Genomic DNA, 288358 nt, shown 5'->3' on the forward strand with positions numbered 1-288358 from the left:
AGATCCCACATGCTGCAGAGCAGCTAAGCTCATGCGCCACAAATACTGAGCCTGTGCTCTAGAACCCATGAGCCACAACTACTGAGCCCATATACCACAACTACTGAGCCTGTGCTCTAGAGCCCACGAGCCACAATTACTGAGTCCACGCGCCTAGAGCCTGTGCTCCACAACAAGAGAAGCCACCGCAGTGAGAATCCTGTGCGCAATGAAGAGTAGCCCCCGCTCACCACAACTAGAGAGAAACCCGTGCACAGCAACGAAGACCCAATGCAGCCAAAAATAAATAAAATTTAAAAAAAGAATCCTTAAAAAAAAGACCAATCTCTGTATTTTGTAGGTAGGGAAATGAGCCCTGATCTGGAATAGGGCTAAAGTGCTTTGCTTTGTTTAATTCTGCCTACTTGAATAAATGCTTTTGAACCTCAGCATAGAAAGTTGTATGCTGGAATATACAAATTCATGCAAAGCACTGGGAGGGAAACAGTACACTTTCTCCATCTGCTCTGATCCCAGAAAGGTGGCTCTTAGGTTCACTAGTCTTGACATCCGTGCTTGAGCAACCTGCCTTGAACAACGACAAAATTTTGAAAATATAGGGCACTGTCTTAGCAAAGTGTCATCTAGCCTAAGGATCCTGGGATGACTTTGGGCTGGTTTGTTTCTGGACCAAACAGGGATTGCTCAGTCAGGGAAGCCAGCCAATGGGGCAGTCGGTGAACATATCTGAAAGGCCCCTGCAGGCATTCTAGAAAGATCTGTGTGGACAAAGGATATCACCTGCCATTTTAGTAAACAAAGGATGTTGCTCCCATAAAGCCATCAGCCACTGTAGCCGCCCCTGACAGTGTGCCCTGAGGGGATTCAAGATGGAGAAAAACAGGATACTGGCCCTAAAATAGTTAAGGTGCATAGCAAAGGAATGATTTCAATGAGCCCAAACTCTTGCATCTTCCCATACATAGAAAAACACTAAAATCATTTAACTTGAGATGTCTGTTTTTGTGATTAGCAGTAATCTTTTGATGTTGGACTACATGTTTTGTTTGTTTCTTTGTTTTTCAACAAAAACTCCTATATACCCTGGCTCCTCCCTTACCTCTTTGGAACAGTCCCTCAGAGCCATCTGAGTGTCTGACTCCTGGACTTAGGTCCTCAGTAAGTCCACAGAGTGAAATACAATTCTCAGCTTTTAGGTTGTGCATTTTTTTTCAGTTATCTGCTTAACTAACCTTGCTTAGCTCATGATAATTTTGGCTAAGTGCTTATCAGTGGCAGTGCTTGTAGCCTAACTGGGGCTGTATTTTTGCTGTAACGTGTCCCAGTGCACAGCAAGAGGTTGTGAGGTTTTGGAACCAGGTCCCCAGGTGGACTGGCGTTTTACACGGCTTCTGCTCTGCTCGATTAACTTCGTGCTCCTCCGTGTTATAGCTGCCCTTCCTAACCCTCTGGGGAAGCCAGCAGATGCTTGTTTGAACTGGATTATAGATTACACAGATTCCTTAGGTTAAGGTTCTTAGTCGGACTGGTAGTTAACATTTATTTTTGTATCCCCAAGATTTAGCACAGGGTCTGGCTCAAAAATGTTTGAATGAATAAATGAATGGACAAAAGGATGACTACCACTCCCTGGGATGGTGAAATCCCAAAGGCGGGTCAGTCTGGCAAGCTTGATGCCTTTCCTGTTCCTTGCAGATGAGAAGCACCAGCCAGAGATCCTTAATTCTTCACTCAGAGCACAAGGACCTTTACAGATTTTCTTTCCTGTGCTTTATCCTTTTTAAATGCAAACTGCGACACCGGGTTTCACAGAGGCAGAGGATTCTTACTCTGAATCACTCTATTATATTTGAGCCCTACCTTGGCACTACTTCCTGGCCACACTGGACTCTCCCATTCCCAGATGGGCCCTGGGGTTTAGTTCCCATCAAAGACCTCCCAGGAAAGTCTGATATCTTCATCCCCAGTCTGGGCACTCTTAGCCAGGCTTAGCTGACAAAGGCACCTCAGTTCTCCCTTTCCTAACCAAAGTTTCTGGTTGACAATCCCCACTCCTCACCTCAGCCCCAGGGGAAATCATTCTGTACTGAGTTATGCTAATATATTAATCAGATAAGACTCCTGTTTTGTATATCCAGGAGACTTTCATTTTTTGATTTTTAAAGGGGCTTTGCATATCCCTGCTCTGATTTATTGGTTTTTATTTTATTTCTCCTCACGGTTTGCCTCACTGTCTACTTGATGGGGCCCCCAAAACAGCATGTGAGGGTGACCTTCCTTTTGAGTGCTCAGTACTATTGACTGTTCATGGGCACAGCCTAGGCTACAAGGTCAGCACCCTTAGTGAGTCACCTCTCTTTTAAAAATTGCATTTTTTCCCCAGCTTTATTGAGATGTAATTGACATACAACATTGTGTAAGTTTAAAGTGTACAGTGTGATGATTTAATACACGTACATACTGTGAAATGATTACTACAATAAGATTAATTAGTACCTCCATCAACTCACATAATTACCATTTTGTGGTGGTGGTGTTTGTGGTAAGAACAGTTAAGATGTAGTCTCCTAGCACCTTTTGAGTATATAATACAGTATTGTTAACTATAGTACCTTGCTCTACATTAGATCCCCAGAACTTATTCATCTTCTAACTGGACGTTTGCACACTTTGACCAACATCTCCACCCCCAAGTCCCTGGCAACTACCATTCTACTCTGTTTCTATGAGTTCAGATTTTTAGATTCCACATATAAGTGAGAACACACAGTATTTGCCTCTCTCTGACTTATTTCACTAAGCATAATACCCTCTAAGTGCATCCATGTTGTTGCAAATTTCAAAATTTCATCTTTTTATGGGAAAATTGGTTTTTAAAAAAATTTTATATTGGAGTAGAGTTGATTTACAATGTTGTGTTAGTTTCAGGTGTACAGCAAAGTGATTCGATTATACATATACATCTATTATTTTTCAGATTCTTTTCCCAAAAGGTTATTTCAGAATATCGAATATCGAATAGCATCCCCTGTGCTATACAGTAGGTCCTTGTTGACTATTTTATATACAGTAGTGTGTATATGTTGATCCCAAACTCCTAATTTATCCCTCCCCCACCGCCTTTCCCTTTTGGTAACCATAAGTTTGTTTTCTATGTCTGTGAGTCTGTTTCTGTTTTGTAAATGATTTGTATCATTTTTTTAGATTCCACATATAGGTGATATCATATGATATTTGTCTTTTTCTGTCTGATTTACTTCATTTAGTATGATCATCTCTAGGTCCACCCATGTTGCTGCAAATGACATTATTTAATTCTTCTTATGGCTGAGTAGTATTCCATTGTATATATGTACCACATCTTCTTTTTCTGTTTGTCTGCTGATGGGCAATTAGGTTGCTTCCATATCTTGCCTGTTGTAAATAATACTGCTATGAACATTGGGGTGCATGTATCTTTTTAATTAGCGTTTTCATTTTCTTCTGATATATACCCAGGTGTGGAATTGTTAGATCATATGGTAGTTCTATTTTTAGTTTTTTAAGGAACCTCCATACTGTTTTCCTCAGTGGCTGCACCAATTTACATTCCCATCAACTGTCTACAAAAGTTCTCTTTTCTCCACACCCTCTCCAACGTTTGTTATTTGTGGTCTTTTTGATGACAGCCATTCTGACAAGTGTGATATGTTATCTCACTGTGGTTTCAATTTGTATTTCTCGGATGATTGGTGACAATGAGTATCTTTTCATGTCCCTGTTGGCCATCTAAATATCTTCTGCCCATTTTTTAATTGGGTTGTTTGGCTTTTTGATATTGAGTTGTATAAGCTGTTTACATATTTTGGATGTTAACCCCTTATTGGTCATATCATTTGCAAATATTATCTCCCATTCAAGTAGGTTTTCTTTTTGTTTTGTCAGTGGTTTCCTTTGTTGTGCAAAAACTTTTAAGTTTAATTAGGTTCCATTTGTTTAGTTTTGCTTTTGTTTCCTTTGCCTTAGGGTACTGATCCAAAAAAAAAAATGTTACTACAATTTATGTTAAAGAGTATTCTGCTTATGTTTTCCTTTAGGAGTTTTATAGTATCAGTCTTACATTTAGGTCTTTAATCCATTTTGAGTTTATTTTTGTATATGGTGTGAGAAAATATTCTAATTTATTCTTTTACATGTAGCTGTCCAGTTTCCCAGCACAACTTATTGAAAATACTGTCTTTTCTCCATTGTATATTCTTGCTTCCTTTGTCATAGATTAATTAACCATAAATATGTGGGTTTATTTCTGAGCGCTCTATTCTCTTTCATTTATCTATGTGTCTGTTTTTGTGCCAGTACCATACAGTTTTGATTACTGTAGCTTTGTAAGATAGTCTGAGGTCAGGGAGCTTGTTACCGCCAGCTCTGTTCTTTCTCAAGATTGTTTTGGCTACTCAGGGTTTTTTTTGTTTCCATGCAATTTTTTAAACTATTTGTTCTAGTTCTGTGATAAATGCCATTGGTATTTTGATAGGGATTGCATTGAATCTGTAGATTGACTTGAGTAGTATGGTTATTTTAACCATATTAATTCTTCCAGTCCATGAACACAGTATATTTTTGCATCTGTTTGTGTTGCCTCCAATTTCTTTCATCAGTGTCTTATAGTTTTCTGAGTACAGGTTTTTTACCTCCTTAGGTTAGCTCATTTCATTCTTAAAATAATTCTGTGAGGAGGTAGTAAAATTAGTCCCCTGGGCTCTGTTGCTCCCTGTATTCATTTGCTAGGGGTTTTGGAGGCTGGAAGTCTGAGATCAAAGTATTGTCAGGGTTGGCTCCTTCTAAGGGTTGTGAGGAAAACATCTGTTCCAAGCCTCTCTCGTTGCCTGGGCTTCTCCCTGTGTCTCTTCACATTGTCTTCCCTTTATTTGAATCTGCCTCTGTGTCCAAATTTCCCTTTTGATAATGACTCCAGTCATACTGGATACGGGCCCACCCTATTGACCTCATTTTAACTTGATTACCTCTTTGAAGACCCTATCTCCAAATAAGTTCACATTTTGAGGTACTGAGGGTTATGGCTTCATCACAAGTATTGCGGGGTGGGGCGTGGAGGGACACAGTTCAACCCATAACAATCCCCAAATTACTGAACTGTAGGTTTCCTAACAAAGATACACGGAAGCTGGTGCTGGCCACCTCAGTGAGGTAGAGGCAGGAGACAGCCTATGCTATGCATGAGTCACTCACAGTTCATAAACCCACTCACTAGGGTCACTCTCCAGGAGTGAAGCATTCTACCTGATTCACTTGCTAAAAACAAAACAACAGGGCCCAAATGGAGCCACTTGTGCTGAACCCACGTCACCAAAATAAAACTTAGTACCTACCTAATTGCAGTTTCAGCCTCTCCCAGGAATGTAATTTTAAACCAGTCAATCTGGAATTTCCTGGTCAGCAGTAGTGTGGTAATCCCCTCAATAGACCCCTTCCATCCCCCAAAGAAGGATGTGGTAATCACTCTTTCTTCTGCCTGCCCCCCTCTGTCTATAAAATCCTTCCATTTTGTATGATCCTCGGAGCTCCTTTCTAATCCCTGGATGTAATGCTGCCCCATTCATGAATCGCTGGATAAAACCAATTGGGTCCTTAAATTTACTCAGTGAATTTGTTTTTTAACACACCAAAAAGTCAAATATTTTGATTTTTTGAAGAGGTACCAAAAGATCTAGATTGAATTAGACTTTGATTCCAGGATCAGCCACCTCTTTAACTCTGAGTGACCCTAGAAATTCCTGTAAGTTCGTTTCAAGAATAAACAAGGCCTGGGCCAGCCACTAAAGCAACCACTGAGAAACGGAACAGAAAGGAGAGAAAGGATATATTAGGAGGGATGTGAAACCAAGGAGAAGGAAGTGGAGTGTTGAGGAAAGAGGAAAGAAAAAGGAGGTCAGAGAACTGCAAACTGCTTTCAGTCACCTGAGATTTAAATTGCACCTCCTGGCTGGAGATCAAAGTAACATATGTAAATATGTTTTCAAAGATTAAAAGTGTTATGCAATTGTAAAGTGTTATTTTCTAAGGCAGAAATACCACGACATTTTACCCTTTGGAAACTGGTTTTCTGACAGACTGCTACCTCGTCTTTTCTTCACTTAATTTTTTTTTTTGCTGTACCCGGGCCTCTCACTGTTGTGGCCTCTCCCGTTGTGGAGCACAGGCTCCGGACACTCAGGCTCAGCAGCCATGGCTCACGGGCCCAGCCGCTCCGCGGCATGTGGGATCCTCCCAGACCGGGGCACAAACCCGTGTCCCCTGCATCGGCAGGCGGACTCTCAACCACTGCACCACCAGGGAAGCCCATCCTTCACTTAATTTTTTAGCCACAAATAAAACATTGTAACTCTTCTGTAAGTCACCAGCATCCATCGTCATCGCTTTGAGGAGGTTTGTGTTATAATCAGCAAACATGAAAAACTTCCAAGGCACATTAACCTCCTCCGTGCTAACCTAACTGGGAGTGGCAAGTTAAAACACTTCCCTTCCTCCTGAGGTCCCAGCAAACTCTTATTGTAGAAGGCAAGAGAGTTGGAATAAATGTCCCTGACTCTCAACTTTCATATTTTGCTCCTGGTTTTGCCTAAGATCCTGTGAATAGAAATTCAGCTGTGTTCCAGAGCCTTCCAACCACTGATTCTCAAAACTACCCAAGGCCAACCTGACGGGCCTCAAACAGACCCAAGAAAGCGACTCTTTCCTTTAGTCCTTTCGGCCAAACTACTTACAAGTCCATACACTCTAGTTTTTAGGTACATCTAGGAGCTAGTCTCTAGTAGCTTGATAAGTGAATTATTAAAAGATAATCTAATTTAGAATTCATAAACCAAAATCAATGAGATACTAGTTCTTATCGAGGATTTCTAATTTCTAATTTAGTATCCCACCAAGAAGTCTGGCTTCCAGGGAAAGCTCTGATGGAGCCTCGCCCACACCTGACTGTCTCTAGACCAGTGCTTTGTCATTAGTTTACAGTTAGTATTGCCATATTTGGGTCAAGGTCTTCAATTGCTGCCATTCTTGCTTTAATTATAATTTACTGTTAACTTAGCTTCATCATTATCAAGTTAGTTGCAATTTGGTTAGCCTTAAAGCAACTAGTGTCGCATATTTGCTTCAACTGTATTTTTTGGCCTCTAATTTTCCAGTAATTATACCTAAAGACAATTATGCATTGCAATTTGAATATGAATCATGTATGCCCTAGTTGCTAAAGCACATTGACACTTAACTCCCCCCAAATATACTTTACAATGGCCCCTCAATAGTATCCCTGAGTTATTTTTCCACTGGGACGTGAGAAAGGATGGGGTTGATTGGCTGTGGGCTATTTTGCCCAGCTTAAAGTGGGCTCAAGGAGGAAAAGAAAAGGTTGAAAACCACTGTCTTACACTTGAGGAATAAACAACTGAATATACAGCACATCTTGCAAATAGCTTATAAGTGGCATGTGCAAACTCGTTCCCCTTGATAGATGCCTGGGAAATGAATGTCCACACTTACCTTCTTTCACCCCCTACTCAGCTGCAGGCTTGCTGTGCTTGTAGCAGGAAGCAATGGAGTCTGACGGATCAGGCGGCAGAGCAGCAGTAATGAATGGGAGGGGGTGGGGCTGTTCCGAGCAAAGGTTTCAGGGCAACTGTAAATATGAGAGGCAGGGGCACAAACAACACTGAGCTCTGCAAACAGTGGCCGAAGCTCGCAGCCAGAGGTTTCTGTTCAGGGCTGTGATAACTGCTGGTTGTACATTAGTAAATGGCAGTGACCATGAAAGCCCAAAGAGACTTTGGAAGACTGGGCATTCACACATTCAGGAATCCCTCTAAGCTGGGCCTGGGCTGACCTCAGGCACAACCATGGTCTCACACGCTCCCTTTCCTGTGGATCCCACTGAATTTCATTTGTGTCTCTTTTGTAACACTGTGTTCTGTCTTGCTTTATAGTGGTTTATGAAGGTCTAATTCCCTTGCAGACTTCATTTCTTTGGGGGTAGGACCGGGTTTCACCTGTCTTCAGGGGACAGCTTGACAGAATGCCAGCAGTGGAGTTGGGGGATCAGCCTTCTGTTAGAATTTTCTCTATCCTAAGTACTGAAAACCCAACTCAAGCTTTCACCAAAAACAAACAACAAACAAACAAACAAAACCCCAAATGAAGAAAAGTATTGATACACAGAGGTATTAATAGTTTACATTATGACTTAATCCAGAGACTCTAAGACTTTCAGATCTCTCTCTCTCATAAACAGATAGAAGGATGGATGGAGAGCTAGACATGGAGAGATAGAGATATATCTCTCAATGTCTCTCTTTTTTCACACACACACTCAATTCTGCTTCTTTCTGTATTGCCCTCATCTTCTCCTACAAATGAGCTTCCTCCATACAAGTGGTGGCGTTGCTTGTAAATAGTTTATCTCATTTCTGCTTAGCAACCCAGAGTGGGGAAGGACTTCTCTTTCTCTGATCAGCATATACAAGTCCAAGGAAGTCTCTGATTGGCCAGATCTGAGTTGCAAGCTTACCCCAGGGAGGGGAGAAGGGTTTTGTGATGGACAGTCCCACCAGAATCTCCTGGTAAAGTGGAGAGAGAAAATTCCCCAGAGGAAAGGGTATTTGTAAATTCTGTTACCAAAAATAAGGATTTGGGGGGTGCGGGTGGGAAGGAAGCGGAAGTTGGGCCCACAAAATAGGAACTGTCCATTTCAATGGATGGGATGCCATAGGTAAGGGGACAGGGCCTTGTACTGAAATAGACATTAAACTGAGCCATCCATTTCCTCCTTCTTTGGGCAGTTCCCAGTCCCTCTGTTCTTGGAGCCTCCTACTTCCTTCCTTAAATATCCTTGTCCCAGCCGCACCTAAAGTCACTTCTGGGACTGTTGGGGAACGGCAGCCGAAGGGAGCTGAAAGGACCCTCCCCTGCTTGACTCTCTCCAGGAGCAGGAGAGAAAATGCTTTTGATCTGGAACAGAAGGAAGGTTCACAGGGAAATAAGAAAGCTGTAGTAGAAAAGAAAGGAAAGCTAGCACTGTGAGGCCATAAGGCCTATTCTCTCGAGTGCCTGAGGAGTTAGGAGCTGGGTCACAGCAAATCCCATTAGAATTAGTGGCAGGGTTCAGAGAGGTGCCATTCAACTGACACGCAGGGTTACTGTTCTCTTTCCCCTCCTCTCTTCCCTCCTGCTTTTTCTCTTCGCTGTTTCCGCGTTATCAGAGACCTCCAGGCAATGTTCCTTCCCTTGACAGAGGCTCAGCAGGGGGAATGCTGCAGTCCAGAGCTGAGGTGTTGAAGCAGGAAGCAGAGAGTGATTTAACTTGGGCTCTGATGGACCTGGGGGTGTAGGCATAACTGGTTTCAGTCCAGTAACCTGCTCCATGAGGCTTTTCTTGGAGTCAGTGGCCCAGAAGACATCTGCAGAGGAGGATGGTTGACAAACCAGGCTCCTGAGCCCGTAGCAAGTGTGGCCCTGGCAATGGATTCAGTGCCAGTGGGAACCAGGATCAGGGGCACGAGGACGACTGCACCTGCACAAGGATTTGCGCTGAGTCCTTGTTTGTTTTTTGGTTTTGTCATTGAAATCATATTCCAGTAAGACTGGAGGTGCAGAGAGAAGGAAGTAATATGTGGTTTCCATAGTTCTTGGCCACAGCTGGGAGGCCAATTGGCACAAGAGTTTGGGTACAGGAGAAATTCAGTGATGGGAGTTTAAGAACCACCTGCAGGGCAGTTGTGATGCACAGGAAAGAGAATGGGATGTGGCGTCAGCAGATCTGAAGTTAAAGCCTGACTCAACTGCTCATTCACTATGTGGTCTTGGACAGGTTCCTCTGCTCCTCTGTGCCTCAGTTTCCTCATCAGAAAGAGTCAAGACAATAATACTTCACAGGGTCATTGTCAGCAAGAAAAGAGCAAATACTGTAACGTGGCATTCCATTTTTGGGTGTCAATTACCTTCCCCAGGAAGCTGTAGGGTGTAATTGTTAAGAGCTCAGACTCTGGAATTTGACAGAACTGAGTTCAAATCCCCGTTTAAAATTACAAATAGATATTTATGTATGAAATGATGAGATGTCTGGGATTTGCTTCAAAATAGTGCAGGAAGGGGAGAGTCAGTGGGGATGTTGTGGAATGAGACTGGCCATGAGTTAACAATGGCTGAAACTGGGTGATGGATATATGGGGTTTATTATACCAATCTGCGTACATTGTATATACGGGCAGTCCTCACTTTGCATGGTTCTGATATGCATGGATTGCAGTTACCATGGTTTAGTTAAATAGTACCAGTCTCCCCGCAACACAGCTCAAATTTCAGTGACCACAGGATATTAACTGTGAGTAATTGCATAAAGTACACACTTTAGTGCACAAACTACTGCATAAAAAGCAGGTGCCCATTATCATCAGCCTTCTGTCACAACACTTCTTTCAAAGTCTGTCTTTGGTTATTGGTCACTGCCCATCTGCTGTTAGGTTAACACACAGACACAAAGCATGTGCTGAGTTGCCTCCTTGTCTCCTAGTGATAAACCTATGTGACATTTTACAAAAATGGATAATCAAAAAGAGAGATTTGACCAACAGAAATGAAAATGGACCAAAGAAATGAACAGTGATGACACTGAAAATGAAATTAGAGCTTATCTACAGGTGAACTTGTAGATAAATAGCCGACTGTGGGGAGGTCGACATTGCCGCCATTCAAGGCTGTGGACACAGCCAGAGGAGTCAGTGAAGGCAAACTCAGGGAAAACAGTGGTTGTGACGAAAAGATGATGATATTCCAGAGGAAGTGACACCTGGAAAAACCTTCACATTGAAGGTACTCTTGGAGGTGCTTCACAACATGGAAAGCTCAAAGGACGAAGTGTTAGAAGCTGATCTACACTTAGAAAGAGCATGACAATTCACCAAGGCATAGAAAATATGCTTACTCATCGTGTGACGTGAAGGCAAGCACTGTTCAAACTACTCTTGATACATTTCTTACAAAGAAATAAACATTTTCCTTTTCAAAGTGTCTAATGTTTTAAATTACAGTGTACTAAATAAATATTAGCTTTACTCTTTTTTTCATCTCCCTATGTATTTACAACTGACAGTAAGGGAAATTTTAATGTTCTGACAAAAATGTTTGAAGGTCACAAACGAATTGTAATTTTTTCGTTGTTTATTAAGATTGCTTTGCGTGGTTTCAGCTTACACAACCATTTTCACAATCCTGCGCTACTGTGGAAGGTTTCCATTTTGACATTTTCAATACTGAATATTTTTTTTTCTAATCCCCATTCAACCACTTTCTTATGAAAATTATTTAATCTTCCCGTGTCTCAATTTCCTCACCTGTCAAATGGGGATAACAGTAGCATTCATTTTGCTAATTGTTGTGAAGATTTAACAAGTTAATGCCTGTCAAGTACTCAGCAGAGTGACATAAATAAAAGATTCAGTGAACAGTGGCTGCTATTATATTTACAGATCTGGACCAGAGGGAGATAGAAGACACTGAAAGGTCACAGAGTATCAATGTGTTATAATAATCATCGTCTACCATTAGATGCCTCACAGCAATTCCTGTTTTCATACTTCCTTAAAATGCTGCCTTCTGCTACACGGAGGTATTTCAGCACACTTTTTCTTAAGGAGCCTCCAAATCTGGATAAAGACACAGTGATGTAGCTCAGTGTTTCTCCACTTCTTTTTTTTTTTTCACTATTACCACACCCCTCCTGCCCCACGGGAGCCTTTTTAGACATCTTTTCCCTAATCTACACCCTCATGAAATATTAATAGCATAGCTATACTGTATATTCATGTGTTCATGTACTATATGTAGATTTGTGCTTTACATAGAAAAGGAATAAAGTCCTACCCCAACCAATATTTTGCCCTCTCGGGAGGATATCATTGCTATTGAGAATGATAGCATGATAGCATGATGTAGATGAAAATGTAACAGACATGTTGATTGCCTATTCAATGTCCTTATTGCCATCTTCATCTTCCTACGACTACCCCATCCATCCATCCCCAACCCACTGCTTTCCCCTTTCCAAGGGAACCCTAATATTTTATTTATTTATGTCTGTATGTATGTATGTTAATCCACTGTCATGCATGTGGTCATGTACTTCATTAAGCCAATTAGGTAATCCCATTCTCTTTGCTAGTGATTTCACTAGTGATTGGTTAGGAATGGGTGTGTGATACAATTCTGGGCAACGAGATGTGAGGGCAAATCCGCCAGGTGGCTTTGGGGAAAGGTTTCTTCATGACAAAAAATAGACACACCAGAAGAGATGGTCTAACTTTTTCCCTTGGATGTTGGCAGGTTTAGATGAGTTACTTAAACTCTGACAGCTAGCTATGTTTTGTCCATCAGATGAACTAGCTTAAGAACCCAACTGACATGCTGAAGATACAGAATGAATGGAAATAACCAAGGTTTTTTTTTTTTTTTTTTTTTTTTGCGGTATGTGGGCCTCTCACCGTTGCGGCCTCCCCCGTTGCGGAGCACAGGCTCCGGACGCGCAGGCTCCGGACGCGCAGGCCCAGCGGCCATGGCCCACGGGCCCAGCCGCTCCGCGGCACATGGGATCCTCCCAGACCGGGGCACGAACCCGTATCCCCCGCATCGGCAGGCGGACTCCCAACCACTTGCGCCACCAGGGAGGCCCAAACCAAGGTTTTTGATGACATGGAGTTGCTGAAGTAATCAATCCTGGAGCTACCCTACCTTGAGACTTCTTGTTATATGAGATAATACTTTTTCTTTTTGCTTTGGCTTGCTGAGTCACTGTTTTCAGATACTTGTAGCCAAAAAGATCCCAGGTGATGTTGGGGGGAAAAAAGAGTTATGACAACAAAATAATTTTGAACAAATGTATTACTAAAAAGTCAAGGTATCCACATATATTGAGGATCATTGCATTTGGAGACAAGATTGGAAACGCATTCCTGAATAACCTTATCCACGTTCATAGCTCCAGCCCCAGACCCCTGAAGTATCTGAGTTTGAACCCTATTCATCCATTGATCACATGGATGGGCTTGGTAGATTACTCGTTTGAGTGTCAGTTTCCTTTTTAGTAAAACTGAGACAAGAATACCTGTACTGGATTGTGAGAATCAAAAGAAATAATACCAACGAAGTGTTTAGAACAGGTCTGGCATATATATTTAATATAAAATAATATATAATAAAATTTACATGTAATATATATATTTAATAAAAGGTAACTCTTATTATTATCATTTCCTTTACGCCAATGGCTTCCAACACAACCTCTCCATCTCTGTCTGGTCCCAAATTTTCTCCAGATATTCTCACTTGGATATCTCAATGTTACTATAAATCTAACTAATTTCCTGCCTCCTTCCTCTAAACCACACTTCCCTTCCTGTGCTCTGGATCCAACATTCTTAGCCTAGAATGCATTTCTACTTCAGCATCCTTAAAAAAATGTATCTGTGTGGACCCAGCTCCTTGATCCCTCAGGCATTATAAACGGTCTTCTCTAGTCTCCCAAAGCACTTTGTGTCTCTCATGTCGTTTTTCATTATGAGTAGATTATAAACCTGTCTTCCCCAACTGTAAGCTTCTTGCAGACTGAGGCTATAATAGGGAGATGGCATAGCATCCTTTCTGCCATTCCCTGCCAGTACCCTGATTTTTACTCAAGTATTTACTCTCTGGTCTATTAGATTTGGGAAAAGACAACCCCTATCTTCCAGCTAAAGAGGTAGGTTTTTATTGCCTAGATGTAATCCCATTCTGCCTGTCAAGGCAATTAGCTTAGGCCTGGGTTTCTAAACCAGTCAATGCCTGATATTTCTTTCCACAAGGGGATTGGTTTTGAAAGGAGCATGTGACCTAGTCTGACCAGTGGAAAATCAGGTGAACTTTGCTAGGTCATTCTGGGAAAGCAGGGTCTATGCTTTTAAAAGTGAAACTTCATAAAAGCTTTCCTCTCTTTTGTAAATCCTGGTATCTAGAAGAGCCATTTATCACAATGTGGGAAGCCAACCCGAAGAGGAGGCCCATGCACAGAGGGGAGATGACCTGGGAGCCACCCAGTTAATTCATCCCTGAAGCCTGCCCTATCTCTCAACTTCCATTTACATGAGCCAAAAATATTATTTATTAAATTGAAGTAACTTGTAGTAGGAAGAGTCCTAATGGATACAGGGACTCTATCTTCAACTTTGTAACCACTGTATATCTGTCACATGGCAGGCATTCAATAAATGCTTGTGGGTTGGATGAGCCCATGATTCTAATATGGTTCCCCGCTGGCTCTCTGGATCTTGCCTGCAGAGCAATTTTCTCCACACAAATCCCCATCAGCTCCCCTCCTCATCTGAACTTTTGGTAGGAGTAGGTTGTTTTCTAAAACTGAAACAAAGCATCCTAAAGTGACAGGAATGTTCATGTCTATCCAGTCCAGCTCTCTCTTGGAAATTCCTGGATGAACACAGGCAAATCTAAACTCACTGACCCTCCTTTTTCTAGACTTTGGACTTCGACCTTTAGATGGCAATTGTGGTTATCATTTCAACATACTTTCATGAAGTTTTAAACTTATTACTTCCTGGGGATAACACTGGAATCACATAATTTAATCAATAAGCGATCTACAAGTCACATTTTAGGGTGTATTATTGTTATTAAGTATTCAATCACCAAATATTTGAGATGCAAAGTCCCATGGAATGATATAATTTCTAAGAAGTTTTCTGTTGTTTATTTTCTTCATTTCTGGATGTAGATTATTAAGACCTGTATTGTCAGTGAGTAGTATTTCTTGGTTTGAATATCTTATCCTGTGTCTAATTTCCTCCTGCCCCCATCATTTATTGTTTTAAATGGTACTCCCCTATCTTAGGGACAGCAAATGGGCCAGAGATCGGCCGTGATCCTAAAGCAGACATCCATAAGCTGCCCAGGACCTAGGAGATGGTCTTACATGAGAGTATCATCCAACCACATTGCTTTATACTGTGCTTGGCTAACTAGGTAAATCATCTCTCAGAGATTCTGAACGTGAACCACAGATAGAGAGGGACACATAAAGAGGAATGAAAAAATTAAGCTCAACCACATTAAAATTAAGTACTTCTGTTCATCAGAAGACCAGATAGGGCTTTCCTGGTGGCGCAGTGGTTGAGAGTCCACCTGCCGATGCAGGGGACACGGGTTCGTGCCCCGGTCTGGGAACATCCCACATGCCGCGGAGTGGCTGGGCCCGTGAGCCATGGCTGCTGAGCCTGCGTGTCCGGAGCCTGTGCTCCGCAACAGGAGAGGCCACAACAGTGAGAGGCCCGCATACAGCAAAAAAGACCAGATAGACAGTGAAAAGATAAGCCATAAAGTGGGAGAAAATATTTGCAACATTATGTAAGTGACCGTTACATAAAAGAGTTCCTAAAAATTAACATGAAAGAGATACACAACCCAATAGCTCTATCCAAAAATTTTGAATAGGCACCAAAGGGAAAGTCCAAATGGCCAATAAACAATATGAAAAGGTATTTAGCCTCAGTAGTCATTGGGAAATGTGAATGAAGCCCCAACAAGACACCATTATACAACCACCAGATTGGCAAAATTAAAATATCTGAAAATAACATAGACAAGGGTATGAAACAAGGGGAACACAAATACACTGCAGGAGGGAGTATAATTGCTACAACTACTCTGAGAGAGTTTGGCATTACTGAGTACCTTATGACTCATCAACTGCACGCCTAAGAACGTACCCCAGAGAAATCTGTCCGTAGTGCACCAAGAAACATGTAAAAGAATGTTCAGAACATAATAGGAAAAAAAGCAGAAACAACCTAAATAGCTATACATGATAGAATGGATAAATAAATTATGGCATATTCTTACAATGAAAGACTATTGGGCAATGAAAATGAATGAGCAATAGCAATATGCAATAACATGTTTGAGCCAAGCTGGCAGTAAAAGAGTATGGAAGAGATATGGCCGTTGCCCTTCATGGCTGATGGCTTTGCCTTCTGGGAGCTTCTTCTTTATCTGTTTCCTCTCTCACAGCGTCTGAAGTGAGCTTTGGATTAAGCCCTCTTTGGAGCTATGCAGATTTCACAGCCAGCTTCCTGCTGGTGCAAATGTTGGGGTCCAAGGGTTGTTTTTTGCCTTAAACACCTGGAGACTTTTTTTTTTTTTTTAAATGCTTGTAGTTTCTTTGAGAATGTAATTGCCTTGAAACTTGAGAAGGCTTCAGTCAGTTCCATGAGCCAGTCACCACTCCCAAGTTCTTCTCCGAACATAGGTCTTTAAGTTGCTTTACTTCTTTGCTTTCTTGATCAACCAGTGATTTTCTCTCTCATTTTAATGATGGCTACCTTGAGTCCACCTGAAATGACACTTAGTCCCTTTTTTAAAAAATTAATTAATTTATTATTTTTGGCTGTGTTGGGTTTTTGTTGCTGTGCGCGGGCTTTCCCTAGGTGCGGCGAGCAGGGGATACTCTTCGTTGCGGTGTGAGGGCTTTTCATTGCAGTGGCTTCTCTTGCTGCGAAGCACAGGCTCTAGGCATGTGGGCTTCAGTAGCTGTGGCATGCGGGCTCAGTAGTTGTGGCTTGGGGACCCTAGAGTGCTGGCTCAGTAGTTGTGGCGCATGGGCTTAGTTGCTCTGTGGCATGTGGGATCTTCCCAGGCTAGGGTTCGAACCCGTGTCCCCTGCATTGGCCGGCAGATTCTTAACCACTGCGCCACTAGGGAAGTCCCAGATCCTTAGTCCCTTAGTCTCATCTTTGGAACAGGCCTGGCTCTTGGTTTGGCTGAGAAGTTTTAATGACCCTTTGAAAAATGCTTTGAACAACCACAATTTTAGCTCTTCTTGTTTGGGGTAAAGAAGAAATTGACTTGTCTGACTCTGTAAAAATCCACGATTCTGGACATACTCTGCAATCTGGTCACTTCTTGCCTGAACTTGTTGTAATATCTTACTAAAAAGCGGGAAGGAGCAGCTAGTACACACTGACAATGGAGTTTTATGCAATTACTTCCTTTAGAATTAGGGGCTTAGTAGGCAAGTGGTCTGTCCTTCAAATTATCACAGATGATGATCTTGTCAAATGTTTTTCCCTCAGCATAACAAGACACTGGCTTTCCAGTAAAAAAAACATCAATTTCTTATCTCTCCAGTAAAAAACAATGACACGTATTTTGAGTTTTTGTAACGGCAATACCATACTTTTGGAAACAATTTCTATATTAGTTAGGGTAAGGTTATAGACGGATAAAAAAGAGGCCCATCAATAATCCCACACCTTTAAGAAGACAGAAATTTATTTCTTTCTCAGGTAACAGTCCAGGGTGGCTCTGTTCTGCCTGATCACTCAGGGATCCAACTTCCTTCGCTCAGGGTTCCAGTCTCATCTTGTTAAGCCACTTCTCCAATCCCTAGGCCTTGATGTTATCTGCATAATCAAGGTTCAGTCAGTGCCTTGCCAGGGTCTCAGTGTGTGGGAAGGGGGAAGAGACTGGGGAGGAGACACATCCAGGTGTTAAGTGTAGGCCTGGAAGTGGACCCACTCACATTCCTTTGGAGGAAATTTATTTAGCCTGTTGGCCATATCTAACTTCAAGGAAGGCTGGGAGATGTGACAAGGATAAAAGAAAGAACAGATTTGGGTGGGCCATTCGAGTTATATTACCCCCAAATCTTCAATCTCAAGTCTTCAGTTTACTTGGCAGCTCTGGAAATAGATTGAGACTCAGGTTGTTGGCCATAAAGTCAGAGCTACGTAGAAGACCAAAAATACCAGAAGTTCCCCTTTCATGTATATTATCTATGAAAAAGCCACATAATTTCACAAGCATCTGGCTGAAACAGTGGAACATTGTGATCTTAACAATTTCTAGCAGGCCAGACACAGTAAAAGGAAATTTATTGTGCAGGTCTCAGTATTAATTTCACATCTATAAAAATTCACAGCTATGTTCTTCAATAAAAAAGGTGATGAAGAAGAAGAGAAAGAAAGAAAGGAAGGAAGGAAGGAAGAAAGAAAGAAAGAAAGAAAGAAAGAAAGAAAGAAAGAAAGAAAGAAAGAAAGAAAGAAAGAAAAACCCAGCTCTCTGGGCTTGGACCTAGGTTGCGGTGTCATGGCGAAACACACCAAGAAGGTTGGAATCGTGGGCAAATATGGGACATGTTATGGTGTCTCCCTGAGGAAAATGGTGAAGAAAATTGAAATCAGCCAGCACGCCAAGTACACTTGCTCCTTCTGTGGCAAGACCAAGATGAACAGACAAGCTGTGGGCATTTGGCACTGTGGTTCCTGCACGAAAATGGTAGCTGGTGGTTTGTGGACCTACAACACCACTTCTGCCATCACAGTAAAGTCTGCCATCAGAAGACTGAAGGGGCAGACGGCCCTTGGCAGCATGGCCGCCGGCGCTGCAGCCGCCTTGGCCTTTTTGAGTCAGGAGAGCCGAGCCCGGGCCGGGGGGGTCGGCGGTCTGCGAGTCCCTGCCCCGGTCACTATGGACAGTTTTTTCTTCGGCTGTGAGCTCTCAGGCCACACCCGCTCTTTCACCTTCAAGGTAGAGGAAGAGGATGATGCGGAGCACGTGCTGGCTTTGACCATGCTCTGCCTCACCGAGGGGGCCACAGATGAGTGTAATGTGATAGAAGTTGTGGCCCGGAATCATGACCACCAGGAGATCGCAGTCCCTGTGGCCAACCTCAAGTTGTCCTGCCAACCCATGCTCAGTTTGGATGACTTCCAGCTCCAACCACCTGTAACCTTCCGCCTGAAGTCAGGTTCTGGCCCTGTGCGGATCACTGGACGGCACCAGATTGTTACTATAAGCAATGATGTTTCTGAGGAGGAGAGCGAAGAAGAGGGCAGTGAGGAGGAGGAAGCTGAGTTGTGCCCCATCCTGCCTGCCAAGAAGCAGGGGGGCAGGTTCTAGCCCTCCCTGGTCAGCTAGCTGCCTGCCACATGCACCATGCACCAGGAGTGGGAGGAACTCTGAAGTTCCATCCTGACCCTCTCTCCCCACTTGCCTATGAGGTTGGAGGTCAGCATCTGAAGCTCAGGACTACACATTTTTAACATTTTTTACATTTTTGGATAAAGGTTGAAATAAAGTGGTGTGGAGTTTTTTCTGAAAAAAAAAAAAAAGAAGACTGAAGGAACTGAAGGACCAGTAGAAGCACCACCATTTGATACATTGCTAGCCTATAATAAATGGGTTAACTTATGTAGCAAAATTACTTTGGTTTGTTGTTAATTCTATTAGTTAGACATTCTTATTTGCATTGCATTAACTTGCTTTCTAAAAAAGGACTTGGATATTAAAATTCTTTTAATTTTTGTTGGAAAAAAAAAAGAAAGAAAAATCCATGCCTTTACGCCATGCCTGGCATAAAGTAGGCACTTAAATGTCAGTTCCCATGCCTTGTGAGTTCCCTTTCAGAGTATTAATTTGTCTCCAGGGGCTGTCCTGGCTTACCTAAGAAAAGGCAATGCGATCCAGGATAGTGGAGGGAGTTGATGCACCCCAGAGAGCCCAGAGACTCAGAGAACAAAGGCAGCAGCACCAAAGTAGCACCTGGGGTTGCCCCCTGGGGAGTGGTACCCTGAACACCATGAGGCAGTGGCGGCCAATAGAACACACGAACAGCCACTTCTCACTCATCAAGGCCTGTCCTGGCTGGCAAGCCTCTTCTCACCTCTCTCCTCTCTAGCCTCATTGACTATCTGCTCCAATCCCATTTTGTTAAGCCACTCTCTCTGCTTGTAGTGGAAAGGCAACACAGCCTGTAAGGGTTGCAGCAGCTGGGGGCAAAGGCAGGGTGTACGTTGTCCAGGGGGAGTTCACCCACTGGGCTGTGTGCACCTGCTGCCTGACTGGCGAGAACAGTGTGATCTCCCAGTGGCCACTAGGGTTCTTGTTTGCTCCGTTTAGGCAAGTTGGAAAGTGCAGGAATGTGATGTCATAGATTTTCCTAAGTTTCAGCAGGATAATTAAACAGATGCTTCTATATCTAGATATTTGAGTAAAGTCCTGCCTGGGTTGCCTCGGCCAAAGTTCACTCATGTTGACTCTAAAGCTCTATGTTGGACTATGTCCACTGTCAGGAGGTGGCTGGCCACACAGAAAGGAGGGAAAAGGACAGGACAGGAAAGACATCACTATCGCAGTGGTTAAGAATCCGCCTGCCAATGCAGGGGACATGGGTTCGAGCCCTGGTCCAGGAAGATTCCACATGCCGCAGAGCAACTAAGCCCGTGTGCCACAACTACTGAGCCTGTGCTCTAGAGCCCATGAGCCACAACTACTGAGCCCACGTGCTGCAACTACTGAAGCCCGTGTGCCTAGAGCCCGTGCTCCACAATGAGAGAAGCCACCGCAGTGAGAAGCCCGCACACCGCAATGAAAGTATAGTCCCCGCTCGCCGCAACTAGAGAAAGCCCACGAGCAGCAACAAAGACCCAACACAGCCAAAAATTAATTAATTAATTAAAAAAAAAGACATCGCCATCTAAGAAATTCCCATGAGAGAATAAGCACTACGATTATTATTCTGAGCTCTGTAAAACAAATACAACACACACACACCATGAATTGACACATCAGCTATTTGCAAACCGTTGTGCTAGTTATGAGAAGGAAAGTGGGAGGAAGGCCTTTGCTTTACAGTCCTTCAGGTGGACAAGGAAGACAGACGGGGAAGACAGAATGGTCCTAAAAGAAACATTATTCGTGAAATAAAACATAGCATAGTCAGTATGTCAGAATAAAGAGACAGTGAAAGAAATGTGTTTGTTTAATGAGTCACTTATTCAGTCATTCACTCCACAAATATTTACTCAATACCAACTCTGTGCCATCCATTGCAATAGGGACTAGAGACACAAAAACAAATAGGACACAGAGACCCTGCCCACACAGCTAGAAGCAGGAGGCAGGAAGTCAAGTAAATGAAAGCACAGATATGTCATCAGAGCTTTTGTAGACACGGGTACAAGGGTCAGGTTGATTCTAACCATCTGTGGAGTCTGTGGGCAGAGGTCAAGAGGAGGCTTTCGAGAAGGGGTGGCCAGGGTGTCAGCTGTGACAGGTGAGGATGCAGCAGCACGTAGAGAGCAGGCTCAGGGGGTGTGGTGCCAGGGCAGTTGCTATAATGTTAGAAAGCCAAGCTCCCAAAGCAACTTTTTGTTTGGCCATTGACACCTGGGATGCAACAACGATATCAGAAAGGTGCATGTTCCAGGGGAGAATGTGATGTTGGGGAACTATTGAACCTTATGAATGAGTTGGACTCCTGCTGGGAGCCCCTTGCCCTCATCAGGGCAGCTGGTTATCATACTGCTGACACCTAACTACTGGCACAGGAGCCACCCTGATGAAGCAAAGAGTCAGCTGTCCCACTAAGCCTCCTTTCAGGAAATGTTACCCTAAAATTGCCACTCTGGAGCAAACACAAAGGAGCTGGAGGTCCCCATGGTTGAGACTCTGGAGGTAGACAAAACTAAGCTGGAAGCCAGGCTCCTTTTTTTTTTTTTTTTTTTTTTTTTTTTGGCCACACCACCTCATGGCTTGTGGGACCTTAGTTCCCCGACCAGGGATCGAACCCATGCCCCCTGCAGTGGAAGCACGGAGCCCTAACCACTGGACCACCAGGGAATTCCTAGAAGCCTGGCTCCTTATTTAACAGATGGACAAAACACTTGTATTAGTAAGAACTTATTAGCTGTAATAGACACTCAAGCTAGGATAAGTGAAAAAGGTCAATTTAACATAAAGATATAGGGCTGTCTGTCTCTTAACACCAGAGGAAGGAAGGCATCCAGGTCTCAGGGAAGACCAGGACTGGTAGGTGGCTGCCCACCAGGAACCATTCCTGTCTCTGCTTCTCTCTAGGCAACTGTTTCTCTGTCTGTCTGTCTGTCTCTCCCCTTCTCTGTCTCAGCATAGCTGAATATGGCCACCCACAGTGTCCTTGCTTCCATCTTACAGGTCCTACCCTAGGGAAACCCCGTGTTTCTCTTTGGACACAGTTCCAGATGCCTGGGGGAGAGCTCTGACTCAGCTGAGGCCAGGAGTGCAGGGTTCATGCTGAACAGATATCTGCCGGGAACTAGCTCTGTGGGCAAGGGGCAAGTGTTCTTGTGAGTTGGGCAGGCACCCCAAAGGAGGTCAACCATAGTTCTTCAGGGACTCTAGACCCTGAAGATAATAGTCACGCCTTACCTGATCATCAAACAGATTTGATGAGTTAATATATGTAAAGCAATTACCATACAGCATGTCCTTAGTAAATGGAGGTGATTATAATTATTATGAGTCAATAAAGAGAGAATGTGATCTATTTTTAGGAAAACCCAATCCAGGAGGCTGGCATGCAGCCTTCTTTCCTCCACCAAAGACGTTCACATTAACATAAAGACGCAGGGCAAGGCCCCTCTTCCTTTGCCTCAGCCCCATCCCTCTCATCTCTCATCTCACAGTTACAACCTAAAGCTCCCATTCCCACTTGCCTCCAAGCTTTCTTTGCTATTACGAACCAATCATTTGCTCTTGGGGCCCTTGCCACCCCCGCAGGTAATGGCTGTTCTTAAGAGTGTTAAGTTTATATGGTGAGTATGTGTCTTTCTTCTTTATTAAACTTTAGACCTGTGGGCTGAGAGACCACATCTGAGTACCCAGGACATTGCCATGCATCTAGTGTTCACTTGATAGTATTTGTTGATTCATCGTGTTTTCACGTCAAGGGCAATCTATCCATTTATAGACCCATAAAATGAATCTCAAGAACTCATTTAATTCAGGCCACCGTCTTTAGGCAGGGTAAGGTTTAAATGTCGTGTGTTTTATTTCCACTTCCCTGTAGGCCTACAGGCACAGAACCTGGGATTTGGAAGGCGCCTGGTAGGTCTAGGTCAGGCACCTGTGCAGGGCAGGATTCCTGCCCTGAGACATGGGCATCTGGTCTCCACTTGTTACCATCCTAGAAATCTCACTCCAGCTTTATCTTTTACAGTTTAGGGAGTTCTTCTTTGTATGAAGAATCTCAAATCTACCTCTGTGTCAATTCCATTAAATGTTCCTAATTTGTTCCTAAACAAAAAAACAAAACATGAAGGGAATAACCACTATATTGTAACCCTTCCCTTTAAAGACCAGAAGTAATGCCTCTGAGACAGGACTGGGACCTGGGACCTGGGACTCTTTGCTACAGTGCTGCAGTGCTTGCACCTGGACAAAAGTCTCCTTGAGCTACAAAATACAAAGAAACTATAAGGGACTAAAAATAACTGATGTGCATGCACAGTTGGGGTTAAATTCTGGCCAAAAGATACAAAAAAACCAAAAAGACCAACTTCCACTTCTGAAGAGCCAGGAGCAAAAACAGGGGGTCGGGAGCAAAAGCAGGGTACTGCTCATGCCCCCTGCATATAACACCACAAAGGGGTGGGCAAACCTAAGCCGCCCCTCCGGCCCGACCCCTGGACACACCCCTACCCTCACCCCCATGTAAGGAACCAGCTTGTCCCACCTTGGGGAGCAAGCTAGCAAGGGAACCTGTTACTTGTTCTCACTCACCCCTGCTGCAGCAGGGACCTCAGTAAAACCTTGCCTGAATTTCTTGTTCGGCCTCTGATCAAATTTCTATTAAGGAGGCCAAGAACCCTGGGTAGTAACACTTCTTCCCCATGGCAGACTTCCTCGCACACAGAATGAGGGCCCGGTTCACTCTCTCGTGTCCCCTCTGAGCCTCATCTCTTCCACCCAAGTGTCCTTAAGTCCTTCTCCATAAGAAATGGTTTACAGACACTTTGTCAACCCTTTGGCACCTTGATATATTGTGTTTCTCTTTGTTTTCCTTTCTTAGGGTTCAGAACCCAGCTCATAACACTCACTGTGGTCTGATTGCTGAGGGGAGTGGGATTGGGACCTTTGTTCTCTATCTAGCTACTGTGATTTTTTTTAATAGTGTGTAATTTTGAGCTAGCTTTTCTTTCGGTTGGAGAACCATCATAATTTTGGCTCATATTAGTTTTAAAATCATCATACATTTTTTCAAAAAATGGGAATTACTTTTTAAAAAATAAATGTAATATACATCATCATGGAAAATTCAGGGAAACAAAAAAACAAAACATGAAGGGAATAATCACTATAATGTAACCCTTCCCTTTAAAGATAACTATTGTTTACATTTTGGTATATACTCTTCTAGACATCATTTTCTATGTATAACACATACACACACTTAGTTTTACAAAAGTGAGATTAGGGCTTCCCTGGTGGCGCAGTGGTTGAGAGTCCGCCTGCCGATGCAGGGGACACGGGTTTGTGCCCCGGTCCAGGAAGATCCCACATGCCGCGGAGCGGCTAGGCCCGTGAGCCATGGCCGCTGAGCCTGTGCATCCGGAGTCTGTGCTCCGCAATGGGAGAGGCCACAACAGTGAGAGGCCTGCGTACCGCAAAAAAAAAAAAAAAAAAAAGTGAGATTAAACTTCTGTGGCAGATTAAAGTCGGCTGCTAATTCTTTGCTACTCTTCTCATTGAAAGGTGGCATCTATTTCCTCTCCCCTGCTTCTGGGCTGGGCCTGTGACTGGTTTTAACCAATAGTATGTAGTGGAAGTAACACAGGGTAACTTCCAAGGCTGGGCCTAAGGAGATCTTGGCTTCGGCCTTCATCTCTTGGAAGACTCTTCTTGGAGGCCAACCACGATATGTGGAAGCATAACAGCCCCCTGGAGAACTGAAGCCGGTGTCTGAGAACACACAGAGCTCCCTCCCAGCTGGCAGCTGGTATCAATGATCAACTGTGCAAATGAGGTTCTTTTGGACCTCCCAGTTATCCCAGAGTCCCAGTCAGGACCAAAATAATCCACAGGATCATAAAAAGTCATGAGTTGTCATTTGAAACCACTAAGTTTTGGGGTAGTTTGTTACAACAGCAATAGATAGCTGAAAAAAATGACACATAATCACAGCAAATGGTAATACAGTGTTTTCTATGTGCTGGGCATAGTTATAAATTCTTCATACATATTAACTTACAGATCCTCACAATAACCTTATGAAGTAAGTACTATGAGTATATATTGTTGTCCCCATTTCACAGATGAGGAAACTGAGACACAGGGGAATAAGAAACTTGCTCAGGGCCACACAGTGAGTGATGGTTCTGGGATTTGAATCCATACAGTCCATCAGGTTCCAGAGTCTGTGCTCTAAACCACCACATCCCGCTTCCTCTCATTTAAGATACATGAACAACTTTCAAGGTCAATAAATATCAATCTACAAAGTCATAATTAAGGGCCACATGTTGAAATCTGTTGAAACATTGAGTCAATTATCCAAAGTATTAGCAATCTCTTCTAGTTTTGAAATTCTCTTCATTGGATATATAGCGTGTTAAAGTCGTCAAGCTGTTGATAAAATTTGAATAGAACAGAGTTCAGGAGTGAACCCCCTTGAACCCACCTGAGATGTCCATCCAGAGGGCCATCATTTAGCAATACTCTTTAAGTACAGATTGTTCAACAAACTGGAATCTGTCCAGGGTTCTATTATCTTAGCCACTGGTTCCCGAGCACAGGCTGGGAGATAAGCCACATAGAAATTGTATAGGCACTTGTTAAAATACAGATTCTTAGGCTTTGCCCCAGACCTTCCAGTAATAGAATCTCTGAAAATGGGGCCCAGGAATCTGCATTCTAATGCCCTCTATATCATTCTGATGACAGCTAGGTTTGGGAACCATTGATTTAATCTCCATTTCTCCTCATCCATATCGATAGCTCTGTCAAATCCCATACCAAATTTCATGTACACTAAGTCTGTGGGAATTTTCTGGTAGTCCTTTGAGAGGTGTCCTGGCTCTGCTGTTAACCAGATATATGATTTCATCTCTGGGCTGTTTTTATCTATCAAGTGAGGAGATTGGATTAATTTTCACAGTGGATGCTGTGGTGTGCCCACACATACCTTCTTCAAGACTGAGTCACTCATTCCCTCAACTGTTGGGGTGGCTGATAGTTCACAGGTGACCCAAGACCATATCTCCCCCAGAAGCATAGCCTGTATGCAGTGACTAGTTATGAGGAAGCATGAAGACGCAGCCCCCTAGCCTCAAGGTGAGCCAGTCCTGAAGAACCCTCCCATAGGGTTGACCTGAGACCTTTGCTACATCTGCATCACAGTTCAATTCATCCCTCTGCCATTTCTACTCCCTTCAGTCACCCATAGGCGTGGCTGCCAAGGGCACTCAGTAAACTTCCTGCCCACAATTTCCATCTCGGTCAGCTTCCTAAGGAACTGATTACCACAGTGACCTTCCGCCCCTGATTTGGATTGAAGTGACAGCACAGACTCTCAAGACCTTTTCAAACCTCCTGGGCTCTCCGTTCAGCTCAAGAAAAGCATTCTCCTTGTCATCCGCCTCCCATTCATTCTTCATTCATGGAACAAACTTTTACTGTACCCCTACTACGTGCCAGGCCCTGAGCTCAGCCTGGGTATTCAGAGACTTTCCTGGATCTCCAGTAGTGGAAGGAGAGAAAGCACTTAGGAGCTGAATGGCTCCGCTGTCTCTCTGTCAATACTGTGCTATTTCCCATGCTATAGGACTAGCCCATCTTCTTGCTCTGAACCTGACTCAATAGGCCTTTTTTCTGGCCCTGATCGTGGTTGGCAAGGCCCTTCTTTGTAGGGGATTTAACCCTCCTGACGTCATTCTCATGAGTTTGTGTCTCCCTTTGAATTCCCCTCTTAGCTTCTGAGTTTCTCCTCCCAGCTCTAGTAGCCAGGCTGGGCAAGGACCAACATAAATGTTTCATTCATTCAGGATACTAATGTCTATTTTATGTTTACTGGGCTTGCAGTGGAAAATGTAGGGGAAACAATCTTAAGCCCTTCCAGAAGGGCTGCGGCAGAAGTAAGGGATTAGATTTCAAATGTTCATCCAATAATCCATCGAGGACTGACATTCCTCAGGCAGAACTGGAATAAGTCAGCTACATTTGCGGCTGCCACCCCTCTCTTGTCAACTCCAGCCCCTGAGGGCACTCTTCAGCTCCATCCCCACTCCTCTTCATGGATTTGCAGCCTCCCTGCCTTCTGGTTCTGCATACTTCCTACTCTCTTTGCTGTCAAACATTTTCATTTTTTACTTGCCTGCGACTGAGTCATAAGACATCTTTTCCAGGGATCACCATATTTTATGCTTTTTCTTGTATCATATTGCAACATAAAAAGTTTTGTCCAATGGACATTAAGAAAACAGAGAGCTCTTTTCAGCTCTGCAATCACATCATGCCCAAGGGCTCTTCACTGAAGAGATATAATAATCTAGCACAAGAGCAGAAAGGACCCAAGCCCAACACTCTCATTGTATAGATGAGGAAACCAAGAAACAGTGAAGTCAAGCAGCTTTCCAAAGGTCATACAGCAGTAATTGCCAGAACAGGAAAAATGGCACCTTCATTCAGTGAGGAAGGAGTCCATGAATGGTACACTTTAGGAAGGGCTCTGCCTGTCAGAGGTGCTAATTTCTGCATACTACCTAACAGTATTACTCTGATTGATTGTTTATAGAAGTAGACGTATCCTTATTAGTCAGGCCTCTTTTACCCGCTACTACTCCACCAGGGGTCAAGACCAAGCCCTCGTTGCCCTTTTTAACTAGATCATGAGCAGAATAATCCAGGTTCCAGTCCACCTGGTTCCAGAACTTACAAGTTGTCTGACCTTAAAAACACCATTTAACTGCTGTATCTGTGGTTCTCTAGCCTAGCCTTGCTCCCACAGCTGTGGGGCAAGGAAAAGCACACAGGATCTCTGAGGGAGAGAGAGCCCTTTATACCATGAGTTGTTCTCCCTCCTTCCTGTGCATTGGGATCCTCTATGGAGCTTGAGATTGGAGGAGGGGGTATGGTGGTGGAGCAGGGATGGGGGGAGGGTGGGACCTGATGTCTGGGAAGCTTTTATGTTTTTTTTGGAGTAAAATTGCTTTACAATGTTGTGTTAGTTTCTGCTGTACAGTGAAGTGAATCAGCTCTATGTCTACCTATATCCCCTCTCTCTCGGACCTCCCTCCCATCCCCCTCCATCCCACCCATCTAGGTCGTCACAGAGCACGGAGCTGAGCTCCCTGTGCTATACAGCAGGTTCCCACCATCTGTTTTACACATGGTAGTGTATTTATGTCAAACCTAATCTCCCAATTCGTCCCACCCTCCCCTTCCCCCCCGTGTCCACAGGTCCATTCTCTACATCTATGTCTCTATTCCTGCCCTACAATTAGGTTCACCTGTACCATTTTTCTAGATTCCACATATATGAATTAATATATGATATTTGGTTTTCTCTTTCTGGCTTACTTCACTCTGTATGACAGACTCTAGGTCCATCCACATCTCTACAAATGACCCAATTTCATTCCTTTTTATGACTAATATTCCATTGTATATATGTACAACATCTTCTTTATCCATTCACTTATCATTGGACATTTAGGTTGTTCCCATGTCCTGGCTATTGTAAATAGTGCTGCAGTGAACACTGGAGTACATGTGTCCTTTTGAATTATGGTTTTCTCAGGGTATGTGCCCAGTAGTGGGATTGCTGGGCCATATGGTAGCTCTATTTTTAGTTTTTTAAGGAACCTCCATACTGTTCTCCATAGTGGCTGTATTAATTTGCATTCCCACCAACAGTGCAAGAGGGTTCCCTTTTCTCCACACCCTCTCCAGCATTTACTGTTTGTAGATTTTTTGATGATGGTCACTCTGACCAGTGTGAGGTGATACCTCATTATAATTTTGATTTGCATTTCTCTAATAATTAGTGATGTTGAGCATCTTTTCATGTGCCCCTTGGCCATCTGTATGTCTTCTTTTTATTTAAGCTCCATAGGTGATTTTGATGCACAGTCAAGTGAGGAAACCACTGACAAAGTATAAAAGACAAATAGGAGAGGAGAAATAAATTACACTGTTAGCTAAAAAGAAGTCTTAGAATTATCTGCACATTTTAAACTCTGTTTAGAGTTGGTAACTAACTGCCTTTTTCAGGGCACTCAAAACGCTAATCTCAGGTTCCTTTCCTTCTAGAAAAGATGTATATTACTTCAGTGACATTTCTCTTACCTTGCAGTCTACACACACACCATGAATCACCTCCACCTGTCTCTGTGCTGAAGTCAGATTCTAAGTCATGTCTTCTATGCTTTGACCACTGAGTAATCACTCTGGCCCCAGTCTGTTCTTTCAGGTCCAGGAAAACAATCTGATTAGGCTCTGGAAAATGGACTCACAGTAGCCCAAATCTCCACAGGGTGCTCTATAAACCCGACTGCTAATGTACTGCTTGGGACTATCTGTCAGAGTCCTAGCTCTCCTTTTTAAATAATTGAGTGGCCTTGAGCAAATTGCTCAATCTCTAGGTCTCCGAGATGATTATTATTACCTGCTCATCACGCTTTACAAGGTAGCACTTCCCTCCTTATAGCAGTTCTCTTCGGAGTACCAGTGCAGTGTAATCAGAAACTTGCTGCAGTGGCCTTAACATTAAAGAAAATGGGTAGGAATGAGAAGCATAAATTTGAAGAGCATTTCATTCAGCCCCTAAGACACCAAGGTAGACACTGTTACTTCTGTCTGCCCAGCACCTCCTTCCCCTCTTCTGGGGACAGAGCCTCCTTCCTTGGGGGAACCGCTTCTTTCTCCCTCCATACGGTTCCAGGCCGCTGATCCAAGTGCCCTGGACTGTTCCTCTGGGGCCACAGGGGTGGACATGTGACCCCAGCTTAACTGTAACAACAGCCCACTCATCCGGCCACAGCAATTGGTCTGAGGATTCATCTAAGGATCAACTCCCTCCCTCCCCCCAAAAAATCAGGGATTTTTCTAAATGAAGCTGGTGGGGAAACTCTTCTTTCTGGTCAAGTTGCTACATAACTGTGACACCAGAGCTGCCACATAAGGATGGGAGGATGAGGCCACCATCCAGAGGTGAGGCTGTGAGAGACAGACATGGAAACAAGGAAAGAGAGTATGTTTTATGGTGTTAAGTTTCCTCCGATTAACTCTTTTTTAAAAAAATTATTTATTTATTTATTATCTTTGGCTGCGTTGGGTCTTCGTTGCTGCATGCGGGCTTTCTCTAGTTGCAGCGAGTGGGCTTCTCATTGCAGTGGCTTCTCTTGTTGTGCAGCACGGGTTCTAGGCGTGCGGGCTTCAGTAGTTGTGGCTCATGGACTCTAGAGCGCAGGCTCGGTAGCTGTGGCGCACGGGCTTAGTTGCTGCACGGCATGTGGGATCTTCCTGGACCAGGGCTCGAACCCGTGTCCCCTGCATTGGCAGGGGGATTCTTAGCCACTGCGCCACCAGGGAAGTCCCCCTCTGATTAATTCTTAATCCAAAGAATTCTTTGGATTCTTTGAGCTACCCCAAGATTTCCACCCCCCAAAGCCTCAAAGCCTCTTTTTCACTTAAGCCAGTTTTAGAATTTCTGTCACTTGCAACCCAGAGTCTTGATGAACAGAAATACTCTGACAGCTTTCCTCTCTACCATACACTTTTTGAAACTTCAAAAATGCGAGGCTCTGTGTATCAGTGAGCTGAGTGTGTTCTTGTCTTTCCTAGATCAGTGTTGGAAGGTTCTGGTGTAATATTTCCCAGCACCCCCTTCTCTGAGAGAAGTTGGCCAAAAGTGAAGTTGCATGTGGGTGCTGGCGGTGAAACAGCAGCCGTCACGCTCTGAAAGCCACTGTTGGCTGGAGCTGGTGAGGGACACACCGAGAGGCAGCCAGGCTCATGTGTGTCCCTGCTCTTCCCCGCTCCTCTGTGACTGCCGGCCCTGCTGACCAACAGTGACGCCCCCATACACCATGAGATGCTTTGCTGCAAACTCACAGAGGCAGTAGCTACAAAGAGCCACGTCCTTCCAAAGATTCCACCCCAGCCCCTTGGTGGCCCCAGTCCAGCAGCCAGACCTGCCTTGCTCTTTCTTGTAAGCTCTGCTTTGTTCACCCACACCATGGCTGGTAAATGACTTTTCAGTGATCCTTCAAGATCTTTCAGTTCTTTACTTGCCCAGCTCCTCCCACAATTGTGTATGATCTAATTCTTATAGTATTAATAAATTCCTTATTCCGTAAGACTCATAGTGGTTCTGCTTCCATAACTTAACCCTAAGACAAATGTCATTGGGCGGACCCTAAGGAGCTCCCTGCTTCCTTTCTTTGCTTCAAGCTCACACCCAGTCCTCCTGTCTCCATGGTGCTGCTCCCCTCTGGTTGCTCATCTTTCCACACCTCCATGTGTTCATGGGAAGATCTGATCCTGTTCCTGCTCATCTTACCATTGTGTTATTTGCTGTCTCAAGCCACTCTTGCCTGTGGCCTCTGCCTGCTTCACTTTTACACTATTTCCTACTCTCCAGTCCAATCACAAGACTGTCTGGCAGGTGGCCTGGAGATTTAACACAGACTGGCATCCAGCTAAGGCGAAAGCCAGGACGTCCTGCCCAGAGCCTCCCACTCCTGATTTCCAGTTAGGAAATGTCATTAGAGAAGGAAATAAATACCTTCAATGAGAACTTAATGGGCACTCCGTGTTGCCCACAGATGCCAAAAAAATATTTTTAGAAATGAATTAACGGGCTTCCCTGGTGGCAGAGTGGTTGAGAGTCTGCCTGCCGATGCAGGGGACACGAGTTCTTGCACCGGTCCGGGAAGATCCCACATGCCGCAGAGCGGCTGGGCCCGTGAGCCATGGCCGCTGAGCCTGCGCGTCCGGAGCCTGTGCTCCACAACGGGAGAGGCCACAACAGTGAGAGGCCAGCGTACCGCAAAAAAAAAAAAATAATAATAAATAACATAGCAGAAACTATTTGATGTGAAAATTATCAGGGAATATTTAAAAAATCAACATGGTATGCTGTTGGTCCATCGAACGCTCCATGAACAGCCCTGAAATTTCCACTGGGATGGGTTCAAGGTCTCTGCCAGTTCTGTGATAATGGCTCAAAGGCCAGAGCTATTAACCCCAGCCCGGCCACTGCTCAATATGCGACCTTGGTTGAGTCAGCTGGTCTATATGGATTAATGAAGCAGACAGAGAAAGATTTAAAAATCATGGTATCTCAGGCTTGGAAGCAACATGCGGAGTTATCCCTAATTCAGGCAGCTGACCCTTGCTTATCTCCATCCAACCCCTCTGCCTTTGCTTGACCCCTCCCTCAACTGGGGCCCTGTGGCCATGCACCACTGTCTCATCACTGCAGGCAAAGGCTGGGGATGGTGACTTAGGCCTCTGTTGGGACTCTGTCCAAGAGTTGGGACAACTGTCTAACAGTGGAATTTTCTCCATACTTATTTAGGCACCTTAAATTTTTAAAAGAACACTCCTGCCCAGTTTGACATGAGACATGGACAGCAGGAGAGGACTGAGAGAACTGGGAACATGCAAGAGGAAGAAGAATGTATTACAAACAAGAATCAAGCAAGTAGCTGCTGGTACTGGGCATCTAGTACTTCCTATATACTTTATATCTGTGTTGACATTTAATCCTCACAACAACTCTATGAGGTAGTTGTGTTTTCTCCAATTTACAAATGAAGGAATTGAGACCCAGTGATCTCCAGCAATGTGCCTTGAATTGCACAACTGGTAAGTGGCAGATTTGGGATGCCAGACACTTTGGGGTGACCCCGACCTCTGTTCTTTTTCCATGTATAATCCTATACCTCTCTACCCATCTCTCAGTCATGCTTGATTACGGGGCTTTTCCAGGTTTCTGGTCAGAAGGAAATTGGAAACCAACACATCATATCATTATATCATCTATCATCCCATATCATATGTCATGTCATGTCCTATCATATCACATCCATGGTTGGTTGGGTAAATTTATGATTAAACAATGCAGTTTCCTTTCAGCCACAGAGATTTAGTGTTTCTCACCTCTTCCTTTTGTCGTCTACATACATTCCCCAGGTGTATAACTCCTCTGGTTATTTGGACTGGGTGGATTCTGCCAGGCCAATGAAATCAAGGTCAGGTGACCTGATGAGGTAAACCAGGTGAGCAGTGGCCTTTACTTGACGTTGTTTTGACAAGGTTTATTTGGTTGTCCTACACATCACACCTGTCCTACATCTGTCCTCAGAGCCTCCTGGAGCGCCATGGGCAGCCAGCAGAGCCCTGACTACAGCCTAGATTAGAAAATGACTTGCCCTAGTCAGTTTGTGGCAAAGCTGATCCCAGAGGCCAAGTTCCCCGACTCTTGTTGCATGTTTAAATGCTTCTTTCATGTATATATAGGATGAATCTTTACCCATGCCTAATGCTGATTTCCAGAGCAGGGTTGAGGGCTTTAGCCACCCCCTCTTCACCTCCACCAGCACCCCATGGCCACACACATTCACCTCCTTCTTTCTTTTTTTTTTTTTTTTTTTGCGGTATGCGGGCCTCTCACTGTTGTGGCCTCCCCCGCTGCGGAGCACAGGCTCCGGACGCGCAGGCTCCGGACGCGCAGGCTCAGCGGCCATGGCTCACGGGCCCAGCCGCCCCGCGGCATATGGGATCCTCCCAGACCGGGGCACGAACCCGTATCCCCTGCATCGGCAGGCGGACTCCCAACCACTTGCGCCACCAGGGAGGCCCAAACCTCCTTCTTTCTTATGAATAGCTGATGTTTTCCCAGTTCAGATGACGTCCTATGCAAACATGGCAAGCGGGTTCTCAAGCCCACTTTCATCAGTCAAGGTTCCTGGGTGGAAACTCTGGAGGCGCTAGCACATGCGCCTGTCTCTTCCAGGAGCCACCATTCTGTTGCTTTGTAGATTCTGCCCTTCTTCCTACCAGAGCCATGTTTAAACATCGTTTTCCACTCCAGGATGACCAGGTTGTTATGGTGACTTTGTTTTTCATAGACACAGTGCACCTGGCTGGTTTTCCCAAGTTTCTGACCAGAGGTAGCAACAGTGGGTCAAGGTGTGACCCAGATGACTTTTCAGCTATACAGATTTTAGAAGCAAAAGTGGCCATGAAATTCTATTATCTAGAGACCTGTCTTCATCCTACAGAGAATGAAAAGTTAACTGAGATTTGCTAAGGCCAATTCTTTGCTTCTTTTATGCAGAAGGGATGCGGAAGTAATGGCCACTTCGCCCCAGAACCCAGCAAATGGGCTGCGCTCACTCCAGCAGGGAAATTTCACCAAAGTGAGAACACCTGAGGGACAACACCGGCCCACCCACCACGACCAAATAAACTCTCCAGCCGTAGGCTGGCTTGGGCTCCCCTCTCCCAGGGGTTGTTGATTACTCAGGTTTTACAATCCTCAAGCCCTGTGCCAAGCAGCTTTTGTGGTTTAGGTCAATGTGCTTCTGGGAATAAATGCCCTTATTATTCCTAGTTCACACTATTTGCCTTGCTCTTACACCACTGTGACATAATACCCTTTGTGCAGCTGTACAATAACAGTCCTTTCAGGATCCTCTAAGAGCTTTCTAATTAGGACCACAACCACACGACAGACAGAGAAACTGAAGACCAGAGACAGGGATGACAAAGCTTCGCCTTGGTCACAAAGGAGTCCAGCCCAGTTCTGACTCCTACTCAGAGGCTGTAGGGTCAGGGCTAGGCCACTAGTTTAGGAAGGGCACCTCTGCAACATTGGCTGCAGAATTATTAGGCTGCCTGAGTGCTGGGTCCTTTGTAGTAGGGTCACCTAAGCAGTTGAGTTACTGAGTTGAGGACCAGAAATATCCAGCATTAGTTATGCAATAGCTCTTGAGTTTACAGTTAGTTCTCAGTGGCTAGGCTCCTAGGACCAGTAACTCTATTAAGGCTAGGTCATTAGAAACTGAATTCTGCATTAAGTAATTCAACTCAAATGACTGCCTACTATGTGCCAGGCACCATGCTGGACAGCAGGCATACAAAGATGAACTCCCAATCCTCCCGTTGGATGTTCACAGTTTTAGATAGAAGGCGAAATAGCTATGTAAGCAGGGAGATACACATAAGCAGAGAGTAGACCTGAAGGCTAGGGTAGCATCCAACTCTGTGGGGCTTTCAGGGAAAGCTTCTTGGAGAGGAGGACTTTCAACCCGGGTAAATCTACAGAGATGGACTGAGCTTGCTAAGCAGAACCATGGGGGAGAAGAAGCATCGCACACTGAATGCCAAGTGCCACAAGGGTCCAGAGGTGTGAGATGCACTGGGGTTCAGGAAACAATGAGAATGTCAACACGTCTAAAGCGGCAGCCATGGTTATCTCACTGTTCTCTCTTGTTTTTATAGCCACAACGCTATCCCTTTTTACTCTCAATATCTTATTTTGGATGTTAAAAAGACTGAACACTGGGTAGTTTTGTCTTTGCGTATTGCTTTAACCCTCCACTTCTCCTTAGGGCATTGCGGATGTCTCTGACTAGGGAAAGATCACATATTGGGGAATGTCCAAAAGAAAAGCAGAAAGATGAATATTTCACTGCATTATAAGGACGTGAAGGCAGCTCAGGGAACCTTGGACAGGAACTCAGCTGTCCTTTTTTATTGTTTGTACGTGTAGCAAAAAACATGGTCTTGGATGACTCCCAAGGTTACCTGTCACAGGTCCAGCCATCCAAAGGGAGTCTGTGGTCCAAAGCTCGTGGGGTAGAAGTATAAAGGAAAGCAGATGGGGTGTGGGAGGTGAGGGGAAAACATGAGCTGGCCGGCCATCTAACAGGTGACCCACAGAGGCGTGAAAGCATCAGCGTGGAGCTCTACGAGTCTGATTTGCGCCTGGCTCTGGAGTCAGGCTGGATTGGAGTGGTGAGAATCCAAGGCCACCTCTGCCTTCCTCTCCTTGTCTTTGTCTTCCTTGGCATCTTAACGTTGCCCACTCCACCTCCCACAGGGTCTTTCAGGCAGCTCTTTACACATGAGCTCAGTCTATGAGAAGGACAATGGAGTGGACTGCTCAAGTCTCACCTCAGTGTGACTGACACCTCAGCACCTTGGCACTGTGGACAAACATGGATCAAGCTGACACACTTGACAACCACCAACCAAAGCTTCCAGAGAGCAGGGACTCTACCTGCTGCAGTGCTTTGCATATAACAGGTGCTCAATCAGTCCTTGGAAAAGAAAGGCAGGGAGAGAGAAAGGGAAGGAGGGAGGAAGGTGCCCCAGAAGAAAGCTGGCTGGCAACAGTGAAACCCAAATCACCCAAAGCAACAACATATTCCAAATTCTAATCAAGAGAAGGCTGGTGCTGGAGGAAAGTGAAGGTGACTCTAAAGAAAAAGACAGATGATGGGAATTCCCCGGCAGTCCAGTGGTTAGGATTCTGGGCTTTCACTGCCGGGGTCCTGGGTTCAATCCCTGGGGAACTAAGATCCTATAAGCTGCGTGGCTGGAAAAAACATAACAAAACAAAAACCGGATGAACAGGCCTTCTTTTTTTTTTTTTTTTTTTTACTTTCTTGCAAGTCTAGGCTCTGGTTCCCTCCCTACTGCCTCAGACCTCAGATCAGAATGTGAGCTGCACTTCAGGCCCCCCACAATGGCAGTGGTGTGTGCTCCTGCCTTGGCACTGCTTGCAGCTCAGAAATAGTAGAAAGCCTTCCCTATATCTCTTGCCTACGAGGTGAACACTGAGTCAGTAGGCAGACCAGTTGGGACTGCTCCATGCAGGGATGTGAACCAGGGCTGGGGGCTGGAGAACAGTCACGAGGGGTGGGACGGCGGAGGGAGCCATTTTTCTCATCAGCAGGACATGGTCACATTAGCCACTACATGTCCACCTTAATGCTGACTCCGAGGGCCAGGCAGGCTAACTGCTCCACACAAGACTGAACATGATACAGGTCATGGAGGAACCCTGGGCTTGGCTGGAGAATCAGAACATGGAGGGATGGACAAGGGTTTCAGTGATGGAAAAGAGCTTTCAGGTGGTGGGAAAATATGAACAAAGTCATAATGTTGAGAGTGTGCAAACCAAGCTCGTGGGATGCCCAAGAAGCTAGTTTTATTACAGGCTGGGATATACACAGAGATGGGGTGAGAGGTGAGGCCTGGCTGCCACGCTGGAGTCTCACTGTGGAGGGTTTTAAATGATATACTGAAGAATTCAGGCTGTATAGGGAACCCAATGGGAATAAAGATTTTGGACCAGATGAGTGAACTGGGAAGCAGTGGGAATAAGGATTACTCAGAGGAGGCAGACACCAGCAGCAGGAAAAACAGGAAGTGAAAGTGATATTCCAGGAAGATATAATGAGGTTGTGAACTAGGGTGATGGCAGTGCCAACAGGAGGGACGCAGCACCGTGAAGGACAGTCCCCCGTCCTCCAGAGTAGGCCAGCTCTTCTCCCTGCCTAGACACGTATCCCACACACACACACACACACACACACACACTTAGGAGGTGAGAGAAAACATAACCTCTTCACCACCCCCCTCCTCTCAGCTGTCAATTTTTGTCCCTTTAAGTCCTCAAACCTGGGACATCATCTTTAAGGCAGAGATGATCTGAAACATCACTGTTTTATGAAGCTGACGTTTCTTTCCCCAGTGTTCTCTGGGCCACCAGGCCACGCTGGCCACTCCACCACTGACATGGAAGGCAACAAACGTTTGCTGGGCCCGCCAGTAGTCGGCTTTGTGCATGTATTATTACCTTTAATCTTCACAACTCTTCAACAGGCAGGTATTAGCCCCATTTCACAGACGAAGAAGCCAAGGCTCGCAGAGATGTTATGAGAGTAAACAGAGAGTCAGAGCACAGCCGGGGGGCTGACGTGGGGTGTGGGACAGTGGACAGAGGTGTTTGTTCCCATTAACAGGACATGGTAATTTTAGCCACCATGTGTCCACATTCATGCCAACCCCAAGGGTCAGGCAGCAGAACATACACGAGACTGGATTTGATACTGGTCACAGAGGGAGACGGAGCACCATGTCTGGTTGAAGGAATCAGGGCCAGGGTTTCTGCTGGGTCTGGAGGGGCAGATGGGTTTTTCAATGTGGTGTAGCTGGGGTCAGGGGAGACTGCATTCTGTTTAAAGCTATTTCCCTATGACCAAGGCTTTGGGGAGCTTTCTATCCCCTCAAACACAGAATTGAAGCAGGAGGTTAAGACTGCCGTGAGGGGTTTAGCTGGGATGTAAGGAAAGGTTTAGTGAACTGGGAAGATGGTTAGATACCAAAGGAGCAGACTCTCAGGCTGAGAGAGCTTTTCCAAAGCCCACACAGGAACCAGCAGCGACTCTGATCTGGATGGTCCTGTCTAAACACATTCCTCTCCACTTTCACTGGAGAAAATGATCAACTACCAAGGAAGCTAAGGCCCCCCTGGCATAATCAAGGCCAGGGTGGGTTTCCCACAGCCTGTGCAAAAACAAGCAGTGGCATGGCCGTGAACCCAGGGAACTTGTCTATGACTGTATTCCCAGTTCCTGGTACCCTGTATGTGTTCAATCAACATTTGGTGAAGAATAAAAGATCACCTGTTTCCAAAATTGTTTGTGTCCTAGTTGGCTGTGCCTTTTGCACAGATCTGATAAATCTGAGCTCACAAACGCCTGCTCAGACAAATGGACAAATGCTGACTGAGCTCCAGTGCCCTGTGATGTCAGCTGAGTTACCTTGGTGCTTAGGATGAAGGAAAAGTGCTTTCCATCAGCTAACCTGGTCAGCATGCAGCGGAGAGAGGCAGTGCTTGGGGCAGACGCGTGGGCCCCCTCCTGCACCAAGGGCCCTCAAGGAGATTCCAGACGTGCTCACTCCCTGAGAGAGACAACTCCAGGCCGGGCTAATACTCTCCTGAGCACCCCGGGGGACACTGTAACCACTAAGTAGGATAGATATGATTTTGCTTAAGTGATTCTGTGATTACAGTCATTTCTCCCTAATGCCCTGATACCTTGAAACGTGACATTGAGGGGTTCGTGTCCTCCAACGGCCTGGCCAGAAGCAGTAGTTTCTGCAACAGGAGACAATATTTAATTCTGAGTGTAAGCTCCTATCTCCTCAAGGCTAAATACTGACTTCACACTTTAGGAGTGTTATCTTTTTTTCCAAATGCTCTTTTGTTCCTCTCTGGCTTCCAAGTAGTAGGTACCCAACTGTCTCTGCTTATGTCAAAAAGAGGCTCTCTGAGGAGGAAAGGACACTGCATTCAAAGTGCTGGAAAAGGAGAAAATGCCACATGACGGCCAGTTTTCTAATTACCTAAGAGCCTGTCCTGTTACATATAAGCGGGGTGCTACTAGAATTTCAGAAATGGCATCTTTTGTGCTCTGTCAACAGCTTTTATAAAGCCCTCTCCACATTCTCTAAAAATAGGTCTTTTCTGTCAAATGAGACTGAAAGTTGCTTGAGGGGTCTCCCTGTCAGTTTCCTTTTGCATTTCTCACCCCAGTTCAGGGCCCGGCATTGTCAGAAAAGCCCCTCTCTCCAACTTGCACTTCTACAGTAGGCTTTTCATCTGCTTCTGCTGTCAAGTGGGAGAAGGGGCTGGGGGGATTTCAGAACTAACCCGCCTAATCACAGGACCGGCTGCCTTTGCTGGCAGTGGGGGTGGGAGGGGAAAGCAAGGATGGGGGACACAAGTGTTAACAAGTCACCATCACTTTGCTCATCTCCTAAGTGTGAAATGACACATAAACAGAAAGCATCTTTAGCCTCACTGCTTCCAATGGGGGAGCTGGGGGTGGGAGTGGTAGAAATTGAGGCAGCCCGGCCTACTTTCATCTTCCATGATTTTAGGAAACAGGAAAAGCAAACATTGGTATCTTCTCATAATTCCTCAGTCTAACTCAGTTCTATTTTACTTGTCACAGTCTTCTATTTTAAATCTTTCTTTAAAATACATATAAGCCACAAATAAGCTTCATCAAAATCCACAAACGAAATCTCCCGAGAAAACCAAAAGGTAAAGAGTATTTCTTCTCTGCTTACAATCTGAATTTTGAGGGTACTGGGTAGATGTTCATCTTCCTGATTGTTCTGATTCATTTGGTATTATCTCACATTTATAATTTTATTAAGAGAAAATTATCTGGAAACAGCAATAAAAACATTTTTAGTCTCAGCTTGCCAGCTAAGTATCACTAGACAAAAGCTAGACCCGTAGTCATGATCTATGAAGAAGACAATCCCCAAACTCATTTCACCAAGTCTCAATCTTTAACTAGACCTAAATAATAAGCAAAGAACACAATTACTGCACAACAAACTGGACTGTGCAGGAGAGGACTGCTCTGGGAGAGATTGGCAAGTAAGCAGGAGGATAAGGGAAAAGATATAGACTGAAAAAATGTTTTGTAACTGTAGTAGATTTGAAATAAGTAAATTTACATTTAGCATTCTTCATTATACTGTGAAAATCAATGACTCCAGATCTTGGTATGTCATTTAAGAAAAAAAACAGGACTTACTCTGTTTAAATCTGTTACAATTAAACATCAAATTGCTCATAGAATGAGTAGACTGGGAGATACCATAGGATAGTGGACTAATGCCAGTTAAGCCAATAAAATACACAGCCCATGGAAAGGTCTTTGTGTTCTTGGGCAAGAAATGGAAAGGAAGACCACAACCTCCTGGAGTGCTGTTGGCAGGAAATCTAAGCCAATTCACCAGACTTTTGGACTTCTCAGTACTCCCATCATACTTTTTTTTTTTTTGCGGTACATGGGCCTCTCACTGTTGTGGCCTCTCCCGTTGCGGAGCACAGGCTCCGGACACGCAGGCTCAGCAGCCATGGCTCACGGGCCCAGCCGCTCCGCGGCATGTGGGATCTTCCCGGACCAGAGCACGAACCCGCGTCCCCTGCATCGGCAGGCGGACTCTCAACCACTGTGCCACCAGGGAAGCCCCCATCATACTTTTAATGTTGGTGACTGATAAAACCTAAATCCAAGGGCACATTATAGAGAGAACAGGGCTAGGTGGCTGAGCAACACATTATTGTATTATCTGAAGCAAAGCAAACACACGAACCCCCGATGCCTTCCTTGTCATCCACACTCTTCCATGTGAAAGCTTTGGTGCATCAAATAATTCCAATGTAGACACCTTATCTAGAAACCTACTTAAGGACTATCTAGGTCCTAAGGTAGGAGTGAATCTCATTTCTTCACTTATTACTCTTGCACTGTCCAGTTCTATAGGCAGTAGCCACATGAGGCTATTTAAGTTTAACTGAATTAAAAGTAATAAACGATTCAGTTACTCTAGGCTTACTTTAGATACTCAACAGCTCTATGTGGCTAGTGGCTATATTGGATAGTACAGACTTAGAACATTTCCATCATCTCAGAAAGTTCTGTAGACAGCTCTGCATATACTCTGTATACCAGATGGCAGGGTCATCTTATTCTCAGTATACTGCTGGCATATATAGGCACAAAAAGATCAAGTGACCTATCCAAGGATCCATGGCAAGTGAGTCTTATAAATAGAACTTAAACTGACATCTCTGGGACCCTAGACTGAAGATCTTGTTTGGCTGGTTTGTTCTTCTCTGAACCATATTTCAATGTGAAAAGTGACTGACAGCCTTCAGTTGCAAATTACCTGCTACCTTGGTGGGTCTGAGCCGGAAAGCCACATCACAAGATGTCTTAGTTTAAGTTGGACTACAATAGTACTTTAGTTTCTAAATAGTCAATATACTATGGCCATCACCACTGAAGGCAATCAGTACTTTTGGAAAGTATTTCCATAATTTTCTTTGTACATTTTTCTTTAAATATTTTAATTAAATAGGATTTCAGCACTGCAGTAGACAGAAATTCCATTTTGTTTAGGTCAACATTAAGCTATTTTGTTCTTAATCAATGTGCCCAAAATGAATACGAGGGAAGACAGCTTAAATGTGTGTTGACTAGCAGAGAAAAGGTAACTTTTATTTTGAATAAATAAAATGCTAAGGTTAAGAACTGATCTATGGACTTCCCTGGTCATGCGATGGTTAAGAATCCACCTGCCAATGCAGGGGACATGGGTTTGATCCCTGGTCTGGGAAGATCCCAAATGCCGCGGAGCAACTAAGCCCGTGCGCCACAACTACTGAGCCTGTGCTCTAGAGCATGCGAGCTACAACTACTGAGCCCACATGCTGCCGCTACTGAAGCCTGCATGCTCTAGGGCCCATGCTCCGCAACAAGAGAAGCCACCACAAAGAGAAGCCCACGCACCACAACGAAGGGTAGCCCCCGCTCGCCGCAACTAGAGAAAGCCTGAGCACAGCAACAAAGACCCAACACAGCCAAAACAAAACAAACAAACAAACAAACAAAAACTTATTAAAAAAAGAATCAATCTAACACTGTGAAAAATAATACTAGGGAGGATAATAATAACGGTAATAATAACAGCAAACACTCATGTATATCTGGCTTACTATGTGCGAGGCACATTCTAAGTGCTTTATATATATTAATTCTGTATTAACTTGCTTAATCCTCACACCTAACCCATGAAGCACTATTATGCTTCCTGATTTGGAGAATAAGGAAACTGAGGTATAGAGAGATTAAGTAGCTCATCCAAGGCCACAAAGTTAGGTAGAGTTAGGGTTTGGAACTGGACAGAGTGGCTCCAAAACCTCCAAACCTCGGGCTTTTAGCCACCAGGTTATACTGCAAAGTCACTAAACACTGGGAAAAATCAGTGCTGTCTTCTTAAATCAATCGGCCAGTGCCCTTATTACTCATATTTCTAAAATCAGGGAACATGTTCACTTCATAATCAGTATGTTTATCTTTCTTTTCTGCATCTTTCCTTGAGTATTCTTTTCCTTTTCATTCATGAAAGGAAAAATGTTGAGTGTACTGTTGAGTGTACTGTTGAAATTATAAACACAGTTTCCCCCCACCTCAAATAAATGTTTAACAGTTGATGCCAAAAATGCAGTAGATATTATATCAAAAATAAAATCAGTGTCCTAACTCCAGATCTAATGGACATCCTGAAATAAAATAGCCTTTTTTGCTTCAGAGTTACTTTTCACTCCAAACTATTTGGATTTGTTTTTATTTTAATAATTCCTTTCCAATTTGTACCAGGGGCTCTATAGTATACCAAATCAATCAGTTTATAACTACAGCTATCAAAAGTCTATCTTTTAAGAACATAAAATACGGGAAGGTCTCAAAGTGAACTGCGGGAATTGGTGGTTTACAAAATTTGCTTCTTTTCAGACAATTCTGCCTTGAAACAGCACCAGAGACCTAAAATTAACATTGTAAAATTTCATTCTGAAAATAGCCACTTTAAAAGAAAAAAGATTTTTTCAATTTAAGAAAGAACCTTTTTTTTTTTGTCTTTAGTCTTTCAGATAACAAAAGTCTAGACTGGAGTCAAGAGGTCCTATCTAATCCAGTTACTTTACAGACAAAGAAACTTCCGTCTACAGAGATGATGAGACTTGCCCAGGTCACAGGGCTAACTCTTCGGAGCCTGCAGTGGAACCTAGGCTTTCCGGTCAGCTCTTTCCACACGTGGTAGAAGGGCAAGAGGTCCTGCACACGCCCCCCCCCACTACTCTCTAGCAATTCTTCCTAAGGCTTATGTTCTCAGATGCTGTCATGCCTGTGCACATCATGCACTGCGTACATCTGGGCATCAACCACAGTGGACACTGTAGATTTACACACGTTTTATGACAATGCCCTGGCCACTGGGAGAAGAAGTGCTGTGCTGGGACAATAGCTCATGAATCCAAGAGATCTTAGCGGGACACGAGTTGCCTGCCAATCACTTTCACCCCTAGAGGCCACATTACACACACACAAAAATCCCCCAAACTCATTTTTTTCCATTTAAACTCTATCCCTCCTTTGAGCCAATGTCGACTTTAAAGAGAAAAAGGCAAAACGAGCAAAGCAACTGAGAGATTTATTTTAAAAGAAAACTTCCAGGGAATGTGCCCTGCGCTTCACATTGGGAGCTACTTCCAGCCCAAGTGCCCACATCATCAGTGTCTGCAATCCTGTGATCCCCGATGTCTAGAAATCATGATCCTGAAGCACTGAACGATCCCAAATCAAGAAAGGACAGTTAAATTACATGTAGTATACTGTGTTAAGAAAAGAAAGTGTATTATTATTATTTTTTATAATGGTTTTCAACCAGTATTGACACAGAAAAAAAAGGGGGTTTTCTGGCTAATGAGAAAACTTCTATTCCCTGAGCATCCCAACTTACTGAGGGTGTATTATTATAAAGAGACTGCTGTTTCTAGACAATCAAGTTTAGCATTACCTAACTTGCCAAGAAGAATCTAAACCAATCAAAGGAAAAGATCTGCCCTCCTAACATTAAATGTGATTTGTTTCATTCTTAGAAACAATAAAAAAAGTCTGTATTACATAAAATCACACATATATTAGAAAAAACAAATTATTAATTTCCAATCTTTCTATGTAATTGTTAGCTGCTCTTTGGGTCAATTAAATACTAAAACAATAAATTAAGATTGCTTTAGCAGAGAACAGTTGAAATAATATGGCAGGATGTTTCCATTCTGCTACACTGCATGCTCTCATAATCCACAACACTGGATGTTTCAGGGGACACTTTCAAGTCCAACTACGGGAGCACTCAGTTTCTACTACCCTGGGTAAACCCGGCACATACTGGTCAGAACTTCCAAATGTGCAGCTCAGAATTAGAGGTCTATGTCAGGCAGCAAGTGATATATTTTGGTAGGAAAGCAGTCAAATTTACTAATTCAATGATCCCAATATGTGACTTTTCCTGAAAGAAAAAGAGAAGGCTCAGCAAAAATAAAAGTAATAATAGCAAAACAATGAAAATGCTAAATAGGAGATGAAGGACTTGGTTTAAGAAGAAATAAGGGGAAAAAATCTTTCTGGTTAGGAACCCCATGATTTCTCCAAGTAAATTTTTAAGAAAAGAAATTTTTTTTCAGAATGTTCTATCACAGAAACCAATGAATAAACGGACTCCATATTCTAACTTTTGTACCTTTATCCATATGAAAAAGCAAACTATTTTCGCTAATTTGCTCAGTCCCTGGAAAGTCTGTAGTGCCTCTGTTGCACGGCTAAAACCGCGTGTAGGCATTTCGCTGCTGCTGCTGTTGTAACGGCTGCTGGACTTGCTGCTGCTGCAGGCGAATCTGCTGCGAATAAGGGTCTTCCAGGGATTTTACAAATATGGTGGTTCTGGGACCAGTCTTCCATACGATGCCGTTGGCATCTTTCACAGAAGACTCCACTGTAATGTTGTGTGTGCCAAGGATAGCAAAGTTCAACAGGAATTGAGTACTGAAGTAATCATTATGAGGCTCAACCCTCTGCTCCATCTCATTGGTCATACTGTCAATGGGTATCTGGAATGAAAAAAATCGTTATATAACAAGAGCTAACGTTTACTGAGTGCATGCTGTGAGCCAGGACCTGTTTTAAGTGCTATTTAAATCCTTGCAAACAACCAAAAGGTTGTTTACTAATATTATCCTTGCTTCATGAATGAGGAAGCTGAGGTGGGGAGGTTAAGTAACTTCTCCAAGGTCATACAGCTAATGAGTGGTGACGCTGGCATCTGAACCAGGCAGGCTAACTCCAGAGCCTGCACTCTTAATATCAGGTGACACTGCCTCCTCACTAGAAGGAGCTTGAGTAGAAGGAGCTTTCTCAACCCCTTCCGATGCTGGCCTTTCTGCCTGGTGAAGCAGTTCAGAACATGCCACCCTAAATACGCTGCTGTGGCATAGCAATTATTTTGAGCTAAGGGCACTTGAAAAACAACAGATACAGAAAGGGCTCTCTGACCTGCCCCTTTTTACCTAAAACATAAATCAAATTTTCCATGAGAAAGGAAACCTCCCTGCACCAAAAAAGAGAAGACTATCACCAGAGACTGGGAATCTATGTTGAGATGGATCTGTACAAACCAACCTAAGAAAATAACCCGTATCTTTGACTAGTCTCCCCCAATGCCCCAACAGATCTCCTAGTCTTTTTACTTACTGTCCCTAGCTCCAAACCCTCTGTCTTGCTGTTTTGTCAGGAATTTATCATCCGTGTGTCTAAAAGGTATCTAAGCATTCTGTTCTGGTCACTTCTTCGGGTCTTCATCCTCCTGTGAAGACTCCCATATATATGTAAAATTCTAATAAAACTGGCATGCTTTTCTCTTGTTAATCTGCCTTAAGGTCAGTTCAATCTTAGGCCTAGCTGGAGAGCCTAAGAGGGTAAAAGAGAAATTTCTCCTCCCCTCTCCTTGTTCACCCAACCCCAACTCTAATTCCCATCTTTCTTTAACCTGTGAAGAGATATTCTAAAGAAACTGGATGCAACCACCTGTTTCAGTGAGTTTAAAATCTGAAAGACTGAAAAAGAACATAATGCTATGCAAATATATGGTTTTTCCCCTCCTACCTACTCTGATTTTATATTACTTAAGTAATGTAGTGATTCTTCCCTCCTTTAACAAATTAACTTTAGAACTTGCATGTTGCTTACTTTAAAATCAGTGTCTTGTTCAGATGGGCAGTACAACTTATTATGAAACACAGATTTAGGAATTCATCTATGTATTTAGCTAGATAGTCATACCTCTGTCCTTCAAAGAACAGAGTAACACCTGCAGGTGTATCTCTTCTTGTACCCAAGATGAAGTATGTCAAGAGAGACACTTATTCTAAGAAGGCATATAGAGGTAATCAGAATGAATATTTGATTAGATTGCTCTATGTTTATGTGTGTATTTCTATTGTGTAATGAATTACATAAATGTGCCCTGAAGCTTCGTGTCTCAATAAGCAGTTATCATGAGGTCAGTTTTCCAGAGACACTGATCTGTAATATTAATGAAATGAAGTCACCACAAATTCAAGATCTTAAAATTATTTATAAGTCCTTTTTTGTTTGCACATTCAACTTTTGTAGGATTTTTATTTCCCTAAAGAATATGCACACCAAACAAGAACTGCCTTAAAAGGACCAGAAATAGGCCTAGTAGGCAACCTGATCACTCTGAATGCATGATGCATTTTAAGTTGCAAACTCACTGCAAGTAACATTACAAAGCAATCATGTACTACCTGGCTTATTATGTCAGCTTCTTGACTTTAACCAGTGCCTCTTGAGAGGTAAGTCAACAATGAGAAGACCAGTAGTACTTCTCATCTTGAATGTTTTTTTTTAAAACAGTAGAAATCACTACTGTGATTTCTAGAACAAAGAGAATCATGGTTACTGTTCTTTCAAACTCAAAATGAAAAGAGCTGCAGACAGGGATAAGTTGACTATGTAAGTTCTCCTTATGATCTTCTGTGACAACAGAGATCATTGAAACATAAGAGAGTTGTACTAAATACAGTAAATGATTTTTTTCATTATTCACCAAATATCTACTGAGTGGCTACATAAGGTGCCATGCTTTGTGCCCTCGAAGTCAAAAGAGAGGGAGAGAATGAAGGCTGAGCCTTCTCAGAGTGGGTACAGAGCCCCGGAGAGAGAGAGAAAGTTACCAAAGTAAGGAAAGTAGTGATGGCTTAAACCAGACCTTCCCTTGGCCTTTTAGCCTAAAACCACCAAAGAGAATAAAATGCTCTCATTTTATATCTTTACTGATACCCCTTTCCTTGCTCTGGACCTCAGTTCAAGGATGCCCACAAATAAACCCAGACATAACCAATTTGGACATTTAAACAACTCTGTTCATACAACTGTGCACTTGTTCACTTGTTCCATTTACTGTGAATAAACCACCAAGGAACTAGAAAGAGATGTCCAAAGAAAGGAACATTCTACATTTGGAACGTTAGTGTTTCATGGGCACAGATTCAGAATCTTAGTTTTGGCTAACAAAGCAAGCATGATTTTGGTTAACCTACCTCATGATTTCTCAAAGTAACAAATTTCTAGGGTTAAACCCTTAATGAAAGATTTTACTTCATCTGATCACTGTATGTCAATACAGTATACTTTTTTGGAACATGCTAAAATTTACTTAAAACACAGGAAAAATAAATAGATGTGTTCTTTGGGGGTTAGGGAGAAGTTATTCCCCACTCCTGATGCTTCCCTCCATGTGGAAGGACCTTTCATTAGATGAATAGTACTGGTCTCTAGGGGAGAAGGTGCATCCTACTGATTGGTAAGTTGTGGGGTGGGGACTGGGCCTGGGGAGCTAAGCACCTTCTCTCTCCCTTCTTCTTTGGGCTTCAAGGTACTGCTCCTCCCAGTTTTATAGGGGCAGGCTCTTGTGTGTACTGGTGGAGGAGGCTGGTGGGAAAATTCAATTCAGAGCCACAAGGCTAGGCAGTCCTTGTTGCCAGGCACCTGAGCTAGGTTTCTCCCCAGCTCTAACAGTAGTGACCCTCATATTTTGATCTCTGCCTGCCTGGATGCTTTGTCTATCAACTGGTTCGGGCAGGGAAAAGAGAAGTATTGTTTATCAGCCCCCTTACACCCCAATACGTACTTTTAACTTATGTCCATCTGATCCCTTGGGAGGTATAACTACAATCTGCTTAACCATGAGAAACACTGGAAAACTTCCATCAATGAGTTGATAAAACCTGCATCACAACTCTGCCTCTTTTCTAAATTACCTTGTAGTCTTGTCCGGATTTACTCTGCAGTGTGGAAGAAACATTCAGACAGACAGACTGAATTTTGCGGAAGAGTCCTGGTTTAGATCCGTGCTGGACCACCCCCTCTACCTTCAGCGCCAGTTGCTGGTTATTCTGGACAGCAATGGGTTCAGCAGGGTTCCGGGGGGATGGTGACAGGGCAAGCTGGAAAGCCAACATTAAAATAAATGCTAACAACCAAAGGCAAACTTCCTTCCAACAAACATGTCTGTGCTAATCATTGACTATAGAGGTACACACACAGGCACACATACATACACACAGATACACACACACACAGACACACACACACCCACAATGACCTGACTGTGCTGGGACAACCAGACAGATGTACCTTTAAAGTCAAGGGTTCCTTATCCCTAATGCCTCCTTTTCAATACCACTGTTTTTTTTTTTTTTTTTTTTTAACCCCTAACCCCAGTTCTGTTTGAGGGGAACAGAGGATTAGAGAATAGCAAGGGCACTGTTCTCCCAGTTTCTGAGGTGGGGCATTTCTTTGACAATGAACCAACTCTAGTATGGAAATGCACTATATAAATTTTCATGTCCAGCTGCTGTCTCTATGGTCTTAGGTAATTTTAAATAAACTAAATTCAAATGTAAATGAATCTAGAATTCTAGGATTACATACGCTATCAAGTCAGCATGGTATAAAAGTCAATTTCCGCAAATAAACCAAATGACATTTTTAACCTCTCAGCTTTTCTTTAAAAACATATTAAGAATCCTAAATACCCTTTAATTAAAGAAAGCTCAAATCTTGCTTAAATAAAAATACGGAAGAAATTGGGTCTTTCTGATAATGTTGTTGAGCCACTGAACCCTGAAGACATCTTACCTTAGGACTTCTCATCTATATAATCAATTTTCCTTGTTATTCAGGTCATTTTGAAACAGAATGCTCTATTATTTGTAATCAAAAACATTCAAATAGATGCAAAAGTGCACTGAAGACATTTACTGATGGGGATAATCCAGGGAATCTCTTACAAATGACAATTTCCCCCCTTTCCCAACAATTTCATTCTTTGAATCAAAATAGCTTTTGAATTTTGAGTGGCTTAAATATTTTAAAATAGTGACTCTACTCATTGCCCAGCTCCTCAAAATTTGTTATTTGTAGACAAAAGTGCTTTGGAGATAGGGCTGGTGATGTTTTACTGGACCTGATTCCTTCTAAGTTGGGTTTAAATAGTTTGATCAGACATGGACTCAGCTCAAGATCCTTGTGGGCTACTACGATGAACAGCACTCAACTCATTCTTGAAGACAGGGACAGAGCTCGAGGTACCCAAATGCCTGTCCCATTGCATTTGGCACTATGAGGAAAGAAAGGAGAGGAGAGGGTTTAACTCCCAAATCACTTGTTGAAGGGAGGAAAGGCTTACAACTGAAGAGTAGGAGTTCTGTCTAAACCAAAGGTAAGATCCTGAAGCAGAGCTATGCCCCCTATAATCTTCAGAAGAAGGTATTAAACTATATTAAACCTGATTGTTCTTCCTGTATTACCTTGATGCTGGTAGACTGCAGTTTCTGGAAAAAATATCTCTGAAATGAAAGAGGAACTTTCAGCAAGGAAATGATGGCATTGCAGAGGCATGCTGTATGCTGGGGAAAAAAGAGAAAAATCAAATGAAAATAAATTTCCAAATTTCATCAACAAAAATAGTTACTTTCAGGAAGAAGTGTAAAAACTACAAACGCTCATAAAATTACTACAAAAGTACACACCAATCAGGTTAGGAGACATAACACTCAGGAACTGCATACATTTATCAAATCACTCATGTCAAGGACAATTACAGATTTTTACTTTATTCTGAAATATATTCAATAAAAAATGACAGAGAAAACCCACATTCTTCAAGACCAAGCAATGTGCAAAGTTTGCGTTTCTATAGAGCTTAGAGCTACTAGACATATACAGTTATTTTAGATACTAAAATATAAAGTAACTATCACGTGACAAAATATGATAAAAAGCATGTATACGGTAAAAAATCAGAGCAAAATATTGACATCTGAGGCTCGAGTCCAAATCCCCGTGGAACCTTGGCTTGGAACTGCCTCATTCTTCATCCCATCTCTACCAGGTGGCCTCCCTGTCCATGTGGCCATGAGTCTCCAGGGAGAGAGCAACGGTGGAAACTTACTGGAATTCAGATTACAGATTACCATATAGTCCAACTTTATAGATCACTGAAACTTAAATAAAACACCTTCTTTCTAAAATCTATTTCACAAATTTAACTGAGTTTTGAAAATCCCAGCTTAACTGCAGAGGAATAGAACTACTCTAACGAATCTTTCGAGTCTTAGTGAAAGGGGTCATAGAACCAAAATTTAAGAATTCAAAGATTTTATTTATTTATTTATTTTATTTTAACTACTTTCTTGAGGTACCACTGACATGCAAAAACCTGGACATATTTAATGCATACTACTTAATCAGTTTGGAGATAAGTATACACCTGTGATACCATCAAATATATTTTAAAGATCACCCAGTCTAACCCTCAATTTTGCTGATGACACAGGTCACCCAGACAGCTAATGGAACAAGCTGGGACTGGAACCTAGGTCACCTGACTAGGTCACTCAGTGATTTTGTTTTATTTCACCAATGATTTGCAAACTTAATAGAAAAAAAAAATTACAGTACTGGAACACCTGTAACTTTGGGTGACCCAGAACCATTCCTGCTTGGTCTACCATCCCCTCCTCAGTCTACTCCTCTCTCAGTGGCCCCCAAAATACCATAGGCTGAAAACTATTCCACTATACAATGCTGTCTGTCCTTTTAAGTTCCTGCTTCCAAGCAGGGTATCACCTAGTGCCTCTGCTATAAACATTTTTAAAAAGTAGGGCATTAAGGCTAAAAGCCAGAAGAATCCATTCCTCATTGGTTTCAGATTACTGAACATTCTGTGCCTGACAGACTCCTAATATAAATGCCAGGTCTATTACTTGAGATAACCACAACACAGATTTAGAGACACTGGGTCTACTCAGGTTTAACTGCTAAAACAGCACTATTCATCTTCTCGCAACAAGGGATCTGAGATGCGTTTGCCCGGACATCCTACTTGTGGTGGAACCTTTGATGCCACAACAGTATTTAAGGAGAGAAACATCTTTAAAGGATGGACTTAGAGGACCACAAGTGACCTCAGGCTGTTCCCAGGCAAAAAGGTACCATTTTCCCTTTTAAAAGAATAGATGCAGATTTTGCAATTCCCCACTGGGAAAGCAGGACTGCCTCTGAGACCACTAGCCCCTTGGGCACACTTCAACACATATGTTAGTTGCAGATTACTATCAAAGTACCAGTCTGGAGATGTGAAATCACATATCATGATTAGTAAATCGGTAAGAGGACTATCCCATCATGAATACTCCCTTCATTGCCAAACCGAACACTTTTCAGCCTTTGTATTTTTTGACACTTCTGTGGCACCTGATATAATGCTTTTTCCATGAAATTCCACTTAACGGCCCCTGCCCTCACTTCTGATTCTTCCCTTCTCCATCTTCTTTCCTAAGATTCTCTTCCTTTGTATGTTCCTTCAGTGTTGATGCTCTCCTTAGTCCTTTTGTCTTCTCAGTCCATTTGTTCTTCACAGGCAGTTTTCTTCACTCCCAGGACTTTAAGAATCTATATGCTCATGACACCTCAACTTTACATGCATCCCAGCCTGTCTCCTTCTGACACCAAACCTGTTATCTAACTGCCAATGTTTAACATGTTTAAAAATGAAACCACCTTCTTCCACTATCCCTCTGTATTCTGTCTCAGTCAAGGATCAACCATTTGTGTACCTGGTCACCTAAGCTGGAAACCCAGAGGTTATGTCTCCATCCTCTCACATCTAATTTAAAGAAAACAAAAAACAAACAAAAAACCAAAACCAAGCCTTGAAAATATTACACCTGAATAATCTTTCTTATGTATCTGTTCTTCTCATTCTTGCTCCCACTTTATCAATTTGGCCCCTACCTTGGATTACTGCAGAAGTCTTGTAACCACTCTTCTTTTCTTTAATTTCATGCCTTCCAGGCCATTATCTGTTCTGTTTCTACATAATAGTGTACAGTCTTAGCTTAACCACTTCTCTCCCACACCCATTTAAAATTCCTAAAGAGTGCCCCTATTGTCTATGGGATAAAGTCCAAACTCCTTAAGACTGTGTTAAAAGACTTTTGTCATCTGGTCTCCACCGACCTCTCTAGTCCCGAGCCTGCACATTATGCTGCAGCAATAACACACTGTTCCCAGGAGACATCATGCTATTTCATGCTCCGCTTTTTTTTTTTTTTAATAAATTTATTTATTTATTTATGGCTGCGTTGGATCTTCATGGCTGCTTTGGATCTTCGTTGCTGCACGTGGGCTTTCTCTAGTTGTGGCGAGCGGGGGCTACTCTTTGTTGCGGTACGCGGGCTTCTCATTGAAGTGGCTTCTCTTGTTGCAGAGCACTGGCTCTAGGTTTGCAGGCTTCAGTAGTTGTGGAACATAGGCTCAGTATTTGTAGCTCACGGGCTCTAGAGCACAGGCCCAGTAGCTGTGGCGCAGGGGCTTAGTTGCTCTGCAGCACGTGGGATCTTCCTGGACCAGGGCTCGAACCCATGTCCCCTGCTTTGGCAGGTGGATTCTTAACCACTGTGCCACCAGGGAAGTCCTCATGCCTCTGCTTTTGAACATGTTCTCTGCCTGAAGTTCTCTACACTTCCTTATCTGCCTGAAAAACTCATATGCAAATACCTTTTCTCTCTGATGTGCACCCTCACCCCATTTCCCCTATCCTTTGACATGAATTACTTTCTCTTTTGTGCTACAACTCTACTTTGTGCAGACCTCTATTACTGCACATATATTGTATGGTATTTGTTTACAAAATCTTTCTTATCAGACTATGGACAACTTGAGGGAAGAGCCTCTTTGTCATTTTTCTATTCACAGGATTCAATAAATACTTGTTAAACTGAATTTTGGGTTCAGAAAGTATCAAATCTATAAAATACAATTTGGAAAGGGGGAAAAGGGAATCAACATTTATTAACCACTCCTTATATGCCAGGCCAGGCACTGTGCCAGGCATTAGGCATTATTCCATTTAAACTTCACAAAAACCCTATGAGGTAGATATTTTTCCATATCATAGAAAAGTGTATTAGAAATTTGTCTAAAATCATGCCTGCTGAGTGGCAGAGGTAGAATTTGACCCTCTGTATTGCGTACCTACTGGGCAGAAAATTCCCATTCTTTCCATTAGATGCAGTGGATTGAACTCTATCAAACTCAAGGTACTATCTGGCATCTATTTAATTTCCTAGGGTGGAGCTTAGAGGAAATACATGTAAATAATTTAATCAATGTCTCACATAAATATGTCTACTTCCTACAAAGATAATCTTTACAATCTTCCTTAGCAACCAATCTCAGTATCAAATAGCTACCTGTGTCATTTCAATTCAGCAAATATGTATTGACAATCTTACGTGGAAAGCAGTGTGCAAAGGAAATTATCTAACCTTAAAATCTAATTTAACTCTTTAATGACACATCCTGTCAATTTCTTCTAGAACACCTGATAAATGGTGAGTTCAGAATGAGAACAGCAGGAGGCAGAAGAGAGCTACAGGAAATACCAGTATCCAATGTGTAGGCAGGGCAAGAGAAACTCTCCAGGGTGTAAAGTTCAAAGACAGTGCTATGGACTGAATGTGCTGTTGTCTCTAAATTCACATGTTGAAGCCCTAACTCCCAATGTGTTGATATTTGGAGGAGGGTCTTTGGGAGGTCATTAAGTTTAGATGAGGACATGAGGGTGCGGCCCCTGTGATGGGATCAGTGCCCTTATAAGAAGAGAAGGAGAGAAGAGAGCCCCTCTCTCTCCAACATGTGAGAACACAGGAAGAAAGCAGCAGCTGGCAAGCCAGCGAGAGACCCCACACCACAAAACAAATTGGTTGGCACCCTGAGTCTGGACTTCCCAGCCTCTAGAATTGTAAGAAATGTCTGTTGTTTAAGCCACTATGTCTATTTTGTTATAGGAACCTGAGCTCAGTACAACACTGGAGAATGGCCAGACAGAGAGGAGGAAATCTGGGTGAGAGTGTCAGTCTGTCCTGTGACTGGGAAGTCAGGGGATAAACAGCAGGTGTTCAACAGTGCCAAAGGTAGCAGATTCAGTAGGCTAAGTGGATATGAGTATTAAAGGACAGCAGTAGCATCACCTGGCAGGAACTGATTTACTGATGGTCAGAAAATAAGCCCAGTTCTTTCTATTTTAATTGGCCAATAGTTTTCAACCCTGGTGGCATGACAGAATCACCTGGGAGCTTTTAAAAATACCTAATGTCTGGGCCTCGCAGAGATTCAAAGATAACTGGTCTGGGTGGGGCCTGGATATTGATTTTTTTTTTTTAATTTTTTTTATTTTGCGGTACGCGGGCGTCTCACTGTTGTGGCCTCTCCCGTTGCGGAGCACAGGCTCCAGGCGCGAAGGCTCAGCGGCCATGGCTCACGGGCCCAGCCGCTCCGCGGCATGTGGGATATTCCCAGACTGGGGCACAAACCCATGTCCCCTGCATCGACAGGCGGACTCTCAACCACTGCGCCACCAGGGAAGCCCTTGATTTTTTTTTAAAATAGCTTCCAAAGTGATTCTAATGTGTAGCCAAGGTTGAGAACAATTGCAACTTTAGTTAAATTGTTAAAAAAGGAAAAATAAAAGTTTTATCTGCGTTCTGGTAGAGCAGATTTGACATGTTAGTGTGACTATGTAGCAGCTACAGATGTGCTAAGTGCTTTCATGGATTATCTTATTTCATCCTCACAACAATACTATGATGTAGGTACTGTACTAACCCTGTTACAAAACAGGCACAGAGGGGGGCTTCCTTGGTGGCACAGTGGTTGACAGTCCGCCTGCTGATGCAGGGGACGTGGGTTCGTGCCCGGGTCCGGGAGGATCCCACATGCCGCGGAGCGGCTGGGCCCGTGGGCCATGGTCGCTGAGCCTGTGCTCCGCAATGGGAGAGGCCACAACAGTGAGAGGCCCCTGTACCGCAAAAGAAAACAAACAAACAAACAAACAAAAACAGGCACAGAGGAAACTGTCACAGAGAGGTTAATGTGTTGAAGTCACACACAGTAAGTGCCAGAGACAGATAAAAACTCACTTCCACATAATAAAACTCAATAAAACAAATGTGACTTGCCATATAAGAAACAGGGGTATATTTCCGATTGAGTGATTCCACCTCCTCCAAGACATGATTATATACAGACATCATTCTTCTCTCATATTCACTATCAGCATGGGCTGCTCCTGTAGATCCATATTCCTGGAAACTGAAGTCAAAAAATAATATCAATCAATCAACCAAAATAGTAACTAATTTTTTTTTTTTTTTGCGGTACGCGGGCCTCTCACTGTTGTGGCCTCTCCCGTTGCGGAGCACAGGCTCCAGACGTGCAGGCTCAGCGGCCATGGCTCATGGGCCTAGCTGCTCCGTGGCAGGTGGGATCTTCCCGGACCGGGGCACGAACCCGTGTCCTCTGCATCAGCAGGCGGACTCTCAACCACTGAGCCACCAGGGGAGCCCAATAGTAACTAATTTAATGTCAAAATGTGTCAGGTACTTTCCACACACTCTCATTTAATCTTTGAAATAATGAAGTAGGCACTGTTACTTCCATTTCACAGATGAGAAAACTGAGGCTCAGAGATGTTAAGTAATTCGCCTTCAGTCACACAACTAGTAAGCGACAAACTAGAATTCAAATCCAGACCGGACTTCAAATTATACAAGTGTTAATCACTTTGGTTGTTAGCTAGTATAAAAATGTTTAATTAAACCTTGTCCCTGCCATGAGGTGCAAGAGACATAAGGCATTTGAAAAGGTAAACTATCAATAAAGTCAGCAGACAAGTGCCAAATAACCAGTAAAGATATGCAAGTAATCAGAATATAGAGGGAGCTGAGGAATGCCACAGAAGAGATCGGTCTTGGAAAAATCACTACGCAAGTAGCATGGATAAGATTTGAAGAGATGGAAAGTTCGGAGGGCATTCATAACTGGAGAAATGGCATGAATCTAAAGAAAGCAGGTGAAATGCACAAGAATGTTCAGCAGAGAAGTAGCATATAGAGCATGCTGGAAAAAGTTTTACCTAGATTTCTTTTCTTTCTACTGCCTCAAACCCAAAGACATTTCTGAAAGTATTTCTAAATGGGAAAAGGTGGCAAACTCCTGCATTCTAACTAAACTTCAAGAGGGCTATTTGAAAATGCAATATAGGTAACTTAACTATGTTGGGTGAACACTTCTTATTATTCCCTTATTATCCTTTTAACGCCTACTATGTGCAAGGTACTTCAGCTGGGTACTTTACATAGGTTTTCATTTAACCATTACAACCACTCTAAGAGACAGGCATTATTACTTACCTATAGTTTATGCATATGTGGTTCAGGGAGATGAAAGAACATGTCTATATTCATACGTACTCCTAGCTGTATGTACATGTGTATCTGCCTGGCTCCAAAGCTTTGTTCCCTACTCTGTACTATATTTTAAGTTCTACTAAAACAAGAACTGAACCTCATTTAGTGATAGACTTTGAGGAAAACTATACCACACAATAAAGCATAAAGATTTAAGTCTCTGACAAAGTGACCTGCTAATAAAAGGGTATAAAATCAGAATATACTGTTCCACCCTCTACAAAAGGAGTATTCCTTTATTTATTTTTAATAAACTTTATTGAGATATAAGTTACAAAATCGTAAAAATGCACCCTTCCTAGTCAATCCCTACTTGTGGCCCCCAGCAACCAGATTAGCTTTCTATCACTGTAAATAAGATGTTTCCTAATACTGGATATAAGCAATCATACTATATATAATATTTTGTGTCTGGTTTCCTTTATAGCACAACATTTTTGAGTCATTAATGTGTTTTGCATATTTCAACAGGTCATCCATTTATATTGCTGAGTAATATTCCACTGTATGAACATACTACAATTTATCTACCCACTCACCTGTTGACACATTTGGCTCTTTCCAGTTTTTGTTGTTACAAATAAAGCTGCTAAGAAAATCTGTGTACAGGTCTCTGTGGAAATATGTTTTCATTTCTCTTAAGTAAGTAGAAATAGAACTGGTGGTCATATGGTAACTGCCACACAGTGTTCCAAAGTGGCTGAATCATTTTGCAGTCCCCAAAATGTATGAATTCAAGCCCTTCCACATCTAATATTTGGTATTAAAGGGCTTTTTAACTTTAGCTATTCTAGTGGGCGTTAGTTGTATCTCACTGTGATTTTAATTTGTATTTTTCTGATACCTAATGATGTTAAGCATCTTTTCATGTGCTTATTGGAATTAACATATCTTCTTCGTTGAAGTGTCTGTTCAAATCTCTTGTCAATTCTTAAAAATTGGGTTATCTTGAGTTGAATGGTTTTCTTAATATTCTGATAGAATATGTTTGAGAATATTTCACCCTGCAACCAATCTTTTCATTTTCTTAATGGCATCTTTCAAAGAGCAGAAGTTTAAATTTTTAAATCCAATTAAACAAATTCTTCTGTACAGTACTGCTGTTTGTGTCCTGAAAAAATCCTTGCTGATCTCAAGGTCATGAAGATTTTCTCCCAAGTAGCATTCTAGAAAGTTTAGAATTTTATCTTTTACAGTTTGATCTGTGATTCACTTGGAATTAATTTTTATGTATGGTGTGAGGTAAGGTCAAGATTCTTTCCCCCCATACAGTGTGTTCCAGCACAATCTGTTGAAAAAACAGATTGTTATCTTTGTCAAAAATCAAGTAATACTCCTATGTAACTATTTTGGTCTCTCCATTCTACCCTCAAGCCCATATCACATTGTCTTAATTACTGGAGCTTTATACTAAGTCTTGAAATCCTTAGCAAGTCCTCGACTTTAGTTTTTCCTTTATATTACAATATGGTGAATTACACTGATTGTTTTTCTAATATCAAACCTAGAATTTCCAGAATAAACCTTACTTGGTTTTAATGTATTATCCTTTAGAGTTTTGTTAGGTTCAATTTGTACATGTTTTGTTAAAGATTTTTAAGTCTATGTAGAATATTTGAATTTTTCCTGTTCACCTCAACTATCACATTTATTGGCAAAAAGTTATTTATTCCTTTAATATGCTTTTAATATCTATGGGATTTATGATGGTACTCTTATTTCATTTCTAATATTGGTAATTTATGTTCTCTTATTTCCTTGTTCAGAATAGCTAGTTTTATCAACTTTATTGATCTTTTCAAAGAGCCAGCTTTTGGTTTCATTGACTTTCTCTACTGTTTATTTATAATTCACTGATTAGCATTCTCATCTTTACTATTTCTTTCCTTCTAATTACTTTGAGTTTAATTTGCTCTTTTTCTTGCTTTAATATGATAGAAACTAATGTTATTACTTTTAAACCTTCTTTTGTGTGTGTATGTATGCATTTAAAGTTATAAATTTCCCTCTAAGAGCTCTGTTTTAACTGCATCACACAAGTTTTGATATGTCGTGTTCTCATTTTCATTCAGTCTAACTTACTTTCTAATTTCCCTTGTGATTTTTTGACCAATTGGAATGTTTAGAAGTCTTGTTTAATTCCTAAACATTTAGGGATTTTCCAGAGATGATTTTCTAATTTAATTCTATCAGATAACATATTCTATGTAGTTTCAATGCTTTTACATTTACTAAGAATTGTTTTGTAGCCCAGCATATGGTTTACTTTGGTAAATTTTCCAAATGCACTTGGAAAGAATGTGTATGCTGCTGTTGGTAGGGCACACAGGTCAATTAGGTCAAGTTGGCTGGTAGTGTTATTCAAGTCCTCTATATCCTAAGAAATCTTCTGCAAGTTGTTCTAGTAATTATTCAGAGGGGAGTGTTAGAAACTCCAACCATAATTTGTGGATTTATTTCTCCTTTCAGTTGTCAGTTTTTGCTTTGTATATTTGGAGGATCTGTCACTAAGTATTTAAATGTTTAGGATTATGTCTTCTTGGGCTCCCCTGGTGGCGCAGTGGTTGAGAATCCGCCTGCTGCAGGGGACACGGGTTCGTGCCCCAGTCTGGGAAGATCCCACGTGCTGCAGAGCGGCTAGGCCCGTGAGCCATGGCCGCTGAGCCTGTGTGTCCGGAGCCTGTGCTCCGCAATGGGAGAGGCCACAACAGTGAGAGGCCCGTGTACCGCAAAAAAAAAAAAAAAAAAAGAATTATGTCTTCTTGATGAATTGATCCCCTATTATGGTAAAATGTAGCTCTTTATCAAGTCTTTGTCCTGAAGTCCACTTTGTATGATACTGTCATGCCAGTTTTTAGGGCTCCTTTTCCATCCTTTTGTTTACTTTTAATATATTTGTATCTTTGTATTTAAAGTAGGTTCACACAAATGGTCACCGTATCTTTGATAAAGAAGGCAGGAATATACAATGGAGAAAAGACAGCCTATTCAGTAAGTGGTGCTGGGAAAACTGGACAGCTACATATAAAAGACTGAAATTAGAACACTTCCTAACACCATACACAAAAATAAACTCAAAATGGATTAAAGACCTAAACATAAGGCCAGACACTATAAAACTCTTAGAGGAAAACATAGGCAGAACACTCTATGACATAAATCACAGCAAGATCCTTTTTGACCCACCCCCTAGAGTAATCCTTTTTGACCCACCCCCTAGAGTAAAAACAAAAAAAACCCAAATGAGACCTAATGAAACTTAAAAGCTTTTGCACAGCAAAGGAAACCATAAACAAGACAAAAAAGACAACCCTCAGAATGGGAGAAAATATTTGCAAATGAAGCAACTGACAAAGGATTATCTCCAAAATATACAAGCAGCTCCCACAGCTCAATATCAAAAAAACAAACAACCCAATCCAAAAATGGGCGGAAGACCTAAATAGACAATTCTCCAAAGAAGATACACAGATTGCCAATAAACACATGAAAGGATGTTCAACATCACTAATCATTAGAGAAATGCAAATCAAAACCACAAGGAGGACTACTGGGCATATACCCAGAGAAAACCAGAATTCAAAAAGACACATGCACCCCAATGTTCACTGCAGCACTATTTACAATAGCCAGGTCATGGAAGCAACCTAAACACCCATCGACAGATGAATGGATAATGAAGTTGTGGTACATATATACAATGGAATATTACTCACCCATAAAAATGAACGAAATTGAGTCATTTGTTAAGACATGGATGGATCTAGAGACTGTCATACAAAGTGAAGTAAGTCAGAAAGAGAAAAACAAATATCGTATATTAACACATGTATGTGGAACCTAGAAAAATGGTACAGCTGAACCGGTTTGAAGGGCAGAAGTTGAGACATAGATGTAGAGAACAAACGTATGGACACCAAGGGGGGAAAACCCCGGGGGGTGGGGATGGTGATGTGTTGAATTGGGCAATTGGGGTTGACATGTATACATTGATGTGTAGAAAATTGATGACTAATAAGAATCTGCTGTATAAGTAAAAATAATAATAAAAAAAGCAGATGATTAATACTTAAAAAAAAAAACCACAAGGAGGTATCACCGCACACCAGTCAGAATGGCCATCATCAAAAAATCTACAAACGATAAATGCTGGAGAGGGTAGGGAGAAAAGGGAACCCTCTTGCACTGTTGGTGGGAATGTAAATTGATAGAGCCACTATGGAGAACAACATGGAGGTTCCTAAAAAACTAAAAATAGAACTACCATATGACCCAGCAATCCCACTACTGGGCATATACCCTGAGAAAACCATAATTCAAAAAGAGACATGTACTACAATGTTCATTGCAGCACTATTTACAATAGCCAGGACCTGGAAGCAACCTAAATGTCCATTGACAGATGAATGGACAAAGAAGATGTGGCACATATATACAATGGAATATTACTCAGCCATAAAAAGAAACGAAATTGAGTTATTTGTAGTGAGGTGGATGGACCTAGAGGCTGTCATACAGAGTGAAATAAGTCAGAAAGAGAAAAACAAATACCGTATGCTAACACATATATATGGAATCTAAAAAAAAATGGTTCTGATGAACCTAGGGACAGGACAGGAATAAAGACGCAGACAAAGAGAATGGACTTGAGGACACAGGGAGGGGGAAGGGTAAGCTGGGAGGAGGTAAGAGAGTAGCATTGACATATATACACTACCAAATATAAAACAGATAGCTAGTGGGAAGCAGCAGTATAGTAGGGAGATCAGCTCAGTGCTTTGTGACCACCTGGAGGGGTGGGATAGGGAGGGTGGGAGGGAGACACAAGAGGAAGGTGATATGGGGATATATGTATACATATGGCTGATTCACTTTTTTTTTTTTTTTTTTTTGCGGTATGTGGGCCTCTCACTGTTGTGGCCTCTCCCGTTGCGGAGCACAGGCTCCGGATGCGCAGGCCCAGCGGCCATGGCTCACGGGCCCAGCCGCTCCGCGGCATATGGGATCCTCCCAGACCGGGGCACGAACCCGTATCCCCTGCATCGGCAGGCGGACTCTTAACCACTGCGCCACCAGGGAGGCCCTGATTCACTTTTTTAAACAGCAGAAACTAACACAACATTGTAAAGCAATTATACTCCAATAAATACGTTAAAAAAATAAAAAAATAAGCAGCCCAAAAAACCTCATAATAAACCTATGAATTAAGATGAGATATAAATAAATAAATAAATAATAAAGTGGGTTACTTGTGGTAAGCTTATAGTTGGGTTTTGCTTTTTTAGCTGTATGATAATCTCTTTACTTAGAGTAAGACTATCTACATTTATTGTAATAACTTATGACTGGGTATAAATCTACCATTTTGTGATTTGTTTTCTACTTTTTTCATCTGTTCACTGTTTTTTTTTCCCTTCTCTTCCCCTGCCTTCTTTTGGATTAACTGAGGTTTTTTTTTTAAAGTATTCCATTTTACCTCCTCTATTGGCCTATTTATTTTCTAGTGGTTGCTCTAGAGTTTATTCATCCTCCATTACCACAACTTATCTTCAAATAATATATACTTGATGTAAAATGTAAGAATCTTACTACTGTATTAATTCCAACCCCCACCCCCGTCATTTGTCTCACGTCACACATTTTACTTCTACGTGTAATAAACTCCCAAATGCATTGTTATTTTTTTCTAAATGGGCAATATTTTTTTAAAAAAGTAAAAAATGAGGAAAGTCTTTTTTATTTACTCACATATTTACCATTCCTAGTGTTCTTCTTTGTAGATCTGAATTTACATCTCAAATAATTTTTCTTCAGCCTGAAGAACTTCCTTTAACATTTCTTATAGTACAGGTCTAGGTCTGCTGGTAACAAATTTTCTCAGATTTTGTTTGAAAATGTTTTTATTTAGTCTTAATTATTCAAGGGTATTTTTACTGAATATAGAATACTAGGTTAACTTTGTTTTTTCTTTCAGGACTTTAAAGATGTTGCTTCACCTGTCTTCTGGTTTGCATTATTTCTGGTAAGAATTAGTAAAAAATTCTTATTTTTATTCCCTTCTACATAGTCTTTTTTCTTTGACTGCTTTATATTTTTCTTTATTACTGGTTTTCAGCAATTTGATTATAATGTGTGCCTTGTGATTTTCTTTATGTTTATGCCACTCTGGGTTCGTTAAGCTTCTTGGATTTGTGGGTTTATATTTTTAATTAAACATGAACATTTTTCAGCCACTTAAAATATTTTTCTGTCCCTTGTTCCCCTCCTTCTAAGATTTCCAGTTACATGCATAGTAGTAGAAATGACACTGTCTCACTGGCAATTTTAACTTTGTTCACTTTTTCAGTCTTTTTTCTTTCACTGGCCAATTCGGATAATTTCTATTGCTATGTCTTTAAGTTCACTAATCTTTTCTTTCGCTGTATTTAACCTATTGTTAAACCCAACCTAATCAACCTTGAATTCTATGCTCATCAAAACTATCTTTCAAAAATAAAGGCAAAATCAAGATATTTCATTTTTATGCTCTAGAAGTTCCATTTTCTTTTTACACCTTTAAATTTGTTCATTATCTTCTACCTTTAAAATTTTGAAAATACTAATAGTACTAAAATACTATTTTAAAGTCCAAGTCTGTTAAGTCCATCATCTGTCATTTGTGAGTCTTTTGTCTAATTGGCTGAATTTTCTCTTGGTTATTTGTCACATCTTCCAGCTTCTTCTCATGACCAGTAATTTTTGATTGGATGCTAAAATTGTGGACCTTATACATTTGAGTTTTTGGATTTTGTTGTCTTCAAAGAATGTTAAGATTTTGTTTTGGTGGACAGCCATTACTTGTCATAATCCTGACTCTTTGAAGGATTACTTAAGCTTCGTTAGGACAGGTCTAGACTAGTCTTCACTTTAGGGCTAGTTTAGCTTGATTACTAAGGTGGTGTGACCCTTCTTGTGTCTCTTCTGAATGCCTTGAGTGTTCAATTAGGTTTCTACAGTTTGGCCGGTTGGAACTCAAACATTTCTCAGCTCTGCATAAGCTCTGGGAACAGTTCAGTTTACAGCTTCCTGGTAATTATTCCCTCCCTAGTAGCTGTTTTTTGCCTGGCCTTGTGGGATTTCACCTTATATATGTACAGCTTAGCATTCAGCTAAAGATTCATAGCAGTCTTCCTCTGGAAAGCTTCCTCCACCCCTGTACTTGGCCTGCAAATTGTAGCTTCCTCTGTTCTCTGAACCGTGATATCTATCTCTTCAACTAAGCAAGACCACCATGTTTTACTTTGGTTACTCCTCCCTGAAAGGCAATCTAAAAAGTGCCTCCAGGCAGAGGAAAGCAAGGACTAGTGTAAAGTTTACCTTATTTATGTCCCTTCCCTGAGGGATTACATTCCTGGTCTCCCTGTTGTCCAATGTCTGAAAACAGCTAAACTTATATTTAAACTTGCATATTTTATCCAGGTTTCTAGTTGTTTACAATAGAAGGAAAAGTCCCATACTTGAATGGCTTCATGACCAGAAGCCATTCCATTATATTTTAGGCAGTAAAAATAAAGGTTAAGTGCAAAGCTAGAATAGAAAAATGTAAAGGACAAGCATCTCAAAATATTTTTTCTTAATAATCCTAAAAAGTTGGTATGAGCTAGATAATAATATTTATAATTATAAACATAAATCCCAACATATCCCACACTTACTGATACTGGCTCAAGCACAATGTTAGCTGCTAGAGATACGAAGTTGGATAAGACAAGGTCTCTTCTCCCCAAAAACCTTCTAGGCTATGAAAGGTATACACAGATTTTTGTAAAAACTATAGTGAATTTTATCAATGTCATGCTTCACTCTCTTGAGGCTCTTTTTAGCAGCAGGTCCTTCTTTATATGAAAGGCACAAAATATATAGTATCAAGAAGAGAAGTTTCAGAAGGAATCTACTCTTTGCAGTTGTACACCAGTACGACTGAAACCCAGAGAGCTCTCCTTCAAGGTACAATCTTTCTTTTCCAATTTTTCATTGCTAGGAAGGGCAAAGGCTAGGGGAGTGGGTTTAGGGGATAAAACGGGATGGAGAAGAGTGAAGAAAGGTGGTAGGAAGTGGAGAGGGTGACAGTGAGAGTAGGATTTGAGAGCTGGCTAGATAACTCCCTTCACTCCATCTCTGCTGACAATGTGTTAAAAAAATCAATCAAGAAAAATACTAATTTCTCTTATGTCAACCAACAGTACAATGACATTTGTGTGCTATGAGGTAAAATGAGTATGGCATAATCAGAAATGGCGTGAGCCTGGAAGTATCAATTAACTGGTAAAGACTGTGAAAAATATGGAGGTTAGAGAACATTTTGAAATTTAAAAGGGAGAAGCTTAAAAAATCAAAACAAAACAAAAACACTGGAAGTCTAAGGGGAAAATGAATATAGTTCAAAGAAGGATAAATGGAAAAATAAGTAAAAATTAGTATGTCATCGAAATATTAAAATGAATCAGATGAGTTAAAAAAAAAGTAGCTAAGTGGCCTAGTCTGAGAGTAGATAGCACTTTAAAACAGAAGGAAAGGATTTTGGTACTGCCTTGGGAAAAAATGGTGAGTCAATGCTTTAGGATAGAGAAATTTAAAATGCTCTGTTGATTACGTTCTCTTTGAGGAAGCTGATCTTGGAATCACACGCCTTACTAGATTGGAAATATATTATACAGTTGAAAATGCATGTTCTAAAACAGAATACTATAGTGGGAAAAAATAATGGACCATTCTTCAATAAAAATATTTTGAACAATTAATCAGTTAATTAGAGAATGGAGAAGAATTTTAATAAAGCAAAAAGGAATATCTTTTTGTTTGGGAAAACAAAGAATTAAAATTTCAAGTTCAAGCTTAATTATACTATTAACTCAATTTTTTACACCAAAATTTAGTTATAATATACCAGAAGAAAGTGTTCAAATTCAAAGAACTTCTTCCTAATTATTTAGAAAACAGGACACAGGAGGTAAGTAAACAATGGAGACAGAAAATCTAGGATTGTCATTAGCTATATGACCTTAGGCAAATGCTAGAGAAGTTCTTCCTCTTTGTTTCTTCCTCTATAAAACCTCTTCCAAAACAATGTTGTGATGATTAGGTAAGATAACATATTTGAAAGTGTTCTGTAATATAAACTATTTAAATACCTTGCTGATTCTGGATCCAAAATCAGGGCTTCTATTGCGTGAGATATCAGTAAACAGCTCTGCTGCTGTCTGCATTATGTTAAGGTTATACATTATACATGATAATAGAGAAATGTACTATAGACTTTATATTATTTGAATATTAAATAAGGCAAGATGAAAATCATATTCTTAGTGAAGGTAACCACATGTTATTGACTCAAATAGTCTGTGGCTCTATTTTTTTCTTTTTAAGGGATATATGTTGTCTGTGATAGTTCCAGGAAGAGTACTTCAGAGGTTAATGTTGGAAGGAGGAACCAAGCAACAGGCTCTGTGATTCAATCACAGAAACTTTTTTATCTTGGATATAGGGGTTTCACTGATGAAAGTTTAAAACAACCACCACACTAAGGGTCTGTAGAGTGATTACCCTGGAGGTTCCTAGGCTGGGGCTCAAGGGATCTGTTAACTCTCCTGAAATGGTATGCAAATTTTGGGGGATATGTGCATATATGCATTTTTTTAGGGGAGAGGGTCCATAGCATTCATCAGGTTTTCAATCACTAAACCAAAATGCCAGGAATTACTGATTTATAGGTCTTGCAACTTAAAAGCAATTTATCTCTTTCCTCCTTTCAAAAAGGATCTGAAGCTGCTAATAAGAAAATACGGAGAACTTAAAGGGGGCTTAGGGAACATAAGTGATGACTGAAACGACTGAATATATCATTAATAAAGGTGATGGGAACTAGGGTTGTTAGCTGTGAATAAAAGATAGGTGAAGCAAGACAGAAAATGGTTCTCTGGTGGAAAAATATTTTGTGTTGTCCATTGTAGCTCAAGCGAGCACAAAGTATTCAACACTGCTTGGACCTGGGTTTTGGATGCTCTTCCCAGAGGTAGAAAAAGACCACCACTGAGTCACCACTTTTTAAAAAGCCTGGTTGAAGTAAAAAAGTTAAATTATACTGCTCATACTAGGTTTCAAAAGAGAAATTATTATTTATGGTAAATCTGTAGGCTTATCTAATGTATATGAATATTTTAGTTAAGCATATCTGAAATATTTATTCTACATTTAAAAGAATACTTCCAAAGAATAAGAAATATCGGGCAAGTTTAGGATACAGTTCTACATTCCTCAAAGTTGCGGAATCAGCATCAAAAGATGCCTGATAAAGATCCCCATATCGGGAAGCAAGGCTTCGGAATTCTTCCATGGACAGTTTCATCTATAAAGAAGGAAAAATATAAATTATGCTAAATAAACAAATATGCTTTTGTGTCGTATAAACAACACAAAAGTCAAAACATAAGAAAACAATCCTCAAACAAAAAAAAAATGAAAAAATATTTCAACTCTTTTTCATTTTCAATTCATTCATTTTTATAAACCCTATTAAAGAAAATTAACAAAGATGGCAAATGAAACTACAAATGTGTACAAGATTATAATTTACACATAATGTACAGAAACAAAAAACACTGCATTTTTAGCTTCTTCAAAGTTTCACTAAAATAAATAATATAGTTATAAACATCTCAAAGTTTCTTTAAAATGTATGTCCTTTTTCTTTATATAAATATGTAGCAACTAGTGAGATATCATCAATCACTCTGTCATTTTAATAAGACTTCAGCCTGTTTTCCGCAAGACAGATGAGTTTAGAAGTATTTGATGTTGCCTCTGAGTCAAACCGCTGATTTTTAAGTTTCAGAATTTTTCATCTCACAACTAACCTCAAAAACCTCTAAAGTGTAAATAAAAACTGCACTGAAAATAAAGTTAAGACATACCTGATTGGAGATGCGACCGCACCGCTGGAGGTCATTCCCTAAGGTCATGGCAATTGTTGTGGCAATTGCAGGTGGCGGGCTTGTCTTGAGGCTACTACAAGTACAGATAAGTTGAGAGAAGGCTTGGAGAAGGTCAATCCTGAGCTTTACAAATTCACACTGAAAACTTAAAGGATTCAGTGGTGTACTGGCAGCCTGGGGAATAAAAACAAGCTATATTTAATACAAGGTAAGCAAAAAAGGAAGATGCTGAAGGACAAAGTATCTGTCAGAGTCTGCAAAAGAGCAGCAGTTCCAATGATGATGGATAAACACCTACATTATTAGGGGAGGATGTAATATTAGAAAGAAAAACTTATTGTCATTAGCATCAACTCTGAAAAACTATGTTCCATCAACACTCAGGTTCCTTACTTCCTACATTTGCAAAGACCCCACAAGACTTGGGTTAACTAGACCGTCATTTGTAAGATATCATATGAGGGATGCTTCACAGACATTACTATTCCCCCCAAATTCCCTTACCACCTTCCTACCTTCCTAACCTGAAATTCGCATGCTGGAATCATTAAACAGAATTTTTAAAAGTTAGGAGGGGGAGAAAAGAAAGGTGAGGGCAGGAGAAATATACTGTTAGACCGTCACTGTTAAAAAAGCATGGTGCTGGCAGAGGTGAGGCAAGAGCCAGCCAGACCATGTGGGGCCTTCAGACCAGAGGCAAGGTTCCGGATTATATATATATATATATATATTTTTTTTTGCAGTACATGGGCCTCTCACTGCTGTGGCCTCTCCCGTTGCGGAGCACAGGCTCCTGACGCGCAGGCTCAGCGGCCATGGCTCACGGGCCTAGCCGCTCCGCGGCATGTGGTATCTTCCCAGACCAGGGCACGAACCCGTATCCCCTGCATCGGCAGGCGGACTCTCAACCACTGTGCCACCAGGGAAGCCCCCCGGATTATATTTTAAATGCAGTAAAAAGGCAGTTTCAACAACAATAACAAGAACAAACAAACAAAAAAGCATTTTGCCTCATGGCTGCTTTCTTCCATAACTAGCCCAGATTAATTTTAAAAAGAATGTCTCATTAGACACTTGAGAATGCACAGAGAGGCCACCAAGGAATAGGTTATAACACACAAGTAAGTTTCAGTGAGAATGGAGCCGTGTCAGGGATAAGTCTTGAATAGCAAAAAGTAGCATTAGCTAGGTAAAGGGAGCAAAGAATATAAGTCAAGCCAGCGTGGGCAGAGAACTAAGACAACATTTAACTATTTATCAACTGTCCTAGTGGAGAACCTAGCATGGTGCTTTCAACAAAAGGCGTACTAAAAATATGCTAACTTAACAATAAATGGAGGCGTAATGAAATTAACTTTCTTCCCTGACATGACTCGCTTAAAACATGCTGATGCCGTTCTTAGATAGTATTTCACACTATCCTTTTAGCAGGAGACCCTGGTGTGTGACTTGAGGTTCTAGAATTAAGTTACAATATTATCCATCTGACCAAGTATTGACCTTAGTGTAGTTCCCTCTAGTTTTAAGTGTCAAATGATAGTTTTATTATTTGGTGGAATTCATATTTTACTCTAGGAAATAGTTCGCCACTTCCTGTATCCTTTATAAGAACATACACTCGCTCTAGTATCCCTCTCAAATTGCTAAGTTACACCGATATAAAATTATATAAGCTAGAGGTAATAACTGTAATCAATATATTGAATTCTGTGGTTTTCAAACTTTTGGGATGTTTTGTTCTAATCATGAAACAGCACAGATTAGGGATATTAAAGAGACTATTTCAATTGTTTTTAATTTCGTGGAGATTTGATTTGCTCTTATAGGAAGATAAATTCCTCCTTCCTCTGCCCCTTAAGCTGCTACTTGCTATTTTTTATTTACTGCTTGTCAATAACTTTAGAAGGGTCAGGGATACAAGTGGGTATATATGATATATATACAGTTATATACAGTGTAGACCATCTTACCAGACAAAAAAGCATTTGCAATATTGTCCTAACATGCATTATAAAACTGAAAGCAAAGCAAGATGTAGTTATAATGAAAAAGATTTACTGCTACTCTGAATTTATTTCTGACTAACAAGAAATATTTGATGATATAAGATGGTAACTTTGAAAGTGACTGTGCATCTTAAATCATGTTATACTGAAGGAAAACAATGTTAGATATAGTATGCATGTTCAAAAAGAACACAGAAAAGATAAACTTGTGATAAAGGTCAATCAAAGACTTTAAAAAGTAATATCGTCCATGAGAGACAGAAAACATATAAAAATAAAATTTAGACTATAGTGCTATGAACAATGCCAATGAGAAATAAAAGGGATATTATTTACTCTTCTTTACATGGGGGCTAAAGCTTAAAACAGAAGTGGGTTCTAAGGTCAGCAGGTAAAGCAAAAATTGTATATAGTCAAAATTATCCCTGAAAATTCCTCAAGAAGGAACTACTTCCAGTAAATTTAACATAGGTGAAGGAGCAGCAAACTCAGAGCCCCGGGGTACAAGCTAATTGAGAAGAACTGTCCCCACTATTTAAACTGCTATTTTGTGTCCCCATTATTTAAATAGCTATTTTCCCTCATTCTTGTTCTTTCTTTCTTGATTTTTTTAAAAGTCTAAACATACAGAGGTAAATCTGTGTTAAACACACATATAATGCTACTTCACTGAATTTCTAACTTGTGGTACATATTCTATTTTCTATATGGAGCAGCTAAAAAAAACCAATGTGGCTGAAAGGAAAGCTACTTAATAAACTCAGTTAAAAATACTTATATATATTGTGGTAAAGAACATGTGACAACCAAGAGTGAACCACAGTGCAAACAATGGACTTTAAGCCCCTAGTAACCACCACCCTACTTTCTGTTTTTATGAATCTGACCACTTTCATTTAAGTGGAATCATATAATATTTGTCTTCTTGTAACTGGATTATTTCACTTAATACAAGCTCAGTTTTTGAAAGAATAAGCCAAGCTTAAAGCAATAGTAGACTAAATTGTTTAAAACCAGATCTCCTGCTAAGAACAAATGGAAAACTGAGTAAAATATTATGAACATCTATCTAAAAGCACTGAAGAGCTACTAAGGCAACAAGGAGCCACAATCATGGAAAGATGGGCAATCCAAGAAGATAAGACTGACATCTGGTGATATTTGCTAATTTGAAAGCTGCTCCTAGGAGTCTGAGAAGCTGAGCAGAGCTTTCAGCAGTCTCATAAGACTAAGAGGGCTGTGGAAAACACTTCAGGCTTTTGGCTGTAACTTCAAAGGGCTACACCCTAGGAGTGAGGAGAACCAAAAATATACTGGCTCTTCCAAGGACTGAAGCTTAGCTCTGAATCAGTTCAATCCTTGGCTGGATTAGGGTAACCTGCCCTTAGCCTAACTGTCTGCCAAAAGCAAGGATGACATAATCATTGTAATTTTTCACACACACTGTCCAAAACTAACTAAAAAAATAACTGAGTATACAACAAAGACAAAATTCCTCAAACCAAAAGGGGGAAAAAAGGTCAAAGACACAAACCACAACAGATCCAGATAACAGACTATCATATGTGAATTTCAAGATAACTACAATCAATATGTTAAAGAACTTAAGTGACAAGATAGAGAGTCCTGGAGAAGAACTACAGAATATAAAATAACCAAATGGAGGGGCTTCCCTGGTGGTGCAGTGGTTGAGGGTACGCCTGCCGGTGCAGGGGACGCGGGTTCGTGCCCCGGTCCGGGAGGATCCCACATGCCATGGAGCGGCTGGGCCCGTGGGCCATGGCCGCTGGGCCTGAGTGTCCAGAGCCTGTGCTCTGCGGCGGAAGAGGCCACAGCAGTGAGAGGCCCGCGTACCGCAAAAAAACAAAAAACAAAAAACAAAAAAAACAAATGGAAATTCTGGAACTGGAAAAACACAATAAATGAAATTAAGAACTTAATGAATGAGTTTGACATGCTGATTAGACACAACGTAAGTGAGAATTATGGAAATGGAAGATAGGTCAGAAGAAAATATTTAGAGTTAAGTATGGAGAGATAAAAAGGTGGAAAATGAAGAAGAGAACATAAAAGATATATGAGTCATGGTAAAAAGAATTAACATGGGTGCACTATGTCCCAAATGAGGAAGAAAGGGACAGAAGCATTGGCTGAAGAGATAAAGGCCAAATGTTCCATAACTGATCAAAGTCATCAAGCCTTATATCCCAGAAGTATTATGAACCCCAAAAGGCATTTATACTGATAGTAGTATAAACTGGAAACCACCATAGGCAACTTTTGGTAGTGTTTATTAGAGCCGAACTTAGTATATCCTATAACACAGCACTACCATCCAGAAGATATGCACACCTATATCAAAAGATGTGCATAAGAAAGTTCATAGTCAAATTATTCTAAATAGCCCCAACCTGGAAATAACTCAAATGTTTCTCAAAAATAAAATGGATAAACAGATTGTTACAACAGTTATCCAAAAGAATATCACAATGAAATGAAAATGAACAAACTACTGCAATATGCAACAAAAAGCATGAATATATCACACGAATATAAAGCTGAGCAAAGAAGCTAAAATCAAAAGCACAATACTGCATGATTCCTTAAATAATAATGAAAAACAAGGCAAGACTAATCTACAGTTTTAGAAATCAAAAGTGACTTCTACAGAGAAAGGTAAAGGTAGTGACTTGAAGGGAAAACATTTCTTAAAGTGATAAAAAGCTACAAATCAGAAGATAATATTTGCAACTCATATAACCTACAAAAGATTGGTATCTAGAACATCCAAAATAAAAAGGCAACCTAATGAATGGGAGAAAATATTTGAAAATCATGTATCTAGTAAGGGGCTAATATCTAAAATACATTAAAAAACTCATATAAGGGGCTTCCCTCATGGCGCAGTGGTTGAGAGTCCACCTGCCGATGCAGGGGACACGGGTTCGTGTCCTGGTCCGGGAAGATGCCACATGCCGCGGAGCGGCTAGGCCCGTGAGCCATGGCCGCTGAGCCTTCCCATCCGGAGCCTGTGCTCTGCAACGGGAGAGGCCACAACGGTGAGAGGCCCACGTACCGCAAAAAAAAAAAAAAAAAAAAAACACCTCATACAAGTCAATAATAAAACAACAACAACAAATAATCCAATTAAAAAATGGGCAGAGATCTGAATAGGAATTTTTCCAAAGACATACAGATGGCCTATAGGCTCAACATCACTAATCATCAGGGAAATGCAAATCAAAACCACAAGCACAAAATTCAACTCACACCTGTTATAATGGCTATTATCAAAAAAACAAGAAATAACAAGTGTTGGCAAGGATGTGGAAAAAAGGGAATCCTGGTGCACTGCTGGTAGAAATGTAAATTGGTGCAGCCACTATGGAAAACAGTATGGAAGTCCCTCAAAAATTAAAAACAGAACTACCATATGGTTCTGCAATTCCACTTCTGGGTATTTATCTGAAGAAAACAATAATACTAACTCAAGAAGATACCTGCACCTCCATATTCACTGCAGCACTATTTACAATAGCCAAGATATGGAAACAATCTAAATGTCCACTGATACATAAATAAAGAAAATGTGGTATATATATATACACAAAATGGAGTACTATTCAGCCATAGAAAAGAACAAAATCTTGCCATCTGTAACAACACAAATGGATCTAGACGGTATTATGGTAAGTGAAATAAGTCAGACAGAGAAAGACAATTACTGAATGATCTCACTTATATGTGGAATCTAAAAACAAAAACAAAACCCAAGCTCATAGATACAGAGAACAGCCAGATGGTTGCCAGAGGTGGGGGTAGGGAAGTGCATGAAATGGGTGAATGGGGTCAAAAAGTACAGTTATAAAATAAATGAGTTATGGGGATGTAATGCACAGCATGATGACTATATTGTGAGGGAGAGACAAAGATAGCAGAGTAGAAGGACCCTGAGCTCATCTCCCACAGGCACATCAAAATTACAACTATTTACAGAGCAAATATCAATGAAAGTGACCCGAAGACTAGCAGAAAAGAACTTCTACAGCTAGAGATGTAAAGAAGGAACCACAGAGAGATGGGTAGGAGGGATGGAAATATGGTATAGTCAAGATCCATATCCCAGGTTGGTGACCAACAAATGGGAGGCTAATTACAAACTGCAGAGGTTCTCCTCAAAAAGCAAGGGCTTTGAGTCCCAGCCGGGACTGGGCTTCCCAGCCGGGAGCCCCTAGAATGCTTGGCTTTGAAGGCCAGCAGGGTTTATTTTGGGGGGAGTCAGAGGGCTGTGGGAAATAGAGACTCCACTCTTAAAAGGCACACACAAAAGAAATCATAGAAGGAAAAGATCAGAGCAGAAATAAATGAAATAGAGACTAAAAAAACAATGGAAAAGATCAATGAAACTAATGGCTGGTTCTCTGAAAATATAAACAAAATTGACAAACCTTTCACCAGACTCATCAAGAAAAAAAGAGGGCCTCCCTGGTGGCGCAGTGGTTGAGAGTCCGCCTGCCGATGCAGGGGATGCGGGTTCGTGCCCTGGTCTGGGAGGATCCCGTATGCCGCGGAGCGGCTGGGCCCGTGAGCCGTGGCCGCTGGGCCTGCGCGTCCAGGGCCTGTGCTCCGCAGCGGGAGAGGCCACAACAGTGAGAGGCCCGCATGCCGCAAAAAGAAAAAAAAAAAAAAAAAAAAAAAAAAGAAAAAAAGAAAGGCCCAAATCAATAAAATAAGAAATGAAAAAGAAGTTACAACCCACACCATAGAAATATAAAGGATCATACGAGATTCCTATGAACAATTATACAACAATAAAAGGGACAACCTAGAAGAAATTGACAAATTCCTAGAAATGTACGATTGCCCAAGACTGAATCAGGAAGAAATAGAAAATAAGAACAGACCTATTACCAGTAATGCAACTGAATGAGTAATTTAAAAAACTGCCAACAAACAAAAGTCCAGCACCAGATAACTTCACAGGTGAATTTTACCAAACATTTTGAAAAGAATTAACACCTATCCTTCTCAAATTATTCCAAACGGCAGAGGAAGGAATGCTTCTGAACTCATTCTATGAGGCTGGCACCACCTGATACCAGAACCAGACAAAGATACCACAAAAAAAGAAAATTACAGGCCAATACCACTGATGAACACAGATGCAAAAATCCTCAATAAAATATTAGCAAACTGAATCCAACAATACATTAAGAGGATCATACACCATGATCAGGTGAGGTTTATGCCAGGGACACAAGAATGGTTCAAAAATCAATGTTATACACCATATTAACAAACTGAAGAATAAAAACCATATGATCATCTCAACAGATCCAGAAAAGGCTTTTTGACATAATTCAACATCCATTTATGATAAAAACTCTCCACAAAGTGGGTACAGAGGGAATATACCTAAGCATAATAAAAGTCATATATGACAAGCCCACAGCTTGTTCTCCACTCAATGGTGGAAAGCTGAAAGCATTTCCTCTAAGATGAGGAACAAGACAAGGATGCCCACTCTCACCACTTTTATCCAATATAGTATTAGAAGTCCTAGCCACAGCAATCAGGCAAGAAAAAGAAATAAAAGGAATCCAAATTGGAGAGGAAGAAGTAAAAATGTCCCTGTTTGCAGATGATACAATATTATATATAGAAAATCCTAAAGACACTACCAAAAAACTACAGGAACTCATCAATGAATTCAATAAAGTTGCAGAATACAAGATTAATACACAGAAATCTGTTCTGTTTCTATACACTAGAAAACAAACTATCAGAAAAAGAAATTAAGAAAACAATACCATTTATAATCACATCAAGAAGAATTTAAAATACCTGGGAATAAATCTAAGGAGGGAAAAGACCTGTACTCAGAAAACTGTAAGACATTAATAAAGGAAACTGAAGATGACACCAAAAACTGCAAAGATATGCTATGCTCATAGCTTGGAAGAATTAATATTGTTAAAATGCCTATACTACCCAAGGCAATCTACAAATTCAATGCAATCCCTATCAAAATATCAAATGGCAGTTTTCACAGAACTAGAACACATAATTCTAAAATTCATATGGAAACCTTACAGGACCCCAAATAGCCAAAACAATCTTGAGAAAGAAGAACAAAGGTGGACGTAACACACTCCCTGATTTAAAACTCTACTACAAAACTACAGTGATCAAAACAGTATGGTTTTGGCACAAAAACAGACACATAGATGAATGGAACAGAATAGGGAGCCTTGAAATAAACCCACATGTATATGGTCAATTAATTAATCTACAACAAAGGGGGCAATAATACACAATGAGGAAAAGACAGCATCTTCAATAAATAGTGTTAGAAAAACTGGACTGCTACATGCAAAAGAATCAAATTGGACTCCTTTTCCACATTACATACAAAAATAAACTCGAAATGGGTTAAAGACTTAAATGTAAGACCTGAAACCGTAAAATTTCTAGAAGAAAACATAGGAAGTACACTCTTTGACAGAATACTGTCTTATTGAGCTAAGTATCCTCTGTCTTACCTAGCAATATTTTTTTGGCTATGCCTCCTCAGGCAAGGGAGACAAAAGCAAAAATAAACAAATGGGACTACATCAAACTAAAAAAGCTTTTGCACAGCAAAGGAAACTATCAACAAAACAAAAAGGCTGCCTACTGAGTGGGATATTTGGAAACAATATACCTAACAAGGGGTTAATATACAAAATTTACAGAGAACTCAAACAACTCAACATTAAAAAAAAGCAAAAAATCCAATTAAAAATGGGCAGAGGACCTAAACAGACATTTTTCCAAGGAAGACATACAGTCAAAAGGCACACGAAAAGATGCTTATCCAGGGAAATGCAAATCAAAACCACAATGAGATATCACCTCACACCTGTCAGAATGGCTACCATCAAAAAGACCACGAGTAACAAGTGTTGGAGAGGATGTGGAGAAAAGGGAAACTTGTGCACTTCTGGTGGGAATATAAATTGGTGCAGCCACTATGGAAAACAGTATGAAAGTTCCTCAAAAAATTAAAAACAGAACTACCACAGGATCCAACAATTCCACTTCTGGGTTTTTACCCAAAGAAAATAAAAACACTAATTAAAAAAGACATATGCATCCCTATGTTCACTGCAGTATTATTTACAACAGCCAAGATACAGAAGGCACCTAAGTCCCCATCAAGAGACAAATGGATAAAGGAGATGTGGCGCATATACATATATATATACACACACACAATGGAATATTAGCCATAAAAAAGAATGAAATCTTGCCATTTGTGACAACACTGATGGACCTAGAGGATATTAGGCTAAGTGAAATAAGTCAGACAGATGAAGACAAATAATGTATGATTTAACTTATATGTGGAATCTAAAAAACAAAACAAATGAACAAACATAACTAAACAGAAAGAGAGTCACAGATAGAAGAGGTGATTGCCAGAGGGGAAGAGGGTGGGGAGAGGAAACTGCTAAGGGAGATTAAGAGGTACAAATTATCAGTTACAAAATAAATGAGCCACAGGTATGTAATGTACCATATGGGGAATATAGCCAATAATTATGTAACATCTTTGTATGGTGACAGACAACAACTAGACTTAACATAGTATCATTTTGAAATATACACAAATACTGAATCAGTATGCTGTGCATTAGGAACTGAATTTCATAGGTCATTAAATGTAAATAAACAAATGAACAAACAAATTCATAGAAGAATAGATCAAATTTGTGGCTACCAGAGGTGGAAGGCTGGGTGGGGGTTGGGAGGGAGAACTGAATGAAGGTAGTCAAACGGTACAGAATTCCAGTTATAAGTAAGTCCTAAGGATATAACAATATAAGGATATAAATACAACACAATAAAGATAACTAACACTGCTGTATGATATATATGAAAGTCGTTAAGAGAGCAAAATCCTGAGTTCTCACCACAAGAAAAAAAGTTGTTTTTTCTATCTCTTTAATGTTGTATTTATATGAGATGATGGATGTTCACTAACCCCATTATGGTAATCATTTCATGACGTATGTACACATTATGTTGTACACCTTAAATTTGTACAGTGCTGTATGTCAATTATATCTCAGTAAAACTGGAAGAAAAAATAAATTTTAAAAATACTATATTGAATATTTGAAAGTTGCTAAAAGAGTAGATCTTAAAAGTCCTCTTCACAAGAAAAAAAAATTTTCTAACTATGTGTGTATGTGACAGATGTTAACTGTCACCATACTTACTGTAGTGATTTCACAATATATACAAATATCGAGTCGTGTTGCACATCTGAAACTAATATGTTATATATCAATCATACCTCAAATATATAGATATATAAAGTTTAATTGTATTAGTAATTTGGGAAACTCCAATCATAACTTCCAGAACATACCAAGTGAGGGGGAAAATGTAGAGTAACAGGAACTCTTATACACTACTGGAAGGATTGTAAATTTGTAAAACCACTATGGAAAAACTCCTGGTATTAGCTAGTCAATTGAAGATGTATATACCTTATGCAATTCCACTCCAAGGTAGTATTTTAGATCAGTATCTCTTAATAAGGGTAGGAGTATCCTCAGCATTTCTGGAGATTAAGCATCTCCAGCCACTGACCATTAGGCCAACAGCAGTCCCTCCAACCCCTCTATCACTGGGACAAACAGAAACATCCTCACACATTTCTAAATTGGAGCAGGGGGCAAATACATAGTTCTGACTGAGTACTGCCTTAGAGAAGGGTTTTCAATCTCAGTATACTAGTGACATTTTGGACCAAATAATTCTTTGTTGAGAGGAGTTGTCCTGTGCATTGCTGGATGTTCAGCAGCATCTTTGGTCTTTACCCACTAAATGCCACTAACACCTTGGCGAGTTGTGATAACCATAAATGTCTCCAGACATTGCCAAATGGAGCTAGAATCATCCCCAGTTGAGAATCAGTATCCCAGAGAAACCTTTACATAGGTGCATCAAAATATGTCCAAGAATGTTCACAGCAGTAATGTTTTAATAACAAAAAACTGGAAAAATCAAAATTTCCATCAACATTAGAACGGGAAAATAAATGGACGTATAATCATATAATACATGGGTACACAGCAGTGAAACTGACCTAAAGCTTTATGCAACAAGATGGATGAATCTTAGGAATATAATTTAGATAACCAAAGCAAGTCAAAGAAAAATACATGATTCCTTTTTATATAAAATTCAAAAACAAGCAACATAAAACAATACCTTAAGAGTTAAAGAAAAGCATCTTAAAATTGTAAAGAAAGGTAAGGGAATGGTACATACAAGGTTCAGGATGGGGACTTCCCTGGTGGCGCAATGGTTAGTGGTTAAGAGTCCGCCTGCCAATGCAGGGCACACGGGTTCCAGCCCTGGTCCGGGAAGATCCCACATGTTGCAGAGCAACTAAGCCTGTGCACCACAACTACTGAGCCCGCGTGCCACAACTACTGAGCCCACGCGCCTAGAGTCTGTGCTCTACAACAAGAGAAGCCATGGCAATGAGAAGGCCGCACACCGCAATGGAGACCAACACAGCCAAAAATAAATAAATAAACAAACAAACTTATAAAAAAGAAGATTCAGGATGGTGGTTCCCTTTGTGAGGCAGGAACTGGTATACAAACATGGAGGGGCACACATGAATTTTAAAGGAAATGGTAATGTCCCATTTCCTAAACTGAGTGTTAGGTATACTTGGATATTTGATATTTTTATATACCTCACATAATATATATATGTAGATATCATACTTATTCAATATTTAATAAAATAAAAAATAAATCTAAAACCCACCATTGTAGGCAGATTGCTAAAATCGTTCCTCTAACTCATGCCGCCACTTCCACCCCCACCCCAGTCTCCACACCTTATATAATCTCCCTTAAAGTGTGGGTAGAACCTGTAACTTGCTTCTGTCTAATGGAATATGACAAAGGTAATAGATTTTGAGGATGTAATTTAGGTCCCTAATGAGCTGACTTTATATTAATCAAAAGGGAGATTATTCTGGGTAGATCTCGCCTCATCAGGTGAGTCCATTAAAAGAGGGTCTTGAAGGTAAGAGATTCTCCTGTGGGCCCTGAAGCTTCCACAAGTCTTACAGCTATGAGGAAATAAATCCTGCCAAAAACTACACGAATTTAGAAGAGGACCCTGAGCCCAGGCCTCAGACAAGACTGGCCCTGGCTGACACCTTGATTGCAACTTTGTGACAACATGAGCAGAGGACCCAGTTAAGTCATGCCTGGACTTCTGACTCATAGAAACTGTAAAATAATAAATGGGTGTTGTTTTAAGCCACTAAATTTGTGGTAATTTGTTACACAGCATGGAAAACTAATACAAACACTTCTTACAATTTTTATTTCTAAGAAGCAAGATAACTATCATTAATCACTGCACTGGGAAATTAGGCACCCAACATCACCATAGCGGCCCCACAAGCACAGAATTTTTAACTTCTCTTTAGTTTGGTTGAAGAAGGTAAAAAGTATAATCCTCATAGCTGACAACCTCAAATTGGAACATTCATGTGTCAGAGAGTAAAAGGGCAATGCTCAAATCATCTTCGTTAAAAAGACAGAAAGCTACCGTCAAATCCATACTTGTCAAATGAACAGATTTTCTAAAAACCTTAAAACAAAACAAAACCCTGATAGTATAGTACAATCAGAAATGTGAGAAGTTCCAAATGATTGTATGGATCATACTGCCTTCCCCTTCAGACTATTCTCAAGTGGAGAATCATTTCCTGATTTCTTTTTATCCTCAAAGCAGTGTCTGGCACATAGCAAGTGCTTACAGTGTTGAATAAAGGAACTCCATTTCAAAAGATGATTTGAGGCCCAATAACCTGCCCTTGCCCGTGTTAATGGCAAAACAGAGACTAAGACAAGGGCCTTCTGTCAAATGGGTACTTTCTTCCTACATCAGAATTCAGTCCTTAATTACTGCCAAGTCTCGTTAAACACACATACCACTCAAATCATTAAAAGACTATTAAATATTCAATGGGATTTTTCATAATATTAATTCTATCTGCCTCACTGTTTTGTGAGCCTGTTTCACAGTTCTTACCATTTACTGTACTGCATGATTAACAGTTTTCTGTTCCACATCAACTAGAAAATGAAATTACCCTAATGACTGGAGGCCATAACTGTACTTTTTCATTTCCTGAGGTATTTATTAGCCTGATATAGGCAACAACAATCTTTTCCTAGGATAATCAAGAGGAGAGAATCACAGCAGTCAATGCTACCCCTTAAAATGGAGGGCAGCCATTCCTATATTCCTGTTTTAAAACGGCAGTTAATCAATAAATCATTCTTCAAAAGATATGTACCCACAGTAATCTGAATAGTCTGTCTCTTTTGTGACATCTGTTTATTCTTTGTTCTACTTTGAAACATTTCTCTTTGCATGGCCCACCATTAAAAATATTTTAGATTATGTGATAAATATAAAACAGGTAGCAAAAGTTTTATGGCCCTATCTAAATATATACATTTTTTAAAGTTATGTGACAATACTTTAAACATGTTTAGTGCTGATTACATAAACTCTTTACTCTTAAGGGGAAAAAGTCCAATGCCCATTTTAGGGAACAGATTCTTAGGAATATAACTAGTTTCAAGGAAACGTTAAGGATCTGCTCTCTCTGCCACACCCTTTCTTTCTTGGCAAAAAAAAAAAAGGAAATAGCTGGCTGACTGTTAATTTGGAATAGGAGGATATCACAGTGGGATAAAAGGTTCAGACAATAGCATCCCTCATAATTTCTTCTTTATTTACAAAGCAAGAAACTCTAGTTTCTTAGTGAGTAGTTGCCAGGTATGAGATGAGGTGGAGGGTTTATGTTTGACGGTAGCAGTGACCCAGGCTGGGGTCTTACTAACAGGAGTCTGGAAAGGGAGGATCCTATCTCCACTTTATCCTTCCTGCATGGATTCAGCAATCCTCTTCACATATGTACCTGATACTTGATAAAAACAAAATGATAAACGTTCACCAATCTATGAATGTTAAAAAGTGGGGGAGGGGATAATGATCTACTTCCATGTCCTATTTATTACTTTAATACTGCCAAATACATATATATCAGCAGGTTTTTCAAGGTTAAAAGAGGATAAGCCCAAAAAGAAAAGGGAGCCCATTGTCACACAAGTCATCATCACCAAAGGAGAATTAAGAGGACTTACCGTTAAGGAAGCAATCCCTTTGTGGTAGAATTTTAAAGACTCAGCAATGCAAGAAAGTGCTGAACTATAATTCTCCTCTTGCAACCCAGTGAGACACTGTTCTGCATGTGAGAACTCTTTCAAACTATTCAGCCAGAAGTAGAAATGTTCTGAGGCAACCTGAGTCAGCAAACTCTGATAAAGCTCTCTGGCCATGTCGTGATTACCCTAAGAAAAAAAAAAGGGGGGGAGGATAATGAGGTTCTTACACTTGAATTAGTTGAAGTAGCAGCTAAAAGAGAAACCCAAACCTTGGATAAGTTTTAACAATCACTCCTCACATTATAACTCTGTGAGACTCAGTCTAAGTATTTCTTCAGAGAAAACATGCTGAGCTGCTTTTATGTAACATAATGACTGAAGTTCTTTACCAAAACAGTTCCAAAGAGAAAATGAATGGAAGTAACTATAACCCATGTCTAGAATTTTAGTTCAAAATATAGAAAGTATAAATACTTATTGTATGTCATTTTGTATGACCTATTTAGTGGGGTGGGGAGAACTCCAGTTAAGTTCCATCAAGCGATTACCAAGAGGAGCACTGCGCCCTCTGGAAATGACTGAGGGAAGCATAGCTGTGGGAGGATGTGAATGTCTTTTAATGCCTGGGGGCGAGGGATGCTCACTGTCTTGCAGTGCTTGGATGCTTGGGACAGTTGGGTTTAATAAAGAAATATCCTGTCAATAGTGCTTCTTCTCCCATTTGAGAAACACTGTAAAATGTGAACATGTGCTTCAATCACCTAGAATAATGCTTCTCAAATTTTGTTCTCTGGACTTATCCCCAAAGAATTTCTATACTATCCAAACTCTATATTTCCTCTCAAACAAAATTAATAAAAATCGTTAGGATTTCCATATGGTTGAGAGGGAACAGAATACTGAAACTTTCCCATTTCCACATAAGAATGATAAAGTTGGAGAGGGAAAGGGAGGAACGACATGGTGTACTGAAAGGGGAGAATATCAACGTGGGTGGGAGGGAGCACAGGACAAAATGAAAGTGCTGCTAACAACCTACAGCCAGAAAGAGCTCATATTTTTGGAATTCCCACCGAACTTCCCCATAACAACATATATACCATTCTCTGTGTATATGTTAAAAATTAGGTCCTTTCCTTCATCATCTTTTAATCCCATGACTAAAAAGTACTTCTACCTTCATCTTTAGTTTTGACTAGGAGTAACAATCACACAACCTAAGGTTCGTAATCTGCCATTTTCACCAACCCAGTTCACACAGAAGGATAATACGTACCATTCGGGATGCCTGTCTGGCAATTCGGTATACAGTCCATCCATTGGAGACGCTTTCAAGCTGCTGCTTAATTACTGCCTTTACTTCAGCAGACAGTGCTTTCTGACTGGCTACAAAAATCACAGTGGCCAAGCTCACCTAACATCAAGCAAGAAGTAAGAAAGTCAAGAAAATCATTAACTCTCTGCAATGTCAAAGATAACTTTACCCAAAAGGGTGAAAAACTAATTAGAGCCTATCAAAAAAGAACAAAATTTGTCTTCCTTTGACATTTATAAAATTTCCACTTTATTCCTTTGCTCAGAGCATTGCGTATAATAGCAAATAATTAGAAACAATGCCCATAAATATGGATAAACTATGATATAATCACACAATGAAATACTATAGAGCAGTGAAGTGGATAAACTAGAAATACACTTATCAGTATAGACGATTCACACAAAACAGGCAAAAATAGGCAAAATGCAAAAGATTACATGCAGTATGAGAACACAAAGTTAAAAATATGCCAAAAATATTGCATATCACTTAGGATATATACTAAGGTAGTAAATACATAACAACATGCATGGGAATGACAAGAACCAAATTCAGGAGAGTGGTTACCTATCCTGATAGGAAGGAAGATGACACTATCAGAGAGATACACAGCGGGGTACAAGTCAAGTGTACTAGTAACACTTTTTTCTTAACCTAGGTGATGGATGCAAAAGCTTTCATCATATTATTCCTTATGTGTTTTTGAATATTATGTTTCATAATTTAAAGCTGCTTTAAAGTAGTACTAAGAAAAAAGCAATAAAAAACATTAATTGAAAATGCTGCTTCAATGAAAACTAAACTTGGCTAACTGCTTCTCAGTATTCCAAAGCTGATACATACAAGGATCCATACATACTGTGATAACTGCCTGATTCCCATGACCACTGCCACTTAGTCATCTGGGTAACCATTCCTGATAGCAAATGATGAAATGGGGGCAATCTTTTACACAATGCCCCCTGCAGGATTAAACATAAAATGGGCTTGAGTAAGTAATTTCACTAAGTTTTTTTCCCAAGCCATAAAGTCAGATGACCACAAACAATATGGAGTGGCTACTTTAAAGCTTACATATAAGTTATGCATACTTAGAATGTAGTCTACTCTCAGCCCAGGAGAACTTTCAACTAAACATTATTGTACAGCTTCCACACCTTCTGTTTTTTTCTAAGCATGTACCTTTCCCAGCCCCAGGACTGTACTGAAACCTAAACTGGATCCTAAACAGCTAAAGAGGTCCTGGATTGGCAAAGAGGAATTGGGTTAATTTATGGTCATTGATATCACTAGGTTTTTAACTTACATTTTTGGAAGTACAATACACGGTTTGGTTCATTATTTATTTGCTTTGTATAAAAAAGGAAAAATCTTCAATTTCATTTTGTCCTTTGTAATAAAACAAAAATATCAGATTGAAGGCTTTGGCTACACTAAGCTGATTTGACAGGGCTTAGGAAGAAAGCAGTTTTACACATGAACTAAATAGGGCTTTGTATACCAAAAGAGGAAATGGTAAAAAGCTCCAGGTCCCAACCCTATTTTGACTTCAGCATGCTCTTGGTCTTAGCTAATTACTTTAACCTGTGGAATTCTGAAAGTAATTCCCACTAGACCAGATCCTATTTGTCCACAGCAGGTTCAAAAAGTGGCTCCTTACCAGAAGTTCTTGTTGCTTGTCTGTGGCTGATCGTCCAATCACCTTGTAGAGCTCCATGAGGTCACCGAGCATTCCATCGCCCAGCACAGGCAGCTGCATGGCAATGGCGGCCAGGCAGTGGCACATCAGGATCTGGGAAGCGTCCTGAGCACTGTGCAACTGAGTCAACAAGGTCTCAACTACAGACTGGCTGAGATGGGGCCTACTCTTGGCCAACTTCACCATACAATTCAGAGCGATCTGCATATTGAATAGAACACGGACCAGTTACATTCTGAAGGTTCATATGAAGTGAAGCTTTAAAGAAAGTAACTCTCTACAAGTTACTAGGAAAAAATCAAAGAAAAGGGTTTTTTGTAGGCATGACATTTTTCTTCATAAGAAACACATGACATTGAATCCCATATTAAGATCTGCAAGTGTGCCATGTTTAAAACTAAAATAATAAGACAGGATGGTACATTAAACACTCATTTTAATCTAAGACTATTCAGTCTAAGACTTGAGATGAACATCATAAGGAATAATGCTGAAAAGGCCAAATAAATGCCAAACTGAAATGTCATATTACTGCACTTTCATTACTTTTCAAGAACTGCTTCAAAAGTGTGGTTTGTAAACTTACCCATAACGGCATCTCCTAGGATGCTAATTAAAATATAGATTCTTGGGCCCTATCCATCCCAAACTTAATGAATTAACCTTTTTTTTTCTCTGGTGTTTGGGTTACTGAAAGTTTGCAGTTTAAAAAAGGTGCCCTAGGTGACTTCAGCACACTGAAGTGGGGAGGAGGCTTCTAATTTTCTCTTATTTCTCAACAGAAATCTAAATATCAGTTGGTCTCAGAGCTTCTATTCAGGCCAGTTAATCACATCCCTAATATCCCAGCCATCAAAACTAGAAACCCAGAAGTCCTCTAACTAATATAGCCAACAGGTTGCTAAACCTAGTCATTTCTACTTTTGTCAAGTCTCTAATACCCATCTATTTAGCTCCCTTTTATTCTCTCTACTACAACATAAATGTCTCCCTAATTCCAATCTCTTGAAAAGATGGGCCCATTAATCCATCCTTCAAGCTACAACCATGTAGCTTTCAGTGTGTTAGGAAGAATCATCATGTCTTTAGGGTCTGACAGACCCAGAGTTTAAGGTCAGCTTGCCCTTGACTGACTAAGTGTGTGTGAACAAGTTATTTTATCTCTGAGGCTTAATTTCCTCATGACTATAAGAGGAATACAAATTTCACTAGTTAGGGTTATTGTAAACAGTGAAAGATGTATATACAAGCCTTCAACAAAGTTTGGTATATAACAGACATATTTAAATAACAATAATAGCTACAACAAAAGTTAGAGCATGGTCACTACTTCAAAATTTTAAGATCTCATTACCTACAGAATCAAGCCAAAGTTCCTCAGCCTGACATTTGATATCCCCTATGATCGAGCAACAGTCTTTCTAATCTCCCTTTACATCAACCAGCCACAGTGGGCTACTTATCATTCTTCCAACATAACAGGTACATTTCTGCTTTCCTGTCTTTCATAACAGTGGTCCTTCAGGTTCAAATGATCCTTCCTCAATACTGAAATTCTACCCTGTCTTTCAAGGCTTATTCATATGACATCTACTTGTTCAAGTCTTCCCTAATATCCTTAGTTGAAATTAATCACTCCCCACTCTGTCCTCTCAATTAGAATTGCACTTTTGTTTAGACTACCAGAGAACTTGCGACATTCTGCTTGGTATTACAACCCCTTATATAAATATCAGTATCCTCTTATGGAGAGCTCCTCTAACAAAGGAACTTTTCTTGACCATCCATGTATGTCCCACTGTTCTGAGTCCAGTGTTTTATTGACACCTATGATTGGTGGGAAAGGTTTGGGGTTGCTTTCTTTCTTTCTTTTTAAACTTAAAATAAATGTATTGTGGTTCCAAAGGGATTCTGTGGACTTGCCAATCACATGTTGCCTACTTCCTTCACCACCCCTTGATTATCAGCTTTTATTTAATGGTACTAGTATCTTTACTGTACATCATTATGACCACATCATACCTTTTCTTAACATGCTAAAATAAGTCATGACTTCCCTCAAGCCATACCTTAGACAAGTTATAGTTCTTACATTCTCCAATGTCTACTTAATGGCCTTTTACTTCTATTAATTCTACTTTTCTTAATTATTTTGTACCACCAAAAATTATATTTTATGTTTCAATCCAATAATAGTCTCATTAAAAAAATTTTTAACTATCTCTAAGATGATTCTATAATTAAGTGAAAGTGAAAAGCCCTTAAAACTAGGGCTTCTATATGCTAGAAATTAATACACACTTACGCATTTATGAGTTTGACTGCAGTAATTTCATCAGTTCTTTGTGAACTTATCAGTGTTACCTTAGATTATAAACTTCCAAAAGTGCAGGAGCTCTATTTAACTCTACATTACCTAGGACCATCATATGTATCTATTACAATTTAATAAATACTTTCAACTGATGGCAAAATAGGCCAAAGCTCAAATTTTTACCTCGCCTATATTTTGGAATAACAACAGTCAAAATGCTAGTTTTGAAAGTGAAGATCAAGGGCCAATATTTGTTTAAGCCAGGAGCTGACAAACTCTTGCACTTGGGCCAAATCCTGCCTGTTTTTGTAAATAAAATTTTACTGGAACACAGCCACACCATCACCCTTCCTTTTTTTTTTTTTTTTTAAAAAAAAAAAAACACCACATTGTCCATGGCTACTTTTTTTCTACAATAGTAGAACTGAGCAGTTGTGACAAAGAGTGCACTGTCTGCAAAACTTAAAATATTTACTATCTGAACCTTTACAAAGAGATTGCCAATCCACACTTTAGGCAATGAAGACAGGCATTATATTAAAATAACTAATGTTTTCACCTTTAAAGTGGCTTGAGCACCTGGGCTATCATCTTCACTACAAAGTACCAGAAGGGATTCCAGGCCAAAGACAGCATCTTGTTCCAGTGCCAAAAGGTCTATAGGAAAAACACTAATTTTTTTTAGCGGTCAAGTAGAGAAGATTAAATGCACACACACACACACACACACACTTAGAAGAAGAAAACATTAAGGAGTCTATAGGAAATACTTCAATGCATAAAGCTAACCTTCCTGAAAAAGTACATGTGGCATTACTTCTAAAATGCAAAGGCTATCTTTAGACTTGTATATTTCCACTACTTTATTGAAGATTATAAAAATATATACATTGTATCAAGCCGAAAAGCTTCTGCACAGGGAAGAAAACCATTAACAAAATGAAAAGGCAAGCTGCTGAATGGGAGAAAATATTTGCAAATCATATATCTGATAAGAGGTTGTTAATATTTAAAATATATTAAGAACTCATACAACTCAACAGCACAATAACTCAATCTGACTAAAAAATGGGCAGAGAATCTGAATAGACTTCTTTCCAAAGATGACATACAGATAGGCAACAGGTACAGGAAAAGATGCTCAACATCACTAATTATTAGGGAAATGCAAATCAAAATTACAATGAGGGATCACCTCACACCTTTTAAAATAAAAAAGATAGGAAATAACAAGTGTTGGCAAGGATGTAAAGAAAAGAAAACACTTGTGCACTGTTGGTGGGAATATAAATTGGTGCAGCCGCAACAGAAAACAGTATGAAGGTTCCTCAAAAAATTAAAAATAGAACTATTATATGATCCAGCAATTCCACTTTTGAGTATGCATCTGAAGACAAAAACATTAACTCAAAAAGATATGTGTACTCCCATGTTTACTGCAGCATTATTTACACTAGCCAAGATATAGAAACAACCTAAATGTCCACTGATGTATGAATAAAGAAAATGTGGTATGTATGTATGTATGTATATATATATATATATATATATATATATATACACATACACACACACACACACACACGATGGAATATTATTTAGCCACTTTTTATAAAAGAAGGAAATCCTGTCATTTGTGACCATGGATGGACCTTGAGGGCATTGTGCTAAGTGAAATGAATTAGACACGGAAAACCAAATACTGCATGATCTCACTTAAATGTGGAATCTAGAACAAACAAACAAACACCAAGCTCACAGATACAGAGAACAGACTGGTGGTTGCCAGAGGTGGGGGGTAGGAGGTTGGGGGTGGGCAAAATGGGTGAAGGGGGTGGAAAGGTACAAACTTCCAGTTATAAAATGAGTAAGTTATGGGAATGTAATGTAAACCATGGTGACTATAGTCAATAATACTGTACTGCATATTTGAAAGTTGTCAGGAGAGTAGATCCTAAAAGTTCTCATCACAAGAAAAAAAACTTTACAATGACAATGTATGGTGATGAATGTTAACTACATTTATTGTGGTGATCATTTCACAATATATACAAATATTGAATCATTAGGTTGTACACTTGAAACTAATATTTTTTTTAAAATACACACACATACATTAAACCAAGATCTAAAGCCACAAAGGTATAAATAAAGCCTAACTGAAACAGTGTCACCAGCTTAGCTAAGGAAAAAACTAGCAAACCATGTAGCATGTGTCAATCTTCCAAACAAGACATAAATTATGCAGGTCCATTTTCACCTAGGATGCAACTTTCTCACGCAAGCGGAACTACTTTTAGGAAATAATCAAGATCCCACTTAATCTTATAAATGTTTTAAGTCAGGTCATAAAGAAATGAACCCTTTAGATGTCTCATGTAATAGCAGTACTATACCATCTTTTCACTACCTTTGGGCTAAAATTTCTCTAAAGTTTCTAGAAAGTTCTGAATAAATTACTTAACCACATTTAGGTTAATGTATGTCAGCTTTGGGACTTCCCTGGTGACACAGTGGTTAAGAATCCGCCTGCCAATGCAGGGACACAGGTTTGAGCCCTGGTCCGAGAAGACCCTACATGCCACGGAACAACTAAGCCTGTGTGCCACAACTACTGAGCCTGTGCTCAGAGCCCATGAGCCACAACTACTGAGCTCGCATGCCACAACTACTGAAGCCTGCATGCCTAGAGCCCGTGCTCCACAACAAGAGAAGCCACTGCAATGAAAAGCTCGAGCACCACAACGACGAGTAGCCCCCACTTGCTTCAACTACAGAAGGCCTGCACACAGCAATGAAGACCCAACCCAGCCAAAAATAAATGAATGAATGAATGAATAAATAAATGAATATGTCAGCTTTGAGGACATACAGCAATTTGCTGTGTTAAATGGTCGAAAATACTTATTACTATGGAAAAATAAAACAAGATTAGTTATTCAAATCAGAATCAACATACAACTTAAAGAAATGTCTCCTGAGTTAGTGTAGGGGCTTGGCAAACAATGTCTAGTGAAGGTCAGATTGCTAGGAAAACAAAGGCACTAGTAACAAGCAATGCTGAAGCCTGGTGGGGATAAGAGGGACTGCTGATCCTTAACAAAGATCAAAAACAAGCACTGAAACAGATGAAACATCCAAAATGCACTTCCTATTTCTGAACACCAGCATGAACTTCTCTAAGTGTTTAGGTCAAAAGACGTTAGGAATACAATAAAATATATGCATTATTTTCTATGCACGTCCTTCTTGATTGTGCAAATCATTTAATGCTATAGATACCTAGAGATAAACTCCATGAAAATTTAATTTGCATTGCTCTGTTAATTCATTTGCCCCTAGGTGAAACTGTTTGTTATTTAAGCCACTCGATAACTTCATATGTTTTTTTTTTCCCTAAATTTTCTAGGTGTTTTTTTTTACAGGTGAACAAACTGATACCACTGGATAGTTATAAGCACAGGTAAGCAATGGGAGGAAATGGGCAATGTTCCATAAAACCTTTCAATTCCGCAATCCCAATTCTAAAGTCATTTTTTTTAAAAATAAATTTATTTATTTTATTTATTTATTTTTGGCCACGTTGGGTCTTCGCTGCTGCTCGCGGCCTCTCTCTAATTGTGGTGAGCGGGGGCTACTCTTTGTTGCGGTGTGCAGGCTTCTCATTGTGGTGGCTTCTCTTGTTGAGGAGCACGGGCTCTAGGCACGTGGGCTCAGTAGTTGTGGCTTGCGGGCTCTAGAGCACAGGCTCGGTAGTTGTGGCGCATGGCTTAGTTGCTCCGCGGCACGTGGGATCTTCCCGGACCAGGGCTTGAACCCATGTCCCCTGCATTGGCAGGCGGATTCTCAACCACTGCGCCACCAGGGAAGCCCCCTCATTTTTTTTTCCCCCAAAGGATTAAGCAGTCTTGAGAAAATCTGCCCTAAGAACATTCAGGAGGAGGCAACCAATAGATAAAAGCACACAGGCTAAAAATAATAAGGGATTAAAAAACCAAATACACACAGGATTCTGGTCAAGCTCCAATCTAAAAGTTTATACGTAATATCAGTCTTGATCAAACTTACCTTTTTCTTGACAAGAGACGGTAATATTAGTTAGGACTCTCATTCCATGAGCTGCAATGCCCCTGTTATTATGGTAACAGCACTCTTGGGCTAATTTGACTAAATCAGAGGATCTAGGGGAAGAACCCACATTTCCTAAACAAGAAGAGAAAAGTAGTACAGATTTAATTCATTTATAGAGTTCAAAAGCAGTTCATTTTATAGGTTCATTTTTATCATTTTCAAGAGAAAATCTCTAACAATAAATTTCAACAAAATTTTCTAACTCTACCCCATGATCAATATACATCACCATTTCTTTTTCTCCTGTCAAGGTACCTAGAATAAGTATATGCTAACAGTTTTGTAATGATTAAAATCTAAAATCAATATACTTTCCCACAAAAATATTAATAAAAACTGACTAAAGAATACAGCAAAAGCCAAAACAACTATAGATTGTATCTTGGGCATTCAAATAGTCTCTCATTAAAATGGAGTCATTACAAGGCTTCTTGTCAAATAAAACCTTACACTCAAGAGAGGAGAGAAACAAAAGTTTTAAGTTTGCTGTTCCCACTTCAATTGCCTCTCCCGTTGCAGAGCACAGGCTCCGGACGCGCAGACTCAGCGGCTGTGGCTCACGGGCCCAGCCGCTCCGCAGCATGTGGGATCTTCCCGAACCAGGGCACGAACCGGTGTCCCCTGCATCGGCAGGTGGACTCTCAACCACTGTGCCACCAGGGAAGTCCCCACTTCAATTGCTGGCACATAGTTATACTGCAAAAGGTTTCTATAAGAATTTATTATTTTAGAGCTAGAAAGGACATGGGGATCATCTGATTCAACAACTATTTTTACAGAAGAAACTGAAGCCTAAAGATTTTAAACATTTTGCCATGGAGGTCATAAAACCTGTTAGTTATGCACTGGCCTTGTGCTTTACATGTTAAGTTCTATCCTACAGTTGCAGTAACTTTTAAAAGTCACACCTGAAATTCTGTAACATAAGGTTTATGTTGTGAATGTTTTTATTTATAGTAGAGAAGCTCTCAGTTATAAATGAGTGAGCTTCAGGAAGAATCAGGAGATTAAAGCTCATTCAACTTCTCAGCGGGGTCTCTCATTCCTGTCTTCCTTTCCCCTGCTGATTTTTCCATGGTTCCTATCAACTGCAATCTTTTACACCAAGGGCGATCATATTTTGTGAGGTTTGAAAAGGACACTATTATAAATAACAACAGGCATAAACCAAGACTATCTCAGGCAGTGTGGGACATATGGTCATCTTACTGATTTCCAGCTTGACATAAAAGTACTAGCTTAGGGCTTCCCTGGTGGCGCAGTGGTTGAGAGTCCGCCTGCCGACGCAGGGGACACGGGTTCGTGCCCCGGTCTGGGAAGATCCCACATGCCGCGGAGCGGCTGGGCCCGTGAGCCATGGCCGCTGGGCCTGTGCGTCCGGAGCCTGTGCTCCGCAACGGGAGAGGCCACAACAGTGAGAGGCCCACATAACGCCAAAAAAAAAAAAAAAAGTACTAGCTTAGGTAAAACCTCAGTGCTTTTTAAATAGGCAAAACATTTGAAAGATGAACCTATGAGTTCTCTTTACAAAACCATGGAAATTGTAATTTTCTCCATTCTTTTTCTTGCCCATGTGATATGGACAATGCAGACTCATCTATAAATTTACAAACATGTTTTGGAACTTACTTTTTTCCTTTTTTTCCTCATCAAGATATTAAAGAAAACTTGGGGAAAAAACCAGAAAAACCCAAAGAAAAAAACAAAAATCATCCCCAAACCCACAAACCAGCATGACCTTATTACTAACTTTCGGGAATACTTTAAAAAATCTTTTTCCCCCATGCACACCAATACAATTTAAAAATTCATATATAATCAGGATAAGTAGATACTTCTAATTTCTACCTTTAAAATATAATATTTGTGAGCATTTTTCTATGTCAATTGTTTTTGGAATAAAATTATTATTTTCAATTTTTTTACTTAGAAACAATTTACTAAGATAAATTCACAGGGTTCAAAAGGTTCAACCAATAGCAGAAAAAGGTAGAAAGTTAGTAAGAGAAAAGTCTTCCTCATCCACCTAATGTTATATTTCTTGTGCATCATTCCAAGAGTATAAAACAACAAAAAACTTTAGCCTTAAGTCTGTTATGTAAGCAAGCTCCTCACAGGGCATTAACAAACGCATTTTGGAGTTATATCATATTAAACAGGTAACTAGGAAAGCATTACTGAACTGGGGTAAAGTTTTATTTTAATCATTTTCCAGAAGGATAACATATGCCTAAAAGGAAGCACATGACATTTGCTTTTAAAATTCACCACCGCTTGGCCTTTGAAATACACTTACATCCAAAGGGCATTTTAAGTCAGAGACATACAAAAGCAAACCAGCTATTTTAAGCACCCTCAAAAATATTGTTTCATCCACATATAATGCAAAAAAAGGGCAAATCGAGAAAAACTATAGCCTTGAGTTAAGATCAAAGATGCAAGATTTTATTACCTTAGGAATTAGTTAAGAAATCATTTTCAAAGAAATTCCTAACATATAACCATATGAAATTGAAACCTTTCCTGATTTAAAGCTTTACAGAGGAAATGACTTGAAATATCAACATGAATAAAGTATTAGCATGTTATTATATAATATTATTATATATTATATATTATTATATTAATATATATATATATATATAATCTCCTTTCTTCTCTTTACCTGAAGCTATGCTGAAGTAATGTTTGACGGCGATGGTCCCTGACAGCGTGGAAAGAACAGACAACATCCCAAGTTTCAAGCTGTCATAAGGAGTCTGGAGGGCACATTCACAGAGTGCCTGAAATGCAGAAGAGAAAGGAATACAGAAGTTAAAACATCAGTATACCTTAAAATTGTCTACTCGTTTTAAATTTTCTAGCTTTTTAGAAAAATTGTATCTTTTTTTCCATGATAAAAAACTTCAAACTGCCACAGCCAAGAGGAACCTTAGGAGACACATTAGCTAAATATAATGTTGTATCCTACATGGGATCTGGAACAAAAAAAAGAGACTGGGTAAAAACTAAAGAAATCAGAACAGAGTATGAGCTTTGGTTAATAATAATAATGTACCAATATAGGTTCACTGAGTGTAACAAATATACCATACTCATGTAAAATATCAATAATTGGGGAAACTGGATGTGGGTATGTGGGAGTCCTCTGTACTACAGTCTCCAATTTTCTGTAGATCTATACCTCTTCTAAAAAATAAAGTTTATTTAAAAAAAAAGTCATCATGAATGACGTTTTATTAAGATCACTATGAATTATGCCCTATTTAGTCCTCACAAGCAGAAGCTCCAATATATTTTGCTTACCTGACAGATATTAGTTCATATGTATATATGTGTGTGTGTGTGTGTGTGTGTGTGTATATATATATATATATATATATATGTATTTTTTTTTTTATAGTAGAGAGTGTAGCATTCTATCTAGCTAGTAAGTGAGTGAGCTATCTATCTATCCTCCTCCATTTCAGGTCATTTACTCTACTCTTGACTAAGGTAATCTGAAGTATTACCAAAATCAAGATGCTAGTTTTTTTTCACTGTAGTTAACCTTGAATATGTGTTCCTAGTACAGTGAGTCTTGGCTCATCCTCTATAGTTACTCTTAGGACTCTATAACATTATTGCATGTAATGTAAATGGTCAAATAACTGTCCTGTTAAATTAAACCAACTCCCATTCTCTCATAAAGACAAAGTTTCAGAAAATGAGCAAAATTGAAAGACATGGGGAACAATTAAAAATAAAATTTCAGGGACTTCCCTGGTGGTCCAGTGGTTAAGACTTTGCACTTCCACTGCAGGGGGCATGGGACTGATCCCTGGTTGGGGAACTAAGATCCGCAGGCCGTACGGTGTGGCCAAAAAAATAAGAAATTTAAAAAAAAAGAAAGAAAACAGTCTTCAATAAAATAAAATAAAATTTCGGAAAGGGTTAAATAGTAAATTTAATATGACCCCAATAAAAATATCAACAGAATCTTGGGGGGAGGGGAGAACTTAGATAACCTGTTTACAAATCAGAAAATATGCAGAAAATTCTGACAAAGTATAAGGACAAACAAAACAAGCCTTACCAAATATTAAAATGTAATCTATAGGAATAAAATGTTTTTCCTACTTGTGGACAGAAATAAAAAGAGAACTGGTCCCAGAAATAGATTCAAATACACACAGAATTTAATATATGATAATGGCATTTCAAATCAGAGACTATTCAATACACAGTTCAAGGGCAACTGGCCAGTCATCTGGATAAAATAAAACTTGATTCTTGTTTCCTTTTTATGGCAAATAAAAAACAAAACTGTAAAAAGTACTAAGATTTAACATGGGAAAAGAAAAAGTGAAAAGATAAGTGCCAAAACTGGGGAAAAAAATTTATATCATGTAAGATCAACAAAGGCCCAATAATCTTAATATATAAAAAGTTCTTAGTAATAAATAGGCAAGCAGCCCAAAAGAAAAATCAGTTCACAGAATTTATATAAATGCTTTTAAAATATAAGATGTTAAACCTCACTCATAATTTGAAAAATTTAAATTAAAATGAGTTGCTTTCACCAATCTGATTGGCCAAGAAAAAGTTTAATAATACATAACACTGAAAACAGAGTGGGGGAAATAGGCACTCACACACTGCTGATAGAAAGCTAAAAGGGTATAAATCTCATTGATGGGTAATTGGCAATAAATATAAAAAATTTATATATATATATATCACTGAGCCCCCAAATTCTTCTTTTAGAAATTTATGTTCACAAAGGCAACTTTTTTTAACAAACTCATCAATGGAGCAATGTAAATGGCAACAACAAAAATACTGCAAACTCTAACGTCCATCAGTGGGGGACTGGGAATAAAGAGAGAGTACCACACAGCTGGTAAAAGAATGAAGTAGATTTATGTGCTAATATGAGATGTTCCCCAAGATGCATTCTTTTTTTAAAAATTTATTGTATTTTTGGCTGCGTTGGGTCTTCACTGCTGTGTGCAGGCTCTTCTCTAGTTGCGGTGAGCGGGGGCCACTCTTCATTGCAGTGCGCGGGCTTCTCATTGTGGCAGCTTCTCTTGCTGTGGAGCATGGGCCCTAGGCGCATGAGCCTCAGCAGCTGTGGCACTCGGGTTCAGTAGTTGTGGCTCGCGGGCTCTAGAGCACAGGCTCAGCAGTTGTGGCGCAGGGGCCTAGTTGCTCTGTGGCATGTGGGATCCTCCGAGACCAGGGCTCAAACCTGTGTCCCCTGCAATGGCAGGTGGGATCTTAACCACTGCGCCACCAGGGAAGCCCCCCCAAGATGCACTCTTACGTGACAAAAAGTTCTTAACATGAATAGAGTATATTTGCATTTGTACAGAAAAAAGATGGGACATACACATGCTTGCGTGTGGATGAAAAAATTCAGGAAGGATACCTAAGAAACTAGTAATAGTGATCACCTCTACAGAGAACTGAGGGAAGAGATGGAAGACACTTATATTTTGCTCACTGCACACCTATGAACTCTGTTTAATTTTTATCACGTGCATGTATACTTTTTCAATTGAAAGAAAAACTTAGTTAATAACAAAAATAGCAGCAGCAGCAAACATTACTGTGGAAGGCATGGAAATGGACTTGAAACACAAATTAGGTTTTTAGTAATGGAAGGGAAGACAGTCTATGTGATACAAACAAGAACTGGGGCAATAAGGCCAGAATATGAAGTGTTTATTTGCGGTAAGAGGAGATATATCCAAACGGGATGAAGGTTAAGAGAGAGAAATATTGAGTAGGGAAGATTAGGCCAGATTATAGAGGGCCTTGAATGTTAGGCAGAGTAATTTAAACAGGATGAGAAAGGAAAAAGGAAGCCACTGGAGAGGAATAACGTCATCTAACGTGTTGGGAAGATTATTCTGGCAATGGTAAACAGAACAAGTTAACAAAGAAAGTTGAGAGGTAAGGAGCCATCCTGTAGCTTATGGCAGTAATCCGGGAAGGTGGTGATTGGTGATGGCCTGAACTAGAACTTGGTGGCAGGAATGGAGAGGTAGAGGATAAATATGAGAGACATTTTGAAGGAGACTGTATATGAGGGAATGAACAAGAAGGATTCAATTATTATTATAAAATTTCAAAACTGATGACCAGAGAATGTTGGTTCCATTTACAAAGACTGAGAATTTATGTGGATAAACTCATTTTTGAGTAAGAACAGAAAACAGGAAGAGATATGAAGTCCAAGAGGAAATATCCACCAGGCATTTGGAATCTGAGATGTCGCAGATTTTTAACTGGAACACTCTCATTAGAATTCTGGCTTTGACGCTCACCATCGCTGTGATCTGAGCCAATTACTGAAATCTTTGAGTCTCAACTTCTTTGTCTGTAAAATGGGGGTAAAGTTTTATACAGAATTTATACACCTCTGGAAAAACATATAAAAAATTAGACACTGGTTACCACTGGGCAAAGGAGCTGAGTGGATGGCAGAAAAGTGGGAAATACTTTAATATATAGCCTTTTGAAGCATTTGAATTTTGACACATGAATATATTGGCAAAGAAAGGAAGTGAAGTTTAAAATAAAAGGTGGGCGGTGACATCTATTGTCTGTAAGATTAAACAGCTACTGAGAGTCAAAGCACTTCACAACCTCTGCAAGCTACTATGCTGGAGAGCAACTGAGCTCAGGTAAGAGGACTAGATTGTTAGAGGACGCATGTGCTTATATTAAGGGAAGCCCTCAGAGTTGCAGAGAAGAAATGGAAGAAAGAGCTTAGACTGAATTCAACTCAAAGATTCAACTCTGGGGCTTCCCTGGTGGCGCAGTGGTTGAAAGTCCGCCTGCCGATGCAGGGGACACGGGTTCGTGCCCCAGTCTGGGAAGATCCCACATGCCGCGGAGCGGCTGGGCCCGTGAGCCATGGCCGCTGAGCCTGCGCGTCCGGAGCCTGTGCTCCACAACGGGAGAGGCCACAACAGTGAGAGGCCCGCGTACCGCAAAAAAAAAAAAAAAAAAAAAAAAAAAAAGATTCAACTCTGAGGAAAAGGGGGAGTGAAGAAACCAGAGAAGGTGCAGTTCAGAGAGTGGGAAGAGTAAGTGAGGACAGTTAAGGACCAAAGAAGGGGGAGGCTGACAGTGTCCCATGTATCAAAAGGAAAGATTTAAAGGCAGAAAAAGGCTCTGAATTTAGCATTAAGAAGAACACTGGTGATCTTTTAAGTAACTAAGCAAAGTAATAAGGAAACAGACCTATAAGCAAGTGTGTTAAAGAAAGAGTAGAGAATGAAGATATAAAAGCAGATATAGATGCTATTTTTGAAGTTCAAAAGAAAGCTTTTTTACAAAAGAAAAAAAAAGTCATTGCCATTAGGTAATATTACAGTTTTAATTTATTTATTTAAATACGTAGGCTACTTCCATTTATCCACTTTTTACTGCCTACATTGTTCTGCCTTGTAACTGTTGGTTTGTACTTGGGAATAAAATTATTAACCAAATAGCCCCATAGGTTATGTCCTGTATTTACACATATTCAAAATTATGTCTTATAAAGTGCTCTATGTATAACAGATATTTAACTTTTTGGAATAATCAAGAAGGTTGAGACATGTTACATAAGATGATATTAATAATTTTAAAGAAGAAAAGATTTACCATTTAAATAATTGAACAAAGAGTTAGAAAATCTATAAAATTATCTACAGTGTTATCTTCTCATTTCTGTCATTTTGCACAGTATTGGATACCTAAAATGCTCCCTGTAATTACATACTGGTTTAAAGGTCCATTAATTCAATGTACTAAGCTTAACAGAGCACATCAAAGTTCCCCAGAAATAGCACATCAGTCATATTTCAACGATGAAATATGGTTCAAGTTTCTGTTTCAAGGATGTTACCTATTACAAAATTGTTCTTACCACGACCATTTTTCAAATGAACAAAAAGGAAAAATCTAACTCTTCAAATGGAGCCCCCTTTCTCACACACCACCACTGTCACTGTCACTGACTATTTGGTCTGAATTTCTCTCTCCAGGCTGGTTTAACTCACTGCTCAACTGAGGCTCTGTCCTGAATTACTGTTTTCTGGGTCAGCTCCTAAATGGGGGCTTCTCCTCTACTCTAGAATGGGACTGGCCACTAGGGATGTGTTCCAGAAAAGCATGGCAAAAAGTTGATAATCTTCAAAATAAAGAAAAATGTCATGTTAAAAGTACTCTGTGAAGGGGATTAAGAGGTACAAACTTTCAGTCATATAATAAGTCATGGCATGTGATGTACAGCATAAGAAACATGGTCAATAATACTGTAGAAACTCTGTATGAGGACAAATGGTTACTAGATTTATTGTGGTGATCATTTCATAATGTATTTAAATATTGAATCACTATGTTATATACCTGAAACTAATATAATATTGTATGTCAACCATATTTCAATTAAAAAAAATAAACAAAAGTACTCTGCCAGAGACACAATACCTCTAAATTTTGTCTCCATTGTACTAACTACAAAAAGAAAAAAGATTATTAAAAGAGCTAATTCTCATGTTTAACTTGTCATTCCTCCTAGGATCAGGTAAGATACAATCAGAAATCTTAGGAGAGATCGAGACAAAAATAAAATTATGCCTTTGAGAATACCCAGAACAAATAATCTTTTGCTGTGTAATAGACAGGTTGCATAAATCAACCTCTTCAGATAAGACAATAACACCAGAATAGTGTAAACTATTAATACTGATCAACACAAATGGATATTATAGCAAGACATATAAAAAAATCCAAAGAGAAATACAAACAGATGAAAAAATATTTTTGTTCCTATGAAATTATTTTTGACTACCTTAACAATAATACATATACTTGGGCCTTGATTTAGGCCCTTCCTTCCTTCAGGTTTTTAAGACATTTGGAATGAAAGTATTTGCTTTAAACCTGGAATATCTGATTACAGGTGGGAATTATAATACCTACCAACACACCCGTAAAAACAGCAATAGAATGCACACAATTTGCACCTGAAATACCAAAACTCAAAAATCAATCAGCAGTGATAAGACTGGCTGAGAGGAAGAAAGGAAGGAAAGAATGAAGAAAGAAAAGAAGGAAGGAGGAAAACCTTGAAGAAAAATAATTACTCTTGGTGACTGAGAGTAAAATTTAAATTTGAAAGCAACAAGCTATTACCTTGTAAAGGTTAAATCATTAGAACTCTTTTCTTCTGCTCTATTTCAATATTTTCAAAAATACACCCAGGCTTTGAAAAAATGATTATTTGACCACATCCATTTAATTAAAATCAATATGCTCAGATTTCAGGCGCAGTGGGAAAAAATTCTTTGTGGGAGAGACAAATATTTAATAACATGTATTTTCAATTAAAAAGAACTAAAGAAAAAAGCCACAAGAAAGATAAAGATAAATCAGAACAAAAAACTTCAGGGAAGATGTGGTATATTGAAGAAATACTCATAAGCTGTGAAATCAACAAAACAGTTAACACTTAAGTTACCATTAATGTGTTTGTGAAGTTCAATGCAAATATTATTAAAAAAATTTCATACGATAACTGCGTAGTATAAAAAAAAACCTGGTAATTAAATTTCAGATTATTTTAACAACATACAGGGGGAGGAGGGAATGAAGGGGAGTAGAAAAGAGGAGAATTTAAGCCTGCTAAAATTTGCAATATTCCAACCACCATACTTTTCATTCTTAATAGAGATACACAAGTTCTTATATTAATATATTAAATATAGAGGTAGGTAAAGTAAGAATAATGTTTAATTACCATGCTAAAATCTTTTTAGTTCACTAGAGAATAAAGGAACAGTGAAAACTTGATCAAAATAACAAAGTAATGAAACAAAGGAAACAAAAAAGGACACATTGTAAACAGTCTAAAATAAGACTGTTTATAAAAGAAGTACAAGAACTCAGTTACATCAATAAATGTAAATAAGTTACACTACTAAAAAAGACTCAGATTAAGTCTAAAGAGGTAAATCTAATTATATGCTATTTATAAGAATCAAACCTAAATGACAGAGAAAGGTTGAGGATAACAAAATTGGCAAAGACCTGATAGATATGTGGAAAGAAAAATAAACAAGAGGCAATATTAATATTACATAAAGAACTTGCGGCCAAAACAGCTTTAAATAAGAGAGGATTCTTTTACATTAATAAAACTTCTATCTGTGGAACAAGATAGCATTAAGATTTTTAAATTAAAATGGTTACATATAAATTGGCATGAGAAGCTAATGAATATCAAAACTTCACAGATGAAAAAGAGAAACTAATTTAAGATATAGTATACTTGAGTAGTATCAATAAGATTTCATATAGTTTTATACTGAAATATATATTAACACATAATATATATATTATATATTTATCTGTATTACTTAATATGTTACATTATATAGAAAATATACCGTCTTTTCAAATTCTACGAACTGTTTACAAAAAATTATCCTACACTGCACCACAAAGAAACCTTAAAATTAGGAATTAATAACAAAAGGTTAGCAACAACAAAAATTCCATCTACAAATATAAAAAGCTTATCACGTCAAAAACAGAAACTTCCAGTTATAAGAAAAATAAGTACTAGGGATCTAATGCACAACATGATGACTGTAGTTAACACTGCTGTATGATATATAGGAAAATTGTTACAGTAAATCTTAAGAGTTCTCATCATAAGCAAAAAAAATTTTTTCTTGTTTTTCTTTTTATCTATATGAGATGATGGATGCTAACTAAACTTAGTGTGTTAATCATTTCATAATATTTGTAAGTCAAACCATTATGCTTAAACTTATGTATGTGATGTATGTCAGTTACATCTTAATAAATGGGATAAAAGAAGAATAAGAAAAAAGGGGATAAAAACATTATTTAAACTAATTCCATGGTCAAAGAGGAAATCAAAACTGCTCTCATGGAAACTAAAAGAACAAAATCATTTACAATACAGTCACCCCTCAGTATCCGCAGGGGTTCCAGGACCCCCCACTCCCTGCTGTGGATACCAAAATCTACAGATGCTCAAGATGTAGTATTTGCATATAAATTGCATACGCCCATCCTCACACATACTTTAAATCATCTCTAGATTACTTCTAATACCTAACACAATGTAAATGCTATGTAAATAATTGCTGGCAGGTGGCAAATTCAAGTTTTGCTTTTGGGGACTTCCTGGGATTTTTTTTGGAATACTTTTTTGAGTCATTGGTGGTTGGTTGAATCAGCAGATGTGATGCAAAGGGATGATTCTGCAACCAAAAACAATGAAACACCTAGGAATATCTCACAGAATATGAGCAAAATTTGTATGCTGAAAACTAAAAACCACTGATGAGAAATTGAGGAAGATTTAAATAAATGGAGAGATATGCCATGTTCATAGATTAGAAAACTCAATACTATTAAGATGTCAATTCTTTCCAAATTGATCTATAGATGCAAATACCAATCAAAATCCTAGCAGACTTTTTTGTAGAAACTGACAAATTGGTTTGAAATTTTGTATGGAAAGGCAAAGGACCTAGAACATCCAAAATAAAGAAATACAAAGGTAGAGGACTCACACTACCTGATGCCAAGACTTACAGAATTCCAAGCTACAGAAATCAAAATTGTGTGCTATTGGCTTAAGAACAGATACACGGACCAAAGGAACAGAACAGAATCCAGAAATAGACCTATAGAGATAAGGTCAACTCATTTTCAACAAAGATGCTAAGGTAATTCACAGAGAAAGGATAGTCTTTTTAACAAATGGTGCTGGAACACCTGGCTATCCAAACACACCTCCATTCTTACCTTGCACCATATACAATAGTCAACTCAAAATGGATTACATAGAGCTAAATATAGGGCCTCCCTGGTGGCGCAAGTGGTTGAGAGTCCGCCTGCCGATGCAGGGGATACGGGTTCGTGCCCCGGTCTGGGAGGATCCCATATGCCGCGGAGCGGCTGGGCCCGTGAGCCATGGCCGCTGAGCCTGCGCGTCCGGAGCCTGCGCGTCCGGAGCCTGTGCTCCGCAACGGGGGAGGCCACAACAGTGAGAGGCCCGCATACCGCAAAAAAAAAAAAATAAATAAATAAATATAAAAACTATAAAACTTCTAGAAGAAAATATATGAGAAAATCTTTGAGACTTTGGGTTAGGTAAAGACTTCCTAGATAAAAAACAAAAATATAACCCCAAAAGGAAAAAAAAATTGATAAACTATATTTCATCAAAACAAAAAAACTTCTGTTCTTCAAAAGATACTGTATTCAAGGCACATACTGGCAGAAAATATCTGCAAAATACACATCTGATAAAAGTATTTGTATCTGGAATATATAAGGAGCTCAGTAACAAGAAGAAAACCTAAAAAAAAAAAAAGGCAGCATAAAAGATTAGAGCAGGCATTTCACTAAAGAAGAGATCTGGATGACAAGCCTATAAGATGCTCAACATCATTTGTCATTAGGGAAATGCAAATTAAAACCACAATGGGATACCACTACACAACTATTCAAAAGGCTAAAATTACAAAACCATACAATAAAAAGTGCTAGCAAGGATAAAGAACAACTCATACATTGCCGGTGAGTATGTAAAATGGTACAGCCATTATAGAAAACAGTTTGGCAGTTTCTTACAAAGTTAAACATACATTTACCACACAATCCAACAATTCTACTCCTAGGTATTTACCCAAGAAATGTCCTACAAAGATCCGTACAATAAAAGCTTTATTTATAATAGCAAAAAAAAAAACAAACCCAAAAAACTGGAAACAATTCAAATGTCCATGAAGCTGTCAACGGATAAATAAACTATGGTCCATATACTGGGATATTACTCAGCAGTAAAACGGAACAAACGACTGCTTCATGTAACAACATGGATGAATTATGCTAAGCATTATGTTAAGCAAAAGAACGCATACCCAAAAGGCTACATATTGTATGATTCCATTTATATTTTGGAAAGGCAAAATTATAGGGATAGAAATCAGTTCAGTACTAGTCAGGGGTTGGGGGAAAGACTGACTAGAGGGGCCTGAAGAAACTCTGGAGTGATTTGAAAATGTTCTATATCATAATTGTGGTGGTAGTTACACAACTGTATACATCTGTCAAAATTTGAACTGCATATCTAGAACTGTGTACCTAGAAAAGTTTCTGTAAATAAATTATACCACAAAATCTGACTCAAAAAGTGCATTTCAAGTTAATGGCAATGGGAACACTGAAAGTTGCAATTTATGGAATGTGGCCAACCTGCACTAAGAGAAAAATTAATAGCCTTAAGTGCTTTCATTATTATTTTATTTATTTATTTTTTTAAAGAAGATGTTGGGGGTAGGAGTTTATTAATTAATTTATTTTTGCTGTGTTGCATCTTCATTTCTGTGCGAGGGCTTTCTCTAGCTGTGGCAAGCGGGGGCCACTCTTCATCGCGGTGCGAGGGCCTCTCACTATTGCGGCCTCTCTTGTTGCGGAGCACAGGCTCCAGACGCGCAGACTCAGTAGTTGTGGCTCACGGGCCTAGTTGCTACGCGCCATGTGGGATCATCCCAGACCAGGGCTCGAACCCGTGTCCCCTGCATTAGCAGGCAGATTCTCAACCACTGCGCCACCAGGGAAGCCCTGCTTTCATTATTAAACAGAAGAATAAAAATAAATGTACCAACCACTTGAAAGGCACAAGAAAGCCATGCTTCTGGCAAGAAAAGGGGAATATAAACACAAACACAATAGTAAGAATAAAATAAAGATAAAATTTTAAACACAGAGATACTAAAAATTATAAAGGTTCTTTATACTGATACTAATGAATCTGCAAAATAAATTAAATGGAAAACAAATTATCAAAACTGATTCAAGAGGTAGAAAACTTTGATAGGACAATAACCATGTAAGTAATTGGAAATATTCTGAAAACTCTATTCCTGGAAGAAGTTCCAGGTTCAGATGGACTTATGGCACTTTTAAAGCTATACCCTCAGAAGACAGAAAATTCTTATGTCATAGCTCTTAACCATTTCAGAGCATGGAAAGGGCAACTATTTACATTGCATTTACATTTTATTTATAACTACTTACATAATATTTACATTGTATTAGGTATTGTAAGTAATCTAAAGATGATTTAAAGTATATAGGAGGATATACATACGTTATATGCAAAAACTATACCATTTTATACAAGGAACTTGAGCATCTGAGGATTTTGGTACTCAGCAGGGGGTACTGTAACCAACGCCCCAAAGATGTCAAGGGACAACTGTATAGCAATTAAAGGAAAAAAACATGCAACCACATGAATGAGTCTCATCAGTATAATGTTGAGCAAAAGAAGTAAAAACAAACAAAACTAAACAATATTTTTAGGGAGGCATATATATAGGTGGTAAAACTATAAAGAGCAAAGAAATGATTATCACAAAGGTCAAAACAGTGGTTTCCATTGGGTGGGTATTAAGGCTTTGATCAGGGAGAACCATCTGAGAGAAGGAAGCAGGGTTCTGTGATTTTGCAGTGTTCTCTTTCTAGCTGGATGGTGGTTACATGAGTTTTGATTTACAATTATTATTTAAACTATTAAATATACATTGTACATACTTTTTTGTATGTGTGATTTATCTCAAAATAAGGTAAGAAATGAGATAGAATAATAAAATGCTCTCACTTGGTTTGGTTCCCTAAAGTGACTGAGCACATTCTCTTCTTGGATAATATGTTTAGTAGAAAAAAACACCAGAGGACAGAGCTCTCTTAATTCTTAATTAAGTCCTCTTAAGAAGCTCTCTTAAGCATATTAAGTCTCTCTGAACCCTAATTTGCTCATCTATTAAGTGCAAATACTAATTACTGTCCTTATGTCTTGGGATATTTGTGACTATCAATCATAATATACCAAAACATGTTTAGAAAATTGCAAACAAACAAACACAGCAGCTCAGTTTTCATAATCTGAAATTCAAAGGTTTTTGTTACACTGTAGATATGATCATACCAAGAGATAATAAAATCCATGAAAGTAAGATTTATTTCTGACAATTTTCCATTTCACTTTAAACAGCACTTTTTTTTTTTTTTTTTTTTTTTTTTTTGCGGTACGCAGGCCTCTCACCGCTGTGGCCTCTCCCGTTGCGGAGCACAGGCTCCGGACGCACAGGCTCCGGACGCACAGGCTCAGCGGCCATGGCTCACGGGCCCAGCCGCTCCACAGCATGTGGGATCCTCCCAGACCGGGGCACGAACCCGCGTCCCCTGCACTGGCAGGCGGACTCCCAACCACTGCGCCACCAGGGAAGCCCCCTAAACAGCATTTTTTAAAAAGTGGTGCATCTGTCATCAGTAATGGGTAAACAAATAGGGTTCCACTTTAAGAAAAAATATAAAACATTAATTTAACCTAGGAAATGCTATAAAAGATGTCACATTAAAAGTCTAGAGACTGAGATCTGTTCTTGTATTTACAAAAGAAAACTTAAGAATGTCTTTTCCGGGCCTCCCTGGTGGCGCAAGTGGTTAAGAGTCCGCCTGCCGATGCAGGGGATACGGGTTCGTGCCCCGGTCTGGGAGGATCCCATATGCCGCGGAGCGGCTGGGCCCGTGAGCCATGGCCGCTGGGCCTGCGCATCCGGAGCCTGTGCTCCGCAACGGGAGAGGCCACAACAGTGAGAGGCCCACATACCGCAAAAAGGAAAAAAAAAAAAAAAAAAAAAAAAAAAAAAAAAAAAAAAAAAAGAATGTCTTTTCCTCTGTGTGAAAAGGAGAAATACAGTTCGCTAAGTTACCCATTCAGTACCTTTCTCTAATAAATACAGTCAGCACCAAAACTGTTCTCCCTAAATTGAGTAAAGGAAACAAGAATAAAATAAACAATTTAACTGGGCTTCTCAATTAGCCTTGGTGCTGCTATGGGACAATTAAAAAGAAACTGAGAGGCAAGTCTAATTCACTAAAACAAACCTAAACATTAAAGGATGCAACTTTTTCAATAACTAAGTAATATCTTTGAATGGTGACACAGCATAACTAGACTTATCATGGTGATCATTTTGAAATGTATAGAAAAAGATTACTATGTTGTATAACAGGAACTAACAGTGTTGTAGCTCAGTTATACTTCAAAAGCAAGCACACAAACAAACAAACATACAAACAAACTCATAGAAAAAGAGATCAGATTTGTGGTTACCAGAGGCACGGGGTAGTTGGATGAAAGCAGGCAAAAGGCACAAACTTCCAGTTATACGATAAATAAGTACCAGGAATGTAATGTATAGCATGATAAATATAATTAACACTGTTGTTAGGTTATGTATGAAAGTTGTTAAGAAAGTAAATCCTAAGAGTTCTTATCACACAAAAAAATATCTTTAAAATTCTTTAATTTTGTATCTGTGAGATGATGGATGTTCACTAAACTTATTGTGTAATAATTTCATGATGTACGTCAAATCATTACACTGTATACCTAAAACTTATATAATGCTCCGTCAATTTTATCTCAATAAAACTGGAAAAAAAAGAAAGGGAAAAAAAGAAAGAAGTTTTATATATTTACTTTGCCACTTCTAACTTCTGCCACCAATATCAACAATGCTCTTAGAAATTTTTTAGATTGAAACACTTAGAAAAAGACAAAGATAATATTGGGTTGGCCAAAAAGTGTCTTCCACTTGTAAGTAAAACTAAAAGACACCTTTTTCATTTCCACCAAAAACTTTACTGAACAACATATTCACCCTTTTGTGCCACTACCTTCTGTCATTTTTTAGGCAACTTCATAATTCCATCTTCCCAAAACTTTTTATCTTTTTGAGCAAAGAACTGTTCCAGGTGCCTTTTACAGTCTTCCAGGGAATTGAAATTTTTTCTATTAAGAGAATTTTGTAAAGACCAAAATAAATGGAAATCCGAAGGTGCACTGTCTGGTGAATACAGCGGATGAATCAGAACTTCCCAGCCAAGCTGTAATAGTTTTTGCCTGGTCATCAAAGAAACATTCTGTCTTGCATTATCCTGATGAAAGATTAGTCTACTGACTAATTCTAGACACTTTTCGTCAAGTGCTACTTTCAGTTGGTCTAACTGGGATAGTACTTGTTGCAATTAATCCTTTGGTCTTCCGGAAGGTGCTCATAATAGAGGACTCCCTTCCAATCCCACCATATACACATCACCTTCACTGGATGAAGACCGGCCTTTGGTGTGGTTGGCGGTGGTTCATTTCACTTGCCCCATGATCTCTTCCGTTCCACATTATTGTACAGTATCCACTTTTCATCACCTGTCACAATTTTTTTTTTTTTTCGGTACGCGGGCCTCTCACTGTTGTGGCCTCTACCGTTGCGGAGCACAGGCTCCGGACACGCAGGCTCAGCGGCCATGGCTCACGGGCCCAGCCACTCCGCGGCATGTGGGATCTTCCCGGACCGGGGCACGAACCCATGTCCCCTGCATCGGCAGGCAGACTCTCAACCACTGCGCCACCAGGGAAGCCCTGTGTTTTGTTTTTTTTTTTAACATCTTTATTGTAGTGTAATTGCTTTACAATGTTGTGTTAGTTTCTGCTGTATAACAAAGTGAAATCAGCTATACGTATACACAACTTGTTTTAATAACGCAATGTTTTTGTTACGTTTAAGTAGAGAATCGCATGTGGAAATATAACTTATGTGGAACCCAAACATCAAAGCGATTAACATAACCAAGCTGGTGTAAATGATTTTCAATGCTTGATTGGATATTTTGAGTATGTCAGCTATCTTCTGTGGGGTATAATGTTGATTGTTCTCAATTAATGTCTCGATTTGATGGCTATCAACTTCAACTGGGGTATTCAACCATGAAGCAACATCCAGCGAGAAATCTCCAGCACAAAACCTCACAAACCACTTTTGACACATTCAGTTAGTGACAGCACCTTCTCCATACACTGCACAAATCTTTTTTTGCGTTTTTACCTTTCTTGAAATAATAAAGCATAATAGGTCAAAAATGTTGCTTTTTTCTTCCGTCTTCAATATTAAAATGGCTACACAAAAATTCACCAATTTTGATAAGTCTTGTATTAAAAGTATGCTGATATGACAGCTGTCACATACAATCTAACAAAATTGTTTCAAATGAAGTTAAAGACAACTAAGTGCCACTAGAGCGATCTTACAGAAAAAACCAAACATTTTGGCCAACACAATATAAAAATGTAAAGCAAAACAATATGCTCTATTATAATGCTATATTATTTTTCTATATAAAATATTAATGTTCAAAGTTCTGCATACCTGAATGTTTTCCCTACTCCAAGTATGTGGTGTTTTACTGGCAAGTAATTTCAGATCTTGAATAGCAAGTCTCTTTACTGCTTTCCTGGGGTCATTCTTCAAATACTGCAATAGAAGCTGAATCTACAAAGGAAATAAGTAACTCCATGAATGATACTGTCACTGAAATTATCATTAGGGATGCAGTGTAAGTTAGTGAAACTTACATTTGAGACAGGGCTCATTTCGAATTACAGCCCTGTCATTTATTTGCTATGTGCCCATGTTTGGGCCTCTTTCTCCTCTTGTATAGAAATATACTATCATTTAACTTGCAAGGTTCCAGCACAAGACCTGGCCTCAAACACTCAATTCTTCCCTTTTTTTTCCCCGCCAACTCCATGCTCTGCCATGTACCCCCACCTCCCCCTCATTTCTCTCAAGGCTCCTAAGAATCAGCACTATGAACAGAGGAAAAAAGCAAGCAAAAGGAAATGAAACCTTCTCTGATCTTTATCAGAGAAAGGGATCTTAATGTTATCAAAACTTATGGGTTACTTATTTTTTAGTGTATACTTAATATGCAAGTTTATTGAAAAGGCAGTTAAAGAAAATTGACATTACCTGCTTAGGCGTATCAACCAAAGATGAAGCTGCAAGCAGAGTAAAGGTGTGCAAAGAAACAATCACCATTTTGTTGGAAGGATAGGATGTGACTAGCTGTTGTAATAGCTCACGAGCACTGGACGCCAATATTGCATCATGGTGCATGTGCTGCAGGATAGGGATCAACTTCAGCTTCAAGTCTACTGGCGTGGCTAGACCTAGATACAGAAAGAATGCTTAGAATCTCTGATCATCATCCTGGATAATAGTTCACAGTTAAAAGGTCTGATTCAATTAGCAAAATGACCATTTAAAAACAAATAGTGGGCTTCCCTGGTGGCGCAGTGGTTGAGAGTCCCCCTGCCGATGCAGGGGACACAGGTTCGTGCCCCGGTCTGGGTAGATCCCACATGCCGTGGAGCGGCTGGCCCCGTGAGCCATGGTCACTGAGGCTGCGCGTCCGGAGCCTGTGCTCCGCAACGGGAGAGGCCACAACAGTGAGAGGCCCGCATACCACAAAATAAATAAATAAATAAATAAAACAAGTAGTATACTAGTATTATGGTTATAACATTAAAGCTAATTATATACTAGAGCTAATCAACAAGTTCAATAGGTTTTTTTCAAAAGTATGTATCCTAACATTAAGTTGTGGGTGCTTATTAAACTACATGCTGATAGTAGAAAATGCCCTTAAAAGGCACAGTAGAAAGCAGTCATATTTGCTGCCTGTTTCTTCCCAAAGGATACTAAAAGATATACACATACATGTATACATATACACATGTATATATACAAACTCAGTGGTGAATATTTGATTATATTTACAATTTTAATTATTTCCTTCAATTTTAAGTCATGATCAGGATGTGAACAGACTGTGTATGGAGCAGTTTTGAAACTCTCTGAACTTTTGTAGCAATGCCTTTCTTTACAGCATACAAAGCTGGAACTCCATGAGGATTAATTCCAAAGCATCTTTTCCTGTCAACATTGGAGCTACATAGACAAAAAAGTCTTTTCTTCTACAGCATGGCTTTGAGGTGACAGTGAACAAAAAACTGTCAATCATAAAGTACTACACATATGTCAAAAGCTAATTTATCTCTGCTGATCACTGGTTTTGCCACTGTGAAGTAACTGTTAGTGGAATAAGTAAATATCATTTCAACATCCAACAATGGCTTACATCAACTAAGTCCCTTACTATTTGGCCTCTCTTTGAGTTTAGCCAAAGCAGAGAGTCCCAGGAGATGGGAGGGAGAAGAATGAGGTCAGAGCATTTACTCCCTGGTTTTCTCTCTGCAGGATCGTATCAGGCTTATGTTATTATTGTTTTGATCCTTAAGGTACTGAATGCATTTGAATGACCAGTCTATCTTTGAAACTCTTTCTCAATAGCTTCTGCTTTTTCACACTCCTCCTGGTTTTTGTCCTTTCTCAATCTCTTTGTATTCTCCTCTTTATCCACACTTTAATTTCTGGTATTCCTTGGGCTTGGTAATATATTATCCTCTTACCCTATGTACTTTCCCTGAGTGAGCTTATATAAACCCATGGCTTCTATTACCAGCTATATGCTTTTAAAGACTGCCTCCCCCTCGCCTCCCTGCTCCCTGAACTTCAGATATGTATATCCCATTACCTCTGGTCATCTCCAATGGGATGTCTCAGATGTATTTTATACTTAATACAGCCCAAAGAGAACTTCTGATCTTTGCTACGAAATTGCCCCTCCAACTTTTCCCATTTCAGGATATGACAACTCCATCATTACAGCTCCTCAGAACTTGGAGTCTTTCTTGATTCCCTTATTTCTCTCACACCCACATCCAAATTTATCAACAAATCTTGTTGGTTACAATCTTCAAAATATAACCCAAATCTGACTGTCTTTCCACCTTCATTGCTATCACATTGGTCCATTTCCACCACCATCTCTTGACTAGACCATTGCAAAAGTGTCCTAAGTATTGTCTCTACTTAGGCCTTTCCCCATGGCAGACTCCTGTCGCATATCTCCCCCTTCTCCTCTGCAAGTCTATTCTCAATCCAGCAGTCAGAGGGACTCTTTGTGTTTACAGATATTTTTACTGAAGGCTTAGGGAGACTCAAGATTTTACTTTGCAGAAACACAAGCAGCTTAAAATTTAATTTAAGGATACTTTATTCCTAAAACTTGCTCACCACTTCTGTATCTTGAACTCCAATCTTCCTCCACCTTGCCCCCATTCCTACCCCTGTGTTTTTCTCCCTGTCTCTCTTTCTACCTCCTAATTCCTGTTCATTTACTTTCATTTTAAATTTATTTGTTTTTATTTAATTATTTTTGGCTGTACTGGGTCTTTGTTGCTGTGCGCGGGCTTTCTCTAGTTGCAGTGAGCAGAGGTTACTCTTCGTTGTGGTGCGCAAGCTTCTCACTGTGGTGGCTTCTCTTGTTGCAGAGCACGGGCTCTAGGCACGCAGGCTTCAGTAATTGTGGCACGCGGGCTCAGTAGTTGTGGCTCATGGGCTCTAGAGTGCAGTCTCAGTCGTTGTGGTGATGGGCTTAGTTGCTCCGCAGCATGTGGGATCTTCCCAGACCAGGGCTTGAACCCATGTCCCCTGCACTGGCAGGCGGATTCTTAACCACTGCATCACCAGGGAAGTCCCTACTTTAATTTTTCACAGATAAAACTTATGGAACAAAAATGAATCTTAAGTATGCATATTAATGGTTTCTACATATGAATATATCCATAGAGCCACCACTCAAGCTATACAGAATCCTCCAGCGCCCTAGGAGGCTTACCTCTATAGCTTACAACAACTCCCTTGCTATTTACCATCTCTCTGGGTGGAGAGCCCCAGCAGAGGGGAACAGAAGAATGCTCAGGACCGAGTATTTATTCCTTGGCTCCTTCTCGGCAGGGTCACATCAGGTCACATCATTCTGAAGGTCAGTTTTTCAAAGTGGCCCTCTTGATGTGACTCCAAGTTCTGGTAACCACTCCCTCTCCTGTACCATAGAGGGGTATAGGACTACATCATCCCCTATAGTTTACCCTGCCCACACCTTTGTAAATGGTTGCTTCACTAAACCCTACTTGAATTATCTCAGCTCAAGTGTGACATCTGTTTCCTGCTGAGATCTTGTCTGATACAGCAGGCATTCAATAAAAACCTGCTCAATGAATGAGTGATGCTTCCTTCTAATGATAGCTTTCTGCAGGACAGCCCTTTTCTGGCAGCAGGGAAAAAAGACAAAGGAATAAACGGAAACAGGACAAAGCTCAACCACTGTATCTTGGTCTTCAAGTAAGTGATTTTATTGTGGCTCCATTTCCTTTTCCATAAAATAGAGGTAGTAGTATTACCTAGCCAAGTCTGCCAAATTGCACAATTCAAAGCTATGCCATCTAGAAATACACAAAGAAAGTCACGTTCTCTAGAGCTGTGCAATGCTGTAACCTCAGATCTTCCTTTTATGAATATTATGAGGGTAAATGGGGTAGTACATGTGAAGCACAGTATGGAAGATGAGATTAGAATACTAAGGCTTTGTAGGCTACAGTGAGGAATTTGGATTTGAGTTTCGTTGCAATTGGAAGATACTGGAGGGACACTAGCAGAGTGAAGAGAGTCCCAGAGCTCCTAACAGCACAGCTCTCCCCCAGGTCAGAATGTTTTCCCCATAAATATCTGCATTTCTCACTCAAACATCACTTTATCAGAAGTCTTCCTTGATCAACATATATAAAACAGTAACTTCCCCCCTTCTATCCTGCCATCTGCTCTGGGGACTCTCTATACTTCTTACCGCACTTGTTCCCCACAGCACCTGATACATCATAAGTTTACTTATCTGTTGCCACCACCAACCCTTCCCCCATTAGAATGTAGGTTACATGAGGGCAAGGGCTTTGTTTTGTGTACTACTGTATCCTAAGCACCTAGAATAGTTCTGGCATTTAGAAGACACTTAATAAACATTATTTGAATGAATAAATGAATGAATAGTGACTAGCACACAATAAGTACTTAATAAATGTTAGCAGCTATTATTAACATAGATCCCATTAAGTTACTTCATAATACCAAATGAAGCATACATACCTTGAATCATTTCACTGATTTTGTTACAGATTCCTACAGCAAAATCCCTTTGGAAAGAGAAAACAGCAAAATCTTTAAAACCAAACAATTAAATTTGCTTCAGTTTTCCGAGGACTTAAAAGAAACAGAACACAGTAAGCACAGGAGAAATGCAATACTCCAAATCGTAACTAATATTCCTAAGGTCAGGTGCCAGGGGTGGGGTAAGAAATGCAACTGAAACCAAAACTCCAAACAGCAGTGGGCTTATGCCAACACTGTTCCCACATGATTTTCAAGGAAAGATGCTCTGATTTATGAGCATTGTTGCAATTTGCATTACTAAATGACACTGTCTGAAAGACTCAAGGTCACTATCTCAGTCTACAATGTTTTAGGACACACTTTTAATTAAGAGAAGCTTTCAACACACAAGCGATCACTTACGTAAACAATAAAATATATACCAAATATTCTGAATTTTAGAAAAACAGAGTAAGTATGAAGTAGTAGAAACGCAGTAGGAAATATGGATAGAATCTTACTAAGAGCCAAATTATTTAAAAGTGGCCGTTTTTTTAGATTAAAGACCTAAATGTAAGACTGGATACTATAAAACTCGCAGAGGAAAACAGGCAGAATACTCTTTAACATAAATCTTTTTGGATCCATCTCTTAGAGTAATGGAAATAAAAACAAAAATAAACAAATGGGACCTAATTAAACTTAAAAGCTTTTGCACAGCAGAGGAAACCATATGCAAAGCAAAAAGACAACCTACAGAATGGGAGAAAATATTTGCAAACGATGCAACAAAGGATTAATCTCCAAAATACACAAACAGCTCATACAGCTCAATATCAAAGAAACAAACAACCCAATCAAAAGATGGGCAGAAGATCTAAATAGAAATTTCTCCAAAGAAGAAAGAAGACATACAGATGGCCAAAAGGCACATGAAACAATGCTCAACATCGCTAATTACTAGAGAAGCACAAATCAAAACGACAATGAGGTATCACCTTACACCAGTCAGAATGGCCATCATCAAAAAGTCTACAAATAATAAATGCTGGAGAGGGTGTGGAGAAAAGGGAACCCTCCTATATTGCTGGTGGGAAGGTAAATTGGTGCAGCTACTAGGGAGAACAGTATGGAGGCTCCTTAAAAAACTAAAAATAGGGCTACCATATGATCCTGCAATCCCACTACTGGGCATATACCCAGAGAAAACCATAATTTCAAAAGATACATGCACCCCAATGTTCACTGCAGCACTATTTACAACAGCTAAGACATGGAAACAACCTAAATGTCCATCAACAGATGAACAGATAAAGAAGATGTGGTATATATATACAGTGGAACATTACTCAGCCATAAAAAAGAATGAAAGATGCCATTTGCAGCAACATGGATGGGCCTAGATTGTCATACTAAGTGAAGTAAGCCAGATTGAAAAAGACAAATATGATATAGCTTAAATGTGGAATCAAAAAAAATGATACAGATGAACTTATATACAAAACAGAAATAGACCCGCAGACATGGAAAATAGACTTGTGTTTACCAAGGGAGAGGGGGAGGAGGGATAAATTAGGAGTTTGGGGTTAACATATACACACTACTATATACAAAATAGATAACAAATAGGACCTACTGTATAGCACAGGGAACTATACTCAATATTTTGTAATAACCTATATGGGAAAAGAATCTGAAAAATAGATATATATATGCATAACTGAATCACTTTGCTATACACCTAAAACTAACACAACATTGTAAACAAACTATACTTCAATTTAAAAAATAAAATAAAAATTAAAAACAAAGTAGGCATTTAAAAAATATTATATATGTGTAAAGTATTTTCCAAGGCGTTGCTTTTGAGTCTGTTGCAATTGAAGTATCACTGAATGTTGCAAAAGTTATTAATAACATGAATGTTTGGGATAAAACATTATATAACATGTAAGGAAATATGATACAGATCATATGATCTAACTTGGCTCTTTTAGTCATGATAAATTATACACAGGGCATGGAATACTTCCCCTCTGCAGTTCAGATGTCTATATAAAACATTTTCTGCCATTAAGATATTATTTAATATTCTCTGACAAAATGGAAAGCACACATTAAGTACACAGTGGTTGTCTGCAGGAAAAGTACCATGCAGTCATTTGAGTTTCGAGATGAACTACCCATTTTTTTTCATGAAATTCCATAATTATTCAGAGTTGGCTATTTGCAGATATTTTCTAAAAAGATGAATAAAGTAAGCTTGTAACTCTAAGGAAAGTAACTGGGAAAATTTTTTGCCAATCTTAGCTTCTAAGCAAAAATTAGCATTTCAGAAAACTTGTATCTGTCACCATGAGCTTGACAGCTTAATATTTAAAGACCTTCCGATGAGATCAGTGGTGATAGTAATAAATGTGATCCTTTGATATTTTACAATGAAAAAGGTCAACATTTGGAAGACCTGCATAACACAGTGAACCAATATTTTCCAGAAGACCAATATCTAAGTTATAAAACCATACACGGGTAAGAGAGGCCAATGGCTCTCAATGTAACAGTACATATTCACTGGTGGTTTTAGAGTTCACAGGGCAATTAACGTTTAAGAACCAACACTTTTCTAGTTTTGGTATAGTATCAAAGAAAAACATCCATAATTACCTATAAAGCCTTTAAAAACACTCCTCTCTTTTCCAACTATATATCTGTGTGAGGCTGGATTTTTTTCACATATTTTAACCAAAGTAACATTGCAACAGAAACAGTGAACACAGAATCAGATATGAGAATCCAGCCAGACATTAAAGAGATTTGTAAAAATGTAAAATAAGGCCACTCTTCCCACAAAATTGATTTTTGTTTTCGAAAATAATTATTTTCATAAAGGTATTATGTTAACATATTAAGAATTTGTTACTTTTTAAATGAACTAATAAATATTTTTAAAATTTAGGCATTTTCATTCTAATACAGTAACTATCAGTTGATATAATAATCCATATAAACAAAAAAAGCTCTTTGAGGACTTCAATAATGTTTGAAGAGTATAAAGGGATTCTGATACCAAATAGTTTCAAAACTACTGCTCTGATATCAGCCTCACATTTGATAAGAAAAAGTAAGTTGTAAATGTCTTTCAGGTATAAGGCAAAAGGTGTATTAGGTATGTATAGATGACCTGTTCACGTTTCTGAGTGCTCTTGTACTTGTTATTCCTCCTGCTTGGAATATCCTTCCTCTAGATTGCTGCCTCTTCTTCAGCAACCAGTTTCAGCTCAAATGTCACCCACTCAGTGAGGCCTTCCCTGATCACTCTACCTAAGCAGCTCACTCAGGTCATCATCACAATGACAAAACTGTTCTATCTTTCCATAACATTAATGAGCAGCTGAAACTATTTTGTGTTTACATCACAACAGGTCATTCATCTTTTCCACTTCTGTATTCCTGGTGCTTGGAATAGAATCTGGACATGATGGATATTCACTCTTCACTAACTATATAATAACTTTTTAAAAAATAGTATCTTTTTTTTTTTTAATTTTTGGCTGTGTTGGGTCTTTGCTGCTGTGCTCGGGCTTTCTCTAGTTGTGGCGAGCGGGGTCCACTCTTTGTTGCAGTGCGCGGGCTCCTCATTGCGGTGGCTTCTCTTGCTGTGGAGCACAGGCTCTAGGCGCACGGGCTTCAGTAGTCGTGGTGCACGGACTCAGTAGTTGTGGCTCGTGGGCTCTAGAGCGCAGGCTCAGTAGTTGTGGTGCATGGACTCAGTTGCTCTGTGGCATGTGGGATCTTCCCAGACCAGGGCTCGAACACGTGTCCCTTGCATTGGCAGGTGGTCTCCCAACCACTGCACCACCAGGGAAGTCCCACTAACTATATAATAACTTTTATAACAACTCAAAGTTTAAAAGTCTGTTACACTCCTCTAGGGTCAATAAACTGCAAGTTAGAAGCCTGCAGTTTTCTTTTCTTTTTTTCTTTTTTTTTGGTCTAATAATATTTTTTTAAATTCTTAATGTCAGCATTAAGAATATGTTAAGAATATATAGTCTTGTATGGTGAAATAAACAGAATAATCCGATTCTCCAGCTTCTTCCCCCCACCCCCCACCCCCAAATTCCAATGTCACACCATTGGTCATACACTCCTGCACTCTTACCATCTACTGGTACCAAGGGGCTACTCCTTTTAGATGGTGAGTACACCCTTCAGTTCACCACAGTCACCACGTGAAGTCACCTCTCTCATTGACAATGCCTCCCTGGTCCCTGAAGGCATTTGGGTTTGCAACTCCTGCTCTAGGACTAGCTCTTAAAAATTATAACCTTTTTCAGAACAAGTCACACGTGGTTGTGGTAGCAGACAGGTGGAAACAGGATTCAATAAATTCTTAAGGTCTTTTTTGGCCAGTTTCTCTAATTTGTTTAAGATCCAAAATTGATGGAGATACTAACATAAAAATCCATCAGTATTGGTTGAGATATTTGATCTCAAGCCAGGTCATCACTTCTGGGGGAAGAGGTAAATGCTAATCTGAAAAAGACGTATTTCCTTATTCACACTCTGATACATCTAGATAGGTCCTTCAGACTTTCCTATTGCACTAATTTGGTATTTTTAAACATCACAAATCACAAGTATACCATATTGAAGCCTGGTATGTGAAAAACTCCTTCTACATAAACTATTAAATGTTTACTGGTCATCAATTAAATAAGAAAAAAATGCCAACTTTCAAAAGCACAAATAGGAACTGTCTTTACTCAGATATTTCTCTTCCTCAATTATTGCCACACCTACAACTTTCGATCAATGAATTAAAGACTATATGCTTTCTATTCTCTAATCTCCTTTTCCAATGAGTAATCCTGGAATTCTGAAGGCTTCATAAGAGCAGCTGAAGAGATGAATGTGCATGTATTAATAAAATATAAAGGAAGACTGTTGGTGATTAACTCTTTCAAGTCTTATCCAAATTTAGCAGAGGCTCTTAATGTAAATGCTACTTTTAATTTAAAAAAATTCATTAGTCATCTGATTATAAAACCAAAACTTGCTCCTAGCAGGATATACAGAAAATTATAAAAAAGAAAACAAAAATAAGATAACCATCTTACCAACCAGAGACAATATTTCAATATATATCCTTCTAGTCTTTTTTCTATTACATAAATATAAATATTTGTTTTTAAAATAAATCTATAATATCATATAACCTATTATGTAACCTATTTCCAAATATATTTCTAAAATATATGCATTACAAAAGCTGATACAGTATTTCGTTGTACGGTCCTATCTATCTTACTAGCACACTGGTTGGAATTTAAGTTGTTGCTAATTTTTTGGGTTACTATAACCCTATAACTAGCATCCTTGTAAGTAAATATCAGTACACATTGCTGACTCCTTAGGATAAGTCCTTATAAGTGGATTTTCTAGGTCAAAGGAATGTACATGTTTGAAGCAAAATACATATTACCAAAATATCCTCCAGAAAGCAATGCTACTTCCCCATCAGTCACTAAAGGGAATAATATATATTTTTTAGAGAGGATAATCAAGCAAGTCAAACACAGTAATAAAACTACGGTCAACATTTCATCAAAAAAAAAAAATATATATATATATTTACACACACACACACACACACACACACACACACACACACACACACAGAGATATACTGCTTTGTAAGATAGTAGACTATGACATCCCAAAGAAATTAAAATTGGTTTCAACTCAAGTTACTGTCTCTGTCAAACTGTGCACAGTTCTACTCCCAAAAAGCTAAACTTGAGAAGACAGTAAGAAAGCAGCAATTTAGTATTAGGACTGTATGTCTGGCGAAGGCTGTTCAGTAGACAAAGCTTCTGCTCCCCAGTGAAGCCTTCCCCAACTACTCTAATCACATGCTGATCCTGTCCTTCTGGAAACTCTAATTTCATTTACAGTTAATGCCAACATCTGTACTTAACTTTTCTGTTTTATGGATTTAAGTCCTGTTTTCCCAACATGATGGAAACCCTCTTGGAAAATACACCTTGCCATTTACATTTTTCTGTATCCTTTAGTGTTTTACATACACAGATGAGTTATTCCTTCAAAACCTCTTCCTGGGAAGCCAAATTATAAAAGGCCTATGCTTACTTTGACTGTGCAGAGAAGTTAGCAGCAGCAAAAACAGCAGCTTCAACTTCTACGTTATCATGGGAATCCAGACTCTGACGAATACTATGATGAGCATTCTTCCTCTCAGGAATTATTGATGCCAGACTTCCCAACATCCTGCACAAACAGAGAAACCCAAGAAGAATGGAAATACAATAAGCTCAAGGTCAGAAAAGGAAGAAACAGGCAAAGCTAAATTACCAAAGCTAAAGTTTACAGGTCATTCCATAAATCTCAGGTTAATAAAGTATCAATTTTAGAAATCAAGCAGTGACTCAAATTCTAAACACTTTTCCATACTTCAATATGTCAGAAAAACTAACATGGCTTATTTAACACAAGCAAAACTTTTAAAAATCACCTTGAAGTACATGCCAAGTACCAAAGAGAGCCCAGAAAAAGAAACTTGTAAATTATTAAAGCATCAAAATATCAATTTTCCAATGTTGTATAAAGAAGTCCATTTTAGCAAAGCATTAAGAGTTCAATACTTTTCTTATTAAGCAGATCCGCAAAGTAAAAAGTAAGACTTCCCAGTCTTTTCTTCAACATCAGTGATTACTTGTATCATGATTTTCAAATCTCTCCTCAATATCAAGAGAAGAGAGGAGAATGCTCCCTGGGGCTCATATCAGAATTGAGGAAGGAAGAGTTTAGCAAAGTGAGTTTCAAACAATCCAAAAATTATGCATATAATTTCATAGATGATAGATCTAAAATGAGGATTTTGGCTCAAGCTGGATATAAGGCTTACAAAATGAAATTCTAACAAAACTCAAAAAAAAAATTTTTTTAATGCCAAGAAAGGAAAGGAAAGGCTGAAGAAACTAAGATGGTTATATCTGGCATTCTCCAAGGAGTCCAGATATAAATTATCATATACAGAAACAAGCACATAACCAAGGATGAATACAGAAAACTGACATGAAACAGTAGAACAAGGTCAGGAAGGTAAAAGTTCAAAATAAGCTGAGGCTAAGCCACATGCACCTTAGAGTTATCAGATCAGAACATCCACCCACAAAGAGAAATATTTCAAACGTAAGTTACCAAAACAGTATCATAGACGGTTAGCCGCAAGGCATTTACAGATTAGGATGGTTACCATATTTTCTCATTGACTGTCTGTAGAAAAAATAAATTCTTAATATTCAAAATGATAAAAGTAAATATATTGCCTTTTGGGGATATATAATCACAACTCAAACAATCTTGTGGTGACTCATTAGCATAACAGAGTATACCGGAGTGTGATGGCTCTTGCTACAGGATCATTACTATGAATCACAGAGAAAATCCTCTTCACAAATTCATCCACATTTAGAATCTTCTCCAAATGCTTCTCACTTTGTTGAGTAACTTTAAGAACACATAGCCTCAGGAAATTGTTTCTATGAAAAACCACAGATAAAATAAATTAGACCACTTTATAAAGTAGTATTTAATTAGGAATCAAAGCAACACTAACGATATTAATAAATTTTAGCAATAGGCCAATGTTTTTCAATGTTAATATTCTCTGTCTTACCACTGAAAGAGTTAAAGTCTGTACAGTCATCCTGTGATATCCATGGTGGGGAAGGGGACTGGTTCCAGACTACCCCCTGCCATACCAAAACCCTTGGAGGCTTGAATCCCTTATACAAAATGGCATAGTATTTGCACATCCTCCCACATACTTTTAAATCATCTCTAAACTATTTACAATACCTAATACAATATAAATGCTATATAAATAAATGTAAATACAATGTAAATAGTTGCCAATGTGTGGCAAACTCAAGTTTTGCTTTTTGGAACTTTCTGGAATTTTTTTTCCAAATATTTTTGACCCATGGTTGGTAGAACCCATGGATGCAGAATGCTTAGTTGCAGAGGGCCAACTGTACATGAGATGCGTACTAAGCATAAGCAGTTAGCAAAGCCTGCAGTCCTGCTGCAAGGCACCAAAACAGTAGTAACATTAAAGAGAAGCCCTGGACCCAAACTCAATCTCCTCAGTCATATTATAACCAAGAAGATGGTCATCTTCCTCTCAAGCTAATTCTACAACATCATTTCTCCAAGTCTGATTTGGTGTGTGTATAAGCACATGAATGCATGGAGAAGGGTGGAAAGAAGTGGGAGAGGGAATGGCAGAGGGAAAAAAATAGGTGTATATTCAGTGCTTGCTTACCTGTTTCAGGCACTTCACAGTGACCCATAATCTCATGTAACATGTAGTTTCATGTTATAAAATAAACTGTTAAATCAGAAACTTCTCCAAACTACCTGCACAAAGCCACAGATATTTCTGAAATATACAATAATATATTAAGGTTGTTTTAATTTTGAATTACCCTGTCCCCCAAAGAAATAAGTACTGTCTGACTTATATCCTTCACTTTTGCTTAAAATGCCATTAAATTTCACACCAAAATTTGATGCAAATTGCCATGTGCATCCATTAAAATGGTAATGAACCATGTGGAAGTCCTAAAAGGCAAAAAGAATACAGACCACAATATAAAACAAAGAAATATGAACCATGTGCTTTAGGACAGCAAGGCCTTAAAAAGACTTACCCAACTCTGAAAACATCAGCTAACTTTAGGAAAGCAGAATTGATGAGAATGGGGAATGGATACTTCTGAAAGAGCCTGGGAAAGCGGACAACTGCTTCACACTGTTCACCAAGTTTGCCAGATCTTAGACCTATGAAGAGCATAAAAAGGGAAGAACAGATTACAAATTTGTGGCTACAATAAGGCAAAAATAGCAAATATCAACACAGTATTACAGAGTAAAATTATTTACACAGTAAAGTAATAATCATTCTTAACAATTAAGTAAAGTACAATTGTAACTCATTACCTTTTCAAAAATAAAAATGGCATAGGAAATAGTAATTTGGTAAAGTGTCACTTTTAGATATAGAATAATGAAAAAGAATCTATTTTTTAAAAAAGATTGAGTTGATAAAATATTTGGGGCCATAAGTAAACCTCAACAAATTTAAAAGGACTGAAATCATACTATGTATGTTCTCTGACCATAATGGAATTAAATTAAAAATCAGTAAGAGAAAAATATCTAAAAATTCCCAAATATTTGGAAATTAAGCAACACACTGATAATCAATAAGATGAATCACTGAAAGAAGTGAAAGGGTGAAAGAAGAAATCAGAAGGGAAATTTAAAAAAAGAAAAGAAAAGATAAAAAGAAACTCAATCCTTAATTTGCACCATATACAAAAATTAACTCAAAGTGAACCATAGACCTAAATGTAAGAGCTAAAATTATAAATTATATAGAAGAAAATACAGAGGAAATCTTTATAAGCTTAGGTTAAGCAAAGAATTCTTAGATAAAACAAAAAAAGTGGAGTTTTTAGATTAAAAACATCATAAAATTAAAAAGTGATAAGTTAAACTCTATCAAAATTAAAAACTTCTGCTCTTCGGCTTCCCTGGTGGCCCTAGTGGCACAGTGGTTAAGAATCCGCCTGCCAATGCAGGGGACACAGGTTCGAGCCCTGGTCCGGGACGATCCTACATGCTGTGGAGCAACTAAGCCCGTGTGCCGCAACTACTGAGCCTGAGCTCTAGAGCCCGCAAACCACAACTACTGGGCCCGCGTGCCACAACTACTAAAGCCTGCGCACCTAGAGCCCATGCTCCACGACAAGAGAAGCCATCGCAATGAGAAGCCCGCGCACCGCAATGAACAGTAGCCCCCACTTGCTGCAACTAGAGAAAGCCCGTGCGCAGCAACAAAGACCCAATGCAGCCAAAAATAAATAAATAAATAAATTTATTAAAACAAAAAACTTCTCTTCAAAATATACTGTTAAGAGAATTAAAAAAACAAGCCACATACTGGAAGAAAATATTTATAGAACATGTACCTGATAAAGGACTTTATCCATAGTTCTTATATCTCAATAAAAAGAAAACTTAATTTTTTTAAATGGGCAAGATTTGAAGAGAAATTTCACTAAAGAGGAAATAAGGATGGCAAACATAAGCATATGAACAGATACTCGTCACTGTCAGTCACCCGTGAAATGTAAATTAAAAACCACAGTACGACACCACTACACATCCATTAGAATGGCAAAAAAGACCGACAATACCAAGTGCTAAGAGGATATGGAGCAACTAAAACTCTCATACATTGCTGGTGGAAATGCAAAACTATACAGTTCTTTGGAATACAGTTTGGTCATTTCTGATCAAGGTAAATATACACTTACTATACACTCAGCAATCTTACTTCCAAATATTTACCTAAGTGAATTGAAAACATCTGTCCATACAAAGATCTGTATGCAAATATTCACAGCAGCTTAATTCGTAATAGCCCCAAACTGGAAACAGCCCAACACAGTCTATCAACTGGTGAATGAATAAACAAACTGTGGTCCACACAATGGACTCATACTCAGCAATAAAAAGAAACCGATTACTGATACAACAACATGGGTGGATCTCAAAATCATTATGCTAAGTGAAAGAAGTCATTCCCAAAAGACTACTGTATATGACATTCTGGGAAAGGCAAAACTATGGGAATAGAAAGCAGAAAGTGGTTGCCAAAGGCTAAAGAAAGAGAACTGACCACAAAGGGGCACAGGGCAAGTTCTGGGGGTGAAAGAATTGTTCTAGGTAGTGGTTTCATGACTGCATACGTTTGGTGGATTTTATTATATACAAATTACACCTCAATGAAATCTGTTTTTTTTTTTCCCCACACCGCACACAGCTTGTGCAATCTTAGTTCCCCAAACAGGGGCTGAACCTGGGCCCTCAGCAGTGAAAGTGCCGGGTCCTAACCACTGGACCGTCAAGGAATTCCCTCAATGAATCTGATTTTTTTTTAAATCCAACAAATAAAAGGAGTTAATATTCAATCCTTAAAAAAATTCATTAAGAATGAGTATCTTGATACGGAATTAACAGTATCACCTTCAAATATTTTTCTTTTAGTATTTTGCCATTTACAAAATGCTGATTATATCTGCACAAGAATAAGTACCCTAGAACATCTCTGTTCAGTAAAGTTTGTTCACTGTTAAAAAATGGCAAAGGAAATGTTTGTCTGAGGTGTAAAACAAGGAATGTTGCTTGCCATTCAGTTCTACAAAGATTAAGTCGCTGACCTACAGCACACCCTGAAAGGAATTTAGGACAAAGAACAAGATGAGGCACTCTGTGCTTTAGGGAAAACAGGCCCTTAGATAGTTATATTTCAGGAAAAAATTTTTTTTATGAACCCAGATTCTTGCACCTTCCCACACTTAGAAAAGCACTAAAATCATTAACCGAGATATCTGTTCCTTAGACTAGCAGTAACCTTCTACCGAGACATATGTTGGATTGCACATACTCCTTAGCCAAAATCACATGTATACTGACCTCTCCCTCTGCCTCTTTGGAGCAGTTCCTCAGAGCTATCTGGAAGGCTGTCTCCAGGGCTATAGTCCTCAGTAAGACACTGAATAAAACTCAAATCACAGCTCTTATATTGTGCGGTTTTCCCCCAGTTGACAGAGGGCTCTTTACTGGTTGCCACTTTGTTCCAATACATAAGACAACCACAAAGTAAATCTGCACATGCAATTTCTACAACTTACTAATGAGTTAAGTTCTATAGGTACACTCATGTTAGTTATTTGGTACGTGGAAAATATTTCCTCATAGGAAAAAAAATAGCACTATCAGTACTCATAGTACTCCATAATCTAACAACCACTTACAATAAAAGTTCCTCTGGGGAAATTAATTCAAAATTAACTCTAATTTCTAATTGAGATATTTAGAACATATCCCTTCTTTGTCTGCTCCCTTCTCCCTACACCCCTCACCCACCAACTTCCATACACACAAGAACTGCCACTAGAAGCTCTAGGAGTCTTCTTCCCACTAAATGCACAGTACCAACAGAGACACTGTAGGTTACTGGCAATGGCTCCTGTATCCTTGAAAAAGGGGTCAAGGGACACACAGATAGGGCAGTGAAGGACACAAGGGAAGGGGAGAAAAAGAAAGGCAAGTCTGAGGATGGAGGTGTGAGAACAGAGAAGGAAGAGATGTGTGCTTATGTACGTGTGCTGGGGGAAGGGAATGCTGGGAGAACCCACAGTAATTGGACTTGTTTCCTTCTCTTCTCTCTCTCAAGAGTTGAGTGATACAAAGGATAGTAAAGTTCTGTCTGTAATAAATTAACCTTGGTTGGAATGAAAAAGGTAAGGTAGGAAGTGGTCTACGTACAGGGAGTCTCCTCAAGAGAATATGATCCACTTTACCTTCCCTTTAAAAACAGAACCACAGACCAAATCATTTATTTAAACATGCTGATTTAAAATGTACCAAAGATAATTTTGCATCTGGTCAAAGAAAGGTTTTGATTTCTCTAGTGTGGTCAAATTTTATTTCTTTAAGATAAGGTAGACCCTCATTCCTATAACAGAGCCATCAGGGTACATGAGCTAAAGAATAGTAAATGTCTCGCTTATTTTCTGATATGAGTTTTTTAGAGAGGAAATGAGAAGCTAGGCTGGCTCAGAAGGTCAGAAGCTAGGGTACAAGAGAAGAGAGAAGTGCATTAAGGCCTGCGATGCAGCAACAATCCTAGGCTGGGGCAGTATGGTACCCAGCTTGCTTGCTCTAGGCCAATTCCAACTCCAGTATAAGCCAAGCACCTGAAAATAGCAGCTCAGCACAAGGAGATCTTATTCTTAGAGGGGTTTAAGAGGTTATTCACTTTACTTCTGTTGCTAGCAAATCTGAGGAAAAATACCCTGATCAGAAGACCAATGATCATAAGAATGCCACCGTAAGACCCACTGTGGAAGGATGTGACTGCTGTTTCTACATTTTACTTTTTATGCTCCCACCAAAGAAACAGAGATCTCTTCCTTTTCAGTGCCTGGAGTTAAACAGTGCTCAACTTAGTTGCAACATGCAGGTAGACTAGGAAGAACTAAAATAAGTTGTCCATAAATTGCTTATTCAGTCAAAATCCATTTGGCAGCAATGAAATTCATTATTCTAAACGTATTTCTCACTTAAAATGTGCAGAACATTTTGCTATGCTAGTGGTTTATCAGTTCTGGTTCTGCATCAGAAACATTTGTGAAATTTTTCAAAAATGTCTATGCTAGGGTTCCTCTCCAACCTACCAAATCTCTACAGTGGGGGCCGAGGCATCTATTTAGCTGTTTTGAGAAGGTAGGCAAGTAGATCCTCAAGCTATCCTCTGCCATGTAATCTTATTTGACTGAAAACTAGTAGGCTGCTGAATCTGGCCCTCAGAGTAATTTTATGATACAATGTTTTCAAAGGTTTTGAATTCATTGTCAAATATTAAAAATGAAATGAGATTCCACATAAAACCCAGGATTTCTGGGGTTTGGGGTTTTCTTTGAAAATATAAAGATCTGAAATGTCACTAAAGAAGGTGGGAGAATCCTGACTAAAGAAACATTGTAGTATTGCAGGTCTGTGTTGAAGGCCAGTTTGGGTTTGTGTCATTTCTGATAATAGCCACATACCAAGTTGTATGACTTTCTCCAGCAATTTTTGGCTGCCTTTGGGCACACATGACTAAATAGAACCTTGGATGAGAATTTAAAGTACTGGTAAGAAACTTAATGAAATTAATGAAATGAGGGACCATAAAATCTAAGCTGGATAAAGAAGTAAAAACACAAAGGGATTGAGAGGTAAGGGAAGTAGAGAGGTGAGTATATTGAGGTCTGAATGAAAATAAAGAATGGTTAAAGTAGCAGTTAATCATGACAATGATGGTGATGCATATTAAGTGCTTCTTCTGTGCCAGATACTCTAGTAAGCATTTTACATGTATTAAGCTCTCACTATACTCACAGAAGTTAAGTATTACTCAATAATTCCCATTTTAAAGATGAGGACACAGGTAAAGAATAGTTAAGCGACTTGCCTAAGAAACAACGGCTAATAAATGGCAGAGATGGAATTCAAATCCTGGCAATCTGGTCCTAATTATTATGCTAAAATGCATTTCTAGCAAGCAACTAGAGGACAGAGGTTAAGATTAAAGAAGAGATATGTGAATGGGATTTCAGAGTGGTATAATTCTGAGGGATGACAAATTCCAAGGAATTGAAGAGAAATAACATAAATTATGGTAAACTTGGGATTTGTGATACATCAATCAAGTTTTCAAAACAGCATACATTTCTAGGTAGCAGATATCAGTCAGGAGTTCTTAGCTGCAAGCAACAGAAGCTAACTCTGACTGATAAGGCAGGAAATGAGTTTTTATTGAGTGTTTATTAAAGTAATAAGCAGTTTCAAGGCAAAACTCCTAAGAACACCTAACTCCACACTGCCAAACTGATTAGATGAAGTAAACTATTGTTGCTGGGAAGCACCAGATGCTAGAATTAGCTCTCCTATCATCTAGGCACGTAGTAGCCATTGCTGCTGCTACTGTACACTATGGACACTGCAGCCACTGCTGCTGCCAAGGAAACTGCAAGTACTCTTCAACTCTGCCTTCTTGCATCTCTAAACTAAATCACAGAGCCTGGAGGAGATGTGTCTGATTGGCAGAGCCTAGTTCACATCCTGTGCTTTTTTTTTGGCCACACCGCTTGTGGGGATCTTAGTTCCCCAACCAGGGATTGAACCTGGGCCCTCGGCAGTGAGGGCGTGGAGTCCTAACCACTGGACAGCCAGGGAATTCTCTCCTGCGCTCTTAAAAGGGAAACTAGGAAAGTGAGCTTTTGCTTCCACCTTGATGAGACAGTGCTTGTGGTGTGGGCCATTCCTCAAGCATAGAATGTCCACAAGATGCTAAGTGACCACCAACATGACTAACATCCACTACAAAGAACACTGCTAATACACACTACTATGCAAGCACATTTTAGGAGAATTTGTTGTATACATTTGCTTTAGCTAAAGGGTGAGAATGATTCAAAATGGAACCATAGTACCCTAACATCTTAAACCGTAACATCTTAAAGTCTTCATTAAAAATGAGGTGGGGAGGGGAGAAATACAAACACAAGTATGCACCACATATTATACCAAGGCAATCTCACAACAGCTTAGTAAACTGATCACGGTAACATCTCAGTAAATTATATTTAAAAAGCAAGAATAAAAACAACTAATAGGATAGTCAATTCAACTGATGATGCATTAATAATAAAGCATCCTGCCCCCAAACTTTAGAATCTGTAAATATACATGGTGAGAATGTATGCAATATTGTGCAATATGCACAAATACTGATTTAGAATCATAAACAAATTATTTTTATGAATACCAACTTTTAGGAATATTTAATAACTTACTTTGTAAGTTACAAGATAATAGCTTTTAGCCATATGTATAAATGAGTCTATGGATTTCAGTAAGAACTAAAGAAGGGCCTTGGATTTTTGGATCAGTTCATAGTCCATCAAGGGATCACCAGCCAGGCTTTAAGAATCAGTACTTTATAATGCTGGTTTTTATGTGGCTTTGAGTTAAGAGTCTGACCTTAATTCTACATGATCTTACAGGTCCACTTCTCAATACTGCCACACTAAGTTTGGTCTGGTAGTACAGATTCTCAAGAGAAATAATTTGATTGACTCAGTGTGGGTCACATGTCCACTTCTGAATCACTTATGGCCTGGAATTAGTCACTTGGTACAAACTTGGCTGCAGAGACCTCCCTCTTTAGTAGGGGATATGGGGATACTCACAGGGCCTCATATTTGTTTATCATAATACCAACTACATCTGTGCCAATATGGACAGAGTAAAAGCAACCTGTGGTCTCTTCCACAGTCTGAGAATTCAGATGTTTTGGAACATAGGTGAAGTGACAGCATCTAAGGGAAAACAGATAGTTGTCCTGATTTACATCAATTTTCTAGGTCATAATTAGTTTTTTCATTGAACATACCATCAAGTTTTCCATGCAACATTAAGTTCACCAACACCTCAGACAGCAACTCCACCTCCTACATTTCCTCCCTTCTCATTGCCCAGGTGCAAGAAAGGGAAACCACTCTCTTCCCCATTGATCTTGGATCTCATCCCCCCAACAAGGCCAACCTTACAGAAAGCAGATAGGCTGAGTGATGTCATTTAAGGTAGACTCTCCTTTTCACCCAGGGTGAAGGAAATCTTGCATAAGTTTTCCTAAATCACTGGGACAGCTTCCCATCAGCTGACTTAAAAATCTTTAGACTGACAGTGTAGAAGTTACATGAGTGAAAGTTACATTGAGTAAATTATGGGAGATATGTCCTTTGTAATGCCTATATTATAGAAATGATTATGAAATGTGTCATATATACATAAGTTATACTTGATTTGACACTTAACTCTGCTCTGTCTTCACAGCTCGGGCAGCATGGTTATCAGCTTAAAACTTTAAAAAAGGGAAGTCAAAAAGACCTCTACATAGGAGCTAAAGTGACCTTCAAAAATGTAAACCAATCCATGTCAGTCCTCTGCTTAAAAACTTTCAATGTCTTCCCAATGCACTTTGCATAAATCCAAACTTCTTGTCCTAACAAGGCCATATTTGATCTAGCCCTGTCTGCCTCATGTGAGCTTCTTAAAGCTGTTTTGTTCACGAATATAGCCCCAAGTCTGAGTGCCTAACATAGTGCAGATGATCAGTAAATATTTGTTGAATGACTTAATGGCTATTATATGAATGATGATTTTCCTGTGTTACTAACTACATCCTAAATGAACAGAGTTAAGTCAGTTTTAAAAGAGCATTCATGGGCTTCCCTGGTGGCGCAGTGGTTGAGAGTCTGCCTGCCGATGCAGGGGACACGGGTTCGTGCCCCGATCCGGGAAGATCCCACATGCCGCGGAGAGGCTGGGCCCGTGAGCCATGGCCGCTGAGCCTGCGCGTCCGGAGCCTGTGCTCCGCAACGGTAGAGGCCACAACAGTGAGAGGCCCGCGTACCGCAAAAAAAAAAAAAAAAAAAGGGGGCATCCATTTATTCCTAGAGAGATCAGAAACAAGTTGCTTACTGCCATGCTTGCTCAAAATGCTCAGAACAAAGTGCAATGGTTATAAACATATAACAGGTTATAAATGGCACCATTTCCCAAGTGTATTTCTTGACACTAGTGCTACAGATATTTCTTTATAATGGAGTTCAAGTATCACATCTGTATATCTAACTGCCTACCCAACATCTCCATCTGGATGTCTAAGAGACATGTCAAATTTAACAGTCTCAAACTGATCTGATTTTCATCCACTCAGTAAATGGCAATACATACTTCCAGTAGCTCAGACCAAAAACCTCTGAGTTTCTCCTGACCACTTAACTCTCACATTCTCATCCAATTCATTAGCTACTCTTGTTGGCTCTACCTTCAAAATATATACAGAATCTCAGCACTTCACACAGCCTCACTGTAACCACCCTGGCCCAAGCCACTATTCTCTTTTCCCTGGATTGTTATTGATACAATTGCCTCCTCACTACAGTAGTCCCTCAGTATCTGTGGAGCATCCATGCATTCAAGTAACCCCACATCAAATTCTACCTGTAAAATACTCACCCAAGGGACTGCTGGGAGGATTTAACACCATCACTTAGTATCTAGGACAGACACCTGGTTTACATTCAATAGCCAGCTATATATTTCTTACAGATCTGAAATATTCCTATTTCAATTTTTAAGAAGGAAAAATGGGGTTACATTTTTTCTTACTACAACTTCAAGTTTTTCGGAATTAAACAATTCTAGATTTCTCATTTCTTCAAAGTCCCAACCCAATTCTGTTCCACACCATTGCTCTACTGTCATTATGGGATGAGTCCACCTGGACCACAGTGGTAGAAAATGTCTTTATAGAATTAGTAGGAATATTAGATACCCAGACCTGCAACTCTTAAGAGGGTAATAAGGAAGGAAATATCAGAATGGGGAGGAAAAGATTATGTAGTGTATAAAACACACATTTAATGTTATGACTTTATATTTTAGAGGGAAAAGTCCCCATAGATTTGTTGAGAAATCAAAGCTCAACATCATTTTCTTGGCTGATGGGCCTGCACTAAAGATACTGTGACTCAACCAAAGGAATATCTCATTGGAGTGCTGTGGCATTTTTATGTTGATCAAAAGGAGTTAAAATCTTTTTAAAAAAGTCTGAGAAACTCTTATCTAGACGAACCCGCTGTAAATGTTTACAGGTTAAAAAACAAACAAAATAAAGAGTCCCCAAAAAGTATAAGATAGTGTCCAAGTCGGAGAGCTGGGAAGTGGCTCAAAGTGGACTTTAAGAAAAATCCTTCTAACCTCTAGTTCTTAATATATTACACACTGGTTGTAGTTAATTAAAAATTAACTGTATACCAGGTGACAAAATGGTTCCCCCATTCAATGAAAATCATTTAAGTACACTGAAAACAAAGGTTTCATTTTAATACTTGAGTTCTTTACTAACAAGTATCTGCCCTTGCCTCCCATATCCATATCTAAGAAAGAAGGCAAATCTCTTTTGCATTTAGTAAAGGCTTCTTTTGCATACCATTATATCACAATATTTACAACAATCTTGCTAGCTCAATGGTACTTTACCCACTTTGCACAGAAAAAAAACCAAGGTTAGGTTAACTTAGGTTAACTTAGGTGACCTGTCCAGGATCATAAAATGAACGATATGAGAATTCAACTCAGTCTATCCAAAGCTCCTACTACTACACCAAGCTCCCACCACTCCAACTCCCGTAAGGAAATAGAACTCGTGGAATCCGTCTGCAGAGAATAAGCAGGGGCTCTGATTTTCGGATGGTCTTGGCCCTATTTTCAACCTGCCTAACTAATAACCGGCAGGTAAGAATTACAGAAATCAAATGAATCGTTATAAGTTGGTGCAAGATTATTATTCAGCACTCTTGGTGAAGACCTGGGCTCAACTGAACATACTGAAAAATAATTTCACAATTTCAATTTATCATTTTTACAAACTGCTTGGAAAATCAGGAGACTGTGCCCTCAAGTGGTCAAAACGGCCCCCACTCGCTACTTTTTCACCTGTACGAGGCCAATCTAGCAACGATGCAATTTCCCGGCAATCTCGCAAAGCGGCAAAAGCCCTGGACCCACCAAAAGCACAGGCGCCAGCGCCAGCGCCCGCCCCCGCCCAGGGAAGATAGACGCATGCGCCTTCCCGGCTTCTCCTGAGGCTACCACCGCCTGGGGGCGCCACCTCCCCCCACATGCGTTTCACCCGCTCAGCCCGCTCTTTCGAATACCTTTGTCTAATTCCATAAGGGCAGAGTTAGCATCCAGCTCCTGTTCGCCATAGCCGGCATCTGCCAGAAAAGACTTAGTTGAGTTTGACGCCATGACCCGAATAGTTACTCGACTAGCCTATTCAGAAAGATTGCAAACTCTGCCCCAGAACCGCCATCTTCTTCCACCACCTCCTCGAGGATTTTTCCTCCGCGCTCTGTCAAGCCCTGTTACGCATGCGCCCTGGTCTCCCCGCCGTTCGCCAGCGCCTCTGCGGCCCCCCGCGCAGGCGCTCAGGGAGCTCAGGAACTCTAGGTTCCCGCGGCTGGGAGAAAAGGAGGCGGGGATTCGAAGGGGGAAGTGACTCGGACGCGCCCGGACGCCGCGGCGGGAGCCAATCAGAGGGCGTGACGTCAGTTTGGCGGGGAGTTTGGTGGCCGGGGCTTACGGTGGCGGGAGTTGGAGGCAATAACTAGTCGTGTTCTAAGGGACGCCACATAAGATTTCTGCTGAATCTGGGGGCATTTCCACGGCTTTTCCCTCCGTTGAAAGTTTTCCTCCGGCCCAGATGCTCTTCAATTCAGTACTCCGCCAGCCCCAGTTTGGCGTCCCGAGAAATGGTGAGTAACGGCCCTTACCGCTGCCTGTTGCCGGCGGGATTCACCTCCCCCCGAACAACACCTCGGACCTACGCCGACTACAGTTCTGTTTCCCAGCCGCCGAGTTCTCCTACAGGCAGAGTGAGTTCGTGTTAGCGAAGAGTACTGAAGAAAGCTGCACTTTCGTGCTCTCGAGACACTTAGTCGTAATCGGGATTTTTTCAATTGTAGTGTAGGCTGACGGAGGGAGGGACGCTGAGTTAACTGGCCTCCATTACGGCTATGTCTGTTTTGCACATTAACTGGAAAACGCGTTCATGGGAGTATGTGTGGTTTTCTCAACAGCTATGTGAGATCGTCAAGACTCGTATTCATTGATTAATTCATTCATTTGTTGTGGAACCTTAGTGAGCCCTACTCTTTGCTATATATACCAGTGACTATGACCCGCTGTTAAGGAATGCAGTCAAGCAGAGAAGACAGAACATCTGCTTCTAGCATGGTCAGAATTTTTTCCTCCTGATTAATACATGAACATAAAAACTCGTAGTTATAGAGAGAAAAATGTCCATAAGCACATTTCCCAGAAATGACCATTATTAATAGACTGAAGTATTTTATTCCAAATGTTCTTCAATGCCAGAGGTAGTAATAAGTATTGTTATTTACAGAAATGGGATAAAAATGTTTTGTTTCTTTAACGGTAAAACTTGGAAATGCTTCCGTGTTAGTGTATAGATATCTGATTTATTCTCTCCAGTTCTTGAAGTTCCTTAGGTTAAAACATTGGCAATAAGAATTTTGAGCTTAGGTTTGGGTGTCATCAACCTGAAACTTTCTGGTAAGTTTCTGATAAGGGAATTACTATCCAGACTAAGCTTGGCTGCAAATGAAATCTCATTCATTTAAAGATGGACTAGGTCTTTCCGCTTGAAACCATGTGAAAAACAGAAAGAAAATTATGTGAGAAGTGAACTTTTTGTATTTAAGGCATAGGTCTAGGAGAAGGATATTGAGAAGGAGACTGGGGAGTAGTTCCTCCACTTCCTGCCTCCAATCTAAAACCCTACCATCCTTACCTCTTAGACAGTCTTTAAATTATACTCTAAATGCTTCTCTTTCTGTCTCTCCTGTGACCTTACTTAAGATACATCTCTATCCTCTGTCATGAATGTCAGTACAGCATGGTAATTATGATCTCTCTTTGGAGTTAAACTTGCTGAGGTTTAATTCCACCTCCACTCCTTACTTAATCTGTGTGACTTGGAGCAAGCTGTGTAGCCTTTATTTTGTAACAGATTTTCTCCTAATTCTACATTCTGTCTATTTCCCTTTTCTCTCTAATTCACAAATACTTATCAGGGAGGGGTAAATTTTCCCCTGTACCCCTCTTGAGTATTTATGGCTGGACTAATAATAAAATTGACAGACAAGACAGATTAGCAAGAGAAAAACAAATTTTAATTCATGTACATGGAGTTCTCATAGAAATGGGACTAAGAAATGGCCAAAGCAAGGCAGCTTTTATACTTTTCAGACAAAAAAAAACCAATAAGTTTGTGAGGAATTGACAGGACAAAGAAACTTAGATTTGGGATGCTTACTAAGTGAAGAATCTAAACAGAGTTTGGGCTTCAGGTAGTAAAATAAAAGAAGTAACAAGGTTTGTTTACACAGGCTTCTTGGCTCTGAATTTCCTATCTCTGATGTATTAGGGTGTCCTTCTACCTCCAGTTGCAAGGAGTGCACCTTTCATAAGAGATTTATTTCCTACTTTTCAGGGAGACAGGGAGGTCAGAGTTTCCTTCTTGCATCAGCTGCTTCTCAAGCAACTTCAATGCAAAATAATCAATATGCCATTGTGGCATGTTTTGAGACAGCCCACCCTGAGCCCCCAAATACTCATGCGTTGATATGTGTTAGGCACTGAAATTCATTCATTGTTATATTTAATGCACTGAACTTTATAGGACCATCTTCTTCTTTCCCCTTCCATGAGGGTGTTCCATCCTAGGCCCCTTTTCTATTTCTACCTACTCCCATGGTGATCATAGCTGTAACCAGGGTTTCTTCTTCTACTACCTGCAACCTTCCATTCCCTATACTTCACATCCATTCCTATAAGAGTTGTATCATCCAGATGGTCAGTCCTGTAAGCATCTCAAACTCAAATACCCAAAACCGAACTCACTTTTTCCCCAAACCTGCTATATTATCTATTTTAGGAAATGGTCTCATTATTTTAAACTGGTCTTCACAGTCAGAAACCTGAGAGTCAATCAGAATTCCTCCACTTTCCTCAAGATACGCATTCAGAGAAGTCCCCTTAAAATCTCTAATCCTTCCTCCTCGGTATCCCCACTGATTTTGCCTCTTCACGATATCTTGGATCTGTCCTATGCTTACCATTCTATTTCCCTAGGTTGGGCCATAATACGTTCTTGTCTGAACTGTAACAAGTCTCCCAAATGGCCTCTTAGTTTCCCTCTTTCCAGTTTATCCTCCACATTGCTGCCAATGATCTTTCTGAAATGGAAACTGATTACTCTTCTGTGTATTTTTAAATTGGTATCTGAAAGTTTTTATCATAAGTTTAAACAGATGCAAAGGATGTCATCTCTGGCCATATTGTGAGTGATGACCTTTTTAAATAAAAATGCTACTGCTACATCAGTCTTTAAAATGTATCTAATAGACTGTAAATACTGTAGTGATGTAATAATCACATCAATCATTTTTAAAAAGTATGAACTAATTCTAACTGCTAGATATTCTACATAGTTGTTTTTTCCCCTTGAGCTTATTACCACTTTATTTCTCCCACAGAATTTATCCTAAGGTGATTTGATTTTAAGCTTGAAAAGTCATTTTATTGATCACGCTATCTTATTTCTCTGTGTAAAAAAATATGTTTAAATTGATGTTTTCTGTGATTATAAAGCTCTAAGTGTTAAAAGTTTCTTCTGGGTTGACTTATTACTATTTTTAGTAGTATGTCGTTGATCAAAACAATATGGATTACTAATTTCAATAAATAATTAAGCAAAATAAAAATTTATTGGAAGTCTATGTTTTAAAGAGATGGATTTGGGTGTTTATGATGCCTTTATTAAAGGAGTTATCCAATTGTCTCTTAATGGGGTCCCAGGAGTTTTTGTACCTTGAGTCAACGCAAGGTGTAAGATTGGGTCATGGAAATGCCTTTCTTTTGAAAAGTGGAAGAAAGGTAGTGATGAAGAAGGGGGAAAGTTTCGACCTCGACATTGTAGACAGGTCAGTTTTAGAAATACATATATATATGGAAGTTGAGTATCTGGAAATTAGTTCTCCGACAGCTCTCATTCTTGAAAAATCTGCATGTAACCCAGGGGCTTAAGTTGTGCGTTGAAGAAATAATAGGCTTTTCCAAATGAGTGTTGTGAGGGAAAGCATTACAAGCTCATGTTGGAAACAGAATAGAACAATCAGGATCCAAAAGTAGCTTACAGGGATTGTCCATGAAGTGTGTGTTGTCACAGTCACAGAGGTGGAGGGGTAAATAGGGACCAGTTACTAAGCCACGTTAGGCCATTTGTTGGTGTTTGGATATAGTTTGTAGGCAATGAGACAGAGTTGAGGGGTCACTGTTTAATTGTAAAGAATTTAGGTCTCCAGAGCTTATCATCTTCAGTTCCATTTAAATTGTTCAAGATTCCTTTTGAATTCATGAGTTGTGATCGTTAGTTTTTTGTTTTGTTTTTTTTAATCCCAAACTACGAGTGTATGTTTATATTGCTTTAGAACAGAGGCTTTTGTTTAAAAATTCATTCTGTAGATGGATATTTGTGAACTCGACCACATAACTAATTATTGTATTCATATTATTTTAGTGGTCTTTAATGGCTTGTTTACAATCGTATCTAGCCTTAAGGTAATACCCCCAGGAACAATTACTAAATCTGGATTGAATTTATTTGCCTCGTTTGCATTTCTTCAGGTTATTTCTATGAACATGCAAAACCAGATTTGTCTGAGGTTATATCAGGCTAAGATGTCTTCTCCAAATGGTATTTTTTTATGAAAAGTGAGAATTGAAAGTACCCTAAAGTATGAGAGTGTTTGTTAATTATTTAGACAGCTCTCTAGATTGTAACTTCATTGTTTCCTCCCATGCTTCCTAAACATTTGGTTCTCAGTAACTATATATTGAATGAATGTTTCTTTTATATATTTAAAATATGTTGACCCACATATCAAAATGATAAAACAAATCAAGATGGTTTACTATTTTAGGACCATGGTACACATCAGCTTTCTGACCCAAGCAGAATAAACTTTCCCTCTACCCTGAATTTCTTCCTCTCTGATATACTAGGGGCTACAGTAGGCACATTGACATACCTTATTTCCTTTAACTCTCTGACCATTGGCTTATGTGTGATGTTGCTAGTAACTTGAGTTTGCAGTAATGATTTAGAAACTCTGAAAACATAAAATTTTAATTGATGAGAATGGCAGTTTTAATGGTTGTGGTAGTCTTTGTGGTTGTGTTTTGTGATTGTCACCAAAGGGTGTGGGAAGGGGTAAGATCTTTTCTAATGTGCAAAGGCCACTTGTTTCTTGCAGTCTTAAATGTATTAGCAAGAGTCTCCATTTAAGATGATAAGCCCAAAGCTGTATCTCACCAGAAGTTGAGAGCGCTCTTTCATTTTTTCCTTAGGACCCCTTAGGAAAACACCTGAAACTGTGTTCTAGAGGGCCATGGATAATGAGTGGATCTATACTTAAGTATATAAAGTTTTTAGAAATGACTTTATAACCTCTGCATTTGTTAAAAGTACTGAAATGTGATATATTGGAACTCTATAAGCAATTTTGTCTTACCTTAGGATGGTCTTCACAATACCCTCTACAGTCCCTTCTTACTGGTTATCAGTGCAACTATAATGATGAGCACACTTCTTATGGAGAAACAGGAGCCCCAGTTCCTCCTTTTGGATGCACCTTCTCTTCCGGTAAGGGAACTACTGTATAAGCTAGGTTTGGTCAGAAATGATCTATTTCACTCTTCAGAGGGAAAATATCTTGGGGTGTCTCCCTTTCAAGAAAAATTAGATAGATGATAGAGTTTTTCTAATAACTGTTCTCCCCTGATTTATAAAATAGACTTTTCTTAATCTCTACGCATAATTACATATTTCTGCTAAGGGATAAGATTCTTATAGCACCATTTTTTGTTTGTTTGTTTTTATAACTGATATCGGGAAAGGGTTGCAAAGGTTCAGCCATCATGAAAACTTTTGCCCCTTTTGACCTGTTTGAATCTATCTCTTTCTACAATGCATTGGGGAACATATTAACAGAAATAGAGTACTTGTCCCTGCTGTTAAAAGCTTAAGAAAGGAAAAGTAAAAAATTGTGAAAAGGGAATATAAAATTAATAGGTTCAGCCTGCTGGTGGCCTGTATCGTATGCTTTTATTTGCCATGCCTATATCATATGCTTTTATTTGCTATTGGCCAGTACCACTTTTGTTTTGTTTAATTACCATGCTTGATTCAGCCCTTCTTTAAATAAGAGATTATTTGAGGATTGGTGTTTTTTTTGTTTTTTTTTTTTGTTTTTGTGGTACGTGGGCCTCTCACTGTTGTGGCCTCTCCCATTGCGGATCACAGGCTCCAGACGCACAGGCTCAGTGGCCATGGCTCACGGGCCCAGCCTCTCTGTGGCATGTGGGATCTTCCCAGACTGGGGCACGAACCCGTGTCCCCTGCATTGGCAGGCGGACTCTCAACCACTGCGCCACCAGGGAAGCCCTCAGCCATGTTTAATTCAGAAAAACCTCTCTACCATAGCAGGTGCTATTTGGGTAGAATCATCTTACCTCTTTTCAAATAGATTGTAGCTATTCAGTTAATTTATATTTTGTTGTTTATATAGATTTAAACTCAGCTTTAAATTTTTTTGTTACTCTTTATATATTTTATTCTTTATTTCTTATTTAGCTCCCAATATGGAGCATATACTAGCGGTTGCCAATGAAGAAGGCTTCGTTAGGTTATATAACACAGAATCACAAACCAGTAGAAAGAAGTGCATCAAAGGTAAGTCGGGGTCTAAAATATTTGTTTGAACATTTTAAATTCATAAAGCCTCAAGGAAGTTACTATTTGAATAAATTCTCAGTGATACTCACTTCTGATTAAGCCTGTTTAGGGGCCAGGCTGAAAGTAAATGGTGGACTGCCTTTCTGTCAATAACTGTTAACAGCAGCAAAGCCTTTATTGAAAGTTAAGAAAAATACATTTTAGGATTAAAAACAGGTTTTCTTTTAAAAAATTAAAATTTGTTATATTATACTTAATGTGGGGAAATGTTGCTTTAAAATATTTATATTGAACAAACATCTTCCATACATAAGGCAAAGTTCTACCGACCTTAAGAAGGTAATAATCTGGAACTAGTAAGTCAAGTGTTGAGATAACTAAGGTAAAACAAAGGCTGTAGATGATGTAGAGGAAATACAAAGAAAACGCCACAGGTGTTACAAAGAGCTCTTACGTATCAAAGAAGGTGAGGAAAATTTTTCATGAAGGATGGGACATTTGAGGCAAACTGTGGTATTTAGACCCGTGGAGGTGGAATAGGACACTCCAGGTGGAGGGAAAACCATTAGTAAAGGCCTAGAGATAGGAAACCATAGGATATAATGAGCATATAGGGAGCACTCCAGTTTGGTTGGAATAGGATATACAGAGAACAGTAAGAGATACGGCCAAGCGAGCAGAATTTTGAATGTCAAACCAAAGTACTTTAAACTCCATTCAGAGAGCATGATGAAGATTTTTGAGAATATTTCATAAAGATTCCATTTTAGAGAATATATACCCTAATGGAAAACAATCTGATATCAAACGGTAGTTTTATGGGGTAATGAAGGGAATGTGCTATGTGTGCAAGTCCACAAATTCTCTTTGGCCCATGGACCTTAGTGTGCTGACCACTGATCTTTTCACTACAGCTTTCAAGGCACTTCAGCTGCTATTAGTATGGCTACCACAAGACATAGTTTAGACAGTTCACATTCACCATTTTCTTTGTTTAGAATGGATGGCTCATTGGAATGCTGTCTTTGACCTGGCCTGGGTCCCTGGTGAACTTAAGCTTGTAAGTGACTTTCATTTTATTGGGATCTGGGTAAACACTGGTAAAGGGTTGCTTTAAAAAACTGTGAAACCTTATTTTTGAAAGGTTACAGCAGCAGGTGATCAAACAGCCAAATTTTGGGATGTAAAAGCTGGTGAGCTGATTGGAACATGCAAAGGTCATCAGTGCAGCCTCAAGTCAGTTGCCTTTTCTAAGTTTGAGAAAGGTAGGTATATGCTTACCCTCTTTCATCTCCTTAACCTCTTTCATGGTGAAGTAATAATAACCTGTAATTGTTTCCACCCTTTCCCCTGTCAAAGTTGCTCCTTTACCTACATAGATGTTTGAGATACTTAATATGACTTGGAAACCTCAATGAAATTAAGTTGGATTTTAGTCCCATTCTAATGGATATTATCTCCAACTTGTCCCTGAAAGTCAAGTGTCTTCAGATAATTTTTTTCTGTAATCTTGCAGATAAGGTAAAAATTCACAAATAGCCACAATCCCTCTGTTCAACTTTGAGTGGCCTTTGAGGTCAAAGCCTGTACTGGACACTGATTAACTCCATTTGTAAAATAGTTACTTTAACTCTACTTGTAAAATTTAAATGGAGTATGAGGCTGGGTGGGAAACCTGATAAACTGGACATGATTCTTTACCTAAAAAATTTACCACATAATTACTTTAAATGGCCCAGTTCCCTGGTATGTTTTCAACAGTTATTTACTCACAGTTAATCTTTCTATATTTATTTAACTATTATAATGGAGAAGGAAGATTTAAAGAGGGCTATAATACAGAACAGTACTATAGTAGCCGGGGAAAAACTTAGCAGGGGTATCTGAATGAGCTCTTCATTTCTGTTTTTTTGTTTTCTTTTCTCCTTCCTCCATTTGTTTCTCACTAAATAAGAGTGAGACAACAAACATTCATCTCAAAGAAGTGGCTGATCAATCTGATTTTAATCGCGGAATAATAGAAATAAACAGTATAGTTCCCTTTATCATTAAAAAATATTCTATTTTTAAAAGGAATGTTTTTGTTTATTTACCTGAGCACTCAGGAGTACTAAACTGAGTTGTTGAGCTGGTTTGGACTTTAAAAAAGGTCAGTTGGTTGCTGTTGAGACTGGAACCTTGAAGAGGAAATACATGACATAGTTTTTATCTCTGCATAACTTTTCATTAACACATCTGTTGTATAAAGTTAGGTATGCTTGTGTTCTAGTTTACTACACTCCTGTGTCAAGAGTTCATTGTAAGTTTATAAAAATAATTTAAAGTCATAAAATACTTAAAGTAAATTTGTTTATTTAAAGGGTAATAAAAAAGGGAAGCACCATATCTTTCGGTCCCTTTGCTTAATTTTTAAAACTGTGCATTGAATCTATGCCAGTGTGGTCTAGTAGAAAAAGTGGTAACCTTTATCATGGCTCCCAGTAGTTCACAGGTGCCCTAGTGTGAATTAGTCTGGTTGGACACTGCCCCCAAGGCCTCATAGTTTGGTTGCTAAAACACAGATTTTAGCCCCTACCCCCTCAGCCAAGTGTTCTTGTGCAGGGCATACTTTTACAACCATACATAGAAGCCCTGTGTTTTGTTCTGCTTTCTGCCTTTAAATTCTTGGGCAGTCATTTTTATCTCCCAGGACCTTCACTTCCGAATTCACAAAAACATTGTAAGCATAAAAATGAAGTGAGATGTGAATGCACACACACACACCAAAACAAACAAACACAAAACTGAGGAGCATATAAATGCTTAGTGGGTTGGTTTTTTGGGGGGTTTGGTTTTTGGGGGGGGGTTGTAGGTAACGTGGTAGGAAAGATCATGATATAGTTCTTTCAGCCCTACATGGACAGGATACAAATAATACTATAGGACATAGTTATACTAGTGGAATTTGCCTTCCCTAAATATCTACCACCTGAAAACATGGAAAATATTTTCATCTCTAATTGTCAGTTACTCACAGATGTGTGTTTTGTGTGATAAAATGGGTGTTAGAGGGGCTTCCCTGGTGGTGCGGTGGTTGAGAGTCCGCCTGCCGATGCAGGGGATGCGGGTTCGTGCCCTGGTCTGGGAAGATCCCACATGCCGCGGAGCAGCTAGGCCCGTGAGCCATGGCCGCTGAGCCTGTGCGTCCGGAGCCTGTGCTCTGCAACGGGAAAGGCCACAGCAGTGAGAGGCCCACGTACCGCAAAAAAAAAAAAAAAAAAAAAAAAAAAAAAAAAAAAATCGGTGTTAGAACTTCTAGTGAGTAATTAAAAATAATTATAAGTGTTTTTCTATTTCCCCTCCTGCAAACTTATCTTCAGATTTGCACCTTCTTTCTCATTCTTCATTCTCCAGTTTAAGACGAATCCTTCTTCCTAGGGCACTGGTTCTCAACCCTGACTCATTAGTCACCTAGGGGGGTGTTTTGTTTTGTTTTGTTTTTATTGAAATACAGTTGATTTACAACGTTGTGTTAATTTCTGCTGTATAGCAAAGTGACTCAGTTATACACATTGGGGAGGTTTTTTAAAATGCCAATTAAGTGTGAATCTCTAGGAGGTGGGCCAGGCGTCTATTTTGTTAAAATTCCTCAAGGGATTCCAGTGTGCAGCTAAGGTTAAGAAACATTCTTGATCCTCCCCAAGACCTTATGGTATCACTTACATCCCCACAGCTCCTCTGTCTTCAAGCTTTCCTTCTCTTGGCTCTTTCTCCATAGGAAAAACTCAAGCATATCTGTGGCCTGTCCAGAAAGAAACATCTTAACCTTGTATTCTCCTTCAGCTATCATCCTTTCTTATTTCCTATCTCTTCTAAGTTTCTTAAGAGTAATCAAAACCTGGTTAAATGTCCTCATCTCAGTTTGGTTCAATCCATTCCATCTCTCTTCCTGAAATCACCCTGCCTTCTACTTGTTCAATATTTGACACTTCTGGCAAGTTATTTAAAACTTCATGAAAATTGTTTTCTTCCTTGGAATCTGTGATACCACTCCCTCTGCTTCTCAGTATTTCTGTTTATTCCTTCATAATTGCTTTCGTGAACTCCACTTCTTTACCTAACTTGAAGTGTTGACATGGCCCAGGATTTGGTATTTGGCCATCTTTTCCTTTCAGTCTGTGCCTTCTCCCTGGACAGTTTCATTTATTCCAATTTTGTTTTGTTTTTTGCTCCACTTATATTGAACCAGATTGTATTTCCAGCTTTCACTTTTCTTACAAGCACTTCAAGTTCAGCATACCCAAAACTGAACTCATGATTTCCCCCAGCAGCACCATCTTTCCCCTGTCCTCTGAAATCATTTCTCTTCAGCCTGAAGAACGTCCCTTAACATTTCTTGCAGTTCGAGTCTGGTTGTAATTAATCCCCTTTGTTTTCCTTTATATGAAAATGCCTTTATTTCATCTTCATTATTAAAGGATATTTTTGTTGGATATAAAATCCAGGTTGACAGGGTTTTTCCTTTCATTACTTGAAGGTGTTGTTCCACTGTCTTACATGGTTTCTGTTGAGAACTCTGTGGTCATTTGAATCATTTCCCTGCATGTAATATGTTGTTTTTCCTGACTGCCTTTGGGATTTTCTGTCTTGGTTTTCAGCAGTTTGACTGTGATGTGTCTAGACGTGGTTCCCTTCAAAATTATCCTGTTTGAGGCTTGCTGAGCCTTTTGAATTTGTAAATTTACAAATATGTGTCACTGAATCTGAGAATTTTTCTGCCGTGATTTCTTGAAATATTTTTTCTGCCCAATTTTCTCTGCTGAGACTCCAATTACTCATGTATTAGACTTTTTGAAATTGTCCCATGAATCCTTGAAGCTTTGTTCATCTTTTTCAATTTTCTTAAATTTGAGATATAATTAACACCCATAAAATTCACCCATTTAATGTGTACATTTCACTGGTTTTTAATTTTCTTACAGAGTTTTGCAGCCATCACCACAATCTAAGTTTAGAATGTTTCCATCAACCCAAAAAGAAACCAGAACCTGTTAGCAGTACTTTCCGTCTTACCAGCTCTACACAACCACTGAACTACTTTCTCTCTCTATAATTTGCCTCTTCTGCACCTTCGTATAAATGGAACCACACAATATGTTGTTGGCTTCTTTCACTTAGCATAATGTTCAATCTTATTTTTCTCTCTTCCTCAGATTGAATGATTTCTATTGATCTGTCTTCAAGTTCATAGACTTTTTCCTCTGTTCTCTCCATTCTGCTCTTAAGCCTATACAGTGAATTTTATCATTTCAGAAGTTGTGGGCTTGGGTTCTAAAATTTCCATTTGTTTTCAATAAGTTCTGTTTGTTACTCTGCTGAGATTTCTCATCTTTTCATTGATTATGAGTGTCTCTTTATTTCACTTGACAGTCATATCTGTTTTACAACCAGACCTGATAAATCAACATCTAGGTTGTTTTGAGGCTGGCCTCTGTTGATTTCTCTTCCCTTGAGAATGACGCATTTTCCTAGCTCTGTATATGGCAAGCAATTTAAGATCATACCCTGGGCATTGGGGATGGTGTGTTGGACTCTGAATTCTGTTATGTTGCTCAGGAAAGAGTTGGTGTTTTTGTTTTAACAGGCAGTTAAATCACTTAGACTCATAGCATAATGTCAAACCTGTGGGAAGGCAGTCAGTTCAGAAGATCGGATCTCAATTCAGTTCTTTAATTTAAGCCTTAGTTGCAAGCTGCTTTTAGCTTTCCTATGCACATATGGTTTGGGGGTCAGCCAGAGACTTGAGCTAAGTTTAAACATAGAATTAGGGTTTCCCTTTCTCTACTCTCTCCAGGCTTCCCCACTTCCTCTGGCAGCTGTTGCCCCTGTCCTCTTTTCCTAGCTCCTCTGGCTTGAAAGATGGTCTTTTTGTTGGCACTTTGGCTGCCTGGTTCTGATGCTACAACTGTGGCTGCTCTCAAGGTAAAACCACAAAAAATCAGGAACTTACCCTAGGCCAGTCACTTGCTTCAGGTGTTGACTCCCTTACAAAAATTGTATGTTTTTGATCAATCTCTATACGACCCTCAAGTAGCTGATTTTGTATTTTGACCAGAGCACTTATCAAATTAATCCACCTGCATTAGCAGGTGGATTAATTTGATAAGTGCTCACTCTTTCATACAGAAAGCAGAATTTTTTGGTTTAATTTTAGAGAATAAAGTATGACAGATAAACTGGAGTTCCCCTGTGTTCCCTCCTCCGAGCTCACTGCCCTCCTTCCATCCCCAGAGTCAACCCCTTTCACAAACTTTATGTGGATGTGGTTTGTATCTTTATACTGAGACAATACAGCTTGGAGGTTTGGAATATGGGTTCTGGATACATACTGCCAAAAAAATAACCTTTGCAAGTTACATATCCTCCCTATGCCTTAGTTTGCTTATCTGTAAAATGGGGATAATAATTCCCACCTAATAAGGTTGATAACAAGGATTGAGGTCATTTATTAAAAAAGCACTTAGTATATTTAGTGTCTAAAACTTAATAAGCACTCAGTATATTTTGGTTATTGCTTATTTATCGTTATTCTTACTACAACTTTATAGTATAGTATTTCATGTGGTTTTAAAGAAAATTTACAGAGAGGGATTATTCTATCAAGTTTTTGCTCAGCATAAGCATTTTGAGTTCTTTATAATCCTTTCCCTTCACAGCTTTGTTTTCTTATTTGTGTTGAGCTATATATTTTATCATTTTTAATCTCCAGTGCCAATTACAGTACCTAGCATATAATAGATACTCTAGGAAATTTAAATTGAAATATGTGCCACTGACTGGTTTTGTTAACTTCTTGATAAACTGTTTATGTGTCTGCAGCTGTCTTCTGTACAGGTGGAAGAGATGGCAACATTATGGTCTGGGACACCAGGTGCAACAAAAAAGGTAACCTAGTTCCATTTTAATTTTCATATATGTGGGATTGCCCCATAATAATTCTGAATGAAAGAATCAACTATTTCACCTGATTACCACCAGGGGGCACATGTTCATAAACCCCAATTCTGCTCTCTTCAGTTCTCAGGATCTTAGTGATTGTTTTAAATATTACCCTCCATATTTACCTCATATTGTCTTCTGAACTATAATGCCATTTACCTAAATTATTGATGTAATTGAAATTATTAGTACATGATTTTTATTTTAATTTTAAAAATTTGGGAGCTTTTAAGAATTGGATTAAATTAAATATAATTATACTCACATTGCCCCATGATGCCATTAAGCAGAAAGCAATGATCATCTCCCTGCTTCACTTTAAAAAAAAAAAAATTATTTCTAATAGACTATTTTTTAGAGCAATTTTAGATACACAGCACAATTGAACAGAATGTACAGAGAGTTCTCTCTGTACTGATATACCTCCTGTCCCCACACAGCCTCTCCCACTGTCGACATGTCCAATGTCCAACCAGAGTTGGACATTTGTTACGATTGGTGAACCTACTCTGACACATCATTATCACCCAGTGTCCGTCTGTACTTTACATTATGGTTCACTCTTGGTATTATACATTCTCTTGGTTGTGACAAACGTATAGCGACACATACCTACCATTATAGTATCATACAGAATAGTTTCTCTGCCCTAAAAGTCCTCTGTGCTCTACCTATTCATCCTGCACGCCCCCCTAACCTCTAGCAATCACTGATCTTTTACTATCTCCCTGGTTTTGCCTTTCCCAGAATGTCATATAATTGAAATCATACAGTATGTAGCCTTTTCAGATTGCCTTCTCTCATTTAGTAATATGTATTTAAGGTCTGTTTATGGCTTGGTATCTCATTTTTTTTTAGCACAGAATAATATATCATTGTCTACATATACCACAGTTTTATTCATACATTCCCCTACTGAAGGATATCTTGGTTGCTTCCAAGTTTTGGCAGTTATGAATAAAGCTGCTATAAATATCCATGTGCTTATTTCCTTTTTATACATCATAATCTCACCACAAGAGATGTAGTACAGTAGCCCTGCTGGCTTCTAATTTCACTAATTTAATAAAGAATATAATTAATTGTGACATCTTATATATAAATGTTACATTCAGCGTGGGAATAAAGTTCTGAAACCTAAACCATTTACCTTGGAATATTTTTCAGATGGATTTTATAGGCAAGTAAATCAAATCAGTGGAGCTCACAATACTTTAGACAAGCAAACCCCTTCAAAACCTAAGAAGAAACAGAATTCAAAAGGGCTTGCTCCTTCTGTGGTAAGGTTTTATAGCTGTATACATGCGTGCAGATCTTGACAGTAGCATAGAGTCTCATTTTAGGGAATTCATTGGGCATAAAATAGGAGCTAGAGATTCAGTCAATGAATGAGAATCTTCATTTCCTCTTGATGTCACTGGTTTATTGCTTAATACCAGTTCAGTACCTACGGTACTGGTACTCAAACTCTAGTGTGCAACAGAGTCACTTGGGAAATATGTTAAAAATTCAGTTTCCTGAGACTCATCCCTAGAGATCTCCATGCATACACATCATCTACAGTATGATGTGATTCATTAGGAAAGGGAGATGGGTAGTTTGAAGAAGCATATTAAGTACCGTGATACAGTATTCTGTAGGGGAAAAGAATCCCTGTTGTTGTTTTCATCATACAAACTGCAGAAAAGATATGGGTTTTTTTTTTTAATATTTGGCAAAAGATTATAAAATATTTTGAGAAATATTGGGGTAAAATATAGTACCTCTTTAGCATATTATAGTCAAAGCTCAAACAATGCCCATAATACAGCTTTTTTCTTTAAGAAAAATCACCAGTGTTCTTACTCGAATTTATTTATTTTTCTAGTATTCTTGGTCTGTAGAGTCTTAGTTAATATTTTGGGGATGTGTGGTTGCTAGAACATTAGGACTTAAAATTACACGGGCATGAATGGAAACTGACAGGGTTAGCATGTGGTTTTTGGAGGCCAGATGAAGTTAAAATGAGTAACATTTCAGACTTTTCATCAGATTCTTAGCCAAGAAAACTTAACAGCAATTAGGAGGTAAAACTCTACTAGCTCCTTTCGAGTTTTCAGAGCATGTAACCATCTTTCGTTCACAATTCTTTAGACACTCGTATGTGACAATCTGGATAGACGGCAACATTTTATAGATGAAACAGGTACAAGTTAAATGAGGTTCCTAAGGATAGACAGTAGGGATGATTTCAAGTAGAGCCAGTAGACTTAGACAAGTACTAAAATCTTGTGTTAATCACCAGTTTTTTCCTGAATATGAGTCAAAGTGTTCATACTATGTAATATAACATGATGTTTAGGTCATTTTCTTGCTAAAATTGCTTCTTGGTCTGCATATATATCTGACTAGGATTATTGGAAGGGCAAGATCTAGTCATACTCAGTTTAGGGGGAAAAGCTATCATTTTAGCACCTTGGTCTCTTGATAGTGAAGATTGTTATACCCAAAATAGGATTTCCTTCTTTTCTTTTTCTTCCTTGTGCTGTAGGATTTCCAGCAGAGTGTTACTGTGGTCCTCTTTCAAGATGAGAATACATTAGTCTCAGCAGGAGCCGTGGATGGGTAAGTCGAGTCTTTATTTCTTGGTTCTTTTGGTGAGCTGTCTTTCGTGAACTGTGATGGGGAAGTCACCTAGACCCATTATAATTCAATGTGTGTGCTTTTAACTTTCAACATAGTGAGTACCCAGCTGAGAAGAGGAATTACAGATCACACTGGAAAATATCTAGTTAGGACTCTTGCTCAAATAATTAAATGAGATAATGTATCACGCTTAGCACATTTCTAGCACATAGGAGGAGTGTTGGCTGCCGCTACTATTATAGAGAAGCTGGCTGGGTAACTTGCTTGTCTGTGCAGTGTAATTTAATCAAGGATTCTTATTTTGAGGAGCAAAATTTCTGTTACAGGCATATATCAGAGATATTGCAGGTTTGGTTCCAGACCACTGCAATAAAGCTAATATCACAATAAAGTGAGTCACACTCATTTCTTTGGTTTCCCAGTATATATAAAAGTTATATTTATATTATGCTGTATTTATATTAGTATATTATAGTTTATTATATTACTATATAGTTATATTTACATTATAGTCTACTAAGTGTGCGATAGCATATGTCTAAAATAATCAATGTACAGACCTTAATATAAAAATATTTGATTGCTAAAAAATGCCAAAACAATTACAATAGTAACATCAAAGATCACCAATCACAGATCACTATAACAAATATAATAATGATGAAAAAGTTTGAAGCATTGGGAGAATTAGCAAAATGTGGCACAGAAACATGAAGTGAGAAGATGCTTTTGGAAAAATGGCACCTATAGACTTGCCACAAACCTTCAATTTGTAAAAGAACGCAGTATCTGCAAAGCACAATAAAGCGAAGCACAGTAAAATGAGGTATGCCTGCCTGTATTTTGGATTTTATCTTCTCTGGTTTAATAATATCCTAAAAGGAGGAATCTGATTCTGGGCATGTAACTGGCATTTCTGGGAGCAATCTAACTAGATTGATAGGCCTAAAGACTTTCACATACTTTCCTTCTATGATTGCTCTGAATTTTTGGCTTCCAAATAAGTTTGTGATACTTGTTGATGGTTTGCTTTGTTGGAATTTAAGTTCATTGAGTATAGGGGCTCTTTCTTTTAAAAATTCTCTTCTTTGCCCCGGTTTTGCCCATTATCTCTCCCAAGACATCCCTCCCTTCAAAAGTTTTAATTTAAAAATATGATGGCTTAATAAACTAGAATTTGTTTGTGTCCTCTGGACACTTAAACTCTTCTGTGGACTGAATTCTCGGACACAAATGTAGAATTATCTAAAGGTTATTAGTTATATTTGTAAATGGCTGTGAAAGATTTGCTTCCAAGGATACTTCCCTTTTATAACCAAGCTTGTGTTTTCAAGTTGCCTACAAAGTAGATGTAGAAAATTAAGGAAATTATTCCAATAGATGAAATGAAAAAATACTTTATTTCACAGGAAAATTTGTTTAGACTAGATTACTTAAGGAGTTAATATATGGAGATATAACCATAGGGACAGAGCTTAGCACTTAATGATGTCAAAGGTTACATGCAGAATGTTAAAGGCTTAGGAAGTGCTTTTTTCTGAAAACAATGAAACAATGACCATCAGCAGTCAACCTTCGTCTTCCTTTTCCGCTCCCTTGAAGTAAACTCAGGGCAACCCATCAGTGGGTCAGATCACATCTGTTTCCGTTCTGCCAGAATTGTTAGCCTGACATTGGAGACAAGAGCATGAGATAGTTCAATCTGTTTCCCAATGACATATCCTCACTGTACCTGGTTGATGTGCCAGGGGAATTAGATTAAAAGTCATTTCACATTCAGACGTAGTTGAAACTGATTGGTGTTGGAGAAGGACTACAAAATAACTATTTCTTTACCTTGGTTTTTAGGGTAATCAAAATATGGGATTTACGTAAGAATTATACTGCTTATCGGCAAGAACCCATAGCATCCAAGTCTTTCCTGTACCCAGGTAGCAGCACTCGAAAACTAGGTAAGCCTTTGCGTATTCATTAGGACTTTTTTGTAGGGCTTTTTTGGATATGTAAGTTTTTGTTAAAATTTTTAAAGTAAATAGCAAGCTAGTTTTCAGCAACTATTATTCTCTGTTGACTTGAGAAACTAATATATGGAAGTATCTTTTTGAAGTTCAAAAGTTAGAAACTCCCAAGAATAATTTTGGTTTGTATATACTTTAGGGAAGAAGAATTCTGGTGATTCTTCTTGTGAAATGATCTAAAAAGATCATTTTCACCTCAGTTCTACTCTCCTTCATCAGCACATGCTAACTAAAGTTTCCTTTTTCTAGGATACTCAAGTCTGATTTTGGATTCTACTGGCTCTACTTTATTTGCTAACTGCACAGATGACAACATCTACATGTTCAATATGACTGGATTAAAGACTTCTCCAGGTAGGAGCTTGGTCATTCAGATTCTCTTTCCTGGAAACTAATATGGTTTTTTTGGTTAATGAGAATTTAATATTGATTTTCTTTTTTTCTGCACCAAATTTATGAAGACATATGAGGACTTTGGGGTCTTCGATTAGTTCCAGTGATGTTTTCATAGATGTATTTACCTTGTGATGGTTTCACAAGTGAACAGAATCCTGCTCTGTGTGGTAACTTAATAGTGAGTCTCTCCCGAAATTATACCCCTTTGGGTATACTTAAAATTATCTCAATTTTTGTGGGATAGAGAAGGCTGTTCTGTTCAGGTTTTGTCCTATTTGGGAGCTGTTCATTAAAATTAGGGGACCTCTGGATGTTTTCCCTAACCTCACCTTTTTATTTTTCTTAAAGAAAATTATAAGTGACTTTAAAGCTGATAAATGACATTTTAAAAAATCAAAGTTTTTCAAGCATACTCTAAGAGGGTTATTTGAATTTCATCATTTTAAGAACATTATCAATTATTTAAGCAAGCTGCATATTTTGTAACCTACTTCTCTGGTATAGCTCTGTCAGAAACTGACTTTGAATTCTATAACCAGTCCCCAGAGCTACCCAGTTCCCAGTAAAGTAAGATGTGTTGATAAAAAAGAAATCTTAAAATAGTACAGAATTTAGCTGGACTCTTAGAGAAGTTTCTAAAGACTGACCCCTAGCCATTGTTAGGACTTTGGTATCTGTGGCAGTTACCCAATTGATATTTTCAGTGCCCTGGGTTAGGTCTGATGTTGTCTAAACAAGAATAAGAGTATTTGGAAAAGGGAAGAGGTTTTATAACTTTGCTTGCTGTCTTCGTGAATGGAATTAGAACTTGGACAACTTCTAATTTATTTAGCCATATAAAACAGACTCTTTAAAATTTTTCCCTAAAAGATAAAAGCCTAATTATATTATCAGATGTCCAAGAGCTCTTTCTGTATCATTTTGTTATAGTGTGGCACCAAAAAGGGCTTTGAATTTAGTTGTCCTTCTGCCATTAAAACAAATATGCCCAAGGCCACTTTACTGATAATTTAGTAACCTTTTTCCTGTGCTCCTGAAATAATTTGATTGGCTCTCATATATAGATAGGTAGGTAGGTAGATAGATAGGTATGTTCCTTAGAAATGGAAAGACAGACGTGTGTGTGTGACACATCTGGTAATTGCTCATCTTTTTCAAAACTTTAGAAAGGGTCCTGGACTCAATACTTGATCTCCTATACTTTTAATTTACAGCATTTTATTACACTAAGTGATGTTCATAAAGATGACTCTGAAGCACTTTAGTGAAACATTTTAAAAGCCTGAACTGTCAAAGATTAAATTAAACTAATTAAAGCCAATATAAGTTTTAGAAGGATTTTTCACATGGTTTGAAACATTTACTGTGTACTTTATGTTGGCTTTCTTAGACCAGCAGAGGGCAATGAATACTTACGAGTTTAGTGGGAAATTTGGTCTGTAGTTTTCCATTCGTAGCTAAGAGTTGAGAAAGATGAACAATTGTAGTTTTGGAGTTGTAGTCAGAGTAAAGGAGCCTGTTTATTTTGTGGGGATTTATCTATCATAGTAGCTCTATAATATGTGTATCTGAATTGATTCATATCCTGCTTAACTTTCACAGTAATAGTATTTGATGTGGGGGTTATTTGATGTGCAGGCTTTTTCTTAAAGGGCTATAAATACAAAGGTTTTTTTCCAATGTTATTCTAGCAAAAGGAAGGGGTTTTTGTGAGTACTTACAGAAAGCTGTTAAGTCCCTTAATAATTCTTTTTTCCCCTCCATTAGAAGATTGGAGTGAAATACTTTTTCCTGCCTAAATGTGTCCTTAAATTTTCTAATGACTGAGATTTTTTTCTTTTATTTCCTAGTAGTATTCTGATGCCAGAGACCTCAGGTTTTGGTCTCCTTAGGATAAAAGAACTTGTCAAGCACATTATGCTAGATTGGATAGTGAGGAGTCTAAACCTAACCTAGTTGGAGTATCTTACATATGAATATATAGCTTACCCCACTGGCCACTTCTACTCTTCAGCCTATTTAAAGTGCTAGATTTAAGGTTACCACATCTCAGATAAGCTATCCATAAATCTTAACTCTCCTTTCATTGATTTTTACATGTTCATACAACAAATGTTTGAAGACCTCCTCTGTTCAAAGCATTATAAGGTCTAGTGAGGAAAGAAAATGATATTTATGAAATTTATCCTTAAGATAAGTCTAAGAGGAGGAAAGATCAATGCTTAATGCAATGGAAAAAACCTAGCCTGGGGTGGGGAGAGAGGGTCTAATAAAGGCATTTTACTAAAGGATTGGACCCCAGCTCCATTCTTGTCCTTTAAGAATATTTTTCATCACTTTCTTCTCTACAGCCAGCTCCATACCAAGTATTTGGGCTTAGATTGTGAGACTGGGTCTAATATAAAGCCTCTTTCTAGGATTTCCATTCTTTTCCTGCCAATGTCCAGTTCTTTTTTATTTGGTGACTAGCTTGACCATCTGTTTCAGTAATCAGTACACTAATAAAACTTGTTAGAACATGTATACTCTGCATTTATTTGAAAACTGGAAATAACAAGAGCCAAGTAATTTGATTTTTTTTCCTCTGGCAGTGGCTGTCTTCAATGGACATCAGAACTCTACCTTTTATGTTAAGTCCAGTATTAGTCCAGATGACCAGTTTTTAGTCAGTGGCTCAAGTGATGAAGCTGCCTACATCTGGAAGGTAAGTTACCAAACTTTCCCCACAAAGGTGAGGCTGAAGTATTCTTGCAAATATTTCTTCTGTCCAAGATGAGGTAAGGTTAATGTAAACACATACTTTAACTTTTCTGTATCAGATGTTTAGTAAAAATTGCTTCTTGCCTCTTAATATAGCCAAAACTTCACTCTGATTCTGACAGAAGATATCACACTTTCATGGTCAGCTTCTCAGAAATTGACAATCCATATCCTCCAACAGTTTTACAGATTATCAGGAAGTTGAGAATTCAGAAAACTGGAAAGAATCTTAAGTACTTTGTCCTGCTTCCTGGAAAAACATGCTGTTCTGCCTTTCTGCCCTGTGTTTTCAAACTCTCATTCAAAACACAGTGTTTGGATCCTAGAATCCTACCCCCAAATCACACTTGCAAAAAACACTCACTCAAAAATATTCATATAATAATTGTGTTCTTTACTCTCCTCTAAGTGGCCAATCTTCAAGCTGTTGAAATAAATGTGGTTGCTTTGTTAGTTTTGTATATCTTTAATAGCACTATTTATTCATTTATTTATTTTACAGATTTCCCATTTCTGTTACAGAAATTTATAATTTCTTTTTTTTACATTTTAAATAAACAGTGGTTCTAAAGTGACTACTATAGGCTAAGAAACTTAATGCTGTCAATTTGAAGTCAAGTGGAGAAAATTGAAATACAAGTAGCACTTGCTGACCACTGGAAAATGTCTCTTGTGGAATAATTAATTATAGAAATGTCTGAGTTCGGAGAAAGAATAAGAGCATTAAGGCATTGTTTTCCTAGGGCTAGAAACTATTATCTTCCAGATTGCCCTATAATATCATAAACTTCCTTGATATTGGTGAATTGAATGATCAGAGTTCATGCATTTTGGATTTTAGAGTCATAATGTCTAAAACTTCATAGACCTATAGGTTCAATATTATCAAATTCCTTCTCAGGAGGAAATTGTATCATTCTTAGTACTGCCAGTCTCTAGAAAGTCATATCTTTAATGCAGGACAGGGGTAGATCCTGTCAGGTATGAAGCATAATTCTTCAGCTTAATTTCATCTGGTCCTGAGGGAGGTACTAAAAAATGCTTTTTCTATATACCTCTAGGTTTGCAACTCTAGTTGCAAAAATGCAACACTACCATATCAAAAGCTTTAGTAACAATAACCTAGATGGTCACAAGGTGGAGACACTGTTCTATCCAAGATGCCTTTGTGTTGACCTTACCTCTTTTTCTTCAAGCACATTTGTTGTATTTTTAAAATGAAAAATTTGCTTATAAAATATACACTTGAGAACCCCCTCTTATGGTAAGAGTTTTTACATAGCTTCCTGTCTATAAAATTCTTCTGACTTGAGCTTTAAACTTTATGTGATTAGCACTAATGTTTCTGTCTCATAATCTGGTCTTATGCTGTGTATTTATTGTCTTTTGGTTTTCCCTTTCCCCTGCCCTCACTGTCTTACCTACATTTCCCTTCTCAACTTAGTTAGAGGATTTTATTCCTACCAAGGTCTGTATCTTTTTAAGTTTTTTCTTAAAAACAAAATTTCAGACATACCAAAAAGTATAATAAAGGATTATGCAAAAAAAAAAACTTTAGGCTCTGATCATTTTTTTAAATCATTTAAAATCAGCTTCTGAATTATATATATACATAATTATATATAATTATATATTATGTATGTGTATATGTATAGTCTTATTGCCAATTCTTTAATTTATTTGTTTTCTGTGTTTTGTTTTTTTCTTTTTATTGCCAAGCCTTAAATTCCTCCCTAGCTCTAGTACGAATGCTTGCTTTTTTTTTTTTTCCTTCTTGGTTTCAGGAAATCAGGGTTGAGGGATGCTTCCTCTTTTTAAAGACATGAAGTAAAGATACTTGGTGGTTCGTTAGTAACCCATTTTCAGACATCCAGTCAGTGGGTATCACACACATGGGTGACCCTTTCTGAATTCTAGGCTGGGTCACATGTCGGTGCTGAATGATGTGGTTCAGACATGATGTTCTCCTGCCTGTCCACACATAACTCAGTATGCAGGTTCTGATATTTGAGATCCTGCCAAATTTACTGCTCCTAAAATTGAATGTGCCTAGTGAGGTGGCTCAGTTTCTCTTTTCCATGATAAGGAAAAGTGGGAGGGGTGTAGTTTAAAAAAAATTGCACACAAGCTGAGTATTCAGGCTGTTAGGTCAGAATTCTCTCAGGTGTTAGGATTCTCCTATGCCAAAAAAGCCCATGGGCCCAAGAAAACAGGGTGAAAGAGGGGAGTTTTAGATCTCAAGACAGAAGAGAATGGCCTTTTAATCCTCACCCCTGGCCAGCAAAGAGGAGATGTAACATAATTAGACTTTCTGACACTGAGGCCTAAGACTTAAGAATAAAAAGATTTAATATTATGTTATTTTTCTTTTTTAATTTCCTACCCTTTGTCCTACTCTCACCCCTACCCACCTCCCCTTCCCTGGTTCATTTCTGATAGAGCCACTGAATAGTATTGAAGTGGTTATAAATAAACTGATTTGGCACCGTCATTCTACCACTGATTGGCGAAACATTGAGCCTGACACTTTAGAAAATGTAAATGATCTCATGGCAAAAATGAAGATTAGGTTTGGTTTCTAACTGGGCAGAGTAAGGAGGTTTTTTGAGGAAAAGTGCTGATCTTTTTTGCATGTTCAAGTGTACAAAATGTTTTATGAAGTCTGTAGGTTAGAGCCAGTTACTTCATAGTTCTGGGAGTTTTAACTTCGGAATTTCTCATGCCTTGAGTTAGTCTTTATTCTATAACAACTAAAATTTGTAAGAGAGGACAATTTTCTGTGTTTTGACCATTCCCAGAATGCATAGATGTTTAACTGTCTCTTGGATTTAATAGTCTCCTCTTCCTGTTTGAAAGTAGAGGGAGGTTTTTAAAAAATGAAATTATCATTGTGATAATGTTTTTATAATAATGAAGTGACAATAAATAAAAACTTATTTGAAGGATTTAAAAGTTACCTGAGTTTCGTTAGAAGAAATTAATCTTCTTTGAAGTAGTCACCAAGTATAATTTACCATCCTAGGATAGTCCTCAACTGTGAAAACACTTGTTACTAATGTTCATAAAAACTTGTTGGGGCCTCCCTGGTGGCGCAAGTGGTTGAGAGTCCGCCTGCCGATGCAGGGGATACGGGTTCGTGCCCCGGTCTGGGAGGATCCCATATGCCGCGGAGCGGCTGGGCCCGTGAGCCATGGCCGCTGAGCCTGCGCGTCCGGAGCCTGCGCGTCCGGAGCCTGTGCTCCGCAACGGGGGAGGCCACAACAGTGAGAGGCCCGCATACCGCAAAAAAAAAAAAAAAAAAAAAAAAAACTTGTTGGACCTTAGTTCTCATTCCAGCCCACAGCATGCCCTTCCCTCCACTTTTTTTTGTTGAGATAGAATTTGTATAATGTAAAATTCACCATTGTAGTCACCTTAAAGTGTACAATTCAATGATTTTTTTTTTCATATAAGCACAGTATTGTGCAACCATCCCCACTGTCTCATTCCCAAACATTTTCATCACCCCATACCCTTTAAGAGTCACTTTCAGCTTCTGGCAACTACTAACCTATGTTCTGTCTCTAGGGATTTGACTATTCTGAACATTTCCTATAAATGATCTTTTATGCCTGGCTTTGCTTTCACTTGATGTTTTCAAGGTTTATCCATGTTGTTGCATGTATCAGTACTTCATTCCTCTTTACGACTGAATATTCCATTGTATGTATAGACCTTGTTTTACTTATTTATTCATCACTTGATGGAGATTTAAATTATTCCACTTTTTGGCTTACGAACAAAGGTACTATGAACATTCATGTACAGATTTTTGTTTGAACATGTCTTCAGTTCTCCTGGGAGTGTATACCTAAGAGTAGAATTGCTGAGTCATATGGTAATTAATTCTGTGTTTAACTGTTTGAGGAACCTTCCCCTCACTTTTAATGCTGTGTAAAGTACATGGCTCATGGTAATCATTTCAATAAATGCTGGCTTTTGTTACTATTATTATTCCTGCCTTATTATCAAATTGTAAAAAGTTTTTCTAACAGGTCTACCCTTTGTGGGTTTTTTCCTTTAAATCCTATAGATAAATGCAGAAATGTACATACATTCTATTGGTGGATATTTGTTTTTTCTTGACATTTATTTTAATCTTTGGTATAGACAGTCAGGTTTTCCTAGGTATTTTAAAGCCTAGGAAACTGAGGAAGGGGCAGGATCATGAAATGAAGAGCTAGAGGCAACAGGCAAGTAAACCAATGGAGTAAAATAATGTGTTGTTACCAGGGAGGGTCAGGAGGACATGAGGATTTCCTCTTCCTTTTAACTTGCTGCTTGCAGTACTCCTTGGGCCTTGGGTAGAGAAATTTTATGGGCTGGGGCCATAAAGAATTTCTATGACTGCTGAGATAGAGACTATCTTGAAAGTCTTTTCTAAAATATGCTACCTTGTGAAAGAATGAGCTCTTGTTCTCTGTGGCATTGTAGGAGTAGGCAGCAAGTGAGGTCCTTTTAGATCTCAAGAAAAAGCCCAGCAAGGCAAATTAGATTCTGCTCTTTGTCTTCTTTGGCTTTTTGAATCATTACATATGTGCCATTTAACCCAAGAGAGGAGTAGTAATAATTGAGTTGGGTAACCTTATGAATCAGTGTGTCTAATCTCCTTAACTACAGTCTGAGGAGTCCATTAAACTTACTTAGTCATTCTCACAAATATTCTTCCCAGAATGCCTCCACTTTCTTCATACAAATGAGCAATGATTCAGAGCCTCAGGAAAATGAAAAGAGAATAATTTCTCTTTTTCAAACACGTGCTAATAATAGCTGTGTGAGTTTGTACTCCATGTTGTGCTGATTAATGCCCATGGCCTCTGATAGGGATTGACAGCTCTTGAATGAGTCAGCTGTCAAACGCACATCACTAATGACATCCAATGAGGGTGAAAATATTCTTAGTCACATGTGTAGTCCTGCACAATGTGACCCTTCTTTATACATTCAAATGTATTAAGATGTGGCAATACTTAACTTGAAAATTCAAGATTTCTTTAAGCAAATGAACTTAAATAAAATTTTAGAGGAATTTTTTTTCCAAAATGGATACAAAGTGCCATGTAGAATATAGCTTATACCCCTTCAAAATGAAGGAGTATAACTTTGGGCTTTCTTAAAAGTCAGTGAGTCTTCTTTTGGAAGAAAGACTGTCCTCTTGTCCCAAGAGATCTGCTAGCATGTCTCAGGTACCTTCAGGATTTAGTAAGTGCAGCGTTCCTGGAAGTAGCTGACTAAAGAAGATCTAAAGTTGTCTAGGCTCCACTTGAAGTGTACTATCTAGCTGCTGAAGCTTACCCTTTCAGTCTTCAGTTTTAGTCAAAATATATATAGCTAAGTTGTCCTGATTTGAAATAAGACCTGTCCTGGTATCTAAGCTCATATTGTTTACTTATTTTGGCTATTTTCATTCTGTTTTCTCAGATTAATGACAGAAATACTTTCATTGCCCATTGGGACTTTTTCTGAGCTATAAGTAGGCATTTCTAGGGGCTTTTGGTAACAACCCTATAAAGCTCTCTAAGGTACAGATATGGAGAGATTCGAAGCCTCTGTCTGGGAGACCTACCACTGCTCTGCTGACTCGGTTTTTTTCTTTTTGATGGTGTGATAGGTCTCCATACCCTGGCATCCTCCTACTGTGCTCCTGGGTCATTCTCAAGAGGTCACATCTGTGTGCTGGTGTCCATCAGACTTCACAAAGGTTTGTAGGTGAATCTGTGGTTGGTTTAAAAAGTAGATCACAGGTTTATAGGTTTTCCCAAGGTTAGCTTGAGAGTTAATACAGACTTTTATGTTTAAATAGACATTTAAAAGATCTAGAGGCCATCCAGGATCTGTATCATCATTAATCACACATATTCTATTTTTTATACCAATAGATAAACTATTATGCACTAAAGAATAAGTGAATTTCTTAGTTCCCTAGAGTCATTCCTTTCCTAAACATAGAATTTAAGTTTTTAACATTAATAAAATTTCATTTTAAAATCGAAGGTAAAAAGAAAATCTAAGGTGAAAACTAGTGTTTCTAACTTTCTACATGTTATCAATGTGGTGTATTAAAGGTAACACCTTGACTGTTCTTCACAGTCCAGTTTGGGTTCTCACATGCCTGAAAAATGCTTACTGTGAAGTCTTAATGTGTTAGGCTGTCTGTGACTAAACTAGAGAAGAAGTAGCTCCAAAGTATTTTAGACACTTTGAAAAGAAGAAAATATACTCACTTAAAAAATTTTTTTAATAGTGATACTAAAAACAAGTAAAAAACCTGAAAGGTAGAAATCCCAGAAACATAAACAAACTCCACGTATATGTAGGGATTTCATATAATAGTGGCCCCAGTTCCACTCACTTCTCCAGGGCCTACCTTTGGTCTTTGGGTTATTTTGGGTTTGCAGGAAATGTCCCTTCTGTGGAGAGCTCCTTTTCATCTATTATGTTTTGAAGGTTTGTTGCCTATTGTTCCCATCTGTTTTTTTATCTTCCAGAATCTTCTCATGGTCTGATCTACTCATGGCATCCCTGCTAGCTTTCCAGTACTACTGTGGATTTCCTTTTATATCTATATTCCTATATAACCATTTCTGTGATGAGCTTCATGATAGACTTTTTTTGAAATCATTGCTTTAATCACCAAAAATTACACCCCAATGGCATTTTCCCTCTAAGATTCACTGTGATTTCCAGTGAAACATCTGCTTTTTTTTTTTTTTTTTTTTTTTTTTTTTTTTTTTTGCGGTATGTGGGCCTCTCACTGTTGTGGCCTCTCCCGTTGCGGAGCACAGGCTCCGGACGCGCAGGCCCAGCGGCCATGGCTCACGGGCCCAGCCGCTCCGCGGCATATGGGATCCTCCCAGACCGGGGCACGAACCCGTATCCCCTGCATCGGCAGGCGGACTCTTAACCACTGCGCCACCAGGGAGGCCCGAAACATCTGCTTTTAATGTGGAATTTTATATCTTCAGAGAACTTACTGAGATGAATTTTTTTTATTATTCAGTTCATTATCATCTTTTTCCATCCATCGTATATTGCCCTTATCTCTTTGCACAGAAAAGACTCAAAGGAAGTAGCAGGGCTGTTTACTCATACCAATTTAATGACCACCTTTTTAAAAGGTTCTTTAAAATAATTTTGTCCCGAGCCTAGAATTAGGAAGATAAAATACCGCTTTAAAAAAAAAAAAAAAAAAGACTTACACTTTGAAATTGGAAAAACTTGGATTTAAATTCTAGCTCTGCCACTTAATTGTGGTGACCTTGGACAAATAACTTTATTCCCATTTTGTAGATGAGGTTATTTGAGTATAAGGCTTTTTATATTGTGAGAATTAAATAAGGTAAAGAACATAAATTTTCAGACACTCAGATTTAGTAGTTGCTCTGTAAATAATAACTTGTTTATAGACTATAGAATAACTGGGGATTTCAGGCATTTCTTTTGAGCAGTTAAATATGTGTGTCTTCTTTTGGCCTCCCAGTGAGGAAAGGAAAAAGCTGCCAGCCTCTTGGGGACCAAGACTTAAGAGAACGTGTGTTCTTTTTTTTCTTCTCTCTTTAGTTACTGAAATAAAGAAATTATATAAACAAATGCTGGGGAACAGCTCTGGTACCAGTGGCCATTTGCCACAAGCTCTTCAAGCTGGACTTTCTCTGCCATAAAAGGCTTGGGACCAAGATCGGGAATGGTTAGATATTTTTAAAGGGGCAAAAGTTATTTTTAACTTTTTTCAGTCTAGTGAACGTGTCGTTTTCCCAGATTGCTCCTTTACCTATCTGAAAATCTTAGGGAAAGGTTTCATTCTACTTGCCACAGCATACTAGAGTCATGGACTAAATCAGATCTTGGGAATAATCCCATTACTTTAACAATAAGCCAGAACTTGAGGAAGTCAGAGGAAAGTCATACAAATTAAATGTCAGTGACATACACTGACTGATCTTTTAAGAGAAAGAGTAAAAATGACATCTTAATTTAATTACATGTTTTGTAGTTACACAGAAGGTGATAAAGATAATGACTTGCCCAACTTCTTGAGAATAAAATGAAATAAACCTGGTTTTATAGTAGAGCTTTAGGTAGCTAAGAAATGACTGGTCACAAAAGTCATACCAGCAGAATGTATATAAAGAAGAAACTAAAGGATTCACTTCTTTGGAAATCTGGAATGATTCCTGAAAGCAAGGAATGAAAGTATCTGACCTTTCAGATAACATTTTCTATATCCTGTTACATCAGGCAGAATACTCTAATCATGAGTCCTTAAGACATACCTGCTTTTTACTTTGTTGTGAATCTTTGATTGAAACTTATTAACTCCCTTCATGGTTTTCTGTAGATTGCTACCTGCTCTGATGACAATACACTGAAAGTCTGGCGCTTGAATAGAGACTTAGAAGAGAAATCAGGAGGAGATAAACTCTCCATAGTGGGCTGGGCCTCTCAGAAGAAGAGAGAGGCGAGAGCCGACCTAGGTGAGGATCCCATGCATTTTTCTAAGTTTTTTAATGGTTTGATTGGTTTAGTTCTGTAGTACAGATGGTGAGCTAGATTTGATCTTATTTTGGTATATTTTCAGAGGAAAGCACCATCTCATTGACATTCTTTTTAATACATATTTTCTGAACACTACTATGTTTATCATCTACACAAGGCACTGGAATATACCAGAAGATTTATTTTTTAAGTATTTGTTGAACATCTATTATGTTCTAGGCACTGTTCTAAGCTCCTGGGGATTCTGCAATAAACAAAAGATTCAAAATCCCAAAGATGTAAATGAAGCTTACATATTAGTGTGAGAGTCAGTAAACAAGTTAAAGAAGTAAAATTTGTCAGATAACAATATGTGGTTAGGGAAAAAGGAAGGAAGGAATGAGAGAATAGCAAAGCATGCTGTTAAAATTTTAAATCAGGTACCCAGGGAGACCTCAATGAAAAGATGATATCTGAGTAAAAAAATTGAAGTAATGAAGTAGTAAGCCATATGGATATTTTAGAGAATGTTCTAGGCAGACAAAACAGCAAATGCAAAGGCCCTGAAGCAGGAGCAGGCCTGGCATATTTTGTGTTCCTCAAAGAGGCTAATGTAGCTGTAGTCCCTGTGGCTAAAGCGGGCAAAAGAGAAGAGGGGAATAGTAGTGGAAAATAAGGTTCTTGTACGATTTGGGCTTTTATTCTTACAGACAAAAAGCTGTTGGAGGGTTTTGAATAGAGAAGTGTATGATCTGACTTTTCTTAACTTGATCATTCTAACTTCTGTGTTGAAAACAAATTATAAGGGGATCAGAGTAAAAGCTGCAAGCTAATTTAAAAACTCATTGAAATAACACAGGAAGCAATGATGGTGACTTAGACCAAAGAGGTAGCAAATGGTAGGACAAAAAGTCTTCAAAATCTGGGTATGTTTACATGATGGAGCCAACAGAATGTGCTGTGGGATCAAATGTGGGACGTAAGGGAGAGTTATCAAGGATAACTTCAGAATTTTTGGCTTGAGAAGCTAGAAGGGTGGAGTTGCCATTAACCTATATAGGAATCACTGCAGGAGGAATAGGTTTGGGGGAGGGAACAGCTGGATATGTTGTTTGATATTATTAGACATCTAAATGGGGATGTCAGAGAGGCAGTTAGATGTTTAATTCTGCAATTTAGGGCTGGAGTTGTAAATTTGGGATTCATCATCATATAGGTAAAAGGTAGCTATAGATGGAAAAGAGAATAGGTCTGGGGTCTGAGCCTTGGAACATCCTAATATTTAGAAATTGGAGAAGTGAAGGAGCAGGTACAACCTGAGAAGTAAGAGAAAAACCAGGAGAGTATTGTGTAAACTAAGGAGAGAGGTCAGATGTTTTTGGCATGCAATGTAAGATGAAGGCTAAAAACTGACCTTTAGATTTGGCAGTGCGGGCAACCTTAGTGAGAGCAGTTTTTGGTGGCGTGTTGGTGGCCTGATTAGTGTTGTTCAGGAGGATGGGAGAAAAGAAGGCTCTTTCAAGGAGTCTTCCTAGAAAGGAAAGAAGAGAGATGAAGTGCTAGCTGAAGGAAGAAGCTGTGTTGAAGTTTGTTTTGGTTTTGTTTTGTTTTGTTGTTTTTGTTTTTTGCGGTACGTGGGCCTCTCACTGTCGTGGCTTCTCCCGTTGCGGAGCACAGGCCCTGGACGTGCAGGCTCAGCGGCCGTGGCTCACGGGCCCAGCCGCTCCACGGCATGGGGGATCTTCCCGGACCAGGGCACGAACCCGTGTCCCCTGCATCGGCAGGTGGACTCTCAACCACTGCGCCACCAGGGCAGCCCCTTGTTTTGTTTTTAATGAGAATATAACATTTTGTATGTGATTGAAAGTATCCTATAGTGAAGGGGAAAATCGATGCAGGGAAGTTTGCTGGACCAGTGTCCTCGAGTGAGGGGATGATATCTAATATACATGTTGAAGAGTAGTCCTTTGTCAGGGGTGTGGATAGTTCATCCATCGTAACCAGAAGGCAGAAATATAGGCACAGTGAAGGTAGGTGGATAAATGGGATGATAAGAACTTGTGGAAGTTTCCATCTGTTCTGACAGCTTCTATTTTCTTAGATAGGAATGAGGATCATCAACTAAGAATAAGGATGAGGGGTGGAGGTGATAGAGATTTGAGGAGAGAAAAGAAAGCCTGGAATAGTCATATAGAGAATAGAAGAGTAAATGGACCAAGGAAATATGATGTTGGGCATAAGAGTCAACCTAAGGCTAACACTCATTCATTGAAAGTGAGCAGTCAGCATGGTTGTGCGTCTGCTGCACAGGTACAGGTACACTGTAGGTGGAAAGTTGGTTTTAACCAGTCATATGGTTTGTTTGTTTTTTTAAATTTTTTTCAGTAATTTAATATTTTATTTATTTATTTATTTTTATTTTATTTATTTATTATTATTATTTTTTTTGCATTGGGTCTTTGTTGCTGCTCGCGGGCTTTCTCTAGTTGCAGTGAGCAGGGGCTACTCTTCGTTGCAGTGCATGGGCTTCTCATTGCGGTGGCTTCTCTTGTTATGGAGCACGGGCTCTAGGCTCATGGGCTCTAGGCACCGGGGCTTCAGTAGTTGGGGCATGCAGGCTCAGTAGTTGTGGCTCGCAGGCTCTAGAGCACAGGCTCAGTAGCTGTGGCACACGGGCTTAGTTGCTCCACAGCATGTGGGATCTTCCCGGACCAGGGCTTGAACCTGTGTACCCTGCCTTGGCAGGTGGATTCTTAACCACTGCGCCACCAGGGAAGTCCCTCTGCTGCCTTGTCTTTAAATGAATTATATGAGGAAAAAGCCATCAGCATCGCCACCACTCATACACAATTTCAGTTAACATTTAGAGTTATTTTTTGAGATTTTACTCCCTTATCCATAGAGATTTTCTTGCTAACAGAGTCATAGTTATACTACAGATATATTTGGATTTCTTGAGGATTTTTTTCACTGAACATGCTGTTCTAAGCACTTCCATGTTATCTTTTTAGCAAAATATTTTGAATCATCCCCTGGGTAAATGTTCCATAGTTTACCTAGCTATTCTATTGTAGTTGGACATTTTATTTCCAATGTTTTGTGGGAAAAAATTTTTTTCTGAATTTAGGGTCCCCATCTCCCATTAAAATAGATTCCCAGAGGTGGAATTTCTGTGTTAATGACTATAAACATTTTAACATTTTTGATGAAAATTATGTTTCTTTTAACTAGGTGTTTTTGTTTTTTTAAGATTTTTTTGACGTGGACCATTTTTAAAGTCTTTATTGAATTTGTCACAGTTTTGCTTCTGTTTTATGTTTTCTGGTTTTTTGGCCACGAGGCATGTGGGCTCTTAGCTCCCCAGACAGGGATCAAACCTGCAGCCCCCGCCATAGAAAGCGAAATCTTAACACTAGACCACCAGGGAAGTCCCTACCTAGGTGTTTTTAGTGTGTCATTAATTATTCTTAGTTTTGGAAGTCAGGTCACAAAAAAGTTACATATGTTGACCAAATTTGTACCATATTAATAACATTTAGCCATTATTGAGTATTAGCACAGTTGTTCTAAGGACCTACTTGGATTATCTCGTTTAATTCCCCAAACAACCAAAACTGAAGCTCAAGGAACTTAGGCTTGCCTAAGGTCACACAGCTGTGAAGTTATAGTAGAATCAGAGTTCAGACCCTTGCAGTCTGATTCTCAAGCTCATGCTTGGAAGCACCTTGCAGTACTGCCTCCTTTAACCCAGCACAGAAAAGCGAAGTTCAAACTAAGCCTGGACCAGGAGTTAGACCTAGATTTCTCTGTCTCTGGATGATGCTAGAGTTAACTCTGAAGAGCACTACAGAGCAACAACCTGATGCAAGGGCCAAAGGCTGGTGCACTGGCCATTCGGCCCTGTAAGCCAACTTCCAGCAATGGATTGGCTGCTGCTGATCACCCTGCCATTTTGAAAATTATGTTCCTATGCTTTCCCAAGCTTCTAATTGCCACTCCAACCCTTCACTGCTGTCCTGGACTGCCTGTCTTCTCTCTGGCCCTTTTAACCTAGTAACTAGAAGGCTTTAAATCCCAAGGCACAGCCCCTTTTACCTTGTCCTACTTTTCCCAGTCAGCACCTGCTCTGTTGTTTACTATTCCTTCACTGTTTCAGCCAGGGATTTCATAGCACCGTCAGGGCAAATGGTTCTCTGCCTTGTCTGTGCATTATAGCCACTTGTGGAACTTTTTAAAAGTTTGTCTCCAGAAATTGTTCAGTAGGCCTGGGGTAGGGGCCAAGTACCTGTATTATTATAAAGCTCCACATTAACTCTGCTATGCAGCCATATTGAGAACCTCTGGTCTAAGTATTACTAAGTGACAAAAATGATTATCTTAAAGAGAAGGAAACCTTACCTGTTCTATCTCAAGTGCTTGCTGTAGTTTTTTTTTTTTTTATAACTTTCTTTTTAATTTATTTTTGGCTGTGTTGGGTCTTTGTTGCTGTGCCCAGGCTTTCTCTAGTTGTGGCGAGTGGGGGCTGCTCTTCATTGCAGGGCACCGGCTCCAGGCGCAAGGGCTTCAGTATTTGTGGCATGCAGGCTCAGTAGTTGTGGCTCGCGGATTCTAGAGCGCAGGCTCAGTAGTTGCGGCACGCGGGCTCAGTAGTTGTGGCTTGCAGGCTCTAGAGCGCAGGCTCAGTAGTTTTGGTGCAAGGGTTTAGTTGCTCCGCAGAATGTGGGATCTTCCCGGACCAGGGCTCGAACCCGTGTCCCCTGCATTGGCAGGCGGATTCTTAACCACTGTGCCACCAGGGAAGTCCCAGTTTATAAGAATTTGCCTGAAGTACTTGTCATTGCCTGTAAACAAGGGAGAGGACACATAGAGAAGAGTTCTATCCACTATTTGATTTGCTTTACAGAGAGCGTGCATTGAGTTTCTGAAATGTTCTTTGACATTCTTTGGCTTGTGGAAAATCATAAATTGTAAATTAAGGTGGAAAGCCACATGAGGCCTGATAACAAGTAATTGATGGAATTACTTCTTATGGAGATTAAAAACTATTTCCATTTAATAGATGTGGAAACCGAGGCAGAGGTAAAAGGTTGTACCAAGTCACATAGTGATTGTGCCAGATTGTAGACCTGTATGCTCCTTAGTGTGCGGTGCCTCTCTGCCCTGTGCTCAGAAGTATACACAGGAATGCTAATGGCAACTTTACTTATGAAAACAAAATATCATTAACAACCCTAATGTCTTACTGTTACCTTAGGATACTTTGTAGCTGTTAAAAGTGATATAAATCTGTATTAATGTGGGAAATGTTCATGATATGTTATGAAGCAGGTTACTAAATATTTGGTACATCATGGTCCCATTTTTGTATAGAAAAAAGAGATGTATTATATCACATGCACAAGTATAGAAAAAACACTAAAAGTGGTTCACTTGGATGCTGTTAAATTTTTCTGTAATTTCTAGAGTTTTACAAGTATGTGTTTTACAGCAGGGTGTTTGGGGGGCTGGCAGTTAGGAAAAGGGAAGTAAAATGCTAAAAGGGTCCAGTAAGAATCAAATGACTTATGTGATCTACTCACTGGGAAATCAACCCCTGGATGATTAAGTTAGCTATAATTTTCCTTGATGAGAACTCGGGGATATTCTGTGGCTTTCACTTCTGATTTTTGTGACCCTCTTTTCTTTTTCAGTAACAGTGACAAGTAGCCAGAGTACTCCTGCCAAAGCCCCCAGAGTAAAGAGCAGTCCATGCATTTCCTCCCCATCATCAGCAGCTTGTGCTCCAAGCTGTGCTGGAGACCTCCCTCTTCCTTCAAATACTGCCACATTCTCTCTTAAAACCCCTCCTGCCAAGACCCGATCTCCCATCAGCAGAAGAGGCTCCATGTCCTCTGTCTCTCCCAAGCCACCCTCATCTTTCAAGATGTCCATTAGAAACTGGATGACCCGAACACCTTCCTTATCACCACCCATGACTCCACCTGCTTCTGAGACCAAGATCATGTCTCCAAGAAAAGCCCTTATACCTGTGAGCCTGAAATCATCCCAAGCAGTGGCTTGCTCTGAGTCTAGAAATAGAGTAAAGAGGAGGCTAGACTCAAGTTGTCTGGAGAATGTGAAACAAAAGTGTGTAAAGAGTTGCAACTGTGTGACTGAGCTTGATGACCCAGTTGAAAAGCTTCATTTGGATCTGTGCTGCCTTGCTGGTAACCAGGAAGACCTTGGTAAGGACTCTCTAGGTCCTACCAAACCAAGCAAGATTGAAGGGACTAGTATGAGTGTCACAGAGCCTCCTTCTCCTGCCAGTCCTTATGCTTCAGAAGGCTGTGGAACGCTACCTCTTCCTTTGGGATCTTGTGGAGAAGGCTCTGAAGTGGTAGGCAAAGAGAATAGCTCCCCAGAGAATAAAAACTGGTTATTGGCCATGGCAGCCAAACGGAAGGCTGAGAATTCATCTCCACGAAGTCCATCATCCCAGACCCCCAACCCTAGGAGGCAGAGTGGAAAGACTTCTCCAGGCCCGGTAAGTTGGCAGTGGTAGAAGATGCATTTCCCAACTTGGCCAGGGCAGGCACAGATCTCTTCTCAAAAGTCAGAATGCATTTTTTTTTTTAAGTAAATCTACTTATTCCTAGGATTGCCAGATTTAGCACATAAAAATGCAGGACAAATATTCGTGGGACATATTTATACTAAAAGTTTTTCATACTAAAAGTTATTTGTTGCTTGAAATTCAAATTAGCTGGGTGTGTCCTGTATTTTATCTGGCAACCCTATTTACTTCCATTAAAATCCCATCTGTCAAGGTCCATACCCCTCAGCCCCATTGCCTGATTCATCAAAGCCTTCTTCATCCTCCAGGATATCAATTCAAAAATATCTTCCCTCTCCTTTGTTTGACATTATTCCCTCCCCTGCCCCCTAGCCCCTGCAGCCTCTTTTTATAGATTCTCTCCCCTTTTTATAGACAAAGCTGTAATTCATGGACAAGTTGCCAACATCCATAAATAGATTTTCAATATGTAATTACAGCTTATAATTCTTTAAAATAAAGCAAAATTAAGATACTTACAAAGCAATTTAAGTGAAGAATCCTTCTAGATTTTTATGATTTTTCCCCAATCTTTTACGATCAACTTGCTCACACCGGTATTTTTGGCAACTCACCTGTATCTGCCTTTTTTCAAACATTCAGTTTAACTTTACTTATCTTTTTATTTAACTTAGATAATTTCAAAAACATATTGCTGGCAGAAATAGCTTTGTGAACCTTGAAAAGCAAGTGACTCATTATGGTGGAGGCAGAAGTAGCTGTGAACATTGGGTGAGCTATGGGTACCACTCAAAGGGAATAGAAAGCTTCTGCTACTCAGTTTGCAAGTTAAGGATGGAGGTGGGTTAAGGAAGTTTCTCCTGTAGTTCATAGTAGCTCTCTCTCTGTGTTAGGGAGAAGGTGGAAGAATGATTGAAACCCAATTTAGGAGTCATGATCAGTAACATCTGCCCATTTAAAGGACAGAAGCTAGATAACCTTAGGTCAGTTCTAGTTTAATAAGTGTTCATATCCCCCTTCTACTGTCATGAAGCCTATCCCATAATTTTAGGAAAGATAAACTAGAATTTTTTTTTTTTTCCCCTTAAACAAGAGACATTTAATTTCTCACAGTTCTGGAAGCTGGGAAGTCCAAGATCAAGGTACTATTCTCATCCTGGTGAGGGTCCATTTCTTGGCTTGCAGATGAGTTGTCTTATTGCTATATCATCATATGGTGGAGGTAGAAATGTTTTAAAGATTACTTCAAACACAAATTCCAAGACCTGCTACAGAATATTAAAAATATATATATATATAAGTAGTCTTTCCTTTCTTCTCTCAAAATTATCACTGTAGGTGATCTTTGCCCCTAGCTAAAATTCCTATTATTATAGGAATTTTATTTTAGGGAGCTGGTCCGGGCTATGTATTGGCAGAAAAGGAATTTCAATAAAAAATTGTTTTCATGAATGTGTACACCTTAAAGGCTTTAAAAAAATAGTGTGCTGGTCCCAGATATTTCTGGCTTTATAATTTCAATCTTTGAAGCTTAAGTTTCTTTAAAATAATTTTTTTCTTTATGTACATGTTGATAATGTAGACTTCAGAAAAGGGTAGTATCTGCCATTTGAATACCTATCTTGTTTGTAAATTTGGGAGGGTGATTTACTCACGTATTTCAAAGAAGATGGTAATTGTAACCTCTTTGGTTCCTATTACGAGGCTTAACTGGTCAATATTTTCTGTTCACATGAAAAATCTGTTTCTCTTTCCTTGCATGCTGCCTTAAATTTTTCTGTATTTAGTACAAATCAACCAAAAGAGACATTGCCATCAAAGTATTTGAGACTGAAATCTATCTGACTAAATAAGCAAATTTCTAGGCATCCTAACTTAAAATACCCTTAGTGATAACTTGCTGAGGTAACAGCTGAACTTTAACTTAGAAAATCTTTAGAATCTAAACTTTCTTCTTCTAGGTCACCATTACTCCCAGCTCCATGCGGAAAATCTGTACATATTTCCATAGAAAGTCCCAAGATGGCTACTGTAGTCCAGAACAGTCAACAGAATTATAGATTCTCATCTGAGTGAGTTAACTGAACTTTGACCCATTAAAACAAGATAAAAAATTCAACAGAGTGACTCTGTAACTCTGGTTTTAAGAAAGCTACCGTTTTTTCCTTTTTAGAGAAAATCCTTTCAACTCCGAAATTTACCTAGCCTGGTTCTACTGCCATGGTGTACGTGCAGCTTCCTCGGAATGAATGCTGTGTTTAAATTTCATAAAGTAAGTTTGTCACTGTGTAACATTTTGAATGAGTAGTCTTTACTTTTTAAATTATGCATCTTCTGTACAATAATGACATCCCATGTCATAGAGGCAAAAAAACAAGTGTTGTCTCTCGTTACTCTGAAACTTTCTGGGCACAGTGGAAAGTATCTGCGGGCCACAGCAGGAGGCCTGTCTGTGAAGGTCAGCTGCTGAAGAGGACCCTGGGTCTCTGCTGCTTCCAACAAATATAGTTTCATATAAAATATATATAATCTTTTCACTACATTTTTGTGGGGTTTTTTAAGTATGTGGTAAAATGTGATGTTTAGATAAGCAAGTTTATATTGATTCAGTGTTAAAATACAATCTCAAGTTAAAATCATCTTTATTTTAAAAGCAGTGATAAATATCAGCTTGTTGGAGAAACTTGGAGAACACTAGAAATGTTTGTCTTTTTTCCCCCCATATATATCTCCCATATGAGATCTAAGGTTCTCATATTTTTACCAAGCAATCTACGATGTTTCCAACCCAACATCACGTTCTAGAAGAGGTTATAGTTTTTGCCATTTACTGGAGGAAGATGTTTATAGAATCAGTAGTCACTGAAGCTGGAGTTTGAATTCAGTCTTCAGTTCTCTAGGGGCTGCTACTTTTAAAAAAAAGAAGTCATCAGAGTTTAAGAAAAAGTAATGGTTTCTTATTGATATTTTTATAAAAGTAGGTAGTTCTTAACTGAAAATCCAGAACCTAAAGAGTAAATCTTGACTTTAACTTGATTTTTTGGATTCCCTTTATATACGAAAAAGCAGTGATCTTCTAGTAGAGCCCTGAGCCAAACGTCATGGAATTTTCTCTAGGTATTTAATATAGAGAGTATACAGACTGACTCTCAGTTAATAATGTGCAACATATCTTGAGTATCCCTTACCTTAACAGTTACGTATCAATCATCTTGAAATGAACCATTGTTTTATATTTTAGCCCTTTGTAACCTCATAGAAACAAGCTCTGTGTACTTTCTATGTACTATGTCCTTGGAAGGGAGTCCCCTTCCAGTCATGAAACTTGATTCATTTTATCCACATCCCTGAGGACTGTGTAGACTTTATTCATACTTTTGTCATCATTTTAAAATCTATTCTTAATGATAACTCTTTAATTCCTTTGATTCTTATAAATGAAGGTGTAACAACAAGAACTGCATGGGTCAGTTAAGCATGGGTTCTCCTGGTTTTATCCAAGGAGAAAGGTAAATAAAGGAAAGCCACAGAAATGCTATTTTCAAAACAAAGTATGCCGTAGCATTAACTGAATATTTAAGAACTCTACTTATATTTGATGTTTGATTTTTGTGTGTTTGTGGGAAGGTGTTATTTATGACCAATACCTGCCAATAATGAAGTCTATCTTTCTTGATTTGAAAGCCAGTGGGGAAAAGGATCCATGAAAAGGAGAACTAAAGTAGGTGGTTTTCTTCTTTGTATCCCTGCTCATCTGACAGTTTCTGCTGAGTAAAATTGCGGATAAATGTGGCTGTCAGAAACTGTGCTGAGAGTCTACTGAGTGTAACATTCCCACTTGGAAAACTAGTACTTCAAATGAGTGCCAAAGGTCAAATGTAATGAGATAATAATTATCCCTGCTTGTGTCAGTGTCAGACTTTGAGCTGCTCCTGAATAATAAAGCCTTTTACCTTATCTGATGTTCTTTTCTGAACTTTTGCATTAACCTAGAAGCAGTCTGTCTACACAAAAGAACTATAGCAGTAATCAAGAATCCCTTCTACTTGCTCATTGAATAAAATTTGTTTATTCCCAAGGACATGATCTAGTTCAGGCTGAAAGAGGTTTTCATAAAATATGTCTTGCTTGATCAGACCTTGAGTGTTTAAGGTGGCTTGGATTACTTGATAAAGGAGGGTGGAGTGGTGTAATTCTTTTTCGAAACAAGTATTTCCAGCCCAAGCTTTTCTATTTGAATACACTCCAAGCGCTATTGCTACAAAGCTGTATTAGAGTTTCCATTTGGCTGTTTCAACACAGGCCCTTAATTTACTTTTGCAAGGGTTGACTAATAAGTCCTTTAAAATGTCTCTTAATCTAGGCTGCACTTTCAGTTGGTGATAAATCAGAATCATGTGTAGCTTACCCCGTTGGGGTGGCAGAAGGCAGGTTCAGCCCACCATCCCTATCCCCAGCCTTAATAACTTAAAACTTTAAGATTTTTGGGACACCCTGTGTAGGAGGCATTTTTTAAAACCTCAACTGCAATATGCATGTCTAGACATTACTTTTTTCTTTTTAAGTGTGTGTGTGTGTGAGTTGCTTTAACCCTCACCTTGAAATTAGCCAGTGGCAATGATCTTGTATACGTCACAGCAGTGTAACATATGCTTTTTGAGAGCCTGTTGTAGCCGACACACTGCTGCTCTTAGGTCTGTTCTTCTGCTTTTCCTACTCCCAAAAGGGACAGGACTTCCTCTCACACTGCTCTTAAAGCAAAGGACAAGCAGTCTCACAGAGAGAATCTGTTCCACAGCTAGGTAGTGTGGGCAACGTTTTACAGATGTGCATCAGAAGAGAAACTGGGTGAGAATGTCGTACTAGAGAACCTGAGTTCTTGTCCTCCTTGTGGCAGTTCAGCACAGGTGGTTTCTGCTTTGTAATTATATACAGGGCTGAATGCTGGCCCCGTTGAGCATCACACCGCTTCCCACACAGGTCTCCATAGGAGATCCTTTGCCTGCCCTCGGTTCGTATCATGCCACATCACAGATTAACCGGTTACGCATCAGATTCCTAGGAATTGTGGAAAAACCTGCATTGTGCATGTGCTCTTTAGAGATTGTTTGGACGTTATAAGCAAGCCAAACAACATTTTGTTGGATGTGAAGTGAGTAAAATACTTCATTAGATCCAATGCCAGGAATACAAGCCCAGCTTGTTATAAGGGACCCACTTTGTCGTCTAAAGGGGTAGAAAAACCTGTTTTATTTCTGAGGTACGTTTGAGCACATGCTAAAAAGTGTAAGGGTTATTATAGAATTATGTAAAGTCAAGTCAGCCTTTAAAAAAAACATTAGGCAGCTTGTTTGGATCAGTATGCCTACAGCAAGTATGTACAACACAAATGAGAGGTGTTATAGTATTAAAGCATAGGCTTATTCCATCCCCGAAGCTCATCCCTCCCACTTCCCTGCTAAGCCAGGAAAGAGGACTTCAAGGATATATCACCAGGTTCTTAATTTTGAATTTCAAAGGTTTAATATTCCATTTATACCCCATTTCTCTTTAATTTCCTTAACTTGCCACTTGCCCTTTCCCGTTTTGACATTCTAAATAATTCAAGCCATTTTGTAGAATATGAATAGCACATTTCAAATGCCTTTGATGGGAAGACATTCAATTCAGCCAACACATCCATCACCTGGAAGATGTTCAATTCAGCCAACACTTATTCACTCCTGCCAAGCCCTGTGTGAAGCACCTGGTCTGCAGAGCTCCTCCCTTTATTTTCAGTAGTCAAAGGAGTCACTTTATCTGTGGTGCTTCAATAGGCTAAAGTCAGCATTTGAGGGAAACAGGCAAAGATCAGATTTTCAGGTCCTTTGAATGAAGTTGTGAGCAGCTACGATGTAGCAAGTGCTGGCTAGATGCAGACTCTTCCCTCCAGGATCTTCATTCAACTGCCACTTAAAGCACCTTTAACTTTTCAAAGTAAAATGCTTTCCTCATGCATGTTTCATATATTCTTTACAACACTGTAAATAACAGTTAAAAACATGATCTCTAGACTGCATAGCTTTGAATTCCAGCCCTAGCTGTATGACCTTTGGCAAGTTCCTTAACCTCTCTGTGAATCAGTTTCCATGAGATGTGTGGTTATTACATGTACAGTTCTTAGGACAGTGCCTAATAGCATGTAATAGCTTACATTTATTGAACGATTACTGTTAGCTATTATTCTTATAAGGTAGGGAGGGCAGGGGTTGTTAACCATATTTGATAAATGGACATAAAGGTTTAAGTAACTTCAGTTTTTCTGACATTCCTGTTCCACTACAGTTGTGATCCTCAGTTATGGGAACTAAATCAGAATCACCTGGGAAGCTTTGCCCGGGCCTCCAGTCTTAGCACTTTTCAAAGGGAGCAAATGGGCCTGTGGGAAAAAAAAAAAACATCTCTATTTCCCCAGGTGTTTGAGATTCATGACTCTTCTCACCAGGTGTACATGAAAATTACAGAGGTTATTTCATATATAGCCTCAGCCACTGTTTAAAGAGGCTGTGGTTTGCAAATCTATATCCTGGACTCTCAAGTAAGCCAAAGACTTTGCTCACATAAAGCCCACCCTCCCTGGACTCTCAAGTAAGCCAAAGACTTTGCTCACACAAAGCCCACCCTCCCATTTCCTGACTGCTGCCCCCAGCTGTGCTACATTGTTTAAGATGTGTTCACCTTTAGGGAGGAAGCTGCTGCTGGGGGACTTTTAGAGCCAAGTCTTGATCACTTGTTAGGCTATTGTGTTCCCTGGCCAGTGAGTAAGCAAATAAATAAGAGGTAAAGCTCAAAACAGGCCATGCTGCTGTATTAGTAGCTCTGATTTTGTAAGAAACTTAGAGTCAAACATTTGGTTGAGGAGTACTGTGTAAGTCTCTAGATTCTTTTCCCTCACTTCAGTGAGATTCTTCCCTGGGCTCTTTTTCAATTCCAATAATACTTAGTGCCTTCATCTCATCAGTGCCAAAATACCAGCCATGAAGGTTTGACATTTTGGTGGACAAACCCAACATTGAGGTTTCAGTTGGCATCTGAGTAACAAACTGTGTTGCCACTGCTGCTGTTCAAGACCATGGTTTCCAATTACGAGAACTTATAGAATGTAGCATTCTCTTATTAGGAGTTGGCACCTTCCTCTCCGAAACAGTCCTCCCTGCTGGACCCCTTCATCAGTTTGTGCTAGAGTTATCAATTCAGGTGAAGATGTAAAGGGCTGATTTTTTTTTTCTTTCTGTTAACAGCCTTACTTTTAAATCCAGAGTCTAAAAGTAATTATACAAGTGGGCCCTTCCCTATTATATTACCAGATAATATATGTTATTGAAATAACAAACTATAAGTAAACCATCTGGCCTTGCTATGCTGATACAAAGTTAGCACATACTGTCATACGTCACTCGATAATCATTCAGCACCAGTCTTTTCCTCTTTTTCATTTCTCTTCCACCTTTTCCCCATCACCTACAGTATACTCAAACACAATTTTCCAAGAATTATTTGGAAAGAAGCATAATAGGATTTAGGAAGTGTAACTGTGAAATAATAGTGGTATAGGAACTGAAAAGTTAAAATTAAAATCCAGTAGGCATTGTTGCCCCGGTAATGGGTCAATATTTGGCCCAACAGTTAGTGTCAAGTTGGAAGTGCTACTTCCATAAAAGCCTTATTAGATTTTTCTAGCTTTATGTGGGAGTACGATTCCAAGTCCAAAACTCAATGTCTTCACAAAGAGGGTTGACTAGCAGACAAGTTGAAATGAATATTAATAACCTTTGGGGAAGAGAAATGATAAACATTTCTCAGCTCCCTAGTTAGGTAATGATGTATTGGCCTTTAAGTGTTGCAGCTATAATTAAGTATCTGGTTTTGGAAAACTACCTCCTAAAACTAAGAAATGTAAGCAACAAAGTCTGGAATTATACATGGAATGCCTGCAGAGCCAGGAAAATTAGAATGTGGTTTTTTGATGATTAAGAATGGTTTCTATTCCAGCCAACTCTCCTGTACAATAAATTGCACAAAGAGAGGATGCTGTTTAGAGCAGCTTGTTAGCTCGAGTTATCCTGTGGTGTCCTCATGCCTTCCTGTTTACTTTGACAGCATTTCTAATCCCATTCACTTTTTCATGGTATTTTGGCCAGCTGAACAGTAAATGAAGCCAGAGTTGTGAGTTGGATTCCCAAATGGCCTATTCACTTCACTCTGTTCTGTGGCCACAGGCAGCCTGTCACATGCCTCCCCTAGCAAGCCACTCCACAGAGCGGTGGCTAGAGTGCTTAGGCTCAGTATAAACAAACTCATAGTACCCTCACTACACACATCCTGAAGGCATTCTGAATTCCTGTCTTTCCTCAGTTCTCCCTATCTGATGACCAAGTTTATAAACCTCTTTTAATCAAACTTATAGATTCTTTCATGTAATACACACAGTAACCCAATAAATGACTATAATTGTTATCTACATTTTGACGGATCCACATTTAGACAAAATAAAGCATGAAAGTTCAGTAGCTTGCCCAAGGATACATAGCCAACAAGTGGCAGCTTGTAGATTAGTCTGACTCAAAAGCCTACAGTACTAATTCCCATACTATAATAAATCACAGAAAGAAGCCTGTCCCTGGCCCTCTATTAATCAAATATATGCTTTTCATTTTGTGCACATTTGAAAGAGAACTCTCAAAATACTCCAAAGACATTTCCTACTTGAGTAATAAAAAAATTACTCTTTGGGAGAGGAAACCATTCTTAACTACAGGAGGAAGGTGATATACAGTTCGAGAAGCTTGAACCAATACTGATAACGTTATAAGAACACAAGAAGACTGACAAACAGGATCAAGAGCTAGAAAAACAGGAACAAAGGCACAGAAGTTAAAATTCTTTAGGAAAGAAAAAGTGGAATAAAGCTTGCCCACGAATATAAGGGAGAGAATGAAGGATGAAGATGAGGATACACATAGCCTATGACCAAACAATTCTACCCCTGTGCCCTAGGGGAACTCACATGCACTGGGCATGTGTACAGGGATGTTCATAACAACATTGTTTATACTGGCCAAAGGCTGGAAACAACCCAAGTGTCCATCTACAGTAGGATGGATAAACTGGGATACTCATAACGGAAGACTATGAAAAAGAATGAACTAGCTACACATGACAATGTGAATGAATGTTAGAATGTTGAACAAAAGAGGCAAGAACAAAGGAATGCATACAGTATTATTCCTTTCAAATCAAGTGTTAAAAAATGGGATACTGAACTAGTATTTGAGGGATACATATATGGATGGCAAGAGGCAAAACAAAGATGATTATTACATTAAGTCAAGACAGTGGTTCCCTCTGGAGGGTTGTGCCTGGGAAATAATACATGGGGGCTTCCTAGGTTATGGCAAGTCTCTGTCTCTTGCTCTTGGTGGTGACATGCTTGTCTGCTCTGATTATACCTTACATTTATGTTTTATGTACTTTTCTGTATATGTTTTATGATTCACAATGTTTAAAGGAAGATGAGATCTCTAGAGAAGACAGGCAAGAGGTGGAGATGGAGAAATTCTAGATAGACTGGGTAATAACAATTAATAATAACAATTATTCAAAGGGAATGAGTTACTAGGGGAGCCCGTGGGATCTTCTTGATACTTTCTATGGAAAAAGGAAAATCCCCTGTTCCCTCAAAGCGGAAGGATGAACTAAATTGCTTCTACATATACTGTCAGGATTCAGTATATTCATTCAGTTTAAAAGAAAAGAACTGAGCCTTCAGCAAACAGTGCAATGGCTCAAACATGGGGTCGGGGTTTTCATAACTGGGATTAAGCCAAAAGTTAGTGGGGGGAACTGACAGTGGGGGGGAATCCTGCAGCATTGCCAGCACTGCAGCCTTTAGCCACCTAAAAACTCCACGCTATATACATTTCTTCCTTTCTCCTTCTTTCCCACTCTTGTATTTTCTTTCTCTTCCCAAGGTGGGTCATCAAATCAAGACAGAAGTGGGCCATAGAAATCAGATTCTTATTTTAAAGGTGTAGAAACTGGCTTGGGGAAGTTAACCAGTTTGACCAACATCACAAAACTAGATAGTGTCAGAATCCATTCTGGTGTCCCACTTTCTTTGCATCCCAGTCCTACTCATCTATTAGCTATTCCTCCAAATAATGTACTATCCCGCCTTTGTTCAAGGCATCTCCTCTGCCTGGAATAGTTTTCAACCCCTTATGTCTGCCTTTGAAGTCCATTTTTTAAGGTCTAGTTCAAACACCCCTCTCTTCCTATAGGAAGTATTCACAGATTTTCCTAATTAAACCTTCCTTCCATTCAACCCCATAGTGCCTTGTTGAAACACTAAATAGTGCTTATCACATTTGTCTTAGAATTATTGGGCTGGCCAAAAAGTTCGTTCGGGTTTTCCCAATAAGATGTTACGGAAACACCCGAACGAACTTTTTTGGCCAACCCCATATTTCTCTGTTTCCACCACTAGATCATCCCCTCCTAGATGTCAGACTGGCCTTACTCATTTCTGCATGCCCAGTGGTATGCTAGAGCTGGCTCATACTCATGAAAGCCAATTATTAGATACTCAAGAATTTTGTGAGCTGGTTGTTAAAATGTTGGTAGCCTGAAATCAGTCTGGTGAGAGTATTTATACCATGGAATAGACAAAAGCTACAAATCAGGGCCTTTTTTTTCCCCAGAGAGCCAGCTTATCAGCACATCCAGGCCCATTTCCCACCGTCACCATCAACCCCTGTGCTTGCTATAGTGCCCAGTAGAGTAGTTGCAAAAAGCCTGAGGAAGGGAACCAGTGAAAGCGCAGACCAAAATGTAAAGAGAATTCAAAAAGCGTCTGCTCAGTAGCCCAGGGAAGAGAATTCTTTGAGAACTGGGTAGCTAACTGCTGCTCAGAAGTTTATGATAAGGCTAGCACATCTTTGTTCTTCTCCAGAGCTATTTCAATAGCATGATAGGGATGAAAGATGGCTGGGAATGAAAAAATAGGGGTGGTTAGGAAATAAGCAGTAAGGGTAGATTCCTTTCAAGAAAAGAGAAAGCAGTCTTTCTATTAAACAGCTGTTTGCTAAACACCTACTATGTGTCGGGCATTGCACTAAACAAAGATGACAGGTCCTGTCCTCAAGCTGCTCGCAGACTCCTCAGGCAGACAACAAGAGAACAAAACACAATGTGATAAGGTCTCTGATCAAGGCATGATGTGCGGACTGTGGGGCGCATCCAGCTGAGCCTGGGCATCCAAGGAAGGTTTTACACAGAAGTGGACTCTGAGCTGAGCCCTAGAGAAGAAAGAAAATTTCCAGATGGTAAGTGAAGGAAAGGCATTCCTCATAAAGGAAGTAGCACAATAGCACGAACAATGGTTTGAGGGTGTGAGAAAGAGTGCCTGTTGGAGGAACTGTTAAGTATCCATGATTCCAGTTTCCCCCTAGGGCTGGAGCACAGGGAGCACATAAAGAACATCAGGAGATGTGGCAGTGGAGGTAAGCAGGGGTCGGGGCATAAAAGCCCCCACTGTGCCACTATATGGAGTTTGGACTTTATCTGGAAGGCACTAGACAGCCACTGAATGACCAGGCAGGAGACAAGCACGATCTGGTTTTTATTTTAGAAAGATGATTCTGGTAGCAGTGTGGGAAGTAGATTGGTAAGGAACCAGGCTTCAGGCAGTCGACCCCATTAGGAGGTGATTGCAGTAATCCCAGCGCTAAAGGCAATGGACCTGAAGGAAGCAATGGCAGTGCAGACTAAAGGATAGTGTCAATTTGAGAGATGCTCCTGAAATGGCAAACTAGTGTGTTTTTTAGGTGAGTAAATGAGAGAAGAATCAAATCAATCCAAGGATCTGACACTGGCAACTGGGTAGATGGTGGTATCATCTGGGGGGAAAGGGATACAGTAGAAATGACAGGATTACGGGAGGAAATTATTTTCCCTGTAAACCCCCGATGGGAGAGTGGAGATGCCCTATAGGTAGTTATATGTATAGAACTGGAGCTCCGGAGAGCAGTCTGAGGTGGAAAGACTTTTAGGAGTATTAGGTGTGAAAAGAATAGTTAAAGTGGAGCTTAAAGAGGAGATGGGCCAGGGAGAATGTGTAGCGCAGTGGTTCTCAAACTTGAGTGGACACTCCACCAGTTTTTATTTCAGGATGGAGGTCAGAGGTGGGACCTGAAAAGCTGCATCTCTAACAAATTCTCAGGCCGTGTTGATGGTGCTGGTCTGGGAACCAAGCTTTGAGGACCATTAGTGTGGAGAGAAGCCAGCATTTCAGAGTGATTAGAGAAAGAAGAGCTGACAGGAGTGACTAAGAAGGAACCATTTTAGGAAGAGATGGCCCAGGACAGAGTTTCAAGGAGTAGATTTGAACAATATTGGGCAACACGAAGAACAAATAATGTCAATTGCATTTAACAATTTAGAAGGTAATACTGGAGCCAGGTGGTCGTGTCAGGGAGGAGAGGGGAGATGGCAAACACAGTTTCCACTTCCAGGGGATTTAGCTGAGAAGAGAAGTGAGAAGGGATGGACACTGGGGGCAGGGGGAGGGTCATGGTCAGGACCAGACCTGTGGTTGGGAAAGACTAAGTACATGTGTGGGCTAGGAGAAAGGAGGCAGGAAAGAAGAAGTGTTTACAGGCAGGAGTGGGGATAACAGGAAGGGAGGGGATCCAGAACACAGGGAACTTTGCCTTAAGGAGGAGGAAGGAGCTCTACCTGTGAGGCCAGAGGAGCCTTCAGGATGCAGGGAAAGGCCAGAAGAATCAAGGGGGAGAGTTTTGAAGCCTAGATGTGCTGGAGTAGGTTTGTAATGTTTGTAAGCCAACGGGAAGGGGCCTGCCCAGAGGCAAGGGCCTATGCTATGGCTCGGGGTCCCAGAAATGGAGGCTTGGGAGGGATGGCATCAGGAACAGAGACAGGCAAGGATATAATTTAGGAAGTGCCCAAAGATGCAGCTGCAGTCACCACAGTCCTATGTATAAACTTGAAAAAAAAAGTTTAATCCAAAAAAATCAAAAACACTAATTCGAAAAGATACATGCACCCCAATGTTCACAGCAACATTATTTACAATAGCCAAGATATGGAAACAACCTAAGCGCCCGTCAACAGATGAATGGATAAAGAAGATGTAAGATATGTATATATATATATATATATATATCTCACATATAAAGTGGAATATATATATATATGATATGTATATAATGGAATATTACTCAGCCATAAAAAAAGAATGAAAATTTGCAGCAACATGGTTGGATTTGGAGAGTATTATGCTAAGAGAAATAACTCAGAGAAAGACAAATACTGTATGATATCACTTATATGTAGAATCTAAAAAATAAACTGGTGAATATAACAAAAAAGAAATAGACCCATAGAGAGCAAACTAGTGGTTACCAGTGGGGAGAGAGAAGCGGGTGAGGCAGGAGAGGCATAGAGAATTAAGAGGTATAAACTACTGTATATAAAATAAATTAGCTCAAAGATATATTGAATAACTCAGGATAATAGCCAATATTTTATAATAACTATAAACAGTATAACTTTCAAAATTGTGATTCACTATGTTGTAAACCTGAAGCTTATATAATATTGTACATCGACTATACCTCAATTCTTTTAAAGTTTAAAAAAATAAAATAGATCAAAATAGATTTTCCAACAATCATTGGATGTTGGTTAGATAAATTAAGATATGAATGTTAGGAAGGATGTTATTGTAATGATAGAAAAAAGATAGGAAATAATATATATTACCAAATAATAGGTATAATATCAAATTTTGTTCTTAAAGGTATAAACGAATTTGAATATAAAGGTACTGTAGTAGTAGTCATCACTGGAGAGTGGACTCACAAGTGACTGATTTATTTTCTAGATTTTTCTACAAGCACATGTTAGTTTTGTAATTTTTTTAAAGTTATTTTACAGAATACTTTTTAGTTGAATCTAGGGAGAAAAAGAGTTACTTGTTTCTCAGAAGCAAAAGGGAAGGAAGAAATAATGAGCAAAAATACAGAGAAGCTTTGTATTTTTCCCCCCTACGGTAAATAATTCCACAACAAACATCTTTTTTTGTTTGTTTTAATAAATTTATTTATTCATTTATTTATATTTATTTGCTTTTTGGCTGCATTGGGTCTTCATTGCTGTGGGGTTTCTCTAGTTGTGGCAAGCAGGGGCTACTCTTTGTTGTGGTGTGCAGGCTTCTCATTGCAGTGGCTTCCCTTGCTGCAGAGCACAGGCTCTAGGCGCACGGGCTTCAGTAGTTGTGGCACACAGGCTTAGTAGTAGTGGCTCATGGGCTTAGTTGCTCCACGGCATGTGGGATCTTCCCGGACCAGGGCTCGAGCTAGTGTCCCCTGCATTGGCAGGCAGATTCTTTTTTTTTTTTTTTTTTTTTCTTTTTGCGGTATGCGGGCCTCTCACTGTCGTGGCCTCTCCCGTTGCGGAGCACAGGCTCCGGACGCGCAGGCCCAGCGGCCATGGCTCACGGGCCCAGCCGCTCCGCGGCATATGGGATCCTCCCAGATCGGGGCACGAACCCGTATCCCCTGCATCGGCAGGCGGACTCTCAACCACTGCGCCACCAGGGAGGCCCAGGCAGATTCTTAATGACTGCACCACCAGGGAAGTCCCATTTCCACAACAGACATCTTTGCGTGTGTGTAAAAACATAGAACATAGAATCTTATATATAGAATACTTTAAAATATATGTAGTATAATTATGTTATAGAATTTATACATAGAATACATATACACATTTCCACTACTTCTTCATAAATGATTCCTAGAGGTGGGATTACTGTGACAAAGGTTCTGAAAAACATTAAGGCCCTTACCTTAAAAGTGCCAACTCATTTTTGGGAAAGTTGTACTTTGAATGAGATTTCTGATACAGATATAAGGGAAGTTGAGGAAATTCACTCAAAAAGAAAGTGTCAGGGACTTCCCTGGTGACGCAGTGGTTAAGAATCTGCCTCCCAATGCAGGGAATGCGGGTTCGATCCCTGTTCAGGGAACTAGATCCCACATGCGTGCCGCAACTAAGAGTTTATATGCCACAACTAAGGAGCACACGTGCCGCAACTAAGGAGCCAGCGAGCCACAGCTAAGAAGCCCGCTGGCTGCAACTAAGGAGCACATGTGCCGCAACTAAGGAGCCCACGAGCTGCAACTAAGGAACACACATTCCACAACTAAAGGAGCCAGTGAGCTGCAACTAAGGAATCTGCCAGCCGCAACTAAGACCCAACACAACCAAAAATAAATTAAATTTAATTTAAATTAAAAAATTTTTAAAAAGGAAAGTTTCAGAGTCATCTGCAGAGAATGAAGAAACAAATGGGTGTGGGAAAGAGAAGGAAAGGAACTAATATGTGCCTGTTTGTGCCCCAGTCTGTGCTAGGCGCTTCAATAAGTACAACCCTACTAAGGGAATTGTTATTATTCCCATTTTACAGATAAAGAAACTAAACCTCTTTGGGTTTAAACCATTCTCCCATGGAAGCTAGTGAGTAGTGGAGGAGAGTTTTAAGTCCTGGCCTCCAAAGCCAGATCACATGGAAATGGCTTTAAATAACCACTATGAGAATTGCAGTATCTTCTCCGTTCCCTAGAGAATGGAGACTAGGACACTGTGGCCCAGCTAAAAGTTGGAGGGATCTGGGTTTATGGTATATGGAGTCCTGAGGGAAGCTCACTTGGGCACTGATTCAGTCAGACACGAGGCAGAATAGAATGGAAGAATACCCCAAGATTCTATATGCTCACCAGGACTCCTGAAGCAATGCCTTTGGTCTCTGGTCTCAACTGACCAAAAATGATAGAATCAGAATTGAAATGTACATACCTCCAATTAGGAGTGAACAAGGGATGATTTAAAAGATTGTTGAACTACAGAAGGAGCTCTGATGAAAGTCAACAGACTTTTCCCAGAGTTTATGATCATCTTATGATGAGACATAGTATAATGTCTCCCCCAGATTCTAATCTTGACTCTACCTCTTAGTAATTCTGTGATCTTATGCAATTTACTTAATCTCTCTGAGCCTCAGTTTCCTCATCAAAAAAATGAGAAAAGTAATAACAGTAATTCCTTCATTGTCATTGGAGAATTCAATGAGTTAGTAAGTATAAAGTCCTCAGACAAGTGCCAGGCAAGTGCTAAGTTTTAACTTTTTACAGTTGCCCTGAGGGGCCAAAATTCCTACCTTGAAGAGCAAATAGTAGGGAAGAGAGTCAGACACACATGGTCTTTTTTTAATTGAAGTATAGTTGATTTACAATGTTGTGTTAACTTCTGCTGTACAGCAAAGTGATTCAGTTATATATATGTATATATTCTTTTTCATATTCTTTTCCATTATGGTTTATTACAGCATACTGAATATAGTTCTCTGTGCTATACAGTAGGACATTGTTGTTTATCCATTCTATATATAATTAGTTTGCATTTGCTAATCCCAAGCTCCCAATCCATCCTTCCCCTACCCCCCACCTCCCTTGGCAACTTCAAGTCTGTTCTCTATATCTGTCAGTCTGTTTCTGTTTCGTAGTTAAATTCATTTGAAGACACATATGGTCTCAGTGGAATGGTTTGTGAGAGCTCAAACACCACAGAAAGCTTGTAAATTTCCAGCATAGCTCAGCAATCTGGGAGCAGAGGCAAAGAAATCTGAGTTAGGGATTACCTGAGATGGGGAGTCAACAAGGAAGGACCCAGAGAAGAATAAAGAATGCGGGATCCGTGAGCAGCCTGGAGGCAGCAGGCCACGAGGTCCAGGCTGGATGTGGAGGAAGCAAGAGGTTCTGGGAAGTGTGAGCAGGTGAGGAATGAAATACCTTGACAGGTAGAAAGAGTTAAGTAGGTTGTGGTCAGAGTAGGATTATGAGAATTTGAGATACCATGGGCCATTTTGATGCCGTGCCCAGGTTACGTTCATCACAGTGAGTGACAGGTTGGCAGAATTTAGGGTCATTTGTAGTTTTTCAAAATGATGGGTGAAGCCAGGGTATCAGAAGGATCAAAAAAACAGGTGCCTGGGATGAAGTGGCCAGGAAAGCTGAGAGGCAGGTGTTAAGCCACTGAGGAGGATAAGAGAGTGCTGGAGATCAGGAGACAATCGAATTGGACAGGGCAGCCTGTAAGATGGGATGGTCTGCCCACGAGGGGTTGGGGAGCCATGACCTGGAGAAATACCAGCAGCTCAGAGAATGCCAGTCTGTTCTCCTGACCTCGAGACCCAGGGGCGGGAGAGAAGCTGCCTGCTCCGGAGAGGGCCAGAGAACAGGGCAGGCCGTGTTTTCATTAGGATAAGAAGATGGAAAGGGTATGTGTTGAAAAGATGGAGGAGGTGAGGAAGTGCCTTCACCAACTAACTGGTGCTCTACAGCCGAGGGGCAAGGAGACACTTCAAAGGCCTAGGAACAGTTAAGTGAAGCTCCGTCTTGTAATAGGATTACTGCCTGACAGGAAGAGAGAGTGGGAGACCAAGAGATGTCCCCACACAGCCCTGCCTGGGCCCACCACGCCAGGACAGGACCCTGCCAGAGGGAAGAGCCGACCTATTTCTGTACATTCAGGCTGCTGAGTAATGGCTCCAGAGGCAGTGCCAGCATCTCATAGGGCACAAGGGGAAAGTGAGAAGTAGGGCTTGGCACCTTATTTTGGGAGCTGTCATCAAAGGCCCAGCCTTCTGGTTCGTGTGTCTGACACTCCTATACAGTTCTCACTTGGAGCCTAGATGACCAGCCCTGCTCAGAGAGACAGGTGCCCAGAGAGAAAGGCCCGGTAAGAAAAGAAAAGCTCTATGGTTTCCCCAAAGACAGGGGATTTTGACTACTTACCTCCTGAAGGAGATCAACAGTCAATCCAGTTGGTCAATACAACGAGACTAGTGCCTCAGCCTAAGACCCTCAGGAGTGAACCCTGTTTTCTCTCCCTGCTCACACGTTCTTTAAGGCTTCCCTGGTGGCGCAGTGGTTGAGAGTCCGCCTGCTGATGCAGGGGACGTGGGTTCGTGCCCCGGTCCGGGAAGATCCCACATGCCGCGGAGTGGCCGGGCCCGTGAGCCATGGCCGCTGAGCCTGCGTGTCTGAAGCCTGTGCTCCGCAATGGGAGAGGCCACAGCAGTGAGAGGCCCGCGTACCGCAAAAAAAAAAAAAAAAAAAAAAAGACTACAAAATGACCATAACCTGCGGGATACTTACAGATACTCTGTTCTAAACCTTAGGGGTCAAGGTGTGTAGTTTGAGTTAGAGTGTATTTGAGTTAGTTTCCAAAGGCGGGGATGCCAGCTACACTCTCCCAGCCAGTCCTCTGTGTGTCCCCATGATGCACATGTGTGACTCTGCTGGTTGGGACTAGGGCTCAGTCTAATGTGGAAACAGTCACATACACACAAAGATCAAATCTCTGACCACATGGCATCTTGAGCTAACTGGTCCTGCGAGCCTCTGAGACAAGCCTTAGTTGCTGCTGAATGCATAGCTCCAAAGACTCTGCCCTGGGGACACTCGTGGCTCTATGATAGTAGGTCTTTAGTTACCTTAAACCCCCAAACTCCCCTAGATCCATTCAAGGACTCCAAGTCTGGACTCTAGGTGAATCCCCTATCTTGACTTCCTATATACTTCCTCCCTTTCTTAAAAAGTAAACTCTGTTAATTCTCTGGGATTTCTTCTTAGGAATTCAGGTTCTCTCTTCTCATATTAAATAGCCCTATGAAGTAAAGGAATTGAGATCCAACAGGGTTGAGTGGTTTGCACTGAATCATAACTCTACAGCACAGCAGTGGTTAGAGCTCAGCGGGGTCCCTGCCTCTTTCAGTTGGCCCGCCCTGCACCTCCTTGCCTCTGGTTTGTGCCAGTCTAAGAACCAAACTATGGATGGCTACAGGCATGCACCCCTTCTGCATCACTGCCACCTGTCTCTCTGGGACAGTCTTGGACATCACTACATCAGGTAGAAATTATCATTACACTGGAAAACTTTCTGACATACCTTTCTGTGATAACCCTACCTGGATGGAATTCTACCCAGCTCAAATATTATTGTCCTGCAGTCATGGCTTCTGATGGTTTTTTCCTGTCATTGATCTGTCAATGACCCACCTGTAGTCAGAATGACTGTCTCGTGCATAGAAATGCTCAGACCTTTGTTCTGAATTTCATTAGTTTTCTGTGGCTACAACCAGGACTTAATTAATCATTTATCAGATTAAATGCTATAGTGTTGGGAGCATAAGTTTCTACACTTGTTCTCTGAAAAGTTCAAGGATTTCTTAACCATTTGGGGGTTATCCACATTTTGGGGAATCTTTGAAATCTAGGGACACACACCCCAGAAAAATTCACAAGATACTTATACACAAAATGTTGCTAATAAGAGTGGAGGTGGGGCTGCAAGTTTACAGACCCTGTGAAGCCCACTGATGGACCTCAGGGGCTCTGCAGGTCTTGTATTTAAGGATGCCTGGCTCAAGCTACTGTAGGGCAGTTCAGCTCCAGCCTAACACTAGTGGAAGAGGGTTCACAGGTTTAGTCCCTCTGTGGATGAGTTGACTTTACACACAGGAGTTCTTATCTCAGAACCACAGAATAGTCTCTAAAGTTCAGACCTGGAAGGAAGTTTAGCATGTGCTCAGTTCAACCTCCTCTTTTTATAGATTAAAAAAAAAAAAAAAAACAGAAAATTAGTCATTTACTTGAGGTCACGTGGCAGTTATAGCGCTAGGACTAGAGCCCAGGCCACACCACATAATACTAAGTGAATGGTCTTTAATGGTGAATCAGGGATATAATTTTATATATGGAGGAAAGCACATGACAATAGCCTCCTCTTTTTTTTTTTTTTTTTTTTTTTTAGCGGTACGCGGGCCTCTCACTGCTGTGGCCTCTCCCGCTGCGGAGCACAGACTCCGGATGCACAGGCCCAGTGGTCATGGCTCACGGGCCCAGCCGCTCCGTGGCATGTGGGATCTTCCCGGACCAGGGCACGAACCCGTGTGCCCTGCATCAGCAGGCGGACACTCAACCACTGCGCCACCAGGGAAGCCCCTAGTCTCCTCATTTTTAAACACATGAACCAAGATAGGCAGTCAGTATTAACTGTCTGTCATGCATCTGTTCATTTATTCATTTATTCAGTTACCAAAAAATGTATATCTAATGCGCACTATGTACCAGGCACCCTGCTAGGTACTGTTTACCATAAGGCTCAAGCTTTCCTTAATGTAGTATTAACACACACACACAATTGGTGCCAACATCCCCTTTTATGACACTATATTTTTCTCACTGCCCACAGATATCGATTCAGATGCTGTCCACACACTCAGGGATGCCATTGGCCGTGGCTTCAAGGTCCTCTTCATATCGTGAATTGAGTTAGAGGGAGGTAATTTTAAGGTGCTATACCATCTATGGCCAGTTCGGTTCTAGACTCATCCTGGGTGAGCATGTGAGTCTGGAATAGAACAACTCTAAAAGTCTGGCTAAATATGAGAACTAAACGCCTAAAACTCAAAAAGGCAGCCACAATCCCGTATTAAATGTAGGCAGAACTAGCTCTTTTATGTGCTTGAGCAAGCGTTCTGATCCTACCCTGTGTACCCCACCACCTTGCTCCCCCTTGTCCTCACTGCCTGACATTCTGTCACTTACATGCAGACTTTCTGTCATCCTGATCTGACTCCACCTGCACCTGGACCTTTTCCCTGAGAGAGCAGAGCTCACCTCTAGGCCTAGACAATGCTCTGCTCCTTCTACTCCTGCCACGGCAGGTCCTACATACACACGACCTTAGACTTTCAATTGGGTGACCTTGCATTAAGCCAGGGTCATATCAGACCAAGCCAACTGTCCCCAGCCCTCCCTAATCTGGAATCACATTCTGGGCTTCTTTGGGGGTCAGGACGGGAAAGGGATTATTATGGAGTACTAACTAGGTGTTAGGCATTATGCTAAATACCTTACATGGACAATCTGTCTAGTCTTTTGTTTGTTTGTTTGTTTGGGTCATAACTTTTTTTAAAAATTTGTTTCTAATTAAAAACTTTTTTCTTGTTGATAGAAAAAGGAATGCCTTCTGATTAGGAGCATGTTATAGTTTATACTTTTTTAAATTTCAATTTTATTGAGGTATAATAGACATATATAAGATATTTAAAATGTACAGCATGTTGATTTGATATATATATATACATTGTGAAATGATTTCCCCCATCTAGTTAATTAACACATCTATCACCTCACATATTTGTCTTTTTTAATATAACATTTAAGTTCTAATCTCAGCAAATTTCATTTTTACAGTGCAGCATTATCAACTATAATGATCACATTTTACATTAGATCCTCAGACCTTATTAATCCTATAGTTGCAACTTTGTGCCCTTTTACCAATCTCTCCATATTCCCTCATTCCTCAGACCCCGGCAACCACTTTTCTACTCTCTATTTCTATAAGTCTGACTTTGTTTTTAAGATGCCACATATAAGTGGTACCATATAGTATTTGTTTTTCTCTGTCTGGGTTATTTCACTTAGCATTGTGCCCTCAAAGTCCATCCATATTGTTGGAAATGGCAGGACTTCTTTCTTTCTCATGGCTGAATAATATTCCATTGTATATATGTGTCACATCTTCTTTTTTTTTTTAATAAATTTATTTATTTATTTATTTATTTATTTATTTATAGCTGTGTTGGGTCTTCGTTTCTGTGCGAGGGCCTTCTCTAGTTGTGGCAAGCAGGGGCCATTCTTCATTGCGGCGCGTGGGCCTCTCACTATCGCAGCCTCTCTTGTTGCGGAGCACAGGCTCCAGACGCGCAGGCTCAGTAGTTGTGCCTCACGGGCCCAGTTGCTCCGCGGCATGTGGGATCCTCCCAGACCAGGGCTCGAACCCGTGTCCCCTGCATTGGCAGGCAGACTCTCAACCACTGCGCCACCAGGGAAGCCCCGTGTCACATCTTCTTGTCCATTCATCTGTAGATGGACACTTAGGTTGTTTCCATATCTTGGCTATTGTGAATAATGCATGCAAATATATCTTTAAGAACCTGTTTTCATTTCTTTTGGATATATACCCAGAACTGGGATTGCTGTATCATATGGTAATTGTATTTTTAATTTTTTGAGGAACTTCTATATTGTTTTCCATAGTGGCTGCACCAATTTACATTCCCACCAACAGTGTACAAGTGCTCTCTTTTCTCCAAGTCTTCCCCAACAGTTGTTATCTCTTATTTTGATGATAGTCATTCAACAGTAACAGTATGAAGTAATGTCACCTTATGGTTTTGATTTGCATTTCCATGATGATTAGTGATACTGAGCATGTTTTTATGTACCTGTTGGCCCATCTATATGTCTTCTTTGGAAAAAATGTCTGCTCAGTTCCTCTGCCCATTTTTTTTAATTCATTTATTTTTTATTTTTATTTTTGGCTGTGTTGGGTCATTGCTTCTGTGCACGGGCTTTCTCTGGTTACAGTGAGCAGGGGCTACTCTTCGTTGCAGTGTGCAGGCTTCTCATTGCAGTGGCTTCTCCTATTGTGGAGCATGGGCTCTAGGTGCGTGGGCTTCCATAGTTGTGGCACACAGGCTCAGTATTTGTGGTACGCGAGCTCTAGAGCACAGGCTCAGTAGTTGTGGCGCACAGGCTTAGTTGCTCCACTGCATGTGGGATCTTCCTGGGCCCGGGCTCGAACCCGTGTCCCCTGCTTTGGCAGGCGGATTCTTAACCACTGTGCCACCAGGGAAGTCCCTGCCCATTTTTTGATCAGATTGTTTGGTTTTTTGCTATTCAGTTTTGTGAGTTCTTTATGTATTTTGGATTGTGATATTATGATTTCTAAGAAATATACATTTGGTTATTCAGAAGACCAAAATATAGTTCTCATATATATTTGGTCTTCATCTATAGTTTCTGACACAGTTCTCAAAACCCTTGGGATTTCCTAAGTGTTGAGAGTGATAAAAGTGTTTTTTGTTATGTGAAAGAGGTGACTTTTAGAAGCACCTATGGGTGGCGACTGGTTGCCAGGAAAACCAACCCTGTGATTAGAGGGTTGGACCTTTCAGTCCCACCCCCTGATTTCCAGAAATGAGAGAGCTGTTTGAGGTTAAACCAAACACCATTGTCCAACAATTTAGTCAATCATGTCTCTGAGGACAGCTTTTTTGTCCTTTTTGTTGAGCTTCCTCACTGGGGAACCAGAACACTTCCGTGTGCCACCCTGTCAGGCCCCATGTTCCATGAGGACAGAAGCTCCTTTGTTCAGGACCTCGCTCTTTGTAGCTCTGCATTTGGCTGTTGATTCATATTCTTTATTATCCTTTTATAATAAATTGGTAATCTAGTGAGTAAACAGGTTTTCCTGAGTTCTGTGAGCTATTCTAACAAATTAATCAAACCCAAGGAGACGGTCGTGAGAACCTCTTATTTATAGCCAGTAGGTCAGAAGTACAGGTAACAACTGAAATGAAGGGCAGCGGCCTTGTGGGACTGAGCCCTTCACCTGTGCTTTCTCTGATCCTATCTCCAAGTAGATAGTGTCAGAACTGAGTTGAATTTTTGGACACTCTCCTGGCATCTGAGAATTGCTTGTTGGTGTGGGGAAGCCTACACACACACACACACACACACACACACACACACACACACACACACACACCACAACACACACACACACACACACACACACACACACACACACGCTGGAATTGGGTCCAGGAGGAACTCTTTGCAGGATATTAACCCTTTATCTGATACATTAATTGCAAATATTTTCTCCCATCTCATAGGTTGCCTTTTCATTTTGTTGATGATTTCCTTTGCTATCAGAAGTTTTTTAGTTTGATGTAGTCATGTAGTCCCACTTGTTTATTTTGCTTTTGTTGCCTTTGCTTTTGGTGTCGCATCCAAAAAATAATTGCCAAAACTAATGTCAAGGAGCTTACCCTTTATGTTTTCTTCTAGGAGTTTTATGGTTTCAAATCTTACATTCAAGTCCATAATCCATTTTGAGTTGATTTCTGTATACGGTGTAAGAAAGGGGTCCAGTTTCATTCTTTTGCAAGTGGCTGTCCAGTTTTCCCAACATCATTTATTGAGACTGTCCTTTCCCCATTATATATTCTTGGTTCCTTTGTCAAAAATTAATTAACCATACATGCATGGGTTTATTTCTGGGCTCTCTGTTCTGTTCCATTGATCTACATGTTTGTTTTTATGCCAATATCATACTGTTTTGATTACTGTAGCTTTGTAATATGGTTTGAAATCAGGGAGTATGATACTTCCAGCTTTGTCCTTCTTAAGATTGCTTTGGCTATTAGGGGTTCTTGGTGGTTCCATACAAATTTTAGGATTGTTTGTCCGATTGCTGTGAAAAATGCCGTTGAAATTTTGATAGGGATTACCTTGAAGTTTACCTTGGGTAGTATGGACATTTTAACAATATTAACTCTTCCAATCCATTAGCACAGAATATTTTTCTATTTATTTATGTCTTCTTTAGTTTCTTTCATCAATGTCTTATAGTTTTCAGTGTACAGATCTTTCACCTCCTTAGTTAAATTTATTCCTGGGTATTTTATTCCTTTGATGCAATTATAAATAGGATTGTTTTCTTGATAGCTCTTTGTGATAGTTCACTATTAGTGTATAGAAATGCAGCTGATTTTTGTACATTGATTTGGCATCTGCAACTTTACTGAATTTGATTATTAGTGCTAACAATTTTTGGTGGAGTCTTTAGGGTTTTCTATACATAATATCATGTCATCTGCAAATAGAGACAATTTTACTTCTCCTTTATTTGGAGGTCTTTTATTTCTTTTTCTTGTCTAATTGCTCTGGCTAGGACTATGTTAAATAAAAGTGATGGAAGTGGGCATCCTTGTTTTGTTTCTGATCTTATGGGAAAAGCTTTCAGCTTTTCACCATTAAGTATAACATTAGCTGTGGGCTTGTCATATATGGTCTTTATTATGTTGAGGTAAGTTCCCCTATACCCAGTTTGTTGAGAATTTACTTAATCTTTACATGGCAAGGAGGTGCTTTTATTATCTCCATCTTACTGATGAGGAAACTGAAACTTAGAGAGCCTAAGTAACAGATGGCCAAAAGCACATGAAAAGATGCTCATCATCACTAATTATTAGCGAAATGCAAATCAAAACTACAATGAGGGACTTCCCTGGTGGCGCAGTGGTTGAGAGTCTGCCTGCCGATGCAGGGGACACGGGTTCGTGCCCCGGTCCGGGAAGATCCCACATGCCGCAGAGTGGCTAGGCCTGTGAGCCATGGCCACTGAGCCTGCACGTCCGGAGCCTGTGCTCCGCAACGGGAGAGCCCACAACAGTGAGAGGCCCGCATACCGCAAAAACAAAAACAAAAACAAAAAACTACAATGAGGTATCACCTCACACTGGTCAGAATGGCCATCATCAAAAAGTCTACAAACAATAAATGCTAGAGAGGGTGTGGAGAAAAGGGAACCCTCCTACACTGTTGGTGAGAATATAAATTGGTACAACCGCTATGGAGAACAGTATGGAGGTTCCTTGAAAAACTAAAAACAGAACTACCATATGATCCAGCAATCCTACTCCTGGGCATATATCTGGATTGTTTGTCCCATTTCTGTGAAAATTCGAAAAGATACATGCACCCCAGTGTTCACTGCAGCACTATTTACAATAGCCAAGACATGGAATGTCCATCAACAGAGGAATGGATAAAGAAGATGTGGTAAATATATACAATGGAATATTACTCAGCTATAAAAAGGAATGAAATAATACCATTTGCAGCAACACGGATGGACCTAGAGATTATCATACTAAGTGAAGTAAGTCAGACAAAGACAAATTAAAAAATAATAAATAAATTAAAATGTAAAAATAGTAATAAAATAAAATACACTGTAAGCTCCTTGAAGATAGGGATTGTGTTCCACTATAGGACTGCACACATGCCAAGTAAATAGGTCAGTGAGTATCTGTCCACTGGGGCTCAAAATTGCCTGAGGGCAGACCTTAGGTATAGAAAATCAAAACTACATCTTAAAGATCTTCTAGGTTTCCAAGTCTCATTTTACAGTTGAGGAAACTGAGGCCTAAAAACTGGAGTCAAAATGGAACTCAAGGGCTTCCCTAGTGGTGCAGTGGTTGAGAGTCCGCCTGCCGATGCAGGGGACACGGGTTCGTGCCCCGGTCCGGGAAGGTTCCACATGCTGCGGAGTGGCTGGGCCTGTGAGCCATGGCCGCTGAGCCTGCACGTCCGGAACCTATGCTCTGCAACGGGAGAGGCCGCAACAGTGAGAGGCCTGCGTACCGCAAAAAAAAAAAAAAGGAACTCAATCCTTTCTTCAGGGCAGAGTCATCCTAAATTATTCTCTCCCACTACCCCCACCAGCCCAGTAACCAATGCTTGGACTCTGTGTTTAATTATCAAATATGCGTTAAGACCTTGGGATCCAGTGATCATAAGATAATTAAAATCTGGCGTCGGGCTTCCCTGGTGGCACAGTGGTTGAGAGTCCGCCTGCCGATGCTGGGGACACGGGTTCGTGCCCCGGTCCGGGAAGATCCCACATGCCGCGGAGCGGCTGGGCCCGTGAGCCATGGCCGCTGAGCCTGCGCGTCCAGAGCCTGTGCTCCGCAATGGGAGAGGCCACAACAGTGAGAGGCCCGCATAACGCAAAAAAAAAAAAAAAAAATCTGGTGTCATTCCAGGTCAGTCAGATTTATAGCTGGAACTGGAAGAACCTTAGAAATCATATTGTTTAACTCTCAGGTTATAGATGAAGTAACAGGCCCAGAGATGGCAAGTGACCTCCCAGTGCTCATCAGTGGGCCAGTGGCTTATCATTTAAATGCTCCCCTGCCCAGCGAGCAACGACACAGGAAACATGTGTTGACCTTTCCGTGGTTGGAGTGTGTATGTCAGGGTGGGAGTGGGGGTTGCTGTCTTCCCAAGTCCAGCCGGTTTGGAGAACACTGTCCACTCTTCAGCAGAGCCATCAGTGGCTCGCCCCTGTGTTCGCCCTCTCTCCTCTGTTCTCCAAGGAGTAGAAGCCACAGCTGAGGCCTGGGCCCAAGCTGGAACCTGATTCTACCACTCCTTCCATCCTCCTTCACCAGCCCTTCCTTTCTCAGCATGAACTCTGGCCCAGCGACCAGGTTAGGACTGTCACACATGCACAAATTATAACCTGGCTGCCCTGTTTCTCCTCCGTGGGTAAAATGCCCAGAGCTGAGGGAAATAAATGCCTCCACTCTGTTTTGCTCTCTACGGAAGCCAAGGGCCAGAGGAAAGAGCAGCCCCATTGCTTCTTTTAGGTAGTGTGGGCACCAGAGTATTGAGTGAGTTGAAGCATTAAAGAAGGCTGTTTTGTCTTCACTAGACCTTGACAGTGACCTTCCTCAGGGGTCAAGCCCTGTCCCTCCCATGCACTCGCAAGCACAGTATGGATCAAGAAGCAGCACGTATAAAAAGACCTTTCTGAAGACTGAACGGGATTGTTCCTGACGGGCCTGCAGAAACAGCTCAGGGAGGCTGAGCTCTACGTGGGGCATCTGTCAGGCTAACAAAGGGCCAGCTCTCCCAGGGACAGGAAATTTGGAAGGGGACTGCAGGGAAACTCATTTAGTGGAGACAGAGGAACCACCCTCTTCCCGTTTCCCTCTGGCTGTGCTTCCACAGAAGAGCCAGGCAGCTGGCTTATCCCCATCCACCCAGGCCTGCAGGCGGGTGGTGGAAATTTTCACCTCTCTTGTATGGCTAAATCTCAACCCCGGAGGAGCTGATCTATCTGCCTCCTTCTTGTCTGCACTCAAGCAACCAAACACTACTGAGGAAAGTCTCACCTTCAGGTAGATTGGTTCCACTCTAATTCAGGATCACTAACCCCACATGGACCAAAGGGTGGTTGAGAATTTTACTGCATTTCTCTGGTCAGCTCACACTCCTATCAACAACTGTTCCAAACCTCCATTCTCCTGAGACCTCTGGTGCCCTCACCTCCACCCTCACTTTTCTCAGAAGTCATCTTCGAGTTCCTCTTTTGTGTTACCAAGTGTTTAAACCTACCTACAGCACCCTTCCTTCTTGCTTCCCATTACAATTGAAGAGTTTTCCTTTCTACTCTCTAACCAAGAACAATTCCACCACTTGGGTTTTATATCCCATCCTCCCCAACCTTCCCATGAACCTTATCTGTAATTTATCCAATCTCTCTCTCGTGTATCTAGTCTCTCCCTCTCTACTGGGCCCATCTTACGGTTATTTAAACAAACTCCTATCTCTCTCATTAAAAAAAAAAAAAAAAAAAAAAAGAATCCTTTAACATACATCCTCCTCAGTCTGTGACCTTCTTTCTCTCTGCCTCTGCACAATCAATTCCTCAAAATAAAGCTCTGCTTTCTCACCTTCCATTTAACCTTCAATACACTGCAATCTGGCTTTTGCTATCATTACTCTACTGAAGAAGCTCTTGCAATGGTCATCAGTGATATCCATGATTAATGCGGTGTTCATCTTTCAGTTCTCATCTTCCTCTTCAGCATTTGACTCTGTTGAGTGGTTATAAATGACCATTCCCTCTCTCTTAAAAAAAATCTTCCCTTGTCTTCCATGATACAACACTCTCCTTGTTTAATTTCTAAATCTTTAACCACTCTTGCTCAGTCTCCTTTACAAGCTCATCCTTCTCTACCTAGCCATTCATGGTTAGAGTTCAAGGCATGGAGTTCTCTTCAAGTCCATTTATTCTCAAGTGCTTTTACACACTACACTGAACTGCCTCATTAAAATGTTTAAACCAGCATTATATTATAAGCATCTTCCCACATCTGCAAAATTATTTTAATGAGGGCATATTATGGATGTACCATAACTTATTTACTCAGTCTCCTATTGTTGGTCATGTAGGTCCTTTCTAATACTTTTACTTTTATAAATAGCACTATGACAAACATCCTTATACAACTCATTGCATGGGATTAGATGAATGATGCTAATATTAATTACTACTATCCAGTCAATAATAAACTGCTATGTATGTGGAAATTGGGGATATTTGGAAAATGTACACTTAGTCTTTTGAGGTCAGTAGCATGAAGAACACTACCAGGGTAGCCCACGTAGCAGTACTGAGTAGGACAGAATCTTGGGCAGAAGAAACTGGCTTGGTCTAGGAAGATGTATCTTCTCTTTCCCTATTCTTCTGAGTTTCCAACTTGGAAGTTACCACCACACATGATAAGAGGTTCTGGGCAAGGCATTGCTCACTCTGGAAGCCATGGGCCCTTTGCCTTATTCCCACTTTATACTTTGGCAGAGGAGTCAGTCCTAATAGAGCCAGATGGATCTTAAATGACTTCAGAGGATTTTGAGGACATGGATTGACTGAAGAAGTTTCCAAGGTCTGAAATCAGTCCTGGAACTGATCTGTCAGGCCTGAACTTGGATGGCTGCAGGACAAATAGGTCAGCAAAAGTCAGTGCCAGAAAAGCAGCAAGAGTAGGCTGACTGAGCAGACAGGATGGGGCACAGCCATGAGAGTGAAAGAAAACTGTGGGAAGAGGAGGAGAGTTGGCACAAACAACTTGGGCTCTTCTTCATCTCCCCAAATATTTAATATTGGAGTGCCCTTGGGCCCAGTCCCTGGACTCCTACTGGTTCTATCTGTCCTTCCTTAGTGATCTCACCCAGACTCATGGCTTCAAGTACTATCTATACAGAGACTATCCCCAATTTTACATTTCTAGCCTGACCTCCCGCCTGAACACCTGACCAATATATTTAACTGAAAAGTTGACATTCCCACTTGGATGTCTAACAGGCATCTCACATTTAACACTTGTAAAACTAAACTCCTAACTTTACCTCCCTGCCTCCCCGACTAAATCTGATTCCAGCTCAGGTAATGGCAATGCCACTCTTCCACTTTCAGGCCAGAAACTTGAAGTCATCCTTGACGTCTCTCTTTTTCTCACAACCTGCATCCAACTCGTAATCAAATCCTGTTGGCCTTATCTTCAAAATAGATTCGGGTTTGCTTTCATCCATGAAAAATGGGACTTAACTATCTCACTATAAACAATGGAAAAGGGACTTCCCTGGTGGCGCAGTGGTTAAGAATCTGCCTGCCAATGAGGGGGACACAGGTTTGAGCCCTGGCCCAGGAAGATCCCACATGCTGCAGAGCAGCTAAGCCCGTGCGCCACAACTGCTGAGCAACCCCTGCTCACCACAACTAGAGAAAGCCCATACACAGCAACGAAGACCTAATGCAGCCAAAAATAAATTTTTTTAAAAAAATTATTTTTTAAAAAATGGAAAAACTGGATCAAAGATATAGAACAACTATTTCCAGACATTGGACCAGAGGCAGGAGAGGACTGTGATCCCTAAGGGAAGGGAAGCAAATGAGGTGAGCCCTCAACTGTGGAGCCAATTTTCAGATTGCTTGGCCCCCAATATGGCACCATTCTTCAAGGACATAAACCAGCCACTTGTGGCATGCTGATTACATTGGTCCTTCTTCACCCTGGAAGAGAGAACAGTTTATCTTGAGTGGGATTAAAACATATTTCATTAGCTCAAAGTGGATCATGGACTTACATATAAAATGTAAAGCTATAGGGCCTCCCTGGTGGCGCAGTGGTTGAGAGTCCGCCTGCCGATGCAGGGGATACGGGTTCGTGCCCCGGTCTGGGAGGATCCCATATGCCGCAGAGTGGCTGGGCCCGTGAGCCGTGGCTGCTGAGCCTGCGCGTCCGGAGCCTGTGCTCCGCAATGGGAGAGGCCACAACGGTGAGAGGCCCGCGTACCGCAAAAAAAAAAAAAAAAAAAAAAAAAAAAAAAAAAATGTAAAGCTATAAAACTTAGGGAAAAAAAAAAACAGTGGAGAAAATCTTTGGGATCTAGGGCTGGCAATGAGTTCTTAGAATTGACGCCAAAAGCATGATCCACACAAGGAAAAACTGATAAATTTGACCTCGCTAAAATTAAGAACTTCTGCTCGATGGAAGACCCTGTAAGAAGGATGAAAAGACAAGCTACAATTGGGAGAAAATGTTTGCAAAGCATATACCTATCAATGGACTAGTATCCAAAATATATAAAGAACTCATAAAACTGAACAGTAAAAAAAAAATCCAATTAGAAAATGGGCAAAAGATACCAACAGACATTTCACTGAAGAAGATATTCAGATGGAAAATAAACACATGGCAAAAAACTTCAATAGCATTAGCCATTAAAGAAAAACAAAGTAAAGCCACAATGAGATATCACTACACACTTACTAAAATAAAAAATAGTGACATCAAATGCTGGTGAGAATGTAGAAAAACTGGCTCCCTCACAGTGCTGGTGGGAATGTAAAATGATATAGCGGCATTGGAAAACAGCTTGGCAGGTTTTTTTTTTTTTTATATAAAACTAAACATACAATTGCCATATGACCCAGCAATTGCACTCTTGGGCATTAATCCCAGAGACATGAAGACTTAAGTTCACACAATAACCTATACACAAATGTTCATAGTTGCTTTATTCATGACAGCCCCCCCCCAAAAAAAAAGGAAACAGCCCAGATGTCCTTCAATGAGTGAATGGTTAAACAAACTGGCACATTCATACCATAGAATACTCAGCAATAAGAAGGAATGAACTACTGGTGAATGCAGCGACTTGGATGAATCTTCAGGGAAGTATACTGAGTGATAAAAGCTAATTCTAAAAGGTTATACATTGTATGATTCCATTTATAAAACATTTTGAGATGATGAAATTTTACACATGGAGAAACAGATCAATGGTTGTCAGAGGCTAGGGATTGGGAAAAAGGGAGGGAGAAGCAAGTGTGGTTATAAAAGGCCAACACATGGAATCTTATGAGGATGGAATTGTTTTGTATCTTGACTGTGGTGGTGGATATACAAACCTACACATGTGATAAAATTCTATAGAACTAAACACACACACACAGTCTCACATACACACAAAAGGGGACAAGTAAAATTGGGGCAGTCTGAATTGTAATAATGTCCATATCCCGGTTGTGATATTATACTATAGTTTTGCAAGATGCTACCCTTGGGTGAAACTGGGTAAAGAGTACGTGGGATCTCTCCGAATTATTTTTTACAACTGCATATGCATATATAATTATCAAATAAAGGTTTAATTTTAAAACAACGTATTCCTGGTTGATATTCTAGATTTGGATGTGCTCTTCTTGCCAGGAGAGCCTGGGCCAACACCACAATCCAAAAGCTTGTAGAGCATTAGATCCACTGACATGGGATTGAGTGTAACCTTGCTTTGGAACATGGGCCTTACTCTTCAGCAAAGGAGGTGTGGAAGTGGGTACCTGACATGGTATCCCCTAGTCCTATCTTATATCCAGAAGCTGAGAGAGTGGTGAAGTGACTGCTTAACGATGCAGCTGAGACACCAACTTGGAGCTGATATCCTACAAAGCTGGGGTGTTGTCCTCCAGGATGTGGTCTCATCCTAATCAACCACCACTATATACTACTGTGTCCCCAATAGAGAGACCTGCTCACCATCACTCCAGTGAGCTTAAGGAATTTGTGTGTCCAGTCCTGCAACTTTAGGCTGTATGAGTGTAGAGGCCCTGGTTCCCACAGGGAGAATGCCTCCACTTGGAGGAGGCATAGTAGGAGTTCCAGTAAGGTTTTTTTTGTTTGTTTTTTTTAATTGTATTTATTTTTGGCTGCGTTGGGTCCTTGTTGCTGTGCGCGGGCTTTCTCCAGTTGCGGCGAGCGGGGGCTACTCTTCGCCGCCGTGGCCTCTTGTTGCAGAGCACGGGCTCCAGGCACGCGGGCTTCAGTAGCCAGAGCTCGCGGGTTCCAGAGCGCAGGCTCAGTAGTCGTGGCACATGGGCCCAGTTGCTCCGCGGCATGTGGGACCCTCCTGGACGGGGCTAGAACCTGTGTCCCCTGCACTGGCAGGCGGACTCCCAACCACTGTGCCACCAGGGAAGCCCCTTCAGTAAGTTTTAAGCCATGGCTGCTGCCTTGGTAACTTCAGGCTCCTTAAGCTAAGAGAGCAGCAGACAATGAAAGCATCACCATATTGGCCAAGGTGATTGACCCTGGCCATCAGAAGGTGATAGGCTGGGTTACATTGCGGGGACAGGGAGGAATATTTCTGGCACTCATGTAATCCACGGGGGCATCTCCTGATACTCCTCCTCCCGATTATAAAGGTATATGGAAAAGTGCAGCAGCCTTGATCTGAGAAGGACATGGTAACCCACTGCTCACATCCCTTAGGGATGAGGGTCTGGGTCACACCACTTGGAACAGCAGAGGTACCAGCTAAGGGTGAAGGGACTCTAGAGTGGGCAGTACAGGAGGGAGATGATGAGCATTCATTATAGTCTCAAGACTAGCTGCCAGTAGTGGGGACAGAGGGAAGGGTGGCTAGTTCATCCCACTAATCTTCCTTAAGTTCCCCCAAAGAAACAGACCAGCCAGAATCCTGGAGAAGCTGTTCCCAGATGGAGTGGATTTGAATGGCACAAGAGGTGGTTTGTAGCAGATACTATAATGCTCAGTCCATGTGCCCCTCAGCAGCCAAGAGGGTTGCCTATGCATGGCTCACAGCTGTGTCCCTCTCTGGGCAATGCTGTCAGCTGAAAGGAACTTCCTTGGCTCATTTCTGCACCCCCTCACTGGGGGCAGCCCACAGCCAAAGACTGGTCAATGTGGGGCTACAAGGCCTTGGCCAGTGCTTCAATTTGGGGCATCTCTATCCAAGAAGCATCTCAAAATTAACTTGTTCGAAACCAAAGTCTTAAAAAAAGAAAGAAAGAAAGAAAGAAACCAAACTCTTGGAGTCCTCCCTAAACCTGTGTCCTTCCCCATTTCAATAAATGCCAATTCCATGCTTCCAGTTGTCCAGTCCAAAACCTTGGAGTTTTTTTTTTTTTTTTTTTTTTTTTGTGGTACACGGGCCTCTCACTGTTGTGGCCTCTCCCGTTGCGGAGCACAGGCTCGGGACGTGCAGGCTCAGTGGCCATGGCTCACGGGCCTAGCCACTCCGCAGCATGTGGGATCTTCCCGGACCGGGGCACAAACCCGTGTCCCCTGCATCAGCAGGCGGACTCTCAACCACTGCGCCACCACGGAAGCCCATCCTTGGAGTTTTGACTACTCTCTCTCTCTGTCTCTGTCTCTGTTTCTCTCTGTCTCTCTCTGTGTCTCTGTCTCTGTCTCTCTCTCTCTCTCTCTTTCCCTGAACATATAATATACCAGCAAATCTTGTTGGCTCTACCTTCATATCCACAATTTGACCATTTCTCAGCACTATCACTGCTAACCCTCTGCTCCAAATCTCTATAAACTCTCACCTGCAACACACTATAGCCTCCTAACTGGCCTCCCTGCTTCTGTGCTTGCCCCTTTCCTCTCTTCCGTGCAAGCAGCCAAAGTGATCCTGTTAAGAGCTAAGATGATGTCATTCTTCTAACAAATTCTTCTAGTGGCTTCTCATCACACTTAGACTACAAGCTAAAACCTTTACAACAGCCTACACAGCCCTACAAGATCTGGCTCTGGCTCTGTGCCACCTGTCTGACCTCCTCTCCAGCCACTCTGCCCCTCCCTCTCCCTGCTCCAACCTCTGGTCTCCACGCTGTTCCTCAAGCTCACTGAGGATGCTCCTGCCACAGGGTCTTTATACTTGCCTCTCCTCCTGCCTGGAAAGCTATTCCCATAGATAACCACATCCCTCACTTCCCTTGGGTCTCCACTCCAGTATCGCCTTATCCAACACATGTTTCCTGACCATCTTATATGTAACAGCAAACTCCATTCCCACCTTATCACCACCCACTCTCCCAACCCCCCTTGCTTGGTACTTACTACCCGACATAATTCTTTTTGTTTTTTGTCTACCTCCCTCCAACTAGAAGGTAAGCTACATGAGAATGGGGACTTTTTGTCTTTTGTTTACTGCACTATATCTCTAGTTCCTACAACAGGGCTTGGCATGTAGTAGATACTTAAAAAAAAAATTGTTGGATGAACCAATCAAGTTTCGAGACTTTATAATTTAGGCTTTCACACTACCTCCCTCCACTGCAAAACAGCTACATCTTGAAATGTGGACACACCAAGACCACCACCGGAACACCCATCGTCACGTGCAACACACACCGACCCAATAAACACCTTAGGGGGAAGTGCCTCTCTGTTGTGAATTCACTGTCCTAATCCATCTGGATCACAATGAGACTCAAAGATTCAGGAAGGGGCTTCCCTGGTGGCGCAGTGGTTGGGAGTCCGCCTGCTGATGCAGGGGACGCGGGTTCGTGCCCCAGTCCAGGAGGATCCCACATGCCGCAGAGCGGCTGGGCCCGTGAGCCATGGCCGCTGAGGCTGCGCGTCCGGAGCCTGTGCTCCGCGGCGGGGGAGGCCAAAACAGTGAGAGGCCCGCGTAATGCAAAAAAACAAAACAAAACAAAACAAAACAAAAAAAAGATTCAGGAAGAAGGAGGAGACCTGAGCCTGCAAGAACTCCATTAGCCACAGCACAGGGGTTCATGAGGGGCTCACAAAAATACTTTAACTATAACTTCTTTTAGAATCAGAAGAAACATGAGTATAATAATAATTAATATATGATAATAAATCCAGCTTGGACTGTATTCATCTTTATACCAATACAGTCATGAAATAGAATTTTTAGTATTTTCTTATGAAGGAAGCAACCCAGGAAGACGAAAGGGGCCCACGAAAGTCACAACGTGGCCTTGCCTGACACAGCTCACCTTTAAGGCTCTGGCTAACATCAAGAGCCAGCAGGACAGGGAGATGGAGCGGAAATGATATTTCAGCAGGCTTTCTCATTGATTCCATCCCAGCATTTTCAGTCCTGTGGTATCAAAGGGGAAACTGGAGCTCTGAACAGTTAAGTGATTTTGCCAGTGCCATCAAGACAGTAAGCAGCTATGCTAAGATTTGAGCCTAGGATACGAAGACCCAGCCATAGGCTACCTTACTGCCCTGCAGCTGCCAAATGGTGCCTACAAAGCCGCAGGCACAAATGTGGAATTAGACACTTTCCTCAGATCTGCCCCTGCCTGCCAAAGGCTTCCCCACACCAGGCCCTGCCCCCTGAGTCACCTCAGCTGCACCCTGCCCTTCAAGAGCCCAAATTTCCCTCATCTGCCTCAGCCCCAATGCCAAGCCCCTGCCCCACCCCTGACTCCCGGTCTTAAGCATGATACTTCGGGGAAATGGGGGTCAAGTGATAATGCCCCACCCTATGCATAGGCAGGTCTGGCTGCCTTCTGCCTGTTAGTCCTTCCAGAGAAAAGTAACTTGGTCCTGAGGAAGAAGAGGGCAGCCTGGGAGGGACTCATCCTTATTACTCCCAGCACAGGCTGGGTGCCAAACCCTTCCTCCTTGTGCCCAGGTAAAGGTCTGCAAAGACTCTAAGGGCCTCTTCTGTCTGCACCTCGTCCTCCCCAGCACAAGCACAGGGGTAAGTAGGTTCCTTCCTGAGGCCCAAGCAAAAATTCTCTAAGGGAGCTGCTTTGTCAGTCTCCTCCATTTTCTGCCCCTGTGTGGTGACCTCCAAATAGGAGCAGTTGGGTAGTATTTACGATCCAGGAGGAGAGCTAGAAAGAGAAGTGTGGACTTGGGAACAGAAGGGCCTAGTTGAATTCCAGCTCCGCAAGTAAGAAATTTAACTTTTCCAAATGTAACTAAAACTTGCTAAACACAAAAAGAGAGAGAACAAAAGGTTCCTAACGTGGCTAGCACAGGATCTGGAATCAGCTTGTGCCAGTAAATGTTAGTGAAGTTTTATGCCTAGTGTGCCTTCCACTCTAATTTGCCTGGTTTTGTGGTTGTTATATTTCTGAATATTCTCCTTAATTCATTACACATTTGTTGAATCCTTACATGTTGGCCGCTATGTAAGCTTTGGAGACACAGCTTTGAGTAGAAGAGATCTTTGCCTCTGAGGATCTCATGCTCTAGCAGGGACTGCAGAGGAGTGAACAGTCAACTACAGTTCACTGTGGTAGTTGTCCAGCTCTGGATCTTAACTGATGGTGTTGCCATCAGGGAACAAAAAGGTCAGATGACAGAGAAGCACATAGCCTTCAATTGGGTAGTACATAAATAAAAAACAAGAAACCAAATCATGTTGTGAACAAGAAGGACCAAGATAGATAATCATAGGACCCTGAGACCTAGCATTTGGCCATTTTATAAAGTAGAAGGTGTAAACCTAGCTGTTCTTGGCTATTCTTCCTAAGAAAGAAGCCCTATTAGGGTCCCAGGGATTTCACCTTAGGAGCTTTCTAAAATGATAATAGATTATTTTTATCAGCTTTGTGAGTAAGTGGAGTACATTGCCACCTTCGTGTGTGTTCTGAGAGAAATGAGAGGGTGCCTCAGCTGCACGCTAAAATGCCTCCTTGAATCACTGTTCCTGGAAGTCCATCATTAGAGTCAGTCCTCAGGGGTGCTTTTAGCCCTCAAAGTCTTCTTTTAAAGGCATATAGTCCAGAGAGATATGCGCCTTTACTCTGGCTGTTCCTTTGCTTGGGTTGCTCTTTTCCACATACTCAAAGCCTGTCATTCAGGTCCAGAGCATTTCCTCAGGGGTTCTGTTCCAGCCTGCCACCCTCTTTAGGAGGACACGTATTGCTGCTATGAGTCTTTGATCCAGCAGGTTTGGTCTTGTGTGGCTTGTTGGTTGGATTCTGTGTAAGTGTGTGTGTGTGTGCGCGCACGCGTGCGTGCACATGCATGTTTCCTAATTAGTGTGTCTATCAATTACAGGTATCCCCCACTTTTCAAAAGTTCACTTTATACCACTTTGCTTTTATGAAAGACCTACACTGGTACCTGTTTTCATTAACCGAAAGAAATCCAAAGGGGACTTTTGCTTTTACGAGAAAAGGTAATTGCTTCTTCGCTTTACACCATTTCAGCTTACAAAAGATTTCATAGGAGCACTCTATTTTCAGATAGCAGGGGAAACCTGTATCTATTGCTGCATTACACACCACCCCAAAACTTAGTGACTTAAAATGACTGTTTATTTACTCACAACTCTCCAATGTAAGCTGGGATCAGTTGGGTGGTTCTTCTGCTGGTTGATTGATGTCACTCACACAGCTGCTGTCATTTGGAGGCTCAACTGTGGTGGGAAAACCCAAGATGGGCTTCATTCCCATGTCTGATTCTCAGCTGAGGAAATTAGAACAGCTAGGGGCTGGCTGGCCTCTCTCTCCATGTGGTATCTCATTCTCCAGGGCCTCTCCACATGGCCTTTTCTCCAGCGGTCATCCTAGGCTTCCTTACACCATGGCAGCTGAGTTCCAGAAGGTAGCACTTCCAAAAGTAGAGCACCAAAGGGCAAGCACTTATCTACTTGCTTCATGTTTGTTAATATCTCATTGACCAAGGAAGTCACACAACCAACCCCAGAGTCAATGTGGGAAAAGACTTCAAAAGGGTATGACTCGGGACTTCCCTGGTGGCACAGTGGATAAGACTCCATGTTCCCAATGCAGGGGGGCCGGGTTCGATCCCTGGTCAGGGAACTAAATCCCACATGCATGCCACAACTAAGGAGCCTGTGAGCCACAACTAAGGATCCCTAGAGCTGCAACTAAGGAGCCCTGGAGCTGCAACTAAGGAAACTGTGAGCCACAAATAAGGATCCCACCTGCCACGGCTAAGGAGCCATCGTGTCACAACTAAGGAGCCCTGGAGCTGCAACTAAGGAGCCCACCTGCTGCAACTAAGACCTGGTGCAGCCAAATAAATAAATAAATAAATAAATTTTTTTTAAAAGTGTAGGTGTGGTTTGGGGTGGAGGGGCACCAATGTCTACCTCAGTTTATAAACAGAGTAGAGATTGCATCTTTTTTTTTTTTTTGAAACTTTCACACTTACCAGCATAGTCTAGTCTAGAGTATACTGGTAGATGCTCAATAAATACTTGTTGACTGACGAGTGGTGGATATGGTTAACTGCCAGCAAAGCTCCTTAGGATGGGCCTTGCAGGCAAGAGCTGAAGATTGCTCTATTAGGAAAGCAGAAACCTGAAAGGAAAGGTGACTGAACACCAAATACAAATGGGTGGATTTTAGTGAATTTGACTAATGCCCTCCCTATTGATTTCAAAACCAGAAAAATGCAAGTAAGAAATATCATAAGAAACCAAAGTATGCTCAGCTTAGCACTGTGTTAGGCCTCATGGAGGATACAAAAGAAGATAGGGTCTTTGAGGTCACGGAAGAAACAAGAAATAAAAGCAGGAAAACTTAAATATTACAAGGCCTAATAATGTTTTTAACATAGTGCATAGCACATGATAAACACTCATGAAATGTTGGGAAAAGAAAAAACAAGATATGGTCAGGAAGTGAAAGATTGATTAGTCTAGGATTCAGCAAACTACAACCCACAGGCCAAATCCCACCTTCTATCTGTTTTTGTAAATAAAGTTTTACTTGAACACAGCCATACCCATTTGTTTACGTATTATCCACAGCTGTTTTTGTTCTATGACAGCAGAATTAAGTAGTTGCAACAAAGACCGAAAGGCCTGCAAAGTCTAAAATATGTACTATCTGGCCCTTTACAGAAAAAGTTTGCCAACCCCCAAAACTCAATAAATGCTTCCCAGGCTCAGTAAAATTGGTACAACTTCCCTTGATGGAGGAGAAGGTAGGTTAGTGCTAGGTTTGATGGAAGATGAAATGTTTTGCACTCAGAACTGTGAATCGTTATGGTCTGAGAGAAAACTGTTTTGGGGGAACCCCCAGCTAGGAAGGATTTCTGTTGATATGCAACAATGTCAGGCCCTGGGCCTCTGTTTAGACTAGTGGTCCAAGTCATTCCTTCTGGCTTTCTCCCCCATCTCATCAGCCTGTTTGCCCATCCTCCTCCACATTTTTGTCCTGAGGTTGGATAAGGTATCTAGATATTGAAGCTGGATATCAGGGAACCATTGACAAGACAGATACACTTTCCATTTGGATATATATCTGTGTCTTTAGGAGGAAAGGGAGCATCTCACTATATAGAGAAAGGGCATGGTACCTTATTCCTTCAGCTACATGGGTCTCAAAAGGTCATCTTGGTCATTCCCCTGTGTCCAGAATGGATTGATTTTAAGTCATCATCTCCTAGACCTAATACACACACACACACACACACACACACACACATATGCCCCACTAACCAACTCCCACATGCTTAAAAAGAGCACAGCCTCTCCCCAGGGCCAACTTATCCAAAGACAGTAGGCTCAGTGCTAAGGGCCCGTGGTATTTTAAAGACCAACAAAAACATCTTAACTTTAACTTCTTTTAAAACTAGAAGGAAAAAAGAATGTAATAATATTGGATATATAATAATGAATCCAGCCTGGATTATACTCATCTTTATACAAATTATATAAAATATAACTATATATATATATATATATATATATATATATGTTTTTTGTTTGTTTGTTTGTTTGTTTTGCGGTACGCGGGCCTCTCACTGTTGCGGCCTCTCCTGTTGCAGAGCACAGGCTCCGGACGCGCAGGCTCAGTGGCCATGGCTCACGGGCCCAGCCGCTCCGCGGCATGTGGGATCTTCCCGGACCGGGGCACGAACCCATGTCCCCTGCATCGGCAGGCAGACTCTCAGACACTGCGCCACCAGGGAAGCCCTAATATATTTTTTTAATGGAGGAAGGGGGCCATAAAGGGAAAAGTGCCAAGGGCCAGCGAAAACTATAATGCAGCCCTGTCTTCCTCAAGTAACAGGTCCACAAACTTGATGGAGCATGGATTCTTCCCAAGATCTGAGCAGAATCCCTGCTGTGATCACATATGTCCTTGGACCAGTCCTTTGGAGAACTAAACACAGCTGCCTTTGACCTCTGAGTCAGGATAAAAAGAAAAAAGCTCTCTGGAAGGAAGTGGAGGCTGGCAGCTAGGAAAGAAGAGTGCTGGTGTTGATTCAACTGGCCCCAGGGCCTGGCTAGGCCGGACTGCCTAGCAATGCCCCTGCCACCAGTGTGCCGGCTCAGTGTGTCAAGCAGAGCAGAACCCAGCTCAGGCCCTTCATGAATAAATACTGCTTCAGGCCCAGGCATGTTGACCTAAGAAGCTATGGTTCCTTCACCTCTCTCTGGCAGTGCAGATTGCTCTGGGGGAGCCACACTCCGATTAAGAGCTCTTTGAGGAGCGAGCTCAGCCTGGAATTTGCTTTCAAGCTCTAGTCACTGCTGCTCTATGTGCTGCATCTCTCAGGAGCCAAAGGTTTGTGTGTTGATTAACCAGCTGCTTTAATTCTCCTCCAGAATTCTCCCCCCACTTCTCTTTGTTTCTGCTTCACAATGTTTCTTCCTGGAAGGGTGAAAGAATGAAATTTGCTTCTCTCTTTTTTTAAAATTTGTTTAATTTTATTTTATTTATTTGGTTGTGTCAGGTCTTAGTTGTGGTGGGCAGGCTCCTTAGTTGCATCTCTCCAGCTCCTTAGTTGCAGCTCGCTGGCTCCTTAGTTGTGGCATATGAACTCTTAGTTGCGACATGAGTGTGAGATCTATTTCCCTGACCAGGGATTGAACCCAGGCCCCCTGCATTGAGAACGTGGAGTCTTAACCACTGCGCCACCAGGGAAGTCCCGAAATTTGCTTCTCTTAAAATCAGGGCAGCTGGTGCTACTTAAAAAATGCAACTTAAAATTTACCTAGGTGGTCTTTGTTATGGGTTGAATTGTGTCCACCCCACACACAAAAAAAAGATGTATTGAATCCTAATCCTCAGTACCTCAAAATGTGACCTTATTTGGAAATAGGGTCTTTGCAGATGAAATCAATAAAGATGAGGTCATACTGGAGGAGGATAGGCCCCTAATCCAATATGACTGGTTTCCTTACAAAAAGAACACCATGTGAAGAGACAGAGGCACACAGAGTAAAGACAGCCATGGGAAGACACAAGCAGAGATAGGAGATAAGCTGTCAAAAGCCAAGAAATGCCTGGGGCCATCAGAAACTGGAAGAGGCAAGGAAAGATCATCTCCTAGAGGCTTTGGAGGGGGCATGACCCTGCCAACACCTCAGACTTAGCCTCCAGAAATGTGAGCGAATAAATTTCTGTTGTTTTAAGCCACTGCTTTGTGGTATTTTGTTCCAGCAGCCCTGGGAAACTAATATAGTCTTCAAAGCAAATAATCTGCCCAGCTGGAGCATCAAGTCAATTGACTGACACAATAATCACACCAAGCCCTTGTTTACTTGTAAAAATTTTACTTCTTGAAGTTCCTTCTTCTCCATTATCTCATTTTAGCCTCATGATTCCTTTGTGACACAGGGCAGATTTTATTATCCCTCATTTTGTAGATGCAAAATCTGAAGACCAGGATGTAAAATCACTTACCCGGAGTCAAGCATAAGTGTCTCTGTGGCTTAGAAGAAAGCAATGAGTAACAGAAATGCAAGCTCAGCTCCGCCCCAACTGGGCCCCTGATGAGTAACCCAACCTTGTAGCATCCAGAGTTCCAAGTACAGTCATTACTTTCTTTTTAAGAGCATTAAAAATCACCCGCCATCTACTATCAACATCACTTCATAAAAGAAAAGGCATTTTAATACTAAAATCAAGGAAAGACCTTAATACCAGAATAAAGGGCATGTCTTTTAAATTAAATAAATTTTGTTTATTTTTTTAACTCACTACTTTGTCCTTATTTTTCTTCATTTTTCAGAAGACTGACAGATACCAGGATCAGCATTTGGGAAACACTTCTGAAATCTCTCTGGGCCTCATTTACCTTATCAGAGGATGTTGGATTTCTCCTTGAATCCCTTCTTAACAATTTATGATTCTCTGACCCAATCCCAGATTCTCTTTCTATTAACACAGCTGGAAATGGGAACCCCTAGGTCCGGCAGTGACGGCCAGAATGTCCTGGTCAGAGGAGCTGGATGCAAGAGTGTCCAGGTTCTGTCCTGAGACCACAGTATACCCTGCCATACTCCAAGAGTGACCAAGAGTTGTTTTGGTGGCATCAGGTAAGTCATGGGAAGAACCGACTTCCTCTTAGGAAGTGACTGCTTTGTATTTGAGGCCAAACAGCTTGGGATTTGATGTGCAAACTGCAGACTGCTTTCTCCCAGTACCTCCTGCCATCAGGCTGGTTCTGGCTGGCTTAGCTTTCACCCTGCTCAGCAGGAGAGCTCAGGGGCCCTCCAGGCCATCAGTACCCCCCTGCTGCTCTAGGTCAGAGTTGGGAAAAGCAGACTGGAGAATTCACTGCTTCTACCACAGGCTGCCACCGGGCTAAGCCTGAAGCTTGAATGTGCCCCACAGCTAAAGTCAATGATTGTATTATCATTAACGATAATAATAGTCTTTTGCATAGTTTTTAAGGAATTTTTTAAATCCGATATCTTTTTAGCATAACATCGGTGCTCAGGGAAATCTTCATGAAAGAGATAGGACTGGAAGGGTACCCTGAAAATGTGGGAGTACTTGGACAGGGAGTAGGGGTGGGAAGGATGGGGGTGGGGTGTGTCTAGAGAACAGTCTGGAGGGTGAAAAGGAGCAGGGGCGGTTAGAGCTGAGAAGAGCCCTGCCTGAAGGGGGCGCTGAATTTCCGGAAGGAGAGGGGGATGAGCTAGGGATGGGCCAGGTGTGTGGAGATCTCACAGGCTTTTGAGGCTGACTTGGTCAAACACTAGTTCAACCACTTACTAGTATTATTATTCCTGCACCCCGCCCCCCCTTCCTGTCGTCTCACTGTGAGGGAAAGCTCTCCAAGGCCAGAAAAGTTAAGTGGTCGTGAGGGTAGGGAGAGGGCAGGAACAGAATGAGTCCGTCAGGGATTCTTTCTGTTAAAAAGTTGTTCAGGGCTTCCCTGGTGGCGCAGTGGTTGAGGGTCCGCCTGCCGATGCAGGGGACACAGGTTCGTGCCCCAGTCCGGGAGGATCCCCCATGCCGTGGTGCGGCTGGGCCCGTGAGCCATGGCCGCTGAACCTGCGCGTCCGGAGCCTGTGCTCCGCAACAGGAGAGGCCACAACAGTGAGAGGCCCGCGTACCGCAAAAAAAAAAAAAAAAAAAAAAATTTGTTCAGAGAAACAGTCAAATGACCTCCACCCTCTCAATCTCTTGAACTTGATGGTTGCATCGGTGCCTCCTTTTCCCTGAGAGTGAACTTCCAGGGTGATAAAAATCCATGGAAATCAACAGATCTTCAGCCAAACATGACCCCTCTAAGGCCATTTGACCAAACCACCAAGCCAAAGAACAGTCCTTCCCACCCTGCTCTCAGGCGGGGTCCATAATAAGGATTGAGGAAGTGACCTTTTCTCAGGAAGTGGGTGGACAAATGACCTAAAATTCAACCCTTCCCTTCTTGGAAGGAACTTATCATCTAAAGGAGGAAAGTTTTTAAATGTGCTCCTTTCTCAGTGCAGAAGGAAAAAGGAGTGGGAGGAATGATTTACTATCCTGCAGTAGGTTTTAGAATATAGAAGAGAAATATTTTCTACAAATGGGCACCTGTTTCCTCTGAGTGGAGAGTTGGCAGCTTTAAAGAGGCTGAAAATTTCCTCTGGAAAATGTAGCCTCTACTTTTATAATTGCCCCAGTTGGAAACCTAGAGGGATTTTTATCATATGTGATATTGATGTGTTTATTTATTTATTACATTTTGCTTTTCCATCATCTTCTACCGCAACTGTTGGGATTGTGTGAAGACTCAGGGCCCAAACTGAGAGGGAGGAGACTGGTGAGGGAGCTGATCTAAGAACCGGAGGAAAATTGGGAGCAAACGCCTAATTAAAATGTGTTTGACTTTCCATGACTTTAGTTGAATTTGCGTTTTTATTATAATAGTAATATATGTACCCAGTCAACATTGTGTTTTTATTATAAAAGTAATTTAAGTACCCAGTATAGATCATAAAATGAATATAAGAACCTGGTGTGGAGGCATTCTAGCATTCTCCCCAGATCTGTGGCAATTAGCTCTTTATATATTCTAATAAAAAAGCATTTATGCATATGTAACTAGGAGAGTGTATCCTTTCCTTAAAAAACTCACACAAATGGAGTCATGCTATGCATATTGTTATACATCTTGCTTTTTCACCTAAAGATCTTCCTTGGAGATCATTCTTTATCATTGGTATGGTTGTATGTCCCAGTTTACCTGGAACAGTCCATCCTGTATAATTATCAACAGATTCCCACTCTCAAAGCATCCTGGTTTAGATAAATCTCTCTACTTACCAGATCAAATAGATCTGCCTTTTTGCTTTTAATAAGTTTCATGGAATGTCACACCATGATACCTCAAATATAACTAATCCCCATCTATGGACATTTAAGTTCTTTCTCATTTTAACCATTAGAGACTGTTCAGCAGACAGCTTCCTTGTACATTCATCTTTGAACTCCTGTGAAGACACACATGCAGGATAAATTCCTGGACGTGAAACTTGCTGGGTCAAAGGGTTTGTGCATTTTACATTTTGTTCTGTGAAAATAATTTTTAAATTTACTTGTTTTTTATAGTTTCTTATTACTTTTTAAATTTATTTATTTATTTATTTTTGGCTGCACTGGGTCTTCGTTGCTGCTCGCGGGCTTTCTCTAATTGCAACGAGCAGGGTCTACTCTTCGTTGCGGTGCGCGGGCTTCTCATTGCGGTGGCTTCTCTTATTGCAGAGCATGGGCTCTAGGCATGCGGGCTTCAGTAGTTGTGGCACGCGGGCTGCAGTAGTTGTGGCAGACGGGCTCAGTAGTGTGGCACACAGGCTCAGTAGTTGTGACTCGTGGGCTCTAGAGCACAGGCTCAGTAGTTGTGGTGCATGGGCTTAGTTGCTCCGTGGCATGTGGGATTTTCCCAGACAAGAGGTCGAACCCGTGTCCCCTGCACTGGCAGGCAGATTCTTAAACACTGTGCCACCAGGGAAGCCCTAAATTTACTTTTTAATTGAGGTATAATGTTCTGCTGTATCAATTTACTACCATTTATTTATCCATCTTTTATATTTTGAAAACTTTAGCAAAATTCCTCTCCTAAAAGGAGGAACTGCAGGCAGAGGGACCAGCCCAGAGCAGCCCTTTACGTGCCTCTTCACTCTCACAGCCCAGACTCTCCCACACCTCTTCACTGGACTCTTGATGGACTAGATCACTGTCCCCTCACACGGTTACAGCAGATTCTTGTCTGGCTCCTTCTCTCTCCTGCAGGTGCCCCGCCTTCTTCCTTCAGGAAGCACTGCCTGACTCCTCCTTACCATGACCACTAAGACTGGGATGGGATCTCTTTCATGTACTCTCCCAGCATTCAATACTTCTCCTATCACAGTACTCATCACACTGAAGTATCATCTCTTCTTTAACTTCCATCTTCCTAGTTGAGTTCTGGATTAGTTTCCTATTGCTGCTGTCACAAATTACCACAAACTTAAGTGGCTTAAAAGAACACAAATTTATTATCATATAATTCTGAAGTTCAGAAGTCTAAAACAGGTTTCACTGGGCCAAAAACATCAAGGTGTTGACAGGACTGGGTTCCTTTTGGAGGCTCATGGGAGAATCTGGTTTCTTGCCTTTTCCAGCTTCTAGAGGCTGCCTGCGTTCCTTGGCTTGTGGCTTCTTCCGTCTTCAAAGCCGGCAATGACTGGTTGAGTCTTTCTTATATCATATCACTCAGACACCGACTCTCCTGCCTCCCTCTTCCACATTTAAGGATCTTGTGATTACACTGAGTCCACCTGGATAAGCTAAGATACCCTCCTATTTTAAAGTCAGTTGAGTGAATTTTGCACTATGGACTCTGGTCTGAAGAGCCAGGTGTGAGGCCTCTGCCCCCAGCACCAAATGAGCGAGTGAAACTAGGAGGCACAAAGAGAAAAAAAAGCTTCTCTACTGGGCCCGGAGCTGAGCTGTCAGCACAGCCATTTCACACTAGGAACTCTAGTCAGAAGTCCTGGGTGAGAGGCCTGTGGACACGGCACCCTATGACCAACTGAAACTGGACAAGTGCCAAGGAAATAAAGGATCATAGAACTAAGTTAAGGAATGTATCGCATTTCCTTCAGATAGGACTGCATTTACCAATGGGCCTGTGATTCACCAAAATGTAACAGTGGAGACATCCTACTTCATTTTATTGCACTGGAGCTCTCTCCTAACTTTATTTAATTGCACCCAAGTTCTCGCAGGATATAATAAAGTTTTACTAGATGCTGTCATATCACTGTCTAAGAGGACTGGTGAGATTAGAGTCCACTGTCAAGCCATGTGGAGGACAGGCTATTGGTGCTCCAGCCAGGCGTCAGGGCTGTGCCACTGAGGTGGGAGAGCCAAGTTCAGGACACTGGTCCACAAGAGACCTCCCAGCTCCACGTAATATCAAACGGCGAAAATCTCCCAGAGATCTCCATCTCAACACCAAGACCCAGCTCCACTCAACGACCAGCAAGCTCCAGTGCTGGACACCCTATGCCAAACAACTAGCAAGACAGGAACAAAACCCCATCCATTAGCACAGAGGCTGCCTAAAATCATAATAAGGCCACAGGTGCCCCAAAACACACCACCAGACGTGGAACTGCCCACCAGGAAGACAAGATCCAGCCTCATCCACCAGAACACTGGCACTAGTCCCCTCCACCAGGAAGCCTACACAACCCACTGAACCAACCTTAGCCACTGGGGACAGACACCAAAAACAACGGGAACTACAAACCTGCAGCCTGCGAAAAGGAGACCCCAAACACAGTAAGTTAAGCAAAATGACAAGACAGAGAAACACACAGCAGATGAAGGAGAAAGGCAAAAATCCACCAGACCTAACAAGTGAAGAGGAAATAGGCAGTCTACCTGAAAAAGGATTCAGAATAATGATAGTAAAGATGATCCAAAATCTTGGAAATAGAATGGAGAGAATACAAGAAACGTTTAACAAGGAACTAGAAGAACTAAAGAGCAAACAAACAGTGATGAACAACACAATAAATGAAATTAAAAGTTCTCTAGAAGGGACCAATAGCATAATAACTAAGGCAGAAAAACGGATAAGTGACCTGGAAGATAAAATACTGGAAATAACTACTGCAGAGCAGAATAAAGAAAAAAGAATGAAAAGAATTGAGGACAGTCTCAGAAACCTCTGGGACAACATTAAACGCATGAACATTCGAATTATAGGGGTCCCAGAAGAAGAAGAGAAAAAGAAAGGGACTGAGAAAATATTTGAAGAGATTATAGTTGAAAACTTCCCTAATATGGGAAAGGAAATAGTTAAGTCCAGGAAGCATAGAGTCCCATACAGGATAAATCCAAGGAGAAACACGCCAAGACACATATTAATAGAACTATCAAAAATTAAATACAAAGAACAAATCTTAAAAGCAGCGAGGGAAAAACAACAAATAACACACAAGGGAATCCCCATAAGGTTAAGAGCTGATCTTTCAGCAGAAACTCTGCAAGCCAGAAGGGAGTGTCAGGACATATTTAAAGTGATGAAGGAGAACAACCTACAACCAAGATTACTCTACCCAGCAAGGATCTCATTCAGATTTGATGGAGAAATTAAAACCTTTACAGACAAGCAAAAGCTAAGAGAATTCAGCACCACCAAACCAGCTTTACAATAAATGCTAAAGGAACTTCTCTAGGCAGGAAACACATGAGAAGGAAAAGACCTACAATAATAAACCCAAAACAATTTAAAAAATGGTAATAAGAACAGACATATCAATAATTACCTTAAATGTAAATGGATTAAATGCTCCAACCAAAAGACATACATTAGCTGAATGGTTACAAAAACAAGACCTGTATATATGCTGTCTACAAGAGACCCACTTGAGACCTAGGGACACATACAGACTGAAAATGAGGGGATGGAAAAAGATATTCCTTGCAAATGGAAACCAAAAGAAAGCTGGAGTAGCAATTCTCACATCAGACAGAATGACTTTAAAACAAAGAGTATTACAAGAGACAAAGAAGGACACTACATAATGATCAAGGGATCAATCCAAGAAGAAGATATAACAATTGTAAATATTTATGCACCCAACATAGGATCACCTCAATACATAAGGCAAATACTAACAGCCATAAAAGGGGAAATCGACAGTAACACAATCATAGTAGGGGACTGTAACACCCCACTTTCACCAATGGACAGATCACCCAAAATGAAAATAAATAAGGAAACACAAGCTTTAAATGAGACATTAAACAAGATGGACTTAATTGATATTTATACAACATTCCATCCAAAAACAACAGAATATACTTTATTCTCAAGTGCTCATGGAACACTCTCCAGGATAGATCTTATCTTGGGTCACAAATCAAGCCTTGGTAAATTTAAGAAATTTGAAATGGTATCAAGTATCTTTTCCAACCACAACGCTATGAGACTAGATATCAATTACAGGAAAGAACCTGTAAGAAGTACAAACACATGGAGGCTAAACAACACACTACTTAATAACCAAGAGATCACTGAAGAAATCAAAGAGGAAATAAAAAAATACCTAGAAACAAATGACAGTGAAAACACGATGACCCAAAACCTATGGGATGCAGCAAAAGCAGTTCTAAGGGAAGTTTATAGCTATACAATCCTACCTTAAGAAACAAGAAACATCTCAAATAAACAACCTAACCTTACATCTAAAGCAATTAGAGAAAGAAAAACAAAAAGAAATCAAAAAGGAATGAAAGAAATGATAGCAAAGATTAATAAAACTAAAAGCTGGTTCTTTGAGAAGATAAACAAAATTGATAAACCATTCGCCAGACTTATCAAGAAAAAAAGGGAGAAGACTCAAATCAATAGAATTAGAAATGAAAAAGGAGAAGGAACAACTGACACTGCAGAAATACAAAGGATCATGAGAGATTACTACAAGCAACTCTATACCAATAAAATGGAAAACCTGGAAGAAACGGACAAATTCTTAGAAATGCACAACCTGCTGAGACTGAACCAGGAAGAAATAGAAAATATGAACAGACCAAACACAAGCACTGAAATTGAAACTGTGATTAAAAATCTTCCAACAAACAAAAGCCCAGGACCACATGGCTTCACAGGCGAATTCTATCAAACATCTAGAGAAGAGCTAACACCTATCCTTCTCAAACTCTTCCAAAATATAGCAGAGGGAGGAACACTCCCAAACTCATTCTACGAGGCCACCATCACTCTGATACCAAAACCAGACAAAGATGTCACAAAGAAAGGAAACTACAGGCCAATATCACTGATGAACATAGATGCAAAAATCCTCAACAAAATACTAGCAAACAAAATCCAACAGCACATTAAAAGTATCATACACTATGATCAAGTGGGGTTTATCCCAGGAATGCAAGGATTCTTCAATATATGCAAATCAATCAACATGATACACTATATTAACAAATGGATGGAGAAAAACCATATGATCATCTCAATAGATGCAGAGAAAGCTTTCAACAAAATTCAACACCCATTTATGATAAAAACCCTGCAGAAAGTAGGCATAGAGGGAACTTTCCTCAACATAATAAAGGCCATATATGACAAACCCACAGCCAACATCGTCCTCAATAGTGAAAAACTGAAACCATTTCCACTAAGATCAGGAACAAGACAAGGTTGCCCACTCTCACCACTATTGCTCAACATAGTTTTGGAAGTTTTAGCCACAGCAATCAGAGAAGAAAAAGAAATAAAAGGAATGCAAATCGGAAAAGAAGAAGTAAAGCTGTCACTGTTTGCAGATGACATGATACTATACAGAGAGAATCCTAAAGATGCTACCAGAAAACTACTAGGGCTAATTAATGAATTTGGTAAAGTAGCAGGATACAAAATTAATGCACAGAAATCTCTTGCATTCCTATACACTACTGATGAAAAATCTGAAAGTGAAATTAAGAAAACACTCCCATTTACCACTGCAACAAAAAGAATAAAATATCTAGGAATAAACCTACCTAAGGAGACAAAAGACCTGTATGCAGAAAATTATAAGACACTGATGAAAGAAATCAAAACTGATACAAATAGATGGAGAGATATACCATGTTCTTGGATTGGAAGAATCAACATTGTGAAAATGACTCTACTACCCAAAGCAATCTACAGATTCAATGCAATCCCTATCAAACTACCACTGGCATTTTTCACAGAACTAGAACAAAAAATTTCACCATTTGTATGGAAACACAAAAGACCCCGAATGGCCAAAGCAACCTTGAGAAAGAAAAAGGAGCTGGAGGAATCAGATTCCCTTACTTCAGACTATACTACAAAGCTACAGTACTCAAGACAGTATGGTAATGGCACAAAAACAGAAATATAGATCAATGGAACAGGATAGAAAGCCCAGAGATAAACCCATGCACATATAGTCACCCTATCTTTGATGAAAGAGGCAAGAATATACAGTGGAGAAAAGACAGCCTCTTCAATAAGTGGTGCTGGGAAAACTGGACAGCTACTTGTAAAAGAATGAAATTAGAACACTCCCTAACGCCATATACAAAAATAAAGTCAAAATGGATTAAAGACCTAAATGTAAGGCCAGACACCATCAAACTCTTAGAGGAAAACATAGGCAGAACACTCTATGACATAAACCACAGCAAGATCCTTTTTGACCCACCTACTAGAGAAATGGAAATAAAAACAAAAATAAACAAATGGGACCTAATGAAACTTAAAAGCTTTTGCAAAACAGAGGAAACCATAAACAAGACCAAAAGACAACCCTCAGAATGGGAGAAAATATTTGCAAATGAAGCCACTGACAAAGGATTAATCTCCAAAATTTACAAGCAGCTCATGCAGCTCAATATCAAAAAAACAAACAACCCAATCCAAAAATGGGCAGAAGACCTAAACAGACATTTCTCCAAAGAAGATAGACAGATTGCCAACAAACACATGAAAGAATGCTCAACGTCATTAATCATTAGAGAAATGCAAATCAAAACTACAATGAGATATCATCTCACACCAGTCAGAATGGCCATCATCAAAAAATCTACAAACCATAAATGCTGGAGAGGGTGTGGAGAAAAGGGAACCCTCTTGCACTGTTGGTGGGAATGTAAATTGATACAGCCACTATGGAGAACAGTATGGACGTTCCTTAAAAAACTAAAAATAGAACTACCATATGACCTAGCAATCCCACTACTGGGCATATACCCCGAGAAAACCATAATTCAAAAAGAGTCATGTACCAAAATGTTCATTGCAGCTCTATTTACAATAGCCAGTACTTGGAAGCAACCTAAGTGTCTGTCAACAGATGAATGGATAAAGAAGATGTGGCACATATACACAATGGAATATTACTCAGCCATAAAAAGTAGCAAAACTGAATTATTTGTAGTGAGGTGGATGGACCTAGAGACTGTCATACAGAGTGAAGTAAGTCAGAAAGAGAATAACAAATACCATGTGCTAACACATATATATGTAATCTAAAAAAAAAAATGGTCATGAAGAACCTAGGGGCAAGACAGGCATAAAGATGCAGACCTACTAAAGAATGGATCTGAGGATACAGGGAGGGGGAAGGGTAAGCTGGGACAAAGTGAGAGAGTGGCATGGACATATATACACTACCAAACGTAAAATAGATAGCTAGTGGGAAGCAGCCACATAGCACAGGGAGATCAGCTCGGTGCTTTGTGACCAACTAGAGGGGTGGGATAGGGAGGGTGGGAGGGAAGGAGATGCAAGAGGGAAGAGATATAGGAACATATGTATATGTAAAACTGATTCACTTTGTTATAAAGCAGAAACTAACACACCATTGTAAAGCAATTATACTCCAATAAAGATGTTTAAAAAAAAAGTCAGTTGAGGGAATTCCCTGGTGGTACAGTGGTTAGGACTCGGCGCATTCACTGCTGTGGCCCAGGTTCCATCCCTGGTCCAGGAACTAAGATCCCGTAATCCACATGGTCCGGCCAAAAAATAAAAGAAAATAAATTCAGTTGGTTAGCAACCTTAATTTCCACTTGCCACCTTAATTCCCTTTGCCAGGTGGCATAGTATATTCACAGCATCCAAGGATTTGGATGTGGATATATTTGGGCATCATTATTCTGCCTACCACAGACTCCAAGCTCTGTGAGGGCAGGAAATAGATCATAGTTTATGCCGTATCCTCCAGTACCTGGAACATGGTAAGTACTCAGTAAGTGTTTATCAATTCACTGCTTCCTGCCCTGTGAGATTCTTGCAGGTCAGGTAAAGAGAGCTGGCTCTAGGGTCCCACCAGAAGGCACATTGCTGTCTGCTCATAAGTGGGCAAGAAAACCTCATGGTGCAGCCTAGAGACTCCTTTTCCAACAGAACTCTTTTTAGCCTGAGGATGTTGAAGACCAGGGCAATCAAAGATGTGGTTCAGGGCAGGGACCATTTTATTCGTCTGTGTGTTCCCTAACACAGACCCTAGTACACTTTAGAACTCAATGCATGTTTGTTGAAGGGTCAGAGTGGGACAGAAGTCCAACTGGGGTAGAAAAGCTGATAGCAAGGATTCCACTAGGGCATTGGTCAGGGTGGGAGAGTTAGAGGCCAGCTGGGGTCACTCCTGTGTGAGCACAAGTTTCTAAAGCAGACAGTGCTGTATCAGTCTGGCCCCAAGAGCCAGTGTGGAGAATCAGGTCAGGCAGAAAGCCAGCAGCAGGCAGACAAGGCAGTGTGATATGGACGGCAAGAAAGGGGCAGTGGCAGGGCTGGGTTCAAGAAGCTGGGTGTGGGTGGATGTTAAAATTGAGGGGGCACATTAGGAACCTGCTGGAGTGTAGGAACAAACTTAACCACACCAGCTTCCTGCTCCATGCCCCAGGTTTTATACTGTTTCTCTGTGATAAGAGTCAATTCAGCCTAGCCAGAGGCCTCTGATCAATGGATGGTGGCCAAGGCCTGGGAGCAGGAACAGCAGCTGTGAGGGACTCTAAGCCAGACGTGTGCAGGAGACAACAAGCAGGAGTCACAGTAGATACAAAACTGTATATGACACAGTCACCACCCTTGGGAAATTACAGTCTAGGGCAACAGTCGGGCACTAACTCTCATACAAGGTAGGAGATTAGAACGAAGGATGATTAAACTGAAAGCTCTTTATTTAAAAAACAAAACAAAACAAAACAAAACACGCAAAAAGACTTCTTTAACCTTTCCGGTAATCCTGTGTGGTAGATGTTATTTCCTCCATTTTATAGATGAGAAATGTGAGGTTCAGAGAGGGTGGGTAATTTGCCCAAGATCACATAGCTAGTCAGTGGTAGAGCCAGAACACAAACTCAGATTTCTCTTACTCTTTAGAGCCCACACTTCTAAACTCTATTCCATAAAAGCAAAAGCTGTTTTTCTCTTTTGCCAAGCATAATGCCAAGCATATAGTAGGCATTCAGTAAATGCCTAAAATGAATGACTTTTAAAGTAAATTTAATTCTTATGCTCCTGTACTCTGCACACATTTCTATTATAGTTCTAATTTAGTACTAAGCTCTTGGTAGAATAAACACATTTTACTCATTCCAAACAGGACTTGAAATAGAATAGTTGTGTGTTTCTGAGTTTGCTTTCCTATCAAGCTGTGAGGTCGTGGGAGATAGGAACTACATCCTACCAACTTTTTCACCTAGCACACAGTAGGTGTTCAGTAACCATGAGTGGAAAGGAGTGAAGGTTAACTTAGCAGTGTTGTAATCGATGGACTGGAAAGGGGACAAAGAGGATCTGGGCTGAAATGGTAGGGGCCCTCTTTTTCTTCCCAGTATTAGCATAGTGCCTGGCACACTAAAAGTGCTCAAAAACATTAGCTGAATAAATGTACAAATGAGTGAATCCTGCATTTACTCCAGTTCTAGTTATAACAGTAGAATCCTATCTACTCTGTGTAGTTCTAGAGCCAGTAGCGATATTGTATTACATTCTGGGGCCCTCCCAGTCCAAGGACTTTCACACTATGTCTACAGAATAGCCCTGTCTCCAAAGAAACCACAGTTCAGTTCCAAGTAGTTGTACCACAACCATAAACACAACCACAAAGGAAGGGAAACAAATCACCAGAACACTGTGAGTGGGAGGCCCAACTCCTCTCATCCAGTGGAGAGTATTTCTAAACAAACACAAAGGGGATTACACCTCCTCCGGATCCTGCCAAAACAATAGAAAGCAAACCCAAGAAAATCAGACTGGCACCAAGTGAGAACCCAGGGGGGCCAAACAGGAAGTTTCCTGGAGGAGGAGAGATTCCAGGGATTAGTATAGGAGGTAGGAGGTTGACCTAATTCCACTATCTTCAAGGGATATGATTGCATGGTCTAATGGGTCATACAATTCAGGCCCATCATATAATTTTAACCAGAGGTAAGTAGAATAACAACTGACTTTTATTGAGTGATGTTGAGTACCAGGCACTGTGCTAAGTATTCTTTATCATTAGCTCACAGCAGCCCTGAGGCCGGCTAAAACTGAGCAGGGAGATAATCAAGTCATTGGAGCCATCCAGGTAGGTGAGAGAAAAGATAAGGCACACACAGTACCACAACTGAGGACAGGAAGTTCAGATGTCAACAGACAAGAGCCTCAGCACGGGAGTCTGCCTGACCGCCGGTACTTTAAGCTGATGATTCCCAATCACAAACCAGAGTCATCTGCGGAAGTTTCTAAAGATAGCTTTCTGGGTCCCACTCAGTCTGCCTGAGTCAAAATTTCTAAGAGCAGGCCCAGAAATCTGTATTTTAACCTATATTTTAAAAATCTATTTTTAAAAAAGTCACCCTGAATTCACGCTCATTCATGTGTAAGTATTCAGCACACATGGGCCCTTAAAGAAAGTGCAAATGCTAAAATAACCCAGGACCCTGCATGGGCGTGTTCCCAAACTGCTTCCGTTTAATCCCAGATATACCTGGTTGCAAATTCATGGCTCTGAAATCCTAGCATTTTGGGGCCAGTGGAGGTGGTGTTTCTCTGGACGACACTCAGTCTTTGAATCTGAGTCTGTCCCCAGATGCCTCAGATTAACCTGACTCCTTTGAGATTTTGTGCTACCTCGGGTGGTTCTATCCTCCCACCCCAGCCTTCTGCATCCAGCCAAAGCAGTGCTCAGCCCCATTTGAGAGGATGAGGGAGAGGATACTTTGGACTTGGGGTACCAGCACTCAGAGCATCATGCAGTAAGATGAGGGTACTGCATGACCTGGCCCAACCAAAGGCTTGATATCTACTTCCTGTCAGAAGAGGAATGAATCCCATAGCAGTCCTGAGCCCACAGATGAGAAGGTGCAAGTGAGGAGGAGAATGAAGGGTCTGAGCTTGAAGGTCAAGCTAGGATCACCTCAACTAGGTTCTCAGGTTCTGAATCCTATTCATGAACCTTCCTTCTCCTACATCAATACTCATCTCCATCAATCCCTGTCTCTGTCTTTACCACAGGCAAACACCTCTGCTCAATCTTGGCAACCATCCACCACCGACGGACAAAAATAGCCCAGCTGGCCTCTGCAAGCACTTAGCTTTCACTGATGGGAAACAAACGCCCATTTGGTTTACTTTTCCTTCAAAAGTCCAGGAAGCCTCTAGACAGAAGATATTGAGAAGGTTTAGTGAAGGCCAAAGATTTAAGTTTTGAAAGCTCAACCATTTGACAGGCTCTGTGAAGGTGATAAAAGCCAAGAAACTTATGGTCAGTTTGAAACTCTTGCACTTTCTGTCTCATTCACTACATGTGAATCACAGTTGCTTAGATGCAAAAAAAATTCAACTGCAGTGAGGCAGGTTTGTGCCCCACAGAAGAAAGAACTTTCTAGTAGAGGCTTCCATGAGATGAGGAGTTGGCCCTGGGAGATGTGAAATCATTTCCATTGGATGTGACTGACTCATCTTTCAGCCATACCACAGATGTGCGGTTGGAGCAAGATGACCTTTGAGATACCTTCCAACCCCTAATTCCATGACTCTGTGATCATTATCACTATAAACTTTGTGGTAGAGTATCGGGGTTTGAGCTAGAGTGTAGAGAACATACGAGCTCAGAAAAGGCATAATTGAGAATCAGAACTAGTCATGTTCTAAGCGATATTCCTGCAAAGCTCTGAGGCCATAATAATTTACTAATATATAATCCTAAGAATATTCCTGGATATTTCAGTCATTGAGAATCCAGACAGCTTCATCTCTGAGCAGTGTCTGCTAATCAACTCTCTGTTTTTAAAATAGACCAAATCAGTCTTGCACATGCTCTTCTTTCTGTCTGGAACACTCTGATCCATCTGCATGTCTTGTTCCCTCCTCTCCTTCAAGTATTTGCTTAGTTGTCACCTTCGTAGTGAAGCCTTCCTAGACCATTCTATTTATCCAGCCTGCCTTTTAATTGTAGTATTTACACTATTTACATTTAGTGTAATTATTGACAGAGCTGGCTTCTAAGTCAACCCTCTTGCTATTATTTTCAATTTACCCCATCTGTTTTCTGTTCCTTTTTCTTTAAACTCCCTGCTTCCTTTTGTGTAAAGTAGAAACAAGTTTTTAGTGTTGTTTTTTGTCTTCTCTATTGACATTTTAGCTATTTCTCATGAGACTTTTGTTTATTTTAGTGGTTGTTCTACGAATTATAATATGCATTTTAACTTATCACAGGTATATCTTGAAATAATATTATAATATTATATCACTTCATGTATAAGGTAAGAAACATACAATAATATACTTACCCCTTTCTGGCTCTTGTGCTATTGTAATACACTTAATTATTTCTACATACTTTATAAGCCCCACAAATTGTTAATTTTTGGTTAAAGTCAGTTGTGTAGACTCATGGATTCCTATTTTATTCAATGACTTATAATCTATTACTACTATTATTTTTTTGATCTTCAAATTGTCCACACATATGACCAGTAGAAGTTATCTCTTCAAGTTATCTCCTATGTCCTCTTGGTATGTCCCCATCATTCTCTGAGCACTTTGTTACTTTTGGTAACAGGCTCTAGACTCATACTTCCCTGCCCTGGCCCCCAAATTAGCCATTTCTCCAAGGAGGCTTGATTCCTTTTAGTGGAAGGTGATATTCATAAACCAGGATCTGGGTATTCAGTGTGCTCATTGCTCCTAAAGTGTCATTTATTACTTCTAGGTCCCTGTCCTCTCAGTGGACAGAGCTAGGAAATGTATACACACACACACACACACACACACACATATATACACACCCATGCTCATCTATATCTATTTCCATGTTTGTCTATCTACTAAAAACCATGAGTTCTCCAATCCCAATTCAATATCACAGGGTTTATCTTAGCCTTTCCCTTTTCATATTTGTAACTCTTTTCATTAACAATGAGTGGCTTTCATTATCCTCAATATATAACATATTTGCTCAATTCCCTTGTATGTAACCAATGTCCTGGCTACTCTGGGGCCAGTCCTTGGTCCTGCAGTCACTGATTCCCACCAGTGACATCAAGGGTGAATCCTTCCCCTCTAATCCCTGCTCATCATACTGGAGCAAAAACCTAGGCCCTGATGAAGGGCTCAGTAGGCCTGACATAGAAGAAGAGGAAATGGCTAGATTAATCCAAGGGTGATGAACTATAAAAAAGATGTGACAGGAAAATCAGGGAGCTTGGATGCTGAGAATGGCAGAGGATATGCCATGAATTTCAGGCAGGATGTAGAAGGAAAATATGCCAGGAGGTATGCTGAATTGGTAGAAAATGGAGGGGTGGAAACATCAGAGATTCTGATAAAATCAGAGAATATGTACGGGGGGGATTAAGAATTCTGGAGGACCCAGTCATTTCCGGCTAGTTAGCCAAATGTCTGATTATATCTATACGTAAACTGGGCTACAGTGAGACCTGATTCCATTAGAACTTTTATTGTCAAGTGGGTCACATCTGGGAGGATTGCCATTCAGCAGACATTTTTCCAAACAGCGATTACAGGTGCTTCCCCTCCAGTAAATTAAATCCTTAATAGTAGAAGTGAAGGAAGCACATGCATGCTCATACACAGACTGAATATAATACTGGCCTCCAATCAAAAATCATCAGGAAGTCAGATTCCAAGGCAAACCCCTGTCCTAAAATGACTCATGATCAGATAGCACAGGTATCAAAGAGAAAAGGCACAGATGGAGCTTTTGCAAGTTCCTGAACCTAGAAGCCATGGGGTTCTGAGAGACAAATCCAGAGCAAGCCGTAAGTACGCCAAAACTATGTGACAGAACAGTGGGTACATCTGCTACGCTGGAGGTGACACAGGTCAGGGCCATGGCAGGGTCACGTCTCCATCCAAAGCCAGGCGCTTGGATGTCTCCGTGTGTCAGTTTCCTCCTTCATTCCCTATGGTGGCTATTCAAAATCTCCCCGCTCGGAAGACAGCCTTGCTGGCTTCAGTAATAGACATGAAGACTATCAGTCAAGAACTTCTTCCACCTCCTGTGTCTCTCTGCACCTACAAATTATTGCATTTATACCTACTCATCACTTCTTTCCTCCCCAATCACAGAAAGACATGTCCTGTATAAGGCTAAGTCCTCCAACTGCTCTCATACTCACTTCCCTCTCCCTCTCAGAAACATTTTTGCCGCAGTTACCACGCTCAACCCCTTTCAGGCTCTTTCCCAAAAGCCATGAACAGGCAAATGTCATGAGCACGTGAAACACCAATCCTACATCCTTTAGCTGTTGCCTTTTCTTTATCTTTCCTTTAACAGCAAAGTTTTTTTGTTGTTTTTAAATATTATTTTACATGTTTCTCTAATTATAAAACTAGTACATGTTTATTACAGAATATTTGTACAAAACTATATAGGAAAGAATTTTATAATCTTGCCGCTCATTTTCAGATTTCCATGTGTATATATCTATGTCTAACATTTAATAGCTGACATTTTCCTGGGTGTTTGCTGTGTCCAAGGCTTACCATGATCCAGTGAAGGACTTACCCACAGTTACACATCAATCGAGTCACTGGCTTAGACTATATTCAGTCCCAGGAAGTCTAGCTCCAGAACATAAGCTCTTAAATCAGCTCTTCATGTTTCTAATCAAAATCATATATTATAGGTACACTGAGCATTTTTCAATATCACAAAATATGTTTTAGAAATGTGATTTCTGAGGCATTACCAAGATTTTTGATATAATGGTGTGTCACCATCCATTCAGTTGTCAACCCATATGGCCCTTTTGCTCTCACTCCTCACTACTCAACAACACAAACCAACCCCACAAGAGTGAAAGGTAAACTCTTTGATGCTAACTCCAACGGACACTTGACAACTCTTCTCTTTCTGGAGTCCTTAGCAATATTTGACACCATTGTCCCTTCCTTCTGTCATTTAGTCAGTAATATTTATTGAGCACCAGTGATGCACCGAGCACAGTGCTAAGTATCAGAAACGTCCTCCTCTAGTTGATTTCCAGGACATATTCTCCTTTGCTTTCCTCCTTCTTCTCTGACCATGTTTTCTTAGTCTCAAACTTCCTGGTCCTCTCGTCCTCAGCCCTCTGTTGGGGTCTTTACCAGTGTTTCTCAGCCCTGGCTGTGCCCTTGGAATCACCTGCAATACGTGCCTAGAGATTGTGATTCAGATAATGAGCTTAGGCATCAGTATTTTGAAGATGTTACATGTCCTCCACTCAGTCGCTTTTCCTCCTTTGTTCCTCATTTCAGGGAATGGCACACCTCTCCATCCACTCATTTAACCTAGAAATCTTGCCTTCTCCTCTTCTTCCAATCAATCACTATATCCTATTGATTCTACCTCCTTACTATTTTTTAAATCTTTCTACATCTCTCCATCTCCAATTGTCTTCAACCCATCACCATTTCTTAACTGGATTATTAAAATGCCCTCATAGTTGATCTTGCCTCACTTCAACCTTTGCTTTATTTTTGTTGTCCCACAGTGAAAGTAGCATTGTTGGGTTTTTTTTTTCCTGATTTTATAAATAATACATGATCAATATAAAAATTAAAACAATCATACAAATATAAGGAAGGAAGAAATGATCACCTGAAATCACCCTACCCTGTGATTATCCCCATTCCTCCATTAATGTTTTGATGATCATCCTTTCAGGGACCTTTTTATGTTGATCAATCATATGATAAAAGGGTGTAAACCTTGTCCCTCACTGGGATTCAGATATTACAGGATGGCCCTGAGAGAGGAATAATTTTAAGTAGGAACAAAGAGGGCCTGGAAAGAGTGAATATATGATTGGAAACAAATGGAATTATATCATAATACTGTTTTGCTTTGAATAAAGGGCACCTTTTATTTAAATACTTTCTTTGTACCTTCCTCTCTCTGTCTGTACTCTCTGCACCCACACCCCAAGTAATCAATGCTAAGAACTTGGTATGTATACTTTCATACCTTTTCTTCATGCTCATATAATCATAATGATGTTTGGCTCCTCATTATAGTGACCAAACTACAGATATTTAATCACTTGAGGTTTTATTCTCATATGTACGAAGTCCAGGGCTCCACAAAGTGATCAGGAAGCCATTCCTTCCAACTGTCCGCCTTGTAATCTTTCACACTGTCATATCTTCAAAGCCATAAAATGACTGTAAAAATGCCAGCTATCACACATCCTTATTTCAGATAAGAAAAGGGGAAGACCAGGAGTAAAAAAGAACTTCAGCAAACCCTCCATCCAAAACTTCCACTTATATCTCATTGGTCACTCCTATCTGCAAGACAGGACAGGAAAAATACACACCCACCCACAAGATTTTAGTGTTGTTGTTTTGCTAGCAGTAGATGTCTTCATTTTCTAAAAATTGGATCTGACTACATATACACCTTTGCATATAGCTCTTCCCACTTAATCACACTTCATGGAAATCCCTCCAAGTCAGTTAGTATAGATCTAACTTATATTTTTAAATGGCTAAACAATTCCCCATGGCATGTGTACATCATAATTTATTCAATCCCCTAATGGTGGGCTTCAATGCCCTAATGGTGGGCATTCACTTTGTTTTCAGTGTTTTGCCAACCACAAACAATGCAGCAATAAACACCTTTGTATATGTATCCTTTGTGCCCTGCTTTTACAGCTGGCCCTTGAACAACATGGGGATTAGGGACAGCAGTTCTCCATACGGTCCAAAATCTGCATATAACTTATGGTTTTTTTTCCATATATACATAGTTCCTCTATATACGCGGTTCTTCCATATCCGCGGATTCAACCAACCATAGATCGTTTACTACTACAGTATTTACTGTGGAAAAAAACCCCACATATAAGTGGGTCCACAAACTTCAAACCCATATTGTTCAAGGGTTAACTGTGCTTCTATAGAGTAGATTACCAGCAATGGCATTGCTGGGATTAAGGGCATATGAGTTAAATTTTTATAGTCTTTGCCTGATTGCCAAAAAGTTTGTAGCAATTCATATTTCATCGAGCAATGTCAAGTATTTCTTCTTCATTTTCACCATCAGTATGTGTTATCATTCTTAATGTTTACCAATCTGAAGGGTATAAAGTAAAATTACATTATTGCTTTAATTTTCATTAGCGTATTTTAACTACATTACTGGACATTTAGATTTTCTCTTCTATGAATCGCATATTCATAACATTTACCCATTTCTACCAGGTTTGTCTTTCCTAACCAGTTTCTGAGAGCTCTGTGCATATTGTGGATATTAATCATTAATTAGTATAGTGCAATTGGTATACTAATATACTATATGATAACTTTATTGGATCCTCTTTGCCTGCAGAATAAAGTCTATGTACTTTAACAAAGCCAGGCGTGTTATCTGGGCAGGAGATGGTGTTCAGATGCCTTTGATAAGGACGGCTGGGCACCTGCCTTCCCTCCGTGTAACCATTTACACCCACTGATTTACACAGAAGTTGAACAGTACAACCTATGAGAGAGAGTCTGAACCTTATTCCTGGTTGGATTTTCGGGCACCTGATGGGCTGGGATAGCCCTGAGGGAGGCATGATTATAGGTAGTGGGGGCCCTGAGAACTCAGTCATCATAGAGAAGAAGGCATCTGGCCTCTTGAATCAGTCTAACATTTGGGCCAGAGTGCCCAAGGGGAACGGTGTTCTGGGTTCACTGTGGAGGCTAACACTGGAACTTGCTTCCCCTAGCTGCTTTGGCAGCACGTGTGGCTCCTGGAAGGAAGGGCCTTGTGTGGACATTTAAAGAGCTATTTCTGTGAAGTTGAGCAGGCTTCACAGAACCCTTATTTGAACTGTACTGGTAATAGCATTTTCCTTTACACTTTGCTAGACCAGTGGCAATAATCTCTGGTCTTCAGATGCAGCAGTGATGCTCTGATTTACACATTATGGAGCTCCATAAACTGCTAGGTATTTGTTCCAGCCTTACGTTGGCATCCTTGTTGAAGCACTAAGGCTTGGGACTGCAGAATTCCAGCCTGGCTAGACTTCGTAGTAAATGATAACCTAGATTGTTTCCTTGAAACGTGGAAGTACTCCCCAAAGAGTCCCCTAAATACTTGATGGGAAAGATGCTGAAAATAACTTTGATTTCTTCCAAGGATCTTGGCTTCCTTTAAGTCAAGCTGGCGGGATACAGAGCATGTGAGAACTGGGTATTGATGCCAGTGGGATTGCCACTATATACACTGACTGGTGAAGCCACAAACTAGCCAATTTCATCCTCATTGTACATTTGCCCAACTCTCCAGCCTCATTTCCTGCATTTTCTCTGTCCCTCTCTAAATTCTGGATATGTTAAGTCAGTAGTAAATTCCTCGAAGCATCATACTTTCTTTGTAGACTATAACTTCACATGTGCCGCTTTCTCTTCCTGAAACATCCATCCCCTCAGCCATATTGTTTATCAGCTAGCTCCTGTCAGCCACCATCTCCTTCAGGAAGCCCTCCTTGATTCCTCCAATCTGGGTTTGAGGTCCCTCCTAAATGCTCTCATAGCATCCTGCATGCCACCATAACCCACTCCTTCTATCAGACTGGGAGCTAGTTTCTTCAACACTGAGTGCAGTGCCTGACGTATTAACAGATTCTCAATAATGCTTGTTAAATAAGTGAATTAATGTATGAAAATTAAATGTCCCAGTGTGCTTGATGTTATACTCATTTCTTCTAAGATAAATAAAAGGCATGTATCCCCTGCCCTCAAGTGACTGACAATCCAGTTGAGGAGACAGAGGGTTTTTTTTTTGTTTATTTATATTTTGTTTTTTTCTCCTAAAAACCACTAAATAATTATATGCATTTAAGATTGTGTGAAAAAAATTAAATGTAAGAGCAATGAAAATTGAGAGAAAAGGCCATAATGGGGCCATACACATAGGAAAAAGAGAGAAGATTCTGTTAGTGAACATCTCTATATGGTTCACCTGTAAACATGTATCAAATATTGAATATGTGAAGACCACTGTGCCAGTCACAGAAGCTACAAAGAGAGAAAATTACTGGGAAAATTTTAAGGGCTTATTACCTAGTTGGCATGACTCCAGATTCTGTTTGGAGGTAGGCAAGGCATACAAAATAAACAAGTAGCAAACATACAAATGAGTGTCATGGCTGGAATGATAAGGTAGGATTGCTACATAAAAATAAATAAAGCAAATCAGTTTTCACTTATTGAAATAGCAAGGATTAAAATGAAGATAACATGCAGCTTTGTTGGGGGTGTGGGGAAATGAGTACTATTATGCACTTTTACTGGTAGGGTAAATTGGTACGTATTTTCTTGAGAGCAGTTTGGCAGCATAGATCAAAACTCTCAGAAACATTCTTACTCTTTTGACACAGTGGTTCTATTTCTAGCAATTTATATTAAGGAAATAATCAGAGGCATGGACACATGTACAGGGATATTAATAGCAGTGTTATTTTTAATGGAAAAAATTAAAACAGCCTCAGTGTTGAACAATAGGGAAACGGCTAAATAATTTGTGATTCATCTGTATGATAGACCTTACTCAGCCATTGAAATCCTGTTTCCTGAGAATTTTAGCATCATGGGAAATTTTTCATGTCATAACATTAAGTGAAAAAGTACACAAAACTGTACACACACCACCCACATTCTGTGGCTGAGAAAACACTGAAAGGAAAGACACTCAAGATGTTAGTAATGGTGGAATTATGGGTAATTCTTTTTTCTTCTTTATCGCTTCGTTTATTTTCTACATTTTCTACAACGAGTATGTATTGTTTTATAGTTCAAAAATGGTTTTAATTTTTTAATGAAAAAGTCGATAGGAAAAGATAGTTTATGTTCAAAGCAAGATGAGCAAGAGAGTAAACTCCCATTCACACAGAATGGTTGGGAGTTGCACCCTCTCTTTGGCTTTCAGACTTTGTAGCTATAGCCCTGTTCTCTATAATCTTTGCAGTGTTTGAGAGGGGAGTGCATGAGGAGAAAAGTAAAGAGAGAGAACCTGAGAGGCTATCATTTCTTTCTTGTGTATTCAAGTATTTGATGGAGAGTTTGTGGGTGGGGAAACTTGGAGGCCATGGCAGTCAGCATCCCATTCCCTGTGTCTCGTGAACCTTTCCTCTTTTCTTTTGTTGCCTTTGTTGAGAGAAAGGCTGGGGCAACATGAGCCTTGAGAGGGTTTGCAAGGCAAACACAGAAAGGCTCCCCACACTCACACCAGCAAGTTGTCACATCACCTCTGTCCCTAAGAGTACTTAATGACCATTCAGGAACATCCAACCTGCCCCAGGCACGATGGGTCAACAGTGTCTCAGTTCTTTTGACCTGATGGAGGGGTGAGACTGAGGTAGAGATTGAATGAGCAGAGGCGAAAGGGCAGGCTCAGATGTCTGCCAAAATATCATTAGATAGCCTAGGAAGTCAACCCAGTAATTACAGATGCTTCAAGCAGACAATCAATGAACATTCGACATGCAAAAATGAGCTTCCATTTGTATCACTTTTGCCCTCAGTTCATTAAGGGCTTTTACACTCATTGTTTTATTTGATCCTAACCACAGCAGTTTAAGAGAGGCACTAGTCTCCCCGTTTTACAGATGAGATCATTGAGGCTCAAAAAGATTAAAGGATTAGCCCAAGGTCTCTGTCAGTCAATAAGAGCTGGAGCTGGAACCCAGAACTTATTATTCCTCTTTCTTGCTTGACATATTTAAGCCCTGGCAGACATAGTCTCATACAAGAACACACAAATAGGACTGAAAAGTAAGAAGAAGAAAAATGAAAGTCTGTCTACTGGAAGTTTGTTCACATGATCTTAACTAATATTTTCCCTTTTGAAATTATTTTTCATTTCACAGCCTATATCGTTAAAGCCAAGGAGACATACCACAGACAGGGCCAAGGCACCGCCTCTGGACCTTAATGCTGTGTTTATGTTGTGTTGTCCAGGCAGAGCCAGAGAGCCGGGGCTTAGTGGTAGTTCCCAGGGTGATCCTGTTTGCCAAAGGCAGGGCTGAGGCATAGGTTGCATGGTTCATGTGTCCCGGGCCTGTCACAGGTTCTACGTGGAGAAGTCTCTGGAGTGAGGGTCCACCATCTTGGTAAGGCACCCTGGGTTCAGGTTGGTTTGGTTCCCCTCCACATGGCACTGCATTAGAGGAAAGCACAGTTGAGGCCCCAAGTTGGACACACCTGTTCATCCATCGCCTTAATCTACCTTCATCTCAGGTCCTGCCCTCCCACTGTGTTTCTGACACTCACAGAAGTGAAATAACTGGAGCTACTTTTGTCCCAGTGCTGTATATTATCGTATTTAATTCTCAGTCCAACCCTGTGGAATGATTGTCCCCATTTTATAATTAAGGACTCTGTGGAATCAGAGAGGTCAAGCAACATATTCAAGAAGATACGACTAATAAGTGGCCCAGGCAGGATGTGAACCCAGATCTTTCTGGCAACCCGGGGGCTTTCCTACATACTACCCAGCCTCCTCGGGCAATAGGAGCTCAGTAAACCCCCTCAGCTCACTCTGACCCATCAAAGGAGATTCAATCAACCTGAATGCTTAAAAGCTGTACTGAGACAGGCTGTGACCTGGGACCTTTTGCTGCAGTGCTTGCACCTGGACAAACGTCTCCTCAAGCCACAGAATACAAAGAGACGATAAGAGACTAAAAACAACTTGCATGCATGAGCAGTCCGGGCAATTATGAACAACAAGATACAAAAAGGCCACAAACCAACTGCCACTTCTGAGGTGCCAGGAGCAAAAGCAGGGAACGATCCGTGCGCACAGCACCACCAAGCGGGCGGCAGACCACAAAAGCCATCCCTCCGGCCCAACCCACCAATCTGCCCCCACTCTCACCCCATTTAAGGGACCAGCGGGCCCCTCCTCAGGGAGCGAGTCAGGGAACCTGTTATTTGTTTTCTCTCCCTCCTGCTGCAGCATGAGTCCCAGTAAAGCCTTGCCTGAATTTCTCATCTGGCCTCTTGTCAGTTAACACTGATTAAAGAGTCCAAGGACTGGAGCTGGTAACAGTACCACCACTGCAGGTGAGGTAAGTATACACAGAGATATATTTGCAGATCATGCATGAGACAGAAGACAGCTCCCCTTCCTCGGTGAAGCCGATTAGAAATTCCCTTTTCTAGAACACCCTCCTGACCCTGCATGAATCTGCTTAGCTTTAGAACATCATACCTGTCCCCTTCCCTAGGTTAACCGCCAAATGATTTTCCCTTGGGACATTTACTAAGCAGTTGCAGAAGCATCTCAGACCATCCACATGGCAACTGCCTGCGTGTCTGCATGGGAGGACCTATCTCAGGATTTTCATCCACAGAAGGCAGGGTCCTGGGCTGCCTGAATCACTGCAGGCAAGGCCTAAAGCAGCCCTGAATCCCCTGCACCCACCCCTCTCTCACCAGCAGCCACCTTCCCATGAGGAACACCTGAGTCATCTCCTCCTTCAGGAAATTCACATCTTGGCTGAAGCAATAGCAGAATCTCTCTCTCCAGGAGGAAAGAGATTTTCAGCCTCGAGTTTAAAAAAAAAAAAAAGAAAGAGTTCTTTTTATAGAGTTTTCCCCTTCCAATCTGTTCTATCACCAACTCTCTCTGATATTTCAGCTAGAATCACCTATCTTTTCTCACGCCCTCTGTCTGCGGTGTCCAGTCTCCAGCCCCGCTGTCACTGGTCTATAAAGATCATGCTCAAGGCAGAAAGTCTTGACGCCACCGCTACACTTCCTGGAGCTTAGCATTTGTATATTTTCGAGGTATGTTTATCCAGTCTCCTCCCATAAACTGGAATCACAGAATGTTAGGAATGGGAGGAACTCTAGTTCACTGATCACCTCCACAGCCTGTTCCTGTATCTCCTGGTCTTTGGCATTTGACCCAGAACTCTCCCCGCATTACCACAGCAGTTCCTAGAGGAACCACCACTTCTTTTCCTTGTATCTCTGCCTGGTTGCCTCCAGAATCTGTGGTCAGTGTTGCTGACAGAGAAACAGAATCTTCTAGCTCTAATCACCCTCAAGGGACCTCTTAGGTTAGCCAACAGACCTGCAGGCACGGGCATGGCTGTTTAGCCCGCTTCTGGTGCCAAGGAATGGCAGGCACACTGCTCTAAGGGGTGGGCCAACCAGCAGTCCTCCTCCATCCCTGCCCCTCCCTCCCTGACTAAGCCACCTCAGTTCCTGTGAGCTGGGGAAGGGGCCTCTGGTCTAGAGGCTCTTCTATATCCTTTTCTCGAGGAGTCTTGTGCCCGCAAGTCCCAGCCTGGGAACCTCAGCAGGGCGTTTTTTTTCACTGGCAATGGTACTCACGCCCTGATGAGATTATGGAGCTTCCCAGGCCTGCTGGGTGAGTTCACCTGGGAAAGTCATCCAATCCAGAGCTAGGTCTATCTCCACCACGTAGCAGGCTCTGCTGTGAGTCACAGCTTGCAAATGCTGAAATTACTACCACCATATCCCTCGGGATGATAAATTCTCCCAAACGCTATCACTGTAGACTTCCTTCCATGGCAGGCTTTATACCTGTTCTGCAAGTCAGCTTAAGTCCTGGCTTCAGGTGAATTTCTTTTTGTGTCAATTCTCAATTATTCTTGCTAGGGAAAGCAGCAATGGTTTGGATAATACGACGGGACACATTATCTAAAAAAATAATTCAAATAATTTTAATTTGTCTCTGGAATATGTTAGGTGATTTGTTTTAGGCAGAGCCTTTACTTTCCTAATGATACTTCATTTAGGGTAAGGAGAGAAAGAAATGGCATTCCATCAGCCCAGATTAGTTAGATAGGCAGCTCTGCAGGTGGGGGAGTAAAGGGGAGCCAGTGGCACAGGTTACAAAACAATGTGCTCAACATTTACAGTGGCCAGAGATACCCATACTCACTTCCTGCATGCCCAGGTTAGGCAGTGATTACACTTGCAGGGATAGGTTCATACATCTTGCCATCTTCCCATTGATGTGAAGAGGCCTGCCATCTTGGGAGCAACAGAGGTGCAAATCAGGCAGAAAAAGATCTTCTTAAGTTCAGGAAGTTGGGAGCTGTACCTTAAAATAAAAAAGAATGAGCTATCATGCCCTTCTTCCAGCAAGCGTGGGAAGGTCCTCTTGAGAGAGAGAGTAGGCTTTCAGGATCCCGTGGACAGCCAACTCTTTTTTGCCCTTTCTAGGATCTTAGAACTCTTAACCCTGAACAGCAAGATGTAAGAAGACTCCAGTGAGCAGAGAAGGGGACAAGGCAGGCAAATAGAGTAAGAACTGTACAGGATTTAGACTCAGTATTATAGAAAAGAATTGCTTCTTGTTGGCTATGGGATCATGGGCAAGTTATTTAACTGCTCTGACTCTCAATGTACTCATCTCAAGGTACTCATCATGAAAAAGTTAAAACAACAACAATAATAAGAGTAGCTATTTTACAGATGAGTGGCAGCTAAATATAATATTTGTGAAAGTATTTTGGAAGCTGTAAATTTCTGTGCAAGTCTTAGTTTTTACCATCATCCTGACTGGCTCAGTGAGACCATCCACAGTCTTGGAACTGCAGCTCCAGGGACATGCCACCTTAGAGTCTGAAGGACTCTGTGTGTTCAGCATGTAAGGGGTGTATTCAGATGTGTACTTAATCATTGCTATTCTCATTCTGATGTGGGTAGAGATAGGACAAGAATCCAGAGTAAGACCAACTGCCTTCTGGCACGTAGTCTTTTCTCATTTTCCTGACATTTGGTCAGATTTGTCAATGATTCTAGATCTCAGACTCTTCAGATATCAGCCTCTTCAGAAACAATTGGCAGTAGAATTACCATCTACTTTGGAAGCCAGGTTGGAATCTGCCCAGAGGGTACTTCCAGACACAGACCTACTAGAGAATGGACTTGAGGATATGGGGAGGGGGAAGGGTAAGCTGGGACAAAGTGAGAGAGCGGCATGGACATATATACACTACCAAACGTAAAATAGATAGCTAGTGGGAAGCAGCTGCATAGCACAGGGAGGTCAGCTCAGTGCTTTGTGACCACCTAGAGGGGTGGGATAGGGAGGGTGGGAGGGAGGGAGATGCAAGAGGGAAGAGATATGAGAACATATATATATTTATAGCTGATTCACTTTGTTATAAAGCAGAAACTAACACACCATTGTAAAGCAATTATACTCCAATAAAGATGTTTAAAAAAAAAAAAAAAAAGAGGTTACTTCCAAACCCTCTGCCAGGACTCCCTTATTTAAGATCCTCTCTTCAAAGGATGGGGAGATGGGGACCTGGGGAAGAGTAGCAGGGTGAGTGTGTATGTGTGTGTGTATGTGTGTATGTGATAGTCACTGCTGATCTTCAGCTTTCCCATGTGACTACCTTCTTCTCCTGTAGAAGAGAGGGAAAAAAGAATCATGATTAAAGTGTCAGGATACCCTAAGTTTTCCTCTTCTATTCTGAACCCTCTTTCTCATCTCTCAATTTGTCCCCTTCTTTCTTTTGACCACTGCTTCCACCCCTGGCTGTAGTGTTTCTGTTCTCTTGTCCTCTTATCTTAAAGCCACAGGGCCTCTGGGATCAAATGACAGACTCTTGGAGGAAAATAGGAGATGTGCTTTGGGACCAGTGAGGTAACCTGCAGGCTCTCAGTGTTGCTGAGAGAAGGAACAAGTTCACCTGATGTTCTCAAATGGCCTACTGGTGTTGAAGTTTGAGTCCGGCTATTCCTAAGTCTTCACAGACTTGTGTTCCTAACTCATCCAAATCCAGTGGAATCTTAATCCTCATTCCACTTGGAGCTGTCAGTACCATTAGTTCTTCACCTCAGGACTTTTAGTTATCCTTCAACTACCTACCTGCTACCTTCCAGTGCTTCCTACCCTTCGTGGGAATGGGGTACATTTCAAATTGTCTTCAGCAGACATAGTGTTTCTAAAAATGGATTCTTACCAAGGAGTTACTAAATCAGGAATCTTCAAAAGGCTCATATCCTGTCTTAGGTTGGGTTCCCTAGAGCGAGAGCCTGATGTGGGGATTCCTGTACAGGTGACTCTTGGGGGGAGTGCTTCCAAAGAAATCTGAGGGAAGGCGGGGAGCAGAGTAAGGAAGGGGAAAGCGAAGCAGGAATGTGACTTCAGGAGAATCACGGCCTCCACCTGGTCCTTCCAGGAGCTCTGGAGTATAAATGGCACCACAGAGTTGTCCTGCATTGAGGCAAGGAGGTGGGTGCATTTGTATCCGCACACCAGTCAGCCACTGGCTGTAGGCTTGGAGGGGTGTCATTCCCAGGCACATGGGGAGGTGGGTCCTGTTGGCCAAGGTGTGAGGTGTCAGCAGCACCTGCAACAGCTGAGAACAGAGATCCCTGACTGTTAAAGGGACCCCAAGTGCGCCATCCACCTCTACCTACCCCAACTCTTTAATTCATCTTGAAATTCTGCCATATTGAAATAATTCTAAGTATAGAGAAAAAAAAAGAAAAAGGTTTTAATTGCAGTGTTATTTATGATAAAATGCTGTAAAATGCAAAAATCTAAAGTTTCACAGGACAGGAACAAGGAAGTCAATAAGCATGTAATGATATAATTAGGTAAATAAATTTTGCATTTGCACGGCATTCTTTGCCCCATAAAGTCTGCCCCCGCCATCTACCTCCCTGAGTTCATCTGGTACCACTCTCCCCCCTTGCTCACTATGCTCTAATCAAACTGGTCTCCTCTCTGTTCCTCCAATGCAACAGGCTTGCTACTTTCCTGGGGCTCGTGCACTTCCCTTCCCTCTGCCTGTAACACTCTGCACACGGCTGCCCCTAAAATCACTCAGGACTTGGATTCCGCATCATACCTCCCAAGAGGACTTCCCTAAACACCCATCTTCAGGAGCTGCCCTTGTCACTCTCTAAGATATCACCCTGTTTTCTAGCTCTTATCACGCTATGGTTTATTATCTTTTACCTGTCTTCCTTCCTCTAGCTTTGGGAGAGTGGCAATCTTATCTGCTTTAGCCAGAGCTGGAGTGTAGGAATCACTCAATCAGTGGCTGTTCGGTAAGTGAATGATTGTATACACAGTTTAAAATGATGTTTACCAGGGCTTCCCTGGTGGCACAATGGTTAAGAATCCACGTGCCAATTCAGGGGACACGGGTTCTAAGCCCTGGTCAGGGAAGATCCCACATGCCGCGGAGCAACTAAGTCCGTGTGCCACAGCTACTGAGCCCGCGTGCTGCAACTACTGAAGGCTGTGGGCCTAGAACCCCTGCTCCACAACAAGAGAAGCCCGCGCACAGCAACGAAGGGTAGCTTCCACTTGCCGCAACTAGAGAAAGCCCACACACAGCAACGAAGACCCAACGCAGCCAAAAATAAATAAAATAAATAAATTTAAAAAAATGTTTACCACAATTATGCAACAAAATTTTTTAATGACCAATATCTGCTGTTAAGCAAAAACACCATGGTGTAAAATGTCATATGTTATATAATTAAATATTCATTGAGAGAAGTTCTGCTTCTGGCCATGATGGAGTAATAGCGGCTCCAGAGGTTTACTCTCTTACCTTAAACAACTAAAAATCTGGACAAACTATGACATAGTGGTTTTCAGACTTTGGACAATAGTCAGCACAGGACTGTTGTCCTGAGAGAAGGGGGAGAAAAACAAGGCCAGTCCTATGATTGCTTCACCTTACTAGCTGGAGGCAGTTTCGAGGCTGCAGTTTGAGGAGGGGAAACCAAACAGAGCCTGGTGGTCGCACTGCATTGAGAGGTTGGAGTTCAGGGAAGCTAAGATAGCTAGAGTTTGAGAGGCAGCATCAGAGAGGAGGGACCTGCCCAGGGAGAGAGAGCTCTGGAGATCTGCAGATGGACTCTTTGGCTGAGAGAAAACACGTGTGAAAGAAAATGACCCGAAGCTGGGAAAGGAGGGATGTGAGGGGAACACACACAGCAATGGGCACCAAGAGCCCCGCAAATTCCCGGAGCTCATGGAATTCTGTTCCCACTAACCAGAGTGGAAAGACCTCATAATATACAGGGCATCAAGTAGGGTCCTCAGAAGGACATTGCCAGAGTAGTGGGACCTGATCAGTCCTAGGCTCACTGTTGCATAGCACCCACCTAACAGGACTATAGCACACTGTGCAGGAATCAAACTGACTGTAAGTAAGCAAGCTGTGTGTCAGAACCACCTAGAGCACCATTTAAAGGATTACAATAAAACCCAGTGCCCAAAAATGTAAAATTCACAATATCCTGCAACCAAGCAAAGCTTGACAAATATGCATCAAAATAAGAAAATATTACCCATAACCAGAAGAAAAATCAATTTGTAGAAACTGCCCTAGAAATGACAGAGACGACAGAATTTAGCAGACAAGAAAATGAAAACATACTCCACATGTTGAGGAAGGTAGAAGAAAACGTAAAGACAATGAAGGGAGAAATGGAAGATACCAAAAAGGTCCAGCTGAAACTCCTAGAGGTGAAAAATATAATCTTTGAAATGAAAAATATACTGCATGGGATTAAGAGCAAATCAGATAACGCGGACGAAAAGATCAAGGAATTGAAAACATGGCAATAGAAACTGTCAAAAGAAAAAGATTAGGGAAGAAAAACAAAAGCTTCAGTTACCTATGAGACAATATCTAGTAAATCTGAGTCCCAGGAGAGGAGGGGAGGTAGAAAAAATTTTTGAAAAACTAATGGCTGAAATATTCCCCAAATTGATGAAAACTATCAACTCACAGATATAAGAAGCTCAATAAACTCCAAGCAGAATAAACCTAAAGAAAATCACATCAGGGCACATCATAATCAAACTGCTGAAAACTAGTGATAAAAATTAAAACCTTAAAAGTGGTCAGAGGAAAGGTCATAATATTCAGAGGAGCAAAGATACGAATGACAGCATCCTTCCTGTCAGAAACTCTGCAATTTAGAGAGAGTGGAAAACATCTTTACTGAAGATAAAACCTGATTTCTATACCCTATGAAAATATCTTTCAGAAACAAAAGCAAAATAAATGCTTTTTCAGACCAAAAAAATAGCCAAAATAATTTGTTGCCAGGAGACCTGCACTAGAAGAAATGTTAAAGGCAGAAGGTGATGGAAATTTGGATCTACACAAAGGAATAAAGAGCACCAGAAATGATAAATAGTAGGCTAAATAGAAAAGAAGATATTCTTGCTTTTAAATCTCTTTAAAAGATCTTTGATTAATGCAAAAATAATTGCAATGTATCTTCAGTTTATAGCATATGTCAGAGTAAAATGTTTGACAATAGCCCAGGAGGGAGAGAATGGAAGGCACTTCTGTAAGTTTCTTTCACTATATGTGAAGTGACATAAAACTATAAAATTATTTGAAGGTAGACTGTGATAAGGTTGAAGACGTACATTGTAAACCATAGAGGGCAACCACCAAAAAGAATTGTTTAAGAGATACATACAGGGCTTCCCTGGTGGCACAATGGTTAAGAATCCACCTGCCAATGCAGGGGACACGGGTTCGAGCCCTGGTCTGGGAAGATCCCACATGCCGCAGAACAACTAAGCCCATGTGCCATAACTACTGAGCCTGCGCTCTAGAGCCCGTGAGCCACACCTACTGAAGCCCACATGCCTAGAGCCCGTGCTCCACAACAAGAGAAGCCACTGCAATGAGAAGCCTGTGCACCACTACAAAGAGTAGCCCCCGCGCACCGCAACTAAAGAAAGCCAGGGCAGCAAGAAAGACCCAATGCAGCCAAAAATAAATAAATAAAAATAAAGTTCCCTTTACAAAAAGAGATACATAGAGCTAATAGTGGAAATAAAATGGAAGCATAAAAAAATGCTCAATAAATCCAAAAGAGGAGAAAAGAAATGAAGAACAAATGAGATACATAGAAAACATACAGCTTAAACTTTCCAGCCAACACAGGTATATGATACATTTCCCAACCTCCTGATTTCGGGGGAGGAAAGCCACCTGGTTCAGCTTCTGGTTCTCTTGTGGAAAGGGAGTTATGGTGTGAATCATGGCTATACCAGGCACTTTCCCAGGACAACCTTCCTGAACACTATCCTAAAGGACACTGCTACGGAAAACACCCTTGAACCCTCACTGTCATCCAGGAAAGTCTGTCAATCAGCCAGCCCATGAGGCACATCGTAGCAATGAGCACCACTTGTGTAGGGGAAGACCAATGTGACAGGGTAGAACAATATGGTCCCAAGACCACGCCTGTGTGTAAGTCTCTCTCCCACCAAGGTTTCTTCATGTGTCTGTCTTCTGTGCCCTCAGACACTAGAGAGGTGAGGTCTTCTGAGACCACCATGACTGGAGGGGAGGGACCACTTCCATTTGCATGTTAGCATGAACCAGTTAGATTAGCTGAACTATATCTTGGAACTACTAACCCTGGGAGAAAGAACTATAGAGCAGTTAAGTTTTCTGCATTAAGATAAAACCAGCAATGGTGGGCAAGAAGCTTGCAGCAGTAAGAGGGAATAACACCCTAAAGACCGACCCTCCTGTTTCAACTTGCCCTTGGGCCTAGTCCTGTTGAGTCTTAGATGGTAGTAGGATGGTGGTTCTTAATATGGAGGCGCATCTTTGACTACTAGAATTTGGGATGGAATATTTGAAAAAAAAAATTATTATTAGAATAATTCAAAAATGACATCAAATTCAGCAGTGATTTCACCTGCAGTCATTGCTAGAGTCTAAAAGCCCTCACAGTATTTACAATCGAAGAGAGCGTACTGGTTTTGCGTCCATTTATATCAACATGTCACTGCTTGGAAAGAGTTTGTTTATTGCCCCCTAAAGCCGTCTCTTACATAATCCTAAGACAATGTTCTCATGTGTTCCAGTCAACACAGAATTTTTTTTTTTTTTGCTTTGTTTTTTGGGGGATTTGGGGGTGGTTGAAGTGAGGAAGTTATACATTCTGGCTCCACGTTATACCATTCCTCTTTCTAGAAGAAAGTTTACATCCCTCTCAATACCCCGTGGTATAATCTGCTTGACTCAGCATTCTGACATACCTGAATCCTCAGTTTTAGCAAAAAATTAACTTTATGCATTAACCAATATTTGGCAGTGCCCCATGAAAGGAGCAACAGCAGCAGAGAGTAAATAGGAAAAGCATTTCAGCCCCAGGAAGCTGAACTTGACTCAGTCAAGGCTAACAACACCTGCCACATCCAATACCCTGAGCCTGAGTGGGTCACACAGGGTGGGCTTCTGTCACCAGCAGAAGATTATCAGCCTTGAGCCATATCACTCAGCTGGGGCAGGGCCAGTTAAAAGTGAGGAAACCATCCACGTACGTCAGAGATATGTTTTCTCTTTTTTCCCTTTGGGAAGATGTTCTTGGGAACTCTTTGCCAGGAAGTTGGTCACTTCCTGCCCCAGTGATGAGGTTCCAAAAGGCAGAAATAGCTTCTCTTGTCACACAGAATTGGCTGAAGATGCCTCCCCACTCCAGAAGGCAGGCCTCAGGATGGTGCTTTCCAGTGTCAGGAAAGTGAGCCCTTCAGGGAGCTTGGGGACAGGAGGCAACAGCTGCAGGGCAAGCAACATGACTGAGAAGAGTGGGCTTGAGGGCTGAGAGCAAAGGGCAAAAGGACTTAGAAAAGTAACAAGTCTGCTGGAGAAACTGCCAGAAGAAATGTGCTGAAAGTGTAGGCAAACGTATGGAAGAAAAGAGTGGACTAAATGATGAGGAAGGACAAGAAGTATGTTTGTAAGAGCCTGCAGAAGGGACAGCAAAGCTCTAATAGAAATGCTAGTAACTGGTCAGTGAGGGACACGGGGCTGGCTACACGCAGGAAGGGGTCAAGAGTGTGAGAAGGGGAAGAAAATGACAACTGTTAGGGCCAAAAACTGGGACACTTACGTGGTCCTGCTAGACTAAAGAACTCCCCGAGTGGGCATTAATGCTACATTCAAATTTGTATTACACCTACATTATTTTTGTGTAATAAATGTGTACTAAGTTCTATTGGTAATTTACCCATGGAACTGATTAAATGAATGTCAAATATATCCCTTTTTGTCTAATGTATTGGTCTGCCCAGGTAAGAGGGACCTCTGCCTTGGGCCTATGCTTTAGAGCTTTACTATTCAAAGTATGGTCTTTATACCACAGCACTGGCATCATCTGGGAGCTTGTTAGGACTGCAGAATCTCAGGCCCTACCACAGACCTGCTAAATAAGATCCCAGGTGATTCACATGCACATTGCAGGCTGAGAAATGTGCTTTCTTCAGCTGTGTCTCTGCTCACTGGAGGAGGGGTCCTCGGGGCCAAGGAGATGTGGCCACCGGAGCCCACCTCCCCTTCTAGACCATGCTCCAGGGAGCAGGGATGCCTGAATCCTCTGCAAAGCTGGCCTTTCCTGCTCCTGCTTCCAGGGCCTGTGTGCACTTTTCCCAGACCACGCTTCCAGAGCCAACCTCACTGCTGGTATGAGATCTGCGGCCCTGAAAGGTGGCCTCGGGGCAGCTCTTTGCAGGGAGGTGTGGACAGAGGTTGGACCACAGGCTGAAGTACTCATGGCCTCGCTCATGAGGCCCCTCAGAAAGAGTCAAGGTCAGTAAGAGAAGTGGGGACAGATCAGAGGGGAACGGGAGTCATTTCCTGAGCCACCCCATTCCAGCACAGAACTCCAAGGAGTCCAAGAATTCTGCATTTGACATTGCCCTTCCAGGTCATTATGAAGGTACACTTGTCAAAGTAGGAGAATAAAACATTTTATTTAACAGCTTATTCTTGATTCATAACCTTTAAATATTTAGACATAGGTACAGGGGACTCCATGTGGGCTTTTGCTTGTGTCCCACAAATGTTTTTGTTGTACCCAAAATACACAGATCTGGAGAGAGCCAAGTGACCATTCTCACATCGACTGGTTCCCAGGCAGGACTGTACTCGAGTAAAACCTCTCTATGGCCCACCTATCCAGCTGGTGATAAAAAGGAGGAAATATCCCTCAGAACTTGAAAAGGGGGGTTATAAAGGAAAAAAACATTCTAGAAGGTAGAGCAAAAACAGGGCAAGAACCTGTCTTTATACAACTTGAAAAGTACTATTAACAGAGTTATAGGTAGAGTATCCTGTTAGCCCAGAAGAGACAGACATTACTTCAGCCAGGAAAGTTTCAGTGTGAAAGTTGTAACTTCTGGGATGAAGGGGTTTTGAGATGTGGCCATTTTGGTGGAAAAAGGCAGCCTGTAGCCAGTCTGGCTGGAAGACTGAATGTGTAGAGAAAGTTCCAGGGGCCAAGTCTGCAGAGGTGAGAGGGACAAGACTCTGGAGATCAACATTTCCCAAACTGCTCTGCAGCCATCTTTGTGCCATAGAGGTTACTAGGATGTTATCAATATTTTTCTTCCAAAATGTATTTACGTTCTTTTTTTTTTTTGCGGTACGCGGGCCTCTCACTGTTGTGGCCTCTCCCATTGCGGAGCACAGGCTCCGGACACGCAGGCTCAGCGGCCATGGCTCACGGGCCCAGCCGCTCTGCGGCATGTGGGCTCTTCCCGGACCGGGGCACGAACCCGTGTCCCCTGCATCGGCAGGCGGACTCTCAACCACTGCGCCACCAGGGAAGCCCCAAAATGTATTTAAATACATACATATATATACCATACTTTGAATGTGTATTTAAATACATATATATATATATATGACATTATGTGGAACAACTATGAACCTACATGTGAAAAAAATGAATTTAGACACGGAACTTACACCCTTCACAAAAATATCTTAGACCTACAAGTAAAACGCAAAACTCAAAACATCATAGACCTAAAAGCAAAACACAAAACCATCAAACTCCTAGAGTATAACATAGGAGAAAACCTAGATGACCTTAGGTATGGCAATGACTTTTTAGATACAACACCAAAGGCATGATTTATGAAAGAAATAACTGATGAGCTGGACTTCATCAAAATTAGAAACTTCTGTGAAAACAATGTCAAGAGAATAAGACAAGCCACAGACTGGGAGAAAATATTTGCAAAAGACACACCTGACAAAGGACTTTTTCCAAAATATGCAAAGAACTCTTACAAGTCAACAATAAGAAAACAAACAGCCTGATTAAAAATGGGCAAAAAACCTGAACAGACACCTCACCAAAGAAGATATACATATGGCAAGTAAACATATGAAAAGACGTTCAATGTCATATGTCATTACAGAATTGAAAATTAAAACAACAATGAGATACCACTACACATCTATTAGAATGGCCAAATGTTGGCCAGGACATGGAGCAATAGGAACTCTCATTCATTGCTGGTGGGAATGCAAAATGGTACAGCCACTTTGCAAGACAGTTTGACGGTTTCTTATAAAACTAAATGTACTCTTACCATATGATTCAGCCATTTTGCTCTTTGCTATTCACCCAAATGAACTGAAAAACTTATGCCCATGCAAAAAAACTGTACATGGATATTTATAGCAGCTTTATTCATAATTGCCAAAACTCAAAAACAACCAAGATGTTTTCATTAGGTAGATGGATAAAGTGTGGTACATCCAAACAATGGAATATTACTATGCTAAAAAGAAATGAGTTACCAAGCCATGACAGGACATGGAGGAATCTTAAATGCATATTACTAAGTGAAAGAACCCAGTCTGCAAAGGCTACACACTGTATGATTCCAACCAAATGACATTCTGGAAATGGCAAAACTATGAAGACAGTAAAAAGATCAGTGGCTCCAAGAGGTGTAGTGGGGGACAGGCAGAACACAGAGGATTGTTAGGGTAGTGAAAATACTCTGTATGATACTGCAGTGGTGGATACATGTCACTGTACACTTGTCAAAACCCACAGAATGTACACCAAGAGCGAGTCCTAATATAAACCATGGACTTTAAGTGATTATGATGTGTCAATGTAGGTTCATCATTCATAACGAATGTACTACTCTGGTGGGGGATGTTGATAATTGGGGAGCCTGTGGAGGGGAGGGGAGTATATGGAAAATACTTGTACTTCCTGCTCATTTTTGCTGTGAACTTTAGAGTGCTCTAAAAATAAAGTTCAAAGAGGAAGAATAAGAGGAAGGAGGAGAAGGAGGAGGAAAGAAATTGTGAAGAAATGCATAAATGGAGAAGAGACAAGTCTCCCTTGTAGAAGAATTCCAAATAATTTATGTTGATACTCCACCCTAAAGGAGGGAGAGCATAATTCCCCACCCTTAGATGTAGTGCTTTCCTTCCAAAGAGAACATTATGGGAAGGGGGACAAGGAGTAAATTTGCAGTAGAGAAACTTGACAAACATGATCTCAGCCAGGTGATCAAGGTCAACGTCAACAGTGATAAGTCACATTGATAGTATGTACCCTTGATATCATGGGATGAAAAGGGTGCTCTATGTCTGTGATCTTCCTCGTAAAAACCCATAATCCCAGTCTAATCATGAGAAAAACATCGGACAAATCCCAGCGGAGAAACAAAATACAAAATACCTGACTGGCATGTGTCAAAATTATCAGGGTCATCAAAAATAAGAAAGTCTGAGAAACTGTCATAGTCAAGAGAAGCCTGAGGAGACATGACAACTAAATGTAATGTGGCATCCTAGATGAGTTCCTGGAACACAAAAAGGACATTAGTTAAAAACTAAAGAAATCTGAATCAAGTATGTACTTCAGTTAACAATGTATCAATTGTGTTTCATTAATTGTAACAAATGTATCATACTATCTCTGCAATGTTTCTGTAAACCTAAAAGTGTTCTAAAAATTAAAACTTATTTTTAAAAAAGATACTAAAAACACTTACATGGTTTTTTCCCCTATGGTGTCCACTTCCCTTTAGAAATGGTGTGTCTACACAAGCATGGTGTGCAACGTTCCTTTGGGAGCTTAAGGGAGGCAGCAACACTTACCAATAAACAGTCATCTCTCATTAGGTCCCCTGTGAATTCAGCATTCATTGTTATGCTATTCCATGTTTATTGTGGCCTAAACATTTACACACCATTCTTTAAAATTCTGTGCTGGGCAGGAGCAGGTTGTAGTATAGTGATTGTCTTAGTCTGCTCAGGCTGCCATAACAAAATACCATATAGAGTGGCTTAAACAACAGAAATTTATTTCTCACAGTTCTGGAGGTTGGCAGTCCAAGATCAAGGTGTCAGCAAGGGTAAATTTCATTCTGAGGTCTCTTTTCTTGTTGTTGGCAACCTCCATCTTGTTGTGTGCTTACATGACCTCTTCTTTTTGGAAAGAGAGAGAGAGAGAGAAGGTTATCTTGTGTCTCTTCTTATAAGGGCACTAATCCAATCATGAAGGCCCTACCCTCATGACCTCCTCTAAACCTAGTTACCTCCCAAAGGCCCCATCTCCAAATACCATCACATTGAGGTTAGAACTTCAATATACACATTTTCAACATACACTGCCATTCAGTACACAACAACAGTTAAGGTCTCCAGGCTCTGGAGTCAAACTACCTTGGTTCGCACCCTGACCTTACCCCTTACTATCTCTGTGACCTTGAACAATTTGCTCTGTGACTGTCTCTGCCTCTGTTTCTTCATCTGTAAAATGGGAGATATAGTTGGCCCTCAGTATCCAGTATCTAAGGGGAATTGTTTCCAGGGTCCCCCACAGATACCAAAATCCAAGGTTGCTCAACTCCCATATATAAAATGGTGTAGTATTTGCACATAATACACACATCCTCCCATATACTTTTTTTAACACCTTTATTAGAGTATAATTGCTTTACAATTGTGTGTTAGTTTCTGCTTTATAACAAAGTGAGTCAGCTATACATATACATATATCTCCTCCCTCTTGTGTCTCCCTTCTACCCTCCCTATCCCAGCCCTCTAGGTGGTCACAAAGCACCCAGCTGATCTTCCTGTGCTATGCAGCTGCTTCCCACTAGCTATCTGTTTTACATTTGGTAGTGTATATATGTCCATGCCACTCTCTCACTTCGTCCCAGCTTACCCTTTCCCCTCCCCATGTCCTCAAGTCTATTCTCTACATCTGTGTCTTTATCCCTGTCCTGCCCCTAGGTTCTTCAGAATCATTTTTTTTTCTTTTTTTTTAGATTCCATATATATGTGTTAGCATACGGTATTTGTTTTTCTCTTTCCGACTTATTTCACTCTGTATGACAGACTCTAGGTCCACCCACCTCACTACAAAAAACTCAGTTTCATTCCTCTTTATGGCTGAGTAATATTACATTGTGTATATATGCCACATCTTCTTTATCCATTCATCTGTCAGTGGACACTTAGGTTGCTTCCATGTCCTGGCTATTGTAAATACTGCTGCAATGAACATTGGGGTGCATGTGTCTTTTTGAATTGTGGTTTTCTCTGGGTATATGCCCAGGAGTGGGATTGCTGGATCATATGGTAATTCTATTTTTAGTTTTTTAAGGAACCTCCATACTGTTCTCCATAATGGCTGTATCAATGTACATTCCCACCACCAACAGTGTGAGAGAGTTCCCTTTTCTCCACACCCTCTTCAGCATTTACTGTTTGTAGATTTTTTGATGATGGCCATTCTGACTGGTGTGAGGTGATACGTCATTGTAGTTTTGATTTGCATTTCTCTAATGTTAGTGATGTTGAGCATTCTTTCATGTGTTTGTTGGCAATCTGTCTATCTTCTTTGGAGAAATATCTATTTAGGTCTTCTGCCCATTTTTGGATTGGGTTGTTTGTTTTTTTGATATTGAGCTGCATGAGCTGTTTGTAAATTGTGGAGATTAATCCTCTGTCAGTTGCTTCATTTGCAAATATTTTCTCCCATTCTGAGGGTTGTCTTTTTGTCTTGTTTATGGTTTCCTTTGCTGTGCAAAAGCTTTTATGTTTCATTAGGTTCCATTTGTTTATTTTTGTTTTTATTTCCATTTCTCTAGGAGGTGGGTCAAAAAGGATCTTGCTGTGATTTATATCATAGAGTGTTTGCTTATGTTTTCCTCTAAGAGTTTTAAAGTGTCTGGCCTTACATTTAGATCTTTAATCCATTTTGAGTTTATTTTTATGTATGGTGTTAGGGAGTGTTCTAATTTCATTCTTTTACATGTAGCTGTCCAGTTTTCCCAGCACAATTTATTGAAGAGGTGTCTTTTCTCCATTGTATATTCTTGCCTCCTTTATCAAAGGTAAGGTGACCATATGTGTGTGGGTTTATCTCTGGGCTTTCTATCCTGTTCCACTGATCTATATTTCTGTTTTTGTGCCAGTACCATACTGTCTTGATTACTGTAGCTTTATAGTATAGTCTGAAGTCAGGAGCCTGATTCCTCCAGCTCCATTTTTCTTTCTCAAGATTGCTTTGTCTATTCAGGGTCTTTTGTGTTTCCATGCAAATTGTGAAATATTTTCTTCTAGTTCTGTGAAAAATGCCTTTGGTAGTTTGATAGGGATTGCATTGAATCTGTAGATTGCTTTGGGTAGTATAGTCATTTTCACAATGTTGATTCTTCCAATCCAAGAACATGGTATATCTCTCCATCTCCCATATACTTTAAATCATCTCTAGATGACTTATAATACCTAATGCAATGTAAATGCTATAGAAATAGTTGTAAATACAGTGTAAGTGCTATGGAAATAGTTGCTGACATGCAGCAAATTCAAGTTTTGTTTTTTGGAACTTTCTGGAATTTTTTTTCTTGAGTATATTCTTTTTTTTTTTTTTTTTTCTTCTGTATGCAGGCCTCTCACTGTTGTGGCCTCTTCCATTGCGGAGCATAGGCTCCGGACGCGCAGGCTCAGCGGCCATGGCTCACGGGCCCAGCTGCTCCGTGGCATGTGGGATCTTCCCGGACCAGGGCACAAACCCGTGTCCCCTGCATCGGCAGGCGGACTCTCTACCACTGCACCACCAGGGAAGCCCCTCGAGTATTTTCTATCAAGTTTGGTTAAATCTTTGGATATGGAACTTGCAGAAACAGAAGGCTGACTGTATTAACAATACTTACCTTGCAGGTTTCTCTGAGAATTAAGTGAGTCAATGGGTATAAAGTGCTTAGAACAGTGTTGGCATGTAAGTATCAGCTAATGCTATCTGTTATCATCATTATGACAATGTAGTTCATAAGCTCCTCCCGGTGTTTTTCCCAATATATCATATATAAAAAGTGTCCTGAAGTCAGATGTGTTTGAGAAATCAACAAACAATGGGGAAGCTTTTTTGAAAGGGTTTTGAGCAGGGAGAGTCCGCCTCTAGTGTTGTACTTTCTCTGCAGATGTGCTGGCCAAAGTGGCCATTTCCTTCCTTTGTTCCTTACCTCATTTGTCCGGCTGGAATTTTATGTTTTTGGCACGTTCTGACTTTTAGGGGAAAAGGGTGAAGTTACACATTCAACCATAAAATATTGTAGATCTCGACTCCACCTCATAGTCTTTTTCAAAGGCAGCGAATTATATAAGTAAAAACAGACATCTAATGAATATAGCACTTACTTATGCATTCAATTCCATTTGTATTTCAAGTAAAATTTTAATTTCTTCACAATGCCTACTTCTATTCCATCATTATATTTTTAATGGTCATTTTCTTCCTAACTTGTGGTATATCACAGTTATTGACTGCATTAGCCCTCCAATTAAGTTAAAATAGTTTAGCCCATCACCCACCTTAACTTGTACTTAATATGTTAACTTAATATGTTCCTCATATGTTTTCATATGAGGAACCCCCATATGTTTTCAATTTGCTACTCTTATTTCAGTGCTTGGTACTATACACAGACTGTATTTTTTTTTTTCAATTTTTAATTGTGGTAAAATACATATAACATCAAATTTATCATCTTAACTGTTTTAAGTGTAAAGTTCAGTATGGACCGTATTTTTATTGTTAATGCTTGTTTTATGGACCTGCCTGCTTTTAACTTGTGGACTGTGTAAACCCAATGTATACATATCTGTTAAAAAGAAAAAAAAAGTCCTCAGATGCCTGGTAACAACATCCAGAAGGAATCTGTGCAAAGTTATTCTTTGCTTCCTTTTTTTCTTTTAATGGTCTAGGTCTGTTCCACAGGAAAAGGCTTGGTTTTCTAAGAAAATCTTGATAATCTGGATAATGGTAATTGTTCTCTTTTTTGTTGTTGTTGTTGTTGTTTTGCGGTATGTGGCCCCTCACCGCTGTGGCCTCTTCCGTTGCGGAGCACAGGCTCCGGACGCACAGGCTCAGCGGCCATGGCTCACGGGCCCAGCCATTCCGCGGCATGTGGGATCTTCCCGGACCAGGGCACAAACCCGTGTCCCCTGCATCAGCAGGCGGACGCCCAACCACTGCGCCACCAGGGAAGCCCGGTAATTGTTCTCTTAAACCTACCTGATCAGCAAATAATGCTTTCTGTTACCCTGATACTTTAGTTTTTGAACAAAAAGATAAACATCTCTTTGGTTCTCTCGGCCTTCTGGTGAGGAAAGAACTGGTTCCTGTTTCGTCCAGAAGGGAACCAGGCAGGGAGTCAGCAAAATGCACAGTGTCCCAGGGCATGCTGGGAAGGGGAATCAGGGAGGCCCTGGGCCATGGCTGATAGCTGCTTCCCTGGACTCCTCTCTATAGCTCTGTGCTCAGCTAGACACTGTCACTCACACAGCTCTGCCTGTTAAGGGTCTACAGCAGCCTGGTCAGGAAAGTGAGGTGCACATATATATTAAAAGCAGTTCAAGGCCATAGTTAAGTGGCAAATGAACAATACAAATAGTAAAGTAAGAAGCTCTGTGGTTGGAGGGTTAGAAAAAGCTTCATGGGAGAAGTGGGATTCTTGAGGTACCTTGAAAGAATAGACAGATTATTGGAGAAACAGAGGGAGAATTAAGGGCCTGCTGCTCAGGAAGTCTAAAAGCAGAGAAGGAAATGAACAGGGCATCTTGAGAAAACTTGTGTCTCCCCAAACCACTTTTACTATGAAGTTTCACCTTGTCTTGACCTTGAGTTGATTGGATGGGCTTTCACCAGTTGCAAAGGCTGTTTTTTTGCTTTCACCTCTTCTCGAATCCTTAACTCAACTTCTAGCATTTACCTGTTTATATTTCTTTGGATGAAAAATAGATCTGTCTTTTTCCTTTTTTGGACATTGGCTTCCTGAAGGTAGAGGTCATGGCCGTGATGGGCAACAGTGTTTCTGGGAAAAATACAAGGAGCTGTTCCTTGCCTGAATCTGGCATGTACCCAAGGTTAGATTTCTCTCCCAGGAAAAGATGCCTGAGAGTGGTGTTGGGGAGCTGGGGTGATCATATCTTCAGACACTTCTGGGGTGCCTGTGACTACCGAACTTTGGGAAGGATCTCCCCCATCACTGGCCATGAGCTTCTCCTGACAGAGATCACATGTGGAGTTTCTATGTTTATCCAACAGCAACACTAACCAGCCTCAGGGTCCGCACTGGCTGACACCTGGACCCTGAAGGCATTGATCAACTTTGTAGTCACTCCTGACCCTCTGGGGTCTCCATCTGGTTACTCAACTTATCCTGATCACAGTGGTTTAGCTAAGAAGAAAGGGCTTCTGGGCAGAATGCCATTAGGAAGATTGTCCCTCAGGAAACAACACACCCTTTTATTTATGGTCTTTTCCTTTTCCCCCATCAAATCAGATTTTGCTTTCTCACACTACTTAGGTGAAAGAGACAAAGACTTGCGTTTAATATGCAAAAGCTGTAGCTCGCATCTCAATTGCTATTATCCTAACAAAAAGACTTCTTTCAGTGCTTTAAAATCCTTTAGCTATTTACTTTCATTGCGTGGGTTACATTTACCTATTTTTTGTTACGAGTTTTATAAAGCATAATCACAAGGAAATGGAAGCAGTTCTATACCACTATTTTTTTTTCTAGTTAGTCATCCCATTGCATTTTTGTTAAAAAAAAAAAAAAGAAGAAGAAGAAGAAAATTCTACCTGGATTTTATGTAAAGGAATTGAAAATAAGTTTTGAATGTAAAAAATAACTATTTTTTATCTTTTTGTTTCTTATTTTTTACCTTACTTTCCAAGACACGTGATAAAATCACTGACACAGGCAAGTATAAAAGCATTATATGCCCTAAATTTCTTTTGGTTTCCTTATCTGTAAAATGAAAGTTTACTCTGAATAGATTAAAACAGATTCTAGAAGTTTCCTTGTAGTTTAATATTTATGATTTACAGGAAGATATGGTGTTGTTTCTGTTGGAAATTCAAGATGGTAATATCACTTTTTAAAAAAAGAATAAAAAAAGAATAGAAGGAGAGACAAAAATTTGGCCTGAAGTAGATTGGGGATCACTACTTAAGACCTTTAGACCCCCGGTTCTGAAAATGGTCAGCATTAGTGTGAACAGAAGGAAGTCAGCAGTCCTCCCACAGGGTCACTGTATATGGAGTTTAAAATTTGCAGCCAAGAGTTTTGAGTCAAGTAACAAAAGTGTGTGAAGTGGTGGAGTGAGAGCCCAAGGGGAGTGGTAGGAGCCATAGTCAATAGGAGAGCTCCTGACCCCTACCTAAAACTATGTAAATTAAAAACTATGAAGCACTGGGTTGCCCAAAACACACAAACAAATCTGTGGCTATATTTGGTCCACAGGCTACTAGCTTCCCACTCTTAAATTCAAATCCAGCCAATCTCTTTATTTTTCAAGTAAAAATCTGAGGTCCAGAGAGGGGCAGTAATTTGCCTGAAGTCATACAGCTATTTAGTGGTGTAACAAGAACGAGAAGCCAGGTTTCTTGATTCCCAAGTCAGTGTTCTTCCATCTGATTATCCCCCAACTTAGATCTGTTCAAATCTACTGATTGTCAACACAGAATGGGTTATGGTCTTGCTCCCCTCATCTGAAAATTGGTTATAACTATACCTACTCTTAAAAGTAAAAGGAGATCTCTGTTAAAGTTACTTTTAAAAAGTGTTGACACATTATCAAGTCATTATTGGATCATGAATACTCTGGAACAGCACCATCCAACAGCCACATAGGTAACTGAAAATTTTCTAGTAGCCACATTAACCAAAGTCAACATATATGTCAAAAATATTATCATTTCAACATGTAATAAATATAAGAATTATTAATGAGGCATTTATATTCCTTTTTTAATACAAATCTTTAAAATCTAATGTGTATTTTATGCTTACAGCATATCTTAATTTGGCCAGTCACATTTCAAGTGCTCAGTAGCCACTATGGCTACCATATTGGACAGTGGAGTTCTAGAAGCTTCTTTATGTTCCAGTCTCACCTGGCGGAAAGCCAGCCATAGCAAAAAGTCCCCAGAGGTTTGTCTCTTTTAAGCCTCCTATTGCTAGTTAATTAAATCCCTAAGCAACGGCTGAGTCATTGTAACTGCGGAAGACAGTTTAAGAAATCTGTCTTAAAGCCAAGAACATAGCTCCCCACCTTAAAGGAGGAAGAGTCTGCACTGAATCAGGTGCCCTTGTGTGGGAGAGGAGAAGACAAGTCATTGACACCAATTGAGGAAAGCAGATAAGAGAAATGGGTCCCATTAGGGTCACTGTTTCCCTCCAGGCCACTATAAAGGAGAGTCTACAGTGCTTTACTCACTTTGTCCTAACAACCTGTCCAGAGGTGGGTACTGTATTGTTTCCATTGTATGGAGGAGGAAACTGAGGCACAAAGACGTCATGGAGCTTGCCTGAGGTCTTGCAGCTAGTAATCAGCAGAGCTTGTGCTCAACACCTAGATCTGATGGACTTCAACAACTAGTTTTTAACCACTAGACTATACTTGGGGTGTTCTCAAACCATCTCCAAATACCCAGGAGTACCACATGTATATTTGCATAAAAATATGCATAAGTGTTTAGTGTTTACATATAATTTATTATTGTCTATATGACTGAATGGTCTATTTTCAGGCAAATTTTAATCTAAAATAGTATCACTGCTTCCCAATAAAGTGGTAGTTTCTTGAGTTTTTTAAATCAAAGTATAGTTGCTGTACAATATTATATAAGTTCCAGGTGTACAATATAGTGATTCACAATTTTTAAAGTTGATACTCCATTTATAGTTATAAAATATTGGCTATATTCCCCATGTTGTACAATATATCCTTGTAACTTATTTTATACCTAATAGTTTGTACCTCTTACCCCTCTACCCCTGTATTGCCCCTCCCCCTTTCCCTTAAAGTGATCTTAATCTTTCTCTTTGCTATTCCTTGTCACCCACCTACTGTTTCTGGTGGACTCTTGGGAGCAAAACTGTATAAGGGGGAGACACAGAGAGCAAAGACGTAGGAGGTAGATGCCAGGAGTCAGTGGGGCTGGCTATCAGCAGAGGAGTGGGAATATCTATAACATCTGATTTGAGGTGGGAGAGGAGGGAAATATCAAAAATTTTGTTTGTCTATTAATTTTTCCTCCTATAATATCTACTATTAGAATGAATGCTGTTACTTGAAATCACACAATGTCCATGATCCAAACGTGGCTTCAGCAAAGATTATATTTGGTTACTTCCCAATATTCTCGGAGATGGTGGCCAGCACTGGTGCAAATGGGGGCAGCCTAAAGAAGGGAGCCATTCATTGCCTCAGCCTGGGGGTGTCCTGAAGTCGAATGAGAATAACTCGGGTGTTATTTACAGCTTCAGACTCCAGAGCATGAAAGGCTCCAGGCCGCTTTAGCAACAGAAACCTCCAGGACACCCCCAGCCTGACTGTGGTCTGTGAATGGCTCCCTTCTTTGGGCTGCCTTCACAGCGCTCTCCTCACCTCTCCACTGTGTACTTACTGAAACCCCTAGCCCAGTGCCTAGCACATAATAGGTGCCTAATACCTTTGAACCACAACACTTTGAACCCACTGGTGAAACCACTTTACAAAGAATAAAAGCTGTCATTCATATACTTCTTTATAGAGCATTTTTGTAAAGCTAATTTCTTTAATTGTCACAACTTCTTTGATTGTGGGGCAGGAAAGGAAAATCTTATATTTTCTTGGAAATAAGTAAACAAACTGAGGTTCAGAGGGCTTAAGTAAATGGCCCGAGGTTCACGCAGTTAGTAAGTAGAAGATCTGTCTCTTGAATTCAGGTTTCTGATTCCAAATCCCAAGTGTTTCCCTTGGCCTGGGGGAGGAGTTGGAAAGCTGTTGGTCCCTCGTCCCACCACCCCTCCTTTGCCCTCTGCTCAGTCAAGCCAGAGATGGACAGAGCCACCCTTCTCTTAAGTGATTCTCCTCTGGCCCAGCATCCATGACTGAGGACCATCTTGGTGCCAGGTACTGAGCTAAGTGCTGGGTCTGTAAAGAGGAATAAGACAAGTGAGGAACTCCCATTCCACTAGGGGTTCCTGGATGTTTCTGCTGCACACCTGGAAGAGAAATGGGGTGCGTGTGCTCTTGGAAACAGGGCAGGAGGCAGCAATGGTCAGAATAAAGGCAAAATGTCAACAAGAGCCCCAAACCGAGAAAAATCATAATGTGAACAACAAAGAGACAACTGCAACTGCAAAGAAAGCTGAAATTGAGTTCCAAGCTCCCCACCCCACCCCATTCCCAATATCCCCTGAGAATGTCTTGTGGCTAGAAAGGTCTTGGTAAAGATAGGCCCTATCTTGAGCAAGTTGACCCCAAGAGCAGAGGGGGACATATCCCCTTTGAGGGCTTCCTCCTCACCTGGACAGATGGGGAACTACTGCTGGGGTGCTGGGGTGCTGGGGTGGGAGATGAAAAGGGGATGCAGTGTCTGTCATGTCTATTGACTAAGCCTCAGAACCTCTTCTGGTTCTGGTTTGGCTGTGTGTTATTGGTTTTGTGTCACAATGTGTGTGAATCTGTTTGTGAGTTTAATCCTGAGAATTAGATCATTCCATCACAAGACTGTAACTCAGGGAGCAAATTAGGGAGACATCAAAGAGATGCCGGCCCTGGTTGGGTGGCTGGATGAAGGCGAACCCCACCAACAAAAACAACCACAGAGCTTGCCTCCCTCTTCAATAGAGTGCAGCCCAGGTGAGATATTTTTGTTCCACTGGCCGGGAGGGAATACCCCATAGGCTAACTTGAAGGCTCCTAACTTCCAGAAATGGACAGGGGTTTATTTTTCAGTAAGGAAGAAGCCAATGGACTGCTCCCCACTGCCTGTCTCTGCCCTGCCCAGCTTCCCTACTACTGACACCTCTGAGCTGGTACCCATCCTCAGTGACCCACCCACTAGGAACACTGACCAGTAGTGACCTGGCAGATGTTCCTCTTGCAGAAAATTCAGTTCCATTCAATGCCTAAAGGCCGGCTGCCTACCTGAACAGCTCAATTACTGCCAAGGATGCTCCCAGAAGCTCTATTTCCCATCTTCTCAGAGGGGCTTGGTATTGAATGATGTGAGGACTCCATCCTGAAAAGACAAGTGATGCTGACTTTGGCTGACCACCAGGCACTGTTGGGTGTAAATTAATCCTCACCACAAGCTTAAAGAAAACTATAATGATCTCTATGACACAGATGGGGACACTGAGGCTCAGAGAGAGGAAGTGCCATCACCATAGTCACACAGCCAACAAATGACTAGTCCTGAGTTTCATCACAGACCTGTGTGATGCCAAAGCCCATGCCTCACCCACCACATCACTTGGCCTTTTGGTAATTTTGGCACCACAAGGGCAACAACATTTCTGGTGCAGCAATGCCAGCTTAGGCAGGGGACAACTGTGGCTTGTTTGTAGCCCCTCCCCATCTTGGGAAAATAAGTCTGCTCAGCCCCAGGGTTTCCCATTCAGTGTAAGGCCTGGGCCCTGGTATTTTAATAAACTCCCAGTGGTTCCCGTGGGAAATCATGGACCACTGAACTAGGCATTCTCTAAGCCCATACTGCATGCACCCGTGGATTTTTTTTTTTTTTTTTTTTTTTTTTGCGGTACGCAGGCCTCTCACTACTGTGGCCTCTCCTGTTGGGGAGCACAGGCTCCGGACGCGCAGGCTCAGCGGCCATGGCTCACGGGCCCAGCTGCTCTGCAGCATGTGGGATCCTCCCAGACTGGGGCACGAACCTGTGTCCCCTGCATCGGCAGGCGGACTCTCAACCACTGCGCCACCAGGGAAGCCCACCCGTGGATTATTGAGTGCTAACTGTCCAGACACTTTATGTTCCTCAACTCATGTAATCCTCCTGAAAACCCTGACAGGTAAAGAAATTTCAGTAAATCGTGCAAGGTACCACAGCTGGGAAATGGCAGACCAGGGAATCAAACAGGGGCAGTCTAGCACCAGAGGCTGCAGGATTAGCCACTGCTCCATATGGCCTCCCCACTTGCTCTGCCACATCTTAACAGGGTCTCCTGGAGAAAGTATCTTCCCTCCGGTGAAATGAATTGACTAGTAGGAATACCTCTCTAACCACAGGGCTGAGGTTAATAGGATATTTTGAGACAAACAAAATTTTCAACATTTCCCTCCTCTCCCACCTCAAATCAGATGCCACAGGTATGCCAGCTTTTCTGCTGATAGCTAGCTCTGCTGATTCCTGGCATTTACCTCCTACTTCTTTGCTCTCTGTGTCCCCCCAACCCATCCACCCATATAGTTTGCTTCCAGTAGTCCACCAGAAACAGTGAGTGGGAGAAAAGGAATAGCAAAGAGAAAGATTAAGAAACTACTACTGTATTGGGAAGCAGTGATACTGTTTTAGATTGAAATTTAGACCACTGAGTCATGTTGACAATAATAAATAGTATTAGCTAAGACTTGCTTTTACCAATGGACCAGGCACTATTTCAAGTAATTTACAAATATAACTCATTTAATCTTTACAAGAAGCCCACCAAGTAGGTTGTATTACTATTCTCATTTTCCACATGAGGACACTGAGGTGTGGAAGGTTTGAGTAACTTGGCCCAAGTCTCTCAGATTTGCATGTTGGGGCCATCCATGATTTGAACCCTGGCATTCTTGCACCAAAGAAAACAGGGCAAGCAGCTGGTTTGGGAGCAGCCTCTAGGATAGCAGCGGACTCTGCCCAGGAGCAGGGGCAGCACGCTCTGAATGACCTCTCATTGACCACCACCTCTTCTCCAATTTGCTCTCCAGGATTACCTGGTCATTAGTGGTTTTCCAAGGGAGGAGGAAGAAGGGGACTTTCCACTTTTATTTGTTTTTAGTTTTTATTGGAGTATAGTTGATTTACAGTATTGTGTTAGTTTCAGGTGTACAGCAAAGTGAATCAGTTATAGACATATATATACATCCACTTTTTTTTTTTTTGCAGTATGCGGGCCTCTCACTGTTGTGGCCTCTCCCGTTGCAGAGCACAGGCTCCGGACGGCGCAGCCTCAGCCACCGTGGCTCACGGGCCCAGCTGCTCCGCGGCATGTGGGATCTTCCCGGACCAGGGCTCGAACCCGTGTGCCCTGCATCGGCAGGTGGACTCTCAACCACTGTGCCACAAGGGAAGCCCCCCCCCTTTTTTTTTAGATTCTTTTCCCATGTAGGCCATTACAGAGTATTGAGTAGATTTCCCTGTGCTATACAACAGGTTATTATTAGTTATCTATTTTATATACAGTAGTGTGTTTATGTCAGTCCCAATTTTCCAATGTATCCCTCCCCCCTCCCATCCCCTGGTAGGGGACTTTCCACTTTTTATTCTATTTTGTTATACTTCTTGTTATAAGGACAACTTTATATATATATATATATATATATATATATATATATATATATATATATATATATGTAAGTATAGATGATTTACAGTGTTTCAGGTACACAGCAAAGTTATTCAGTTCTATATATATTTATATATGTATATTCTTTTTAGATTTATATTTATATATGTATATTCTTTTTTAGATTCTTTTCCATTACAGGTTATTACAAGATATTGAATATAGTTCCCTGTGCTATATAGTAGGTCCTTGTTGTTTATCTATTTTATGTATAGTAGTGTGTATCTGCTAATCCCAAATCCCTAATTTATCCCTCTTCCACTTTCCTCTTTGGTAACCATAAGTTTGTTTTCTGTGTCTGTGAGTCTGTTAAGGTTTTATAAATAAGTTCATTTGTATCATATTTTAGACTCCACATATAAATGATATCATATGGCATTTGTCTTTGTCTGACTTACTTAGCTTATCATGATAATCTCTAGGTCCATCCATGGTGCTGCAAATGACATTATTTCATTCATTTTCATGGCTGAACAATATTCCATTGTATATATGTACCACAACTTCTTAAACCAGTTGTCTATTGATGGGCACCTGGGTTGCTTCCATGTCTTGGCTATTGTAAATAGTGCTGCTATGAACATTGAGTTGCATGTATCTTTTCAAATTAGAGTTTTTGTCTTTTCTGGATATATACCCAGGAGTGGGATTGCTGGATCATATGCTAACTCTATTTTTTAGTTTTTTAAGGAAATTCCAGACTGTTCTCCATAGTGGCTGTACCAATTTACATTCCCACCAACAGTGTAGGAGGGTTAAAGACAACTTTTTTTCTTTTCTTTTCTTTTTTTTTGCCACACCATGCAGCTTGTGGGATCTTAGTTCAATCCCGACCAGGGATTGAACCTGGGCCCTCAGCAATGAGAGCTTGGAGTCCTAACCACAGGACCACCAGGGGATTCCCAAGGACAACTTTTTTTAAAAAGGTAAAAATCATGACTCTCCTACAGATATAAAATGGACACATGTTAAAGATCATTTAAACACATTATTAATGAGAGGACTAGGCAGATGTTACAACTGACTCAAAGGAATCCAAAAGACAACACATTTATAGATCAGGAATATTGCAAAGAATTTGCAAATGGGTGGGAGCAGGGAATGTTGTCCCTCCACTGGACAGAATTCATTTGAATGTCCATAGGTGAGAATTATCATTTTGTACTGCTATCAGATCTCTACTATCTACAGGGTTACACAATAGATCAAAGACAATGAAAGGCTAGAATCAAATAATCCTAAATGGTATGCTTTAAACAATGCATAGTTTTCGATTGGAGACAGTTTTTTGGGTTTTGGGGGTGTTGCTATTCCAAATTTCCTTATATTCTGCTTTGCTAGAATCTTTACAGCATATATATATTGATGTATTATTTGAGTAATTAATATATGTTAACTGTATTTTTTAAAAAAAGAATCCAAGCCCAATACCCTCTTCATTCTCTCACCTTTATTCTACCCCCAAGACATCTTTCTTTTCCTCATCTCTCTGATACTAAACATATTTAATTTAAATTCTGGTTTGATAATTCCCATATCTGAAGTCTCTGTAATATGATTCTTCTGTTGGTTGTTTCTTCTGACTCTCACTCATGGCATTTTATTTCCTTTTATGTTTTATCATTTTTTAAAAATAAATTTATTTATTTATTTTTGGCTGCATTGGCTCTTCGTTGCTGTGTTCAGGCTTTCCCACAGCAGTTCAGCTCTGCAGAAGTCCAGCTTTGTGCTGGGGTATCTGATCGGATCCTTAAGCTTCTGTGGCCCTCTAGTTGCTAGAAATTGACAGATTTCACATCAGGGTGCCTCTGGTACCTCTCTAGATTTGCTATTGCTTTGATTTTTTTGCCTCTTAGTTTTTCCTTTTCTCTCCGTGTGTGTTGCCGGGAGGTGGGGAGGGCAGGGATACAGGCACACCAGCTCAGCAGTACATTTTTAAAATTTAAAAACATTTTTGAGGGCTTCCCTGGTGGCACAGTGATTAAGAATCTGCCTGCCAATGCAGGGGACACGGGTTCAAGCCCTGTTCTGGGAGGATCCCACATGCCGCGGAGCAACTAAGCCCGTGCACCACAACTACTGAGCCTGCGCTCTAGAGCCCGCGAGCCACAACTGCTGAGCCCGTGCTCTAGAGCCTGTGCTCTGCAACAAGAGAAGCCCGCGCACGGCAACGAAGAGTGGCCCCGGCTCACTGCAAATAGAGAGAGCCTGCGTGCAGCAACAAAGACCCAACACAGCCAAAAATAAGAAATAAATATAATTTTTAAAAATTAAAAAAATAAAAACATTTTTGAGTATTTTTAGATATTTTGTGTATTTGGTAATGACAGGATTTTTAAGAATGTCTAGTCCACCATACTGTGGGAAATAAAAGTTATCTGTTATTACTAAAGTAGTAGCATATGGTAATAATATAAACCTGGGATTTGGACTAGTTCATCCAAAATGGCTGCTATTTGCCAGGCACTGTACTAGACATTGTGGACAAAATTCTGTCCTTGCCCTCAGGTAGATGCCTGGTCCCATCTCCTTCATGAAGTCAGAAGTGGACTGAATTGGGGCTAAGCTACTTACTAGGTTTATTAACTTAAATACATTTATTAACCTATAAAAAGGAGATATATTCCTTATGGACAATGGTGAAGACCATGTGGACTAACCTATGGATATCAGTTAGAATGATTTCTGATGCAAGCAGCAGAACCTCCAATTTAATATGATTTAACAATAAGAAAATTATCATATCACATACGAGGAAGTCCACAGTTATCCCAGGCTCCAGGGGAAAATATTAGGCCTCTTGGCTCTGCCCTCCTCTATGTGCTGACATTCATCCTGATGCTGATAACAAGACGAATGCAAGCAATTTCAGGAATCTCATCCCCACACGATACCCAGAGAGAAAAGCCATCTCTTTCCGTGTCTCTTTCCCAGAACCTTCCTCCTCTCCCCCCAGAAAGACTTCCCTTCATGCTTTATTGGCTAGAATTATATCACATGACCTTTCCTAAGCCAGTCAATGTCAAGGGAAATGGAAATATCATGATTGGTTTAGATTGATTAATACTACCTTTGGAAGTGGGGAATAGGGTCACCTTTCTCTGAGCCTCAGAAAAAAAGAATAGATGGACAAAACTGGGGTTCTGTCAACAAGGAAGAAAGAGAGAAATGTGAGTTGAGTAGCCCACCAGCAGTTTCCATGGCAGCCTGCAAATGCCCAGGACAATGATGGCCACCTGGCAGGTGCATGTCCAAGAAAGGTTAGTTACCAGTTCTCTCAAGTACCCCCAAACCAAATCTATACAAGCTGGTTTGAGGGCAACATATTAATGCAATTCTCCACTTAGAAAGCAAGTCATCTGAGAGGGGCCAATGAAAAATTTTCAAAAGCTTGAGATTAGACAGTCTCCAGAAGGGGATGCCAGCTCTACATACCTGGCTGCCTGCTACAGAGCACAGCACAGTACAGCACATGGCCAAGTCGGTGTTCTTGGGTTGATCAGGTCCTCCTTCTGCTCTCCTCTGTGTTGGTGGGTCCCTGAGCCTCCATACAGCCTTTGTTCCATAACTGGCAAAGAAAGTCTTGTCTGGATAGAGCCTCCTGTCCCCCGCCACACACACACACCAGGCCTGGGAGGGTTGATACCCAGCCCTGTCCTTTCACTTCAAATAAAATACAATAAATATGAAAATAGAAAAACCCAGACAGACAAAAAGCAGAATTAGAAAGACAGAATAAGGAAAACACACACATTTTCACAAAAGCAAGAGAGAATAAAAGGAGGCAAAGGAACGATCTCTGGGTCCACTGGAGCTCTGGGGAATCTGGAGTTATTTTTTTTTTAAAAACTGCTTTTCAGATTTAAAGATTTATTTCTTATCCCTCCCCCCTTCCTAATAGCCCTCTTTTCAGTAGTTCCTTTATTCATCTGGAAGAGGAAGGATGAACAAAGGATCTTTCCTCCTCAAGAAACACCCCCTCCTTCCTTGTCTCCACACCCCTGGCCTAGGAATCCATGACTCCAGGAGACGTTTTCAGATAAAACAATTCCAGATACTGGAAAATCTTAAGGCTTTCCTCTGTGGGTTTGCAATGGCCTGGGCTGTGACTTACAAATAAAATAGATTTACTAAGAGATAGTAACACCTTTTATGTAATTACCAGTCACTTTTTCTTCCCCAAGTTCAGACTCCTCAATCACTCAATGATGAAGGTTGGAATGGATTAGTGGTTTTCAAACTGTATCTGTGTGTGTGTGTGTGTGTGTGTGTGCATGTGTATATGTGTGTGGATTTAAACAACAGAACATCTTTTAGAATTATGCTATTTTATGTGGAACCCCAACATAAAAAACCAGGTAAAAGAAGATGTGCTTTTGTTGAAAGGAGGGTGGGAGTGGTGAGGGTAAGTGAAGTAAGTGAAGGAGGGGTGTCTTTAAAAGCCCCATTCTTGGCCCCAGCAGCCCCTTGAAGTACTGCCCCAAGCTGGGTCTTCCCACGGTCATTCGACAACCACTGGCCTAACTGTCCTCTATGGTCCCTTCTTGTCTAAAATACTAAGGTTGGGCTTCCCTGGTGGCACAGTGATTGAGAGTCCACCTGCTGATGCAGGGGACGTCGGTTCATGCCCCGGTCTGGGAGGATCCCACATGCCGCAGAGCGGCTGGGCCCGTGAGCCATGGCCAATGTCTTTCCTATACTAGCGCAGAAAGTTTTTTTTTTTAGTTGCTGAATTTACATATCCTAGAACAGTGCCTGGAAAATAACAGACATTTTAAATATTTATTTATTTGTGTTTTTGCGGTACACGGGGCTCTCACCACTGTGGCCTCTCCGTTGCGGAGCACAGGCTCTGGACACGCAGGCCCAGCGGCCATGGCTCACAGGCCCAGCCACTCCGCTGCACGTGGGATCCTCCCGGACTGGGGCACAAACCCGCGTCCCCTGCACCGACAGGCAGACTCTCAACCACTGTGCCACCAGGGGAGCCCTAAAATAAAAAAAATAAAAAATAAAATACTAAGGTTCTGCTCTTTCTTTCTCAAAAGAAAGTCTGATTCTTGCCTTCTAGATTCACAAGGTAGCACAACACAACTTCCATAGATATGAATTAGGAGAAAATATAGCATTCCCTTCCTAATACCATTTCTCTCTTTTTCTTTCTGTAATTTTGAAAAAAAAATTCTAATAGAGGGAATAATATATATACAGGGTATAATATATTATAGTATATAATATAATATAATAACACCTACCGTCCATTATCAGAAAATTACAATTTAACATATTTGTCTCAGATAACTTTTTTAAAGCAAAAAAATAAAACCTGGCAAATAAAGTTAAATTCTCTTAGTTCATCTCCCCCATCCTATTTTCTTCCTTCTCTCCTCATATAAACACAATCATGCCTGAATACTGACCCCCTAAAGATGTTCAGGTCCTAGTTCCCTAGAAGCTGTGGATACACTGCCTTACATGGCAAAGGGGAACTTGCAGATGTAATTTAATTAAAGATTTTGAGATTGGGGGATTATTCTGGATTATTCTGCTAGGCCCAATGTAATCACAAGTATCTTTACTAGAGGGAGGGTCAGAGCCAAAGAAGGACATGTAGTGATAGAAGCAGAAGTTGGTGTGGTGTGACCAAGAGCCAAGGAACGTGGGCAGCCTCTAGGAGCTGGAAAAGGCAAGAATTCTCTCCTAGAACCTCCAGAAGGAACACAGCCCTGCTGATCCACTGTAGACGTCTACCTTGAAAACTGTAAGATAACAAAGTTGTATTCTTGAAAGTTACTGAGTTTGTGCTAATTTGTTATAGCAGCAACAGGAAACTAATACAATGGGTTAAGCAAGTTTCCATATGGTCCATGTTTTTATACTTGAATTAGATGGATAGGTAGGTAGGTAGATAGATAGATAGATAGATAGAGAGAGAGAGATAGAAAGAAATAGAGAAAATAATTTTGTTTTATGTATTTTCTATACTCATTTCATGTTTTTGAGAATCTATCCATTTGATACATGAATATCTAGTTCATCCAGTTTAACTGCTATATAGCATTTTGTCATATGAATATATCATAGTTTATGTATGTAGTTCTCTCAAATGGGTATTAGGATGTTTAAAATTTTTCACAGCAATAAACATCCTTGCTCATATTTCCTCACACACATCTCTCCTTATACACATATACGAAGGTCTACCAGAATATATATCTAGAATTTTCAGATTATAGCTTTCCCCCAGCCTCCAGATTATACTTAGCATATGTGCCCAGACTCTGACAGGGGCTACCTCTGGGGAAGGGAATAGGATTTTGGGGGAAGGATGGGAAGGAAAACATTCTTGTTTACCTTAATTCTTTGATGTTTGTATTTTTTTTACAGGTATATATTACTGCGGTTAAAAAAAAACATTATTCAGGTGTTTAGGTTATAAACATGGAATTTTTATGTGGAACCTAAAATATGATACAAATAAACTTACTTACAAAACAGAAACAGACTCACAGACATAGATAACACATTTATGGTTGCCAAATGGGAAAGGGGGTGGGGGAGGGATAAATTAGGAGTTTGGGATTGGCAGATGTAAGCTACTGTGTATAAAATAGATGAACAACAAGGTCCTACTGTATAGCACAGGGAACTATATTTAATATCTTGCAATAAACCATACTGGAAAAGAATATGAATATATATATATCTCACTTTGTTGTATACCAGAAACTAACACAACATTATAAATCAACTATACTTCAGTTTTTTAAAAATTGAAGTATTCATTTATATTAAATAGGAGATTTCACATAAAAATCCAAAGTTCCAACTTCTCTTGAAATACTGGAAAAGCTGGAAACAGTGGACCTATTTTTTCACTTGACAATAATTGGCAGGAGCAAAGTTGGGCTGTCCCCTAAGTGGAGCAAGTGTTCTCTTGTTTTGCCATGATCCCCACCTTGTTATATTGCCTTACACCTGGCCCATATTACTCATTCACTTTATCTCCTAGCCTTCTGTAGGCATTTGAATTTGCCATCCCAGCTAGAGTCACCAGATTAAAAAACAGAAATTTAGTTAAATTTAAACTTCAGGCAATCAACAAATAATTTTTTAGTATATGTCCCAAATAATGTTGAACATCCTGGATTTTTATCTGCTAAATCTGTCAACTCTAACTCCAGGTCCCCAACTCTCAGTAGCCTGGCCTCTTGATTCCAACTATCTCCCATTGATCTCCTTTACAGGCTCTATCTTCTGGCTAAACCAGACTGCTCACCAGTTTCCTGAACATGCTATTTTCATTCTCCTCCTGTCTTGGAGATCCTACCTCTGTTCCTCTCCGGTCACTTAAGATTAAATCAATGCCCTTCAAGACCAAGTTGAAGTTCCACCCTTGCAGAAATTTTCTCTGCCTTGGGGATCACATCTTCCTTCCAATTCCCGTAGCATGATTGGTAGAACTCACTTAGAATTCATCATTTTGAACTTCAGTGATACTTATCTTTTTGCAGATGAAACATTTCCCCAACTAGATTATAGTCTTTGAGTTTTTATTTATTATTGTACCCCTAGTGCCTAACAAATGCTTTGCACATAGGAGGGAGTTGATATGAGTGCATAAGTGTAAGTTGTAAGGATGATGTATTAGATAGCTTTTCATAACAAACTATCCCAAAACTTAATGACTTAGCATATATTTATTACAGTTCATGATTCTGTGGGTTGGTTGGGTGGTTCTTCTGGTCTCAGCTGGTTTTGTTGGGGCTAGATGGCCTGGGATAGCCTCACCTGTAGATCTGGGGCCTCAAGTGGCAAGCGGGAGCAATGGGTATGGCCAGAGCCTCTTTCCGTGTGGTGCCTTGCATCCTCAAGGGGTCAGGGCCAAACTTGTTCACGTGGTGGCAAAGGGTTCCCACCAGGGAGAGCCTCCACTGTGTCAAACTTACTCTTGTCCCATTCGCCAAAGGTCATCCGGCCAAGCCCAGATTCAACAAATCGCGACAAGAACAACTTAGAGCCTCTTAGCGCAACAGTCTACCTCAGATGATAACAAGAACCCAGCTTCCAATGTGCTTAGAAATTCATCTCAGTTAAAGAAGTATGCTTATACTAACATGAACAGTAACAATCCCAGTCAAATTATTAGCATGGTGAAGGCTTTTCAGACACTTTCACTAGCCTCACAATCAGTCACGCTTTTGCAGCCTTCAGCCCAGGACTCACACAACCTCCTTTTAGATGTATGTTTTTGAGGGCAATCACCTCCAATGGAGGTTGGCTTCATCAAAATTTAAAATCTGATCCCTAGTGTAGTTTTAATCATCAAAAAATGTGTTTTTTTTAAAGGAAAGAAGAGAAATATCTTGGCAGCTTTTTCATCAGCACAAGCAGCACCACAATATAGTTTAATGCTATGAAATGCACAGCAATTTTTGAAGCCACTGCATGCACTAATGGCACTTAGAAAGAACTTTCAGCCTTTTCATTAAGATCTCTATATCTTACTAAGTATTTTCTTTAATTGTGAGAAAGTGTGGTCTTTATTGCTTCACTACATTAACCTGTTAAGGAAGATGATGGCATACGAATGGATATAACTTCTATATTATTCTGACACTGTTCTTTCAGTTACCAATCAAATATGGCCTAATTTGCAGCCAGACACTTGTATTTTTTGCAGAGCAGAGTGTATACTTATCTATTTCATTCTTTTTAACTGAGGTATACCACTTCTTCATATGAATATGCATTTGCCAGCTGGTGGACATTTGGATTCCTTCTATTTTTTTTCCCAATTACAAACAGTGCTGCAAAAAATTTCCTTGCACATGGCTCTGAGGAAGTAGTTTTTGTTTGTTTGTTTTTTGCGGTACACGGGCCTCTCACTGTTGTGGCCTCTCCCGTTGCAGAGTACAGGCTCCAGACGCGCAGGCTCAGCGGCCATGGCTCACGGGCCCAGCCGCTCCGCGGCACGTGGGCTCCTCCCGGACCGGGGCACGAACCCGTGTCCCCTGAATCGGCAGGCGGACTCTCAACCACTGCGCCACCAGGGAAGCCCTGAGGAAGTTTTTATAGGTTATGTTCCTAGAAGTATTACTGGGTCATAGGACACGAACATATTTAATGAAACATATACAGTAATTTGAGGAGCATTAGCACCATCATGATATTGGGTCAATTGATGGGTATAGTTTAACTATCGATTTATTCATTTTTATGTCCTTTAATAATATTTTATAATTTTTTAAATAAAAGAGTTGCACATTTCCATTGAGCCTACTTCCAGGTATTGTATGGGTTTTATTGCTATTGTGACTGGGATCTTTTATAAGTCATATTTTCTAATTGATTTCTGCTGCTTTATGGTTATCCTATATCAATACAAATGTTAAACTCCTATTGATTCTAATAGTTTATGTGCAGGTTTTCCAGGATTTTAAATACAATCATATGTATAAATCCGACCCCCACAAAAAAAAAAGAAAACAGAAAGAAGTATGCTTATATTCAAGCTTGGTCTCCATGTATCAGTAAAACTGGACTTCTTTTGATATGTGAAATGCCTTTCCCCAAGGGCCTTTCCCGTGCTGTTTGCTCTGCCTGCAATGTTCCTCCCCACCTCCTTGCCAGGCTAATTATTACATTTCCTTCAAGTCCCTTTCTGAAGTGCCTTCATGAGGGGAGCTTTTCCTGACTCTTCAGACCACATCAAATCTCCTGTTCTGCATGATCAGAGCACCATGGGTGCTGCTTTTATAGGACCTCAAAAACATTGTTATGAATTTCTTCGTTGTGTATTTTTTTGTTTAATGTCATCTCTCCCTCTCAACAGAAAGAGCTCCAGGCCAGAGACTGGGTCTATCTTGTGTGATGCTGAATCCTCAGCATCTAGCATCATGCTCAGCATATAGTAGGTGCTCAGTATTGGAGGAATAAATGAATAAACACATGAATGAATGGCTGACAATGTGCTCCCAATGGAATAGGACTGTTCAGAGTACTCTGACTCTGTCAGACTAGAAGGCCATGGAAAACTGCAATCTGTTGGGGAGATAAGAATGGGTTGCACAAAATAATTCGAGAACAACTCAGGAACAAACAGAAAGCTAAACACCAGATGCTGGACTGTAATTGCTGTGGGAGATCAGGAAGAAGGGCTCAGGATATGCCAGTGGTTACCGAAGGCTTCACATAGGAGGTACCACTTGAACTAGGTCCAGAGAAGAAATAGGATTTTGATGGGATGAAATTAGGGAAGGAGGCTAATAAGTCAAGATTATGAGTTTGAGCCTCTGTAGCTCTTTTTATATTGATATCCTCATAAGTTACTGATCACAAGAGGGACCAGGCAGGAGAGTAAGTGGAGTCATTCCCACTATCACTGAAACAGCTCAAGAAGATTGTTTCAGAGGAGACTGCAAAGTCCAGTGTTGTCCACATAAATAAAAAACAGGTCATTTAGAGACCAGACTCCTCTGAACCAGTAAAAGAGAACAACGGTAAACATCTCCTTCTACTCTTCTGGGAAACTTGTAGTCTGAATGATCTCTCTCTCTCTCTCTCTTGCTTGTCCTCTCTTTTGTGTTTAACTATGTATTATGAAAACTTCCAAACATACACAAAGAAAATAGTACAAGAAACCCCATGATCAAGTTCAACGAGCATCAATACTTTGACGTATTTATTTCATCTCTCTCCCTCTCCAACTCTATTTTGCCCTCAAAGCATTTTAAAGCTAATCCTGGATACCATGTCATAACATTCTGAACCACATCAGTATGCATCTGTAAAAAAAGTAAGAGCATTTTCTTACACAACCACAACACCTTTTTCACACCCAACAAAATAAAACGTAATTCCTCAATATCACTTAATACCCAATCCATATTCAATGTTTCCTGAACATCTAAAACATATCTTTTTACAGCTGGTTTATTTGAATCAGGATCTAAACAAGGTCCACACATTATATGAGTTGACACATTTCTTGAATCTCTTTTAATCTAGACAACTGTTAAATTAATTAAACAAGGAGGTTGTCAGACAGAGGTGGCTCTAACTCCATGGCAGACTACAAAAGCAAACCAAAATCTAAGCCTGTAAATGCCTCAAGTTTATGAAATCAAAATGCTGAAGACAGCCAATCACAAACAGCCTATGGCTAGGCTTTAAGTCATAGCCAATCAAATAATTTCCTTTCTTTTCTTCCTCACTTTCTCTACATAAGTCCTTCCCCTGATTCCTGACAACAGATCAGTCCTAACCACTTACAGTTGGGCACCACCCAACGGGAATTGAGTTTTGCTCAAATAAACTTTTACAATGTTTACTGCGTCTCCGTTTCTTTTAACACTATGAATGTTCTCTTGTAGTTGGGGCTTCTCTTTGCTGCCAACCACCTCAGGCTCACACCCTTTATCTCACCCCTGGATGGGCAGGGAGCTGAGGGATTAGAAGATTTCAACATGGGGAGAGGGTGGATGGGATGGAGTGAGTATCAGAATCCTCAGATCTTACGGAAAAAAATTCCTAATGGGCTTCAGGGCAAACATTAAAATAAGAGACTCTTAACAACTAGAGTTGACCTGCACACTCTCCTAGCACCTAAGAATGACAAGAATTTACTGAGATTTTAAGAGTCTGATTCCTGTGAACAAGAGAGGGAGGGTGAGAGAAAGGAAATCTGGATGAACTGATAGACGATATACAAGCTCAGGTAGGACAAGCTACATAATTTGCAGGACCCAATGCAGAATAAAAATTCCAGAGCCCTGGTTCAAAAATTATCAGGAATTTCAAGATGGCAACAGGAGAGCATTAAAACCAAATGTGGAGCCCTTCTGAGCACAGGGCCCTGTGTGACAGCACAGCTGCGTGCCCACACATGAAGCTGGTCCTGGCATAAGTGGCAGAGTTAGGAGGCCCCAGGGAGTTCTACAGGGCAAGCTTTTTACCAATATGTGTCTCACTTGCATTTCAGAGACATGCCAAGACAGTGGGAATTGTTTCCATGTCAGGTGGCCACTACCAGTATATCAGACTCTTCAGGATGCTTAGGGGTGGTGAATGGCTTCGGGAGCATCGCAGAGATGAGCGCTACATGGATAATCACGGATAGTGATGGGTCTGGATCCCCTAGCCTTTACGATAGTCTACATGAGCATGGGCTCTACAGCCAGAATGCCTGGCATCGCATGCAGACTCTATCACTTACTGGTTACTGTGTAACCTTGGTCAAGTTACTTGATCTGTCTGTGCTTCAGTTTCCTCACCTATCAAATGGGGCTAATGAAAGTACCTTCCTGGGACTTCCCTGGTGGTCCAGTGGTTAAGACTCCACGCTCCCAATGCAGGGGACCCGGGTTCTATCACTGGTCTGGGAACTAGAGCCTGCATGCGGCAACTAAGAGATCCCACATGCCACGACGAAGATCACGCACACGACAACAAAGATCATCCGTGCTGCAACTAAGGCTGGTGCAGCCAAATCAATTTTTAAAATAAAGTACCTTCCTCATAGGGTTGTTTGAAGATTAAATTAGCATTTGCTGGCACATGCCAAGCACTATATGTGTTAGACAAAACAAATCCAGAGGCTAGAGCTGGAAGGGCCCACACAGATCTCTGGTAATGGTGGTTAACAGTCACGACGAAGACCGACTCTGCTCTTCTAGTGGAAGGAGGCTATGCCTGGCATCTTTATCCTGCTCCCCAGCAACTTACACAATGGTCATTCACTCAATAAGTATTTATTCAGCCCCTACTATATGCCAGGCACTTACTGACTGGAGAGTGGGCCAGGCATGGTCCTTGTCCTTATACTGCCGACTGTCTAGCACAGGGAGGGCTCCACTGAAAAGTCAGCCCTGCCCAGGTCTGAGACCAGGCCTGTCTTCTGGCAGGAGGAAGAGGAGAGGCCCTCAGCCTGTTTCCCACTAACGAGGCAGTTCTGTAGCTAGTATCTTGGTTTGACTTCAGTATCCTGATTCCCTGTTATCAATCTGCCTTATGATATTCTATTTCGACCAAGCCCCTGCCTTATAATTCATCATTCCCCCTCTAAGATCCAACATGTTATTTCCTGTCCTGGAACCTAGACACCTCCAGCTTGAGTTCCAATACCTGCTGTTGAAACCCCAAGAGGCTGTCAGCTGCCTGGCTGACCCCCTTGGAGAGGCTCCTACGATCTTGGACTTGGTTAAGCCCACACTTGATTAACAATAATTATGTCACACTGGCCTTTCCCGGCTGGCCTGAACGCATGTGTGTCTATCTCTCCAGTAATTCGTCCGCAACCTTGCCCTGCCCTTAACCCCCAGCCATCCCTTGATTCGGAGCAGCTATGTGGATTTGCATCTTCATCTCACTAAGACTCAAGCCCAGCATCTGAAGGATACAGGCAGGGGAGGCTGTGGGAGCCCACTGAAGGGAAGACTTCTTCCCATCAACTAAAAAATTCTTGGCCCCCTGCCTTTGAGGGGTAGTTTTTGGCAGGGTGACATGGGAGGGTAAGGCCGGGTCATACGGGTGGAGGGAGGGTGGTGGTTAGAGACGCCAGCTGCTTTCCCATTGGCCCTCCAGTCCTGAGGCCGTTTTGATGCTATTCTACGGCAGCTCAGCGACACTGTCTAGTTTACCACCATCCTGGCTAAAGGCCTCCAGGCAATCGGACTCTTCCGTAGCTGGTGATAAAAAGTGGCAGGTGGGAGACAAGGGAGAGTTTTTCTGCATATCCTTCTCCTTCCCTAGATCTGCCTTTTAGAATATCTGAAATGGTGAGACTGAAAAAAAATTCTCGAAAGTCACTTTGAAAGAAGCAAAGTAAATGAACTTCCTCCCTAGGGCCACAGAGCCAAGGTAAGTTAGAAAGCTGCACGTCCTGTCCGTGAAGTATTATCAGGACAGCAGAGAACCAGACCCCACAAGGGTTACCCTAAGAAAGTCGGAGAGGGACTTCAGTGTGTAAATCTAGGGTTGCCTCGGAATCCTGTGGCCCTGGGAAGAGAGAAAAGAGCCCAGTCTTGGGGGAGGCCAAGCAGGAGGACAGACAATGAGGAGGGTGCCAGGGCACAGAGCCAGGACCTTTTCTCCTGTTAGCCCTTTGCTTTCCTGCAACTTCCAAACGTTCAGCATTCATCCTCCAGAAACCCTGGGCTTCTGAATGGAGAACAAATGGAGCCAGTCTTTAGGCTAAATTTTTTTCTATAATCTAGAAGACGTTAAAACAATTGATGTTGACGTCTTAGAGGACCAGTCGACAAATTAGTCAACAATATCTCCTAAACAAAACCAAAGGCTGGTGTGGGGAGGGAGGGAGTAAAAGATGTGACTTCCCGAAAGCATATTAGGGAGTGTGTGTGTGAGTGTGTGTGAATATGTGCATGTGAGTGTGAGAGTGTCTGGGTGAGTGTGAGTGCTTGTGAGTATGTGTATGTGTGAGTGTGTGTGTGAGAGAGTGTGAGTGTTGTGTGTGTGAGTGTGTATGAGTGTGCATGTGGTTTCTGGTATGTAGAGGGAGAGAGAGTGTTCTGGATGGGCTCCATTGAGGATGTGATATTTGAGCCGAGTCTTGAAGCCTCAGTTTAGTCTGTGGACTCAGAGGGAGGAGGAATAGCATCCTAGGTGGGGGAACAGCTAGTGAGAAGGTATTGTCAGGAGGCACAGATTAAAGACAGGGTGAGAATTCAGAGAAATCTGTGTGACTGGAACAAAGGTTACATGTTGGGTGTGGCAGCAATCAAGTCTGGGAAAAGGGGGCTGGAGAAGTCATGAAGGACTTCTAAATAGTGCCAAATAGTGTGCATTTTTATCATGTAAGGAATCAAGAGCCGACCACAACTTTTAAGCAGGAGAGGGGCGGCTTCATGCTGACATTTACAAAGATCACTGGGAAAAGGGAGTCCTGGGGCTCAGAGAAGCCAGAGGAAGGGGACCAGTTCTGGGGGTGGTGGGTGAGGCTTTTAAATGAGGAAATAGCAGCAGCTCATAGGACACTCAGAGCTGTGTGGTGTGCAGGATGCATTAGAGGCAGGAGCATTCTTCGGGTCTCGGGAAACCATTAGGGGGAAATGCCCTGTGAAAGCTGTTTAACAAATACTTTCCCATTGCTCCATTTCTCCCCCCGGGAGCACCTGTCATTTGGGGATTGTTAAAATAGCTGGCATTTCTGTAGCTTTCTGAAGTTCGGGTGATAATTTCCCTTTTCTCTCAGTTGAAATGGATTCTGCTTCTCAGGAATCATCAGAGTTGACTTCAACTTTTTGTCTCCTGAGGGCTGCTTCAGGGTGTTGTTGCCCCTGGCCTTTGGCAGAGGGAGGGTCTGTAACTGTCACAACGGTATGAATTTTCTAGAAATATGTACTGAGATCAGCTGGCACAATTGAGCTGCTTTAAAAAAACAAAACAAAACAAAACAAAAACCTTCCCAGGGCAGTCCCCAAATTCTGCACAAGGGAACCCTTTGCCTCACGGCATAAATGGTTAATCCTGAGTTACTCAGCACACCCTACTAGATGGAGGTTTTATGAGGTAGCTCTACCCTCACAGGAAAAGCTGGACTGTAAGAAAAGGGCACTGAAGGAAGTGACTTTTGTTCTAATGCCAAACCCCTGGGAGACTGGTGTTTGGAATGTTTACATCCTCCTGACTTTTTACATGATTTCTCCAACTCTTACATTTCATACACCAAGAGCAAAATAGAACTTGACCCTGGTTTATTACACGGTGGGTCTGCCAGGCTGGTCTGGAACTGTGGCTTTGCCATGTGCATGGGCTGGTTAGTCAGGAGATGGGAGCAGAGGGCAAGTAAGGTTGAGGTCATGGGTGAAATTCCTATAGAGGCCATTGGCTGGGCACACCCCGCCCTTCTCTCTCTCTGGCCCAGGTCATGAGGGGGAAAGAGGGTAGGGATGGCAGCCTAGCCCCACTTTCTTAACCCTCATTTCGTGTCCTGAATGGTGGGTTCGTTAATAGGAATTTCAGACATAATGAGACCTTGATTAAGAAACCCTGTGGGAGGGGATATGGGAACATATGTATATGTATAACTGATTAAATTTGTTATAAAGCAAAAAATAAAAAAATAATAAAAAAAAGAAACCCTGTGGGAAGAAAACATCATTATATGTTTCAGCTGTGATTTTGTTTTTCCCCAGACTCCATTAGTGACATGGAGCAGTGTTGATTGGAGCAACTTGTCTACTAAACAGAAAATACTTTGCTGCTCTGGACAGAAATACCTGCCTTACAGCTTCCGTTTGCCCCCAGAGTGTTGTAGGTATACAAGGTAAGGCTGTGCTTCCTCCCCACTTCCTCCTTCTCAGCCCTTTCTCCCACAGTGGTGGCCTCGCCTCCCCTGGTAGCCCCTGGAGGCCTTTCTTCTCCCTATCAAAGCAGGAATGCTCAGAGTTGACTTCAACTTTTTGTCTCCTGAGGGCTGCTTCAGAGTGTGTTGCCCCTGGTCTTTGGCCAAGGGAGGGTCTGTAGCTGTCACAGTGGTGTGAATTTTCCAGACATATGTACTGAGATCAGCTGGCACAATTGTGACTCTTGTTTGTACTCATAGGTTGACAGATTGGTCTTCTTGGAAACGATTCAAGAGACGTCACCATCTCTTCAACTGAACATTGCATTTCAACGTGTTTCCTGGGAGGATAGTGGTTAAGAGCCAGTGGCCTAGAAGCAGATCAAAGCCAGGTTGGGATCTGGCCCTGACAGTTACGAGCTCTGTGATGTGGGTTAAGTGCTTTCCCTTGCCAAACCTCAGTTTCCCCTCTCTGTGAAGGAAAACCCATAATGCAGTGTTGCTGTGAGGACACATGCTAGCTCTCAGAATTTCCTGGCACCTGGTAAATGTTAGTTGTGATTACTGGTTGGCGAACTGACACACAAACAGCTTTATTCTACTAAGTCCTTAGTGTAACAGCTAGCAAGTGGAGAGAATTTTTTCGGTTGATTGTATTAACAAAAGTTTCAAATGTATGGAAAAGCTGAAAGGATAGTACAATTGACCCTTGAATCCCTCTCCTTGATTCTACAGTTGCTTACATTTTGCTGTATATATGTATATATATATGTATGTATTTTTTTCTGAACCCTTTCAAAGTAAGATATAGATGTGATCCCTAAATACTCAAACATACCTCTCTTGAAAAATAAGGTTATTTTCCTACATATTCACAATCATCTTTATTATACTCAAGAAAATTAATAATAATTACCTGAGTTAACTAATTCCTAACACGTACAAAAATTTTCAAAATGTCCCCCAATAAGTCTTCTAATAGATTTTTTTCAAGCAAGATCCAGTCAAAATTCTGACATTGAATTTAGTTGTCATGTCTCTTTGTTCTTTTCTTTTTAAATTTTTATTGGAATAAAGTTGATTTACAATGTTGTGTTAGTTTCAGGTGTACAGAAAAATGAATCAGTTATACATGTACATATATCCACTCCTTTTTTTTAAGATTATTTTCCCATATAGGCCATTACAGAGTATTGAGTAGAGTTCCCTGAGCTATATAGCAGATTCTTATTTGTTCTTTTAAATCTAGAGCAGTAGAGAAATTTTGAGATCTACCTTGTTACTGAAAGGCTGCCAGGTGGAAATGGCCATGGCTTCCATTGAGGCCCCCTGGGTCTGGCACGTTTACTAACATGGGCCCTGCACTGTAATTGCGTTGTTTGCTTTGTTGAACTTGTTGATTACTAGTTTTACTACTTGATAACTTGAGGTTAGGAAGTCTTTTATCATCTTCATATTCCCACCACCCACACAGTACCTGACACACAGATGGTCAATAAAAGTGGATGGAAGGAAAGGAGGCGGGGAGGGAAGGAGGAAAAAGAGGAGGGGAGTGGGAAGGAAGCAGGCCCTGATGGGCACCTGCTTCTGTGTCTGGTAGGCGCCTTGGAGGGAGGGGCGGGGGGGAAATTCTGCTCTCCTGGAGGCACCAGCCCTCCTTGGACTTGGGGAGGATGATTACCTGCTGTGGCATGTGCCTTCTTCCCTCTGACTCTTTTTCCCCACTTCTGCCTCCCTTGCCTGAGCACTAGCTGGGCTCCCCTCAGACCCTTTGTTAACTTTAAGCTCTTCCTCTCCAGTGACAGGATTAACACTTGACAGTATTTTTAAAAAGTCGTCTATAGTAGATTATCTTTTCCTACAACCACATTCATTTTTCCAACACCCTGGAAGGTAACTGCTACATGATTTCTACCTTCAGGAACAAAATTCCTGGCACAAAGTGAATCCTGGGGAATATGCACTCTTTGTCAGGAAAGGTGTCATGGTACCTACAAGGGGGCATGATCTGCTGAAGGGAGAGGATGTGTGGGTTGATTAGCACCCAAGGCCAAGAGGAGCTGTCCTCCAAACACAACCAACACAGCTGGGCTCAGGCTTCAGGGTCAAACTATTACTTCCATTCGGTGTAGAGAGAATCATGACTGAATTGGCTGGAATAGACCAAAGTTTGTAGAGTGAACTTTCTCATACCTCATACCTAATCCATCTCTAAATCGCCTCTAAAATTCTGAGTTGAACAATGGCAGAGAAGATATAGGGAATGAATGTAAGAAACTCTAGATAATCTGCATGGTGGGCTGGCTAATTTCCATTCCAGGCTGACCTCTTGGATATGCTTCTCCGTCACCTCTCCTTGTTGAGCAGCTGGCTTCTAGTCAAAGTACACAAGGCCATTTAATTATTAATCTGAGCAAAACAGTATTAGGAAAGTTAAACTGTTGAGCGTGTGTCTATGTGTACACATGTGGATACTTTCTGGATTATCTGGCTGTTTTGTTTTGCTGTTTACCTTTCTGGGCCCCTGTTCCTCTCCATTTGTGGAGATACCTGTAAGGTGACTATGACCAACAGTGAATTCTGAAGAGCTTTTTGGTCCCCCACTCCTTGGATGTATGTGGAAATGTTTGTCAGCTGTAGAGGGCTCATGGACACAAGAAGTGACTGACCTTAACCTTTGATCGGACTGTGTATCCGTGACCAGGAAAAAGTTCAGTGTTTGTGTTTGATGATGGTTTTATGCCCTGCTGTCAGTAGAGAGTACTTTATAGGGCTTGCTGACGGCCCAGGGCTCCAAGAACTATCATGATTATTTAGTCAACAATTTTAATGAATCTATATAAACTCACTCTATTTTTATATTAATAACAGGGATGGAGAAGTTGGAAGATTAAATATAGAGGAGAATGGGTTTTAGTTTCACCGCTTAGGGCCACTGGGAAGTCTTTTACTGAATTAGATCCAGCCTATTCTCATTATTTCCTTCTTCCTATGGCTGTTATTCTTTCTTTTTCTTCCTTCCCTTCCTTCCTTCCTTCCTTCCCTCCCTCCCTCTTTCTTTCTTCCTTCAACATTTATTGCATGCTTAGTATGTATTAGACACAGTGCTAAGTGCTGGGGATACAGAGATGAATAACACATGGCCCCAGCTCTCCTGGAACTTGGTTTAGTGGTGAGGCAGAGACACATCATTTCAATACAATGGGACAGGATAGAGGTAAGCTCAGTGGAAAGGCCCTAAATCCAGCTTGACTTGGGAGAGATGGCAGAAAGCTTCCCAGAAGAGAAAACTGGATGATTGATTAGGAGTGGGGATGCGGGAGAAGCAGGGCCCAGGACCTTTACCTGGCAGGCCAAGCCATTCATGTTGTTCAGGAGCACTGGACAAAAGAATTGGGATGAAGGACTTTGGGACTGTGGGTTTTCCATGGATGGATGACAACAGATTTTGATGTCACTGGGTATGGTTAGGACCACGTGGGCAGGGTAGAAATGATGCCTCCTTCTACTCTGGGAAAGTACAGGTGACCCACGCATGAAGTACTGGATATGATCCAAGGTGCCTGCTCAGATAGCTGACCCCAGGGAAGCCTGGCAGACATGAGAGCTAAAGTGAAGGAAAGATCACCGTTGAAGGCCAATGCTCAGGAGTGAAGAGTTGTGTAAGGGTAAGTGGGCAAGGTAAAGAGGTATGGATGAAGATCAGTGCTCACCAGGGCAGGACAATGAGGGTTGGAGAGGTGGAAGAGCACTCCTGGCCTCCTAACAAACAAGGCCTAACTTGTGCTGTGAGTTTTACTGGGAGCTCAGGGCACAGGAGGAGTTCTTCTGGCCAGTAGTCAGGCAAGTGGCCACCACAGTTCTTCTGCTCTCCAAGGGCAGAGACTTATATTGGCTGCTCCACAAGATACAGAAAGCGAGAGAGCTTTTATAATCTCAGAAACATGAGAGGCAGTCAATTACAGGAAATTGAATTCCTGCTTCTTGGAGGTCTCAGCCTAAGAGTAGAAAGAGCACCTATGAGCCAGAGAGCTATAAGTATCATGTCCAATAATATCAACTGCAGTGATATAGTCACTGTTGTAGTCAGTGTTTCCTCTGTGGCAGAGTGTTTCATGTATATTTAATTTAACCTTCACACGATTATAGAATGAAATATAATGATAGAAGGTATTATAATTCACTCATTTCATAGATGGGGAAACCCAAGTTTGGAGAGGTCATAGGCAGGGCATCATAGAATCACATTCGAACCCAGATCATTCTAATTCTCGAGCCCTGATCTCAACTGCTCTCCTTACTGTGAATAAATATTCCATGCAGCCCATCCTTGACCTGACCACTGGACCACAGCCCATCAGAAATGGTGAGGTAGAGAGACCCTAGAGACTGGTGACCTGCATTTCTACAGCACTACTGGTTGTTATGAAGATGCATAATTTTTATTTATTTATTTATTTATTTTTTTTGTGGTACACGGGCCTCTCACTGTTGTGGCCTCTCCCGTTGCGGATCACAGGCCCCGGACGTGCAAGCTCCGCTCATGGGCCCAGCCGCTCCGTGGCGGCATATGGGATCCTCCCGGACCGGGGGCACGAACCCATGTCCCCTGCATCGGCAGGCGGACTCCCAACCACTGCGCCACCAGGGAAGCCCAAGATGCTTAATTTTTAAATTTCCATTTCTTTAACTAATATAGTCTTAGTACATTAAAAAAATTAGTATTAGCCAAAAATATATGACTTAGGGGGGAAAATATGGATTAGAAAATGGACTCTATAGATTGTGTCCCCACAAGATTCATCTGTTGAAGTCCTAATCCCCAATGTGATAGTAATTGAAGGTGGGCCCTTTGGGGGGGTAACTAGATTTAGAGGAGGTCATGAGGGTGGGGCTCCCATGATGGGATTATCACTCTTATAAGAAAAGGAAAGAGACACCAGAGTGTTCTCTCTCCTTTCTCCCTTTCCTCTCCCACACCCCTGTACACTGTGTAAGGACACAGTGAGAAGGTGGCCATCTATAAGCTGGGAAGACAGACTCACCAAGAACTGAATATGCCCACACCTTGATCTTGGACTTCCCAGCCTCCAGAACTTTGAGAAAATAGACATCTGTTAAGTCACCCAGTCTATAGTATTTTGCTATAGCAGCCCAAACGGACCAAATCAGAGGTTGATATCAGCAGTTGGGTGGACACGCTCCCTGTGTGTGTGTCCATGAACTAGATCCTCTTAGAGGGTTGTTGGCTGTATCTTGAGACCCCTCACTCTCCACATGACATTTGGCTGTTCTTTTTCTCATTGGTATTTATGAATAATTTATGCAAAAATGACTTTTCAAAACCTTCTAGGGAAAGTATGTGAGTTGCCTTATGATTCTTCAGCAGATGAGATGCCTGCCATCTGTAGCCCCCGAAGAATGAACGGGGAGATATGCAGGTGGTTCTCACCATGGAGGGGAGATCTGCACAAACCACCAGGCTGCCTGCCTGGCTCCTTGCTCTGGGTGTCTTTGATGGGCCTGAGGGAGGCACACCTCAAGTGTATTGCAGCTGCAGTCCCTCTGAACACACACCGGACTCCCAAGCTGTGTGGTCTCCCAGGAGTTTGCCACAAGGAGTCTGGTGTGTGTTCACAAGGACTGCAGCTGCGGTCCCCTTAAGGTGGTGGAGAAACGTGTCCTGTTAAAATAGATGAGTGGAGAGCTGTGGCTTGGGAGGGGAACAACAGCATGCCTCAGACTTCCTTAGCAGCCTGGTCCCCCCTCGCAGAGGGACCACACTGCTTCTCAACTGGGGTGGCCCATCAAATCCCCAAGTAGGAGGAACCTGCAAAGGTCATTCAGTCCAGCGCTTCTCAGTCTGTTAGGTACAAGTGTTTCATCTGGGAATTTTGTCAAAGGAGACATGCTTACTCAGTAGGTGGAGGGTGGGACCTCAGAGCCTGCATCTTTAACAAGCTCCCAGGTGAGGCTGATGCTGCATGTCTGGGGACCACCCTTGGAATAACAAGGATTTACTCTTTTCCTCTGTGTCAAGGTAGGATGAATTTCAGTGACCATCTCTCAGTCTAATAAGAATCTATCCTGCTGCAGAGAAGGAAATTCTCTTGTTCAGCAGCTTTCTTACCTTGTGGAAGTTCTTACTTAGCAAGGCCAAATCCCTTTAAGCAAGTCCTTTGAGGCCCTTTTGCCAAGTTCTGCTCTCCGTGGAGATGGAGCTCCAAAGTAGCCCTCTCTCGTATCATAATTCTTGGTTATTTAAAGGCTACTAAGTCAGGCCTATTTTTAAAAGCACTGCTCCTCTCTCTGTTCTTAGGAAAGAAATTATCAGGGCACTTTTTGTGGTGGAATTGGCGTTTGGAAAATTCATGTAGCTGCCCATCCAGCTAGAACATCCTCGCACACCTGAACGCTATCCACTCCCAGTTTTCTCTAATAAAGAGGATGGCAGATGTTATGAAAGTCAAAGCCTGAAAGGAGAATAAAAATCTCCATTGAACCTGGGTACTCCTGTGTACTCCTGTGTACTACACCTGGGTACCACACTTATCAGAACCTGATCATAGTGTTGATCACAGGTAACAAAGACCTAGTTTGGGTTTTCTCTTTTCTCCCTGACTTTATATTTCCCCGCAATTGAGAGACCTGGAAGGAAGCAAGGATTTAGCCGTCTACCAGGACCAACCAGAGGAGTGTGAATCACCCACAGTGTGAATGAGAGTCAGTAGATTGTATTTTAAGTACCCAATAATCTGTGAATGGAGCCAAGCCACTGCCACCTCTGTTATAAATCCCTCTGAACTCTGTTTTCTTTCTGCCCCAGAAAGGTCTGCCATCAACTTTTTGTACTTTTGTGTGCCTTTAAATCAATGTGTTTCCTCTCTTATGGGCACTTGTATTTTTAAACCTTTTTCTGTGAGTAAGGAATGAGAAGATGTGTCCTTTGTGAAAGAGGCTAATGGTCTCCTGGTGACAGGTTGTGTTATG

General features: G+C 40.6%; 4 protein-coding genes across 5 annotated transcripts; 3 read left to right on the forward strand and 1 right to left on the reverse strand.

The window, feature by feature from the left end:
* Positions 1-18174: 18174 nt before the first annotated feature.
* On the forward strand, positions 18175-18456 carry LOC132476221 (60S ribosomal protein L37a-like; the record flags this gene model as incomplete). Its single annotated transcript, XM_060078035.1, has 1 exon — positions 18175-18456. A coding segment is annotated over exon 1 (282 nt), but the record flags the coding sequence as incomplete, so codon positions are not given.
* On the forward strand, positions 18444-19188 carry LOC132483153 (nucleoplasmin-3). The gene has a single exon (XM_060088404.1). The coding sequence runs from the start codon at positions 18457-18459 to the stop codon at positions 18985-18987; it is 531 nt and encodes a 176-aa protein (XP_059944387.1). The 5' UTR covers positions 18444-18456; the 3' UTR covers positions 18988-19188.
* A 24742-nt stretch (positions 19189-43930) lies between these two features.
* Positions 43931-134535, reverse strand: INTS7 (integrator complex subunit 7). Of its 2 annotated transcripts, XM_060090933.1 has the most exons (20): positions 134310-134535; positions 123615-123744; positions 122295-122441; positions 121030-121167; positions 114874-114920; positions 110797-110996; positions 110194-110316; positions 94560-94677; positions 91832-91966; positions 88323-88420; positions 85411-85650; positions 83709-83846; positions 82412-82618; positions 68143-68337; positions 67474-67577; positions 66364-66432; positions 55904-56036; positions 50189-50287; positions 48638-48823; positions 43931-45406 (listed from the first exon to the last, which is right to left on the reverse strand). In XM_060090933.1, the coding sequence occupies exons 1-20, from the start codon at positions 134401-134403 to the stop codon at positions 45119-45121; spliced, it is 2889 nt and encodes a 962-aa protein (XP_059946916.1). In that variant the 5' UTR covers positions 134404-134535; the 3' UTR covers positions 43931-45118. The 2 variants fall into 2 exon arrangements, with proteins under 2 accessions (XP_059946916.1, XP_059946917.1); XM_060090934.1 differs by lacking the exons at positions 123615-123744; positions 134310-134535 and having other exon boundaries at positions 122229-122313.
* Positions 134536-134744: 209 nt separating this feature from the next.
* Positions 134745-174758, forward strand: DTL (denticleless E3 ubiquitin protein ligase homolog). Its single transcript, XM_060090936.1, has 16 exons — positions 134745-134909; positions 139757-139882; positions 140873-140971; positions 141973-142034; positions 142119-142239; positions 147833-147898; positions 149120-149232; positions 150483-150556; positions 152426-152529; positions 152845-152949; positions 155583-155695; positions 161402-161491; positions 164129-164264; positions 169956-170788; positions 172780-172890; positions 172992-174758. Exons 1-15 carry the CDS (start codon positions 134858-134860, stop codon positions 172876-172878), a joined length of 2193 nt encoding a protein of 730 aa, XP_059946919.1. The 5' UTR covers positions 134745-134857; the 3' UTR covers positions 172879-172890; positions 172992-174758.
* The last annotated feature ends 113600 nt before the right edge of the window (positions 174759-288358 follow it).

The sequence above is a fragment of the Mesoplodon densirostris genome, chromosome 2 (assembly GCF_025265405.1).
Source record: "Mesoplodon densirostris isolate mMesDen1 chromosome 2, mMesDen1 primary haplotype, whole genome shotgun sequence".
Lineage (NCBI taxonomy): Eukaryota > Metazoa > Chordata > Mammalia > Artiodactyla > Ziphiidae > Mesoplodon > Mesoplodon densirostris.

Coding starts and splice junctions, on each gene's coding strand:
- INTS7 (XM_060090933.1), bottom strand. CDS start 134,403: ATGGCGTCAAACTCAACTAAGTCTTTTCTGGCAGATGCCGGCTATGGC. Junction 66,433..67,473: donor ACTTTGAGGAATGTAGAACT/GTATCCTAAACT, acceptor AACATAATGCAG/ACAGCAGCAGAGCTGTTTAC. Junction 48,824..50,188: donor TGCAGTCTACCAGCATCAAG/GTAATACAGGAA, acceptor TTGGCTTTCCAG/CTTGCCCTGTCACCATCCCC.
- DTL (XM_060090936.1), top strand. CDS start 134,858: ATGCTCTTCAATTCAGTACTCCGCCAGCCCCAGTTTGGCGTCCCGAGA. Junction 140,972..141,972: donor TAGAAAGAAGTGCATCAAAG/GTAAGTCGGGGT, acceptor TTCTTTGTTTAG/AATGGATGGCTCATTGGAAT. Junction 150,557..152,425: donor TCAGCAGGAGCCGTGGATGG/GTAAGTCGAGTC, acceptor CTTGGTTTTTAG/GGTAATCAAAATATGGGATT.
- LOC132483153 (XM_060088404.1), top strand. CDS start 18,457: ATGGCCGCCGGCGCTGCAGCCGCCTTGGCCTTTTTGAGTCAGGAGAGC.